Source organism: Miniopterus natalensis, chromosome 17 (genome assembly GCF_054644295.1).
Source record: "Miniopterus natalensis isolate mMinNat1 chromosome 17, mMinNat1.hap1, whole genome shotgun sequence".
Lineage (NCBI taxonomy): Eukaryota > Metazoa > Chordata > Mammalia > Chiroptera > Miniopteridae > Miniopterus > Miniopterus natalensis.
Window position 1 is genome coordinate 36,650,143 of NC_142097.1, and position 243,616 is coordinate 36,893,758.

General features: G+C 48.5%; 6 protein-coding genes, 1 long non-coding RNA gene and 2 other non-coding genes across 13 annotated transcripts; 4 read left to right on the forward strand and 5 right to left on the reverse strand.

Annotated features, from left to right (window-relative positions):
* Nucleotides 1-306: 306 nt before the first annotated feature.
* Nucleotides 307-3,147, reverse strand: CD79B (CD79b molecule). Of its 5 annotated transcripts, none has more exons than XM_016205057.2 (6): nucleotides 3,081-3,147; nucleotides 2,374-2,427; nucleotides 1,162-1,470; nucleotides 813-931; nucleotides 518-559; nucleotides 307-405 (listed from the first exon to the last, which is right to left on the reverse strand). In XM_016205057.2, the coding sequence occupies exons 1-6, from the start codon at nucleotides 3,145-3,147 to the stop codon at nucleotides 307-309; spliced, it is 690 nt and encodes a 229-aa protein (XP_016060543.2). The 5 variants fall into 5 exon arrangements, with proteins under 5 accessions (XP_016060543.2, XP_016060551.2, XP_087681796.1 ...); XM_016205065.2 differs by having other exon boundaries at nucleotides 2,374-2,409; nucleotides 3,063-3,147; XM_087825670.1 differs by lacking the exon at nucleotides 2,374-2,427 and having other exon boundaries at nucleotides 1,162-1,518.
* Nucleotides 3,148-7,919: 4,772 nt separating this feature from the next.
* Nucleotides 7,920-34,384, reverse strand: SCN4A (sodium voltage-gated channel alpha subunit 4). The gene is made up of 24 exons (XM_016205084.2): nucleotides 34,112-34,384; nucleotides 33,908-34,026; nucleotides 33,673-33,762; nucleotides 33,248-33,376; nucleotides 32,847-32,938; nucleotides 30,838-31,152; nucleotides 30,065-30,128; nucleotides 29,681-29,822; nucleotides 28,714-28,923; nucleotides 27,979-28,132; nucleotides 26,030-26,268; nucleotides 24,043-24,216; nucleotides 22,989-23,345; nucleotides 17,672-18,169; nucleotides 15,611-15,743; nucleotides 14,739-14,893; nucleotides 14,266-14,439; nucleotides 13,599-13,721; nucleotides 11,965-12,243; nucleotides 11,645-11,698; nucleotides 11,250-11,387; nucleotides 10,644-10,748; nucleotides 9,760-10,030; nucleotides 7,920-9,145 (listed from the first exon to the last, which is right to left on the reverse strand). Exons 1-24 carry the CDS (start codon nucleotides 34,382-34,384, stop codon nucleotides 7,920-7,922), a joined length of 5,514 nt encoding a protein of 1,837 aa, XP_016060570.2.
* An 18,985-nt stretch (nucleotides 34,385-53,369) lies between these two features.
* On the forward strand, nucleotides 53,370-55,691 carry PRR29 (proline rich 29). The gene is made up of 6 exons (XM_087825751.1): nucleotides 53,370-53,429; nucleotides 53,748-53,823; nucleotides 54,012-54,118; nucleotides 55,024-55,247; nucleotides 55,398-55,468; nucleotides 55,663-55,691. The coding sequence occupies exons 1-6, from the start codon at nucleotides 53,370-53,372 to the stop codon at nucleotides 55,689-55,691; spliced, it is 567 nt and encodes a 188-aa protein (XP_087681877.1).
* A 773-nt stretch (nucleotides 55,692-56,464) lies between these two features.
* ICAM2 (intercellular adhesion molecule 2) lies at nucleotides 56,465-61,355 on the reverse strand. The gene is made up of 4 exons (XM_016205097.2): nucleotides 61,262-61,355; nucleotides 59,053-59,319; nucleotides 57,640-57,960; nucleotides 56,465-56,798 (listed from the first exon to the last, which is right to left on the reverse strand). The coding sequence occupies exons 1-4, from the start codon at nucleotides 61,332-61,334 to the stop codon at nucleotides 56,620-56,622; spliced, it is 840 nt and encodes a 279-aa protein (XP_016060583.2). The 5' UTR covers nucleotides 61,335-61,355; the 3' UTR covers nucleotides 56,465-56,619.
* A 10,067-nt stretch (nucleotides 61,356-71,422) lies between these two features.
* Nucleotides 71,423-134,003, reverse strand: ERN1 (endoplasmic reticulum to nucleus signaling 1). The gene is made up of 22 exons (XM_087826296.1): nucleotides 133,907-134,003; nucleotides 110,244-110,364; nucleotides 98,049-98,082; nucleotides 96,966-97,038; nucleotides 94,303-94,375; nucleotides 92,109-92,231; nucleotides 89,874-89,975; nucleotides 88,777-89,038; nucleotides 87,529-87,607; nucleotides 86,361-86,526; nucleotides 83,755-83,873; nucleotides 82,355-82,546; nucleotides 80,633-80,900; nucleotides 79,837-79,927; nucleotides 79,343-79,532; nucleotides 78,492-78,591; nucleotides 78,055-78,254; nucleotides 75,157-75,304; nucleotides 74,048-74,175; nucleotides 72,968-73,091; nucleotides 72,477-72,544; nucleotides 71,423-71,723 (listed from the first exon to the last, which is right to left on the reverse strand). Exons 1-22 carry the CDS (start codon nucleotides 133,964-133,966, stop codon nucleotides 71,511-71,513), a joined length of 2,934 nt encoding a protein of 977 aa, XP_087682422.1. The 5' UTR covers nucleotides 133,967-134,003; the 3' UTR covers nucleotides 71,423-71,510.
* Nucleotides 134,004-142,137: 8,134 nt separating this feature from the next.
* Nucleotides 142,138-142,471, forward strand: LOC107531110 (uncharacterized). The gene is made up of 2 exons (XR_001602601.2): nucleotides 142,138-142,193; nucleotides 142,383-142,471. It is a non-coding gene; the product is annotated as an uncharacterized LOC107531110 (long non-coding RNA).
* Nucleotides 142,244-142,313, forward strand: LOC148091299 (small nucleolar RNA SNORD104). Its single transcript, XR_015715931.1, has one exon. It is a non-coding gene; the product is annotated as a small nucleolar RNA SNORD104 (small nucleolar RNA).
* A 25-nt stretch (nucleotides 142,472-142,496) lies between the features above and the next one.
* On the forward strand, nucleotides 142,497-142,628 carry LOC148091300 (small nucleolar RNA SNORA76). The gene has a single exon (XR_015715942.1). It is a non-coding gene; the product is annotated as a small nucleolar RNA SNORA76 (small nucleolar RNA).
* Nucleotides 142,629-143,474: 846 nt separating this feature from the next.
* On the reverse strand, nucleotides 143,475-223,070 carry TEX2 (testis expressed 2). Its single transcript, XM_087826297.1, has 12 exons — nucleotides 222,995-223,070; nucleotides 190,172-191,831; nucleotides 180,974-181,174; nucleotides 179,441-179,780; nucleotides 178,005-178,252; nucleotides 169,084-169,230; nucleotides 164,888-164,987; nucleotides 155,885-156,017; nucleotides 150,179-150,304; nucleotides 148,552-148,761; nucleotides 146,539-146,659; nucleotides 143,475-145,021 (listed from the first exon to the last, which is right to left on the reverse strand). Exons 2-12 carry the CDS (start codon nucleotides 191,804-191,806, stop codon nucleotides 144,899-144,901), a joined length of 3,384 nt encoding a protein of 1,127 aa, XP_087682423.1. The 5' UTR covers nucleotides 191,807-191,831; nucleotides 222,995-223,070; the 3' UTR covers nucleotides 143,475-144,898.
* Nucleotides 223,071-243,616: the final 20,546 nt, after the last annotated feature.

A 243,616-nucleotide genomic window follows, 5' to 3' on the forward strand; every position in this document is an offset into this window, starting at 1 on the left:
AGACTAGTTTGGGCCTTCCCTGTCCTGAACGTGGGATGGATCCCCGCATAGCACCCCAAGAAAGTTGGTCCAGTCTATCCCCAGAGAACTTCCTGCTCCAAATCACTGTCCTGGGGCCCTTCCACTCCAGTCCTTTTGGCAGGAGCTGGGGATGAGGGGCTGGAGGAGCAGGCAGATCTGGTGGGCCAGCTTTGGTGGCCAACAGGGGGTCCAAGGGAAAGGGGATGGACTGGGAGCCAGGTGGCTCTGAAGCAGTCAGTGAGGGCCCAGCAGGCTGTGCCCAGGGGCATGGGGACAGCTGGCCTCTCACTCCTGGCCTGGGTGCTCGCCCACCGACCACTTCACCTCCCCTGTCCGCAGAGTCACTATGTCCTCGTAGGTGGCCGTCTGGTCAATATTCAGGCCCTGGAGACATGGAATGGAGCTCAGGCCTGGGCAACTCCCCAACCACACCAACAGATGGTGCTGCTGACCACCCCCGGGCCCCTCAGAGCTGGGGGTCCACCCTGACCCTTACCTCGTAGGTGTGGTCTTCCTCCATGCCAGCCTTGCTGTCATCCTGGTGGGGCAAGAGATGGAGAGCAGAGTGTTGGCTTCCCCCGCCCCACCTGCTGCTGGGCCAGGATGGGCAGGGCCAGGGAGACTGGCCTGGGGGCAGGGGGCAGGGAGGAGGAGTTGGGGTCAGGGGTGAGGTGCCCTCTGCAAGAACAACTGAATGAATGGAGGAGAGAAGGGACAGGTGAGTCCATGGGCAGACTCTGGGGCCGGGGAGCTGGAGACGCTGCCCATGTGTGGCCCGCTGCTGCGGTCACCTTGTCCAACAGCAGGAAGATGGGCACGGTGATGAAGAGGATGATGAGGAGGGTCTGGATCATGATGATGCCATCTTTCAGCGTGTTCCGCCGCTTCAGCTGAGCCAAGGTGCTGAACCCTGCGGGGAGGTGGGGCGGGGATGGGGAGGCTGGGGCACCACTTGTGCTGCACCCCTCAAGACCCCTTCTCAATGGCTCTCCTGGATGCTCTAGAGCCACGGCCACCTCCACAATGTGGCCCCTCACCACTGGCAGGCTGGGTGGGGTGGGGTCTGGATGGCTCCATGAACATCCTGTGGCCCAGTCCACGCTCACCCCCTCCCTGGCTGGAGGGCAGGCCCATACCTACCCATAACTCGGAGTTCAGTGCCACAGCTCGTCTCGGGGGACCCGCTGGAGGAGCACTTTCCCTGACAGAAGTAAATGCCATTGTCCTGAAACTGGATGTTCTGGATAATGAGGGTGGCATTGGATTTGCCCTGGGCCTGCTCGATGTGTCCCTCTTCCGAGACCAGCATCTTGGGATCCGAGTCCATGTCCCGCTTCCAGAGCCAGTTCACAATGCCCACGGCCTCAATGTGGCACGTTATTTCCACCGTGGAGCCCCGTTTCTTGGCCATGAAACGTGGATGCTGCCAGATCTGGGAACAAGCGCTTCCTGTGGGTGACAAGGCCAGGATCAAAACCCCACTCAGCATCTTCCTGGCTGCCAGTCCCACCATGCCCCCTGCCCTGGGTGGCACATACCCCTGGCTCAGCCCCCCTGGTCTGTCCTTTCTTCCCAGGTGTGGGACAATCATGAGCACTGGTATAGGGGAGTGGAGCCACATGAGAGGCCACAGGCCAAACCACCAGGCCCTACCCCCTCCTGACATTTGATTTTCTTTTAGAAGGGCCCTGGAACCTTTGGGTTCTTCTCCATGCCCATTCCAGCAGCCTGAACCAGCCCCCCCCCCCCCCGCCTCCCACCTGGCCCATGCTCCCCACTCTCCCTGCCCTGGGCTGCCCTGCACTCATCTGAAATCCTGAGGGGCTCCCCACAAATCCTTAGCCTGGCAATTGAGGCTGCCACATTGATCCCCTGTCCCTCTTTTCCCAATCACCTCCCTCTACCCCTGCATGGACCTGCTCCAGTTTTTATTCCTAAACCTTCTTTCTCAGCTTGGCATGCTCTCCCCACCCACCTGCTCCAAGAAGCCTTCCCTTGCCTCACTGTTCCCAGCAAGTGGCCCCCTAGGAACCCCCCAGCCCTTGTGGATGTCAGAGTCCCTAAGGTTACGGGCTCCTTCTGGGGCTGAGTCTAACTCCCCAGCTTGACTAGTCCAGCCTCTCAGTCACTGGGACTGGGACACTGTGTCTAGTGAAGATGACAGCTGGCAGGGGGTGGGGGTGGGGAGTATCGAGGAGGCCTGGAGCCAGGCTCAGCAGAGGGAGACCAGGAGGCCTAGGGATGAGAGTTCTGGGTGGGGAGACCCAAGGGGACAAGGGACAGTCATAAGGACAGTGACTAGCATTGGACACAGGCATCCCTGTGCCCAGAAGGGGCGGGGAAGTTGCTGACCTTGAGGCTTCCGTAGCAGTTCCTCTCTTTGGGCGGCTGCGAACACAGTCTCCCCTGCAGGTTGGGAGGAAGCGGGCGGGGCCAGGTCAGGTCAGGGCCTCTCACCGACCAGCCCCAGCCCTCCACACCCCCACCCTCTGAATCCCCAGACCCACTTCCTCCTCCCCAACAGCAGTTTCCAGACCCCATGGCCCTTCCCAGCCCCACTCTGAAGAGATAGGAGTGGGTTGGGGTGGCCAGTGATCCACCTCCCAGCCCCCCTAATACTTTGAGCAGGCACCTGGAGGAGACAGGAGGCAAGTCACAGTTAAAGGGCTGTCCCGTCCTCCAGGGGCGGGGCATTTCTGGAATATGTGTACCCCAGGGTCAGGCTGGGGGCAGACTCTCCCCTGCCTCCCCCAGGCAGTGTCCTCAGCGGGTGAACCACACTCCTCCTCTCTTCCTCCTGGCCTGGCTCTTCCGCGGTCGGAACCACCAACCCCTCAGGCCCAGCTCAGCCTGGTACCCACGGCTGGAGAGGGGCTGGGGCGCAGACCCCCGAGCTCCTCATCGGCGTGGCTGGCACCCGGCCCAGGCCCCAAGGCAGTCAGAGGGAGGCCGAGGCAGACAGTGTGAGAGACAGGAGGCGGCTGGAGAGAGCAGAGACCCAGGCAGCAGAAACAGAGCGACAGAGAGTGAAAGCAGCCGGCCTGGTCGAGGGGCTGTACCTGAGAGAAGCATCAGCAGCACCACCAGCCTGCTGCTGGGCACAGGAGACAGCGCCGGCCTGGACATGGTCACCGCTCCGTCGCTGGCCCCAAGCCCGGAACGAGGGACCAAGGCTCCTGGGGGGAAAACGTGTAACTGCCGGGGCTGCAGCCTGTCCCCTCCCCACCTCTTCCCCACCAGGCCCCTTCCTGCCATGCAAATCGGGACCCAGGGGAGGCACCAGCTCTCTGGGGACCCTGCGGAAGGGCGGGCTCTCTTGTCAGCTGTGCTGCTAAGGCTCAGAAGTCACCCCAGCTTAGGCACCACAGCAGGGACCTCTGAGTCTTCCGAGGACAGCCTGTGCTTCCCTTCATGTGTCTCTATCCCCCTGATGCCCCGGGACCTGCCAGCCTCCCACCCTGAAGTCTAGGTCCCCAGGCACTTAGCTGAATACACATGGGTCCTGTAGGTGAACTTGAGAGTAGCCCCTCTGTCCCGGACCAGCCTGCATCCTTGGTGAACAGGAGCACCAAGAAAGGATGCTGTGGGGTGCTGGGGGGCAGCCAAGGGCCCAAGCCAGGCTCCCGAAGGGGCCCAGGGCACAGCCTCTTGGCTGAAGTGCAGGCAGCCGTGTTAGGGGTTGATGGAGATTTGACCCTTTGGAGAAGGGAGCCACAGATGTTCTTGAGCAAGAGCAGGCCAAGTGTGGCGGCCACTTGGGAGAAGATTTGGTCCAGGCCTTTGTGTGAACCTCCTTCGCTCACTTGGTTCCTTTTCTCACTTGGTGGGAGATTTTGTTGTTGTTGTTACTCTTCACCTGAGGATATTTCTTTCCATTGATTTTTTAAAAAGAGTGGAAAGGAGGAGAGGGAGGAGGGGTGAGGGGAGAGAAACATAGATGTGAGAGGGACAGATCCATCGGTTGCCTCCTGCAGAGGCCCCACCAGGGCTGGGAATTAAACCTGCAACCCGGGTATGAGCTTTTGACTGGAAATCGAACAGGTGATCTCTTGGTGCATGGGTCGACACTCAACCACTGAGCCACACTGGCTGGGCCATTTTTCAAACAGCTTGTGCTGCTGGTGGGTCTATTTGGGTTTAGGGAGATGTGGACCCGCCTCCCATGCCAAGGTTGGTGGTGAGGAAGGCAGCGGTCTGGAGGCTTCCCTCTCAGCCCTGGGCATAGGCCTCCCCTGACACAGTGGGGGCCTCCCCTGAGGAGCACAGGCCAGAACCAGCGCTATGGAAAGTGGGGACAGGAGGGTTAAGGTTTTCATCCAAGGAGCAGCTTGTTCCCGGCAGCCCCAGATGTTCTTGCTGTTTCCAGATGTTGCAAATGAAAAACATTTCCCTGAAAAGGTGCCAGATGTTCAGTTCACAGAACAAACAGTCCAGGATTATAAACATCACCTGAGGTCAGCGTGGGGACCATAGGCCCCTGGTGCTGGGGGGTATTTTGAGTCCCCCCCCCCAGTGGGATGGGGGGAAGTCCAGGGGTCTTTTCCTTTAGCATAGTACCTCCTGGTGATTTAGGCCTTGGTTAGCTTTGGGGCTTGTGTCCCCCAAGGTTGGGAGGATAATTGGGGAAGGCTTGGGGCACACAGGTGTGTGTGTACGTGTGCATGTACACCTGCATGGGGTGTTGCTCAGGCTGTGTGACATAGGGCCTGCTCAGGATCTGGTCCTGGGACCCAGGGTGACTACAGGGGGCACAAAGACTAGGGGTGGGCATTTGGCATCTTCCAAACACACGCATCTACACCCCCCCGGGGGACACAAATGCAGATATGTCCTTTGGACTCATTCCCATTCATGCCAGACAGGGATCTGCTTTCAGGAGGGGGGAGGGGCTGGGGCACCACCTGCAGGGTTATTTGTCATAGTTGGGGCCATGCTGTTCCCTCCCCAGTGACAACAGTATCAAGCTCCGTCTGGGGTTTGTGACGCCTTTTCTTTCCTGGAACATGAGGCCTCGGCCCCTGACTCCCCTGGGCTGTGCATCCCGACGTCTGTAGCCTCCACCCCGCCTTTCCTGGAAGGCAGCATCAAAACAAGAGACGGGGCTCTGGCCACGTGACTCAGTCAATTGGAGCATCGTCCCATACACCAAAGGGTTGCGGGTTCGATTCCTGGTCAGGGCACATACTTAGGTTGCAGATTCGATCCCCACGCAAACGGGATGCAGCCAATTGATGTTTCTCTCACATCAATGTTTCTCTCTCTCTCTCTTCCTTCCTCTCTCTAAAATCAATAAAAACATACCCTCAGGTGAGGATTACAAAACAGCAAGAGAGTGGGGTGTAGGGAGAGGGGGACAAGGGGCACAGGGGTTTGGAGAAGCAAGAGGACAGGGTCCCCCAGCAACACTGGGAAGATGAGAGATCTGTGTGTGCCTCTCCCCAGCCCCCATGGGGGCCATGTAAAGGACCAAGTGTTTACTAGTTGGGAGGAATACAGTCCTGGGGGGCAGAAATCAAGTTGCAGAAAATGAAATTATATATAAAATTATATTTCACCCACTGGGATTAAGGAATGAGCTCACTACATAATATTACTCTTTGTCACAGGCCCATGGGACTCTGGGCTCTCTGGGGCCAGGGGTTAGAGGCAGGTCCTGGAGGGGATCATATCTCTGAGGAGAGGGGAGGGCACCTTGGGGCCTCTGTGGGTGGGCGTAGAGAAGCGAAGGGGTTTCCAGAGAGGAGTGGCTGGGAATGTAGGACCCCCAATACCTATTTCCTGGGTGCTGTCATGGGTGGGAGAGGAGGCATGTGACTCCTGACCTCGTCCGGCCTCTTGGACTCCAGCTGGACTCCAGCTTTCTTTTAGAGGGGGGGAGGAGAGAACCCGATGGGGCCAGAGGAGGGAGTTGGGGCCATCCTGCCCTCCTCAACCCCCAGAGACTCCCCAAGTCTTCCCTGCTTGGCTGCAATCCCCACCAGCCCTTCTTGCCTCTTGATGCCTTCAGCCCCCATTGACATATGCACTTGGGAGCTGCACAAGGAAAAAGCTCGCACGTCAGAGGCTCGAGGGGAGAGATTTATTGTAAGAACTGTACAAAGGGGCCTGTCTGCCGGCCTGGCCCGGGCCTGTTCCTACCCGGACACCATGTGGATGGGTGTGGAGGGGGCACAGGCAGGGGAGGCTCTACAGTCTGTACACAGCATGTCCAGTCCAACAGGCGCGGCGGCTCTGGGGGCCATGCCAGTCCCGGGCCCCGAGGAGGGAAAGGCAGTGGGCAGGGTGCTGGCCAGGGCGGAGGCTGCCCCCTACAGGATGAACCTTCTGAAGGAAGGGCGGACGGAGTGGGTCGCCTTCCACAGAGGACACAGGCAGGCGACGGAGCAGGGCTGGGGCAATGGTGGGATAAAACCAACCAGCCGAAGGGAGGGTCATGGAGCCCCGGGCAGGGCGGTGAGGCCAGAGGGCAGGGCACGCGGAAAGGAGGGCTCTGGCCTGTGGGCATGTGTGGGCCCCCACACATTGTTTTGGAGGTTTTGGGGCTTCCTGAGTTTTAATCAAACTGTTCACAAGAAACAAGAGAAAAGAGGAGAGGAACTACGGCTAACAGGGACTCGACCTTACACACATGTTCACACTCGTATACACACTCACACAGACAGGCCTCCACAGAAGACGCACACACCAGTCGGACACCACAGGGGCACACTGACACATTTACACAAGCACACCCGGACACACGCGTATGCAGGCATCGTGGGACACCGTGGCTCACCCCCTTGAACACACACAATGAGCCAGTCCAGTGAGCCCTCCAAGCTCAGCCCCTGGCTGTCCTCCGGGAGCCGTGGAGGCCCAGCACTGCCGTGCCCAGATCGGCTGCACCAGCAAAAGGGCCGCCCGGCCCTCCAGGCACAGGAGGTTGGAAGGCTGGGCCTGGGCCCGGTGGGCCGGGCACGGTCCACTGTGACATCTCGGACACGGGCTCAACTAGAACATTCTTAGGGTCACTTTTAGGAGGGGCGGGGAAGGAGGAGGAGGAGGAAGTGAGGGAGGGAACACGATTTTTCCTCCTGAGCGCTGGGGTTCCCGACCCCACCCTGGGTCTGGGTGCTCAGGCCAAGAAGAGCCCGCAGTGCTGTGACGCTCTGGTGGACACGACCTGTACTATCCATCCGTGCTTCCTAGAAAAACGCAGTTCCCAAGTGGGGTCCTCCCTTGTGCTCTTCCCCCAGGGGCCAGCCAGGGGCGTGGAGGTCTAGACAGTGGACACACCGGGAAATGGTTTCAGGGGCCACAGCCCCATCCCGATGCACCAGGATCCAGTGGCCAACACGGCTGGTGAAGCCATTTTAACCCAGCGACGTTTCCCTTTTCCAGGGTATTCATGAGCTGGCCACTGAACTGTATCCCAGAGTTGGGCAGGGCTGGCAGGCCCTGGGCCAGGTGCCTACTCTCACTGAGGTTAAGACGTCTTTGGAGGGCCCAGGGGCCTCAGACACTTCCTGGGGAAAGGCCAGCAGCCCTTACGATCTGGTGGCAGGAAGGCAGCCGGCTCCTCCCCAAGTGGGGGACAGAGATTCTGACGCTCTGACTGCCCCCCAGGCCAAGAGGAGAGGCAGCAGGGTCCATGAGGAGGGGAAGAGCAACTTGAAGGTGAAATCACAGAGGCTGGGGCCTCAGGCCCAGCGTGGAGCCTCGGATCACAATTCCCATTTTCCATGGCCTGGGGAGGCAGGTGCTCTGGCCTGGGTGTTGGCCCCAGCGTGGCCACATCATGTCCCCAACAGGGAGCCGGATCAGTCCCAGACTCAAAGCCTTGCTCTCTCAGCAAGCGGGCAGCTTTGGGGAAGCTTCAGGGCTCTGCCAGCCTCAGCTGGCCACCTCACCGCCACCTGCTAGACCAGAGACTCTTTGACCCCTGGGCGCACTGTTTGTCCTGCGGGTGGGGAGGGAGGGACGGCAGCTTCAGAGGGGTTGATGGACGTGAGCCCCATGGCAGGTCCCGTGTCCCCTGTGGAGCCACTCTCCTCACCCTTGCCCTGCGCCCCGCTGTTCTCATTGCTGTGGCCATACAGCTTGCTCATGGTGTTGATGATCAGCCCCTCCTTCTCGGGGGCCCCGTCCCCGCTACCGTCCTGGCTATGGCGGTACATGTAGGACGCCTGCTTCACCGAGCGCTGAAGCAGGTGCCGGCGGTAGGCCCTCTGGATCTTGATGGCACACACCTCTTCGTGCTTCCTCTTGAGGGTGGTGGTGATGGGCTCATAGGAGACCTTGGAGGGGTTGGCTGCCATGAACTTCTCCTCCATGGTCTCCTTGAGGGCGTCCATCTCCCCTGAGTCTCCGAGGACCTCTTTGGTCAGAGCAAAGAGGATGTCCAGGCAGTGGATTTTGTCGCCTGGCACCATGGGCAGGTCCAGCGTGATCAGCTTGATCTTGTTGGGCTTGGCGATCCTCAGCGGCTCCTGCAGGGTGTCCACGAAGTCGGAGAGGCGACTGTAGTCGATGAACTGCGTGGCGTCGGGGTCGAACTTCTCCCACGTCTCGTAGAACATCTCGAAGTCGTCCTCGCTGAGGGGCTCGCCGCTCTCCTCGGTGGCCACGTTGAAGTTCTCGAGGATGATAGCGATGTACATGTTGACCACGATAAGGAAGGAGATGATGATGTAGCTGCAGAAGAAGCAGATGCCCACAGAGGGGTTGCCGCAGTCACCCTTGATGCTGCTGCCCGGGTTCTCCAGGGTGGGGTCACAGTCGGGGGGCCCGCTGTTGAGGATGGGGTTGAGGAGCCCGTCCCAGCCAGCCGACGTGGTGATCTCAAAGAGGCAGATGATGCTGTTGCCGAAGGTCTCAAAGTTGAACATGTCGTCGATGCCCGACTCCTTCTTGACGTAGGCGAAGTTGGACATGCCGAAGATGGAGTAGATGAACATGACCAGGAAGAGCAGCAGCCCGATGTTGAAGAGGGCGGGCAGCGACATCATGAGGGCGAAGAGCAGCGTCCGGATGCCCTTGGCCCCGCGGATCAGCCGCAGGACGCGCCCGATCCGGGCCAGGCGGATCACACGGAACAGCGTGGGGGACACGAAGTATTTCTGGATGAGGTCAGAGAGTGCGAGACCTGCAGGAAGGGAGTGGTGAGGGCTGCTGTCCTAGGGTGGAAGGCTGAGCTGGGGAGAGGGGGGCATGCGGGGCTCAAGGGGGCCTGGCCCGGTGTGCTCAATCCTTGGGGCACAGGCCGGATGGCCTCACCCACTAGTCCAGGCCCTCCCAGGGGCTTGGGGCCAGGGGTTACATCTTTGCCCCAACACAGCTGGATGGAGGTGGGATACGCCAAAGTTGATGGGGTGAGGGTAAGGCCTAGTCCCAAGGCTGTTTGCAGATGCCATAGATGAGTTACTACTGGAAGGACACGCATGTCCGTGTACTTCTCCGTGTGTATGGATGCTGGAACCGTCCTTTTAATTTTTCTCACAGAGCACATGGACACCTGAGTGTGCAAATACTTGTCAGGTAAACGTTCCTTGAGGTATATTCATATGTGTGCAGGTAACGGCTGCCTGTGAGCCCACCCATATGTGCTTTTGTGCATGAAGTGTGAATGGCAGGTGCACACGCACGCGTGTAGGTGTGGCGATGTGTGTAAGCATGCCAGGTGCACGAGCAGCTGTGTGTCCATGAGGACGGGAGCGCCCAGCCTTCCTGAGTGACTCAGCCCAGCCCAGCCCTGCTCACCCGCAATGGACAGGATGACAACCACGAAGTCAAATATGTTCCAGCCGATAGTGAAGTAGTAGTGGCGCAGGGCGAACATCTTGAGCACACACTCCCCCGTGAAGATGATGATGAAGATCATGTTGATGTTGTACAGGATGTCCACCTTCAGCTGGCTCTGGTCGTCCGTCTCCACCATCATGGTGACCATGTTGAGGCAGATGAGGATCATAATCGTGATGTCGAAGACCTGCTTGGTCACGAAGTCGTACACCATGCCCTGGATCTTGTTCTGCAGCACAGGTGGGAGTGTAGGGACACACGGGGGTGCCCAGCAGGGGGAGTGGCCAGGGCACACAGGACACAGACAGGCAGGGGACACAGGGTGATACAAAGCACGAGACAGAAAGGTGTGTTAGGGTTTGTGGTGGTGTTGGCCAGGAAAAGGGGGGCAGACCCATTAGACCAGGCCATTCTATGGGGTCCGTGGGCACCCTCCCTTACTCTGAGACCCTTCCACCTGTCAAGGTCCCCAAGCAGCCCTTCCCCCTTCCCCCAAGCCATTGTCCACTGGAGACGATGTCTGGCCATCCTATTCCTCCCCCTTCTAGGGGCCCCTGCCCCAGAAGCCACCAACTGAGGAGGTGAATGGACATTGGGGGGCTGTGTAGGGCCGGGTGAGGGGTGAACCATAGACTGGAGGTTATCAGGCAGCTTCTGCTCGTGCATGCAGTGCCTTTGCACAGTTACAGAGAGCAGGTGGACCCAGCCTTCCTGCAGGTGAACCCAGCCTCACTCCAGGTAAGTAGCCTGGAGGGCAAAGCGCAGGCTCCATTTTGGCCCATGGGTCCCCTCAGGCGGGAGCCTCATGCAGGCTGCAGGAAGAGGGGCCCAGAGGGCAGTACCTGGGGCCGCGGAATTGGCTTCTGAGGTTTCTTGGAGCCAAGCTTCTTCATGGCATTATAGTATTTCTTCTGTTCCTCCGTCATGAAGATGTCTTTCCCTCCAAAGTATAGTGGGATGGAGCCCGTAAGGTTGGGAGGTCCCCCTTCTCTGCCACCACGATCTCCCTACCTCAGGTATCACCCCTAAAGCAGCCCCTATCCCAGCAGGGGGCCTGGGTGGAAAGGGGGGAGGAGGGCATGGAGGGGACAGAGATGGGGGTTGAGGGAGGGGAGAGGAGGGAGTGACAGAGAAAAGGGAACCTGTGCTGACTCACAGCCTGCTTTGGGCCACTTCCCATCAATATCTAGTTGGGACCCCAGAATGACCTAGAGAGGCAGTTAGCATCACCCTTATTCTATAGATAAGAAAGCCGAGGTTTAGGGAGGCCACACCACTTGTCCAAGGTTGCCCAGTGGGATCTGAGCCAGGCTTGCTGCCTCAGCTGCGTTGCCAGTGGCAGCACGGTGGGTGGTGAGGCGGAGTGTGAGCCATAAAGGGCTGAGTGGACCAAGGACGGGGGGCGGGGCGGTATGGGGAGGCCCAGGGAGGCGGGGCTGGATACTCATCTTCTTTTTCTGCTGGTTGAAGTTGTCGATGATGACGCCGATGAAGAGGTTGAGGGTGAAGAAGGATCCGAAGATGATGAAGATGACGAAATAGAGGTACATGTAGAGGTTCACCTCGTACTGCGGCTGCTCCTCTTGCTGCAGGGGCCACAGGGAAGGACAGGGTACGCTGGGTGGGCTTGGGGACACATGCTGGCTGCTCTGTGCTCTCTGGCCCACTGTGGCAGGAGGGGCCTGGGGCCCAGGGGTGGGCCCATCCACTCCAGAGTCTCAGGAGCTCCCGAGGAGGGGACATGGGGGTAAGGGTGGGGATGGGCAGAATGCACACTGCATCCCTGGTCTGAGTCCTCCCCCTTGGCTCACTCCCTCGCCATATCTCGGCTACCCCCACTCACCTCCCGGGAGTCCACAGCTGCATACATGATGTCCATCCAGCCTTTGAAGGTGGCCTGAGAGAGTGTGGTTGGGTGTGAGGGGAGGAGACTGCCTGCTGCCTCTGTCATCCAACCTGGTCCTCTCCACAGGCCACCTGCCCACAGCCCCACTGGGCAGACATCAGGTAGAGGCCAGAGAGGTCTGGACACTACTTCAGGGACCTGCAGCCTTAGAAGCAGGGTGGGCAGCTCCCTAACAAGGAGTGGCAGTGGGCCCAGGTACAACAAAAGATGGGGCACATCCATCCCAGGTCCCTGCAGGGCTAGGGGGTCACACTTACCACCTGCAGGAGGGAGAGGTAGCCCAGACCCACGTTGTCATAATTGACCTTGACGTTGAGCCAGCGGACCTGTCCTGTGTGCATCAAACTCTCACACTGGGATTTATTGTTGACCTCGGAGATGTCGAACCTCTCGGAGGTGGTGGTGTTGATGCAGTAGTAGAACTTGCCAGCAAACAGATTGACGCCCATGATGCTGAAGATGAGCCAGAAGATGAGGCAGACGAGCAGCACGTTCATGATGGAGGGGATGGCTCCCAGGAGGGCATTCACTACCACCTGGGGGGCCGGGGAGGGAGTCATGGCCAGATCTTCTCCCAGGAAGGTAGAGGAAACCTGGTCTCCTCTGGCTCCCCACCTACACTAACCAGGAGACTAGGAAGGGCTGGGCATGACTGTTCAGGGAAGGCTTCCTGGAGGAGGGCCACTCTGAGCCAGGCCTGGGGAAGTCTGCTGGACTCTATGGTTCCAGGCAAGAGAGCAAAGAGCAGGGTTGGGGACTGTCAGTCTCGTGGTTGGAGAGGGCTCTCTGCTTGGCTGGAGCCATCAGCCCAGAGTTGGGGTGCTGGGTTTCTCTGGAAGCAGTCAGGCCATGGGTCACCAGGCAAGAGACAAACACTCTTTCCTCGGCCCCCATAGGAAACTCAACCCCCGTGACTGGCTCCCTGCTCACCTGCTCACAGCATTGGAGACACAGGAAAGTACAGAAAAGAAGCCACCAGGCCCATTAAAGCAGCTGGGCCCTGGGACCAGAGCCCTGTGCCCCACCAGCCCTGGCCACACAGTCCAATCTCACTATTTCAGACTAAGCCAAATCTGAGAATTGTCTCTTTTCAAGGAGAAGCCCTTTCATGACCTCCAGATGGAGTGGGTGGCACAGACCTGGTGATGCCCAGGGCCTCTATTACTGGCTGGGTCACCAAGCATCTGTGTGGCCATGGGCAGGTCATTTCCCCTCAGAGGGAAGGGGTCCTTCACTCTGGGGCTGGGAAGGCCCAGCACTGGCTGCCCCTTGTGTGAACAGAAGGAGCCACTGGGGATGAGTGCACCCATGGCCTGCAACCAGTGGCTTCTCAGAGGTTTGTCCCTCTGGGGCAGGTCTCGTTCCCAACAGGCCTCCCTTCACTGGGGAAGTCCCATTTGTCTGGCCCAAACACTGTGTTTACCAGTCACTTCCACCCTCAAGGGCCAGAGGGGATCTTTCCAAACTTGCATGACTCCGAGCTCAAGGGCCAGTAGGCTCAGAGCCCTGGGCACAAGTATCTTCCTGCTTGTTTGAGTCTCAGAGCCATGAGGAACCCAGTCTGAGTTGGGAAGAAACACCCAGAAATCCAGACCTGCTTTCGGTCCACCTCTCGCCTCCCTCTCGCCCTACTGGGAACCGCCACAGCCTCTACCGCCCCCCAGTGGCAGCAGAGATGAGCTAAGGAGCAGGACTGTGGGCAGGAATGGGCTCTTGGGCTGGTCCAGGAGGGTGTCTCAGGCCCCCAAACCTGGCCTTCAGCAGGACCATGGGCCGAGCCCTCTGCTTTCCCTGGTGGTGGCCAGAGTATAGACATGTGATCCCTGCACCTTGCCCTGGGGTGGCTGCTCCCCGACCCCCAGTCCCACTCAGAGCCCTCCTCAACACCCACCCTCATGCCCTCGAATCGGGACAGTGCCCTCAGGGGACGCAGGGCACGCAGTGTCCGCAGGGATTTGATGGGTCCCAGCTCTGAGTAGCCCAGCCAGTTGGCCACCAGGCTGATGATGGAGACCTGAAAAGGGAAAGGAGGAGTAGGGTGTCAGGGAGTGCAGGGCCCATCTCCCCCCAAGCCCAGGGACAGAGTCCTTGAGGACAGGTCTGCCCCAGGGGACCTTCCTAGACTCACACCTCTAAGGGGTCTCACCCAGACCCCATCCCTAGTTGGTGGTCCTAGAAATGTCCTAACGCCTATAGGGGCCTGGGCTCCATCTCAGTGATGTCATCAATTAAACAGAGGCCTGTGTGCCCATCAAAGAAGATACAAAGTCCTCCACAAATATTGGCAAGGATGGTAACCCTCCTACCCGCCCCCTTGCCCCTAAGGCTCCCCTTCCCTTCAGGAGAGGGGAGGTCCCCCCAGCTCTTTATTCCCCCTCTTGGGCAGCTGTGTCCACAGGAGCCTGGAGGCCAGTCTCTGCGAGGGCGCACTGATGGGGCGGGGGAGTCTGGCGTGCCATGTGGCCTCGGGCAGCTGCTGCCCCTCGGGCTGGGGCTACCTAAGATCCTTGGCCACCAGGACAGCCTCTGGGCCTGGCCGCGGGCGGCGGCAGACTCACGCCCACGATGAGGAAGTCGAGCCAGCACCAGGCGTTGGTGAAGTACACCTTGAAGCCGTAGGCCACCCACTTAAGCAGCATCTCCAGGATGAAGATGTAGGTGAAGACCTTGTCGGCGTACTCCAGGATGATGCGGATGATGCGCCGCTGCTCGATGTAGATGTCCTCGAAGGCCTGGGGCACCAGCACGGGGTGGCCAGAGCCCGGGAGGCCGGGCAGCAGCCACATCCCACCCCCTGCCTGACGCTGCTGGGGCCCAGGGGACTGGCACGGGGGCCGGCTGGTGGCTTCTCCCAGACTCCCCGTGCCCATCATGGGGATGAGCGAGTTTCCCCGTGGGGATCAGGTGAGTCCCTCTGGGACTCTGGGTTGGAGACTGTCCGGGCTGCACCCCTCCCACGGCGTGGGAAGGAGGGGGCCCGGCGGGCCTGCCTCTGCCTCTGCCCTTGCCCGTCCCCCAGGGCGGCGCCTACCAGGGCCCCACTGCTGAGCAGGATCATGAAGACGATGAAGGTCTCGAACCAGTTGTGCTCAACGATCTTGAAGCAGGCCCTGCGCAGGGTCCACCACATCTTCCCGCGGCCCTGGGAGATGTCCACGTAGAGGCAGGGACAGCGTTGCACACAGGCTGGGGGAGTGAAGGGGACACCACGTCACGAGCCTGGGGGCTGCCTCCAGATGCACATCAGCATGTTCTGGCCACCTCCAGGATGCCCCCTGCAGACCTGCATCTCACTGCCCCCCAGACCCGAGGTCCCCACTTCCAACACCTGGCCTCATGTCCTCTGCTGCTGCTTGGAAATGGGTCCAGCCCCTCCCCTGGAGTGGGGGCTCAGGCCCTCCCTCCACAGTCTACTCCACGCATGTGCCAACGATGGGCACGCAAAGGAAAGACGCGCAGGGGTGTAGGCCACCAGCTCAGGTGCTGTAACCATCACTGTCCCACCGTCTCCCCCTCTGCCCAGGCAGCCTTCACTCTGCACAGCCCGGGCTCTTTGGGCAAAAATGTTTCTCCGGAGCTGTCTCCTGAGGGCTGAGCAGGCCTTTCTCCCCCAAGACACCGCCGAGGAAGATGACAGTCTTAGGGCAGCTTTTCCTGAGGCTTCTTTGTGCTGGGCTCCGGGGAGATTCTGTGTGGCAGCCCTCAGGGCGCTGCCAGCACCCAATGCACACACTTAAGGCTCAGGTCAGGGGCTGGGAGGCACACAGCTCTGACACCCGTGTTGGTGCTGCAGGGCAGGGTAGCCTCAGGGGAGAAGGCCCCACATACTTTTGGTGACCTGCATGTCCCCGAGAGGTCCCCAGGGAGGTCGTGGGCTGGGGGTGCACCAGGTGAGGGGCTTACCCTCAGTGAAGCACTCCTCAGGCTGCTCTCCCTCGGGGTTCTCCTCCACCTGTTCCTCAGCATCCTCCTCGGGGGGCTTGTAGTCCACTGTGCTGCAGACGGAGGAGTTCCCATCGGGGGACTGTGGCAGCTTCTGCAGGGGCCACAGGGTCATGTGACCCCTGGGTCCTCCCACCAGGTGGGGCAGAGGAGGTCAGGGTGGGAGGCCAGAGGGAGAGGAGAAAGAGGGGGTGGATCAGATCCACTCATTCATTCACTCACTCACTCACTCACTCACTCACTCAGCCATGGCCTGTGGAGCCAGCACCGTGGCCCGTGCAGAAGAACCACAGCGGCCAAGGCAGCTGTGGCCCTGCTCTCGTGGCACTTAGATTTGGAGCAGGACAGGGGCGGTGAGGACATGAGGCCTGGGGAGGGGCGGTGAGGATATGAGGAGACATGCGAAGGCCTCAGGTAAGGGAGGAGGCTGGGAGACAAGCAGGCTGGGGGTGGCTGGGAGGCGTGGGAAGGCCTGAGGGGGGCAGCAGAGGAACAGGATGCCTGAAGGTACTTTTGAGGGGGCACGAGTGGAGGTTAGGACCGACCGGGGCTGCCACAACCCCAGATAATAGGCATATGGTGTCCTCAGGCCTGAGACTTCCTGTCCCTAGGGGCTGTTTGGCTGAGGAATCTGGAAAAGAGGGGCAATTTTCCCAGCCGAAGCTCCAGCCTGGGGCCAAGAGAACCCATGGGAGTGGAGCGGGGTGGGGGAGGCTGGTTGTCTGACCTGGTCAGGCCTCCCCCCACCTCCTCCAGGTGCTCCCTCGGCAAGCTCCCCAGCCCCAGACTCCCCTCTTCAAGGGGACCCCGTCATGGTGGGGGGTGAGGCCCTGAAGAGGAAGATGGGAGAGGGCAGCTGGAGGCCGTTCTGAATCCAGAACGGTCCAGAAAACCAAGGGAGTCCTTGTGTCCAGTTGACAGAAAGGGAAACTGAGACACTGGACAACAGGGCAGCCAGGGCAGCCACGGAGCCGATTGCTCCGCCCACGTGCCCCCACTCCCACAATGCCCCTTGGAGCCCTACTTTCCCCCTTTAGAGAGTGCCCCTGAGCCGTGGCCCTGGGCGTTCTCCAGCCCTCCCCCACCCCTGCTCCTCATACCGAGGCCCAGTCTGTGCCATAGATCCCTGGGTATTTATAGCTTGGCAGGCACTCGGCCCCCTGGAAAGTCAGCGTGCCACATATTTGGGGGAAATAAGAAGTCAAGAACTTTCAGGGCAAAGTTCATTCAGGCTCCGATGCCCAGGGCCTAGAGGGTGGAGGTGGGCAGGGGGCCTGACCCTAGCTTATGCTAGTCCTCCTGCCAGGGATGAGGGGGGGTGCGAGGCTCGGATCAGCTTCCCCGGGAGGCCCAGGCAAGGCCTCAGCTTCAGCCTGAGCTTCTGGGAGTGACTACCAGTCCCTCACCACCCTGGCAGGGGAGGAGAAGGAGGAGGGGACATCTCAGCCAAGCAGCAGGCCCCCTGCAGGGCTGGGCAGGTGGGTCAGGGCTCCTGCTGAGGTTCTCTGTTCTCCAAGTACCCAACCTCACTGGCCCAACACACCTCTCCTCAGAGTCCCCAGCCCAACCTGGCACTTTGGCCCACACTGGGGGGTAAGCGACCAGCCTCAGGTGGGGTCTAAACAGAAATAGGTAACAAGGGCAAGAACCCAGAGTGGGCTAAAGAGAGGCCCCTAGGGTTCCAGCCCTGGAGTAGAGGCGGCACTGGCAAGAACACCTGTCCAAGAGTGCCACCTGCTGGTGAGCGGGGCCCAGATGGGCTGAAGGGAGCAGACTAGGGTATTAGGGCAGCCAGGACAGGTCATAATAATCTTGTTAATAACATTAATAACAGTCACCATTTACAGAGAGTTCACTATGTGCTTTACACACATCATCTCATCTAATGCCTCCACAATGACACACTCCTATTTTACAGATGGAGACATGGAGGCTTAGAGGCTTGTCTAAGGTCACACAAAAATGTGAAGCCGTGTCTATCTGACCTCTGACCCCCCGAGCCAGGCTCTGCGACGAGCTCACCTTGACATCCTCAGGCTCCGAGAAGGTGTCAGTCTCCTCCTCCGTCGGCATCTCCAGGTCAGACTCTTCGGAGGCGATGGGCACGTGGATGGTCAGGTAGGGGTTGTTGATGAAGTTGAGGTGATCCAGTTCAATGCCGGGGGTGGGCCCATCAGCCAGGCCCACGTGGTTCAGGATGTGATTGTCCTTCAGGTCCTTGTCACCCTCCTCAGGAGGTGGTTCCTTCTTTGCCTCGTCCTCGGGGGCACTCTCCCCGGCCTCCCCGGCCTCCCCGGCCTCCACGGCCTCCCCGAGCCTCCCAATGCGGAGAATGATCTCCTTGGGGCTCAGGATCTTGCCGTGCACCAGCCCCAGCAGGAAGGCTTTGGCGAAGCTGATGCCCCACTTGATGCGCCCGATGGCGATCTGCAGGTTGTTCATCTCGCCATCCTCGTCTGGGGCTGCCAGGCTGTCGGCGCTGAAGGAACTCAGCAGCAGGGCCAAGAAGAGATTCAGGACCTGGGGAGCAGGGGTTGGGGGAGCCTCGGCTCAGCCTCTGGGCCCCTGAGGGTGCCACCTTCAGCCAGCATGAGGGTCTTTAGGCCTCCAGGTCAGACCTACTCCATGTTGAGCATTTAAAAGGAATCCTCACAACTGCTCATGGGGGTGAGGAATGTTACTATCATCCCCATTTGGCAGGTTAGGAAACTGAGGCTTGGGCACAGGATAGGACTCTGCTGACCAAGGCTGAGGCAGGGCTTGAGGAGGCCCACTGGGTGACAGGGACTCTTTCCGTGATGTTGTCCTCCACCTCACTGCCAGGGGATGCAGGGCCAAGCACAGCATGCATGTTCTTCCAGGACTTACTGAGAACCTAAATCTTTTGAGCCACCTTTTCTTTTCTGATAAGTGGGATTTTAATAGGCCCTATACTCCCAGTGCCAGATACATGTCCCCTATTCTTCTGGAAGGGGCATTTGACCCCTTTTAAGAGGTTACTGGTCTACCCCCGGCCACTGTCAACCTTATTTTCCAGTGGACATGCATTTACGGAGCCCCCCCCAGTGCTCACAGGAGACAGTGGCCTGAGGGAGTCCCAGCCTGATAGAGACAGACATTTGATCAGAAAAATCATATGCAGCAGGTTTGCATGGCAGGGGAGACAGGCATGGAGGCTTTGAGACCATGCTGCTTGGCTTGAGTCCCAGTTTACTAGCTGTGTGTCCTGAGGAAAGTCATACCGCTGCTCTGTGCCTCGGTTTCCTCATCTGTATAATGGGGATGATTCCAGTCCCTACCTCCTCGCATTGCGGTGAGCCCACAGTAGGTGCTCAAAACATGTTGTCTGTTATGTGCGATGCTGGAAGGCAGGGCCAGGTTCTTTCTCTCGGGCCTTGGGAAGGGACTGGGAGCCTGCACATGTGTATCTGCTACCCTGGCCCATCTTCTCCACATGCTCCTCACTGTCTGACTTTCACCAGTGTCCTCCAAGGACTTTTGTCATTGTCTTAACCATCATATTAACATAATATCTTAAAAATATATATGTTGTGTATCATATATATGCTCTCCCTGGGGGAATATGCTGCGGGGATTCTGCCCCATCTCTATGGCCCAGCTATTTTTCTGCCTTTGCCCCCAACCAAAATTTACTGGTCTTTTTTTCCCTCTCTTGGGGGGAGGCATCTAGTTGCCAGAAACACATCTGAGATGGGAATTAGCTGCTCTCTGGGTCAGCAGGGTTTGCACACGGCTCCTGCCTGGGACAGAAATAGCCTCCTCAGGCAAGGCGGGGGGCAGGGGGCTGGTGGGGAGGCGGATGGACGTCATGCTCCCCCAGGGGCTTGAGGGGTGGGTTACCTATGACCTAGTCACTTCCTCTTCTTTATAGGAACTCAGAGGAAGCGCTCAAGTGCCATGGATGCAGGGGACACGGGTGCCCACACTCCCTGGCAGGGTGCCCCGTGTCCTCTGCAGACACCTGCTTCCATGAGCCTGGGGGAGGGGGGAGGGGCGGGGACAGTGCCCAAGGAGCTGACATTGCCACCTCCTCGGCTGCTCCACGCCGTCTGAGCAAAGTGGAAGAACCACAGACCTGGGCTGGAGGAGGGTGTCAGCCGTGTGCGTGTGTGTGTGTGTGTGTGTGTGTGTGTGTGTGTGTGTGTGTGTGAGACATGCACACAGAGGCAGGGCAGTGCAGGGATCTGGACTCGAGCCGACAGTTTCGGTTCGTAGGTCACTAATTGACCTCCCTGGGCCTTTGCTTCCTAATCTGCCAGGTAGCCAGGAGGGCCCAGAGCGCTCCGAATGCTGGCTGAATGTAGACAGAGGTCGCCGCCCTTGCTGGCGTGGGTGTCAGCGATCTCCTCACTGCGGTTATTGATGGCGTTATTGTTACTGGCATTTCGTAGACCCAGGTTCTAGTCCAGGCTCAGTGTTTCACTAGCTGTGTGGTTCTGGGCAGTGCGGCCTCAGAGCACAGGGCCAACATTACCCGCCTTACATGGCTGTCATTAACAATAATGCAAATAAAGCCCTTCACGCAGGGCCCTGGCCCCGGCAGGAGCCTAGTACTGGGGACTGTGATGCCTGCGGCGGGTCTCTATACCACGCACGCCTGTGACATTTGAACTCCTCTGGCCTCAGGGGCCAAGCGCTTTGCTAAGCGTTTAGACGTGTGTCATGTAACCCTCAGGACCACCCAGTGAAGTAGGTCACCACCATTAACACCCCCATTTTCCAGATGATATATATTGAGGCCAGATAGGTTAATAACTTGCTCAAGGTTTCCCAGTTAGTGGTGACAAAGTAGGGGCTTGAAATGATTTGGGGTTTGCACACATACAGCCAGAACCCCCTGCAGACCCTCTCCGTCACCCCAGGTCCTTAAACTTACGTTCACAAACTGCTACTCAGAGACTGCTGCCTGCATCCTAATCCTGCCCCAGAGTTCTGCCCAGACATCTTCCCTCTCTCTCCCCACTCCCCAAGACCACCCTCCCAGGGACAGCCTGCCTGGGGTCTCCTGTCTAGTTGTCCCTAGTGGTTGGAGGCTTCATCCTAGGGTCTCCTCCTCAGCTGAGGTGACAACCCCCCCACCAATCTGCTCCTGCCCCCAGACGGAGCTCAGCGATATCTGAGAAGCTCTGACCTAGCAGCCCAAGGATTCCACAGGCCTTTGCTGAACGTGGAGACGTGTCTTCCCCACCCCCCCATTGCCCAGGGCAGTGTCCGTCACCACAGGGGGCAGCTGAGCACAGCACTCTTGGTAGGACTGACCCCCACCCCATGCAGAGAAGGGGAGGAGCTGGGGTGGACAGGGCGAGGATAGATGCCTGCCAGGCCCTAGCCACAGAAATGCTGGTCAGCTGGTCCACAGCCCCACGGCTTGTTTCTCATCGGCCCCTGCACCCGTCCCCTGCACCAGCCCCACAAGCCAAGCCCTGAGCCACAGTAAATGGCAGGTTGGATGCAGGTTGTGCCATCTCTGGATTCTCCCAACACCTGATTCCCAGGTACAGAGGAAGGTGAGAGGGTGCTAGAAGGCCAAGAGACCCAGGGGCTTGGGATGCCAATTCCACACTGTGCCTTCACTGTCACCTTCACTCCTGCCAGCCACCCTGTAAGGTACCTACTGTTGTTCTTTCATGTAAACTTAGAGAACCCAGCCAACCAGAGAGCAGTAATTGGTTCAAGGTCATGCAGATGGCAGAGGAGCTGGGGCTGGCACTTGGATCTACCTGATTCCAGTTATTACGTTACTTTACCCAAAACACTAGGTTTCAGCAACACTCACAGTGTGGTCCCTGGGCCTGCGGCAGCAGCATCACCAGAGCTTCTTAGAAACACAGATTCCCAGGCCCCCAGCCCAGAGCTGCTGAATCAGACTGGGGTGGGGGGCAGGAATCTAGGTTCTAAGAAACTCCTAAGAGATTCTTAAGCAGGTTGAGGTTTGAGAACCATTGGATTAAACCACAAAAAATTGCCATTTTGAGGGGAACAAAAGAAAAAACAAACAATTGGGACTACATCAAACTAAAAATTTTTTGCACAGCAAAAGAAACCATTAACAAAACAAAAAGACAACCTACTGAATGGAAGAAGATATTTGCCAGTGATACATCTTATAAGGGGTTACTTTCCAAAATTTATAAAGAACTCATGGAACTCAACACCAAAAAAACCAACCCAATTGAAAAATGGGCAAAGGACCTGAATAGACACTTCTCCAAAGAGGACACACAGATGGCCAATAGACATATGAAAAGATGCTCAGCATCACTAATCATCAGAGAGATGCAAATTAAAACCATAATGAGATACCACCTCACACCTGTCAGAATGGCTGTCATCAATAAATCCACAAACAACAAGTGTTGGAGAGGGTGTGGGGAAAAGGGAACCCTTATGCACTGCTGGTGGGAATGCAGACTGGTGCAGCCACTAGGGCAAACAGTATGGAGGGTCCTCAGAAAATTATGACCCAGCTTTTCCACTTCTGTGTATCTACCTGAAGAAACCTAAAATACTAATTTGAAAGAATATAGGTACTTCTATGTTCACTGCAGTGTTATTTACAATAGCCAAGATGTGGAAGCAACCCAAGTGCCCATCAATAGAGGAGTGGATTAAAAAGTGTGGTATGTATATACAATGGAATATTACTCAGCCATAAACAAGAATGAAATCTTACCATTTTCGACAGCATGCACAGACCTAGAGGGTATTATGCTAAGTGAAATAAGTCAGTCAGGAAAAAACAAATACCATATGATTTCACTTATATGTGGAATCTAAAGAACAAAATAAATGAACAAACAGCACTGAACAGACTCATAGATGCACAGAGAACAGACTGATGGTTGCCAGAGGGGAAGGGTATTAGGAGACAGGGTGAAAGAGGTGAAGTGATTAAGAAGTACTAATTGGTGGTTACAAAATAGTCACGGGGATGTAAAGTACAGCATAGGGAATATAGTCAATAATATTTATCTATAGTACCAGGTGGGTACTGGAAATATCAGGGGGAACACTTTATAAAGTATATGGTTGTCTAACCACTATCCTGCACACCTGAAACTAATACAAAATAATATCAAATATAAATTGTAATTGAAAAATGAAACTAAAGAAAAAAAATGCCATTTTGGGGGGCTGAGGGGGCAGGTAGAAAAGAGCCATGTATCAGTTATTTCATACAGTTCAACCTCACAGTAGAAGGGCCCTTGACTAATAGCCCGACTCAAAGGAAATAAAGGAGATAAAGGAATGGACCATGGCTGGGACACTTGGGTTTCCTGGGCAAGGGTGGGGGAGCTACCCAGCCAGCCGCACTCACCACTAGGTTGCCGATGACCATGACCATGAGAAAGACAGTGAGGCACATGGCCTGGCCCGCCACCTCCATGCAGTCCCACATGGTCTCGATCCACTCGCCGCACAGGATGCGGAAGATGATGAGGAAGGAGTGGAAGAAGTCGTGCATGTGCCAGCGCGGCAGGCTGCAGTCCGAGGCGATCTTGCACACGCACTCCTTGTAGCTCTTGCCGAACAGCTGCATGCCCACCACGGCGAAGATGAACACTATGATGGCCAGCACCAGGGTCAGGTTGCCCAGCGCCCCCACTGAGTTGCCGATGATCTTGATGAGCATGTTCAGTGTGGGCCACGACTTCGCCAGCTTGAAGACCCGCAGCTGCCAGGGGGAGGAGGGCCGGGGAAAATGAGGCCTAGGGACCCCTGGCCCAGCCCAAGGGAGCCCCTTCTTTAGGAGAAAGAATAATCTCGAACAACTTGATTCCCCATCCTGAGAGATTGGAGGCCTCAGTTTGCCTCTCTGCTAAATGGGAACACTCATAAACTACCACTGTGCTCCTCATGTATTCAAAAGGAAAAAAAAAGTCCTTACCTGTTAAAGATACAGATAAAGTATTTACAAGTGAAATTACAGGTTGGGATTTGCTTTAACATACTCCCCTCCACAAAAAGTGGGGGACAGATGAAACAAGAACAGTAGACTATTGATGGCTGTTGAAGCTGGGTGATGGGTACAAAGGTTTATTACACTTTATACTTTTGTGGCTGCATGAAAGGTCCCATAATAAAGTTTAAAAAAATAATAAAAGTGCTCCCATGGGGTGGTGGAAAGGACGCTAATTCAGAGTTCCAATTCCACTACTAAAGTGCTTCCCCAATCTTAGCTTTCAGATCTGTAGTATGGCCAAAGTCCCCGTTCCAAGGCCACTCAAGGTCACTAGGGGTCAAGCTCCTGGGGCTGTCATTTTGGCCCCCAGCAGCCCTGTGTGAAATGGGAGGGACTCCCTTTCTCCCCATTTTCAGTAAGAAAATCCCCACCCTGGCCCTCCTCAGCCCCGGCCCTGGGGCTCACGCACCAGACGGAAGGAGCGCAGCACCGACAGCCCCTGCACGTTGGCCAGGCCCAGTTCCACCAGGCTGAGGGTGACGATAATGCTGTCAAAGACGTTCCAGCCCTGCTGGAAGTACTCGTAGGGGTCCATGGCGATGAGCTTCAGCACCATCTCTGCTGTGAAGATGCCTGTGAAGACCTGTGGGGTGGGGGACGGTCCCGTCACAGAGGCCCTGGGAACACAGGGCCTTGGGAGTCTCCTACCTGACTCCCACCTCCTGGCAGAGCCTGTGGGTCCCAATAACCCCGAGGGGGCGGGTAATGGTACTCACGGCCCGTGAGTGTGTATGTGAGTGAGGAGTGGGGTGGCCACTCTACCGGGCAGATGGAGACCACCCAGAGACCTGGGGCCATCCGTTTCTGGCCGTGTGACCGTGGGCCAGCCCTTAGCTTCTTGGGGCCTCGCCCACTCATAAGGAGAGTTAACACTCACAGAGCGCTTGGCGGTTCCCATGATACCCTCACTGGCATGCCGGTTTCTATGCAGTTGAGAGGGATTATCACACCCGTCTCAGGGAAAAGGAAGTTGAGGCTGAGGGAGGCCAGCGAAAGCTCTTGGTCATGCCGCCCACATGGGATGAGTCAAGTCTCAAACCTGCTTGATTCAGCCTCCTGTTTCTACGCCCTACAGTCTCTCTGCCCTCATTGGCGGGGGGTGGGGTGGGGTGGGGTGGGGGAGCAGGACCCAGCAAATCTTGGTGGACTAGGAAGTCTAGGGCAGGGGCCAAAAGGGGGTAAAGTTGGGGGCAATGAGAAGGCCAAAGCCGCCTTCTCCTCACCCCCCAACACAACCCTCTACATGGAGCCTGAGGGCTGCAGAGCCCCTGAAAGCTCCCTAGACACGGCCCCCCTCCTGCCTAGCACCAGCTGCCCTGGGTCCACAGCCTGCTCTGGCACATACTGAGCCCCACCCAGGAGCTGTCCCTGGCCATAGCAGGTGCCCAGACAGCAGCAGAATGTGGGCAGGGGGTGGGCAGGCGGTGGGCCGGCCCCATCACGTACACCCCAGCAGCTGCACCAAGTCCAGAGCACGCCCCAGCCCCTCAGCCTAGCCCGGCCGCGGCTGCCTCGGGCATGTCCAAGGAACAGACCTGCCTGCCTCACAGGCTGGGGAGCCCAGGGTCTGATTCCCTTGCTACCCACCCAGTTTTCATCCTGCCCCAGGCCTTAAATCTTATTCTCCTTAAGCCCCCCCACGTCCCTCAGCATAGGGAGAGCATCTTGCCCATTTGCCATCCTGGAAAAATTGGAAGGGAATTGAGAAAGGTGGGGCGGGGCTGGAGGAGGAGGCAGCTTTTTCCCTTTGTCAGGCTCCACCGTGGCTGGCAACGAGGTGATAATGCTCCTAATGGGTAGGGATAAGCAGGCGGATCAGTGTGTGTCAACAATAGTGGAGCAGGAGGGCTGCAGAGAGTAGCAGGCCTGGCCACGCTGGAGCAGTGGTAGAGGGCAGGGGGCCTGAGGGTTGGTGGACTATGCCCTGGGGCCTCCAGGGTGAGCTGGGGCCTCTTGGGCCTGGGTGCCCATGGCTATATGCCTCACTTCCAGGTCCCTCAGTCCCTCTTGGGCCCACAACAACCTCAAAAAGTAAAAGGACTTGTCTCATAGTCCCCCCACCTCCATGCCCCAACTCCCTCATCTCTGCATCCAAGGCACAGCCTGGACTCCAGATCCCTTGGAGTCCTGATCTTAAGGATTCCAGCACCTTGTCCCCATTCTCTCTGCCCCCAACTACCCTGAAACTCAAATACCACATCCCATGGATCACCCCATGTACCTCCCTTGTACATCAACTCATGCCCCCCACATGCTGGGAAAATAACCCCAGCCTGTCCACATATGCCCCCAATAGTGCTCCATATTTCCACACAGTCCAGACGGCCCCATCGAGCCCTGTGTCCTGTCCCCTGTCCTGCCTGGGAATGACTGCCTCTCCCTTGTCCCCTCCCTACCAGGTTGCCCACAGTGAGCACGTGGTCAAATTCGTCTGTCATGGGGTAATGCTCCATGGCCATGAAGAGGGTGTTGAGCACGATGCAGATGGTGATGCCCAGGTCCACGAAGGGGTCCATGACGATCAGGTGGATGATGTTCTTGAACTTCACCCATGGGGCGCAGCAGTTCCATATGAGCACTTTGTGGGCGCACTTGTACCACCATGGTGGGCATTTCTGGTGGGCCTCTTCCAGCTCTGGGAGTAGGGTGGAAGCAAACACGTGATGTGGATTCCCCTCTCAGGTGCTACCTTCCTCCACCTAGATATTTGGGAACCCCCCTCCCAAGCCCTGCTGCTTAGATTGCCACATCTCAAACCCACCCCTCAGGGCCACCTCTCAGTGCATCACCCTCTAGACTCTGGCCCCCCAAAGACCCACCCCTTAGTGACTTTACCCCACACCCCTTCTCTCAATGGGCTATTTCCACCTTTGCCTTCTTGACACACCCCACAAAGCCCTGCCCCTCAGTGACTCCCACTCCTGCTAGTGGCCCAGGGCTATGATCCCACATCCTGCTCTGGCCTTGCCAAGGGTCTCCAGTGAGTGGTGGGAGGTTGCTGCTGGGGATTGGGTCCCAGTTTCACCTGTGGCTGGCCAATGCCACTGGGGAGCAGACTGGGATCCTTCTGTGGGCTTTTTCTCACGTTGGCAGTAATGTTGGCCCCTCTAGATTGTCCCCATCCAGCCTGTCCTTTCCCACCAGAGTGCCTTTCTGGAAATATCCCCTGTTCTTGCCACTCTAGCTCTAAAGCCTATAAGGCCCATGGATGAAGCTGCTTCTCCTCCTGGACTTCCAGGCCTGTGCTGCCTATGGGAATCCTCAGGCTAGGCATGAGCTCATTTAATTACCACCAGAAATGTATAAGGTAAGTGCTACTAGTGCCTCCCACCTCACACAGCAGGAAAGGGGACTGGAGTGAGGGCAGTCCCAAGGACACCTGGATTTGGTGCATGATTAGGACACCCCCACAAGGAGTTAGCAACCTGGACCTCTCTTAAAGGCTGTACATTCTAGTCTGACCTTAAGAGCCCCACCCCACCCCCAACCTGGGTGCTATTGCAGGTGTTACTGCCAAAACTTCTCACATCCACCCAGCAAGGGCAGTGTTGAGTGATCTCAGCCACCTCTGCCCAGCATTCCCTGGGGCATTCTCTGGCAGGGCACACAGATACCTGCATGCCTGTCATATAAGGTCAGGTGAGATGGTGCCCTCTAGAGGTCTGCAAAGTCCTCTGGGACCTCCAAGTCCCTCCTGGCACAAGGCAAGTGGCCTGGGAAGGGAACCAGATCTCTTCTATGACAGATTTCCTTCCTTCCTTCTCTCGCCCTTTCTCTTTTCTTCCCTTCCTCCCTCCCTCCCTATACCCCTGTGTTTCTCCCCATTCATTAATCTTTCAGCCCAGCCAGCCAGCCATCATCTGTCCATCATCCTTCCATCCATTTGTGCGTATCTACCTACCCTCTCTTCATTACCTCCTCCTAACCTCCTCCTGAGACTTGGGGAGCAGCTTGGGGATCTGAGGGAGTCTGTGACTCTACCTGGGCAGAGTCTGACCTTTGGCCTTTAGCTTCTACTCAGAAGACATCTGAGGAGCAGGATCTCCAGTTTCCGGAACTTGGGGCCTTCCTGGTTAGTGTTATTGTCCTGTCCTCCATCGCCTTGGCAGCCCCCGGGGCCCTCCCGGAAGCCCCCATTTCCCGTAGCAGCCTGGCCTTGCAGCCAGCTCTGTGGCAGGGTAAGCCAGGACTATATTTACCATGGCCATTTCTTCGATGCCAATATTAAGTTACTGTCCTTCTGAAGCTGGGCCCAGCCAGCCCCACCCCACCTCCTCAGGAGCCCGAGTGGCCTGGTGAGCAGGGCACGCGGTGTAGGATGGGCATGGGGGTGCCGGGCACTCACCTTCCATAGCATCTGAGAGGCCGCTGTCTGCGCTGCAGCTCGGCCTCGGGGGCCCCTTCTCCGCTGGTGACGTGTCCAGGCTGCCATTGCAGTCTTTGCCGTGGGCCGGGTCACCATCTGCCTCCCCATCTTCCAGAGCCTGGGCAGCCTTGGCCTGTGGACCAGCAGGGTGATGGGCATGAAGTCCATTTCTGAGCCAGAAGGATGGACTAATTGCCTTTTAGAGCTTCCTCACGAACCCTTTAGGATGGGAGCCTCTTCTCAGCCTGCACTGAGCCTAGTGCAGGTGAGAGGACAACTGCAATGGTGGCCCAAAGTGACTGAGGGTCCTCATCCCTGAAGACCCTCCGCTCTCTGAAGCCTTGACTGAGCCTGAACCTCATGAGATGATACGACAGCGAGCACTGCTCCCTGGGTCCTCATCAGGACCCGCTCCTCTCTTGACATGGACCCATATTCTGCCCAGAAGGAATCACAAAATCATAGATATTTAAGCTGGAAGGCTACTTCTGATTCCTTGTTACATACAGGGAAACTGAGGCACAGAGCTACAAAATACTCTTTCTCTGCCTGGATGTCTCCCATCTGACCAAAGCCCCCAGCCTGGGGCCTCTGCTCCCCCTGCCTCGGATCCCCCACCCCTTCCTCTCCCTCACCCTCAGCCTGCCTGGGGGAACCCAGGCTGAGGGGCGGGGAGATCCCTGGGTCCTCGGCCTCCTCTCTCTGAGTCCAGACCTTCTCCATCTCCTCCTGGTGCTTCTTGAATTTTTCCAGCATCTGCTGAAACTCCTCTTCTCTCTCCTGATCCTCAGCCAGAGTGGCCTCGTTCTGCTCAGCATACGCCATGGCTACCACCGCCAGGATCAGATTGATGAGGTAGAAGGAGCCCAGGAAGATGATGACCACAAAGAAGAGCATGTAGGTCTTGCCAGCTGCTCGGAGGGTCTGGGAGCAGGGGCAGAAAGGAAGTAACCGCATGGCACCCTGCCCGCTTTCACTCACCACCCCCTCCACGCGCCCGTTGTCCAGGTGTGTAAACAGAGGCAGGGGCTGGTCATCCTCGGCAGGCTAAACCACCTTCTGGGAAGCTCCAGATGTATACTCGGGACCCAGACTTTCCTGGTCCCCTGGCTCAGAGGGCCTTGAGGACCCCAGAGAGCCTTGAGGACCCCAGCCAGACATGGTGAGATCAGAGAGCCAGGATAAGAAATGGTGAACGTGGGCTTTGGGGTCAGTTTAAATCCTAGCTTTGCGATGGTGCCTGATGTCTAACAAGAGCTCAACAAAGAGCAGTTATTATTATTATTACTACTTTCATTAACATCACCAGTGCTAGAAACATCACCGGGGACCTGAAGGCTCTGTCGCTCGAGACTTAGCTGGCCTCTTCTGCAAATGGCAGGAGCTAAATAATTGTGTGGGTACAGCTGAATTTCTAAGCTGCCCTGCTGGTTACTGCAGGGACTGGGGGTCTGTGCCAGGCTCAGATCTCAGCAAAGATGCGGAAGGAAGAAGAGGCTGTGGCTCAGATGTGGGCAGGTACCCAATGTTGGGGGGCTCTAAGAACCTGTCTGTGTGTAGGGGCACTGAGGGGTCCCACAGGTGAGACGGCCCTGCTGGGGGGCCTGCCAGGCAATGAAGAGGTTGTGGGAATGCAGGGAGGTGGTTCCAGGGCTGGAGAACAGGGCGGGGGCAGCCGTACCAGCTGGAAGAGGTTCTCCCAGTAGTCCTGTGTCATGAGGCGGAAGAGAGACAGGAAGGCCCAGCTGAAGGTGTCATAGCTGGTGTAGCCGTAGTTGGGGTTCCGCCCGGCCTTTATGCACTCGTAACCCTCGGGGCAGCGCCTGGGGATGGTATGGGGCTGGTTTTAGGGATGAAGGAGAGCCCCAACTGGGGGGCAGATAGGGGGGCCCCAAGGGGAAAAAATCCTTCAGTTCTGCCTGAGTCCCGAAAACGGGAAAGTGTTCCAGCCACACCTGTAGGTTCTCCTTACATTCCCTCCCCCCGCCCCAGGTCCTTGGCCCCAATCAGCCTCCATTTTCCCACTCCCCTGGGGCACCTTTTCCCATCGCCCAGCATCACTCACCCAGCGTCACTGCTGTTCCCACAGAGCAGGGCATCGAGGGCACCCTCCAGGTAATAGAAGTTCCCTTTGGGAGTCGTAGGCCACAAAGGAAACATGTCACCACATGAACACACTGTGGGCATGTGTACCCACTGCACACTTGGGTGGACCACACCAAGTGGATTCTCTCTGGGTACCCCTCCCCCTCCTTTAGGGACAACCCCACGTCCTAAAGTCTCTGGGTAGATACACTACAGGGCGCTCAGCTCCAAGCGGTGTCAGCTCAGTGCCTAGTGTGGCTGCATAGTCGGAACGCAGCAGGGTGCAGAGAGGCGGGGGGACCTGGTAGGTGTGTGCACGGGGCTGCCATGTACCCCCGCAGGGCCCCTGACTGAGGGCTGAGGCTGGGGGCCGGGGGAGGCTGGACTCCAGGGTACCAAGCTGAATTTGCCAGAAGGCATTGTGTAGACTAATGGTGGCCATGTGAGAACATGTGTTTCGTGTGTATGAGTATGTAGATAGGATGTGGGTGTGTGAGTGCCTGGTGGTGGCCCTGCCAGGGAGTGAGTAGGTTAAGGAATAGGGAACATGGAACGTTGCTTTTTATAGTGGAAGCGTTAGGATTTTCAAAGCAATTTGTCATTTGCTGTCACATTAACCCTTTGAGAAAGGTGTTATCTCAGTTTTACAGGTGAGGACTCTGAAGGTTAGGGTTGCCCAAGCATTTATCTCACAGGGGGCTGTGCTCTCAGGGCTGGGACTGGTCCCACTGGCCGTCCAGCCTCCCTTCTTACCTTCATCATTGATGTAAGCATCCCAATCAAAGGTATAGTTGCTGGCCCGGCTCTCCTGGCTGTTCCAGGTGTCATTGCCATACCACGTGTCATTGCTGTACCATGTATCATTGCCATACCACATATCATTGTCATACCACGTGGTGTTGGTGTCGTTGAAGGGTGGGGGCCACCGCACACACTTCTGCCGCAGATTTCCCATGAAGAGCTGCAGCCCCACCAGGGCAAAGACACTCAGGCAGAAGACGGTGAGGATCATCACATCTGAGAGCTTTTTCACCGACTGGATCAGGGCCCCCACAATGGTCTTCAGCCCTGACCATAGGGTGGGTAAGAGCATGGACGGGGGAGCAGGCGGGGCGGCAACTCGCTCCTTTATCCCTCCAAGCCTCTGCCTACTCCATCTTCTTCAAGACTTGACCCACTAGGAACACCACTTCCCTGAAGCCTTCCCAAACTAGCCCGCCCTTCTCTGATCACATCCTAAATCAGGAGCCTTCGAATGGCCACAGAATCTCAGCCACTAGAAGAATGGACTATAAAGACTTCACAGGCTGCTGCCTGACTAATAGTGCAACACACACACACAGTGGAGCTTAATAAATGTTGCTAGGTAGGCATTCCCAAAGTGTGTTCCACAGAACACTAATCTCCCAAGCTGTGCCGTTAAAAGGGGCATGGGGGGTTTCAATGTTTGGGAAAGGCCGAGCCGTATGTTCCGCTCTAGGAGAGTCACCTGTAAGGTCATCTTATCTAAGGCTTTGACAAATGCTCTAGAAACAAGCAAAAACTTTAATACCATATGCCCTTAACTTACTTGGTCACAGAGCCCCATTCTTTTTAATGCCTGTTAACCCCCACGGAATATCGGGGTTCACTCTGAGAAGCTCTAGGCTGACTTTGCTCGACCATTGCATTCTGCCCCTTTGGACAGACAAAGGCATAAATAACTCATGGAATTTCGGGAACCCATTCCTTTCATTTATGGAAGAGCCACAACTTCCCTTGAGCCTAATTGTAGTGTCTCTCGCTTCCGTGTTAGTTTATTTCCTTTTCTATCCTGGCATAGACAAGAGATGCTCAGCAGTCTCCTTATAAAAACCCGAGCTCCAAGGATGCTTGGAGTGTGGCATCAAGAAAAGGAGTTGTGGCCTTGGCTCCGTGGCCAACATGAGGTCTTCGGTAAGCACTTCCCCTTTTGGGGACTCTTGGTGTCTCCTTTCCAAACTGCAGTGCAAGGGCTTTGGTCTAGAGGAAAACTAAGGTACTTTCTAGAATCAAGACTGAACAATTTCCCCTCCTCCCAGAGCCTGCTCTCCATAAATCATCTTTCTCTCCTTTAATGAACCTTCTCCAGTTTCTCCGCACGCTTTTCTGAGGGTCTGGATGATCTGGATTCTATTTATTTCCTGCTTCTTGATGTATTACTTTGGCATTGCCCGGCCCCATGGCTCAGGGGGCAAGCAGTGTGTTCCCTACGGAGCCCTCAGGGCCGGGACTTTCCACACTGATCCCTGTGTATCTCAGCTGGAGGTCGCTGCTTTGCCAAGTCTGATTATTTTATTTAACATACACGCCATGTACCCGGCAGAGTTCTCAGTACCTTATCGACTATTAAAGCATTTAATCCTCGTAACAACCGCATGCATAGCACTATTATTATCCACATTTTACAGACACTGAGGCACAGACAGGTTAAACCACTTGCCCAATGTCAAAATTAGGAAGTGGTGGAAGTGAGAACTGAGCACAGGCAGGCTGGCTCCAGAGTCTGTGTTCTATGCTGCCTCCTGCATGGGGCCCCTTCTCCTTTCTGGCCCTGGGAGCCCCTCTGTGCCCAAGTTTGGTGTGTGTTCTACACACATGGCCTGGGAGTCTTATGACTCTGGGTAAGGCTCCTGGAACTTGAGTATCGGGTTCTGGGCCTGGGCCTGGGCCTGGGGGTGGGGGTGGGGGTGGGGGTGGGGAGCTGTTGACCTGGGTAAAGGGTCCCTGCACCTTCCCAGTACCTGGGATGACTGTGATGGTTTTCAGGGCCCGCAGTACCCGGAACGTTCTCAGGGCTGAGATGTTGCCTAAGTCCACAAACTCTGTCAGGTACCTAGGTGGAGGGTGGGGTGGGGTGAGGGCTGTGTCAGAGCCAGGGGTGGGTGAGAGGGTAGAAATCAGGAATCCTTGTAATTGGGGTTCCCACGGGGGGTTGGGAGCAGAGCAATACCCCAAAGTTCCTATTGGAGCCTAAGAGTTGGAAAAGAGTGCAGGAGATTTGCTGGGGAGTGGGGTGGCTTCCCAGTGGGTGAGGGCCCTGCAGTCCAACCCTCTGAGAGGCTCAGTTGCTCCACTGCTCTTGCTGAGGCCTGGCCCTCTCCGCTCCCCTCCTTAGCCTGGGGACACCCTGGCCCCTGCTCACGCCATCATGATGACGCTGAAGTCCAGCCAGTTCCAGGGGTCCCGGAGGAATGTGAAGTCATCAATGCAGAAGCCTCGGGACAGCATCTTGATGAGGGATTCAAAGGTGTAGATCCCTGTGAAGGTGTACCTGGCGGGAGAGGGCCGGCCAGGGCCCAGCGCGTCACGCCTGGGCAGGGGTGTGGGTGGCAACGATGGACCTCCCAGGAGGGAGGCGAACAGAAAGGAAATATGCCACCCTGGGGCTGAAGCATGGGTGACAGTGACAGTTTGTGCCACCCTTGGGGCTTAAGGTGTTGATGGGGTGACAGTGACAGTATGTGGCTCCCTGGAACACAGTCCTCACCACCTGGGATGGCTGGTGTCCCGGGGGCAGGGCCGTCGGGGATGGAGGTGGGCGGGGGGGGGAGGGGAAGAGAGACTTACTCCACGTTCTTGGACCAGGGGGGCGGCTCACTCATGGTCATGAACACGCAGTTGGTCAGGATGGTGATCATGATGAACATGCTGAACAGCGTTGGGGGAGGGTCAAGGAAAGTGAGGGAGCAGGTGGGGAGGGGAGGTGGACAGAGGGCCTCCTGGCTCCGAGCACCCCGCTTTGCTTGTCCCTACGCCGCCCCGCCTCTCCCCCGCCCCGTGCTCCCCCGCTCGGGCAGGATATGAGTGGATGAGCACCTTGATGGCGCCTCGCCTGACGATGTTGAAGGGGCTCAGCAGGTAGAGGGCGGGCGTGGCGGAGAAGCGGAAGATCGCCTTGCCCTTGTTGAGCACGATGAAGGTCTGCGGGGAGAGAGCTGTGAGGCCTGGGCACGGGGACGCAGGAGGGCGGCTCAGACAGGCGGAGGGAACCCTCCCAGGCCCCAACCTTCTTGTCACTGTAGTAGGGGTCCAGGTCCTCCAAGGGGATGCCGATGACCTCCGGCGGGGGGTCCCCATAGATAAGGGGCAGGCTCTTGCCAGCCTCCAGGTCGCTTCGCGGCTTCCGTTCGGGCTCGTCGATCTCCATCTCCTTGTTGCGCTGCTGCCGGGCGGCCTCCTCCACCGCCCGCTGTTCTATGGCTGCCAGGGACTCCTGGGTGAAGGGGCGCAGGCTGTGGGGGCCCACGGGCACCACGGTGGGCAGAGACGGGCGGGCCATCCTTGCATCCTGGGCTCAGGGGCCAGGAGGGAGGCGGGCCACCAGGGCAGCTGTAGCGTGCAGCCCCCCAAGTGCTGGGCGGCCACCCGCCCACGGGCCAGGCTGGGAAGGCAAGGGTGCAGATGCTGCGGGGATTGCGAGCTGTGCCTGCAAGGCCTGGGTGCTGCTGCTCTAATGGTATTGGGCACAGGAGCATCACCCCTGAGCCCCGCACCACATTCTCCCCAGCTGGGGTTGGCTGCCCTCAGGACCGGTGACAAACCAACCAGATCCTCTTCAGCCTTGGGGACTTGGGGTCAATGCCCCAGTGCCCTCAAATGCCTCTTGGGCCTGAGCTCCAGGAACGATGTGGCTTCAGCCTGCAAGGAGAGAGAGAATCACAATGAGCTAATAGGCCCACGTGGCCTCCATCCCAGCGTGGGGCAGGAAGGAGTCAGATGTGAGATGTGCCTGTGGACCCAGAGAACGGGCTAAGGTGAGGGCCTGGTGGGCTCAGCCTTAGGCAGGAATGGCAGATGGATTTCACCTTGAGGGCCAAGCTAGATTGGCTGCTATTGACCCCCGGATGTGAACAGAGACCATCGGAGGTTGCAGCTGGACTCAGTGCAAAAAGACTGCTGTGACTGATTCCTGTCTGCCGGGGGCAGAGGAAGGAAAATGTATCTGCCAGCCCTGGCCTGGAGGGAGGGGAAAGATTGGGGGTGTGGAGTGTCCTGCCTTGAGCTTAGGGGAAGTGTGATATTGGGCTGTGAGGGGGGAGACAAGGAAGGGCCCTAGGCCCCGCAGAGGGTCCCACCAGCTCCCTCCTATGGGACCTGTGGGTCAAACCCCAAGGCAGGCAGGGGAGATGGAGAAGGAGGGTGTAGGCATGTGTCTAGGGGCTGCAGATGCTAAGCGGAGAAAGGTCATGGGCACAGGAAGATGGACAGTTTCAGTGGGGGGCGGGGCTAGAGCTCCCAGGGACTGTTTTTGGCTGATGGTCACTATATGAACTGGGTGCATAAAGGGGCACCCACCAGCAGCTTTAGAGGCCCGTGAGCACAGTGTGGACTATGTCTCCTGGGCCAGTCCCTTGGCCTCTTCTGGCCCCTGCCCAGCCGTTCTGAGCCTGTTCCCTGAGGGAGGGAGGCAGTGGGTCACTTATCTCAGAGGCCCTGGGGAAGAACCCGCATCAACAGGCAGGCACAGGGAGACCACTGCAGCCTGGTCACGTGTAGCCACCACGGGGCCCACACAGGCAGACCCTCTAGAGCCAACCAGAGCTACACTGGAGGGTGGCAGCCTTCTCACAGTGGGCCCACAAGCCCCAGCCAGTGCGGGCACCTCCTCAAGCTTAGTCAACAGGTGGGGCGGGCGGCCCAGGGAGCTGCGGGAGCCATTGGGCACAGCTGGCCACGCCCCTGCCTGGCTGCCAGCTGCTCCCCACCGTCATCACCCAGGGAGTCGAGTTTCCGCGGGGATGACTCTGCTCATTCCTGCCCACCCTGTCCCCCAGCTGCTCATTGGCCCCATCGTGTGCGTGGGAGTGTGGATGCGTGAGCACGCGTTCACACACACGCACACACACCCAGCCCGAAACCCCCTCCCAGGGTCCCCATAGTTTGTACCCTGCCACTTAGCACACGCCTTCCCGCCTTCAGCTCCATCACCAATCCCACATACACACCCGTACAGAAGATGCTGACCTGCCAGGTGACCCTGGAGGGACCCCACGGCTGCTGGGCACCCTCCCAGTTCACAGGCCCCGCTTGGCAACAGTCCCCTGGGCTATGCTGCCCACTCTCCTCCACAGAACCCAAGCGGGACCACAGATGCCAGGCGGGCTCCAGCCCCAGCACTTGGAACTACACTCACCAGAGTCAACAGAGGCCCCCAGCGGACAGCCCCGGTGGTTTCCGCTCAACTCGCCCTCCCTCCAGCACCTCACACTGGCACCGAGAGAAGAACCAGGCTGCCCCTCTGGCCACTCTCCCTCCCCTCTGTGAGCCCCTCCTTCCTGCTCCTGGGAGATGCTGCTCCTCCAGGCCCTGGTCTATAGCCCAAGCACAGCACGAACCTCTCCCCTGGTCTCCTCTGGCACAGGCAGGACCACCACTCACCTTCCTTCTGTGGTCTCTATAGTTTTACCAAATCTGTTCCCACGCCCCTGATGGCCCCACACCTGTCAAGTCACAGATCATGTCACCCCCCTGCTTCCCACTGCTTAATAGTGTGTCCATACTCCTCCACGTGGCCTTCCTGAGGCCTTCCATGATCCGATCCCTACCTTGCCAGCAACCCCTTCCCACCCTCTGGCCATGCTACCTCCCTTTTTACAAATGGACCAAGCTAGTCCCATCCCACCCATGCCTTTGCTTATGGTCTGTTTGCCTCCTGGAGTACCCCCTCTTTGTTGTCTTCCTGGGGAGCTTTAATTTACCCTTCCAGACTCAACCTACACAAAAAACACTGCCTCCAGGAAGCCCTCCTTGAGCACCCCGGCTGAGAAGATCAATCCTTTGTGCCAGCAGTGTGCCTAATGCTCAGTAAAAGTTTATCGAATGAATGAATGAGTTCCAGGAACGCTCCACCTTAGCCCCTTTCTCCGAGCCTTCAGTCCTTCCACCCTGCACCTCCTCCCTCTCCACCAGATCCCTCACTTTACTTCCCTCCTTTTCCACTCTCAGTTACAAGAGCCATCATCACAATCCTGCCCTAGAAAGCACCCCCAACCCCTGCCTCCTCTGTCCTTCCATCCCACTCGCCTGGGGAAGCCCCAGCCGCCTGTCCCAGCCCTGCTGCCCTGAGTCAGCCCCTGGGCAGCAGGACATTGCTGGAGCAAAGGCAGGCGCTGGCTGGCCTCACGCTGACTTCGTGGCCACAGACTCCAGGTGTGCCCTCCACTCTGCCCTGTGAGCGCAGGTTTCCCTGGTAGCCTCACTTTTCCATGTTTGGGGAACAACCATTTCACGTCTTCTCTTCTTTCCTCAAACCTCCCGCTCCCTCCCCATGATGCTCCCGGCTGGTGACTTGGCCTCGAGTCTTCGTGGAGAGAACACAGGAGTCATCACACAGTCCAATGGGTGCACCCACCTTCGCTGCCCCACCCCTTCTTCCTCCGCCCAAGCCAGCCAGGCCTTCCACTTGGGCTCAGGCCCACCCGTCTTCCCTTCCCAAGACCTTACTCTCTACCTGTCACCTCTCTACCACCATCAGCGACTCCCTCCTTCAAAACAATGGCAGCCGTGACAAAAACTACCCTCCTGGCCTCCCACCTCCCTCATCGGTTGCCCTATTTTTCTCTTCCTCTTTACAAACCAGCTTCTTGGAAAGTGTCTACACCAGCTGTCTCTCCTTCTTTACCTTTCATTGGCTCTCCAACCCCTTCCAACCTGGCTTCCTTTTCCCCAACTCAACCGACGCGGCTTTTGTCAAGTCACTAGCACCGTCCCCGGTGCCAAGTCTGCTGAACACGTTTCTGTCTTCACCTTCCTCAGCCTCTCAGGAGCATTCAACCCAGTTGGCCGCAGCCCCCTTCTGGAATGCTCTGCTCTCTCGGCCTCCATGAGGGCACACCCATGGTTTCCCTCCCGCCTCTCTGGCTGTTCCCTCTCCATTTCCTGTGCTCATCCCTCTTTCTCTCCCCAATATCTCAAGTTTCTCAAGACTCAGTCTGGCTCTGGATGGCATTCCTGTGACTGTAAATAATGTTACAGGAACATGAGAAACTTCCCGTTCGAACTCCACACTGATACATTCTACTGGCTACCAGACCGTTCCATGTGGGTAGCTAACAGGCACCCCAACCTGCCGTGTCTGGAATGACACACTTGTGTTCTTCCCATAGTCTATTCCACCCACAGTCTTCCTCAGCCCAGGAAATGGCATCACCATCCATCAGGTACTCAAGTCAAAATTCGGGGTGCCTCTTTGAATTCTCTTTTTTCCCTTCATCTTCTATATTCAGTCTGTCCAAAGTTCTGCTAATACCATCTCCAAAATATCCCTAACCTCACCTTTTCCCCCTGGTCCCTATCACAGTAATCTCTTGCAATAGCCTATTTCCTGCTAACTGGTTTGTCCTGTCCCCTCCAAATCAGTCCCACAAAGCCACCGATGACCTTTTAAAAACAAGAAATGAATCATGCTTCTCCTGCTTAAATTTCTCCAGTAACTTCCTGTCGCACTTAGAATAAAACCTAAACAAATGCCTTATGATCCAGCCCCTGCCTACCCCTCCCCCCGCTCACTCTGCACCAGCCCCGGCCTCCTTCCAGCTCCTTGACCACTGGGACCGCGTGTGCCCTTTGGCCCTTTGCTCTCCTGGAGCTCTCATCCCCTCCCTTTTCACACGCTGTTCCTTCTCACCTGGACTAGGCTCAAATGTCTCTTCTCCAAGAAGGTTTCTCCTCCTCTAGCCTCCATCACAGTCCCCTGCATTTTCCTTGACATCATTTATCATAATTGGCAATGGCTTGTTTATTTGACTGGTTTATTTGTCTGTCTCCTCCCCTAGACTAAAACGTCAAGAGGGCAGGAACTGTCTAAGTTACCATGGCCAGTTCCAGCAATGGGCACACAGGAGGCACTCAATTCATGTTTGCTGAAAGAATGAGGGGGTGAGGCCTTGCATATAGACCTTTCCAGGGATAAATGGATTCTGACATATTCCATCCATCCATCCATCCATCCATCCATCCATCCATCCATCCATCCATCCATCCGGTTCATAAGCCAGAAGCTGAGCCAACCCTGAGTAGGACACAAAGATGTACTCGTTGGGCATCCTGCCTTCCGAGAGCTGATAGTGGGGTTCTCGGTAGCAGTGGGCACACGTGACTATGATACGAGGAGAAAGTGATGCCCTCCCTAAAGCGGGGAGGTGAGTGTGCTACAGGAATTCAGGTGGCTGAGTACTTACGTCCAGGTCAGGGAAAGAAAGATGTGATTTTTTTACCTGGGCTTCAAAGATGAGTAGGTTATGAACACCAGGAAGTGGAGGGAAAGGACACTCCAGGGAGAGGGAACAGCCGGAGCAAAGACGGAGGAAGGACAGAGGGAACTACACTTGTGTCAGCCTTTGTTTAGGAGGTTGTGGGAGGTGGGTTGGAAAGCTGGTCCAGGGCCTTAAATGACAGGCCAGGAAGCCTGGACATCATCTTGCTGCCTTGGAGAGCCCCTCACAGGGGCAAAGGGTCGAGGTGCCTTGTGCCCACCCTTTCAATGTATCTAGAGTAGACAGGACAAGCTATGTTGGGCACCAGTGGAGGAATGAAAGGACACCTGGGACCTGTGCACAGTGAGTTCCTGGCTGCGACAAACATCACAATGTCCCATATCGTGGGTTGGGTATTGCGCTAGCAGATCTCCATGTGGCTCCTCCAGCCACAACCTGGAGTAAAGGGGGCCAAGGAGGCAGCTCGCTCCAGCCTCGGCTCTGTTCCTCAGATGTGGCAGCTAAAGGCTTCCAGGGGGCTCCAGGCAACCTCTTCCCACTGAACTTAAGAATGTTGGAGATGCAAGGATCCAAGAGATCAAGGAATCCAACCCCCTCATTTTACAGAGGGGAAACTGAGGCCCAGCGAGGAACAAACTACCTCCAGATCACACATTTATTCATTCAACAAACATTTCCTGAGCATCTGTTCTGTGCTGGGCTCTGTTCTGGGAGCCAGCGATAGAGCAGCAGCGAAGTCCCTGTCCTCACCAAGCTTGCATTCCAGAGGGAGGAGGCAGATAATAAATAGGGAAGCAAATAAGATAATTTTAGAGAGTGATAAATGAGAGGCCAAGCCAAAATTAAAATGCAGCTCCCTGGGTGCCAGGGCCAGAGCCCATTTGGTAAGTGAGAAGCCCCATTGGAACCGGCGTCGAAACGGAAGTTTGGGGAGAAGTGGTGGGTAAAGTTAGGCCATCTTGGGGGCCTGGAGGTGGTGAGAAGACAGGGACGGGTGGGGGAGGAAGGGTCGAGAGTCACGGAGCCAGGTGGGGCCAGCTGTCTGCAGGCAGTGAGCCCAGGGTGAGGACACTGGAGGGTGAGGCGTCTCTTCTCTGGAGCTGGTCCAGCCCAGCATTGTCTCTCTCTCTCTCTGTGGGGCTGCCAGATCGGAACACCCAATTCCAGATATAGTCTGACCACACAGAGAGGCCTTTTCTCCCTGGCCCGGACACCCTTTGTATTCATTCATCCCAACATGACATTGCTGCTTCAGCAGCCCACTCACAAGGTGGAGTTTGCAATCACCCCTGTGATTTTGCCTCATGAGCTGTGGTCAAATTAGATCTTCCCCATCTTATAAATTATGCAATTGATTTTTTTTTAAATCCAGGTGGACCTCAACAAAATACTTGAAAATTGAATCCAAGAGTGTATAAAAAGTATTATAGGACTAAGTGGGATTTATCCCAGGTATACAACGCAGGTTCAACATTAGAAAAGCAATTGCTGTAAGTCACCACATCAATAGGCTAAAGAAGAAATACCACGTGATTATATTAACAGATGCAGAAAAAAAGCATTTCACAAAATCCAACACCCATTCATGATAAAAACTCTCAGCAAACTAGGAATAAAGAGGAACTTCCTCAACCTGATAAAGAACATTTACAAGAAACCTACAGCTAACATAGTATCTAATGATAAAAAACCGGAAACTTTACCACTAAGATCAGGAACAAGGCAAGGATGTCACCTCTCACCATTCCCTTTCAATATCGCACTGGAAGTGCTAGCTAATGCAATAAAACAAGAAAATGAAATAAAAGGTATACTGATTGGGAAGGAAGAAATAAAACTGTCTTTGTTTGCAGATGACATGATTGGCTATGTACAAAATCTGAAAGAATTAACGACAAAAACTCCTGTAACTAATAATAATTTAGCAAGTTTTCAGGATGCAAGGTTAATATAAATCCAGGTGTAGGATATTACACCTACCTCTACTTAAGTTCCTCTTGTTCATTGCACTCCTCCACCTGCAGTCTTTTGTGAAAGCCTGTTGGATCTTGATTTTCCCCTCTCAGTTCAAGGCCATCCCTCACAGCTGGGTGTCTGTGATCCTGATTATCCCAAATTATTGGTCAAACAAGGCTCAGGACAGACACTACTACTCCCCTCCCTCCTGCCGACATATGCTTCTAGAATCTTCTCTCCTAGAACATATATGCTTTCAAGAAGGGTCCTTCAAGCATCCAGAAACCCGCATAGCTGCACTGAATCAGCCTGAAATCCCCCAAGAGCCTCAGCCATGCCCCTTCAGCCTATGGTGTAAAAGCCGCTGTGAGAAACTATCCTGTAAAATGGAAAATGGGTGTGGCCTGCCCCTCAGAGGCTGTCTCCTAGGGCATATCCTCGAGGATGTAGAGGTAGCTTGCTGACCTTGTTCAGGCCCCAGTCACCAGCCTTCCTGCCAACCAAGCATTCTCTTCATCTCTAGCAAAACTTCTGGTCACCCACCAGGGTTTGGCTGTTTGGTTTCTCTGTGGATTGGGAGCAAAATTATCTGCAGCTGTATGTGGCCAGAGAAGACCCCTCAAACTATCATCTACAATGGGGGCTCAGACTTACAACTTTCTGGGAGACTGAAACAGGTCCAAACTTTTTCTGTCCTGGCCAAAGACAGCATCCGGCATCCAGTGGCCTACTTCCCAAATTCCTACATTCCCTCTGTGGCCTAACTCCAAGAATACAAAATGGATCCCCATGTCCCCCTAGTTGTAAATCTCAAGTCACAGCTTTTTCTCAGCTAGGGCAGGGGTAGTCTGGGGTTGGGGATGGGAGGGCAGCTGTGTTGTTTCTTTGGCAGCACTTAGGGTCTTGGCCTTGATAGGCCAGGGGCCTGGAGGAAGTCACCCGGGTGGCCCCCCTCCTGGTCTAACACTCTCTGCAGAGGAAGTTGGCCCCAAGGAGTCTTGGAGGGTGGCCTGAAGCCCAGAGCCGAGTGCAGAAACCTCCGGACTTTCAGGAGCCCTGGGAGTTCTGGCAACAGTCGGGGTCACATGGGATGCTCCTGGGTGTGGGCTGGGCTGATGCTGATTGCATTTTCCCTGTGAGGCCCACTGGGTCAAAACAAACCCTTTTCCAGGCAACTGATTCAACCAGCCTGATGATCTCTCCTCCCTAAAGGGTAAGAATGACAGTGGTGGCCACATTTATTTTGCACTTACTGTATGCCAAGGTTGGCTTCCTGTTCAGGATATGTTGGCAGCCCCTCTTCCTCAATCAGCTCTGCACTCTGCCAATTCCCAAAGGTCTCTCTAAGAACATTCATTAGATTTTCCCCCAACTTGCCTCCTCCTCCCAAACCTGACCTTTTCTCTCCAACCGGAGTGCTTCTGGTTGGCTAGGGGCCCGATGAAATAAAAACCTACAAATGGTCTGTGTTTCGGTTTTGTGAATTGTGTTCCCTTCCCACTAACCCCTCCCAGCCTATCTGTGGGCCCTGGAAGTCTTTTCTCCCCAAAAGCAAAGGCCTGAGAGTGAGTTTCTCCTTCTAACACTGAGCCTTAAATCAGAGGAATTTATCTCATCTCAAAATATAGAATTCTAAGCCTCAATCAGCTTGGAAAAGAGTCTATTTGGGGTGGAGGGGTTGGTCCTCTGGTCCCCAAACTTCAGCACCATTGAGCTGACACGCATAGGCCCATGAAGCAGAGACTTAAGAGCTATTTTTTGATGGAAAGCAGTCATGGATACATTTATTCGGTGCTTACTGTGTGCCAGGCACTGTTCCCAGTGCTTCAAATTCATCATCTCAGCTAACAAGTGGCAGCGCAAGGATTTGAATGCAGCTCTTTGACGCCAAACCCATGTGCCTGCTACTACAAACACTGCCTCCCTACAGCCCCTTGGAGACCTGGGCTGGGCATGGCCGCCCTCCCCCAGTACAGGGCTCACCCAGGTTGAGGCCCCAGGCTCACCCAGTCTGATCCTCACCCGTGTGTCCTTGGGCCAAGCCCCTGAATGGTGTGGGTTGGGGTAGGAGTCTGGTAGGACCAGGCTCAGGCCTCCTGGAACCTCATGGTGGGAGCTGTGGGTGGTGGGGCCTACAGGCCAACAGTTTGATAAAGAGATTTCTTCAAGGTTTGGTTTTTATTTGCACTGATCGATCCTCACATACCCCTAACTCCCTCTGCAGCCCACTTGTGCGTGTGAGAATGTGCACACACACGCACACACACACAAACACCTTGCTGCCGTGAGTCATTTCTCAGCTGGTCCAAAGGCTGGAAAGGCTGATTAGTTCAGACTTGGGGCTTCCTACCCTCTGCTGGCTTAGTGATTTCCAAGGAGCAGCCAGGCATGGTGACCCAGGCTCCATGGATATCCCCCACCCCCCAAACATGTGTGCACCTTTCCTTGCACACACGTCTAGGGCCACTGCCTGGCCCTTGAGCAGAGCCTCCCCTGCACACAGGCATTGCGGAGCTGCCTCCCTTCATGCCCGGTCCCCACATCTGCTCCTACCTGTGTTACCGCCCCGGTGCCTGCCTCTGTTTGGCCTCTGCTCTCCTCTCTCTCTGCCCCGCACCCATCACCCCTCCCAGACCACAGATGACAGGCCTTTTTCCTGCCTTGAGTCCACCAAGAAGCCACCAAGAGGGCTGTTCGAAACTGATCCTGAGCCTGGAGAATTCCAGGACTAACCTGCCTCCCTAATCCCTCCATCAACCCTTAACCATCTGGGCAGGGTGGGCTTTGAGCTCGAGCCCCAGGCCCCAGCCAGGCCCCGGGAGCTGGGGTCATGGTCACCAGCACTAGGATGAGTGGCCCTCTAGCTGCCTGAGGATTTGGGGCCTATGACCTGAAACCTCCAAGAAAGGTGGATGGACTGTGTCCTGCCCTTCAGCCAGCCACTCGCGGCTGCCACTTGCTCAGAGAACTTGCTCAACCCCAGAAACTGCTCCAGGGATGTTTTCTTACCAACTACCTAATAAAAGACCCTTCTCCAAAGTAAGGCCTATGGAGAACTTAGAAGCCTCAGAGAGGACGAGAGTCACCGGCGGACCTTACTAAAGTGAGCAGGAGGGACCCCGCTTGGCTGCTTTGGCTTCACAGCTCTCAGCTCTCACAGCAACACTTGCAAACTCCTGACGCTCCCAGAAGCAGCTCTGCAGTCCTTCTATAAAGGGGTCCCCCTCACCTGAAAAATACACCCCTCCCAGCCACACAGGGATAAGGTTGCCCTGCTTCCTGCCCGGCAGCCCCACCTTCTTGCAGCTCCTTCTTGGTCTGTTACCCCCCAGCCCCCCAACAGTAGACGTTTGTTGTAGAATCAGCCTGGGAACAGCCTCAGTGGTTACCTACTGGTTAACGCTGTAGAGCAGATTACTTGCCACTCATTGTTCTGGGCACCTCACGTCATGAGCTCCTTTAATTTTCACCATGATCCTATTGTTATTACTGCATTTCACAGATGAGGAAACTGAGGCACAGAGAAGGTCAGTAAACCCCCAGAGGTTATTTACATAGTAAACTAGGGCTGGAAGCCTGGCCCTCCAGCTCTTGAAAGAGGCCTTGGCTCTTAACTGCCAAGCTACATCTCCATGACCTTCCATGGCCTATCTGGTGGGGGGGTTCACAAACCAGTTCAAAAACAGTGGGGTCGGGTGACTACCGCACTTTCCATCTCTGCCAGGGGTCCTGCAGGGAGGGGGTGGCCTGCCCTTGGAGGGATACAGCCCTGAGCTCCTCGAGCCCCTCCTGCTCCTCCAGCTGACCCACATCCCCAAGGAGGGCTGTTGACTGAAAACTGCTGGGAATAAAAATAGCTGTTGCTGATGAGGCAGATTGGGGGCCAGAGCACATGAAAGGCCTGGGGCAGGGGTGGTGGAGGTGAAGTTACCGGGGTTCCCCAGCTCTGTAAGCACCTTCTGAGGGAGTTGCAGGGAGACCAGGCCTATCCCCGCCACTGCAAAGCTGGGGACACACACCCCTAGGGCTACCCATGGGAACCCGCTGCCCCCCGGGCCTCAGTAATGAGCTCCTCCTGCACCCAACCTGCACCAGGGTCAGCTTCTCCCTAGGGAGCAGTGACCTTGGCCTCTGTGGACAGAGCCCTGCTACTCACTGGCATATGCCCCTGATAAGTGACAGGACCCTCTGGCCTGAGCCCTCCTGGTAAGGGGAATCAAGAGACAGAAGGTTGGTATAACCCGCACTGTGGTTGTTGACATCCTGTCTCCCTACCTGCTCTCCAAGGCCCCCAGGCTCAGATTTTTTATTTATCTTCATTGCATCTCTCTCCAATCGCCTGGAGGGAGCCTTTCTACCTCTCTCTGTAAGGTCCAATCCATCTCTCCTCTCTGACTACCCCTCCCCCCTTGGCTGTGCCCCCACCCCCTTCCTGCCATTATCTACACTTTTCTCTGTTCTTGTGGCTAGAGTTGCCCCTAAAGGCAGGGACCTTGTCAAGACCACCCCCAACCTTGGCCAAGAGCTCTGTCTTCGGCATCTGATTCAGAGTTTCCCCTTGGCCTGGATCTGGGGTTAAGGCACAGAAACCGTGGCGACAGACGCTGCTGGGCAGCCCTGACACTCAGGCCAGCCTAGAGCTGGGAAGGTGACCTCGAGTTCTGACCCCCTACCCCATGCATGTTCCCAACCAAATGACAAGCAGTGTGGGGCTGAGACAGGGCCACCTAGGAAGGACCCTTCATTGCCTTCCCTAAACCCTGCCAAAGTTCCAGCCAATCCTGGGAGAAGCCTGGGAGGAAGATGAGGGTGGACCCTCAGGCTATGTCTGGGCCCCTGTGTTGTCCCCCACAGGTGGTGTGGCTTCAAATATTAGTGTGATGACCACAACTGTCCACACCCCTGCCATAGAGTGAGGCCGCCAGCCATGGGCAGGGGACTGGGGCTGACCGAGAAGAGTCTGGAGGGTCCCGGGAGAACCAGCCGTCTCTGCCTTCAACCCCAGCCCTGCACTCCCCGAGTCTCCTAAGCTCAGTTGAGGGACCCCCCCGGGGGGGGCAGTCACAGCCTTGGTCACAGATGAGAGACAATGCACCCCCCTGGCTCTACCCCACCTCTCTGTCAGCCGCTTCTCTCCAGACTGGCCACCCGGCCGGAGGTTTGTCTCCACCTCCACTCCAGAGCTGGCTCATCAGATGGTCTTTAAGGCTCCTTCGGGCTCTAACCTTCTCGGGCCCTGGGGTGATTTATTTCTCCGCAGACCCCTGCTGCCGGTCATATGGGTGGGAGTGGGACATGTCTAGTCCCCACCTGGAGGGCCACCTCCCCACAGTGGGGCTCTGTGAGCCCTCATCTTGACCTGGTCCCCTGCCCTGATCCGGTGCCCTGAGCAGGGGGATGGGCGCCCAGACACAGTACCTAACCCAGAGGACTGGGAAGGGGCTCAGGCCTCCCCCCACCCCAGTGCATCCCTGGAAAGCCTCAAGCAGCCCCCTCCCCACCCTCAGGGCCCTCTAGACGGGACTTCCCAACCTTTTGAACAAATGCCCCCGTCTGGTAAGCAGCAACCCTCAACCCACTGCCCTTCAGAGCCACACGCCGCTCCAAACACCATCCGGCTCTGCTCAGACCATGCCTCCTCCACTGGCCACTGCCGCCCTCCCTGCCAGCGTCCCGGGGCCCACTCTGCCAGCAGGAGGGGGCTGCGCTCGGCCCTGGCACCGCGCCCCTGCCCCAGCTCCTGCCTCCGTCCTGCCCTGAGTCTCCTCCTGGGTCCCCCAGAGTCTCCCCAAGCTGGCCCCATCTTTTCCCCCTCGCTACCGGCTTTCCGGCCACAATGCCAGAGCCACTCCTCGGGCCCCCTCCCCTTCCCGGCTTCTCGGGGCAGGAGCCCGGCTGAGCCCCAGGGAGCAGAGGGGCAGGGCGGGCAGAGCCGGGAAGGCGCAGCCGGAGACGCGTCCTCTGCTGGCATCTCACAGATTCCAGTTTCAGAGCAAAGGGGCCGCCGCCACCCCCACGGCCCGCCTCTCCTCCCCCCACACCCCTGCCTGGGCCGCGAACAGGCCCCTCCACTCTCCTCTCCTGAAGAAATGCAGCCCGGTCTCTGTCCCTTGTGTCACCCCGTGTCCGTCTGGAGCCAAGCCTTAGTCAGTGGGCCATTTGTGACCAGGGCGAGGGTGAGGACCCTTCCCGAGGGCAGAACAGCCAGCCAGGCAGGGGCACAGAGAGCAGATGGCAGGGCAGAGAGAGGCAAGTTTGGGGACAGAGGGTCAAGGCACTGGGACCTTCGGCGGGGCAGCCGAGGAGCAGGGCACGGTGTGGGCGGGAGGGCAGAGGTGCCCAGAGCGGAGTGGTGATTCGTCAGAGCCGGGCTGGGCTGGGGGCCGTTGCCCTGCCCCTCGGGGTGGCCTAGCCTCGGGGTGCCAGCCCAGGAGGGGCGCGGAGGGGCGCAGTACTCACTGTGGGACGGAGCGGAGTGCCGGCTGTCATGCCCACCTCGGGCTGAGGCTGGGACTCTGGGGGACTTGGCCGGGGGGCCGGGCCAGCGGGGACAGCTGCTGCCGCTGATGTCACGGGGTCATGAGTGAAACCTGAGGACTGGGCCAGTCTTCAGGTGGGAGCCTCAGCCGCACTGGCCTCACTGGGGGTGCTCTGGGCACATCCTGGGACAGCCTGGGCTGGGGCTGGCCGACCCAGGAGCGACAGAGTGACACACTCGCCCACTCACACCCGCACACACACACATAAGGGCACACATACGAGCCCATACACGCGGTTGCTCTCCCTCCCGTGACAAACGTACACAAACTCATTCTTGCACGTGAACCTCCTTTCACACTAATTTCCAGAAACACTCCCGTGGCACACACATGCACTCACACACACTCGTGTACAAGCCCCAAGTGCTCACACACTCACACACGCTCGGCCACACATGTAAATCACTTTCGTACACTCACAGCAACGCTTCTGCTGCGTGTTACACCCATGCACACATGTGTGCTGCTCACGCCTCAGACACACCTCACACTCGCACAGGCTCGTGCATATGTGTGGACTGTTACGTTGTGTAGCCCTATGCTCTCTTGTCAGATGAACACGGATGCCACACCACGGAGCTAGACTTGTATGGGGCGTACATCTGTGTGCACACTGCCGCTCGCAGTCCAGCACACGCATTTGTGCGTTTCCACACGCGTTACTTACACCTGTGCGGTGGCCTGCCCACATACAGCCTCCTGCTCACACCTACAAAGGGCCGCCTATGCGTACCTGCGGTCACTAGATTTTTATCCAGTGAATGCCTATCTGTCCACTTATGCCTACACATCACATACCCAGACGCACCTAAACATCACACCCAAACACGCCCACACCCCCACACACCTACACAACATACCCCCACACATCACACCCAGACACAGCCACGCATCACATACCCAGACGCACCTAAACATCACACCCAAACACCCCCACACACCTACACAACATACCCCCACACATCACACCCAGACACAGCCACACATCACATACCCAGACGCACCTAAACATCACACCCAAACACCCCCACACACCTACACAACATACCCCCACACATCACACCCAGACACAGCCACACATCACATACCCAGACGCACCTAAACATCACACCCAAACACCCCCACACCCACACACACCTACACAACATACCCCCCACACATCACACCCAGACACAGCCACACATCACATACCCTGACACACACATATCACACACCCAGGCATACCTACACATCAAACACACACACACTCCCAGACACACACACATAGCACACACCCAGACGTACCTACACATCACACCCAAACACACCCACACATCACACACCCAGACATGCCTACATCACACACACACACACACACACACACACACACACACACACACACCAGTCTCCAGAGTCATTTCTCCACCCCCCCCACCCCCCCCACCCCCCCACCCCGTCTGACCCTCGGAGCTCGGGGAGGGGTGTGGTGAGGGGGGGCGAGGCCTGCTCAGCCCGCCTCCTTCCACTCTGGGGCTGTGGTGACCCCTAGTGGAACAGCTGTGAAAGGCCCCATCTCCCAGCTCACCCACCAGCGCCCTCCCAGGCAGACAGAGTCCCTGGGTGAATCCAGAGTCCTGTCCCCCAGATCTCCCTGCCGTCACTCCCCCAGTCTCCCATGCTCATCCCTGAGTCTGTCCTGGCAGCCAGGGCCCCGGCTGAGTCATGGACAGAGCGGACTTTGGGAGGGGCACAGGTTCAATCTCAGTTGCCCACAAACAAAAGAATTCTGCAAAACAGAACCCCCTTTCAGAAAATCCCACCCTGGCTCACAGGAATTGGCCTTGTCACACCCTGTCCCGTCCCTAAGCCCCAGCCTGAGCAGTCAAGTTCCTCCTATGAGTCATTTGGTCAGGGGGACTCTCTGGGAGCTTCAGGAGGTGCTCCCCCATGGTTGCTGGCACCCTAACTCCAGGAAGCCAGGGAGGGGAGGGCTCTGTAACCATCCCACAGCTCAATGTGGTGGATGGGACCTTGAGACCAGATCCTCATCACAAGGTGTCCCACTGATGTGATCTATGTGTTCCTCAGTCCCCAAAAGTACCACCAGGGTGGGGCCTGTTGGACAAAACCCCACACACACATCTCACAAGGATGACCATGCTTTGCAGAAACTGCATCACCAGAGCCTCTAAACCAAAAGGAATTTCTTCACGATTGTGTTTCCGAGGCTCCTTCACCGTGCTTAGGTAGTCACGTAATCCTGCAAAGCGGCACTTAACTCCTTTCCTCCCACCCTCATATTCTAGCTCCTCCCACTTTGTGCCTCAGGAACTGAGCCCAAGCAAAGGGCTCACTGCTGGGCCATCTCTCTGCTCAGCATGCCCTCACCTGTATCAAAAAGGAGCATGGAAATTTCCACTTGAATTCTTAGAAGGGCCCTTTTCTCTCCTTTTCTGAGGGTGTAAGGAGGGAGCTCATTTTTCTAGTTCCGTAAATTCCCTTGATTTTACATACACATCCCCCTATTAATAGACATTGAGTTATGTTCACTTTTCAACTCTTAAAAATGACACTATAATGAACACATTTTATTAGAAATCTTTCTCCGTGTTTAGCTTAGTCCCAGGAATAGATTTTACCAAGGCAACAGGGAGGACTTTGGGTACATACTATCTTGGGACACTAAAAACAAAAACCTCCAAAACAAAAAAACAAAGATGCAAACAAGAGGAAAAGTGGAAAGGAAATAGGTGGAGTGGTCAATACCAAAGAAAATAACAGTAGGCAGGGCAAATAGCTGGAAGCGGCTCCTCCTAGGTTGGACTGATGGTAGATCTACAAGCAAACAGCTCTGACAGATCAGTGTGTGGCTTCCCCTTTGATCAAATAGCAAACGCTTGTTTCCTTTGACAAAGGACTCTAACTGAACAGAAGCGGGGTCATTTTATTTCAGCCCTGTCTTCCAAAACACAAGATTCACGTGGGTTAATAGGCAATCCTCTATCGGAGGTATTGAACCAGTCGCCTCTTCCTGCCTGTTTCCCATGGTCACCTCCAGCCTGCTCTGGGCTCCCTTTAGAGGGGTGAGGGTGGTGGCCTCCTTGCTGGCCTCCTTGCCTCAGCTTAATTCATTGACCACTATATTCCTAAACCAATTTCCTTCAATGTTTATTTCAGTATTTCACTTCACCAAACACAAATTTATCCTAGAGCTACTAGAACAGTTTAAGAAATTTTCAGCAGTCTAGGGGCAGATAGGGAGAAAGTGGGAGGTCAGGGGCTTAGTTTGGATTCCCCCAAAGGCCAGGATTTGGGAGTATGCTGTTTATTTGGAAGGGAATCTCAGGAAGCACTGTGGGAGAGCGGAGAAGTGACAGGAAGAAGAGAAAAGCCAATAGAGAGTGTTTGTGAGCAGGCTGTCACTGGGACAACTGGGGCGCAAGGCCATGGGGACTGCTGAGAGACTGTGGGGAGGACCCTCAGAGTTGTCCCACTGAGGCCAGGGGGTTGGGGAGCTTACCATCCATTCCTGTCCCTAATGCTCCAGGGTTGCTCCAAGGACAATCTCAGGACTGCCTCCCTGTGGCCAGAAAATGCCCCCAGGTGGAGAGACTAGGTGAGTGCAGGGACCAATCGCAGGGGACCCCTGGGGGAGGCTGGGGGGTATGGGGAGGCCCTGACAGCAGCTCTGTAGTTGCTTCTCTCTCTCTTCCTGCCTCCCTTCATCCCTCTCTGCACACACACGTACATACATACATGTGATTTTTAAAACAGAAATAAGATCTACTGTGCTTACTGATTGTTCTGCTCAACCCTTCGACCATCAATAGCTACATTCTATGCCAAAATTGTCAGTGACTGTTCTGTTGGGAAGATACATCCCCATCAGACATTTGTTTTTCCTAATCCTGGTTGACATAAGCAAAGGTGCAAGGAACCAGATGAATCTCCCTAAAGCCTACCTCTCTCCTGCTCAAAACCCACCAAGAGCTCTCCATTACCCACATGGTGACTCCTAAATCCCATAATGAGGCTTTCGAGTCTGACCTGTCTCTGCCCGGGCTGCTGGAAGTTCCCTCTGACCGGCTCCTCCAGCACAGCCAGGCAGTGGGACCCACTGGGCCATCGCAGGCCCTGTCCATTCCTGCATGTGCACCTTTGCATGTGCCCCCAGCCTGGGGTGCCCTCTCACACCCATCAGCTTGACCCCATCCCGAGGGCCTCCACCTCCCTCAGAACTCATCCCTCAGTGGCCGAGTCCTCTCTTCTTCATGACCCCTCCTTGTGTGCCTCATCCATAGGGGACTTTGCACAGTCCTGTATCTTTGCTCTCTTCATGGTTGTGTTTTCACTTCCCAACAACGCTGGAGCCAGGGGGATATACTTCTGTGTCTGAGAGTTCAGAAGGTTGCTGTGCACACACAGGCACCTCCTCAAGCCAGCCAGTGGTGAGCACAGGGACTGGTTTTGTTTTTCTCCCCAGATAAGGTAGAGACAGAAAGGTACACCTGCATCCTCCACTCCCAGGGCCTGTGACCACAGGGCCCCATCTCTGTTTGTTGGGGGCTTGCTGAAGCCATAGGACCCACAGGGCAGCTAATGCACTGTCCGCAGGCCCCTTACCTAGAGACGGGGACTGAGGCTCAAAGGAGGCGGTGGAAACGGTCTTTCTGATTTTAGACGCCAGGACTGCTGGGAAGGGCTGCTGAACAGAAGTGGAGGGGGGGTGGCAATCCACGGGGTGCTAATCCCAGCTTCCTGTCCTGATTTTCCTTGACTGCTGCTCAGGGGCCTATCTTAGGAAGTTCACAGCTACCGAAATAGATCCCTCCTCTCACCTGTTCTTAAGCCAAGAAGACCTTGATAACTTCCCGTCAAGAATTCGCGCTTTGGTAACTTTTCCAGGATGAGGAACAGTTACGGGGCATTGCTGCTGAGCGCCCAGCCTTCTCCGCCTTGGCCAAGGAGCAGCCAGCAAACAGCCGCAAGGGGGGGGCATCAAGGGGCCAGCTACCTGTTTCTGGCTGGGCCCCGCCTTTTCCCTGAACTTGGTTGCTGTTTCCTTCCTTGGTCTGCTCCCGAGACCATCCTTGGCCTGAAGGACTCCCCTTTGACTCAGTGGCAGACAACAGGTCCTCTGGCCGCCACCTCACTCACCCGCCCAGCCCCTCGCCCCGGCCTGATCCTACAGAAGCCCCTGTTCCTGCCTAACTCACCATCTTAGTCACCGGAGCTTTGGGACCGGGAAACAAAGTGACTGAGTTAGGGCCGCCCCCCCAGCCTCACTCATTCACTCAACAAACACAAGCCCCCAGGCCCGGTCCTGGGGGCGTATAGGGGTTGGAGTGACAGCGCAGAATAAGACATGAGGCGCGATGCCCAGCCCGGTGCAGGGGGCCGGAGGGGACATCCGGGAGAAAAAACGGGCCTCTTTGGGGTGGGGCCCTGGGGACCCCACCTCCTTGGAGGAGAGCAGAAGGCAGGATTTCAGGCAGCCAGGGCGGGACTTGCGCTTGCCTGGCAGGAGACTTTAGCGTCTCGTCTCCAAGGTAACCCTGACCCAAAGGAGCCGGCTATGGCCTCTGGGACTGGAGGGAGCCGGGGTCATCCCCCAGCGCAGAGCGGACCCCCCACGGTGAGGGCTGAGCCAGGGAGCAAGGAGCAGAGCCTGCCTTTACCAGGGAGGCCTGGGGGCGATGGCAGAGTTGGGGGGCGAGGGGGAGGCGAGGGAGGGGTATGAACTGTGGAGGGGGTGGTAGGAGGAGAGCAATCCCAGCTGGAGAGGAAGAGACTTTGCAGGGAGCAGGGAGGCCCAGAGAGGCTCTGAGGGGGAGTTCAAGGCCCCTGCAAGGTGAGGTTAAGGAGGCAACTCTGGGAGAGGGGAATGGGGAGGGAAGTTGGACCCTCCAATCCCTTCTCTGCTTAGCCTGGCTGAGTCACCCCTTTCCCCCAGCCCTGGGTGACCCTCCTGCAGCCCCTCCCGTGGGCCATCCCACCACCACCCAGGCAACCAGGCCATGTGAAGGAAGGTGAGACTCAGGGCTCTCTCTCCCCCCTTGGACCCCCCCCCCAGCTCTGGGTGTTGGCACTGCTGCATCACCACCTCCTTCTGCATCCGCCCTGGGGTTGGGTGTCTGAAAAAGGCCCTGGGGTGGGGGCAGAGGGCTGGAGGTTGGGGGCTGGTGTGCCTGCTGAACCTCCTGCACCGGCCCCCTAGACCTGCTGGAGCTGATGCTGCTACAGAACGCACAGATGCACCAGCTGATCCTGAGTCGCCTGGTGGCTGGAGCCCTCAATCCCTGGCCAGCCTTTTCTGGCCTGCAGGTGTGAGGGCTGGGGATGGGGGTCATGGGCTACTGGGACCGCCCACCTGCAGGTCCAGGGGTAGGGATCCATCTAGGGTATCCCCTTGAGAGAAAGGATTAGGTGAAAGGAGCAGGAAGCCAGCCTGCACCTATCTGGCTGAGTCTGTTTGGCATCTATTTTGTGCCAGGCCTTGTGCCAGCTGCCTTGGGTTGGGGGTGGGGGTCCCTAAATCCAGACCACCCAGGTCTTGTTTTCAAGGTGGTGTCCCTGCAGTGTGCCCCTCACTGGACTTCAGGCCCAGGAGGACAGGTGCCATTGTACCCTGGGCCTGCCGTGTGCCTGGTACTTAGGGGCTCCACTGATGTTTGTTAAACAAGTGAATGAATAAATGAATGACTGTGGATACCAGGGAACTTTGGCTGTGACTGGCACAAAGAGGAGCCCTGCCTGCATGCTCGCCTGGTGGGGAATGAGGAAAGTCTCCTTGGAGGAGCAGGTGGCCTTAGAACCGGCCCTTGAAAACCAAGTGGGATTTTGGTGATTGGAGTGAGGGCTGTGTCCACCATCCAGGCTGGCAGAGCTCTCAAGGGGCCCTGGGATGAGTGGCTACAGGGCCTGGGGACAGGCCGGGGGCAGCTTGCTGGACTCCCACCCCAGCTTGGGAGTCAAACCTAGATTTGTCCAGTCTCTGCCCAGCCTCTTATTAGCTGGGTGACCCTAGACAAGTTGCTCAAGCTCTTTGAGTCTCAGTTTTCCCACCTGCAAAATAAGGGATACATGTCTCCAAAGTGCCTTGCTTGCACTGTAGTATCAATCAACGGTAGGCATTTGATGATACATATCTGGAAAAATAATTTAGAGGAACGGAGGAGTGGGGGCAGGGAGAGCCTGATCCTGTATCACCATCTCCCCGCTATCCCCAGGTCCCCCTGGAGGGTCCAGAGGAAGAGTGTGAGGAGGAGGAGCTCGAAGCCCAGGAGGAAGGGCCATTGGTAGTCCACCACCACTACCTGCCCTGCCCGATGCCCGCCCTGGGCTCCCTGTCACCCTGGCCCTCACCTTTCCTCCCCCCTCCCCCACATCAGCCCCACTTGCAGGATGCATCCAGGATTCAGCGGCACCCTCCTGCCTTCAGGAAAAGGGGGGCGTAAGTGAGGCAGAGGTCTGGGCACTGCCAGGGCCCTGCTCTGGCTGGGCTGGAAGAGCGGTCTTGGGGTTGGGAGTGGGGTGATCGTTGTGGGTAAAACCCCAGACACCATTTCTGATGGGGGCATTTCTGTTTTCATCCCCATCTCAGGAGAGCTGTGCCCCCACCCCCACCCCCCAGTGCCACAGGGACTGTGGGTGCGGATGTACCCCCGGCTTCAGGTAGGGGCAGGGTGGGTGGGTAGCAGGGCCCAGGCCGAGGGATGGGTCAGGAGACCAACAGGGTCATGTTCCCTTGAGGGGGGACCACTACCATCATCACTCCAGGCAATTGGCCTGTCCCCTTCCCTTTCCCGCCTCAGGGTTCACTGAGGCAGGAGGGAATCAAGATGAGGGTGCTCTCCCCTCCCCCCCAGATTACTATGATGCTGAGAGCCTATCATGAAGACAGATGCTGGCCCAGGGACCCGCGCCAGCTTCACCGCAGGGCTGGAAACAGCCCTGGAGCCCCAAGTGCCCCTCTAGAGCTTGAAGCCACACCTGGTAGCCCTTCTCTGCCTCACCCCCAACCAGGCCCTCCCCTCTGGGGTGAATCAGTCTCCTCTCCATCCCACTAAGTCCTTGAACCAGCCGGATCTCTTTTCTGGAGTAAGAGCTCATTAGACCATTGTTCAAAGCCTGGGAGCCACAAGGAAACCCAACTCTGCCCCACTGTTTCCTGCCCAGGCCCAGGGAGGCTGGGACCAGAGCCCTCCCTAGACCTCTGTCCTGCACCCCCCTCTCTGGCAAGGCCAGGGCTACGGGGCCTCAGTTTGGCCCAATAATGGAGCAGCAGGCAAGAGAAGCCTGGGAGGGTCCTGGAGCTGAGCCAGTTAGTTCCCTTGGGGCCCCCACCCTTACCTCCGGAAGCTGGCTCTGTTGGCCCCAAGCCTTGCCCCAACAGGGAGTGGCTGAGTTGCCAAGGGCCTGCAGGAACAGAGCGTCTCTGCCCCACCAGGCAGGGTACTCCCAACCCTCCCTCGGGCTGACGAGGGTGGGTGCCTGGTCCTGGGCTGGTCAGCACGGGCACATCCTAGGGCTGGCCCGGCCCGGAGGGCCCCTGTGAAGGAGAGGGTGGAGGGACGCTGAGGAGACATCTAGGAAGAGAAGTCTACGCCTGATGAGTCACCTTCCCAGCTATTGTCTCACTCTCCCAGGAGGAGACATTGAGGCACAGGGTTAGGTCAAGGTGATTATATTCAGACTAGAAAAGGAAGTGTCCTCAAAGTCTCTGCAGCTTGTCATTGTCCTTCAGCCAGGGCTGGACCACATCCCCGAGGAGCCACACTGAGTCCCAGTGGCTGCCACGGGGGTGGCCGCACCCCTTGTGCAGGCTATGCCCGGTAGACCCGCCTCAGTCTACTCCAAGCTGCCTGCACCCCGTAGTTGCCTCTTCGCCTCTGGTGCCACTGCTGGCCGAAGACAAAGCACAGCAAGACGGATGTCACAAACAGGAACAGCAGCACTGACACGACTGTGATGATGATGACCATCTGGTTGTCCTGCCCAGGTTCTGCGGAAGAAGGGAGCAGTGGTCTTAGAAGTTCTCTGGTCCTAGGTGCTAGGGCCCAAGGCGGGGTAGAGGTTCACCCATTGCCCCCCCCATCCCGCAGTCACCCTGTGTTACAGAGATGAGTGGCAAACGGGGTACTAACTAAGGGAAAGGTCAGCTGAGGTCCCGGCTACCAGCCAGGCCTCGGTGATACTGTGAGGGCAGCTTGTGGTCTCTGGACATCATGGCCTGGACAGAGGTGTGGTCCAGGCCAGCCCCTCCCTGGGCAGAGCTGAGTGAGTTTCTACCAAACGCCCTGAAGACACGGAACACCTTGGCCATCAAGAGTCAGAGAACAACCCAGTAGGTGTGGCTCAGTTGGCTGAGCATTGTCCCATGTACCAAGAGGTCACTGGTTCGATTCCCAGTCAGGGCACATGCCCAGGTTGTGGGTTCGATCCCCAGTAGGGGGGCGTGCAGGAGGCAGCCAATTACTCATCCATGTTTCTATCTCTCCCTCTCCCTTCCTCTCTCTCCAAAAAAAAATCAATAAAAACATAAAACAAAACAAAAAAAGTCACAGAACAGTAGAGTTCTAGAGCCAAGGCCAGAGAGAGGAGGTTGGTCAAGGTCAACAGCTCACTAATGGCCAAGCAACTAGTCCAGGTCCATGCTGGGGACGCAGAGAGAGCTTCAGGGAGGAGGGAGCATAAGAGGGGAACCCTCAGGATTAGGTGTGGGGCCCCTGGTGCCTACCCCCTGAGCTGGCAGACAGTGGGTTAAGGTTTTGATTTCCCCAGAGGCCTACAGTGAGTGCCCTGTCCCGCCTTCCTCCATCCAGGGATGGGGGGCTCCTCCTCACCATAGATATCAAGCGCCTGGGGCTCTGAGGTTCTGCGAATGATGCCCCCACCACGAGACCGCAGGTCCAGCTCGGCCTGGCAGGAGAAGTTGTGGCGACCGTCTTCCTTGTGAGCCGTTCTGTTGTATGTGATCATGGCCTCTCCTGGGACAGCTGTTGCCCTCCCGAAGGCCTGCATGTACAGGGGCTCCTTGCCACGGAGCAGGGTGAGGGTGAGTGTCTCAAGGGGGGCCACAGTGGGCACTCTGCACTCAATGATGAAAGATTTGCCTACAGTCACCCACATGGGCTGCAGCTTCAGCAGCACTTGCTCTGGGGGGCCTGAGGGGAGAAAGTAGGGAGGTCTGGTTAGGATGGGGGTGCCGTCCCAGCAGGCCCGCCCAGCCAAGAGCATCGCAGTTTAGGGTGAGGGATGTACTGGGTGGCAGTGAGCCGAACATGATGATTTCTGGAATGAGCAAGAACGGAGGTAGCCAGGCATCTCCAAAAGGGGGGCTCAGAAGCTGTGTAGCCACCTAGAAAGATATATGTGTTTGCATCTGTCTCCTTCCCCTCCAGAAATGAAAAACTAATTTCAAAAATTAAACAGTTGGGTAATTATGTTCAGAGAGACTTAGAAGGGAGAGCCCACTCGAACTGGGCTATGAACTGTGAGGTTCTCACGTAAGAGGTGGGAACTGAAGTCAGACCTGCCTTCGTTCTCTAGGGTCAGGCTCACGGCCACCTTGATCCCTTATCAAACAAGGCCCTCGGGGTGGCCTGCCTTTCCCTTTGAACCAGAACACCTCACCTCCATCACCCCAGGATAACATGCTGGGCTCAGGACATCTTACTATTCATTTGACCCACTGACTTCAGTAATGGGGAGGACCCAGGGGTACCCTTAGTGTTGAGATGTTGAGAGAGACCCGGCCTATCCAGGTCTCCGTGGCTCACGGCAGGTGTGTGCGTGATGGTCTCACACTTGCCAAGGGCCCTCAGGGGAAGAGAAAAGCACCTGGTGACTCACTCAACCTCCTCTCAGTGAGGTGAAGGGGCCACTAGAGAGCATGCAGCCCTCCGGATGGCTCCCCCACTACTTGTCACCAGATGTGGGGTGTTGCTCTGATGGGGCTACTGCTGATCTGGAAGGAGGCTGTGAGCGCTGGGTGGGGGCGGGGGGCGACTCTTAGAACTGTATAAACCTTGCCTGGACAGTCCTCTTCTGAGCAGGCCTCAAAACCGGGGTCGCCAGCAGGCTCAAGGAGGCCAGCAAAGGGTGTGAGCAGATTCTGAGCCCGTGGCCTGGGTACTGCTCCTTGTCACCCCAGGAGCCCAGCGAGGTGGAGGTCATGACGGGGGTGGCTGGGAGCAAGAACGCTCAGTGACACAGGCTCCGCCCCGGGGGAGGAGGGCCCTGCGTGGAGTACTCACGGAACACACTGACTCTGACCACCGCGGACTGCTGCTCCCCAGAGCAGGTGAAGTGGCACTGCAGCTCCGTGTCGTTGGAGGCATCGAAGAACCTGAACTGCTTCCACTGAGGCTGTTCGTCTAGCAGAATCTTGTTTAGGACGGTCTCCACGCCACCAAGATCTGGGCAGGGACAGCTGGTACTACAGTTGACCTCATAGGACCCTCCGTGCTCCACCACCAGCTGCTCTGGCCACGAGTATACCTCGAATGCGTTCCCGCCAGACCCTGGAAGACAGAAACTCTGGGCAGCAGATGTCCCCACTGTCCTGCCCAGAGGAGCTGCCCACCACTGGCAGTCTGATCAAGAGGGTGGGACCCAAGAAGAAAGGCCAGGGGTGGTCCCTCTGCTCCTTGACCCTTGACCCCTGTTGAGGCCTTGTGTAGACAGAAGAGGCTGCCCCTGGACCGTCTCCCTGCCTCTGGTTGCCTTTCCTCAAACCCATCACATCCAGATCAGTCTTCTTCATGCACATCTTCTCTCTCCATGGAGGGGAATCCTATTTGACCTTCAAGACCCAGCCCTAATGTGCCCTCCTCCATGAAGGCCTCCTGAGATGGAGGTGGACTGTGTCTTTTGAGCTCCTGTGATCCAGGGTTCAACCTACCCCTCCCTCCTTTCCTTTCTTCCTCAAATACTTTTTGAACCCCTGCTATGTGCCTGGTACTGTTCTAGGCTCTGCAGGAGGAAACAAAGCGACCAAATCCCACCTTTGCAGAGCTCACATTCTAGTGAAGGGAACAAAAAATAATCAGATATCCAGCCCATCATATGGTGATATGTGCCTGGGAGAGGAAACAGGGAGTGGGGTGGGATGGCCACTGTAGCACAGGCCTAACCAAAATAATGGCATTTGAGCAAGGACATGAAAGAGGTGGGGGTGAGCCCTGCAGATAGCTCTGGGGGAGAGGGTTCCGGGGAGGGGCTTGGCGTGTTTGAGGAACAGCTATGTGTTCAGGATGCTTGAGCTCAGCAAGGAAAAAGGCAGGGGAAGAGGGAGTCAGAAAGGAAATGGTACCACCCTGCCAATGACCTATTGTACCAGTGATTCATATTTGTGTTGACTCTCCCTTAGCCTTTTTGGAGTTTCTAGAAGGTAGTTTGCCCTGTGTGTGACAGACTCAGGAAGAATTTGATGCATGAGGATTGAGCCTCAGCACTCACCTCTCTCTCAGCAATGACCAGGAAGGTCCCCAACCCCAGCCAGCTGGGCCCATCCTGTGTCCTGTGCTAGTACTATGCCCATGTGCCCTGACTCAGCCTCCAGATGGTGGTACGTAATGAAGTGGCAGGAGAGGGGCTTTGCAGGTAGATAGAACTGGATTTGAATCCTGAGTTCACCATGTAACGGCTATGTGACCTTAGGCAAGGTGCTTTCTCTCTCTGAGCCTCAGTTTCTTCATCTGTAAAATGAGCTAGTAACTCCTTTCCCAATGTTGTTGTATAGGTTCAATGAGAGAGCACTTTAAAAGCACCTGGCAGGTTGTGTAAAACAGGGTGGTGGGCACATGGTTGCATTTTCCCCTCATAGTCCCCTTGACCCACTGGAAGGGATTTCACTTTTTTTTTTTTAAATATATCTTTATTGATTTCAGAGAGAGGAAAGGGGAGGGAGAGAGAGAGACAGAAACATCAATGATGAGAGAGTCATTGATCGAGCCTGCAACCCGGGCATGTGCCCCGACCGGGAATCAAACCCCGATCGCCTGGATCCCAGGTCGACGGTCAGCGGAGGAGCCACGCCCGGCTGGGTGGGGTTTCACTTTTGCTCTGAGGATAGCCAGAAGGTGAGGGCTTTGCTGCCCCCTTCGGTCCCCAGGTCACATCTGAAGACCAGCGAGGGCATGCCTTCACCTCTTGAACCCCAGCATCCCGTCACCTCCTCAGGCCCCTACCCTGCCCACCACTTAGCCTCCACGACCTGTCACATCCACACGCCATGAAGCTGTGGGGCTTTTCAACCTGGTCCAAAAGGCCAGGACCCCCGCCTACTGCCTAGGGTCACAGGGAAGCCAGGTGGCCATAGCATCCTGTACCCTCGCTGGTGGCCACTATGTTCAAAGCCTCGGAGACTTCAGGGTCAGCACCCCGCCCCCAAAGCCAGGGGAGCAGGCAGCCCACCCCCTGGGCTGGCTCGCACCAAGTCAGGAACCCCTGGCACTGGCTCACCTAGGCAGACGAGCAGGGCAAGAAGAACCGCAGACAGGCGCCAGCAACAGAAGGGGGACATCTCAAATGGCATCTGCAGGCTTGCAGCCGAGGAGGCCTGCAGGCGATAGTGAGGTCAGGGAGTGGTGGCCTGGAGTTGCAGTGGAACATTTGTAAACTGGTGACAACATTTCCTCTCTTTATCTGAGCAGTTCCTGGGAAGCCACGAGGAAGGCAGGCTCTCAGGGGTGCGGGGCTGGGAGGGGCCAAGCAGAGGAAGCCAGAAAACTGATTAAGCGAGGCCAGAGCTTGACCCTTGGGCATGCTCAGTTCAGAGGTGATGAGTGCCCACCTGTGGACGTGGATGCCACACAGGATTCCGGTGCGCTGCGCAGGCACACAGGAACAGTGATGACTACAAGCCCCAGAGGTCTGGGGACACCCCAAATCTCACAGGACACACTGTTGGGTCCCCTCTGGGAAGGGTTTCTTAAGCAAGACTGTGCAATATACAGATCTTGTATCATAGAAGTGTACACTTGAAACCTACATGATCCTACTAGCCAATGTCACCCCAATACATTTAATAAAGAGGACCCCCAAATCACCAATCATAAAATAAATAATTGACAACTTTGATTACATTAAAGACACAGGTGAACGCTTCAGAGAAAACTAAACAAGTGTAAACAAATTTAAAAGGGGCTTTAACTCAACATTAGCCGGGAAAATTAAAATTAAAACCACAGTGGAGCCCTGGCCAGGTGGCTCAGTTGGTTGGGTACCATCCCATATACCCAAAGGTTGTGAGTTCGATTCCTGGTCAGGGTATATACCTAGGTTGTGGGTTCGATCCCTGGCCAGGGCTCGGCTTATGGGAGGCAACTGATCAATGTTTCTCTTTCTCATCAATATTTCTCTCTCTTTCCCCCTTCCTTTCTTTCTAAAATCAATAAATAATATCCTTGGGGGAGGGTAAAGAAACACAGTAGGTACCATTTTATATCCACCAGATTGGCAAAGTTAAAGGATCAAACAAAAACCAAATGTTGGAGAGGTTTTAGGTCAACAGAAACTCATAATTGCTGGTGAGAGGATATATTAGTCCTCTGGGAAATAATGAGGCATTGTCTTGAATATTCTGTACCCTAAAACCCAGTCCCTCACCTAGATATATGCCCTTGAGAAACTTTCGCACTAAAAACCGGGAGACATGTGCTGTGCTTACCTCTTGCTATCTGTGTGATCTTGAGTAAGTCACTTAATTTCTCTGTGCCTCAGTTTCCTCTTCTGTAAAATGGGATTAATACTAGTACCTTCCTCATAGGGCCGTCGCGTGGATTAAACAAATTAAATGAGCTAATATTTTAAAATTTTTATTGAATTTATGGGGGTGACATTGGTTAATAAAATTATATAGGTTTCAGGTGTACGATTCTATAACACATCATCTGTATATTGTATGGTGTGTTCACCACCCCAAGTCAAGTCTCCTTCCATCACCACTTATCCCCCTTTACCTTCTTCTACCTCCCCCCACCCCCGTTCCCTCTGGTTGTTAATATTTTTAAGCATTAAATGCAGTGCCTAGCACGCAGTAAATGCTATATAACTGCTTCATAAAATAAGAACAGGCATGTGTATGTGATAAAGCACTAAAAAATGCACGATCCAGGCATATTTCATCCTCATGTTGAGTGGTGGGTTCAGGCCTGTCCATATTACCCTGCTGCATATAATGGACATATATATGCTACATGTTACGTTACGTGTCACACATTAAATTTTACCAAAAAATACCAAGGGAAAAGAAAAATTCCCACATGTCTAGAAAGACGAGGCAGTTTTGTAGTAATGTGAGGATTTCATGAAATTCATCATGAACTCCAGATGCAAGTCCAGAGGGAGGAGACTGTCCCTTCCCCTACATATCAGCTCCAGCCCAGCTCAGATGGCCCAGGTCATACCTACGTGGGCCCCTGGACAAAAAGGTAGCCCCACACTTCTAAATCTGTCACCCTGATGGGCAGGAGAGGACGCGAGGGGACAAAAACAGGAAACCGCCACACGAGCAAGGCCCATGAACTCAGAGGCAGCAGACAGGAGCTTTGTTAGCTGGGAACATCCAACCAGAAGGAACTCTGGGCTCTCCAGCCTCCCCCCGCAACCTCGTGCTTACTGGGGGTGAAATTGAGGCCCGGGGAAGGGAAGGTATCGAAACTCATGCCTTGAGACTCCATCCCAAATCCTTCCTACTCTGCCAAGAGGGAGGTGAGAAGCGTGACCTTACCTGTCATCTGCTGGATGGAGTGACAGTGATGGGGAAGGAGGAGTGGCCAGGGGTCCAGCGCAGCCCGAGGGGTGAAATCTGGACGAGACAACCTGGCACGAACCCTGCTGCTGATGCCCTGGTATGACGTGTTAACTCAGGCTTCTCTCTTCCTTTCTACCCAGAAATCACGTGTTTCCTGTGCCTGGTTCTCATCTCACGCTAAGCCTGCTAAAAAAAATCTGTAAAAAAATCTGTAAAATATACACAACAATTTCACCACTTTAACCATTCTTAGCGTATAGTTCTACGGCATTAAGTACATTCATATTGTTGTGCAAACATCCCCGCATCCATCTCCACCATGTTTCCACGTCCCAAACTGAAACTCTGTCCCCATTAAGCACTAAACTCCCCTCCCCCCAGCCCTTGGCAACCACTATTCTGCTTTGTTTCTACGAATTTGACAACTCCAGGACCTTCATGTAAGTGGATCACAGTGTTTGTCCTTTCGTGACTGGCTTATTTCACTGAGCACAATGCCCTCAGGGTTCATCCACGTTGTAGCACATGTCAAAATTCCCTTTCTTTTTAAAAAATTTTTAATTAAAATTTTTTTCTAATTTATCAATGAGAGAGAGAGAGAAATATCGATTTGTTGCTCCACTCATCCACACATTCACCAGTTGATTCACCAGCCCTGATGGGGGATCGAACCCACAACCTTGGCATATTGGGACGATGCTCTAACCAACTAAGCTGCCCTACGAGCATCTCAGCAACTGAGATGCTGCCTGTGGCCCCCCCCCTCCCCCTTCACAGAGAGGTGGGTCTGTAGGAGGCAAGAAGGTAAAAATGCTCTGAGAAGAGGTGAGTGGTCTGATGGGTCCCAGTCCTGGGTTCCAGTCATTCCTGAGGCCAGTTCCTGCAGGTTGGCGTCCACGAACCAATCCTTTTGCTCTTTTTTGCTTCAGCCAGTTTCAGCTGGTTTCTGTCCCATGCAACCAAAGTCCAGAGCAAGAGACCACATGTCCCCAGAGGACCTCATCAGTCAATACAGGAGTGTCGCAGAAAAAAACCCCATTGCCTGCACTGGCCCGGGCCCCAGGCCTTACCTTGGTGCTGGGTCTTCACGGCGAGAGGCCGGGAATGTTGTCTTCCTGGATATCTGCAAAGAGAAAAACAAAACAAGACTTGATAAAGACATAACACTATTTCTGCCGCTCCAAACACCCTTCCTTCCTTTTTAAAGTAAATTACAGGCAATAATTGGAGGTAAGTGTATATCCCGTCTTGGAGAACATGTTAGCATAAGAAGGGCCTCTGAGCAGTATTGCCATAAATATGGACTCTTTACTTAATCCAGCATTTCCCAAACTCTTTTTGCCGGCGAGCCTTTTTCCCTCAGTTTACTCTCCTTTGGAACTAGTACTCTGAGGTGCGACCTTTGGCAAATTGTCCTAAATGAGTCAACCGCGGGCCTTGTTTTTCTTACCAACCACACCTTAGCGCATGGACTTCTGCAACATGAGGCTCCCCTGGCAGAACCCGGGAGAAGCGACACCTCACCCGCAGTCGTCAACTCTCGTCAACCTCCCCGCTTCCTGTTACTCACAGCCACCCAGGTAGCCTCTTCACGAGCAAGAACTCATCACAGGCAAGGAGGCCTCAGCGGTCCGTGCTTATCTGGAAGGAACCCGAGTCTAACTTCTGACCCAAAAAATAATTTTTCCTAGTCTGTTCAGGTTGAGGCCCTTCCCTGTGTTGCACCAGCCCCCCCCCCCCCCCCCCCCCCCCCCCCGGCCAAACTCACACTCACTAGGCCACAAAGTCTCCTTTGGCCCCCTGGGCAGGTCACAGGCAGCCTCCCTCCTGCGGCGGGGGCTGCCCTCCTGGCTCCTCGTTCCCCCTCCTCCAGCTTAACCCCGGAGCCAGGCAGCAAAGCCAGCTCCTCATCATGCTGCAGATGGCTGAGGACCCAGCAGCTGCTTCTTCAAATGTCTGAGCTCCCAGGCCCCTCGCAGCCCTACCCTCCGCCCTCAGCCCCATTGGTAAGGTCAAGGCAGGATTTCCTGTCACTTTTTTGAGTTTAGACTCAACGTTCTGGAATCTTGACTTCGTCACAAACTACATTGGTGTTAGTCACTCTTTTCAGCTTTGTGTAACCTTCGGGCACGCTCCGTGAGAACTTCTATGGCTTCCTCCGAGTCACCGAGCAGGCCTGGGAAGGGGAAGGGCGATTCGGAGGCAGGAGGGGGGGCCCGGAGGGAAGAGCACTTCCTGGGCCACCAGCCAATCCGCTCAGAGGCCAAGTTTACTCAGTTACTATCCAGCTCTGCCGCCAGCCCTGTTTCTGGAAACTGGCCCCTCCAACTCCTGCCGTCTTTCACTATGATTTCCCAGGGGCTGCCACGCTCTTACCAGCCCTGCTCCTCTGCCCACGCTGATTGGCCCAGACATGTGCTCACAACCTGGATTTTGGCCTTGCCAGAGAGTCCGGGCAGTCTCTCACTAAAGCGGAAGGTGTTAAAGCCGACGATAGATCAGGGCCGGGATGCCCCAGCAGCGCCCGGCCCAGTGCGAGGGCAGGCAGGTGGGGCTCTTGTGTTGGTGGCTGTCATGATCTCTTGAAGCTAAGGCAGGGGTGTAGCACACACGATGCCAATGAGACAAATACAGAGTCCAAATAGGTGCATTCGCTGATGGAATACGGTTGTGTATGTGGGTGCATGTTTCATAAAATGCATCAGACACTAAGAAAAAAAATCATCTCTGCAGCCTAATGCCGACTCAGCACGAAAGCAGCAAACCCTGGAACCATGGGCCCCGCGTGTCAGGGGCTCATCCACCTGCTGGCTTCCCGTGTTCTCAGCAGCAGCCAAGGATGCTACCAGCTGCCTCGCTCCCTGGCCTGGGCCAATTCAAGAGGTAGACACAGTCCTGGCTTAACAGCTCTGTGGGGAATCCAGGAGCTGTCTCTGCTGCTGTATCAGGTGACAGGAAGCGAGCAGGCGCCAACAGCAGCCCGAGCACCTTGCGTGCCCTTGGATCTGCTATGTCCAGTGTTGCAGAGGGCGGGTGGGTGTGTCTGGTGCCCACTGGGGGGGGAAGGGGGGGATGGTGGTGGACCAAGCGGAAGGAGCCAGCCTTGAAGCCGAGCCCCACCTAAGCTGTCCTGGGGCTGGTGGGCCCTTTGGCGTCTCCCTTCTGGGTGGTGCAGGAGAAAGCAGAGCGTCCTCTGATTCCACCAGAGGGATGGGAGGGGAGAAAGCATGATGGCGGGCTCCTGAAAGCCAGGATCCTGAGCTCATTCCCTGGTGTGTGGGAAGATGTGCTGCCTGCTTTCCCAGCACTGTGTTGGCCGCACTACCTCAGTGGGTTTCTCCTGGGTTTCTTGGTCCAGTATCCTACTCACTGTACACGCGCCCCAAACTCTGCTGGAGCCTAATTCTTGTCCCAACCCGGCCACCTTCCTGGAATTCAGCTCAAATTGATACGTTGGGGGACTTGCTGTAGTGTTTCAAAGGACCTTTTCCCACAAAGAGCCACCAAGGACGATGGGTGTTCCAGCCCTGTTCCCTGCCATGGGCACCAGTGGGCAACTGCACCCCCACCCGCCCTCCCAGGGCCGAGCCAGCTGCTCACCCTCACCATCCACACCCTCTGCCAGGAAGGCAGCTGAGAACGACCCCGTGGCCTGAGAGGTGGCCGAGTCTGTAAGAAGATGAACTTGACTTCCAAATCTAAAACTACCTTTATTTGTGGTCGGCTCAACATAAGATGCCATCATCAATCAGCAGAATTATAAAACTGTACAGGAGGTACAAAAATAGGCCGTTTCACTTATATAATTACCCTCACATCATGGAGCTTTAAAAATACACATAGAAATTGTACAATCTGGCAGTTTATAAAATATAAAGCTAAAAAGGAGGATTTTAGGCTCCACAAAGAGGATTGTATCACACAATTAACACACATTTAACAGTAAACCATCCACAGAGAAGACACAATGGCACAGAATTTTTTAAAAAATCACTCAAAAATTTACACGTTTACCACGACCAAATTATTCACCCTTTACTAAGAAAACTACTGTAAGGCGTCCATCCCGTGGAAGGATACAGTATAACTTTTCCTTTTCCAGTTTTAAAATGATCAGGGGTGTTGTCCAAAACAAATCTTATGTGCTTTAAGCAAGTGCAATTATAACTGGATATACTTCAGAGTAAAAATTAAATAAATATAAATAGGTTAAATAAATAGGTCACTGCAAAAAGAACACTACATAAGGTTTGCATCTGAGAATGCGGCAGAGTTGACTGGTAATGCTTTGTAGGTAAGTGGGGACACCCCCATCACAGCTTTTGGGACACAGAAAAGGAATGCTGCACCCACCAAACACTGAAGAGCTCGGGGGAGGCAAGGGGGCAGGGACTTTGGCTGGAGTTGTTGGTTAAGGCTGCTCCAGCGGGAGGCTCACTGCGGATGGTTCTTTGTGGTTTTCCAATGAAGAGAGACGAGATTTAATTGCTGCTCCAAAAGCCAGAACCACAGTAACTCACGGGAAATCACTGTTTCATCAAGTACAGAAGAGTAGGCCCTTTGGTTTAAAAGATAATGGTCCAACCCTGGGAGGTGGAAATTTGGCTCATCCGTAAGACACCCCTGATGATTTCCTTCCAGGAAAAGGCTGATGCCAGGTCATACGCATCTAAACAACTCCAGGCGGTGAAGGGATGACCGGGGGGAAAAGAAATGCTGGGAGATATGAAGAAAAAGGATTTCCAAAACCGAATGAGTAGAGAGAAAGCAAAAGAGGATTTAAAGGGGCTCTTTACAGGGGTGCTGGGCTTTCTCTTGCAGGTCTTCCTAGCCCACCTCCACAAGGACTGCAAGGCTGAGGATCCAATCCAGAGACGGGGGATGGGAACAGTCCTGGGAAATCCAAAGCTGGCCAGAGTTCAGCTTCTGAAAAGATAGCAGCCAGAAGGAGAAAGCCCTGCAACCCAAAGGCCCCCACATTGGCGAGAGGTCAGATCAGCAACCAAATCATCTCGTAATGCAGGGAGACAGAAGTGCAAAGATAAATGAGTCACGTCCACATAAAACCTTACTGGAAGGATCAGGGTTAATGCTGATAACGACCTTTTTTGATGGGAAGAAAATACTTTTCTGGACCCACTAACGTGGATCTTCCAATATAATACATGTAATGGGTCAGTGACATCTCACTGGAAAGAACTTACGGTGACTATTGCACTGAGGCCGGGGGAGGGGAGGACACCTTTGCACCCAGGATTTTATACCTTGGCAACTAGACGGTTTAGTGACTTCTCAAATAACACCAGTGATTCCCAAAAGTGCAAATGCTCTGGTGCCTAGTGACATGTGGAGTCTTTATAAGATGAAATTAAAAAGACACAAGAAGCAACAAGGGAAATTCTGGCAGGTATCCCAAAGACAGATTCAATACAAGGTTCAACACAAGATTTGAAGAAATTGTAGTGTCCTCGGGATTCCTAGAAGATGCAACTAAATTCTGTTGTAAAAATGAAGACCAAGTATTTCTAAAAAGCTCCGCAGCCTTCTAGGAATCATACTCAAGGTCAAAGAGCTCAGGTGCACAACAGGAAACCCCAATTCTAGAGACTGGAATGAGATCTACCAGAGGATGTCCCAGGTGTTTTCAGGACAAGTTCCCAGGTAAGGCCTCTTCCAACCACCAGAAGGACTGGTGAGTGCCTGGGCCCTACAGGCGACAAAGAGATGGACAGAAAGCAACCTGGCTAGTTTGGGTGGGTCCTGGGACACGGCCGGCTTGAAGACTGAAAAGATGCAAACCCCTTCCCCGCCCCCTGGGCTTCTTCACAGCACTAATATTTCTTTATTGTTGTCTTCACAACAGGCTCTTATGAAAGCAGGGCTTCTAACTATCTCGTCCACCTCTCTGTCCCTAGCACCCAGCGCCCCAGTATATGGTGAATAAATGAGTTTGAGCAAGTTGGGTGGTTAGAAACAAATAAGCAGAAAAGGCATTTTAAAAAAGTTTTCCTGCAGGCAAGTTGAGCCAAAACAGAGAGATGACAAGTACTGGGCAGCTAGACATGACCTGACTACTCCCCGGAGAGGGCCTTCAGCAGCGCCGAGCGTCCTGGAAGTCACTCGTGCCACCCTCTCCACCTGTCTCTCGGGCTAGCCCCACTCGGGCCTGGTGGCAAAGTGACGTGCAGAATGGGGCCGGCACAGGCCAATCAGAGCAGGAAAAGAAACCCGTCTGGCTGTGTTCGTGAAAAATGGGAGGCGCGGTAGACCCCACGATGCCAACCAGAGACGCCAGGGCTCCACGGTCTGAATGAGGTAACTGGTGAGGTTTAAAGATGTAGGAGAATATTAATTTAAGAGAAAAGGTGATTTTAGGCATGATGACAGGAGGAACAGCAGTCTACAAAGGCAGAACGAGAGGTCTGGATGCGTGGCCTCCACGCGGGAAAACGTCGCACAGTGAGAAACAGTGATTCCTCTGTCAGTCGGGGCAACTCGACGCAACATCCGCACTCCCAGCGGAGGCCCAGGCCCGCGGGGCTGGAGAAAGCCCAGAGAACGCGTCCGCACGCGGTGCCCGGCTGCACCTAACCTCTAACGCTCTCGGTAGAGAAGACAGGAATTCTTGACTGAAACGAAAACTAACAATTACATTAAATTCCCGGGGAAAATAACGCGGTATTGACATAATTTAGGGAATATGACTTTGAGGTTGGTTAAGAGGCGCGTATAGTGATGTAACGTTGTGCTTTCATCGGCATTGGCGAGTGCTCCGAACACGAACACTCTTCCCGCGAGGGAGGGGGTCTTCCGTACCACACAGATGTACTGCCTTTCTTCACGAGTGAGCTTCGAGTTAAGTTTGGCTCGCTTGTGCTAATGTAGCTACAGTATGATCAAAATATAAACTTATTAAAATCTGCCAAGAGAAACAAAATCCTGCCCACAAAGTACACGGTGACCCTGGCCTTGGCTCCCAAGCCCTCGGCCAATCCCGCTGGCTCCAGGGACAGAGGCCCCATCGCTTATCCTCTGGCCCAGGGCTCTCCCGGGGTGGCCACTGTGGCTTGTTAGGCCTGCTCCCCTCAGATCCCGAAGGCCTGACCCTGCCTGTGTCCTTCACAGCCAGGGAATTACCACTTCTTGCCCCAAATGCTCCTAAACATCCCTAAATGGTCCAGGGCACAAAGCCACCAAAAGCCACCATTTGGGCCACCAGTACACGGGGCCGCAGCTGCCTCGGGACAGACTGTCCTCTTCATTCCTGAGACCTTCGTAGACACATCCTCAATTTCCAGAGTTTACCGCTGACCTGTCCCAACACCATGCTCCATGCTCAAGGCCCTGCTGCCCCCAGGGAAACACTGGTCACAGTGACCTGGGGTATCTGGGCGCACTTGTGATTGGGGATCAGTGATCTCTGTCTCCAGGGATGACACCCTCTGAATGTCCTCCTCCTCGGCAGCACCCTCACCTCGCGAGCCCCATCTCTAGCAGTGGCTGCACTTAGTGCCCCTCAGCCTGCTGGTCGAGAAGAGAGATGCTCCTGGGCCCGGCGCGCAGGCAGAACTTAGTGCTTCTTCCTCTCTCTCCCTTAAAGGCTCACAGGCTGACATCAGACAGGAAGTTTAAAAAGAAACCTAAGTCTGAAGCGAGTTTATCCAGGAGGTGGGGGGCGCCCCTGCTGCTGCCTCTGGGGCGGACCCTTCTCTGCAGACGTTCCCTGACGGTGAAGCTTTCACAGCCACCATCTTCCCAGCTTCCTGCAGGTCAGGAGGGGTCACCTCGCCCCCTTCCCGGGGTCTGCACCCTCCTCTGCTGGCTGCAGAGCAGGCCGCTCAAGGCACTGGGTGTGGGAGCCTGGTCTCCCCGCTTGGCGGGAGGGCTGCGGGCTCTGGCTTGCGGACATCAGGCCCTCAGTCACAGCTGGGGCCACCGGAACGGAGGCCGCCTGGCTCAGAGGGCCTCTGCAGTCACGGGGGGCTGAGGCTCCGGGGGCGGGTGGAAGTAGTAGGGCTGGAAGAGCCTCTCGTGGCTGCACAGCTCCATGGCCCGGTAGGTGTGAGAGAGGAGGTGGGGGAAGCGCGACGTGAAGTAGCGCACGAAGTCGTCGGGGAGGGAGCCCAGGGTCTCCCGCACCTCCACAGGCAGCTCCCGGTAGTGGTGCTTCTGCAAACAGGACAGACACACAGACACAGGTTGTCAGAGAGCTCATGAAATGCTGGAAAGAGATCCTTTTGTTACTTAAGGAAGAGCGAATGTTAGCTGGCTCTGCAGAGAAAAGGAGAAAGGTTTGAAGAGGCCCTAGAGCCATCCTGCTCGCCCCACCTCCTTCCCCTCATTTGGGAGGTGGCCTTGGAGCTCAGCGAGGCCCAGCGTGGGGAGGGGCCGGTCAGGTCTCCTGTGACATCAAGACCTAGCAAGGCTCCTGGCAGCCTCAAGCAGATTAAAATCGCCTGGAACTGAAGTGTCTGTCCCAATGGGCTTGGAGGCCTCTTCTGGGCCTGGGCCCTGTGTGAAGGCTGCGCTGTGACAGCCCAGGCCAAGAGCACCCCCAGTTCCCTCCAAGAGAACAAGTGGAGCCTCTGCCCTGGGCCTTGGAGACAGGCCCATGTGGGAAGGTGTCCAGAGGATCCTGTTAGGGGGTTTATACGGCTGGCACTGGATCAGGAGGCAGAGGGCACCATACAGGTCAGCAGAGACCACACAGGATGCAGGCACCAGAAAGCCTCCTTCCCAGGTAACTGCTCACCTCAATGTCCCTGAAGACAAAGCCCATATAAGGGAAGAAAGTCTCTAGTTTGTCAAGTCTGGCTAAGGCAACCCAGCCTTTTTAAGGTCAGAATCCAGGATGGTGAAAGGACTTGTAGAGAATGGATGAGAGGAGGAGGGTGGCTATGTGGCTGGGTTCACAGCCCTCACCTTATTTCGCATGGCTCGGAGGAGATCTCTGACGGAGCCACCTTTATAGGTTCTGAATTTACGCAGATCTAGGAAAAAACAAGGAATGCAATGCAACAAACACATTTCGCAAGAAAATAAATCCTGGGGCTCCTGGGGATTAAGTGATCAGACTGAAACAACTATACACTCATCGTGGAGGGGAGCACACACTCCCCAGGCTGAACCCTGGGGCTGTGCTGGTCTGAGTCTCACCTTCTGATCACACCATTACCAGAGAGAAACACCACCCACCACTGACTTGTCACTCAGAGACAAAAATAAAACACACTGGTGGAGTGGTCTGACTTCATCCTAACCAGATGAAACACCCATAGAGAGCCTCCATACAGTACATAGTGCCTGGAGCCTAAACAGCCTGGAGTTGCCATTTCCATCTGCTTCTTAGAAACGGCTGCAACTTTGGGAACATTTGTGGCAACATTTACTCCCAGGGGCTTCCGTGTGGTCACCTGTCTGCAGGGGGACAGTGATGTTCTCCCTCCAGTCCATCTTCACCACAGCTCTCCCGCCTCTCTCCAGCTGCTTCACGATCGGGCCGTCCAGGGACTCCTTTTCTATTCGGTCACTCACGTCCTATGAGGGAGACAAGGGTGGTCAGTGTGGAGAGAAGCTGAGCGCTGGAGGACCGACACCAAGTAAGAGCAGTCACTGCTACACGAGTCTTGAGCCTGGGCTGAAGTCTGCCTCAGAGAAGGACAGCAAGAGTTCTACCTTTGCCCCCAATCCGTTAACTTCTCCCCTGTGAGCAGCCAGGTCTGTTGCTCACTGCGGAGGCCCACACAGACGTCTCCATGACAGAGAGATGACACAGACGCACACCTGTCCAGATCCTGAGCACTTCACCTGCATTTTCCACCAGGGAAGACCCTGAGAGACACATCACCTTCCCTAAAGCCACCCGGCAATACCACGAGGCCTTAACACAGCCAAACCACGTTAATATCCACTGATCCCATGATTTAACTTTTCAGAATCTATCTTAAGATCTGGGCAAAGATTGAGTACAAGATGATAGAAGAAAATCTATGAAACTTGAATGAAACTATAGGACTTCTGAGATTTGCTTCAAAATAACCTGGGGTGGGGAGGGGTGGAGAGAGGGCAGAGGCTGAGTTAATAATTGTTGGAACTGGCTGACGGCTAACTGGTAGTTCATCACTGTTTTCCCTCCACTTTTGTGTGCATTTGAAAGTTCCCATAATATAAAGTTTCAAAATTATGGCACATCCACATGATAGAATACAATAGTCGTTAAAATTTTAGATCTTCAACATGGAAAAATACTTACAATATATACAGAAGAAAAAAAAAAGAAAGAAAAAAAGAAAAAAGCAAGATACAAAACTGTATATATAGTTTGATCCTAATCACAATTTTATTTTATGAAGAAAATATTTTTAAAATGTCAGGCCTGGTTACCTCTTGCTAAGGGACCATGGATCATTTTTTAATTCTCTGTCCTTGCTATCTTTTCAAAATCTGTAGAAAGTTAAATGGAGAGTCTGGCTAAAGAGAACAAATGTATCCACCTGAAAGAACTGGAGCTGCTTCTCCAGGCTCCAGAAGAACGGGTGTTTCAGCACGTGCTTCGCCGACGGGCGCTTCTGAGGGTCCATTGCGATCATCTTCTCTATTAGCTCCCGGGCGACGACGTCTTCTATGGGGGAGGACAATAAACACGCAACGCATGATCACCAGCCCGAGGCCGCGGTAAACTGCCCCGGCCTTAACCATCCGCATGCCCTTGGACTCGAGACTCCAACAGGAATTCATTCCAGCAACATAATTAAGAGCTTGCGCAAAAATCTTCAGCTGATAAGGACAGTCCTCACCACAGTTGGTGGAAAGGACTGGAAATACCCACTATCAGAGGCTCGGGTGACTGCCACGCCTCCATATCCTGAAATGGGGCCATTAGCACAACGCTCTGTCTCAATACAAATCGACATGGAGAGATAGTCAAGGTGAAGCTAAAAAACGAGCATGTTGCAACATAGTATGTACCTTTAACCCCATTTTAAATAAAAACATGCACACATGTCTAGACAGATGACCAGAATCATACATATAAAGATGTCATTCATCACTGTGTAATGGAATTATGGGCCTTAAACTAATGTGTTTATCTACAGGGAATAAGGAAAATTAATCCATAAGCAAAACAGTATGTTAGTTTTAATTTTTAAAAGTTAATTAAAAAACAACTGGGGTGTCATGGGCGAATTAAACGCAGAAAACCTTGAAGTGAGGAAGAAAGACTTGTTGCACCCAGGCCTGGAGAGCGAGGACCAACCTTGCCTGTCCCCAGCCCAGTCCGCACCCACTGACCACTGCTGCGGACAAGAGACGGTCCAGTCTATGAAGCACAGACTATGTGTCTTCCCGAGTATTGGTGCAGGAAGGATCTCAGATTATTTACCCTTCACAAGTCACAGCTGGGAACACAGGTCCCCAAAGGGGGTCCTGCCCAGGTCACACAGGTAACTGGGTGACTCGAAGGAAACTCAGAGCTTCCTGGCTTCAGAAGGGGGTGCTCCAAGAATAGCTCCTGGCAGCACAGGTGAGCAGCAGACAGAAGGACCCCTGGGAACACAGAGCTGTCACCATCCTGCCCCCGCCCACCCCGCTGCCTGCTCACCGTGCTTCTCGGGGTGTAAGCAGTCGAGGCTGTAGGCGCCCAGGAGGATGTTGGCCTGTCGCTGCAGGGACTTGCCGAAAGGGTGGCTGCCCTCAGAAATCACGTAGTAAAACACGCAGCCCGCAGAGAAGATGTCCACTGTGTAGGTCTGAAAAGAAGCGCAGGTGTGAGAGGCCTTCTGGGGAACCCTCCTTCTGACCCAGCAGCAGAGAGGCCTGTAGCTGCCACTTCCTCCACGCTGACGGTGTCGTGGGAGGACCAGCGAACATTTGGGAATTGCCCAGAGCAGTGCTGGGCACCCTGCAGGTGCCGCACAAACTCGTTCTGCGTCTGTGGGGGAAACGGCCTTAGGCAAATGTGCGGGTGTGATTTCCAGCTCGCGCTACTTGGACGTAACACTAGGGGGCTCCCGAGCACAGCTCGGGGCGCTGCTGCTATCAGGCTCCACCACTTAGATCTCCAGCGGAAACCTGAGGAGCCAGTGAGAGCGCGCCAGGAGCTCGTCACCTTCCACACTGGAGAAAACATGCCGGCACCAACGCTATACTGTCACTCATCCTCAAAACAGCCCGTGAGGGGAGCACAGCAAATGTCACCATCCCCAGATAAAGACATGGACAGAACGGTTCAATGACGAGCCCAGGGTCACTGCTGGATAGTGACACCCAGGACAAGACTCAGGTCTTCTAATTACCAAGCCCAACCATCCTTACTCTAACGCATCAGAATTTTCCTTATGTGGGTGACAGATTCGGGACAGGAAGAACAAGTCCACGACAGTTGAAGCTCTCACCTGTCGCTTCACCTACTCATGGGTGTATCATTAAGGCCCCCGTTTTCCCCAGCCCACGCTGCCTGACGTCCCCAGTACACTTACACTGACGCTGGAGGGCTCTTGTCTTATACACCTGGGTCCCTCTGCTCCCGAAAGCTCATCTCTATGCTCTGTTATATTCTTTCCCAAACTTATTATGCCACTTGTTCTTATAATTTAAATATTCCATAAGCTGTTAAAATACGACTGCCACCAAGTTGCAGGTGAGTTGAATCTTTGCAAACATTTGACAAAAGGACTGGCTACAAAACTCCTATGAATTAGATGTGGGAGACTCAATCAACTGTAAGGGACAGGGACATAAATAGTTGAAAATTAGGATTCTGCTCTAAGGAAGTATTTGGAAAGTCTAAGTCTCAACCTAGAAGGAACAGAAGTGGCATGTGAGTGCACTTCACACAAGAGAGGAAACGGACAACACCATTCAGCTGGGCCCAAATTTGAAGAAAAAATCTTGACCTACATCAAAGATTTCTATTACTTAACAAGTCACAGTACTTGTTTTAAGCTAAAATGTTTAAAGTGTAATGTATTTTCTCACGACTCTTCATTGTAACAGAATTCTTTGATTAACTGACCAGCGGCCGGTCCCCGTGAACTGGGTAAGAGGCTCTCTGACTGTAACCTATTTTAGGCTGGCTGCTCCCATCCGGGCCTGGACCAGGGAGGTGCGGGGTAAGGTGCCGAAACACGAACGTGCTCTTAGCAAACGCACGAAGACACCAGCATGAAGGGCCCCCACTGGCCCAACCTTGAGTGTCAAAAGGAGAAATGAAAAAGGGAAGAAGAAAGGACTATAATGGATTAAACACTATTTTAAAAATCCATGAATTCATAGTAACTTTAAAAAAAGAAGAAAACAGAGAGAAAGGGGATAAAAAACAAAGCTTTTCTTGACAGAAAAATGTCAGGTAACGAAAGAACTCCCCACTGAGGTGAGTGATTCCAGGAAGGGCTGCCCGTCGGGTAACGCTGCACCCGATGCTGCGCTGTCGGGTAATGGCTGTTGGCGGAAAGGACATCCACACTGTGCCCAAGCATTACGCCACATGGAACTAGTGACACAGGGAAAGTGGACTTCACGGTGGGAAGTGGCCGCCACCTGCGCCAGGTGAGTTAAGTTGGCATCACTAGCAGGGGTCCAATAGTAATGGCACAACCTGCCACCTCGTGCCTCCCGATGCTGTCCTGTGACTGCGCTGCCCAAAACACTGAACTTTAATACAATCGATCCTTTAGACCTTTTAGTTCACAGGAAATACAAGGAATAGACAGGCCCATTGAACACCGTCACGAGGAAATGAGTGAGCAAGTCCCACAAGGGGCACTCTACAGACAGCTGCCCGCGGCCCTCGGACAGTCACTACCACGGAACAAAAAGGTCGGAGGACCGAAGGAGAGCAAGGAGAGGTAACCAAATGCAATGCAAGGCACCTGACTGGACCCGGTTTACAAAACCCAGCTCTGTAAAAAACACAGGAACTCTGACTGTAGATTGAACTTAGGCACCAAATGCTGACTATTGAGGTGTGAGAACGGTAAAAGGTCAGGAAGTAGACTGGACTTGTTCTTGGGGACACGTGGTAGGGTATTTAAGGGTGAAGGACTGGGGTGCCCTCCTCTTATATTCCAATGGTCCAGAGACAAAAATAAAGTGAAAAATATTAACAAATGTTGAATCTGGGCAGAGGCACAGAGGTATTCACTGACATAGACTTTCAATTTTCTGTACGTCTAAAAATTCTAAAACAGAAAGTTGGGAGAATAAAAACGGGGAAAAAGAATAAAAGCTGGAAGTTTGTTCACCTTATGCAAGTTCTGAGTTGCCAAAATCGGGGGGAAAGTGACTGGGAAAGGGGAGGAAAAAGAACAGACACACGCCCCCATTTGCCCCCTTGGTTCATCTGGCTGTGAGACAATATGCAAGGGCCAGCAGCATGCTCTCTGCTGAGCAAATGTCACTCCAGCCACCTGTGCTCCAGCCCCACGTCTTGGAGCCAAAGGCTCTAACTCCTGAAGATACAAGAGGCTGAGGTTTTCGAAGGACTGTGCTCATTACTCACGGGGTTCTCCTTGCAGTCTTCGCTCAGCATCTCTGGGGCGATCCAGCCTTCCGTGCCCGGCACCCCTGAACGGCGGCTGAAGCTGTGCCTGCCCACTGCCAGCTTCTTGCAGAGGCCGAAGTCGGAGATCATGGCCTTGATCCTGCCGTGTGCATTGGGCATGGAGAGGAGGATGTTGTGGGGCTTCAGGTCTCTGTGAACTACACAGATCTCGGGATTAGTACAATGTTAACCACGGGCAACATCAGGCCTCCTTCTGCGATGCGAGTGCACCCTCCTCAGGCTCCCACCAGACCTGCCACCTCTGAAGGTTTTCAACTACATAAGGGTCCTCCTCAAACTCTTATACAATCTGCACACCAGTGATGCAGCAAAGAGCTTCAGCAGAGCCAAGGCCCACAGGGGCAGCTGCGGCCTTGGAAAGGGAAGCCTCTCACCAATGTTGAGGGAGTGCAGGTGGGCCAGGCCGGAGGTGGTCTGCTGCAGCAGGGTGATGGGCTCCAGGCCAAGGTGGGCGAAGTCCTTCTGTTCCACGTACTGCAAGAGACACAATGGCTACACCATGGCTCACAGCCTCAGGACGTGGCCCTCAATGCATTCTGTCTCTCTCTTTTTTAAAAACTGATACAAATTTATTTAGAAAAATCCTGCCTCCAGCTTTTTAACATTTGGTATTGAGTCAGCTCACTTTCTTTGATCAAATTTTAAGAAAGAAATCGGAAGTCTTACTGACAATAGTCTGTGTCCAAATCCTAATTTTCCAGCAGACTTCTTCCTGAAGTCACAGGCTAATTTAAACAAACCAGCCCAGCTCCAACTTGCTGGTTTAGATAAGTGGGAAAGATAAGAGGGTAAAAAACTCAAGTTAGCTGCCTAATACAGGTAAACCTACAAGTGAATGATCCTGGAGTAGCTTCACGGTGAGTTGGAAACTGAGCAAAAGGAGTTCACTGGATGATTCTAGAGACTCGAGTCCTCAAGAAGCATCCTCCAAGCCCACACCAGCCCTGGGAGAAGGACCAGCCCAGTACTCCAGAGGCCAAGAGAGACAGGTGCTACCACAACCAAAGACTGTCCAGGCAGGCTGAGGGACCATCCAATTAAAGTTGGGGTGATAAAAATGCTCTACGTTTTGACTGGTTAAATGGGTATGCAGCTTTGTCAAAATGCATCAAACTATGTTTAAAATGAGTACATTATATTTGGCAGTCCCTGAAACCATGCCCAGCTGCCTAGAGAAGGGAGGTGGCAGTGGGGTGGCAAAGCTGCTTGGACCGCGGGCACCCACCTCCTGCAGAGTGGCGGCGCACAGCTCGATGGCGATGTACTGGAACTGCCGGTCCCTCTCCGTGCAGAAGTAACGGATCACGTTTGGGTGCTCGTCAGATTCTCGCAGCAGCTGGACCTCGCGGTCGGCGAAACTGAAGCACTCGGGAAGGATCCTCTTAACTGCTACGTCGCGGTTGTCGAACATGCCCCTGCAGGACAAGGAGTGGGGCCAGGTTGGGAGGTGCCATAGGGCTGTGGAGATGACAGGAGACCCGTGGACCCACAATGCTCCCTCTCCTCTGACGCAGCAGCCACTCATCAGCCTCACAGCCCCCGAGGCCCCAACCACCCACCAGGCAGCCCTGTGGTCATCACCTCTCCCTGGAGGCGGGACTCTTCCGTCTGAGTCACGGCTATGACCCTGCTGTGCCCTGGAGCCTGGCATGATGCCTGCAAGCCGACGGGCACCCCCGCCTGACATGGTGAAGGCACAGGGCTCTCCAATCCACTCACCGGTACACAATTGTGCCCTCCGCTCCATGGCCTAGAACATCCCTGGGACAGAATGAAATTTTCCCAATCATTACCATGCTGGTCTCCTCATCTAGGACAAAACAGGAAAAAGGGGTTGTGTCAAACAAACAGCTTAAATAACTGTGCAGTCAGGATGGCTACCAGCTTCCTGAGCAAAGATCAGGACGTGGCATTTCAGAGGCTCTATGCCCCAGGCCCCTGGCAGGCAAGAGCTGCTGGGCCCACTCCTCATTCGTGCCCAGGACCACCTCCTCCCCCTGTCCCCTGCCCCCTAGTTCTGCCTCTGCATTGCTGTGAGAGTGTCTTATACTTTCCCAAAGACAGGGGCTCTCTATAGATCCACCTCAAAGATTAGCATCTGAGCCACTCGGGCAGCAATGGCAGGCGTGTGAAAGGGAGAGACCTGCTGCAGCCTCCCGCCTGAGACTCAGGACTCTGAGGCCTCTTATCCTGACACCCAGCCTGGGCCAGCCTCCCAGGGGAAAGGTGCACTTTCTTCCTTGGCCCCTGGCTGGCCTCGGAAATGCGCTCAAGCCAGGTGGCCGGTGCACCCCTGGTCAGTAGTGATCCCCAGCCTTTAAGGGACAAGATGGAAGGAGGGTCAAGGGGGCCCCAGAAGGCCCTGTGAGGGGGAGAGGCCACGGGGCGGGACAGAACCCGTTCCCAGAGTGGAGGGAGTCAGGTGAGAACACGACGGCGCTTCATGAGCCCAAGGACACTCCCAGGCGGCCGTGGTGCTGTCCCTCGGGTGAGAGTCAAGGGCAACTCGCTTTACCCTCATCGTCCTGCTCCGGGAAGGGGCTGGTGCCGGCCCTGGAGGCAGAGCTGCTGGAGTGCAGCGAGTGGTTGGAGGCTCTGGGGGACGTGCTGGGGCTGCTGGCGCCCGAGCTCTCCGAGTACAGGCCAGAAGAGTCCAGGAGCTCGGCGTCCTGAGCCACGTCTCCAGGTGCGTGGAAGGGCAGCTGCTGCTGCTGCAGGCGCTGGATTTTCTCCAGTTCCTTCTGGAACTGCTGGTGCTGGAGCTGCTGCTGCTGATGCATGCTCTGGGAAGAGAACACACATCCAGACGAGTGAGGCTTGTCCCTGGGACACCTGTGGCAGGAAGGGGAGGCTCCCTGTGCCAGAGAAGCGGGTGAGCTTTACAGGAACCCACGGGGTAGGAGAGACCAGCGGGAAAGCACAGGAGGCAGGATCCCTTTAATGGCTGGAGGTCTTTTGCCTGTTAGGCTTCCCAGGACAGCCCATTTTCCCTACTGGAGGCTGAATGGCCACCAGGCAGGGGCAACAGAGAAGGGACTTTTAGGGAAGTCTGGAAGTTCTTACAAACGTGAAACGAAACAAGAAGAATGGTTGAGAATGTGGTGGACACGGGGGAAACTGGCTTGCTGGGACTCTGGCCATGCACTTGACAGGGGGTAGTGCACAGACTGTCAGCAATCCAGAGGCAGAGGAGGTAGCTGGAGCTCGGAGCCTGACAGCCATCGGCCCTCAGCCACACAGACTGGGTGCGGCAGAAGGGGGCTGAGACACGGGCCTGCCAAGCTCCCGCTGCCCCCACTTCCCCGTCACCACGCTGCCTTCCTCACCTCTCTCATTCTGAAAGTTCATTCCGGCATAATCTGAAGCAGAGCGGCCTGTGATAATTACTACCCAGGCTTGGGAAGGGGACTGAAGGGATGAGTAGTATCCAACAACCCACTGGGAGTTTCCAGTGCTCTCTCTCTCCCTCTCTTTTTCTTAACCTTGGGCTGAAATTCTGGAAATGCCATCTACTGCCTGAGCAACCTTGGGAAAACTATTTAACTTCCCAGAGTCTAGCTTCTTCACTGTGGGCATCGAATAAATAATAATGACTTCATAGGATTGTGTGAGATAAAAAAATAAAACAATGTAGGTGACCCCACTTAAACAAATGGAAAGCACCCCAAAGTAAAGGGTTTATCATGCCCTTTCCTATAAATGAGCTTCCCAAGCACTGTTATCTAAGGTGATAACATTTCAGGGCTCTGAGAACCTGATGAAGGAATATCTCTCTAGCATATTTTATCCAATACATGACCTACGCGACTACGTGATTTTAGCTCATGTATTTCCAACTAGAAAGTGGAAGGGATTACCACACTGCCTTTTTCACTCGTGCTGGTATCTCTAACAGTCACTTTTTAAGGAAAGAAAGTTAAACATATTTTCACCTATTATGGCTATTATTTAAAAAAGAAAGTATCATTAACAATTCCAGAGGAGCTGTAAGCAAGGTTTACAAATCAGTTTGTACAATCAGTTAAACTGTAAGATGGAGGTACAGAGTCATCTTTTTTTGGGAAGCTGGTGTCTCCCTAATTACAATGTTTTGAAGATTAGTAAATATTAACTTTGAAACATGAAAGGAAACATATTTGATTGTTTGATGTTCTTGCCCGGAATTCACTGACATCAGGTGACAGGCATAGAGGTTAGGAAACATGCGGGAAGGCGAAGGAAAGGGGCCGAGCTTTACCAAGGGATAGGTGATGATGAAGGCCACCCAGCCGATGAGCAGGAAGGTGCTCAGGATGATGGTGGCGATGTCCTTGAGCATGGAGTCCATGGGGGCCTCGGGCCTGGAGGGGGCATGAGCTAACTTCTCCCCCACATCCTGAGAAACGGTGGTGGGCGCGTTCTCTGAAGTCCGGTCAACCAGGTGGATAACCTTGTATGGGAGAGAGCAGTTACATCACTGCAAAATTTCCAGCAAGATATAAGTGAGCCAATCAAGAGAAGCACTGACAATTCATAAGCAAGGACTATACCATGAAATGTGTTGGAATTTTTTAAGCCCACCCAAAGAGCACAAGGCCAGACCATCGCTGCCTTTCCCAAAGCAATTGCCTTGAGGTGAATTATTGCTGTGATGTTATTACTCAAGAACAGTTTTTAGAGCAACACATTTGAAAGTGCCTTCAGATCCTATATTCTTTCAAAAATCCTCAATAAAGGCAAAAACGTCCTCCTTTGATAAGAGACATTTAATAGTTACGGAAACTCTGAAATCACCTATAGCAGAGTCTGGAGAAACGATCAGTAGCCCATGTGGAAACGTCATTTCAAATAAAAAAGGAAAACCACACAAACACATATGTGCATGCATACACACACGTGGCTATAAAGTCAAAGAGCAGCTTTCTTGTGTTGTTTGTAACTTTCAGTGGGACTCCAAAAACGAGTATTTATTTGAGTATTCCTCTATTTTTCTAAGTTTTTGAAAAGCATCAGGACCTTTTGTTAAAGAAAATTTTATTTAGAAGCCCCCAATTAAATCGGATAAAAGCAGAGCTTCTGTCCAAGCTCCTCAGAATCTCTAGGACTTCAAGCATGGTTTAGAAAAATGTGCTATTCAGTCATGGACCTCAGTGGTCCAGGTGCGCGCTGTGTGTGCAATGAAATGAACACACAGCCTCTGCAGCGGGCGCAGGGCCAGCAACCCCCACACGCTCACACCTCTCACCCCCTCCCAGACTTCTGCCTACAGTGCCCTTCTCTCCCCCTCCAGTTGCCTCCCTCCCACCATGTACGTCATGGCTGGGGTGTAGCTGGCAGCTGAGGAATGTCTGCTGAGCATGTGACCAGAGACAACACTCATTTGGTTATATTTGCTCAAGTGTGTTCGTTAAAAACAGTTAAGTCTTATTACCACATAAATATACCTCAGGAGTTTAATGGACTTTTAGAAGATTCTTTGTTCAAGATTGGACGATTAAATATGAAAATCTCAACTGTGGCTATTTCTGGGTGTCAGATTGAGGGTCTGCAGACATGGACTCCCTTGCTCAGTCGCCTGTGAGCTCTAAAGGCAACGGCCAATGCCTTATCCCCCAACGCCTGGCAAGAAGAGCCGTAACTGTCCACTTTCCCACTCACTTCCTCAAAGCTCTTTTTCTCTGAGTCGGCAGGAATCACATTTTCCCGGTGTTTGGGCAGATTGTTGGGGAATCTCTCCAGCATCTTGGTAGACGCAGACAGCGGTGTTTCATGGTGCCCTAGGAGAGGAAACCAACCTTCATGAGAACAGCGTCCGAGTGCCGGCAGCATTCGATGCCAAGCTCAGGCAGCAGCTGCTGCCCACCGAGAGGTCCACAATGCAAACACCCACATTTGTAAAGGGAGAGAACAGGAGAGGCCGCTACCAGAACTTTCTCATCAACATAGGCATTCTGTTACTTAACAGCACATACACAGTATTCTGAATCTCATGAGGAGCAAGAAGTCTCCTTGTCATGAGAGGAATCAGGATGTTGGGGATCCATTCCAGAGCAAGACTTGTGTGTGTGATTCCTAACAGCTTGTCCACTGCTGAAACATGAAGCTTTGCTTAAAATTCAAGGAGTTCTCCCTTCAGCACCTACCCTGTAGCATCACTCCCCTGAGAGCATCAACATCCCACCTGGGTAGTCACACTGCTCGGGGAGCTCTATCCCTACTTCTGTCCTGGAAGCGGTGAGCTACTCACGAGGGAGCAAAGGCCATGTCTGCTAGAGGGACAGGGGGTCACGCGCTCTCAGCGTTCATTCACTGTTCTCCACGCAGCCATTTCATGACTACAGTCTTCGTTACACATCACTGAGCATCTACTGTGTGCAGATCTGGTCTCCGTGAGAACAGACAGGAACGTGTCAGGGTGCCGACAGCCCAAGGGGAGAGGTGAACTGGCTCTTTTGGGTGGTGCGTGGAGTCATTTAATTTTAGAGCCAAACAGATTATCAAGCAATATCAAATCTCAGTTTCTTATTTTATTCAACCTTATCTCTCTTATGGTCATAAAAACTGAGTAGACTTGTCATTTTAGTGGCCTCTGCTCATCAGCTATTTTTCCCCTTACTCTGGGTCCATTCACACAGGTTTTCCAAACTACTTCTATGAAAAAAAAAGATAGAATCATTTTGCGATCTCCTTTGCCCATTATTTAGTAAAAATAACTGAAAGAAAAATGGCTAAAAGGAGTCAGGATGAACACAGAAGAATGAGAGCTGGACAGCTACAAAGGGAATGATCAGGGCTCGAGTACCCAGTTTCCTCTCTCCACACCCAGTTCCACTGCTGGGCAGACCCAGCCTCCAAGCCCCTGTGCACTCTGGCACCCCCCACTTCCCTCCTGTGGCCTCCCCGCCCATCCTGCAGACCCACCTCTCAGAACTGGGGTGGGAGACCAGGACAGGCAACTCAGGTTCATGAAAACTGTCCTACTGTAATTACTTGGGACACTTGCCAGAGACACAGCTCCTCTCACCTCTGCCTTCACTTATCACACTCACTGCCTTTGGGTGTCATCTCGATTTCTTATCTGGCTGGCTGAGAGCAGAAGAGAAGGGAAAATGATCCCCCCCCCGCAGGATTTCTGCCATGGCTCCCTGACCCAGGTCCAGCCACTAACTCTTCACCATCCTCAGTCCCTACTGGTCTTCAACCCTCTCCTCCCCCCACCTCTCCCACACCCACACCCACTCCAAGTGAATAGAAATTGCTCCGGTTTCCTTAACTATAAATGGAAGTAACAAGGATGCCTGCCTCACACAGGGCTGTTGTGAAAAAAAAAAAAAAAAGGAAATGCATTCTAAAGTGCTCAGTGCCAATGCCTGGTACACTACAGACATTCGATGTGTCAGATGACTGCCCAAAGTTTACATTACAGTCATGTGCTGAGTAATGACATTTTGGTCAATGATGGACTACATATATGACAATGGTCCCATAAGATTATAATAGAGCTGAAAAATTTCTATTGCCTAGCGACGTTGCCATCATGACGTCATAGCACAACCTATAACTCACTAGTTTGCGGTGTTGCTGGAGTAAACAAACCTGCACTGCCGGTCGTATAAAAGTACTGCACATATAATTAGGTACAGTACAAATACTTGATAATAAACATCTATGTTACTGGGTTATGTGTTTACTATACTGTACTTTTTGTTGTTACTTTAGAGTGTTCTCTTTCTACTTATAAAGGGAAGTTTGCTGTCAAACAGTGTTCCACGTTATGCCGGTAGCAGCCTCATATACCTCGTGTTTACTGTGCCTCCTGTTTGCACCATTTTTTCTCGTGCTTGATTTAATCTTGTGTTGTTTTGTGCAGTAACATGCTGTAGAGGCCTGTAGCCTAGGAGGAGTACGTTTATACCATATAGGCTAGTGTGTAGTAGGTTGTATCATGTAGGTTTGTGTAATAACACTCTGGGATGTTTGCAAAATGACATCGCCTAACGACGCATTTCTCAGACAGTATCCCCGTTGTTAAGCAACACATGACTATACTACTTAGTGGCTGAGTTTTGGAATATTAAACAATTTTTGAGAACTGACTTGGCAACACAGGTACCCTGTTTATTTCCCTTAGGGGTAAAAAAGTTCAAGGTCTGAAAGAGCAACTAGGACATGAACAGAGCACAATGCAGTTAACTGTAATTAGCAAGGTAGGATCTGCCCACTAGGAGGCAGCACATGACTAACGCATAGGGAAACCAACTCACCGATCAGGAGCCAGTAGTTCCTCAAGTAGTTGAGCTTGTTCTTCCCTTTGAGCCCAGCGTTAAACTTTAGGTCAGTGCTGGGTGTGATCACACACTCCCCTTTGTCCCCAATAGTGACACCGTCAGTCTGCGGCCCTTCCAGCAAAGGAAGAGTGCTGCCTCGGGGCTGTGGAGACAGAACTGAAGTGAGGCCTGGGGGCAGCCCTTGCAGATGAGCAGACCACCTTCCCTGTGACTGTCCTAAGCACCTAAGAGACTGTCATACCTCCAGGTGGGGCTGGTCCAGGACAGTCAGAGCAAGACACAAAGGCTGTAAGACTGGGCAGGGGAGGCTCCTTCCTCTGGATGTGACAATGTTGTGCTGTCTTTAACATGTGCTGTCTTTCAAATTCTTTTGTCTGGGAACTGGGAACAGGGTGTGTGTGGGGTTCCAAGCGGCTACTGCGAGAAGCAGTCTAAGTGAGGGAGGATGCCAGGGCATCTAGCAATCTGCAATCGATGCACCAGACGAGGGTGGAGTAAGCTCTAGCCACGAGCCCGCTGCTGGATCGGGCATTGCTGGACCTCAATGAGACCGGCGCTGCCCTGCTCACAGGAGCAGCTGACCAACTCAACTCACTGGGAAGATGAGACATGCCAACCACACGGCTCAGACACCGTAAGGGCCAAATAAGCAGCCAGGATCATGAGGCTTCTGACGCCCAGAGACAGTGCACTGGAGGTGGGCTGGTGAGAGCCCAGGAGGCTTGGATAGGTCACAAAAGGAGGAAAAGGAAGGGGGCGGGGGCTGGGAGTGTGAGGCGTGGCCCGAGAGAGATGAACAAGAACCACGGAACTTCCGAGATCAGCGAGAAGAGGCATTGGGTTGGAGGAAGGGCACCACAGGACTGGATCGAGGAGGGCTGTGAACGCCAGCCGGGTCACTTAGACATGACCACGAAAGCCAAGGGGAATGACCAGAGCTTCCTGGGCCTAGCAAGCTGTTTTTGTCATTAAGCTCTCCTCAAAAGTAGAAGGTGGTATGTGTAGGAACTGTTTTTGAGGATCTAAGATCTGTGCCACCAACAGGATGTTTATGTAGGATTCAAAGTCATTCTTCGTGAAAATGGAACAGGAACAGTTAGGAGGCTGTATCTGTGAGCCTCCCCTCCCCCCATAGTGGACTTACCACAACGGCAACCCCCTCATGGACCATTGAGGGGGAGGCGTAGAGGCTAGTAGAGTATTTCCCAACATACAGGGTGGGCCTGGGAGAAAACAGATATGTACATTCTAGTTCTTCCAATTCTGGGCTTTTGGGAGAGAATTACAGCCCCAAATACCACCCAGAATAACCAGATTCGCTCCTAAGCACTCTGGGGGTGCGAAGGCAAGACTTCTGCCTGGAGAGCCAGGAGATCGGGACTGCAGGCCCCAGCTGTTCCTCACTGCCCTGGTCTCCTCGTGTGCAAAGGGCAGGGCTGTACTCACCATCCCCACCATGGCCTGCAGGAAGGACTATATACAGTGATCACCTGGAGAGACTGAATGCTTGTGACCACTGCAAAGCCTCTAAGATGGCGCTGGCATCACGCTTTGACAACCAGGCTGACACCAGAATCACCACCATTCTGTTCTGGGATTCTTAAGATGTCTAGAGGGTCTACAGAAGCCCTGAGAAACAGCCAACTGCTCTAATCTGAAGCCTAAAGCAAAGGATTGCACACAAAAATTCCAAATGGGGTGAGACATCCTGTCCCTCGCTGGGTGGTTCGGTCCTGTCTGGGCCATCAAGGATGGGGTGTGCTTTGGCTGTCTGTAGTGACAGACCCTCTGGTTAGTATAAGTAGCCAGTTTAGGGCTGGTTGTCTACTCAATTCTGGAAACCTCTCTCAACAAATACTATACATTTGAATGGTGGCGCATAATTTAGAGAACACATTCATGCATATTATTTTATCTGATCTTCTCCAACAGCTCTCTAAAGTGGATAACTGAGGCTCAGCAAGACTGAGTGGCCTATTAACAGGTGGGAATGGAGACAAGCCCAGAGTCTTAGACACACACACCATAACACTGTTTGCCTGATTTTTAAAACAAATATAAATTAGAGTAAAAATTTAGAAAATAGAGAAAGTTGAAAAATATCTCTTATATTCCCACCACCTGATACTGTGGCACCTAATACCCAAATTATACTGTGAATACTAGCTGTCTCTTTCCTATCCCCACCCATAGTTTTAATTCATTTAATATTCAAGAATTCTGAAGCGTCCAGTCCCCCGCCCCCAGTTCTTAAATTCTGGGGTTTCCAAGTGAGCCAGTCTTGGAGACATCGCCTGAGCCCTGGCCCGCAGCGTGTGCTGTGCCATGCCACAGCAGGACCAGAATGTCAGGATCCCAGTGGCCCTCTTCTGCCCCGAGTTCCCCAACTCACGTCAGCTTGCTCTTGGCCTCCGTCTCCTTGGGGAAGGGGTACTTCCACTTGGTGATGCGCCCCACCTCCCCCGACATGAAGGTCAGGTAGCGCAGGGTCTCCACGGCGACGTTGATGTGCATCACCTTCCTCAGCCCCTCCCGCTGCCAGACATAAAAGGCCACCACGGGGGAAGCATAGTTTTGGATCCACAGGACATCGCCAGACTCGCTGTCCACAGTCACCACCAGCCCATCGCCATTGGACACAAAATGGGACATCTCTACACAGATCAGATAAACAAAGCCATGTCGAGTCTCGCCCGGTCTTGCAACCACATCCTCTACTGTCCTGGCAAGCTGCACTCAGCTAGAGGAAACGAGTCCTCTGGAGCATTCTCACATCTCCCCAAACAGTTTCACTTGTTTCCAATGAACTCGCTCAGGCCCTACCATGTCAGCACCCTGAGAGCTGCCTGGTTTGTAAAAGGTTAGACAGGATCACTCTCTGGAAGGTGAGTTACCGGAGACATTCATTAGTATTTAATTCGACTAGGAAGAGAAAATACTGAGCAAAACGGAGCCAATGGAGATGCATTGGACAGCAATCATTTCAAATCTACTGATCAAGCTCAAAGTCAGGGCTGATCACATCTGACCACAGAGTAGATTTCTGTCAGACTTACCGGATACCAGTGCTAAGTTGGCAAAATCGGTTTTTAGTTTTCATTTGAGTTGGGGGGATGTTTACTAGAGAAATAACTACAGGATGAACCAGCCACGTGTAAGCAGTGAGGTGTTAATGTCACAAGGTGACGTTTAATTCTGCTTCCCACTGGGCTTCTAGCAAGTTCCTTCTGTGACACAGAGGAACTCCACAGAGTGTGACCCCCTCATTTCAGGCTTACTTGCTACCATTTTACTCAGTTCCCCTCCCCACTTCTCACCAGGACTTGCCTTCAGCACTGCCTGTTGAAATATATACTCTAAGTCCATGGAAAGTCCAGAACCTGGTGACCAAGAGTGCCTTACAAGAAAATCCAGCTTTTCTCCTGGAGTGGCCTTTCTCTCCTGGTCACAAGGACCACCCACCCTTGCAAAGCGGCCTGGAGCACTTACTGTAGTCCATGTCGTCCTCTGGCAGCGAGGCTGCGTAGTCGAAGTAGGTGGCATTCCACCGGAGCTCTCGGGTCTTGGTGTCATACATGGTGATGGTGTATTCTGGGGAACACACACCGGCCCGTTACCCGGAGGGGTCACAGCACCTACTGAGGTGCTGACCTCACAACAGACAAATCCTCCCTAAACTGCCTGCAAAAGAGCCCAGGCCACCCACGTGGAAAGAGAAAAGGCCACGTGGAGAACTAAAGTCCCAGCTACATGACTGAACCCAGCTGGCAGCATGTGGAGCAAGTGAGCCACCCCTGCTGAGCCCTTGAACTCACGATTCACAGAATCAGGAGCGATATCACAGTACTGTTTTATGCCACACAAGTTTTGGGGTGGTTTATTGTATAGCAACAGATAGATGATGTGAGAAACTGGTACCTAAAAGGGGGAAGGTGCCATAACAGAAACCTAAAACATGTGGCACTGACTGGGACCAGGTGGCAGATGGAGGCTGGAAGGTTAACATGGAGAAAGAGTAGTAAGAAAACTGCTCCTGGAAGCTGGAAAGGGGTGACCCAGGTTATGTGGTGGTGACACCATTACCTAATGAACTTGTGGATCTGGCCAGAGAGATTTCCGGGCAGAATGCAGAAAGTGCTGCACGGTTTCTCTCAGCTGCACATGAGATAATGCAAGACAGATAAGCTAAGGAAGAAACAATTTGCTTTTCAAGCTGAATAGAGAGGAAATATAAAGGGTTAGGGACTGACATCCCAGCTGAAAAAGGTTTTCAATGTAAAAAATGGCCTTAGGGCAAAGATAAATTCCAGGGTGATACCAGTAAAAAAATGGCCTCTGGGTCAAGATCAAATAAGGGTGAGGCAGTTAGCCCTGGCAAGGTTGCAGGTTCGATTCCCAGATGGAGCACATACAAGCAGCAACCAATGAACGCACAACTAAGTGGAACAACAAATCCATGTTTCTCTCTCTCTAAAAATCAATTAACGACAAAAAAAAGGTTAGACAGTAAGACCCTTCTTTGAGACCTCAGAAAGATTTAAGGTGGTACTTCATAGACCTTCTGCTCTATTGAGGCAGTATTTCATAGACCCTCTGCTAGGTAAGAGGGTTCTGAGGACCATGAGTGTTGTCCACAGCACAAAGTAGAGAGATTTGTGGGTATGGCTTTAACCTAACAGAATAGACTATAATTTGACCCCTGCAAAGTCCACAGAGTTTTAAAAGGAGTAATATCAGCATGGACTAAAAGAACCAGAGACAGTCAAAATGGAAAACAAAAGCTCAAACGCCTCTAACCCCCAACTTTCAATGGATACGAAACAGGCTGAGAAAGCTACAAAACACCAAGCACCTCTTATGGGAAAGAAAGGATTCCTCAGAGGACAGGACCAAGAGCTGCTGAAAACAGTGTATTAGGGAACCAACCCCAGGGGGTGAGACCGGGCCCTGATCAAGGCCCCTGCCGGGCCTTCAGAGCAGGACAACCTGAACACATGCTCCAGGTGTCCCGTGTGCAGGTACGGCCGGTGGCAAAACCAAGTCCTGCCCTCGGGAAGCTGGTCATGTAGTGGGGAAGGCAGAAAAACAGGCAAATACGATTTAGAAACATGTAGTGACAGGTATGAAAAGAAAGGTGAGGCCAAAAAGAGAGGTGACAGGATATGATGGGGTGAGGAGCATGGTGCTGATGCCTTAAAGGGCCGGTGACGGAGGTTGGAACAGGCCCACACTGTGTGCCCTGAGGGTGAAAGAGCTGCTGCCCTGGGCGGGGCCGGGAGGTGAGGAAGGGGCCTCACACACAGGGTGCCTTTGGAGCACAATGTGGGGGAGACAGGACACTGGCCAGACAGGTAAAAATGTGCACACCGGTAGAGAGGGACCCACTATTCCAAGTTTTTAAAAATACCGCTGCTTATTCTGGGAGCTGCAGGTAGTTCATCTTGACTGGAAAATGCTGAAATGAGGGAAATGCAGTGCGGGAGGAGGCAACAGCCGCATCACCCGGGCTTTGTGGGCTGCGCACAGATGGGACTGTAATCCTCAGGCAATGGGGAGCCACAGCGGGTCTGAGAAAGGGGAACCATGTGGTAAAATCTGTGTTGGAGAAGACAGCTCTGGCCACCTTCTTGAGAATGAAGCCCAGAGGCAGAGGCCTGTGGGGAGGCTACTTCAGGTCCTTTCTGGAAACAGGCAGGTTTGCACACGACAAAAGGTTCCTCTTACCTGTTCGCCCAAGATACAGAAGAGAGGTTGAAGGGCAGAGGCTATCTGCAAAGGCCGATGACAAAGTCTGCTGCTTCTCCCCGGTCAGAAGGTCAATGACATACCAAATGTCCTGCTTTTTACCTGAAACAACACAAGGACACACTGTGGTTTACACTCATCCTATATGGAAAAATATCACTGCCAAGGCAGCGGCCCAATATGTCCTCTGTGCTGAGAGGCCTGAAATTCTCACGACATCATACATTACCTTGTCACCCTGCTCCGAGACAATAAAACTTCTTGGGCCACTGGGTCTAATAAAAATTCAATAACCTAATCATGTATCAAAATTTCTCCAAACCTAGTAGCTCCTATTGTGTTGCTTTGATTAGTGGCCTTAAATATTCCAAGCCCGGCCTACAAAGGGCAATCCTTTTCCCACAGACTAGGATCTACATAAACCCAGAAATGTGCCCAGGAGTTCGTCTCTCTCGTAATCATCATGCATATATCTCAGCAGCCCTACTATGGAGCTATCATGTAAAGAGGATGCACAGTTACTACCTATAACTCTCACTAGGTGGTACCTGGGCAGTGGAGTCGGCTTCATGGTGCTAATGAGGCCAACGTTATCTCAGCCCCTGTCCCAGCCAGGAAGTTACTCCCCAGCCACAGGCTACACCTCTCAGCTCGGTCAGCTGATTGAAAGGTATGAACAGTGGACAGCACAGCCAAACAGCACTTCAGAAAACTCAAAGGTGTGCATCTATGGTACATACACCAGAGCATCATGGTAGCGGTGAGCCCGCAGCACGGCCTCCCATCTGATGGCGAACACATTCACCGTGACCTGGGCATTTCTGTTTTGTAAGGTGTGGCCTCTGATCACTTGTATCTTCCTAACTTACTGGCCAAGTTTCCTATTTCAAAGGACTCTTGGAAGCGGAGTACTGAATTGCCTGGGAGAGCACAGGACATTCGAATTCGCTAAGGCCACACTTGGCTCTAACAGATGCAGCATCGTGCCAAGTCCACATGTGTGAAACTTGTCCACGGGTCATAACTTTCTGTTCTCAGCAACAAATCTTAATTTGAAAAAGAGCTGAAGAGTGAAAATATCACCCAACAGCTGTGACCATGATCCCTTTCCATCTGGCATGGCACCTCTCTGGTTACTTTGAGGACCATTATGGTCTCCATAACCCCGCTACCACTTTAATGGATGGATTGGGCAACTGCCACACTTATAAATATGCGTAATGAGCTCACTTAAGAGGCACCACACAAAGAGGACGGAACCACAATATCCTAAATGCTCCATAAGCGATGAATCCCTGGCAAGAGCTGGAAGACCAAACAGAGAACAGTGATCAGAACAGATGGTCAGAAGGTGCTCAGGTGGGCCTGGGGCATGGCGCAGAGAGAACTTCCTCCAATTTCCTCGGCTGAGAGGGGAGGGGGTCCTCATTCTGAAGGTGTGGAAGGAAGCCAGAGCCTGGGTCCCTAGCAAAAACTTAAGATTCGGCCTGCACTTGAGGCCCAGAAACACACAGACAACTCCCGAGTCATGAATAGGCACTAAGCACTTTCAGTTCCTCCCGAAACTGGTGTATAAATACAGGATATTATTACTACTACGATTTCAAGATAAATACAGCTCTCCTTTGTGTTACAAATGCATTTTTATTGACATTCTGGCAGCAACATGGTAAGAGGAAAGCAGGTGATCCTATGCTTTGGAAGATGTGACCCCTGTGGGTATGAAGGCAGCTTATCTAGGCAAGCTGTTAAGTGCAGTTTTTATCTAATATTCTGATAGCAGGAAGTATGAAGAAAGCCCTATAATTAATAGGCAAGAGCCTGGCTTCCCTTTCTTGGCTCAGACTATTGTATTCACTTAAAATTTCATCCAATCGCTTCTGGGTATGTTGCAATCTTTAAATCGCAGGGGTAGGTCAACACAGCAGCTAAAAGCTTGTTAAATGAGTAACCATATTAATGGTGTCAAGTCTGTTCCCAAGTGGGGGGAACCCTTTCTTAATTGTTCAGCTGATCCTGGAATGAACAAGCCCCACCAAGGCAAGAAAGACCTTTCCCAGAAGGGCTGGTGAGGGAGGGACTGCACACCTCTCTCTCAGGGACCACTTTCCTAGATCCTGGGGCTCCTTTCCAAAGAGCTCTGAGTTTCAGTGCAGAAAACAGGAACTCTTACCCATGTAGAGAATCCCGTCTGAACTTCGGCATGGGGATGCCTGTACCAACTCTGGGATGGTAAAGGGAAGTTTCTTAAAAAAAAAAAAGGCAAAGGGAAAAATAAGTCAACCAAGTCTTATGCAATTATCACAATTTTATGGCACACTATGTATCTGTTACCCAATTCTGCTAAAAAGAGAGAAGCCCTGTTGATGGTAGATGGGAGTTTTCCTAACTGGAAACCAAGGAGAAGGGGTGCCCCAGGCTTCCAGATGCATTTTGGACAAGCCTCGGCTCCCAGGTCGCTGGCACCATAAACACTAACTCCTTTACTCCCTGGGCCCCTCAGAGTCTCTTTCCCAGAGCACTTCTGAGGACGACACAAACCTTTTTTGAAAAGACTAACACAAATATGGAGAGTTACACAATCTGAAATTCTAAGGGGGGCAGGGAGAATTCCCCCGTCCTGGAAAACTGACCCAGAGCCAGCTAGACTGAGTAGACTTTTCAGAGTGAGAGTGAGCCACGAGATTAATTCTGAAGAGCAGCAATCTCAGTGCCCAGCTGAAGCTTTGAGGAAAAAAAAGTCATCACTATGTGGGCACACAGGAGCCTGAAGAGGAAAAGTTTTCATGTTTTCTTCAGGAAGTAATTCTCCACTGAGAAACAAGAAAATCGAACCTTTGTATTAAAGGGAAGTTATGGTAGGTGCCAGGAAAAGAAACAAAGGAATCCACATGTTTCAACTGCATTTCATCATAAAACCGATTCTTCTGAGCCTACAGCTGACATCTGACAGCCCTTCTGGTGCTGTTTGTTTCAGTATGCTTTATTTTTGGAACATTCTGTGTTCTTGAAACCGTTCTACAGATACCTGCTCCTACTACACTGCCACCTTTTTCTCTACGAAGGAAACAATTTCTCTCTTGCTTCAAGAAACAGAACTTTAAGTAATTAATCATTTGGATTTCCCCATCATCCCAACATTTAAGCTAAGCCTTAGAAGAGGAAAAATGCCACAGAGGGGCTGTAATGACTGGGCTTCTGCCAGATGTTTCTGAGAATTAGAAAGTCACTGTAAGCCTTCCAGTCTGAGTCCCGTGCATCTGCTGAGCCTCCAGATTCAGGGCCTGGGCTGGAAACCACGTCATTCCTGGAGCTGCTAAACCACAACGCAGGAAGGCACGTGGGGCGGTGGTCAGAGCATCCTCTGGAAGTTATAGAGCTCTTCAAGTCCCAAGTCCAACACTTGAAGCCTTGGCCTTGGGCACCATCCTTCATCTCCCCAGGCACAGTTTTTACTCCTCTAACATGGGGGCAACACTGACATCCCAGAGGCCTGCTTAGAAGTTCAAATGAGACAGTGTATACAAATCACTCCACCCAGTTTCTGGCTAACAAAGTGCTTCAGCAATGGAGGCTCTAGTGATGTGGAGAGAAATGTTGAAGGTGAAACACACACACCTCCATCTACACAAGGCCTGCCCTTCTCCCACCTGTTCCAGTCACAGGTATTCATCGAATAATTTTAAAATACCCAAATTAGAGCTCATAAGCCACCTACAGTCTAGACCAGTGGTTCTCAACTTGGCTGCACCTTAGACGTTTTTTAAACTTTCCACTGAAGCAGAACTTACAAACAGAAAGCCCATGGAAGTGTCCGGCTCGGTGCAATTTACAATGTGAACGCACCCATGTAACCAGCACTGAGAGAGAGAACAGAACATCTCCAGCACTGGGAGAGCCCCTCTCGCCCTCTCTTCCAATCATGACCCTCCCCCCCCCAGGGTAATCATCCTAATTTCCAAACATCAGAGACTACTTTTTACCATCTGAGCTTTATAGAAATGAATCCTTTACTGCATAGACTCTGTTTGCCATCTTTTGTCCAACCTTAAGCTGGCAAGATTCATCCACGTCACAGGCTATTCTCATTGGTGTAGACTATTAAACTGTATATGATTCTGTAATTTATCCCGTCCACTCTTCATGCTATTTATGTAATTTTCAGTTCTTGGTTATTATAAATAGTGCCATGCAGTATATTCAGGTACCTGTCTTTTGGCGAACACATACACGCATTTCTGCTGGGTATATAACCCAGGAGGGGATTACTGGGCGACAGGGCTGTAACAGATACTACTGAACAGTTTTCCAAACTGGCTGCACTGACCTGCACTTCCACCAGCATCTCGGGGGTTCGGGTTGCTTTGACGCCCCCATACCTGTTTTCTTTTCCCACTTTTCCTATTCTAGCCACTCTAATGAGTGGGAAGTAGCATGACACTATGATTTTTATTTACATTTCCCTACTGACTAATGAAGCGAGTGCCTTCCCATATGGTTATTGACCATTTGGGTATCCTCTTTTGCCATTTTTCTACTGGGTTGACTTTTTAAAATAATCCTTGAGTTTCTTTATACAGGGTGGGCAAAAATAGGTTTATAGTCATGGGTATGGGAAACAATTTATTCTTGTATTATTACTGATTAATGATTGTATTATTTTCCATATGAACTGTAACCCTACTTTTGCCCCAGCTTGTATATTCTGAATATGAGGACTTCGTTGGATGTGGGTATTGGGAATACACTGTGGCCTGCCTCTCAGGAGATCTGTGTGCGAAAGTGAAGGATCTGTGGTCTAGGACCTCTGGACTACACAAAAGCAAATACACTCACCGTCAGGCCTTCGTTATTCTTGCCCCCGAGGGTATACAGGCTGCCATCGTTGGGATCCGGGAGGAAGGCAGGCCTAGAAATTAAGCAGTGAGTATCAGTGATGAATTGTAGCCCAGGGCACAGAACAAATGATCAAAGCCATGGAAAGCCAGGACGGGGTAGGGGGAAAACGGGATGTGCGCATTGATAAGCCATTTCCACCCACTGCTTTTTCTTTTAGCCACAAACAACATATCCCTACAGTGGTTTGCACTATACTTGAGTAGAAAAAAGCAACCTGCAAAGGAAAAATTGTACGACATCATAGAAGAGTAAATCTTCATTGGGTCAAAGCACTCTGGAGGAAGGTGAAATAAGTGAAAAGGACCCAGTGGGTCTGCTTTTCAGCTTCCAAGTCGACTGTGTACAGAACTTCAACAATTAGTACCTAATAGCGTGGTCCATAAACAGGCAGAACAAATGTACCTTTAGAGTTCAACAAACATTTATCTTTAAACCAGAGGCAATAAAAGCAGACTTTGAAAGCTTGACATCAAAAAGAACCTACCGAGGACATAGAAAAAGGTCTCTCGGCCAGTAGCTTCCCAGGAAGCAGATGTGGGGTGGTCTTTGGTAGAGTTAACGTGCTAAAGACTACACCTGGTCATGCAGAAACCCCCGCAGAATCCTCTGAGGCTCTCACAGGTGCCCTCCCACTTTTATTCTAACGAACACACTCTAGTAGCAGGTTACGCTCCTATTTCCTCTCCCTGGTTAACACAGTAAGAGGGAGAGATTTAAACCCTTAGGCCTTCCAGAGGACTTTGGAAGCTTAAGTCCAAAACTCAACTTAGGTTCCATCTCAAATAAGCCTTTTTTTAATACCATTGCCTTCCTCCCCCATAATGCAACTGACTCCCTCCCAAAGGAACTGGCTACCCTCTCCCAAGACAGACTTCTATCGTAGCACCTGTAAGACTTTTTCTGCCTCAATCATTCTCACTGTACCTTAAACTTAAGCATATGTACTCCCAGTAGCTAGCTTCACAAATATTGAGTAATACAGAAAATGATGGAAGTACTGGAGCAGATTGGAAAACTTACTCTTCAACATGCGTTGGAACCTGCAGAACTGGATCTGTGTGAAAGAACAAAAAGGCATCATTAGATAGACTCTAAAATGTCAAGATTCCTGGAGAGGTCCCTGGGCCAATTCACAAGTTGTACCGACAACTTAAACTTACTTATGTGAGATAGTGTGCATGAAGGCACTTTAGAAAACGCACACACCCAGACACAAATATAAGCTCTTCTGATTGTCACTGAGACTGGAGAGAGAGCTGACAGCAGAATGGAACTGCTGTCAAGAAACGTGCAAATAACTTGGGGGAGGGACGGAGAAGGGAGAACCAGTCACAGCCCACTGTGGACGGTGGGTCACAGAGTCACTGTCTGACACATCAAGGACTTTTAAAATCTAAATCATCACCTTGCCAAATACTTGGAGTGGTACTAGATATGCCCATTAGGAAAAGCAGAACTGAGGCTTAAGGATCGATTCTGCTGTTGATGAGAATTTGGCTGGATGGGAAGTGGGTGCACCCTTCTGGGGCAGCAAAATGGCAATGTTAGAGCCTTCAAGGGTTCGTTCTCCTGATTCTCTTTGATCTGTTAATTCCAGTTCTATAAAGTCTAGTGTAAAAATAACACAAAATATAGAAAGTGCTTTCTGTACAAAGATGCTCATGGAAGCATTACAAATGACCTAACTATTCAAGAACACGGTTAAATTATGAAATGTCCACCTGGCAGAAAATGAGGGCTCTTAAGGGCTTATAAAATTTTAAAACACGTACAAATCTTTACACTATTATGTTCCAGAGAGAAGATAATATTGTACATAGAGTATTAATGCAGCTAAGGAGAACATCTTCAGTGCACATAAAAAAAAAAAAAAAGATGCAGAGGCAAAGAATGCAAATTGTAAGTTATCTCTGTTGGAAATGTAAGTGACTCCCCCACCTTTTCTCTATTTCCCCAAATTTCTACAAAAGTAGGCATTATTTTTTAAATTGGGGAAAAAGTTTTCTCTAAATAGGTCAATGTTATATTTGGTTGCCAAAAGGGCAGAATTTCCCCTTCCCTAGATTCTCCTGGGCACATTCCAGAGGACGCTCCTGATTCCTTGGGCTGGATGGTGGTGGGGCTGAGAGGACACTGACAGCAGTGCTGCGACAGGGCTAAAATCCACAGGCATGACATGGCCCAGTAACGCGGTATTTCTAGCAATCGAAAACCCCATGGGCCGTACAACTTCAAAGCTGGGGGCGAGGGCGGCAATTACTGTGATGTGATTCTGGACACAGAGTTCCAGCTCCCCGGCTCTGCCTATGGTGACAGGCAGCTGTAACTCTCCCAGTCGGTTGGGGCTGTCAGAGAAAGCTCTTTCAAGCCTTATCAAATGTTGACTTTGCTTTACAAACCCAGCTCCCACATGAAGGCATATGGTGTTCACAACAACAGAGGTACACACACCGACCTGTGTGGTCCGTGGGCAGCAAACAAACAATTCATTAAAGCAAAAACATTTTAGGAAACAGGAGAAACTTCCGGTCAATAAGCTCAAGTTTGTCATTCCCATTAATCACCTCTCCATAGGCTCACAAACAGACTGATGCAAGAGCCAGGAAATCAGGGCCCAAGCACTCAACCCGCTGAAACACTCGAGGGGCAGTTTACAGCCCGGGGGCTTCAGCAGCCTGCAGCTCGGCAGGCCAGGAAAAGCAGGAATGGAAACACAGCGGTCCAGAGGGCATCCTTCTGGTTTGTTTCACAGGAAGAGGACCCTGCCCAACTCTAGCAAGTCACCAGAAACAAGACATGGAGACCAACAGGATTGCGATTCCTGTTCATAAGCTTATCTTTGTTTTACAGCGATTGCTCACTCTCAGGGCAAGATTTTCCTGGTTTTCTAGAGCTTTATCCACTGGTCGCCTGACACTGAGGCCTCAGGTCCTAAAATGCCCCGCACCACAGAGGTCCCAGTTAAGCCACAGGCTGTCATGGGCAGGAGCCAGGAAAGGATCAGTGTGACAACTACACCATTGTTTGAGAGCCATGCTGATTTCTAGGCTTAGGAGGGCACGCATTCCAGCATGAGGACCTTCGGGCCATCTCAGCATTCCCACCCGCTCAGTAAAATAAGGTCCGGGAATAAACACCTGCAGAGCTCTAGGCCACCCAACCGCACAACTATTAAGACAGCTCTCCCAGAGGTGAGCAAACGGCTGCTTTCTTTTTCTTAAAAAAAAAAATCATTTGAATTTGAGATCTGCTTTAAAATACTACAGAAAAAATTGTATGGGAGACATACAAAAAATGGTAGCCTGTCGATAACAATTTAAAGATGAAAGTGACAACATGGGGCAGTTACGTGACTGTTCTCTCTACGTAAGCTTGACATTTTCCGTAATGCAACAGGTTAAAGATAAAAATATTGGGAATGCCAGCAAAATAAAAGCAAAGAGCACCATCTGAAAACACGCAATGAAAGCCCAACATGAAAAGGTGGTTGTTTTTGATTTCATAATGGGAACTGGTATCAGGTAAGATTCTTTTTTCTGAAAAAAAAAAAAAAAAAAATCCAGTCATGAGAAAAGAAACCCGGCCTAACTATAAGAATATAAACAAACGCTGCTACCAAACAAGCCACTCTATCTATGTGGAGACTGATAGGGATAAAGCTGTTTTACTTCTAGAAGGAAAAAAAGGGGGGTTACTTCACAAGTGTGAAAACCGGTATTATTCCAGGTGAAAGTAGGGATATCAGGTAAAGGTAAAAATATCAGAAGAGAGAAAAAAAAAGGCTAACTACCTGAAATTAGTGATTGGTCTCCCGGATTAACACAGGAAGAAACAAACCTGTTCTGTGCTGCCCTAGGAGCAGCCACGGGGCTCAACTTGATTCCCCTGGCGGGTCAGGCCTGAAAAGGTACAACCTTTATACTTAGAGGGACCTGCGTGAGATTATGGGACACTCATTGCTCTTGTTTAACTTGAGATAGAAATGACTCAAAATAGTTCATAAGGGTAAACATTTAAGTATTTTTATCTCCAAAGGAAGTGCTGGCCTCCCCGTATTCCTCGAATACTGCCAAGTGTGCCCCTGCCACAGGGCCTTTGCATTTGCTGTTTCCTCTGCCTAGGTCTTTGATCAAATGTCACCATCCCAGAGAGGTCTTCCATGACTACCTCCTACTCCCCAGGATGCCCACCCTCTTCCCTGCTTAATTTTTCTCCATGACACTTAGCACCTCTGAAGTATAGTTTCATATATTTTATTTACTGTCTAACTCTAGCTACTGTAAACTTTGTAAGGTCTGGGATTCATCATTTGTTGCCTGCTATATCCCAAAACTCTAAAACAATGCCTGGCACATAGGAGGCGCTCAATATATTTGTTAAGTTTCCTTTCTGTTTCTATTCCTGCCCAGCCTGGATATCCATTGTTGATTACTTCTAATAATCCAGCAGCTATGCTCTATCCCCTCTCAGCCCAGAATCTACCCAGCAACCCCCTTCCCTCCACCCAGGCGCTAAGCACTGCTGAGGAACACACCGCAATCCCTCTTGGAGATACCACTGTGCATCTGCGGCCAGCTGGGCCCCAAGTCACAGGAGATAAGTGTATCTCCTCCCTGGCTGGCCCCGGCTGCCTGTTCCTCACAGTGGGTGTTCCAGACCTTCCCTCCTGGCCCCGAGGCCCCTCTCCCCACACATGGCTCGGCCTCCAGTGGCCCAGGGGAAGTGCGGGGCAGAGTGAGCTCTGCAACTCCCCACCCTTCACCCTGCAAGTGCGCCCAACTCACCACCTTCCCTTCGCATCTCTACAAAACGGAGGGTGGGCTTCACCTTCATGTTCACGGGTATCTCCCTCATCTACCTAGGGCTCCCAAGCGGCACCCCGTCTCCCAGGATCTTCAGTCCTGCCCCCTCCCCTCCCTAACGACACACCGACCTTTAGGCTTCCTTCTTTAGCACGCGCTCGCCTCTCTCCCCTAATGCATCCACTTTACATGTGTAGTTCAATGAGTCTGGAAAAACACATGCAGGTAACCACCCTCACAATCAAGACACAGATCATTTTCACCCCCCAACATTTCTCACACGCCTGTGGATGCAATACCCCTGACTCCCACCCCACCTTACCACTGATAGAGTCACTGTGTTTTTTCTAAAAGTTCACAAATGGAAATCGTACAGTGGGGAATCTTTTGTGTCTGGTTTCTTTCTTTCTGCTTCGTGGTTTTGAAATACATTCGTATTGTTGTGTGCCTCATACTCTGTTCTTTTTTTTATGGCGGAAGGAGTACTCCGCTGTATGGAAAGAACACAATATGTTTATCTGTTGATGGGCATTTAGGTATTTCTAGTTTGGCGCTGGAAAAATGTGAATAAAGCTGCTAGAAACATGTATAGTATAGCACATTTATATACTATAAACATATATACTTACGTACAAGTCTTTGTTTGGACCTATATTTTCATTTCTGTTGGGAAAATACCCAGGAGTAGAATGGCTGAGCCATACAATTTATACTAGATTTGACAAGAAACTGCCAAACAGTTCTCCAAAGCAGTTGTACTATGTTTTTACATCTCCACCAGCAATGTACAAGTTATCCATAGTTCTTAAAATGTTGATTTCTAGGTTCTTCCCCGGGGAGCTGCTTGGGTAGGTAGGGCCAGGGAATTTGCATTTTTAACACGTGCTGGGTAATTCTGATCTGCACCATTCTGGGAAACCAGGTGGGAAGGAGTAAGATCCCTTTGATTATAGAAGCCACAAGAACAGGCTGCCCATCTGACTGGAGCTCAAGGAACCTTACAAGATCATTGCCTTCTCTTCCCCAGATGAGCACTGATATTTCCAGAACACCCTGCTTCTCCGGAGAAATCTAGATGAGCACTGGTCCGCCCCGATCTTCTTTCTTAAAGCACAACCGCCTACTGACCTCTGCATACCTGGTGCTTAAAACCTGCTTCTTCTCCGACTGTAAGACTTCTCCGGGTACAACTGAGCTCTCAGGCACAGTTAGAAGTCTCCAAACCAGCCCCTTCTAAGTGCACCTCTAGCAGGGATCTGAGATGTTCAGAGCCAGCCCTTATGAAAGCTATTGAAGGACCAACAGACCACACATGAAGTCCCAACTGCTTTGTGCTCCCTGTAAACCTCCCCATACCAATAGTCAAGATCCTCCTGAGAAAGAGGACAACCCAAGTATTAGTAATTATCTGCTGCCACACACATCTCAAAAGCACATGTCAGACATCTACCATCAGCTTGCTTCCCTGTTCCATGCCGTGTGGGATAAAGAAAGGAGCTTAGAAAGCTGGTATATGCGAAACAGTATAAAAATGAATGGCTGGAACACGTGGTATATGCCACAGGTATCGCAGATCTCCAGGTGAGAGAAATCGGTGAGGGCTGGGTGCTCAGGGAGAAAGGCTGCTGGGGATGACAAGACAACTTGAGTGAAGAGCCATCACCCCTTTGTGGGAATGACGACATAGGCTGGGCAAGGGCGAAGTGCTGCTTCTGAATGCAGATCAGGCTGGGCAGCAGGCAGTGAGACCACGGAGAGGCAAGTCGTGAGAACACCGTGATGTGGCATGCTGGGCACCGGCTCGGGCCCGAGTGTAGGCTTCTGAGAAAAAGGGATGTGGTACAGTCCTCTGAAAAATGGTTAGACAACCAGCTATCAGGGCACTAAGCGAACAGGAAAAAGGAATCAGAAGGGGTAGTGAGCAAGGCAACTCAGTAACCCCAGTAAGGTGACCAGAGTGGGGTGGGAGGGAGAACAGAGGGGTGGTCAGGAACCAAAGAGGGGGGGAATGTCATCAAAACTTAGTCCTGATCAGAAAAATACAGTGAAAGAAGGGAATGAGTTGAGGAGAGCATGGAGATTTTAATCCTAGCTGACAGTGAAACCAGAGCGGCTAGTCTGACTGCAATAAACAATTGCCATTTCCTCAAGAAAATGCTTAAGGTTCCAACACTGTTTGCTTGTAAAAATTACTGGTAGAAACAAGGTCATTCACCCTCCCTTCACTCAAAGCTCGTCTCCCAATATGCTTCCTGTGCTCAAATGGACCGATTAGGGACTTCTTCTCCCTGGGGGCAGCTCATTCCTCCCCCTAGAGGCGTGTGCTTCCGGAACCTACACCTCCCACTCCTGTGGAAGTTGCCAGGTCCAAACTGCAGGGTGGAAAGCGTTTCTCAAGCTGCGGTTTGCACGAGGACAGCATTTTAAAATAGACGTCTAATCAAAAGCGCCTCAAAATCCAAATCTCATCAGAACTGGAAGAGAATGTAACAGGTTTCCTTGTGGGTAACCTCTGCAAGTCACCAAATGTCATGTCTGACAAAGACCGTCGTGGGGAGATAACAAAGGAACCTAAAAGACCGCCCATACTAAAAGCAGCCGACTTCTACTAGGCCCTTATTAACCTTCACCTTGGCAAAGTTAACTCAGACCTAAAAACGCACACCAAAGGCTCCAAGCAATTGTGAAAGAATTAAAGGGGGGGAAGGGGGGGCGCATAAAGCGATCTGACACTATGACTTCTAACCGAATGCCTCTCAGGATGTCCTAACTTCCCAGAAGTCACTCTTGAGCGATGGGGCTGCCATCAAACCTCGCACAGCATCCCAAGATGAGCAAAAGGATAAATAACTAAGTCATAGCTGAAAAAGGCACCTTATGCATGCACTTCAGCAATCACAACTGTGTTGTGACACAGACCAAGGAATGCAGCAGACTACCCACTGGAGGTGAAATCTACGCTACGTGCGGTGCCTGCGGCCTAAGAGACGCCTCCCGTGCGAGAGGCGCTGCCTGCAGTCAATCCCAGGCGCGAGGGCGAACGTAGCGGGCACAGCCTGCTGAAGCTGAGTGAGGCGCACGTGAGGGTTCATTATATAATCACCTCTACGTTTGTATACGTTTAGAATCTTCCACGATAAAAAGCAAAATACAGAAAACACATTTTCAAGGTCCTCAAAAGCAGAAACAGGCCCTCTCACGTCCCTTCTCATAAAACTTAATCTCAGTCCTCCGAGACAATGGAGAGCAAATAAACACTTCTTTGTGCTTAAGCGATGAGGCAGAAAGGTAGCGATGCGTATCTGAAGCCTAGAAAATTCCTTAAGAGAAGAGAGATTCGAACTATTAACGAAATTTCCCCTCCCCACAACTTCCCCTCTCATGTTGCCATCACACCTCTGCGTGCAGAGCTCCGACTCTTCCAGGGGATGCGCACATGGCCTAAAGGATGGGAAAGAAACCTCCTGCCAAACGTCGCAAAAGTCATGTGATCCCCACGATCAGAAACTGGAAACGAAAACTAATGTGACCATGGTACGAGTGACAGACGACGTATCCTGAGGAGGCACAGTCAAGTCTCATGTGTTTTTCAGGGCTCCTGAAAGACGTCTACTTAGAAGGGTTCTGGGACTGGAGTTGGCACTAGGTGTTTCGGACATTTACCAAGCATCCCTGGATGTCTAGGGACCCCACCTTCAAGGAGTTAGAAATTCAGCAGGAAGAGAAATGTAAACAAAAATTCACACCCCCAGCAGGAAGTGCCTCCAGAGCCCAGATGCCGAAGGGGCTCCCCAGCTTGAGGGGGGCAAGGAAGTAACCTGGCAAGGGGGTCTTAGCAGACGAATAGGAGCCTGTGGGACAGTGCAGGCTGCTGGTGGGGAGGCAGCAGAAGCACGGGCCGATGGCTCTGAGGCCTGGAGAGGACCTATGGCTGCAACAAGGGGCACCTCCTGGAAGAAAAGGGAGTTGAAACTGGAGAGGTGGGCAAGAGCGGATTCGGAAGGGCCTTGCATGCGTACTGAGGAGCTCAGCCTTGACCCTGCGGGCCAGTGCTCCCCGAACTAACTGGTCAAGGATCAGCTGTTGAAAATTACAACCCATCATGGGTGACACTTACTCTCCCTTTTGTACTTCTCTCCTTGTGGACAGGTAACACAGGTGGGCACGCCACACTTGGCATAGCACTGCTACAGTCCACAGCAAGAGTATTTCAGCAGGGGGTGTGGCGTGGTCCAATTAGTCTTTTCAGAGGGCACAGTGTGGTGTCAGTCTTTTCAGTCTGACAGCAGCGTGGTGGGCGAATGGGAGGGTAAGACAGGCAGCAGGGACCACAGTCAGGAACCTGTTGCATTAATCTGGGAAATGAATGGAGAGCCTGGCTAAGGCACTGGCAAGGGGGACGGGGAGGAGTCAGATTTGGGAGACACTACTTCAGTCTACAGGACAGGACTCGGTGACCAAGCAGCAGAACATCATTCTAATTCCCAGACTGGGTGGGTGTGACTGTCTGCACTGGGAGAAACCATGGCAAGAGGCACATGGTAAGAAAGGGAAACTCATGTGGGAAGATTTTCTTCCAATTTCAAATAACAAATTTTGTTCTGATCCTTCCCTCATAAGCATCTCTGGTATTAACCACTCAAGGGACATCTCAGGAGTGTGGGTCCACCTGGTTGGAAAAGCAGCCATGCTGCACAGTTAGCATATTTCTATGATTAGTAAAGCATGGTTCCAATTAGATCCAGCCCTCCGAGCCACGGAGGGGATGGGAGGAGGATTGCTAGAGAGCTACCTGCAATTTGATGAAGATTTGAGTGTCAAAAATCGGCATTAACTAGTATTTCAAGTTGAGTGCAAGAAGCCATAAACCAGAGCCAGCAATACCAAAGACAGTCCTTTGGACCCCAGCAAGCCAAAGCGAGCTTTGTAAAACTGATCCAACAGAAAGTAAACAGCAACTTCTCGGTTTGCCTTTGGGCTGAAAGTGCAGAAATAAAATATACTCAACCATCTCCACTGGTGAAATTTCAGAGACAGACACACAGTGGTGCTACCGTTGCAAAATCAGAGCTTAGAAAGATCACACCTAACGTAAAGTGTCTGAAAACAAAGAAAACTCCTTTTCTGCACTAGAGGCAGTTGGCCATGATAGTGTAAGAAATCTGCATTTCTGGGAACAGCAACACATGTTTGGGTGAGGAACAAAAGCACCTGCCAAAACCACTCTGTGGAAAGAAAGAAAAAACCACTCCCGGTTTGTTGGCCCTTGAAACAAGTAAACAGTTAGGAAACCATGAAATGGAGTAACAGGTATATACTCGGCAGAGCCCCAGTTTGAGGAGTTAAAGGTGTCTGTTTGCATGGGCGAGTTTTTTCCATTTGATTCTGACTCCCTGCTGCTACACAGGCCCAAGCCCATGGCTTCTCCCTGGCCTGGACTGGTGCAGTAGCCTCTGCCTGGTCCCCTGCTTCCTCCTGGCCCCCTCAGTTCAGTCTCAACAGAGCACCTGCTGATCCTGTAAAGCAGAGGGGGTGACATGGCACTGACTGTGGGGGTCCAGGAATGCCAGGTAGTCCTGCACAGCCAAAGATCACCCTGTGTCTGCAGGCTGCTCTGATGTTCTGCTAGACACCCATATAGGCCAAAAAACCCTTTAGTAATTATCCCAGCCTACAACCTAGCTGCTTTACATAAAAACACAAACACACTTTTTGCATAACTTTATAAAACTGACTCTTCTTAGAATGGGACTACTGTCTAAATCAGGAAACGTTGTACCCTTTTGGAATGTTATCAAGAATTGCTCGCGTCCTAGAAATCCGTTACCAGAGGTAAAGGGACACAAGCCTGCATTTTTATCAGTCTTCATTAACAGGCACCGGGCTCACGCACAAGTGGGGTGTCAGCAGAGATCAGTATGTGTCTGAGTATTTACATGTTAAATTACACGTATGTGATTAAAAACTATGTGCCTATTATTTCAGATCACCAATTGGGTAATATATTTCTTTCTTTTTAAAACTGTGGGTGTAGATAGGTGAGCATCTATAAATCTCATTCCAGGACTGTAGTGGGGCATTTTTGTCATAAATATTATGTAAAGGAAACACTGTGTCCCTACATGCCTGGCCCTCTGCCATGCCAAGCACATGCCTGCCTGTGTCCCTGCCAGGCCTTCTGCCTAAAAACTTCCTTCCACCCTTGAGTTCCTCAGTGGGGCTACCTGCAGCCTGGCACCCCCTACTCCACTTGTCGTTTTTTCTCCAGAGCTCTTAGCACCACTGTGTCATTTATTTCCTCTGTTTCCCCTTAGAATCAAAGCTCTATGAAGGAAAAGATTTGGTGTTTCCTTCACCTATTAAATCCTCAGGGTCTAGAACTGTATCTGAATACTTTTATAATCAATTTACGTGTTAATGGTTTACAAATACCAATGTTGAAATTTCTAGTTTTAACTGCAAGATTAAAATTGAGCTGAAAGCTCAGGGTCATCATACACCACCATTTGTAATCTTTGTATGGAAATATATATTGAAGCCACTGGTAGCCAGGGCTGAATTTCACTAAAATAAGCCAGTTTATTCTCAGAAAAACAAGACTTAGAACATATTGAGTATTACTTGAAATTATTAGACCTTAATTGGATTTCTCTAATTCTTCCTTTAAGTGTATTTTAACTCTTCCCTGCTCTGCCCAGACCTGCTGCCTCCTTTGCTCCTTTCTAGGCCTTGCTCGTCCAGACTGAAATCCAATCCACCCACCAAGGCTCAGCTCCAACACCCCAGCTTCAAGAAGCCTTTCCTGCCCCTCTCCTCTCCCAGCAGTTCCTAGGATCTCTGTGAGGCGGTGACAACCCGCTCTGTGTACGTATCACTTCTCCCTACCAGACTGTGGGCTCCTTGAGGGCAAGGACTGTCTTTTTCTTTGCGCCCATATAGTACCTTTAACAGACTAGGTTCTGTAAACACATGTTAAATTAAGTAAAAAAGAGGCAAAATCTTTAAAGCTCTAAGCTACAGGAGAGAACAGACTGATTCTTATGTTTGGCTAAGAAACAAACGAAGCAGGACACAGTGTTGCCGGATATAGTTGAGGCCACTTCCAGAAATTAAGATTTGGAGAAGATGAATTTAAAACAGTACATACAGGGAAAAGTAAAGCAGTCGAATGAAGTGGCCTGGGCAAAAATGCCCTGCCTAGGAACACTGCAACTGAGGGACCAGCCCTAATACAACAGTAAAAATGTTTATCACAGTCCTTTTGTACCTTGTTGATTTCCTTCTTTGGGCAAAATCAGAAATTATGAAATTTAAACAACTCTGCTTTTGTTTTTAAAATATTAAAAGGCTTAACCATGAAGGAGAGACAGCACCGATAACATTGTGTAATGCAATGCCAAACCCCAGCTCTACCGTCTTCTTGTGGCCACAGACTCCTGAGAGCTGGTCCTTTCTGTTGTTTAAAGTTCTTGCTGATCCAGGCAGGGCCCAGACAGGTGCAGCAGGGTAGCCTGGTACCCCAGCTGCCATCGTCTATGGATGGTAACTAGGTTTGCTGCTGAACTGACAAGACGACGTGTGGCCTTCCGACATAGGCCCATGTTTTCCCATCTAAAATACTATTTTGGGACATTTTATTAAGGAAGGAAAAACACTTGCTGTGCTCATGAAAATAATGAGTCACAGATTAGTGACGGAAGAGAACATGCTGGTCAGACCCTCATCTAGGGCCAAATGAGAATCATTACGGATGGAATAGAGATGGCACGGAAAGCCCCAAATCCTGGGATTTGCATGGCTTTACCTGGGAAGATTACTTTCGAAATCGAATACAGTTTCCCAGCTGCAGGACTCCACTCTGCTAACCATCACCAGGAAGACCAGACCATAAAATGGAAGTGTGGGAGGTTACGAAATGAGAAACAGGCTCTGCCTTCTACTTCCCTCCATGTAAAGAATCAATCTAGTGGCTAACTTGGATGAATGTCAAATCTTACAGCCCTCAATTATTCCAGCCTCTATAAAAACAAATGAGTTGTTTGCGGTTAGAGAAGATATCTTCTTGTAATTATGATTACAAGATTCTAATTATTAGAACTTAACAAAAAATTTAATGCAGCATGTCTTTTGTAAAGACCAAGCCAGAACTATTAATAGAAAAGCCTAGAGCCATTTAAACATGAAATCTATAGAGGGGGAGAAAAAAAAAGAGTGCCTCTTCACCTGATGCACTTAGCAGATAATCACAATTCACACTGTAAACATACCTTCAAGCCCTGTTCTCTCCTTGACTCCATCACCCCTTTTTACTTTATTAAATAACATATAACTGTTTTTCTCTTTTTCTGGAATATGTTTCCTTGGAAGCAGCAGAGCAAATGTCCATGTTACTCTAGGACTAAATCCAAATTACCTTCTTTTAAAGTCCATTTGATGGAGCCTGTCCTCTTGCTGACAGCATGCAAACTGCCATCCAGGGTCGACACAAACAACAGGGTTTCAGGAAGCGTCACTGTGCTGGGACTTCCGAAAATCTGCAACGAGATGGAGAAGAACCTTCATGATCAACGTGATTCTTCACCTTGGGCATGTACCACACCAGAGATCCCCGCCCCGAGAGCTTCTAAAATCCACCAGCTTAGAGATGAGGACACCGAGGTTGGAAAGCCTAAGTTCCCATCAAGGGCACCTGTCTAGACAACAGCTGAGTCAGGACTAGAACCCAGGTTACCGCAGTCTAAGTGGCAATCCCTCCTGCAGGCAGACAGGCTTATGAGCTAACATGACAAGGACAGGGGTTTTGAAATAATCCAATGAAACAGAGGTAGAAAGCATGCTCAGCTTTCTAACTGACTTCCTTCTCTTAGTTATATTTCACTTTCTAAAACCTGGCCGTCTTGCAGGACTCCATGATAATGAAGGGTGCCAGCGCCCACACACACCCACACACACCCATACGCACTTACGAAACTTGGAAGGGCACAGGCCTAGGGAAAGCGTTTAAAGCAAAATAGGAAAAACAGCTCTCATTGTATAAAGAGTTTACATAGTAATACAACACCAAGATTTCAAGAGAGATATGTTATAAAAGAAGATGTATAAAAAACATAACCCGGCCCGGCCTGGCGTGGCTCAGCGGTTGAGCATCAACCTAGGATCCAGGAGATCTTGGTCCGATTCCCGCTCAGGGCACGTGCCCAGGTTGTGGGCTCCATCCCCAGTAGGGGGCGTGCAGGAGGCAGCCAATCAATGACTCATTACTGATGTTTCTCTCTCTCTCTCCCTCTCCCCTCCTCTCTCTGAAATCAATAAAGATATATTTTTTAAAAAACAAAAAACCCACAAAAAAATAACCCAAATTATTCCTCACTTATACTAAAAATATAAGTTAAATCAAAATGCACCTTTTATGCTCAATGAATTTAAAAAATTTTTTTTAAGAAAATAGCCAAAGGTAGTGAAATTCACTTTCTTGTCCATTGCTAGTGGCGATGAAAATTATAAGTTAGTGCAGTCTTTCTGGAAAGCATAAAAGTGCTCATATTTTTGGTCCTGTAACTCTACTTTTATATCCTAAAGAAATAATTCCAGATATAAAAACAGCTCTGTGCACAATAATACTCATTACATCCTATTTATAAATACAAAAAAAAAAAAGACCTGAATTTCCAATAACATCTAAATGGCTGAAATAAAGTATGACACATACACTCAATGAAACATTATGTAATCATTAAAACAGCATAAGGAAAAATCTACAACAATATAGAAAAATGCTTATATGCGTTATCACATGAAAAATATAGAATCCAAAAGTTAATGTACACATGTGCAGGTGAAAGCTGGCAAGGTTTCTTAGGAAGAAGCTTTTGAGGTATGGGCCCATTCAGCAATGCCACCTCATAATGAGCTTGTCCCTTCCTTTGTCACTACACTGTCCTGCAAATTTACTGGTTCCTATAGGTGCTGAATTAAAAACTGGCCAACCTGCTTATACTGAGACAGTTTGAATTTTGGCACAAATGCTATTTTAAAAATATGGCCTTTAACACTAAATCTAAAAGATTGGGGGGTTACTTGTGCATGGGAGTCTGACCCCCAAATACCTGGTCATTCTTGGTAAGAGCCAAGGTGATGCCCAGTTAATCCCTTAAAAGGCAAAGCCCAGTGGCCCTCTGAAGGACAGTCTGAGGTGGAATGACAAATACTCCAGTCCCTGCATTCCTTTTCGACAGTGGAGACCAACTGGCAGAGGGGGTGACACAGCTGCCAGAACCTAGCTCTTCTCTCCTGTGTGCGTGGCCTGGAGGGGGAGAAGTTCCCCCCTTTCCTTTGTCCAGAGCCAGGGCCCCCTCGCCTGGAATGGAGAAACCACAGTGAGCTTTATTGCTGCCTGCTGAGTCTATCCTCTGCGTAAAGCCTTAAACCTGAGGAACAATCTGCTTTTAATTCCACCTTTGGAACTAGGAAATCAGTTTTAGTTAGACTGGCTAGGAAAACAAGCCTTAGGGGTGGGTGGTGGCCTCGAGCTGGGAATCCAGAGGTTATGCACACCAACTGTTTGGGGTAAAGTTATTTTAGGCCACAGGGTACAGATAATGACAAGCCTCACCTGCACCTGCTCACCCCTGAGGCAGAGGAGTGAACGTCGCCCAGAGCTTCTGGCCTGGAGAACAGAGGCCCTGTGACAAGACCACTGAGGCTGCAGCTGAACAAGACTCGGGGCTCTCCCACTGAGAAGGGGACGGCTGTGCAGCCTGGTGTGGGACGGCGGGATTATGTTAGGTAGGGGCAGTTGGGGGACTGGGTAAATGAAAGGGGAGGACGCCTGCATACATGGGGGCCAAGAAACGAAATTCCTGCTGAGCTCCCCTCCACTTACCAAGCAGTTACCCCAGGAACCACCATTTTATACACTAGGTCTTGGGATCACACAAGAATTGGGTTGAACTCTCTGGATGAATGAAGTGGTAAGAAATTAAACCTGGGAGACTTCTGTGACTGTTTTCCTCCATGTGGAAAACTGGGTGGGGGAAGAGATGGACAAAGGCAGAAACAGAGAAAGAAGCCTGAGAAGAAACACAGCTGAAAGATCGGGAGAGTGCAGCCTGCTTCCACCGATCACCAGGCCTCGCCAGAGCCCTGTCCTTGGGCTCACAGACACCCAATCCTTACAGTAAACTGCCCCCTTCACTCAAGCTTGTTGGAAGTAGGTTTCTGTCACTCACAACCCATACAGTCCTAGCACGTGCGCGCACGCGCGCACACACACACACACAGCAAGTGAAAATATATATATAGAAAAGATGAACAAAATATTGTAAAATTATAGCAATAGCTTTTTTCCTCCTATACTTTCTAAATTTTCTATAATAGGATCACATATTCTGCAATGAATTTTTCATAAGAGAAGAGAAATGGACAAGTTAGCAGCTCGAATTTAAAGGAGCTTTGGTGAGCTCCTAAGTCCCAGGTGAAGCACTTTCCATCTCAGGATATGAGGCAACTTGACCACCTTGGATCATTAATAACCACCAAACAAGGAACCAAAGTTTAGAAACATAGAGGTCTCCTGGTAAGACAGTGTACTTCCAAAAAGATGAGTTTTGTTTTTGTTTTAAGGCCTACAGTACAATTACAATGAACTGAACATCCCCAAGTACATCTCATCACAGTATTCATATTACAAAGGGCTAATATTTAATAAAATACATCAGTGCCGCTTCACTACCGGTGTGGAAACAAAAGCCAGCTGCCTGTCTGAGCAGCCTGGAAACCACAGGAAGAGCAATTGTCTATGGTTGGTTGGCAAATTGAAATATAACACTAATCACCTAAGTAACACCATCTTTTAAAAAATCTCAAAAATACCAGGTTGGGCTAGACGTTGAATTTGGCAACCGAGAGCTCTGACAGTTCATCACAACGTCCACAGTGATGTCACAATCACAAACCCTATCACAACAAACAGATTTTTCTCTTCTTTGAAGGCTCTCAGCCGTTTCCAACCGGAATGGCCGGAAGCCACTGTGACCAGTTTTACAATCTCAGAAGGCAAGTTAATATTACAAAATTTCTGGCTCTTTACCCCTGGCATTATTTAAAGAATGCAAATGCCTGTCTTCAAGCACAGTTGCTAAAGCTAACCCAAACTAAGCTTCTACGTGTCTTTTGCAGTACTGAGCAGAGCTGAGAGCTGCGTGTACCTGAGTATCTAAACACATGCTTCCCAGTAATGAACTTGAACTTGCACATTCCCCCTGCCCAGCCCCACCAGTCAGGGTTCCCATTTCTCTGCGACAGAAGAAATGGCCACAGGCCCGTTTACACACAATGGTTTCCGGAGAGCCTGCAAATGGAAAGAAAATGCTGATTCTGCAGATCTGGGTCAAGATGATTACCTGGAATCTGACTCATTTTTCAAACTAGTGGCATATATTTTCCTGGCCTCGATGGTGACTTCTAAGAAGCAGTCACAGTAACACGGTAGAAGGTAAGAATGGCAGTGGTGGGTAACCTAATCTGGCCTAAAACTACACGTCCATTAGCTAATTGGTCCTCACAGAAGTCTGGCATATGGCACGTCATACAAGGCAACCCTGAGATAATTCTAGAAAATGCCCAGCCTGAGGAATATGAAGTCGGGCAATTCCGGGCAGATGGTGCTGGGGAAATGGCAATAGGCCCTGCAGTTACACAGCCTGGTTTCCAGAGAGCTGGCCCAACCAGCCTATCTCACCTGGGCTGAGTGAGTGCTACAGCGGCCCTCACTGTGGACCTGCTCAGCCGGGACTTCAACGAGAGGCTCCCCGTCCCCGTGCAAACCAACGTCATTCCGGGGCTGCATCCTCATGTGCAACGTTCTGATTCCACAGCAAGTTTTCACCAAGTCCAGCAGCTACACCAGTTCACAAAATGCACCCCTCACTTTGCCTCCACTACAAAGGCCTGGAAGCAACGTCCAACTGCTTACACGGGTGATTAAAAGGTGGGCTGCTGACAGATGCATTAGCTTATATTCTAAACTCAGCTGTTAGCTGCTCTTGCATTAATTAACTCAATTCCTTATATTTCAGGTGAGAAAAATATCTTTTCTAAAACGAGTTCTGAAATAACTTTGTTTAGAAAAAGTCTTGGGTAAAGAGAATTACCGAACGAGGGGCAGGGATGTGTCTAAGCAGCACCAAAACCAATGAAACAGCCTCTACCAAAAACCCACCCCTTTCTAACCAGTACCAGGGGCTCATCAGGCCCGAAGGTGGCTCACCCGCAGCAGGAGGAAACCACCAGCAAAGCCCCAGGGCTTGGTTTCGCTGCCACACCTGCCACTGAAGCAACTGTGCTCATTTCCATTCACCCTCTGCCCCTTGAGGAGGAAGGGCAGGGAGGCACACGGCCAGCTCCTCTAAGATGCAGGAACCGCAAAAGGCCAGGGCTCCTCAGGGTTTTCAGAAATGCTGCATTTTCCAAAGAAATGCGAGTCTTAATGTTGAGACTCACATGTCAAGGAATGGTCCACAGGCTAACTGACCACCTAATACCAAGGGTCAGAAATAAGATTAATAAAAACAGCACAGAACTCTCATCTCTTGGTCAGTAGGAAGAAGTGGACACGCACATATCTCGTACCCAGCTTTCCAGAGGGGTCTAGACCTGATGAGTGTTGTAGTATCGGTTCTGTTCACAAAACTGGTACATTCCATCCCCACGAAAAAGCACTCACATGCATACAGATGCCCTACCACTGGGACAGGAGAGCCACACACTTCTCAGGTAGCATACAGATCGGTCAAGTCACGCCGAACTGTACATCTTCGAAAGTTAAATTTATATGACAACACCGTAGAGTAAGAAAAACAGTGAAAGTAGTTAAAATAAAAATCTCTCCTGTGAATCTTCTCCCCTTCCCACCTCCACTCCAACAGACCAGTTTCTATAACAGCATTAGAATAGAATAATCTGGCCAAGAAAATGATTTTCTTGTCTTTTTAGGAGTGCCACACCAATTTCCAGGATTTGTCCAGGGAATTTTTTTTTTTTTTTTTGCTTTTTTCAAATAATTTTCCCCCTTATGTTCATTGAATTACTGTTATATTACATAATCCTAACTTCAGCTTTATTTATTTAAGGTTAAAAAAAACCATTCCTCCAAACTAAGCTAGAACTCCAGCAAGGATGTTGGCATGTTTCCACAGATTATCATTACGCAATGCAGTGTGCACCTAAATTCCTGGAACCTTCGGCCTGCCATCGACACTGTCTGCCTTCGGCAGTGTGGGGGCTGTTTGCCAGGGCCCAAATCCACGGGACAGCCGGCCACAGGGTAAAGCGAAGTTCAAGTGACTTCAAGTTCATGTTGGTCAATGAACACTACACATTACGGCGTTACAGGTGAGACTTAAATAGGTACACAAGTGAGGGGAGGGTTACACAAGAAAGATTTCCAAGAACACTTGTTTTACTACTTCGAACACAAGCACTCTTCAGAAGAATTAAAGCTGCATGTCACCAAATGTGGAACAATTGATTTCAAATGGATTAGAACGTGCTCAGGAATCAGAGCTTATCATCATTAATTTAGCATAATGCTTGGAGCTGAGAAGGACATTGTTCTGCTGGCTTTAATTAGCCAAAGCGCAGGATGGATGAGCTGGTTTTAAGAGATATCAGTAAAACACTTTCTGGATACCAGTCTATAGGGCTACTCACACACTCACTCACACACACACACACACACACACACACACACACACACACAGTCAAGGTAACTTGTGCAGTAATATATTGATTCAGCAGGAAGTACCTCAAAATAGTATTCTGTAATATAGTCCTTGGCAGGTACTCAATGATACTCAAAAAGGACATATGTGTCTACAATTCTTCTATTTGCAGCAACAGTATCTACTTCAGATTATGAACTCCAACAAAGCCTGGATGTTTGTAATTCTGGCTGCTTTACAATAAGTATCCAGCAGAGTGCTGTCATTCTAATGCCATTTAATCACATGGTAGAAGACTGTGCCCAATGATGGCCAAGAAGCTATCTAGAGTTCACCAAAGCAGCTAAGACTAAAATCAGTGCCCAGTAAATGCCAACACACACCCATTACATAAAGATCTCTTGTTGAAAAATAGAGCCCGCATGAGTATGCGCCTCATACTGATCAGGAGAGTGGGCTAAACGAACAGCTCCCAAAGGTCTACTTTTGAGGTTTCTTATCTAAAGTCCTGATTAGACAGATACAACGAAAATTTTTATTCTAATCAAACCCTGCCCCACAACCCTGAACTCATTTATACACCTGATCCAACAGTAAAGCTCTCTCTTCCAATTATGGAGATGTCTATATAGCCATCTGTACACAATGGCAGAGAACTCATTCTGCCTAGTCTCCTGTCTACTAAATTAGGACAAAGATTGAAGGACATATAAAGAATCTGCTAGACAAGAAAAAGCTAGAGGAGTTCATCACCACCAAATCAGTATTCATGAAATGTTAAAGGTTATTTAAGAAGCCCTAGCCAGTTTGACTCAGTGGTTAGAGTGTCAGCCCATGAAATGAAGGGTCCCAGGTCCGACTCCAGCCAAGCCTGGTAAAAAGAAGCTGAAGGAAAAAAAAGGACAGAATTAAAACATTGGTAATATTAAGAGGCTTTTCTTGTTTAATTGTGCCTATGTTTTAATGACTTTGGTCTACTACAGAACTATTCCAAGTTCTGTTATACTTCATCTACTTGAGTGTAAGTCAGCAATAATCCATCAACCAAATACTAGTTCCTTCTAACCAGCCTATCAGCTGTCATGTTTCCGGACATTAAGTCAATAAAGGTAACCATGACATTTGCTTTGGATGGGAGTCAAGTGTCTGCTTGGGATGCAGTAAAGGGCAAGGCCTAACTGAACGGCTCTGTGAGGTTTCCAAACTAAGCAACTGAGAAGTCAAACTAGTATTTGTGGCAATTCTTGTGTGGTGTAATTAACCACCAACCAAGACAGTTACAATTCTTCGGTTTAGGCTATTCCTTTAATGGGTCTGATAAAAGCTTCCTCACAAGTCCACTTTATTCCCGAGTGCAAAGGTATGCTAATTTCACAACAGGTAAACATATCTCGCCCACTGGTTTGGGAGCCCCAGGCTGTGTCTAAGTCCAAAAAGCTAGCTGTTCTGTTTGTCTTCATGGTCCATCTGCCACCAACTTACACTGACACCATGAAGGAGGAAATACATTTGGGCATGAAAGGTGCTCCATGGTCAAGGAAACATGCCATGTGCTTAGGATGGCATCAAGTCCCTAAGTATTTTATAGGTATGAAAACTAAAACTCAAAGTTTCACAATCACTCAGTGGTTGAGATTTAGAATGCGAGTGTAACCACTAGTATGTTGTTGTCTCACTTACCTTAATGGAGCAGCAGCATCATAAACAAGCTAAACTAATAAAGGTCTGATTCAGACCAGTAATTTCCTCAGGAGACAACTAGCCCTACAAGAAGCCAGGTTTGATCCACTCCAGTACGTACAGTCATCTGCAGTTAAACCTACTATTAGGAAGTCCTCATACAAATACCCCAAATGAAAAAAAGGCTTGATTAGATACCAAATTTTTCAGTCCTGATAATAGCAGCTAATCAGAAACTGTCAATTTTGTTCTTTACCCTTAGTTAGAGATTTCTTTTGGCGGGAGGGGAGTGGGAGGGGTCAAGTAGAAAGAGGATAAATGCTCTAGTTAAATAAAAATTATCTACAAGGAACTGTATTTATGACATAATTGCCATCTACACTTGCCAGATGTTGCCAAGCTTTATAAGAGAAGATACCTGGACTTCCTCTAGCCAGAATCCCCACTGTTTGAAGTCCCTTTGAGGATTAGCTACTTCCCCACTGGCCCAGTCCACCATACTGCCTTCCCGTCACCAATGAACTGGATGGTCATTAAGTCCATATGGCTCCATACAACACAGATCAAACAGTAGGACTGTTTACAGCTTCTGGGATATGTAATTTTAGAGATGAAAAGGGCTGAACAGATCACCTTACCCAACCCTCTCATTTCATAGGAGAAGTCAAGGCCCAGAGAGGTGAAGCGACTTGCCCAAGGCACCACAGACAGTTAACCGTATACGCAGGACTGGAACCAAGGTCTCCGCCTTTCTGTCTGGTTCTTCGCCCACTACACCACACTGTAATTTCAATACTTTAAATCATGGTTCTCTGAGAACCATAAGCTAAAATTACTTCAGGCCTGGAGCTCCCCTCTGAATCCTGCTGGATCAGATGGAGAGCAGCATCTACCCTGAGAGGGAGTAGGATCTTTCTAATGAGGCCAAAGTGTAAACTGTAGATTCTGCAGACACCCGATATACCAAAAGGCACTGCAAATTATACAGGGTGGGGACTTCAAAAAAATGTTCTGGGTAAAAATTCCTGAGATCCCGCTGTAGACCCAAGTGGGTGGGAATAACACCGCAGAAAGTCAAAGGCTCTGTCACCATAAAAAAATTCCTGGAAAACACACTTATCCAGTCCAGTTCTAATGGTTTAAAAAGATGCTCTTTGATGATAATGATGATGATATAGTAGCCTCTGCCAGTTCCTTTGATGAAGAAAGGTATTCTTTCAATGCCAATGCCAAGGAAACACACATTACTGATTAGCAAAGGACAATTCCTTCAACCATTTTAATGACCAAACATACACTGACGAGCCTCACGTACTAAATCACGGCTCCTTCACTTAACAGGATAGATGCTCACAAAAAAGGAAGGAAACACGGATCTGAATACTGAATTTTGCATGTGGGAAAAAAATCTTATGCCATCAGATCTCCCTAATTTCGGCATAGGTTTCTGTTTTCTAGGCTCCTCTGAGACCAATGTAAACACTTCTATGCAACTCTCACACATTTGGGCAGAGATAGGAAAGTATAAGGCACTGCTTGGAAGACTGTGTTGGCACAACCCAATCTAGAGCGGGACAACTGGGGGCCAAGACCAAGCTCTGCTGCTTCCTCCAGGCAGGAAGCAGAAGCAGAAAAGAACGCCAACGAGGAGACAGCAAGCCTCTGGGTTCAAGGAAGAAGCCCTTCCAGACACCAAGGAGACCGGCAGTCCCTCCTGAGAAGGGAGGGAGGGCTGCCCAGGGCAGCGATGAGCAAGGGGATGTGCTTTTAGGAGACACACACACATTGCGGCCAACAGGTCCCATTTTCCCAGGGATGGCTCTTCCTCAAGTCACCATCCTGGTGCAGCTTCTGCCTCACCTGGAGGTCATCCAACCTGACTGCCAATGTCTCCAGGTCAGCAAAGCAGCTCATATGGGCATCTGAACTGTGGGGCAAGCTGGCTAAGCTTCCAAATCTGTTTTTTCTTTTGAAGACTGAGGAATAGCAACATCTCTTTAAGTGCTAAGAAAGCAAAATAAATACTGAGATTTCCAAAGACAAGAATTATGTAAGTATCAGGGGAGATCATCTTATTGAAGAAACTGAGGGGGGTGGGGGCAAAGATACCATCAGAAAGTAAACAAACTCAAAAACCTGACTATCAACTCTGACTCAGACCTCAGCAGCCCTTCATCCCCTGCCCTCACGGGCAGGCAGCAGTAATGCAACACCTGGCTATCTGCAACAATTCAAAAAGGTTAAAATATGCTTGGTTCGTGGCGTTTCAGAAGGAAGAATATAACTGCTGAAAAGATTTTTATCAAACGGTGCTACATTTTACGGTGGGATTGTATGTGATTATCTGAAAACACACTTATGTAGTACCCCTCATTTTCTGAACAATTCCACATTTGTTAAGCTTCAATGGAGTATAATGTGGCTGGTGGAAGGGCAGACTCTGGAGCCAGACCACCCTGGGCAGTCACCTTGGTTTCTCCCCCATAAAATGGGGATGATAATAATACTTCTTCAAAGGATTGTTGGGAGATTTACGTGAGTTAATATATGTAAAGCTGTCAGAACAGTGCCTAGCATACACAGAGTGCCATGTAAGCATCAGTTACTATGATGATTAATCCAGAACTGAGAGAGATACTAGTATCTCCTCACAACAGAGACTTGATTCCTGCCTTCGTGGAGTTTGTGGTTTAATAAGGGACCACAGGAGTCAAATAATCAAACAGAATGACAAGCTGCAGTAAGTGCTATGAAAGACATACAGGGAATTGTGAGAGCGTAACAGGAGAAGCCGATCCGGTCTTGTTTTGGGGGACATGGGATCAGTGTCAAAGGTTCTCCTGAAGGAGTGACACCGGATTAAGACCTATAGGAAGGGGGGAAGAAAGGGAAGAATTTCCTGGGCAGAGGGAGCAGCCTGTGCAAAGGCCCCAAGACTACAGACAATTTACTGTGTTTGAGGAACTAGTGGGCCAGTGCTTCTGGGGAGACAGAGCAGAGAGGGCAATGGGACAAGGTGGGGCTGGGAAAGCAGGCAGAAGCCAAGTGTGTGCTCACAGAGCATGGGCCACAAAAGTTAGAGTCCTCTTTACATGTCTTATTTGTTACCTATGCAGCTCACAGAAAGAGAAGGCAGATGTGCTGTCCATACTGGTGCAAAGCAAATCTGGAGGAAACAAATGCTCCCCTAAGTAAAGTCTGATACACAAAACACAATCTGTGCTCACACCCTAGGTGAGTCTTCTCTGGTGTCTTATTTTATACCAACATTAGACTGATGCTGCTTAGCTGGTTGACAGCTGACTGAGTATGAGTGTAACACACCAAACTTCATGGGTAAGTTTAATAGTAAGACTGTGTGCTGAAGTGTGGCCTACAAAACAAACTCCAACACAAGGTCTCTTGCTTTGAGACCCCTGATGAGCCACCAGGCAGGGATCAGAAAGCTCCCTCTGGAGACCCAAGGAGTGGAGCATGCTCTCTCCTGTCCTTTTACTCACCGGGGTGCTCCACCTCCCCAGCACCTGCAGTCAGTCCCAGGCTAGTTTTGCTACCTTAGGCAGAGATCGTGGGGATTCTAACCACACAGAACAGGGTAAGTCGCTGGATCACGGTCTGGCATTACTCAAGCAGGCTGACAAGGGTATGAAGTTTTTATCAATCTCTTCCAGGCACTCCCTGTTTCACACTTCTTCCTGTTGGCTGGCTCATCCAGTCCAACTTCCTTGCTAGCTCATTTATTTCAACCCCACCCCCGTGGCTGGACTCTCTCTTTTAACCCATAGATGCATGGAAAGAAGGGTCCTATTGTGTACTGGAGCCCCAATGCCTATAACAGTCCTGTCTTCAAAGGGTTTACCATCTAGCAGAGAAATAGTGCAACACAAGGGGAAAGAAACTCAAAGTCCCTCAGGTATCCCCACAAGCCTGGCGCATGCTCAACAGACGTTTTTGGGGTGAATAAAGCTGAAAGATGAGACTGGCACAGGAATATGTGTTCTGGCCCAGGCTCTGGGCAAGTCATTACATTTCTCCTGGCATCAGTATCTGACTCTCTGAAGTAGGAACACTGGGTTGGATATGTCTTTTAGCTCATAAGTGTGGTGATCCATGATTTACCAGGCCCTCATCTCTCCTTAGGTTTTCCTGTAGATTCTTCTCTCCCTAACCAATCAAAACATGCCAAAACCCACCTGAGAATTTGAAAGTTCCGAAGTCCTGATGCCTCTGAACACAGTCATCCCCATTCCTGGTCTTTCAACATCTCAGTGTCTCCATATACTCAAATTATTGCAACATTTGCAATTAGTAATAATCTGATTCACTTTAAGGTTCAGGGTGGGGGGGAAAGTACCATAGAAATCAACCAATGTTACGTGGGAGGAGGTAGGTTACTCCCAAGGACACATGCTTTGGGCTCTAAAACCAACCATCCCCTAAGCTGAAAGGGAGATCTCTTCTCCACACCACAAGTCAGATAAGTGATTGAACTTTACCCCAGTACCAAAAGCCCCAGAGATTTCCAAATATTCAACCATCAGATCAAGATGACTTAGGGTTGGTTTTAGAAGCAACTGTGGTTTTGTTCCAGTCAGTTGAATAGCAAAACTACAGATAAACTTGTTCTTAATCTCTATGTACAAAGGAAACCGCTTTCTTCTTGGTAAAACAAGACCACAGCAAGTGGAAAATGAACCCTAACAGAACTACGGGATAAGGCCACTAGACTGTTTGGGTCAGAGATTCCCCAGAACTGGCTTGACATCTTTCATGCAGTATTTGAATTTATCTGGAGATCTTAGAAATGCTTTCCCTTGGAAGAAAAGATTTAATTTTGTTTGTAAAATATATATATACACCAAGTCCTAGAATAATGTTGTTTTCTGATAACACTGATGAGATGCCATTGGAACTTAACTCTTATTTATTTCAGCTGCCTATGGTAAAATTGGTTTCGTTATACACGGTGTCGCTTAAAGTCACAGAACCTAGTGACAATGTTAAGTGAGGACTTACTGTATGTACCACCTGTGTATTTGGGAGAAGAGCGATCACAAAAATCAAGGAATTGCTGGGTCTGTCCCCTGACTCTTTGGGGTTTCTGAGGTTTCCTCGACACAATTTTAAACTTCCTCTTGTTAGGTGGTCATTAAAAACTGACAACAGTCACACTCAATTATCTCATATTTGCTCAGGATTTGCAAACATACAAGAGCTATCAACACCAGTTTGTGAGAAGATTACATGGCAAATAAACTGCAGCACAGATAATGTGTATTAACCCCAACACTAAGTCATCCCCTGCCACTTGGAGGGTGGGATGGGCTCTTGTCTAGGAGGTACAGTGTCAGGGAAGACCCCATGCTTCAGTTGGGCCCTACAGGCCCTATTTACTTTCTTTCCATAGAACTGTATCGCCGTCTCACATTCTATATGTACTTACCGTGCTATCTTGTCTGTCTCTGCCAAGTAGATGTAAGTTCCATGAGGGCAGGAGTCTGTTTTGTTCATTTATGTGTCCTCGGTGCCTCAAACAGTGTTTGACATATATAACACATACTCAATCAAACTGCTGGCTGGCTGGCTGGCTGGCTGGATGGAATCCACTACATTCAGGAGCAAGGAAGCTGGGAGGCTCAAAGCAAAGCAGCCCTCCATCTTCAACCACCAGGTGAACTGAAACTGTGCAGCTGGGGGACTAGATGCCTAACCTGAATGGTGTTCCTAATTTGGAAAGACACTTAGAAATAGGTCCAAGTAATAGATTTACTAGTCCCGTGGCCTTGTTTTTACCAATGAGGAAACAGGGGAACTAACTCATTGACCAGAGTTTCCCAGCTAGCTAGTATCGAACCCCTCACCACATTTTTATTGTATGGGTGAGCACACACACAGAAACAAAAGACGGTGCCTATAATCTACATTTTGAAATAGCTAAAATGACAAACTATGCTTATTACCTACTTGAGGCGAGAACTGGAGCTGCCACTTGGGATTTCCTTTCAGCATCAAGTTCGGTGGGGAAACACAGCCCAGGTCCCCAAGCTTACCCAGCTCTGCCAGGTCAGAGCCTGGCTTCAAACAGTGACCTTACAATTCTACTGACATTTTTCAATGCGGTTTCAAGCAGAGCTTTAGATTTGATCCAGCCTGGCCAATGCGACACTCAGTGTTTCCTCTTGTTCCTAAACCTGCTGGAAGGATTCTCTGAGTAATGGCTGAGGTCAGTCCAGTCGCTGAGATAAAGGACCAGCCATGTCCTGCACTGTGTGGTACTGTCAGGGCTTTCAACCAGGCACCTACTGCAGAGGCCCTTCGGGCTGAGAGATACCCAGATATCTAGTTCTCACAGAAAAAGGGAAGGGGAGTCTCATTAACTGTCCCCTCCTACAATTTGCTTCCAACACACACATTCTCACCCTGATAAGAAAGTTCCTTTTTGCTTATATGATTCATCCTTATACTTTAACTATTGAACTTACTCTTTACACAGATTTCTTCCATGCCCACACCTCTTGGCTACTGCACTCTGGCTACCAAGGACTCTCTTAAAACTCAGAGAGGTTAATTTCACCGGCCAGGGTGCTGTAAAGGAATGTGGAAAGCAATACTGTTTCGATTCCTTAGGCCTCTTAATATATAGAGAAAGTAAAGATAAGTAAGCTAAGTGTCACTTTAAATAATTCTAAACATCATATAATTCAATAACTAAGTGTATTTGAATGTAAGGCCAGTTATTAGTTAACGCTGATTTTTTTAAAATCCTCCCCCCCCCCCAAGGATATGTTTTTATTGATTTTTTTTAGGGAGAGAGGGGAAAGGAGAGAGAGAAACATCAAAGTGAAGGGGAAACATCAACTGGTTGCCTCCCATATGCGCCCTGACCAGGAATTAAACCCATAACCTTGTGGTGTACGGGATGACACTCCAACCAACTAAGCCACCCGGCCAGAGAAAAGCTGATTTTTTTTTTTTTTTTAAGCAATTGGAATAGTTAATACTTAAAAAACAAAAACAAAATCCATCCGTCTGGAATTACTTGCTCTTTTAAGAGCTGGGCAATATAGTACTACAGTGGAAAAAATATAATACTAGGTTCTCTATTTTTAGTCCTGCTGTTAATCAGTAGAATATAGCAATCCCAATTTTCTATAAAATGAGCCCAAAGCTGTCTCCGGCCTAGTCCAGGGCTCTGTGATATTACAGGGCACAGGGAGACACATTTGTTCTGTCCAGGATTAAGGTACAGGAATTACTTAATGGCCTTAATCTGACTACAAATCAGTCACCTGGGGCTTTAAAAAAAACAAAAATTTTTTTTAAAGAAAGAATGCCAGCCTCAATTCCTAAAGATTCTTATTTCATCCACCTGGGGTGGGGCCTTGACATAGGGTTTTTAAAAAGCTGCCCCGATGACTCCAGGTGACTGACTCAGCCAGGGCTGAGAAGTACCGCCTCAAGTCACACATTCCCAGCTGCAGCTGTGGCCGCTGTGCAGGTGCTTCTCTCACTCCTGGAGGCCCCTCAGGAGTCATGGGCCATTGGCTTTCAGAGAAGACAGATCTGATTTAGTCTGAGCAACAAACTCCTCTGACCCAACTGGAGATCAAGGGATTTGACAGCACTGTTTGTTCAGAAAATGTATGAAAAACTTCAGTTTCCATGACAAACACTCCTGCGGCCTAGATAATTATTCCCTCACCGGAAACAGGGGGGGAGGGGAATAATCCGCTGGAGAAAGGGGTGGTTTTGAATTATAATTAGAAATTAGTCTATTAACTACGGAAATCATGTTTAATACATAAGAGGAAACCCTGGATCAGGGTTCACACTTTAATAGTGAAACATCATGCTGAGCGAAAAATGAAAGTGACTTGGAATAATCACAACCCATTTATCTCCTGGGGCTTGGCAGGGTTAAAATTAATCTCATTACTGATATGAGGAGCCCACCGAGAAGGCACCACACACTATGGGTCATGTCCACCCAAGCAGACATCCCAGAAGCCCCTCTCATTCTGTAGAAAGAAACTACTGATGAGATCCCATTAAAGAAGATAGATTACAGCTAAAGCAACATCCTTCTCCCTCCAAAAAAACCCTCAACCCACTTGCCTGATGATAAAACAGCTCCTTGTTTCATTGGCCTTAACAAGACTCAAAGAGGAATTCCACCAGTGGGGAATGGTGGGGAGTGGCTCAGCGGCTGGGCATTGACCTAGGATCCAGGAGATCGAGGTTCGATTCCCCGTCAGGGCACATGCCCGGGTTGCGGGCTCAATCCCCAGTGGGGGGCGTGCAGGAGGCAGCCGATCAATGACTCTCTCATCATTGATGTTTCTCTCTCTCTCTCCCTTCCTCTCTCTGAAATCAATAAAGATATATTAAAAAAAAGAGGAATTCCATCAGTATTTGCTGAGTGCCCACTACAGGGAGTATGGCGGACTCACCATGCCAAATTCCACAAAGGATGTGACAAAGAGCAAGACAGGGTCCCTGCCTTCTAGTCCCTCCATTGTGGTCCAAGGTCCACTGTGTCACACCCTCCCCCCGTCATCACAGACCTACCCCCTGATGCCAGAATTGCATGGGAGGTGGGGGCCTCTGCAAAGGCAACCCCCCAGGCCCAGCCGGATAGCTGCAGTCCTGTCCCTTCAGGATTCCCTGAGAAAAGTGACCGCACTGTGGAAGAGTGACTTCGGTTCAAGGCTTCTAAGACATGAACTTTCAGTTTTGCTATTTCAAAAACATTTCTGGGGGAGATCTTACTGGTCAGCATGCACCTGCTGGATATTATTAGACCTCAAGCAAAGGAACGAGTTAAACTGTGCATTAGGTTTAAGGGTGTCTCAGTCTCCTCCCCACGATCGCTGCTGGACCCGGCGCCAGCACTCACAACGGTCAGTGTCGCTGACGGAGGGTCTCAGGTGACGGCATCTTTCCTACTGAAACAAAGGGGAAGAGGCTACAACTCTTGAGCGAGGAACAAAAGCATCACCTGAGCATTCTCCTGAAGCTTACAAATCTACCTTCTTGTCTTCCCTGTCCTTCCCCAGATCCCGTCTCTCCGCAACATGGCTGGGTCACCTCCTCAGGGTGACAGGGGTGGCTGGACTAATGTGCTCTCACAAACGCACCAGAACATAAGTGTTGCAGGGACTGCTCTTCAAAGAGAAGCTGGAGGGTTAGGTTCAAGGCTCAGTTTTGCCAGTGGCACATGACCTTGGACAGGTCCAAAGACACGTGACCCTCTCCGGCCTCAGCTTCCTCTTCTGTCTGCTCTGGGGAACAGAGCAGGGCAGTGACCTTGGGAGGAGATGATGCCTGAGAGAGGGAGGTAGATGCCCCAGCCACCACCCTCGAAGGTTCTAATGTGCTCCCACTGTTACAGGCTGACATGCCCCTGTTCCTTACGGGGGGGAGGGGGGATACTGAGACTCATTGGGTTAAACCAGTGAGACCCCTCCTAGCTGTCTAACACACTCTCATTCTACTTCCCTTGGGAGGCGCTTACACATTTATTCATATATGCTCCTCTTGCTCACAATGTTTTTGAAATTTTCTGGAAATTCCCTTCAAAGACTATACCTTTGAGTTCTCTACATGGTAGAGAGTCTTTAGCTGATTCTTAAAAAAACCCAAAAATCCTATCCAAGTGTCCTCAGTAAATTGTGCAATCAAGCTGACTAAGAGTTTTCATCAAAAAACTTCAGTGTGAAGCATGTGAAAGTTATAATCAAGCACAGATCGGAAGGAATTGGGAAATGTTTCAAGTTGTGTAAGGATAACTGGCTTAAGAGTAAATAGTTGCTTTTTTAAGATTCCCTCTTTGTTTTAAAGTTGAATTATTAAATTGATTAGCTAAATTATTAAATGAAGTACTGAAAAGTTAAAAACAAAACAAAAAAACTAACTTGTATAACATGAACATTGACCCTGAAGCAGTGGTTATTTTGAAAGAGACAACATTCCTTTGGATGAATAAGTTTAGGTATGTTTGTGGCAAAAACAAACAAACACACACACCGAGGCATGATGTTATTGTCAAGTGGCACTTTATTATTCCCAGGAACAGCTGTATGGACAAGCTGTATGTTTTAAGAATAGCAGCCTCCAAAAGGCATGGCCAATGCATCAATTCTCGATTTACCAACAGTCTTGAAGCAAAATTGTAAATGGCCTCACAATCAACTATAGAAAGAATCTTGTCTGTAGGAGGCAGGCTACCTTTAAAACCAAACATGAAGATTATCCCAAGGTATTTGTGGGTGATCATGGGAGCCACATCTGCTACAAAGCTGATCTGAAACTACTGCAGACCCTTTAAACAAGTTATTAAACAAATCAGAATAAAACATTTTCTCAGTGGCTCTTGGTATATAAGGTGTCATCAAGAAACTGCTTGTTGGTTATTTACATCTTCAAAATATAAGCAAAACAAAATCTAAATATTTCGTTTTCACCTGACTTAAAATCCATACTGCTAAAAGAAAATAGTTTAATTTAAAATGGCTATTATAAACCCAACTTAAGACAAGTTTTGTGCTTTTTAAGACATCCAAAATTGTTTGGGGGCCAGAGGAGGGGGCTATAAAAGACTATGTTTGATCAGCAAATTCCAGTTCTAGGAATTTATCCCAAGGAATAATTAAGCAGTTAAGATCTGCTCAAGAGTTTAGCAATAAGGTTTATCACACTGTTTATAGTAATGAAAATTAAAAAATCTCAATATTCCACCTGGCTGAATGGTCAAATTATGGTATACCCATTCAGAGAAGTATTACGCTGCCACTGAGAATAATGTTGCAGAATTAAACTTATTAACACAGAAAGAAAGATCTGTAACATGTTCCAGTTTGGGAAAGAAAAATATTACCTATGCAAATATATGCACAGAAAAAATCACTTGGAAGGATATACATCAAGGTGTAAGTAAATTAGCCACCAGGGAAATGCAAATCAAAACCATAATGAATTACCATTTCACACCCACTAAGATGACTATAATAAAAAAGACAGATAATATCAAGTGTTGGTGAGGATGTGGAGACATTGGCACCTTCCTACATTGCAGATGGGAATTAAAATAGTGCAGCTACTTTAGAAAATAGGCAGTTCCTCAAAAAGTTAAACATACAGTTACCATATGACCCAGAAATCCCACTCCTAGGTATATACCCAAGAAAAATGAAAATACATGGCTATTCAAAAATTTGTATACAAATGTTCATAGTAGCATTACTCATGATAACCAAAAAGGAGAAACAATCCAAGTGTTCCATAAACTGAAGAACAGATAAAATGTGGTGTGACCATATAATAGAGTATTATCAGCGATAAAAAGGAATGAAGCATTGATACATGCGACAACCTGGGTGAACCTTGAAAACATTATGCTAAGTGAAAGAAGCCAGTCACAAAAGACCACATGAAGTACGATTCCACTTAGGAAATGTCCAGAATATGCAGATCTATAAAGACAAAGTAGACTAGCAGTTGCCAGGGGCTGGGGGGTTTGTGAGAAATGGAGAGTGACAGCTAATGTGCATGAAGTTTCTTTGGGGTTGATGAAAACATTATGAAATTTATTGTGGTGATGGTTGCACAATTCTGTGAACTGTACACCACTGAACTGTGTACATTAAATGGGTGAGTTATATGATATGTGAATTACATCTCAATAAAGCTGTATCAAATGTTAATAGAGGTAATATTTAGGTAGTATGATTATAGGAAGTTTTTGTGTTTTTTAAAATTTAGACTTATCTATGCTTTCTAACTTTTCCACAATGATTATGACTATATTGAGGGACTAAAAAAAATCTTCCCATGTTATCATACAAAAATTTTCCCATGTTATCATTCAGAAAGCACTAAGCACATAAAAGATTTGAAAAAAAGGGAAATACACCTTTCCTTATAATAGTGGGAGAACTGCAAACAACCCACATGACTTCAGCGGAGTGATCACTAGGCAAAGCAAGGCTTAGTACCATGTCAACCCTGGTCAGTGATGATCCTAGTCCCCAACCCAGAGCTGGGCACAGAAGGCTCAAATGCTTTGGGCATGGATGATGGTTTACTAAAGTGCTACTAAAAGTGACAAACGCTATGGTGCGTTCAGAACATTTCCTAACAGGTTATGGGAAATATTCTGTGGGGGGGAAAACTGAACAAAAATATAAACACCTATTTTTTACACTGTCGTACTTGCTGTGTGTGTGTACATGAACAAAGATCGCAAGATAATCAGAAGTGATACTGTCTAGACTTAACTTAAATTTTTAAAAAATGCAAGAGAGGAGCTTATCCTTTTTAAGTTCTACTTTTCCCAATCCGTATCTGGTCTCATTTAAATCTCTCTGAGAATGCGTTGCTCTGTGGCAGGGCTCCAAACATGGGATACAGCAAAGATAAAGACAGGGAAAAAATCGCCAGCCCCTGGAAAATATATTCAACCAGCATGTTTCTTATTCATGGACTGTGATTCACTGTTGTTTAAGCCAGCATCACACTCTAATCATATTGCTAGGTTACAGGCCCCGAGTTATTTGTGCATAATGAAAATGGAATCCATTAAAATGATACATTCGGCTTTTCTCCCTTATATCATCTCTTTAGGGAGAACATTTGATCATTGTAAAACATACACAACATCAAACCAAAAGGTTACTTTGGATCCCCAAGCCAAAGAAGTCTCCAATGATTCTTCAACCTGAAAAATGGAGCCAGAATTTGAGATAGACGAAGAGCTAACCCCCAAGGCCAGGCAGGTGGTGAAACCTTGACGTAGCCCACTGGTCTGTACCCTGGAACACGGTCTGTCCAGAGGACTTTTCAAATACTTTCCCCTGTGCTCAGAGAAGCTGTGCTACTGAGGAAAGCCCAGTGGGCAGGCGAGTTGATGAAATCGCACACACACACACACATGTGCACAACTACAGCCTCATTTCATGATTAGCAGCCCTGATAACATGAGCTTAATGAAACCTTCCCCTCCTGGCCTCAGTATAAATACCTGCTATCTCCTATTAGGATAATTCATGCAGCTGATAACTATCAGAACACATGGTAAGCGAGGACATTCCGAGTTAAGACTCACGTCTCAGATGATATTCTGGGTGTTTCTGTACACACAGTCCTCAGTTCTCAGGGACTCTACAACCAAAACACTGGTTCTAAATCACTATGTTGTACACCTGAAACTAATATAATATTGTATGTCAACTGTAATTGAAAATCTTTTAAATTTAAAAATAAATAAAACCAAACACTGGCTGAATAAAAGCGTTGTATATGTTATAACTGAAGGAAGTATTTTGCCGCACATGCTACAGATCTCTTTGGTACTTGAGAGAAGGGACACCTCGACACAGTACAATGAGGACATGTGACAGCAGTGATGTAACACAAACCAACATTAGGTACAAGATCCGGGTCTAGGGCAGAGGAAAACTCCATGACTAAATAAGCACATTCTGGATTAACAGCCTCAGATCCTTCATAACACCGATGTTACTGCATTCTGATCTGGTAGCCTGGAGTGGCAGCCCATGATGAATCAATGTCTGGCTCAATCAGACCCACACTGAAAGAAAATCACGGTATTGCCTCCAATGCTCTAGTTATTTCATCAATCAAAAAGAAACAGCATAGAAAAGGGGAAAAATGGGAGACATCTGTAATATTGTTAACAATAAAATAAAGTGAAACAGCAAAAAAAAAAAAAAATGTTCCTTTCAGACACATAGTATTAAAAAAAAAAAAAAAGACTGATAGTAAAAAGCACCTGTGTGTTGGGGAGGGGGGTATAAGGAGAATATACTTATCATCTATGAAGTGCAAGGTGCCTTCAGGGGTGTTAGTGTGTTAGCTGTCCCCACTGCACATATCAGCAGAGTCTCTAAGAAGTAAAATAACTTGCCTGAGGGCACAACTAGCACATGATCAGTCAGAGCTCAGGTTTGTCTAATTCTGAAGCCAGTACCTTCTACACAACATCACTGCTGCCTGGTTTAACTGTATACTTTGTATTGGTTTTCGTTTAGAGTTTTCAAGTAAGAATTCTCTTTGGGGATCAAAATTTTTACTGGTAGATAATTCCAGGAGTGAAATTCTGACCTATTACCTAAAAGAGTACTGACACTAAAACATAACCTTCTGATAAGGGTCTGGAATATTTTACCAGGAACTCTGAGACATTTGGATTTCTAAATGCAATTTGCAAATATTTACATGAACTCAAACTACATTTTCAACCAAAGCTAAGTAGTTATTCTGGCTGTTTAAGCTTAAGTTATTCAATAACTAAAACACTAGAATCCAATGAAAGAACAGCATGGATGTGTGGCAAAGAAAACCATATACACCTTGGCCTTCATTATTCGAAATGATCGATTACCATGCCATACGTAAGGTCATTCTGTTTATACTCTTATTTGTGAACAGATGCCCGGCAGCAGTTAACTAATCCAAGATGTAGTGTTTAAATTCAAAATCTGACCCTGGTTCTGAGAGTCTTAAATTAGAAGAAAAACTTAACTTACAGGAGTTCTAACGTGAAGTGTGCACAAATTTTCCTTTTAAAAAAACCTTTTAAAAAAATGTGAAAATAACCTTATGTGTTATTCCAGCTGTTTCCAAATCCTTGTTACTCTGAGAGCATGGAGTAGTATTTACCTAAAATGCATAATCTCCAACGAGTTCGCTGTGGCACTCAGGCACACATATGTCAATTTTCCACCTGGGCACCTGGTACATGATATCCATATTAAAGAGTACGCGGTGGAGGTCATTAAACAGATCCTGCACCAATGTACCATACCCACATCCTGAACAATACGTTTTTTAAAAAAAACACTCGCTAGTTTAGGTTTTTCCAACCAGAAGAAAAAAAACTCAAGTCTGTCCACAAAATGTCCTCCCAGCCATGGTGCCCAAATCCACAGCCGGAGTGAAGGGTCTTAAATAGGTAAATAAACGTAAACCAGGCACTTCTCTCCAAAAAAAGATGAAAAGACACTTCGGCCAGCCCCAGCGTTCCCACACGAGGAAACAGCCTTTTATTTAAAGTTGGGTAGCGGCTTCTCCGCTGTCCCATATGGGTCTTGGAAAACAGTTCCGTTCCCACAGCTCGCCTTGCTTAACAAAGTCTTGGTGCACAAAAGGCAGCCTCCTGCCTCGCAACACCGAGAAACCTGCGAGACAGGTAAGCGGGCTCGAGCCCGCGGCTGCAGCGACCTGCCCTCGCCCCCTGCGCTCGTTCCCCGAAGTTCTCGCTCAGGAAAAGTTCCAGCCAGCATTAGAAACGCGAGGCAGCCCCTTCCCCTCGACGACAGGGCCCTTTCGGTCCTTCCTCCGCGCCCGCTTATGGGGAGGGTCCGGCAGGTGGCCTCGGGGACCCCGCGGTGCCGCCCGGGCGACACGAAGTTGCGCGCAAGGCCGGCCCGAGAGGCGCTGCCCGTGACAGCCGCGCCGGCCCGGAGGCCCTGCGGACGGCGTGCGCCTCGGCGGGGCCGGCCGCGGCCGCCACTCCGGCCGCCCGGAGGCGTTCGCTCCCCGCCCGGCGCCGCCTCCCACGCCCGGCCGGGGCCTCGAGCCGCAGGCGCTGCGCTCCCAGCTCGGAGCGCGGCGGGCCCCGAGACGTCCCTCCACCCCACGACGCCCGGTCACTCACCCTGGGGCCGGGCAGCAGCAGCGTCAGCAGCAGCAGCAGCAGCAGCCGCCGGGCCGGCATGGCGAGAACTCCGTCCCGGCTCCCGCCGGGCCAGCCGGCTGCGGGGGCGGTGCGGGAGGGCGGAGGACGGGGCGGGGGCGCCGCGACGACAGCGCGGCGGCGGCGGGTCTTCAGTGAACACAGGGCTGACTCGGCGGTGGCGACACCCCCATTCCCGACCCTTTAAGCGCCGGGCGCCGGTGCTTCTTCCGGTCGGGGCGGGGCCGGCCTGGGGGCGGGCCCGAGGCTGGGCGGGGCTCCCGGGGGCGGGGCCAGGGGCGGGGCCGAGGGCGGCGAGGGCGGCGAGGGCGGCGAGGGCCTGTGGCCGGCCAGAGTCGCGCGGCCCACGTGGCTGGACAGGACCAGGCCTGGCGTCCGGCGTCCAGGGGCGCGAGCGATCCAGTCCAGGAGCTTGTCCGCGGGCGGCGGAAGGCTGGCCGCCCGGCCACGCGGGCGCGCCCCGTCCCCCAGGCGGTGCCACTGACGCCCCCAAGAGACACTGCGTCAGACTTGACCAGGCGAAAGGCCAGGAGGCCGGCGGCGCGGGCTGCCCTGAGCCCCGCTTCGTCCTCGCCGTGGTGGACTCATCGGCGACCTCCGGAGCGAGGGACAGCAGCTGACGGCATGGCAGCCCTGACGGGTTCCAGCGGACAGAGCTGCTGCCCTGCGCCAGCAGCCGCCGAGTCCGCAGCCCTGGAGCCCTCCCGCTGCGACTCGGCGAGTCCGAAGGCCCCTTTCTTCCTTCTTCTCTTTCCCCTCAGGAATTCCCCTCACATCATGTCCAATAGCCGTCGGTTCCTTTTGGAATACACCATGGCCAAATCGTTTGCCAAAAATTATAAGCACAAAAGGAAAACCATTTTGGCTGCCGGTGTCATGGTGTTTACCTGAAGCTTGGGGTGACATGTGTCACAACTCACTGGAGGGAGTGGGTGTGTTGAGGTCTCAAACGAGGTCTGTTTGAGGATTGTGGGCTATTAACCTGCCTTAAAGAGCCCAGCAGCGGTTTGGTCACTGGGTCTCATGCTGCGCTCCACTTAGATGGAAGAGAGGACGGAGGACGTACTGTTTGTAACGAGCGAAGTATAATTTGGGGCACAACACTGATGGATCCTAGGAGAAAAAGAAAAAGGGAAAGCAATTTCTCTAATTTTCCCCGACTTGCTCATAATACACACAGCCTAAGATTTTTCAGGGTTTGGGGAAAGGAGTAAGCAATGCCGGAGAAAATAGCGAAGAGGTAGTGGGGGACTGACCCAGTATCTGGTCTGTGTGTTCCGTGGATCAAGCCTATCCCACTGTAACACAGAAATGTTTGCAGTAAGCCAAGATCCTGTGAACAGAGTTCCCCATTCCCAACCCCCTATGCCGGGTCACAGTCAAGGGACTAATCCCCACCAATGCTGGAGAATCCAACAGACCAGCTTAAGAGCAGTTTGAATCTTGGCAACTGTGAAAGTGGTAGACACATCTTGAAGTGTTATCTGCATGTCTAAATGCCAACAGAGAGGTTTGGGATTGGCGGGGAGATGGGTTAAAACAGAGGCTGCCTCACTCCTGAGCAGTACAGCCCAGGGAGGAGCCCTTTAGTGACTGCCTGTCCCACTTGCAAGCTGACCAGGATCTGTAAGGCCGTAGGCTTGAGTTAGAAGAGAAGCTTGACTGGAAAACGCCTCATTCACCTCCCTTCTCCGGTGCTTTTTCTCAGAGTAAGTCTGGGAAGGGAACTTTCTGTGCTAAAACACTGGCAGCCCTTTGACAAATCGAAATGTCACTGTGACCTTGGAAGCACCAGTGGATGAAACACAAAGGGAAATGCTTAACCTCAATCTGACTCATAAATCAGTTTTAAAGATCCAGTAAAGAAAAAAAATCCATCCCAAGGTGCCTGGGGCACGTAGGTATATTTATCTGTACTCAGCTGGACCAATCCCCCAAACCTTAACTGCATGGTTATATGCTCTCAGAATTTCTTATGCACCAGTTAGGTTGTTCTTACATTTTAGTCAGTTAACATGTTTTATGCAGTTCACTTGACTGGCAGCTCATACTGATAAGCTTAGGTTTTATTTATGGCAGCATTGTCCATAATCTTGCTCCACAGCCAGGCATTGCTTTAGATGGCTTTTTTGCTTATAATCAAACACAAACTGGCATTACTGAAAAATACAAACAGAAATGGAAGTATTTTGTAGGGTGCCTTTAGAGTAGACCTGTCCATATAAAACACCTTTCTGAAAGTCACATTAAATAGCAACTTCTAAGCCAGGCAAAGGTCATGGTCTTAGTGTAAAGATAAACCCTCTTTTTGTACCAAGTTAAAAAATAGATAAAAATATAAATATATACATCCACAGGACCTGAGTAGTATATCTAGGCAGTGAGTGGTGGGAGAAATTTAGTTAAAATCTTATTTTCACTTCTCTCTGAACCAGAGGTTCCCAAATTTAGAGAGCTTTCAAAAAACAGACTCCCAACACCTTTTCATGCCCTCTTCCTGTACTGATTCAGAATCTCCATGGGTGGAGCCCAAAGACTGGGTGTTTTCCAGTTTCCGCAGGTGACTAGTGCACCCAAGATCCTGGGATCCAGCTTACTCTTAATGTCCGGTCTTAATCCCTACAGCCAAATCCCTTTTATTTATTTTAGCAAATGCCGCCCTCTAGTGGAACAAATTACGACCTAGCCTTGAAAAGAGTTTATGCCTCATTTCTGTTTCAAACCCTTCAGAATTTCATTTAAAAATGATTATGGCCCGGCAGGGCCTGGCTCAGCAGTTGAGCGTCGACCTAGGATCCAGGTGGTCGGGGTTCGATTCCCGGTCAGGGCACATGCCCGGGGTTGTGGGCTCGATCAATGACTGTCTCATCATTGATGTTTCCATCTCTCTCTCTCCCTCTCCTTTCCGATCTCTGAGATCAATAAAGATATATTTTTTAAAAATGATTATGAAGTTGGTTTGCAGATATCTATTTAGTGAGAGGGTAGCTCCCTTTGAAAGAAAAATCTGGTAAAACCAAAAAGGGAGGTCATGGTTGAAAGCTCCAGTAACGTCTCAAATTCGGGAACAGTGTCTTTATCAGAGTAAATTGACTCTGACTTATTTTTAGTGATTGCAGTGCTGTTGCTGCGGCTTCCAAACAGACCTGAACTTACAGCACATGTGGGGTAGTTGTGGGAGAAATGAAACGATGAAGCGAGAGTGGCTGGTAGGAGGCTTTCTATCTCCTTCGTGTCCTAATGTTTAAGGGAAAATGAAGAAAAGCCGCTGTCACCGTGAGCAGCTTGGTTCTTAATAGAACTTTGACTCTTCCTGTTCTAGGATAATTGGATCGGAAAAGACTGTGACACTCATTCTGAAGAACTTCTCTTGCCATAGAATGGAACCTACTACACACTTTCTTGTATCGCAAAAGTGTTTCCGATGATCAGTTAATATTTATTGACTGTTTGCTAATGTTTGGAAATGTGCAAAAATACATGCTTTACAGGATCATCTCACCTAATCTTTTTTTTTTTTTTAAATATATCTTTACTGATTTCAGAGAGAGGAAGGGAGAGGGAGAGAGAGAGAAACATCAATGATGAGAAAGTCATTGATCGGCTGCCTCCTGCACACGCCCTGCTGGGGATCGAGCCCGCAACCCGGGCATGTGCCCTGACCGGGAATCGAACCCTGATCGCCTGGATCCTAGGTCGTTGCTCAGCCACTGAGCCACACCGGCTGGGCACATTATCTTTTTTTTTTAATTCTCCCCCTAGGATATTTTTTGCATTGCTTTTCAGAGAGAGAGAGAGAGAGAAACATTGACATGAGAGAGACACATCAACTGGTTGCCTCCCGCATACACCCCGACCAGGGCCGGGAATTAAGCCTGCAACTGAGGTACGTGCCCTTGGCTGGACTCGAACCCAGGACTCTTCCACACTCTAACCACTGAACCAAACTGGCCAGGGCTTACAATATCTTCACAGCAGTTCTTTGAGGTGGGTGTTACTAGCTCCATTTTTCCAGATGACACACTGAAATTTTAAAAGGTTAATAGCTGGGAGGGTAACACAGTTAGTAAAAGGCACAACCTGGATTAGAACCCAGCTACCTACATGACTTCAGAGCCTGTCTAGGCTGCCTCAGATGCTAAAGCATGTTCCAACATTAGCTGTTATTATTCTTGCCCCTCCCACAGCATTATGACAAGATAAAATTATGTGACCTATAGATGTGGTTAAGCAGTAGCCCAGATTGGTGTGTCCCTGGGATGACAACCAGAAGTTTACACAAATATGTGGTCACCAGGGGCGCTGCCTCAAATGACACATAAGTCTCCTGATCTTATCTGGGGGTTATGCAAAAGAATGTAAGAAATACAGCAGCCAGCCGGGGTTTCTGCCCTGTGGGGTAGTTCAGTCCAGTCCTGAGTATTTCTTCACTCGCCTCTGAGCTGTTCTGTTTCACATCCATTTGTACCAAGTCCATTTGTGACCAATATATTAACATTCTCAAAGGCCCAAGTGCAGCAGCAATGTGGAAACAGTGTCCTCTCAGAGTGCCTCCACTTCCTCACTGGCCAGTCCCTCCTAATCCCCTGGGGTCTGGCTTATTTCCACAGAACTCTCTGGAAACCTCTCTCGAGCAGCTCATAAACATTCTTCCTCTTGTAAACTCCCAGTGGCCATGCCTGATCTTTTTTTCCATAGGCCTCTCTTCAGTTCAGGTACATTAACAGTTCCTTTTACTTGAACCTTTCCACCTTGAGTATTACCATTTTCTGGCTCTCCTTCCTCCTTCCAGACTCTCTCTCAAGGCTTCATACACATACCTTACCCAGTCTATCTCCTTTTCCTTAGGGGAGCTCATTCACAGATGTAACCAAATTTTAGAGCAGAAAGGAACTTTAGCTATAATTTAATCAGCTTCATTTTGGAGATGACTTCATCCCTGACCTCTACATGGAGTACCATCCATTCATTCATTTAACAAACATCACTAAGGCTTCTGAGTACAAAGGATTGGTACCACGAGGGAACAAATCAGAAGAGTTTGCAAGTTGGTAAAGGTGATAGGACATGCACAGAAATAACCAAGATACAAGGCTGACTGTGAGGTGTGAGAAGGCCGGAATAAGCTCAGAAATAGAACTGCGGTGTTCAAGACAGAGATGGGAATGGTGGGAGGAAGGGGGTGGGAAAGGTAGAGCAGAGAGGGCTTCATGGAAGAAGTGGTGTCTGTGCTGGGCCTTTTGTCAGATTTGACAGGGGAAAGGATATTCTAGGGGGAGAGGACCAGTAGTGCTCGGCTTCTACAGTGGGAGATGGGGCTGGGAAGGCTGGCAGGGTGGGCCAGTGCGGGGCAGGGGGCCTAAGTTAGGCTGGGCTTCCTCAAGTGGGCAGCAGAGTGACACAGGGCTGAAGTGTTTCACGGAGAGTTAGGGGAAAAGGCAGGTGTTTGAGAGAGACTGTTAGAAGACTGTTCATCTAGAGCAAGACGAAGGGAGAGACAGGACAGACACAAAGCTTGCGAAGGCAGAATGGCAAGCATTTGACTGGTACAGTTACACAAACAAGGAAACTAAGGAATTCAATGATAGTTCATCAGACGTTTACCCTGTTCAAGGGGCTGTTCTCATTGCTGGGACCACAGAGGGGGCGAGTAAACAGGAACTGGGGTCAGCTCTGCAAGAGGCAGATATGCTAAGTGGTGTGGACATACCTGTAGTCTGTTCGCTAGTGGGCACCTACCCAGGCTGGCCCAATCTTATTACTAGTCTATTGTGGCAGCCACCCAATGATGGTCCCAAACAATACTTTCTCTCCCTCTATGCACATGCTGCTCTACCCATCAAAAGGTAGAGCTTATTTCCCCTCCCTTTCCATCTGGACTGGGCCTGTGACTGGTCTTGACCAGAAGCGATATTCGGGGACCTCCCATCACAGGTTTAAGAGGCCTGGTAGCTTCCATTTCCTTCCTCTTAGAATACTAACTCTTGGAAGCTAGCTGCCACGTGTGGAGAAGCCCAAGCCACCCATACACAGGCCACATGGAGCTGCTCTAATCAACAGCTCCGGCGAGGTCCCAGCTGCCAGACATCTGGTTGAGCCACCCTGAATGTTCCGGCCCGGTCAAGGCCCTAGGTGACCTCAGCTGTTATATGGAGCACAAGAACCTCCCAGCTGAGTCCAGTTAACTCAGTTCATTCTGTGAGAGATAATAAAATGGCTGTTGTTTTAAATCACTGAGTTATGAAGTGGTACTCATCTGGCCACCTTTACTTGACCCATGGGTAGGCTTATACCCAATCTCGCTCCAGCTAGAACCATGAAAAGAGACTTGTTTCCTTTCTAGTGGCAAAGCCAGGAGGTGTGAGGCCCAGGAGCTCCCTCTATCCTGCAAAGAAAGCCAATTCAAAAGCAAGGAGATGAGAGATAGAAGCATGGATGCAGTCAGGGAGCCTTGGAAAAGCTCGAGTTCTGATTCTAGTTGGCTTGAGATCAGGCTGCGCTGCTCTGTCCTATTTAACCGAGCCTTCCCCTATTTACCCACCTAGTTTGAATTGGCATTCCATCATTTAAATCAATAAACCCTGACTGAAATGCTGGCTCAATATTTCTAAGAGACCCAAATGGACAATGTATATGACTATACCTGGAAGGATAGGAGGGAGAGGAGGGAAGGAGGGAAGGGGAGAGAGGACCTTCTGGTGCACTGGATGACGCTCCAACCAACTGAGTTACAGGGACCAGGGCCATAATAAAAATTTTAAGTGAATTAAAAAATATATATATTATCACATTGGGTTAAACACTACAATCCAACGATATGCCTAATACAGAGGATATGTTAACCAAAAACAGCAGAAAGGTTAAAAATAAAGGAATGGGCAAAGTTATATCAGAAAAACACAGACAAAAAAGAAAAAAGATAGGAGTAGCAATGCTAATCTAATGTAAGATAAATTAGAACTCAAGGCAAAAACCATAGTTTAGTGTGTTATTTCATACATAAATATATGTAATCCACAATGGAAATATTATCAGTCACAAACCATAATGAGATAAACAGCATAGCCTCAAAAATACAAAGCAAAGAAATAGTCAAGGAAAATTATGAAGCATAATTATATTTTAATTTTTTTATTTTTAAATCTCACACAGTAAAATTAAATCTTTTGGGTGAACAGTTCTACGAGTTTTGACAAATGCATAAAGTTGTGTAACCACAGTCAAGATACAGACCCATTCTATCACCCTCCAAAATGCCCTCCTGCTGCCCTCTGGGGTCACATTACACCCTCACCCCACCCCATTCCTGGAAACTGATCTGTTCTCCACCCTTATAGTTTTGTCTTTTCTAGAAAGTTATAGAAACGGAATCATCCTGTCTTTTGAGTCTGGCTCCTTTCGCTCAGCATAATGCCTCTAGATTCTTCCAAGTGTCGCATGCATCAATAATTCATTCCATTTTATTGCTGAGTAGCATTCAATTGTATGGATGCACCACCATCCTTACCATGCTTACAATTCACCCAGTAAAGGGCTCTGGGGTCGGTCCTGTTTTGGGGGGGGGGGGAGGGGCGGACTATGAATAGTGTTATTATAAACATATGTGCACAGGATCTGTGTGAACATAAATTTTCATTTCTCTTGGGTGAAAACCTAGGGCCAGCTAGGTCACAGGGAAGGTAAGTGCATGTTTAAACTTTATAAGAAACTGTCCGATCTCTTTTCAAAAATGGTTGTACTATTTTGTGTTCCCGAAGAGTAGCGGAGCAAAGTTCTCGGTGCTTCGCGTTCCCACCAGCATTTGGTAGTTGAAGCATAACCTGAACACATCACTACCAATCAATGACAGTGCATACACTCACAATCAGGCATAAATACAGGATATCTCAAACAAATTAGGCATTACTTGCGTTCTGTCGTTTGTAAAGGTTTCTGTTGTGGACCGTAGCGAGACGCGCTAACGACAAGCCCGCGACCGAGATGCGGAAAGAAACCTGAAAGCATTTAGGACCCTGCGCGACCCTCTCTCTCCTGGCGGCCCGTCTCCATGGTTGGCTTGTAACCGCTCTAGATTCGGGAGGACTCAGCGAACACGGCCAATCATTAGGCCACGTTCCAGGCACGTGGCCGGAAGTTTGACTCGCTATTGGTTAACAATGGGAAGGCCCGCCCAACCACTTCCTGTCTGCTCCTTTAAGTGCAAGCCGTGTGCGTCCTTCCGCCTTTCGGCGGCTGTGAAGCTGGGGAGGTGAGGATGCTTATGCAGTGGGTTGTGGCCGCGGTGGGAGGCGAGTGCCAGCGGTGATGACATATCAATCAAAGCACGTGTTAGACTGCTGACAAGGGTGATGCGAACTAGAGTCTGAGTCTGGCCGCCGTGGCGGCGAGGAGGGAACGGGCCGGGGGGCACACGGCTTACCCACCGCTCTCGTTGCAGATCCCGGCCGGGCGGAGGACGTCGGATCTCGTTCCCTCAAGAGCGTCGACTCACCCCTGAAGGCCCTCAATAAAATGGCTTGATCCTAACGCTGTTGTCGGTGTTTCTTGTGACGCGCTGCCTTTGAGCCCTCGCTGCGCCTGCGCGTGGCGCCGGGGGTCAGGCTGCAGCGCCAGAGCACCTGCTTGCGCATAACTGGGGCCGTCTGCTCCCCGCCGGCGGCCCTTTTAACCGCGAGCGACACGGCAGCATCGCGCTGCCTGCGCGGGTTTTCTGGGGGTTGTGGCCGACCCAACCCTTAAGCTAAGGTTGAAATGCCCTGTGGAGACGTCGGGGGTCCTGTAGGCTCTGCCACCTAGTGTCCCGCACATTGCCTGCGCTTGCCCTGTAAGTCCCGGCTCTCCTTGACCAGTGAGACCAACATGCCCCTTAAGTTAACCGTGGTGTGGCCAGCGGCAGAGAAAGAGGAGGAACGGGCCGTGGCCTTGCAGTAGGGTGTGGTGTACGTGACTGGAACGGGCTTCGGTCTTGAGACGTAGGAATTTAATCTGGCTAAGGTGTGGCTGTGACCTTTTTACGAAAACTAACGTTTAGAGCCAACTGCTTATTTGGATACCGTGCCAAGCGTGGGGCTAAAGCGCTGGATAAATCAATGTGTCTCGGCCTAAACAGCTTGCAACAGGGTAGTTGTGAAGGTTAGATTTTATGCATTGGGCACAAGTGCACCTGAATAATTGCAGTTTCTTGTAATCCAGATTCTAACTGACAATCTCTCACCTGGGTTTAGACTTACTGTGCATCACTTCTGAGTACAAGGAAGCACAAGTACAGTGTAAACTGGCAACTGGAGGGGCCTCAAGGAGCAGGACCACTAGGCGATACAGTTCAGGATTGTCCCCCTCGGGTTAAATGTGAATCGAGGATAATAGCTCCTAGCTCAGGTCAGGTGTGGTGAGTGACTATCTGGGATCCTTAAGAATGCTGGTCTAGTGATCACTCAGGAACACTGAAGCTGCTTTTGGCAGCGGATGGCCCTGTACCCACTGTATTCTGTGCCTATTATCTAAACAGGATTCAGTAGAAATAACATGCTTTTATCTAGTATTTGACATGAGATATTTATTTTGTGAAACAACGCAAGCGATTGTAAATCCCCCACATACCATTTAAGTGCAATAAGGTACAGTCATGTGTCGTTCTACAATACACAGTAGTGCATCTAGTCCTTTGCCTTTAGTTATTGCACAGAACTTTTAAAGACCAGTGAACAAGACAATTGGACTGACTGGCAAACTGGCTTACACAATGAGAAATTAGAACAGCACACAGACTGGAATGGTCAAATTTAAGTCAAGTGGTTTAATGGTGCAATTAAAGTAATCAAAGAAGGGTTCCAATATTTTTTTCAATATATTAATTTCTTTAAGGTCATGTTCAGGCAAGGTGCTGTTTTAAAAAACCACTATTAGCTTAGTACACGTAAATTATCAAAAATTACCCAACGTAATTTTGATGTTAAATGCAGCTTTAAACAATCATTATGTACTTCTCAAAGCAAATTATACAATTACGGCCTCCACACTTGTAAACTAAACATTCTGACACAAATGCACAAATTAAGGTTGGCAACGTTGAAGAAATATCACAATTTTGAGATATGTAGTGTTTGATGTTGAGCAGGCTTTTGGTCTTGACTCTCATGATAGCTGTTAAGTTTGGGTCATTAGAAAAGGAAACTGACCACAAAACATCCCAAACCATTAGATGAACAAAGCCTTTAGATACCTATATAAAGTTTCCTGGAGCACACTAGAAGACGGTGATCTGGTCATTATGTGGTTGACGTTTTCACGTGCTCGGATCAGGAAACCATTTGGGATTAGAACCAAGTGATTGTATCTCATTGGTAGAAGGCTTGGGATGGTTTGATCATGTGTGAGTGTATGTTCTATGGCTACTTGCTTCCAAGATGCACAATTTAATATGAAGGAAAGTGAGTTGCTATGCATATCTCTTTGTCACCAATGAAATAGTTTACAAAATTCCATTCCCCGCCCTCCACATGTTACCACATTGACATCCTCAGAATGTGGAGACTGCTTCACATACAAACTAGGAGTGAGAAAATGTTCTATTTGTGCTCTGGCTGCCTGAGGAAAGCTTTGGAGTTGAGGCGAGGGGAAGGAAGCCTTCCAGGTGTAGCTTTGCTCTTACTGTGCTCTTTTGTTGCCACAAAAACTGATAAGACTCAAAAAAAGCAATGGTGTGAGTCACATAACCTCTGGATCCACCATGATGATTCATCCAATCTCCTTTGAGTCAAAGCTTTGCAGTAGGCAATCCAGACACCAGTTGCTGGATGCATGGAATGACACCTCACAGTGGAATGGGCACTGGCAGGCAGAGGGCAGAAGCTGTGGCAAGAGGAAAGGCCTGTGCTACAGCACAGACGGTAGCCAAGAACCCCGCACCTGGAGCTAGATCTTGTAATACTGGCAACGTCAGGTCTTCCCCCATCACAGCTGGTCAGCAGCCTCCACAAGCGGGTCTTTCAGGAGGCAGGAGGTGGAGCGAGGGTCCATGGCTGAGTGCATTATAGGGATATAGACATCATCCATGTTTGGCATGACAAAAACTTTCTGTAGGGAGAAAGAGCAGCCGTGTAGAAAAATGCTTTGTTTTCTCAGGCTGTCACCCTCCCTGCTCTGATCATTAGGCTTTAGACAAGTTTTTAAAATACAGATGAAACAACTCCCTACACATTCCAAACTGATTCTTCCACTATGAACACAAGAACCCAGGAAATTCAGCCCCGAAGGCAGAAGCAACCTTTGATTTCATGTACATATAATGAAATTATTCGTAAACTGACAAATGGACTTGACGTTATTTTAAGAGCACTGGCTAAGTTGCTCATTATTTCTAGAAGACATACTCCAAGTGAATTTATCCATTTAAATCTAGCAACAAAATGTATAATTTTTTTTAAAAACCAGGACCAGACCAAAAAATCCTACTATAGTTACCCAAAGGATAATCAGTGGTTGATAGTAATGGTGCTTTGCCTGTATATGAAATAGACTTACATAAGTAAATTACGGCAACACATTCAACCTTCAGTAAGGCTCTCTTCCAAAAGCATAAATGAAAACAAAAACAGGTGGCTACGGGAGAATGCAGCACTTACCCTTTCACTTCCCAATTTGCCTAAAAAATACCAGGCACCAACCTCTGACCCCTTGTTCCTTCTTTCATTCCTCATACCCTGATACCCCCAAAAAAGATGACCTTGAATTCCTAACGTACAATCTAGGGAGATAAAATGTTTTCTAACTGAAGGCACAAGGTGTCTCCCATAATTAGGTTCAAAGCACTTTTCTATTTGGTGATGATAAGCTTTCCAGAAATTGGTTTCCGAGTATATTTAATTTATAGCTTTTAAATAATAAAAATACCATTTTCAAGGTAGTAACTCAAAACATACCACTGTAAAAATATATGTGTCTTCTTCTAAAGGTGAAATCCAGTACAAAGTCAATAAATTGCTAATCCATAAAACCTTGAAAGAACTGTGCCTCAAATATCTGATTAAAATTTGATAAAAATAGCTCATCCCAGGGCTTCGGCTACACTGTTATTAACCCTTGGTGGCAGAATGTAGAAGACAGGCCTGGAGAGTGAGCTCTGGCTTAGGAAACTCCAAGGCTACCCTGGAGGATCCACAGGGGAGGGACAGGCCTGGTGCATCTTTAGATTCCGGGGTAGGGGGTAGGGTTTCCATGAGAACTGAACAAACTGAGCAAGGTGGATATCACACGAGGGTGCAGGGGGGAGCAACCTCACTGACCATGGGTAGTGGGCCCACATAATCCAAAGATGGCCCACCCTTAAACAGAGGGCTCAACCTTCACCAAGCTTACTGTACAAGACAGTCATTTTGAGACCTGACCCCACCTTTTGGGTTTCTTTTTTGAAGGCTAAACAGGGTGCTGTGGATGAGTTTGAGTTTTTGAAACTATTACACCTGTTTGACCATATGTGTACTTTCCTAGGGTGAGGATCCTCAAGAGGATCCTGACCCATATGAAGTTCAGACCTCTGTTCCCTACCCAGAGCTCCAGCCTCTGTGAAACACTAGATGACCCTGCAGGCGTACCTGAAACTCTTGCTCCAGTTTCTTCTCTATCCAGTCTGTCACATGAACTAAAGTCACTTCTCTCTCTCCAAGTTTTGGCCGAGCTTTCAGCTCTACATATGGTGGCTTCCGGAAACCATACCTTTTTATAAAAGACAAGTAATAACCACATTTAGATGCAAAGAAAGGAAGCAGACAAGTACCAACAGCACACATTCCTCATTTACACAGGACTTTACCACTACTTAAATGTTCTTATTCTGATAATCCCTTCTAAAAAGTAATTCAGCACAGCAGGTATGAACTGTGGACTCGTGCCCTGGACTGCGTACAGGGCAGGGGTGTGATGATCTGAGAACAGTTCTGACAAACTGGGAAAGCCAGGAAGCCCCAGAGGAAAAGCCAGCAACCTGGGCTTTATTTTTCCTAAAATGGCAACAACCTTTTTGTTTCTATTTTTATAAAAGTAGTCTATATATAAGCCCCAAAATATACAAGTGTATAAGGCAGGAAGTGAAAGTGCCTCTCTGATTCTCACTCCCAAGATGGGACCACTGAGAGAAGTGGCCACTCTCCCCATACTCCTAATATGTGTATGTAAACAGAACATTCTATGAAAACCTGCATTTTCATTCCACAGGCCACATCATGCCTACTAAGGCTTCTCAATGGAACAGACTGGCAGTCAGAACTAGTGATAAAGTATCCAGACAACAGACCGTGTGCTATCAAACTATCTGAAAACTTCAATCTGTCATGGACCAATGTTTTAAAAAAACAATAAAAATGTCAAATTGCTATAAATGTTTCTAAACACCTTCAATATCTAGACTTATCATTGTGGACCATTAAATGGTTCAGCTTTGAGCATGCATCGTAGAGACCTTCGATTTTATCTCCCACTGAGCAGTGGCATTTATAACTGATAAAGCTTAGAAGGGAAAGAAATGTTATCAACTCTTAGTATTTTTTTAAAAATTTAGTTAGGTTTGAAAGACCGTACAGAAAGGTATTAACTGGTTATTTCTGGATGGTAAGATTATAGGCTTTTTTTATCATTTTTTTCCAATGAAAATATTTTTAAAAAATAAAATCTAAAATGGTATTTTTAAGTTTTTACTGGGAAACACCAATAACATCATTAAATGATTAGTCAACTCAAAAATCCTCTTTGGATCATTCCTACAAACCCTCTGAACACTAAGGATGTGTACTGCTAGCATGTTGGTTTCACTCTATGATAGAACAGAGCTATCTTGGTACCACAGAATCTCTTGTGCAATCCTGTATACACTTAGTACATTTTATAGGATGTGGAATATTAATTTTAAATTGAGATTCAAAAACAGCGATTTTCTTCTGCTGGACCCATGAATGATTTATTTCAGTGATTCTCAATCCTGGCCAGTTCCCCACCCCAGGAATCCTGGGTCCTGGGCTGGGAATAACTTTAACAAGTCCCCACATAACTGTGACATACAGGTGGGCTGAGAACCACTAGTTCATTCAGTTACAACTCCTTGGATAGGCCTCCTACCACAGTTCCCATGTGCGCATGCTCCTGCCTCCTGAACATCTAGGCCTGACTCAGGCAAGTCTTCCCTAACCTCCCTGGCCTCTGCTGAATGCGCGACCCCCGTCTGTGGAGTGGGGACAACGGCACCTAACTCCACAGGATGCTGTGAGGACCAACCAGGTAAAGCAGCTACACCGCAGGCTGGCAGACGAGAGCTCCACAAATGGCAGCTCTTCTTCCTGGTGGAAAAAGTTGTCTCTAGAGAGTAGGAAGATCACACATAGAAACAGCTCAGCCCATCAGCTTCACCTACCGAACCTGCCTCTTCCTAACACGCGAGGATGAATCTTCAAAGGTGAATTAACCATTCACAGGAGAGTGTGTTCCATGAAAAACGTCTGAAAGTGTTTCTGCCCAGGAGAAGGTACTTTCCATAATGTCAGGGGTAAACAGGCCGGGATTTTTATGGTCACGCAACAAGGAAGATCGCAGTGGTCCTCCCAGGCCCCTCTACGTACCATATTCGGTCAGTTGGGGGAGGTGGAATGTTGACGGTCAAGGTGCCTTTACATTCCTGTACTTCTACAGTTAGCAGCAGGGGTGTATTGGAGACCTCTTCAATCTTCTTTTTAATGAACTCTGTCTCCGTTGCTTTTTGGAAATATTTTGACTTGGTAATTTTATCAACAAACCTCATAATCTTACTTGTTCGATGGCCTCCAACAAACCTTTACACCAAGAACACAAATGGGTGTTAATATAAACTTTGCTCCTTCCCAAACGAAAGCTTTGTGGCTCTATTCACTTTAACTTTGAAGAGAGTTTCTTAGCCACAGCACCGCTCACACTTTGGACTGGGCAGTTCTCTGCTGTGGGGACTGTCCTGTGTGTTGTAAAATGTTCAGCAGCATTGCTGGTCTCTACCTACTGTCATTAGCACATTCCTCCCCTTTCATGAAAATAAAGAATGTCATCAGACATTGCTAAATGTCCCCTGGGGTACAAAAAATCCCCAGTTGAAAACTACTACTTCAGATAAGGTGGAAAGATCACTCAGAGCCGAGTCTTGACAATGGAGGGTCACACAAAGTTCTCATAGGGCAAACTGAGAAGGCATCTCATGTTTATAACACTCAAATACCGAATGTGTCCTCTTAGAGAAATATCACCATCTCTAGATGGCACTAAGAAATCATACTGCATTGATAGGGACACAAAACAACTTTTTACTGACTGTAGTTTAGGTGGTGTCATACCAACTTTGAATGGCAACTATTTTTTAATGGGCTTAGGGACTTCCAAAGAAAAATGCTCCATCAAGCTGACATGCTAGCAGGCCAAGAAGGCAAGCTCCTGTATCTGGTCATATCTACCAAAAGACTGCCTGAGAAGGGAGGATATTGCTTCTCACAGTCCCCCACAGTTCCAGAGGGTCAGGAAGTGTGGCTAAGTGTATAGGGAAAAGCAACCATTCCTAGGATAGATTTTAAACAATGCACACAAACTTTAGAACCAGCTCCTCAAACATCTGGGTTCTCTTTCCATCTTCTGTAGGATTTCAAAAGTGAATAGGCTGATATTTTCTTATAGATGCTTCTGGTACTTTATAATCTCTAAATAATTAAAAGACCCGTACAAAGAGGCTGTTTAAGCACTCTGACCATTCCACAGTCCAAGGAACAGACAAAGAGAGCCCCAGAAATGAAGTTAATGATTCAAAAGATCAGCTAAGTGATCCACAGTTTCAAAATCCACCAAAGAAATCCCCAAATGTCTCAGCTTTGAAGGAACTAGCGGCTCAACAGAAAGACCTGTGACCCAATGAAGGGAGAGTAATGCTCCCCACTGAGCACCAGGGGGCGATGTTGTATAATTTGTGCTCCCTGTGATAAGCACGCCCTTCAGTTCTATTACTCCAGTGGCCCAAGAAAGCCATTTTGTTTGAGACACTCTTAAGGAAAGAAAGCTATATGGGTCTTTTTGCTTCTGGGCCTGGAATTTAGACAAGCCACTGACTGGGTTATTAATGCAAAAACCATTCACTCAATGCTAAGGGGGAAGGAAGACCACAGAGAAAGAGGGAAAAAGCTCACTCCCAACTTGCTGCCCTGATTGCTACAGAGCCCGGGAGCTGGATTCACTCACCCTTCGGCCCCTGGGAGAAGTGGTTTGTCTCCTGCGCTGGGCTCTGGTGCATCATCTTCCTCAGAGGAGCCAGCACTGGAGGACTCCTCATCACTGTCAGCCAGACAGTACGCCCTGGGCCTGAAACTGAACAGGACAGAGTCACCACCGCAGCCTGCCCAGCACCCAGGCTCTGCTCAGAAAGAGCACAGCTGCTCCGCCGCCACCACCACCACAGGAGTCATCATTCTCCCCAACCCACCCCAAAAAGAAGAGGCCCAATCCCAGAGGCTGGGGTTGGACTGGTGACCCAGGAGACACTTCAGAGCCAAGTCCCCTGGGAGGTACAGAGGGCTTGGGTCCAAAGAGCTCACTTTTGCGCATGCGTCAAGACAGGTGGTGGGAGTTTGGTGCACCGACACAAAATGCAATGGGTTCAGCAGTGCAGCAACTGCCAAGTGGGAGGGTGACTGGAAAGAGTGATGGTTGTTGCAAGGGTGAGGTGACAGCGTCTGTGGGAGACCCGACCACCCCTCGCCAATGATGATGATGTTCAGACAAGTCCCTTGATGGGCTGGATTCAAAAACTAAGACACTGTGGTTTTGTTACCTCCAAATTATTTAGACTCAACACCCCTTCTTATCCCATATCTGGCCCAGCTCCTGAAGGTCACAGAAAAAGCCAACAACCAAACAACTACAGAGTACAAATCTCAAGGGACTCTAGGAAGCAACTGACATGAGAACCCAGGACTGTCCAGGCTGGATACTCGGTTTCCAGAGGCCCAAGGGTTGCTGAGTCACCAAGCAGCAGTGCGTGACCAAGGGTCCCCACTCAGGGTCACTGGTGGCTTCTTGGCTGAGCTTCAGCCCCACAAAAGGCAGCTCCCTCCCTGGATGATGGCCTCACTTCAGGGAGGCAGACGGGCAGGGCCCAATTCTGAGGCTCAGAGACTTAACTGGGACAAAATGAACAAAGGACAGAGTAGTCTCTGAACACTATTAAGCAACCAAATGGTCACCAAGCAGAAACTGGGCCTTGTATTTTTAACAAGGGGGCAAGGCAGTAGAACTTAGGTCCCATCTCCCTGCAGGTGCAATCGTTTGGGGTTTTCCTCTGATGTTGCCCTTGGGCCACCAGAAGAAGCCTATCTGAGCAGTCATCTCCTAGCCAACCGGAGCCAAGGGCACCCAAGGGCAGGGCACACACGCTGGTGTGGATTTGAAGGCCCAGCAGAAGCCCCAGCACTGGGCGGGCAGGATTGAAATCTCCGCCCCTGAAACAGGAGCCTGGCTGTAAGAGGACCCCACGAGTGTCCTCCCTGGCAGGACACCCGGATCCTCCTCAACCCCAGCTCTGAAACATTAGAGCCAGCCCTTCAGCCAACAGGCTGGGTGTAGTGTTAAAGGGAAACTCCCTCTGCAGACACAAAAGCTTCTTGTCCCTGGCCAGGGAAAGGGCAACAGCAACAGCTCCGAACTGAGGTCCTTCCTCCTCCATCAGAGGCCAGCTAGTCCCGGAAACGTGTTATGTGTTCGATGGTGACAACGTGACTTCACAGCTTCCCATGGACAGACAGCCCTCACTAGAGCTTCTCTATTTTAAATGTACCTAGCAAAATATAACTTCCAAAAACGCTTAAATAGGCTCTTGAGATGAGGAAAGTCAGGGACACAAATCCCCAAGGATAACACAAGCATCTCAGAAATGTATCCATCTCTAGGGGAGTGACTGGGCTCCCTGGCCCTCACCCAGTGATGCAGGTGAGGCATCTGTGTCCTGTCCCCGCCCACCAGCACGAAAGGCTGCCTCAAGCTCTGGGACCACAGTGAAACCTGCTGAGCCACTGCCCCCTCCTGTCCTCACCGGCATTTGTCATCTGGCAGCCTCCAGACCCAGGCAGAAGGTGCCGAAGGCCGAGCACTGCAGTGAGCTCTCAGGTTCTCGAATTAATCTGCCGCAGGGCAGAGAATAGGACAAATTTTGTGGCTGGAGGTGAATAATTTAGACAATGCTGTATCAGTTAAAGCAGATCAGATGACATAAAATTCTGATTTTGACCAAATGTTACCTCTACTCTCTGCAGGGGGAGCTATGTTACATGGCACTTACTAATTAAATGTGTAACTGTTTGGCTAATACTCAGTTTTATAACTGAACGTGCATTTTATGATCTCAGTTTATGATTTCAGCATGAACTTCAGGGAAAGACACACTGCACACATCCTTATTTACATAAGATGTGCTAGAACTAATAAAGCCAATTTTTAAAAACACACCTTAGAATTCCAGATGAGTGTGTATCCTTCCAAAGAGTCACCTTATAAGGCTTATTGTGGTTTTGCTGCCTCTGCTAAAAATCTTTTTGGAAATGTGTTTGGAGCCAGACACATAAGAAAAAGTGAATTATTTTATCACTGATACTCTGTCTCAGAACAAACATTTTATTTTTTGGTCTCATTATTGCCATTGGCTTTGAATGACTTGTAGCAATTTCTCAAAGATCCAATTAATCTACACAGCAGGATGATTTTCTGTCACTCAGGACAGTTAAAAGAATGTCACAGACTCCAGAGGCAATTCTAAAAGAGCAGCTCCAGAATGCTTTAAGTGAAGGATGCACAACTAGATTAACAGCCCAGTGAGGTGACTGCTTTGTGGGGCCCACACTCATAGAGTGTATTCATTTTCTTTAGTTAAGAGAAATCTGTCCCACACATCTGCCACCGACACACATGTGTGTACATCCACAGAGCTGGACCTAGTGACAGTGTCTCAGGTGCAACAGTGGAGGTGGTTCAAGGTACACTGACAGAGGAGGCCTCTGTATGTGGACATGCACACCAGGTCCAGGCTGCAATGGTACAGCATGAATAGGCCAAGCGCCTTACAGGAAACGCCCTACTCCAAGGCCACCTTTTATTAAAGAGCGGTCACACGCAGAACATTTCCCTGGCCGACTCCCGTTGGCCTCTTCAGGCAATTCCTAGAGTTAAGACTGCTCAGCTCACTACCTGAATTCCACTGAGTACATTACTGCCTCAAAGCTATGTTAACTATGTATATAACAAGACTATTTGGGAAAAATGTCTGCAAATATAAAGTGGATACACATTTCAAAGGGAAACGGGCTTCACTAGAATAAAGCACCAATTTCAATTTCTCACCATCACCCTCAGGGCAGTAACGGGAAGATGTGAACCAACTTCTACCAGTAAGTAAAACCTGCTTCTCACAGGTTGAGCAGCATCTCCTCAGACCTCCCACAGGCACAATCATTTATACACTTGAAGGGGGCTGAGAAAAGCAGACACACAGCAGAGACCCTGCAGAGCTGGACAGCTGGGAACAAGCCCTTGCCTGAAAATGAGGCCCTGGACCTCCAGGGAGTGCCTGGAGGGAAAGGGCTGCTGCTGGCCAACTCTTCAGACTGCTCCTCGGAGAGGTTTAACATCAGGGAAAACGTCAGTACCGAAGAGCACATGCGTGACAGCTGGGTGCGTACTGACTTCTGCCTCTCCTCCAGCACGTAGCCTGTGTGATTCCATACGCAGGACTAAGGAAGTGAGTGGAGTCTAGGATCACCTCTGGGATTAGGTTTTTAGCTACAGATGGGCTTTCAGAGGCTCTCACTGCTCCCAGAAATTGAGAGCCAAATGGTACAACATGTGGGCATTTTCTGGGAGAGGGATCCAGAGCTCTCAGATCCCCAAAAAGGTCTTTTATGCAAAAAAGGGTTAAAGGCTCATCTGCCCACCCCAAGCGAAGTGTTTCTGGATTGTATTTTTCCTTGCTTTTAACATTACATGACAGTCAATTTACATGTCAACATAAAATTTAACAACTTCACAGGAAGAAGCAAAACATTTTATATCAGGCTCTACTAGAAAAAAGGTACTTTAGATACATATTACAAATTAAATATAACACCATCGCATTCCAAAAGCAGAGGATTTTTTTCACACAGTCTAGAGAAGACTGCTTGCTTAGAAACATGTCCATCCTCTGATCTGCCAGTCTGTGAACCTGAAATTGTGCCAAGAGAGCCACATGAATAATAGTTAACGTGAAACACCTAAGTGGCAAGGATCTCAGGGACCTGGCCATATTGGGGTCCCACTTGCTGCCCTAGACACCACCCCCTTCCAATGGAGTCCCAGGAGCTCTGAGCCAGCACAGGCTGTTTTCAGAAAGGGCTCCTTGTACAAATGCTGACGAATGTTTGCTCTGTCGCGCTCCCGTTTATAGACAGATCTCATGTTCAAGACTGCTGCTGCCTGACATGCTGCATTTTATAGGCAGCTGGTTCTGCAACTGTTGCCATGAGGCAGGATTAATGATGCTCAGGTGTGCATGGGGATGGACAGGGTGTGTGTGTAGGGACAGAAGTTGAGTCTAGCCACAGGACTAGATCCCCCAGCAATTCAAATCAAGGAAGTTTGTATGATTTTTCCCCGCCAGGGAAGCCTCTTAAGTACTCCTGATCTCAGTCTTCTCAGATCTACACACTGAGCCTTTATGTCCAGGAACATGATGATAGTGGCGTCACATGGGGCCAAACAAGACTCAGCACTGACAGGGTATGAAATGCTACACGGAGGGTTAATAAATACCACTCACCAGAAAATAAAATCCACAGATTGCCGAATCCAAACACATTTTACCAAATAGAAAAAGGAAAGGGAAATAGCACAGATACAGGTTAGATTGCATACAGCAGGTGAAATTCTCCAATTATTAAAATTGGTACATTTCATTAAGTAGCCTGGATATATCAGAATAATCTAAGTAAAATAACATTCTTGAATGTATGACCCAGCTCCCCCACTTGCTATTAGCACAATATAAATAGAAGTATCAGGTCAGTATCCTAACTAAGCAAAAATTTAAGAGTCTGTGTCTTACATTCAGACTCTGAGAAGGTGGCTTCCTGTGAAATGTCCCTGTCATCATACTGCTAATTCTATGCAGGGGACTAAAAATGTGAGAAGCAGACTTCAAAGGGCATTTTTAGTTTGGTCAAAACAATTATATAATTTAAATTTGTAGTCAGTCATTTAAAGGTGTGAGGGAATGTAATATTTCCAGCTTATCCATTCTAAGCATTTAAGAAAAAAAAAAAAAAAAATCAAACTTTATTAATTAGCCCACAAATTTGGAATTTTACTAAATCAAACTCTGGGCAGTAGATGCAGTATCTTCTACAAAGAGAGGCATTTACTAAACAAGTCAATATTGTATTAGCTACGGAAAATGCATCTCAAAACACTTTAAGAGCACCCTCTTGGCTATAAAGTCCATCAGGAATTAAAAATACTTGTGATTAAAGCATATAGAACCCCTAGGGACCCTAGCCTTGCCCACACATGGCTGTTTGTGGCTGGAAGTTGGAAGGGCTACTTTCGAAATGATGTTCGTCACAGAGCATTTTATTGCACAGACAAGCCTGCCCTGCTGGCCTCTGTGAATGATGCTTTCTGGGAAATCGATGCTGCGTGCCCCACCAGCAGCCCTGAGGCCCAAAGGCGCTGAGTAGAAGTGAGGACTCGCAGTGTGCAGGTGATGAAACCAGGGAACCATTCCCTGAAACCCCCTGTGGTCCAGGAGCACTTACATGGGAGCTCTCTCAACACCCGGGACTACTACACATCGAACCTGCTTCTCAAAGGCTGGAGGGAGAGGTTGGTTCCCCAGGGTTGCATTAGTAAATTCATATAGCCCCTTACCCTTCTTTGCCAATTTCTCCAACCTTCAGGGCTTCAACAAGAGGCTCTTTACCTAGTTTGGTCAAATTCATTTTGGTCTCAAGAGTCATCAGAAAGGACCCATTGTAGGACATTTCCAAATCGATCCAGAGTCCTGGAGAAATGGTGAAAAAACAGAAGGTGTTTTTTTCCCCCCAGAAAAACATGGCTATAAATGACAGTATAAAAACTTATATTTGAAAGTATCTAAACTGGTATCACATTGAAAGTCTACAGACATATAGATATATATACTGCCTGTACTACTAAGGCATGCAAGAGGAAATCGTGAAAAGAGAAGCTTCTGGAAATGGTTCAGGCACTTGGCAAATTGCCAGCATTTCAATATTAAAACGGTCACAGTGAGCTCAGCGCACATGTTCGTGCTGGAAGGGTCCCATCCTCCGGGTTCTTCTCACATTTAGTGAGAGGGTGGCTTGACCCAAGGCAGAGCCAGGACGAGGTGTGCTGATTCCCAGCCAGTTACGAGGCAGAAGAGAGGTACAGACAAGACATTTCACCGCAAGCTGGGCTGTTCTTTAGAGGCAAGTGAGAGCCAATGTCTTTCTTAAAATTATCTACAATTGGGGGGGGGGGGGGGGGGGACACAAAAAGTGGTTCAGACTTAGCTTGGTGTGATAAGGACAGTGACAAAAACTTTTAGAACCCTTTTCTTTCTGGAAATTGCCTAGTAATGGAAACAAAAGAATTGATGTTTGAACCCCAGGATTATCCAGATAAAGCTGGGTAATCACTTTGTATCTTAGTTTAAGAACCTATTCCTCAGAAAAGCTACTCATGTCAATGAGATCATATCTAAGAGGCCATTTCACTGGGATGGCCACCAGCAGGAATCTAAAATGCAAACAGGGACCAGTCACCTCAGGACTTTCTCCACCAACATTCTGTGACTTGGCAGGTAGGATAGGACAGACTGGGATTTTTCAGACTGAGAGCGACATAATATCTCATGGACTTTCCTTCAAAATATGATCCTTCAAGTAGGTGTTTAAATGTTAATAAAACTCCTAGAGATCCTCAGAAGACAAATGACAACGCTTAAAGGAAGCAGAAAATTAATCTAAAACTACTGTTCATGCACAGCAGCATTTCCAAGCAATTACAGTAAATAACCTATCCCCCATTCGGCCACAACCTCAGCTAAAAGCTCTGCTTAACCTCAAGAAGCACTAATGGTATATAATTCCTCACCAAAGGCAGAATGATTTCCAATTTGTTTTCAACAAATTCTTTTTATCATAATTGAAGGTAATCACTTTCCATGAATGGCCTGGTTTAATTAAGTGATATGCAGACCAGTTGTGATTGTCTTCTTTGTAGCAACTGACAAAACTGCTTTATTTCTTGCTTACATTAAGCAGTTAGAAACCATCAATTAGCTTGTTCTGCAAAGGTACTGCTACTGGAAATAAAGGGCACATCTGCTTTCATAAAGACCTTTAGTCATTAATCACTTCCAGAAGAAGGGTCAGGGCAAAAGCCTTGATATTAATAGATGTTAAACTCAATATAAAAAGAACATCAATAAAGAAAATATTTATTCTATATCTTCAGCTTTATTTAACTTTACAATCAATAGGCCCAAATTACGGGCTTGCTGCACATATTCAGACATATTCACTTCTTTTGACAATTCTAGTCAGGTTTCTAATAAATATTAATAGTATGTATTTATTGCCTTAGAAGGTTGTCATAGTAAAGGCACCAGAATTTGACTTCTTATAAAGTGGGAGGTTTTGTTTGTCTGTTTTTAAATCCAGGACTATGAACACAGGCTTAGTAGGCTTCTGGCCCATGCTCCTGTCACTGGGACATTCCCTCAGTGACATGTGGTCCATGCCCTACCTTCCCGGAGCTGAGGCAGGGAAGAGAAGGGAAGAGCACATGGAGCCCAGTCACAGGGAAGTTCCTCGACCTCCGTGCTCCGGCCTCATCTGCACAAGGGAACCACACTGATGTGTGTAGCCCAGCAGCCGGCACATCCTGGCCAGGGTTCTTCCCTTTCTCTGCCATTGCCAGCCCACTTCCCGACTTCCACGACTCCTGCTCCAGCCCAGTTTGCTGCTGCCATAGCAGACAGAACCAGGCCAGAGGAGGCTGCAGGCCACGAGGGGAGGGGCTGCACTGGCAGCCAGGGAGCCCTGTCTGGGCAGGGGAGGGGACGAGAGGTGGACCTCTGACCGAGCTTATGCATGGGGACAGGGTTTGTGTTTTATATCATTGTATATGTCCCATGAGGCCCACCCATGGGGCCTTGCTCAGCCCTGGTTCTCAGTGAAAATATGCAGAGGTCAAGAGTGGTTTGAGAACCTTTAAAAATAGACACAAACTGCAAATATTCCAACAAATTACTTTAATATGACGTGCTTGCATTCAGGTGAGGGAAGGAAGACAATTTTAGCACTAGGTGCAAGAAAAACTTGCTTCTGTGACAAGATGCAGCAGGCAGAAAGCACCCTGAAAACCTGGGAGCACAACAACCTGGAGCCAAGGCCAGCTAGTTACATAACGGGTGAGTCAGGAGGCTGCCGCCTTGCAAGATTGGAAGATGAAATTAACAGTTTCTAGAAAGGTTGTCTTCCCATTGAAGACATATGTAGTAACAATGTGAAGATGGGACATACACTATTCCACGAGTGGCGACTTAACCTAACTGAGCTGAATGCTACTCATCTGGATGAAGGCAGTTACACAGTTGTTTCTTTTGTGCTCTTGACAAATGTTAAGACTTTATTGCGAGGCATTTCATTTAAATGCTGGCTTCTGTAACCATCTGCTCTTGGTACTGCTCAAGGACAGAAACCAGAGGTTGAGGAGGACAATTTTTTAAGCCTTTAAATAGGAGTAAGGCAGTCTGTCCTGAGAGGTTCTCGGAAAGGACATAAACACACGAGTCCTGTCTTAGCTTGGGCTGTGATAACAACACACCATAAACTGGGTGACTTAAACAACAGACATTTATTTCTCACAGTTCTGGAGGCAGAAGTCCAAGATCCAGTACTGGCCAATTCAGTTCCTTGTGAGGGCTCTCTTCCTGGCTTGTAGATGGCCACCTTCTCACTGTGTCCTCACATGGCAGAGACAGAACATAGCTCTCTGGTCTCTTCTTATGAAGGACACTAATCCTATCATAAGCAACCCCCCTCATAACTTCATCTAAACCTAATTAATTACTTCCAAAGACCCTACCTCCAAATACCATCACATTGTAAGTTAGGACTTCAACATATGAATTTGGGGGGACACAAACATTCAGTCCACAACAGGGCCCCTCATGTTGAGGAGCTGTCCAGTGGTGAAGGGTGATGCCTGATTACCAACAAGTCCCCCTAAAACCAGCACTTTATTCTGTAACACGGAAAACACAACTGACAAGGACAATGGCGAGCTTCAGTGCATCTTCATTGCAAGGACCTGTTAGCAGCTCAGATGACTGTTTTTCCACTCTTCAGCTTCATGAGGAAAGGATCAGTTACCTCCACCACCATTATTCAGAGGGAGACTGCAGCAAAAGTTACAGTTCACTCTATCCAAAAATGCTTATTGAGTTCTTAGTGCAAGATATCAGAGCTAAAGACACTGAGAGGAATCCCTGCCCTCAGGAGGTTTACACCTGAAGAATAAAGATGCTTGGGCCACCTGGTGCAGATGAGACTGCGATGCCACCAGAGATCATTAACAGCCTTGGCGGGCATCACCAGAGACAACCAGAACAGAGGTTCCTCTGCCTTCTTCCTGGTATTCTATTTAACAGACCCCGCAGCCTCAGGAACAGTTCTACTGTGGCCACATCCATCTAGCAGTTTCACTCAGCTGGTAACTGTTTTATTACTATTAAAATAACTAAGAGGCATCGGTCTCACTGGACCAGGTTTAACACGGCACCTGCGGCTCAGGAGTTGTGAGAAGCTAAGCCTTGCTCACCTGAGCTTGGCCCTCATGTTATCTGCTCCTCCATTTCCTCTGTCTCTATTAGTGGTTGATTTTCACACTGAAAGTCAAGATTTGGCATCCAAGGAACAAAGCTTCTCAAATGGAACATTAATAACATATTTCCAAGAGCAGATGTTTGTTATTCTGCTCTTAGGAGAACTCACCAGTGACTGCTTTGTCCCTGGCAAAGAGACTGGTGACATATTGCTCAGATACCAAAGTAAACTAGCATTCCTTGTATTTGGCTGTGTCTTTTAGGATAGGTGTCATTTTTAGCTTAGTCTACCTGTAACTGCCTTCCAAGGTGGTCATAGTCGCAAATCAATCTCCCCATTCCTACCTCTACACCCCACCAAGATCCACAAAAGGGTCTTTTTTCTCCCTTTGTATAATAAGTCATTTTTCTTTCGCAACACAATCTAGTTAGAGAGCATGCATACCATTCCTGTCAGTGCCAAGTCCCACGGACTGGCCCTGTCGCTGGGCTCAGTCCTGGACAGCTGCTCTCCTAACTGTTGACAAGGGTGCTACAGGAGGAATGGGTAGGTCACAGCCTGACTCTGGTTCTGGTTTCTGAAACACCCAGTTGGCAGAGCAACTTCAGTCCCAGCACTGGGTAAGGCACCAGGCACGATGGGTTAAGTCCAGAAGATGAGTGGTAGGAGTAGTAGACGGTGGACACCATCAGTCATGAGTAAGGGTACCTTGTCTGTCTCTGAAGACAGACAAGGTTCCTATTCCTATTGGTCATGGGAATCTTTCCACAGAATGTGACACCTTCAGTTGAAATGTGGGTTGTTAGTTGGGTATCCTGAAACAGGGCAAAACCAGTACAGCATTGCCCATGGTAGATGCTCGATGACTATTTGCAGACTTAAATACAAGCAGCAAACATCCTGAAGACTAAATGAATTAATCTGAACCTGAGGAGCACAGTCCACATCCTTGCTTCATTCTGACAGTGGTCCCAGGCACAGAACATGAAAACCTGGCCAAAAGACGAGGTCCCCACTAAGCCCCATCAGAATTTTTTACTAACAAAGCTTTGTGACACAGCAGCAGAGGAAAACACTGATGGCTCACTAAGTTCCACCTGTCCTCTCTGAGCACTTAACATGAAACAATTTATCTCCACCACAACTGAACAAGGGAGACAGCACTTTACAGATGAGGAAACTGAGGCTGAGTGGTTGGCTAACTTCCTGAGGTCTCACCACGGGACAGTGAAGCAGCAGGGCCCAAACGCAGGTGGCCTGGCTGGGGAGCCAGGGCTCACAGAGAGTCTCCGGCTACGTGCTACGGAACAGGATAAAGGCGAGCTGCTGGGTGACTTTTGGCAAGCCACACCCACTCTGGGCTTTGGCCTACACATCACACATCTACAATACATTAGGGTCTGGCTAGGTCATCTCTGACTGCCCTCCCAAGTCTGTGAAGTCTATCTGCCCAATTCTTTACATGTTTGGTTCTAAATGAATAAGGGAAAGACTATTAGGAGAGATATACCAAAAATGTACCAAATGTACCAAAAAGGTAACCTTGGCTGTCTCTGAATGGTGGGATGATGGGTAATATGTTCCTTTTTACCTTTCCTAAACAGTCCAGTTTGAATAAATGAAGGAGCAAACATTACCTACCCTAACAGAGTTAATAAAACGGGAAAGAACTTGGCTAGGAGGGGTGGCCTCGTGGACCCCAGAGGCCTGGCCCTAGAGACAGCAGCTTGAGTGGGAATAAGGGGTGGGAAGGGGAGGCCAGTTTTGGGTGGGGTTAGAGGAAGGATTCTGGACCCCACTGTGTGTCCTGAAGGGAAGAGAAGAGACCCACACACACTCCATGGCTAAAGATGTATGTGGAGTGGGGAGGAGTCAGAGATAAGGCAGGAGGTCCCAAGCTGGTTTCCAGCCACCTGCCATTGGTGGGGAGTGAAGATGCCCTGGGGAAGGTGGCAGTTTAACCTTATTAACTATACTAGAGACTGGCTGTAGTCTGGACAGGCCAAACACAGCCAATGTGTGATTTTATTCAGAGAAACTACAGACTTTGCTCCTCTGCATGGAGGGTCTGCCAGCTGAAACTGTAGGATGGGTCAGCTGTGAACCCAGCAGTCCGGCCCCAGAGCTGGCGCCCAGAGCCACCACGCCATTGCCTCAAGAGGACCATCTGGAGAATGGAGTGATCCAACCAGCTCTGGACCGAATATCCCTCCTAAGCCATGTGCCTCCAACTAACAAGCACAAGTTAGAAAAACATTTAAAAAAAAAAAGGTATGTGTGGGGGGACCCCACAGGAAGTGCCTCTCCCGAGAGCTTTAAAGCCTCTTCACCCTGGGTTGCTTTCCCCGGAAGGTGAGCTCTGCTTTTCAGAGTCCCTTGTAGCAAGTCACTCCTGATTTTAATTCCCTAAAAGAAGAGTTTCCCTTAGCAATGGAATCCAAAATGTGTATTTCCTCTGTGTTCATTTCTGTTTTACCACCACTTGTATCCTTTGCAGACTTGGCAAAACCTAATTTGGTCAAACTTTTAAAACCCACAGACTTTATGTCTTTATCATTCCTTTCCTCCCTTGTTACACAAGCAGGAAGATCTCTAAAATTTGCCCTGAAAGGAGTTAAATAAGCCTCAAGTGGATTAAAGCTCTGATCTATGTAGTGCAGTGGTTTTCAACCAGTGAGCCGCAAGAATTTTTAAAACACGCAACACCTGACTATTTAGTCAGGGGCACTGACCTCTTTTCCCTTGATTGTCAAATACGAAAATGACAACAGCCAACACAATAGCCATCCAGTGTGAATGAATAAAAATTGGGTTTTTTTTGTCAAATCAGCAAAAAATGCATTTTTTGGTGTGCCGTAGAATTTTAGTAATTAGTTTATGGGTGCCATGAGATGAAAAAGGTTGAAAATCACTGATGTAGTGAAATGTCTCTCTTCAGAGGGACAGGAAAGAGACTGCAGACTTAGACGGTTGGTGAATTTCCCTCAGAGCTGCCCCATGAGGCTGCAGAGTTCAAAGGCACAGGGACACTTCTTAGATGCAGTAAAGCCCAGCTGTGGCACTGTTCCCGTCTCGCTGGAAATTTCTACTAATTCAACCAAGGGCAAATTCGGCTCTGAGATAAGAGACTGCTAATGCATTCGAAAACAGAGCTTGTACATGTATTATTTACTTTCTTTAAGCCCGACCCTCAGAAGGGTTATGTTAGCTGATCATTTACCAGCTTGTTACCCACAAGTCAATTCCTAGAGGCAGAGAGCAAAGGGCAACCCAGAGCCCAGAGCCGAGAGCCCGCTAGAGGCAGAGGAAGGCAGGCAGTGCTTTACGCCTACACGGAGCGAAGATCCTAGCTACACACTGAACGCACTGATGATGTAAAATTTCACATGTGGTTAATAGAGCTCGAGCTAAATCATTTGCAAAGAATCTTTTCTAGTTTTACTCTTAGTGAACCAGAAATTAACCAAACCCAGGCACACTCGGATTTATTAAAGTATAGACATACTGCCCGGCCGGCGTGGCTCAGTGGGTGAGCGTCGGCCTAGGATCCAGGAGATCGAGGTTCGGTTCCCAGTCAGGGCACAGGCCCAGGTTGTGAGCTCGGTCCCCAGTAGGAGGCATGCAGGAGGCAGCCGATCAATGACGACTCTCTCATCGTTGATGTTTCTCTCTCTCTCTCCCCTCCCTCTCCCTTCCTCTCTTTGAAATCAATAAAGATATATTAAAAAAAAAAAAGTATAGACATACTTAAGTGGTTATAGGGGATCTCAAAGTCCAGTATTAGGTGGACTTCCGAATTTGCAAATAATACTTGGGTCTACCTTTCTCTGAAATCAATGAGAAGCTCAAAACATGAAGATATGGGCTCACCGTCAGCTGAAACACTGCTGGAGAGATAGGGCTGCTAACTGTAGTATTAAGAAATAAAACCCTTGTATTTATATCAAATGTTTATAACAGAGGAAATGATTTCACTAAATATAGTTCAAAAGCCATCTGATACAGCCATATAGAGTCACGCATAGATGCTGGAGTCTCTAAATTTTCCAAACATTTACTTCAAAACAAATATCACTCTCTTAAAAAGTTGTAATTCTCTTCTGCCCTACCTTGTTCCTGAGCATTTGTGGAATAACTTAAATCCAGTTTAGGGGGAAGAGGTTCGCTTGAAAAGGGACATTACAGAATGAAAGTCAGCTGCTTCCATAATGGGGAGGTTTTTTTCCCTGCCTGCCCACGGACTATTCTTGCCACCCTGGCTTACTCTTTTCACCAAACTCCCATGTGTTAAATTTTCCATCAAGGTCCTATTAAAACTACGTGCCACAAAATACACATCAGTCTTTACATTTATTTAAACTCTCTATGCATTCTAATCAACTCTTTCTTCCCCAACCCACAAAAGTAGGTGTAAATAATGTGTCAGTAGCATGTCTTAAAAATCAAATCTGAGAACCTTCCTCCAGCAGAGAGCCTTACTCTCAAAATATTGCCTGACAATACATCTTCCTTTTTCAAACACCTAAGAGCCTACTAGGAGTGGTAAGGAACATAAAGATGTAAAACATGGAGATCAAAGAATATGGAGGCTGGAAATTGGGGCGAGGTAAAGGTGTGGATACACAGAGAGGAGGAGCTGCTGGAGAGAGTTCAGGGCTGGGCAGATGCACATGTGAGGCCGGGAGGGGGGAGAGAGACTGAAACCCTGTCACTGCCTCTCACCCCGCAAGGGTTGCAACCACTGTTGTCTAAATCACTCAAAAGTTCAGGCCCCAATGGGCACATAAGCATCTCTGGGCTGAGGGAGGACTTTTTAAGGGTCTGAGAGACTAGAAGGAATAGGAGGGGGAGTCCTGATCTATCCTCATCAGTTTGAGGCTTTGGCTGTTAAGAACAAAGACAACCAACATGAAATACATGATTTTAAAAGTCCCCAAACCCCTCCAAACACAAAGCCTTGGTATTGTCTGCAGTGATGGAGGCATTTTCATACTCATATAAGTGTCATTCCTCTCTAAAGTTAATTAAGAGTTACCTTGGTGATCAACATAAGGCTTGAAGGCCTGAAGGATTTTTGGCACAGCCACCCCCATGTCAAGTTCCGTCAGAGTTAGCTCATTCATAAAGTAGGGGAGCTGGAGGAAAGAAGTAAACAATGAATGAAACGTTAGTACCCTGGTAAATGTTAGAATTCAACATACTCTCAGAAGGAATGCTGGTCAAGGTTTTGGGGACACATTTATTTAACCCAAATTTATTGAGCACATACCACATACTAGGCACTGTAGTACGGACAGAGCTGTGGACAAGCCAGGCAAGGTCCCTGCTCTCACGGGGTTTATCTTGGAGAGGTGGAAACAGGTAAGTAAGTAGACAACTTCAGAGAGTGGTTAGTGCTATAGAGAAACTTAAGCGGGAGAGAGGGAGTCTGGGGCCTGGGTGGCGTTGGCTTTGGTGGCTGAGGAGGCCAGTACCGGGAGGTAAGGTACAGAGAAGAGTACTGTTTGGCATTTGTCCCCTCTCTCTGTTAAAGGCCACAGCTCCTGCTAAGACAGGCAGCCCTCCCCACTGCTCCAGGCCTGGGCTGCTGCACTGTCCCTTTTGGTTTCTCTATAGAAACTCACACATTCATAAATCTTCCCTTTATTCAACTCTCCCCTTAGGTTCCTGCATTTGAGTGGGAGCCCAACTAATACAGTATCAGTAGGAATTTACTCCAGAGGAAATAACATAAAAGTATTAATATCATGCTTAGAAATTCCTACTTTGCCTCAAGATTTCAAAATTAACTCATCTATATTTCTTCTACCTCGACTGTATGTATCTTTAAAAAAAATCTTTTGTCCATTTCTAATTTTAGTGTAAGATGTAAATTAGGGATCTACTTTAATTTTCCCCCCAGTAATTAGTCACCTTTAAATATGAGATTCCCAAGACACCGGAGACTGAGCACCCTGTTGTCTACTAGTATCAAATTGCTTTTATTACTGTAGCTTTATAGTACATTTTAAAACCTGGCAAGACCCTCTTCTTTTCCCCCAGAATTTTCTAATTCTCATGAGTATTTCTCCATTTGAACATTAGAATAATTTTGTAAAATTTAGAATCTTTTTTTTTTTAAGTAAAGTTACGTTAAACATCTGGCATGAATTTAAAGCCTATTTTGACTGGGCCTCTTCAGCTGTCTCTCTGCAGAGAAACCTACATACTTTCAGGATTCCCCAGTCAGAGAACTTCATCTCTGATTTTCTGCAGTGGGGAGGGGTTAATGTAAAGAGGTTATGAAGTCTGTGATGGACAAAACATGCCTAGAGACAGTCAGTATTCAAACCTACACCCGAGCTGGTGGTTCCTGTGTTTGGAAAAGCTTTTTCCGAAGCATCAATGCTATGTGCTTGGCCTCTGAATCAGCCTACAGAACGCTACTTGGCCAAGAATGCAGCCAAAGTCTTGGGCCCTTGCCGCACCCCCATCCTTCTGGTCTATTCTTGTCGTTCTAATACCCAGTGTCAGGAGCGTGCTGGGTTTCTCTGGGGACAGGGGTCCAACACTGAGACAGGGGAGCGAATACTGAAGCAGGGGCATGCTGTCCTTCCTCGCGGCCTGTCCAGCCTCCCACCCCATCCCATCCTACACCCTGCAGTCCTGCGAGGACCTAAGATGAAGGAGGGGACTGGAGGAACTGGGGACTGACAAAGATTCCGCAGGGTACGGTGGGCTCTCATCACCAGTAAGCAGAATGGGGGGGCGGGGATCAGCAGCAGGGTCTGGCTACCTCCTTACTCACCCAAGTACCCAACTCTAAGGTTCTAGAACATCTCTCACTCGCCCCCATCCCCTCCTTGTCCACATCTCTGATCTCGATCAAAACTCTCAGGACCAGGCCCTGGAGCAGCCTCCTTCCTCCCCTGTAGGAAAGGCCGGGAAAGGACACTTCCTCCTGTTCTTTTCAACCAAAACCTCTCTTCTGCCCACTCGAAGGGCACCAGAGTGTGACAGACACTGACTGCATGTTCTTTAGCCTCCTGAGTAAACCCAACCAGGGACTGTACGTGTAGGCGTGTGAGACGTTCTCGGGGGGGGGGGGGGCATGTTAGCAGCTATAAGCAGCAACAGCAGCATTTGCTGAGACGGCACAGAGGCCCTAACTATTGAGAGCCCCACGGCGGTGTTAGAGCAGCCAGCTGAGGCCAAGGGTATACTTGCTGTTGGGGCAGAAACTCAGCTTGTTTTAAACCCACCATTCACCATATACACACGGGGCTGCTCTTTCAAAGTGAGTAATTATCATGCGCAAGGCTGACCATCTGAGGCTGCAGGGCAAGGCCAGCAAAGAGTTCTCTGAATGTCAGGCCTTCATAGGCTACCAGGAAAGAGGGAGGTCTCTGTCATGGGGAATAGCTCAGGCCCCTCCAGCCATTCTGGCTCTTGACTTGCCATTAACCAGCACTCACTACAAAAGGAATAGCTCTTCCACAGATATCTATTATTGATAATAATAAGAGTTCCTTTGGCGGGGGTGGTGGCAGGTTCAGATATTCCACTGCCATGGTCCCCTCTGGTCTGTGGGTAGCAGCTGAGGTCAGGGTGAAGGCGCTGAGGCCGCAATGGAGCGAGTACTGTCCCTGCCTCTGAATGGCTGATGCAACTGGATCCTGGCCCCCTTTCTCCATCCTAACCTTCCAGCACTTCTGACCTCAAATAACACAGGGAGTGTCAGTTTGTGAACTGCAAAAGCCCACAAGACGAGCGAAGTGAGAGAATGAAAATAAAAGACTTTCCCTCAACTCCTCTGGGATGAGGGAACCCACCATTTTCCACCCAGGGGGCAGAGGCTCCGTGGACACTGCCCTGTCTGTTTGTTTTGGAACGTGTGTTACAGGGAGAGCAGAGTCCCATCTGGAGTTCAGGCATGCCCTGCTTTCTGTCACACCCTGCCAGGACCCACAGCACTCCTGCTCAGAGAAGGGCCCATGACAGTCTCTAGGGAAAGAGAACTGCCGGCCTGGCTATGTGCCTTGACCGGGGAACTCAAGCCCTCTACCACCTCCCAAAACCAAGAAGGATGAGTGAGCTCCAGGTGGACTGCAGGTCTCGCACCTCTAATCCTGGGATGGTCACTGCCACTTCCCACTCCCCTCCCACGATCCTGGTGAGTAGGGTGGGTTCAACCCTCAACCCACCTAAAGGACACACACAGACTGACCCTTTTCAACAGAGGGCTCCCAAGTCCCTGCCCCAAATCCTGCTTCGAAATCTGCTCTTTCAGCTTAGGAGGCAGCCTATTCTCTTCATGGGGGCTTGGGAGGAAGACAGAGCTTGTTCCTCACCCAAAAATCAAATCAAAGCTCTTCCATGCCCACGCTTTCCTTCTCTGCAGTTTCACTCGGCTCACAGTCTTCTAACATGGAGTCCCTGAACTCTCTGAAGTCGTGGGCAAGATTCTGTGTCACTGTGCTTTTTTTCTAGGGAAAGGACCCATCTGTTTCTGCTTCTCAAAGGTACCTATGACCCCAAAGACCCACTGATTTAGCCTACTGACTGCACCACCTCAGTGAAAATCTGGGGGCCCTTCCTTGGCTGGATCTTCGCTGGGTTCAAAAACTTACTTCTAAGTAACCTAAGCAAGGTCTCTTGGTTGCCAAAGGTGGTATTAAGTGAGTCCTCCGGTGGCCACCATGAGGAATCCTTATGCAGTTTAAACTCCCTTCCAAGTGGGTCTAAATCAGCACCAGGCTGTTTCTTCAGCAAAGAGAGAGTCCAAAATAAAATACCATCTGGCCAGAAGTAAAGGTCAAGCCCAGACACATTTAGAGTGCAGTGCTAACTTCCTCAGCTTGGAGAGGGAACAGGACATGGGAAAGAGGTCTTAAGTAATGAGGCATGTTCCTCAGCATATACTGTGTGGCACAGACCGTGAGGCTGGGTGGGCTCCGGAAATACTAACTTACAGATAACAGAGTCTATATGACAAACATGAGCTACAGAAGCTCACATTTTCCCAAACCAAATTCTGGATTATCACCTAGAACGGATAAAAATGAGGGCACACAGAAATAAGTGAACAATCACTAAGTCCCCAGATACAATTAGTCATATGGCAAGGTCACAGCCCAGATACACTGTTTGACAAGAACTTACTACTCTCATATGTTACATGCTTTAAACCAAGTTATTTTTCACTGAGGATATAATGGTACAAAACTTCCGGAACTGAAGACTTTGGAATACCTTTATTTTGCTGAGTTTCATTTGGATTTTCTTAGACACCAGATCAGACCAATACTTCTCTCCTAAGAAGTCCCAAAACATTCTTCCAAGCAAGGCGTTCACCCAGGCCTCTTGTTCTTCCTCCTCAGACAGTGGGGCCTCCGGCAACTGGCAAAAGAAATGAGACCAAAATTAGCTGGGAAGCAACTGGAGAGCAAGACAGGTGCTTATTTTTACAGGGTCACTGAAGGATCAGCAACCACGAGTTGTATTTCTTCTCTATAAATTACAAGCCCCACATTATGTCAGTGAAGAGTAAAAGAAAGAAAAGCCACCATCGCAGATAAAAAGCCCTCTTCCCGTCTTCTTTTCCTACCAGTCTTCCTGTGAAGCAGCTAATATTTCATACCACAGCTCACCCGAACGGCCCTGCCCCCCAAATCAGCTTGGTACTGATCAAACGTCTGCCTACCTTTCTTCCGGCCCAGGCTCCCTGGATGAGTAACTGTCAGGCTGGTTCTCACCAGGCAGCCCTACAGTTTCCAGTGCCCAGGACTCTTACAACCAGCCTGATTCTGTGACTCACTATTCTCTTGGGTGAGGGGCAGGGGAGTGCTTAAAAATACTGATGCCTGGGTCCCACACCAGACATGCTAACCTCAGTGGGTATCAAGGATGTTAGAATGTCTCTCACTGATGTAACGAACAGGTGAGGTTGAGAACCCCAGCCCTGCATTAGAGAGCCACTCTCAGGAATTTGGTGAAATTCCTGTAGCTCTTGTCACCTGGGCCTCACATCCACATGAGACAATCCATCTAAAACATCTGTCACAGCCAGTGTGCAAGGTAGGAGAGCAAACCTCGGTTAGTCTCCAGTTTCCAAGGCTAACGAGGCTGGACCACGGCCTAATGAGTGCGAACAGGGAGAAGCAGCAGTGACACCTATGGGAGTGTGGTGAAGTTAGGGGGTTAATGCAGGTAATGCTTGGTGGTCGTCGTTGTCACTGTTGCTGTCCACTGAGCCCACACCAGTCCCTATGATAAGACTCCTCCTCAGGTTCCCTCTTTTATGCCTCACAATACCCCAGAAAGACAGAACTTTTATGTCTATTTTGGGGATAAGAAAACAGACTCCGAGCCGTTCAGTGCCTTGCCTGAGGCCCCTCATTTATTGGCAGAGCCACACACAGCCTCCCTCTCCCGGATCTCCACCTGCTGGGTCCTGTGGGAAGGCGGAAGGGGGTGTGACTGGCTCCTGGCGTGACAGGCATTTCCCTATGCTGAGGTCTCTAATCAGACTGTAACTTTACAGAAACAATTAGCCTTGGAAAGCAAAGACCAAAAGAACTAGAAATGCAGAAATCTGTGAGCTGTTCACCCTTTCACTTCTATGGTTTATATAAATGTATTTGTCCTGTCCTCAGGGGTCGCCTGCAGCAGTAACAGACACCAGACACCCTCATCGTCTCCACACTCCATACATGTGCATTCACACCAGTGCGATGTCCTGTGGGCAGCTGTGGCTGTGCTCAAGTTGCAGCTGTGTGCCTAAGCCAGGGGCACAGTACACCGGCGGCTTGGTGCTCATAGATTTGACACTTGGGGATGTGATGACTTGTGACCTCAAAGGTCAATGGCATGTACCTATGTGTGACTTTTCTGAAGCCTGGAGTTCTGAGGGTCTGACCAGGTGAACCGGTCACTGAGCTTGTGCAGGGCCCAGCCGACTGCCCAGCACCCAGCGGTCCACAAGTCTTGTCAGAGCTTGTGCTGTCTTTCTCTTTGGGGAGGGCTTCACTTGCATTTTCAGCCTAATGTTACTGCATTAAGGGGAGCTATTTTATGTTCTAGAAATCCTTCAAATGTGTGTTTTTTCAAAGGTCTCCCTTAAAATGTTGGTGAGTCTCATTTAAAAATATTAAACTCTGGTTTTGAGGTAGGAGAGTAAGAAGCTAGAAAAATTCCTTGACAAGTGGAATGAGGGAAACTGAGACAAACAGTTAAACAAGGCCAAGCAATTAACAGCCTGCAATATAACTGCAAGATTTTATCTTCCCTAACCAAGGACACTTACGAGCAGATGTCTACACCTCTCCTCCCCAACCAGAGAGTGAGTGGCTTAAATCACCCTGGTCAAGGAGAGAGAGAACAGAGACCCAGTTAGTACTATTAGTGCCAGCCAAAACCCAGAACCAATGAAGTCAGGGGAATAAATAACAAAAAATCCAATTAGAACCAGGCAAATCCAAGATAAAAGCAAAGCAGTGAAGCTGACCAGAGAATGATCCCAAACTCCCCTATAAGCTCATTTTTGATGTATCAGTATATTAAAAAACACACCTGGAAAGCTGTTGAATATTGTTGAGACCCTCCCAAGACCTCCCCTAAAACTTCCACCTTTAGGAAAGAGATAAAAACCCTTAAGACAAAAGACCCAATGCATACTCTCTCTTGAGCAGGACTATGCCCCACCCCCACATCTTTCCTCAGGCGTGTATCTTTGCTTTCTTTCTCCTACACTCTAATGTCCCCATAAGACTTGCAACCAGGGAGCAGGAAGTAGCAGGCAGTGGCAGCTCATCCTGGGCTAACTCCCTGAACCTGTCTCCAAGGTCCCTCTTTTTGCCTCTGTAATTTCCTTTCCTGAATCCATGCTGCCCAGTCTAGGCTCACTGCTATTGCTGTGATCTTGCCTCTTCTCTCTTAAGCCTTTCCTTTCTTTCACTGTCCACAGCTTTAATAAACATAAATATTTCATGTTATGAAATATTTCTTACACAAAGTCAAGAAACCACACATTCCAGACTGACGGGGCAGACCCGCCTCAATCCCAGTCCCTTTCCGGTGACAGTTTAAAAAATAATGCATGTTGGGGCAGGGTGGAAGGGATCAATGGGGAGAAAAGGGACATCTGTAATATTTTGAACAATAATAATAATACATTTGATCATTCCATTTCAGAAGACATGATTCTGCCTCACTTGTTTTAATGGCTGGAGAGTCTTCTCTCTGTGCTTTTCTAGTGCTGTGATGTCTTTTGATATTAACCAAGGCATTTCCACCACTGGGTCCTGGACGGAAGAGCGGAAGTCTGTGATGGGCAAGCCCTCAGTCATGCCACAACTTGTACACGTTATATGGAATCACTTTCCTCTCTGTCTGAACACCTGCACTCTGCCCCCAAGGGGATCTGGTCCAGCTTTTCTGAGGTCATTGCCTTTGAGTCACATCAGATTATCTATGTAGACTTCTCAGTAAACACTCACCCAAGGACAATGCTCTCTTTCCCCCGGGAACTCAGGCAGGGCCTTGCTGCTGCCCACATAAGGGTACTGCATGTCTTCCTTAGATTTGTAGGCTACATAAGAGAGTAGGTTACTTTCCCTTCTCAAGTGGGACAGTCTACCCTTTATTAACCTTTCTTTACAACCCTAGTTATTCACAGTAAACAGGTTTAGCAAAAAAAGAGACAAGAAACAAAGGCTATTTCCCAATTTATGTCTAAGCCAAAGGCATATGATGTAGAAACAAATTTCTAAAATAACTGACAAGCAGGTGTTTTCTGTTTTCAACAGTTCCTTTTTCTAATTCAGGCTTCTCTCCACAGACTGACTGGGAACAAAGAAAAATCCATGAGCAGCAAACATTCAGAATGCATTAAAGCAGCTTTATCAACAAAGTCTGCATTCAACAGGCTGCGAGAAAACTCACTTCCAACGAATGTCACAAACATTAAAGAGCTTAAAGAATAAATGGGCACACGCTTCCTAATTCTCCTGTTTGGCTGCAGGAAGGAATGTGAGAAGACAACTCATTTCACCATTTTAACTATATACGTACATTTACAAAGGGCACTTTCTAAAAATGGCTTCCGCAAAGCAGCTTGGAGGCCAGCGGTCTGAAGGTGAAGGAGGCCACCATAACTGAGCAGCTCTTGGGGTATATCTTGCTAAACACCAGCCTCCAGAGTGAAGTAGGAGAGACTCACTTAATCGTGTGGTGTAACCTTTCCTATTGCAAATGGCCAGGAGACCAGCCCAGGCTTTTTGTTACAAAGAGAGCTTATTGCCTCCGATCCTAACGTTTGGTCACACACAATCTGGTGCCACTTGAGGGTTTCACAAAGGGCTGCTTGGTCCAGGAGAAGGTACAACAAAGGCCCTTCCCCCAGGGCCACTGGCTATAAAAACAATGAAGCAATGCATATTCATGTGGAAAACACCCATAATCCCATATCCAGATGTAATTACTTAAGAACATTTTTACTGTATTTCCTTTCAGTCTTTTATATATATATCTATAGATACCTATATATATATCTCCTTCTGAAACCAAGCAAACTACCTCAACAAGATGATAAAGCTCATGGTCTCTCTCACTAAGCTGGAGGTTAAGCTGACTGGGAAGAGAGAAAATGGTGCCAAGATTACAGGTGTTTGGAGACTTCAGAAGCTGGCACAGCCTGTGGTTGAGGGACAAAGCAGTCACAAGGACAAGTCAGGGTTCAGCAACTGGTCACTAACCACTCAACATCAGAACCAGGCCCTTTTCCCCAAATAGTGGTATTTTATAATTCAAACTTTGAGCTCCAAAGTGATTTCAATATTCAGCATCCCCTGAGCATGTTTTTAATTATTATGGGTAAAAACAACCACCCAAAGTATTTTAGCACTGTTTAATACAAATCTAGTCTATATTTACAAGTTATATTACTGGTGTTTTTCATATTGGTTTGGCTCCTAAGCAGTCTAGCATTAGTTGCCATTAGACCTGGAGCTCTCAGGTAAAAGATGCTTTGACCATGGCCTGTAAGAGGCAGTAGTGGGTGGGAACGGGAGAAGTTGGGGCAAAGGCTGGAGCTGTGTCCCAAGCTCCCTTTATGAAAGAGGTGGGGCATGCTACCCTTGATGGTTGTCAACACGGACGAAGTGACAGTATAACTTGAAGAGATGTCAAAGGCTCCTTTGTGTCTCTGAGTCCTTTAAGTCCCTCTTAACTCATGATATCAGAGGCAATATGGACCCTAAGAAATAACCTGGCCCTGTCTTTGGCAGGAGGAATGAGCACTAATTACACACCCAAGAGGTCCACATGTGGCAAGACTATGGGGAAACAGGCACTCTTATTGCTGGTGGGAATGAACAAGTGTAGCCCTTATGGAGGGAATTTGGCAACATCTAACAAAACCACACATGCATTTACCTTCTGATTTAGCAATCTCACCTCTAAGATGTCATTCTGAAGATACATCCCCAACAATACAAGAATACACATGCACAAAATTATTCATCACAGCATGGTTTATAATTGCAAAATATTGGAAACAGCCTAGATGTCCATGTAAGAGAGAGTAAATGCACTATGGAACATCTGCACAATGAAGTAAGTACTTTGCAGCTGTTTCAAATAAGGGGAGAGGGAGAGAGGTATGAACTGATGTGGAGTGATTTCCAGAATGCACTGCTAAGTGAAAAAAAAGCAAAGTGCAACAGAGTAGCCATAGTGTGCTACCCTTTAAGTAAAATAGAAAAGTAAACCCAGAAAGGATAAACCAGAGACTAGCGAGACCGGTTCAGACAGGGTAAGTAGAAATGGCATGGGGGAATAGAAAGAAGGGGGGGAGATGCCACTTTTCTGAGTATGTCTTTGTACAGCTTTGATTTCTGGAACCATGTTAATGTTTTACATGCGCAAAACAAGGAAATGAAATCAAGGATGGGGGAAAGGTCCTTATTTGTTTAAATTGCATAATTAATAAGAAACAAAACTAGGAAAGAACTATCTCCACTCACTTATAAAGGAAAGCATGAAAAGCAATAAAAGTAGTGCAGGAACACTGTAGCAGATCTTATTTTCCAAAAATGGTAGCAATGGTATTTCACATCCCACATGTTCTTCCGAAAATCCGCTATTCCCTTAAAAAGAGGTGGAATCTCTGCCCTTCTCCTTGCAACTGGGATGGCTTTTGTGACTGCCTTGACTAACAGAGCACAATGGAAGTGACATTAATTTACCTCTGAGACTAGGTCATAAAAGGCAATAGTGTCAGCATGGCTCTTCCTCTAGGGACACTTGCCTTGGAACCCAGTCACTGTGCTGAAAGAAGCCCAGGCCACATGGAGGAGAACTGAGGCCCCCAGCCCTTAAGCCCTACCTGAGCTCCTATCCAACAACGAACATGTACTTGCCAGGCCTGGAAGTAAACCATCTTAGGAGCAGATCCTCCTGCCTGTCCCCAGCCAGCCTCCCCAGCTCACACTGTGCGGAGCAAAGAGAAGCCTTCACTGCAAGCCTAGTCAAATTACAAATCTGTGAGCAAAATAATTATTGTTTTAAGTCACTACTTTTGGGGCTGTTTGTTACGCAGTCATAGATAACTAAAACACACACCTATGCCTTATTCAGGACCATCTCAACTACCAGATCACGAGAGCCAGGTCATGACCACACATGCTTCAGGCAGGCCACATGCAAAAGCCCAGCACTGAAACTCATGCGCTTTCTTCAAACGCCCTTCTTTCAAAGGCTTATCTCTGGTCACACAATTCTGGCTCTCTGGTCGCCTAGCCCATGTAGGTTAGAATGACTAAACTAATAAGGGTGGAGGTGGGAGATGGGGATAGGTGCTCAAGGAAAAGCCAGCTAGAAAAATACATGCCCACACCAACCGACAACCGAGAGAGAAAGCTGCAGTCTGCAGTCTGGGAAGGCTCAGACTGGGGGAGAAAGGCCTTCTGACCTCAGCAGCCCTGCATGACAACAGGCCTGGATTTCCGTTTGTTGTACTAAGTCTTTATCAAGAAAAGATTAAATGATTCCTGCCTACTCTAAGAGAGCCAGGAGTACAATGTGGTTTTTAGATTTTCATGAAACTTAGAAAAGGAAAAAAAATGTTTCCTGGAAAGGAGGTTTGTACTAGAAATTCACCCCTACCCCAGCAACACTGGGTTGAGAGGCTGGGCTGTTGGCCATCAGGGTCTCCCAGCCCTCCTGGGCTCCCAGAGACCCCAGTGATTACATGATACAAAAAGTACATGGAACACACACTGAGGAAATTATGTTCTAAAACCTGTTTGTTGCCCTAGCCGGTTTGGCTCAGCGGTTAGAACATCAGCCTGCAGCTGAAGGGTCCCGGGTTCAATTCCTACCAAGGGCACGTACCTGGGTTGCAGGCTCGATCCTTGGCCCTGGCTGGGGCACGTGCAGGAGGCAACCAATCGATGTCTGTCTGTCTCTCTCTCTCTTGCTCTCTCCCTTTCACTCTCTCTGAAAAGCAATGGAAAAAATATCCTCGGGTAAGGGAAAACCCCCAAACCTGTTTGATTTCATTTAAGGAGCTCTTTTCAAAAGCAAGCTTTTTGTTAGATAACTTTCTGACATCAGTGCATAATTCTCCTCCTCATTCCTGGAGTCTGCTGAGTCCAGGCAGCTGACAGCCCAGGGAGAAAGGGGATCTGGGGGAGGGGCAGGCACTAGTGATAAACTGGACATTTCCAGAACAGTTTTCCATTAACCCTCTCTGGCCTAGAGGGCGGTCTACTTCCCACTCTTGCTGGTAACTTAGGGCAGAGGCAGTGGGCCAGCAAAGGCACTTGGGCTCCTCTCGCCCTAAGGCAGTAGGTCACATGGGGAGGGCTCAGGGCCTCTTCCACACTGAAGAGGCTCAAGGAAACGAATAGACTAAAGGCACAAAGAGAAAGGGATCAGATGCTTCCCATTAAGGACAGAAATACGGTCCCTCTAATAGGTCACTTTAGTAACCGGACATGAAAAACAGGCTTGGTGCTCCACAGGTGGGAGGCTGTGTCTCATAAAATTAGTGAAGGTGGTGGCAGGAGGCCCCGGGTCCAGCATTTTTAGAATGACCAACCAAAATGGCAGTCTCACATCAGGCTTTGCACAATCCATCACAGCAACTGTGAAATTAGCTACTTAACTTCTGTGAGTCCAGATGGAGAGAATATCATCTAGTTTGCAAGACTGTTCAAGGGGTCACAGCAATCTATTAAAGAGCCTAACAAAGCCTGGCATATGGCAGCTTATATTATTTATCTGTCACAGATGGTCTTCAGGCAATGTCTAGATTGTTACACTTTGGAAATAATGCTGGTGGTAAATCTTCAAATGCACAGGGCATAGCTGAGAAGTCTGAGAATTTGAGAATACAATGGCCACTGAGGAATTAGACTTCTATTACTAATGATTCTGGGAACTTCCCTACTGATCACCCAGTTGCTCATGTAAAAAACTAGGATGGTTCTCTCACACCCCACACCTAATTCATCAGCACATCCAGCCAGCTCCCCTACAACACCCCCCTCAAAGCAGCCCCTCCTCACCACCTGCTGTTACCACCTTAATCTTGGCCCCATTCTCCACAGCCATCATCGCCTCCCACCCACTCTTTTCCTCCTACAGCCAATTCTCCAGGGAGAGCCACTTACCTTTTAAAACTCAGATCAATGTTATCTCCTGCTCAAAACCCTCTTAGGGCTTCCCATACCTCCTGGAACTGACCTGATGAGGCCCTGCCTCTCTGTCCCTTGCTCACTGTCACCCACACTGTCCTCATCGCAGTTCCTCGGATACTCCAACCACATACCCTGATTCGGGGCCTTTGCACTTGCTGGCTCCCCACCCAAAATGCCCAAATGTCACCTCCTCAAAGAGGCCCTCCTTGACCACTGATCTAAAATAGAAGCTCTGGCCACTTTCTAGCCTCCCTTATTTGGCTTTATTTTAATTCTTAGCACCACCTAATGTTTGTTTCTTGCTATCTCCTGACTACAGTACAAGCTCCCTGAGGGGAGGGCCGCCTCTGTCTTGTTCATCACTATGTCCCCAGTGCCTAGAACAGGGCCTGGTTCACAGAGGTGCTTATGCACGAAGAAAGGAGTATAAGTGGAAGATCAGAAAAGCCACAGCCTAGCAGCTAGCATTACCTTTTTTCCAGCTGTGGGGCTGCTCTCTGCACTCTGCACAGGGCTCCTCTGGGGGCTTCGGTTCTCTTGGGGAACACACCTGGCCATATACACGCTATAGTCTAGAAGCATCTTCTGCCGCACACTGCCGACCAGCTCCTTCTGCTTTGGCTGGGACATAATCTCCTCCACGCTGCCTTTACTGCTGCTGCGACTGTGGGTCAGGTGCCCCGAAGGACTGCTGTGCCTGCTATGTGAGGACAAAACCCCTGGAGCAAAGAAGTGAGGGCTGTTAATACAGATGAAGCAAAGGACTGCAAAGTAAACGAAATGTAGAACAAACTCCTTTGGGTTACGTTGAGAAAAGCAGCTAAAATGCTACAAATGACTATTTAAAAAATATTTATAAGGTTATACCTTCCATTCTAATTAAAGATAATTTTTTAGAACAGTTTTTATTCCTCCCCAAGACAATTCAGAGTAATGGGAGCCATGAAATATACCAGTACGTACCTTTTTCTTTTTTCCTAGGGATCTCTTAGGGTCAAATTAAGGACTGACACACCCCAGGGGCAAATGGGAAGTGGGCAAAAAGCTAATTGTTCATACACAGCTCATGGCAATTCCAAATGTGCCATCTTCCATTCAATAAGGTTTTTATCAAGCAGTTCTCTGGGCCAATCCCACATGAAAAAGAATAAGACATAATCCCTACCTTTGAACTTGGGCACCTAGGCAAATAAATCACAATTTTCTGTAATAAGCATTGTAGCTGAAGCATGACTAAAGGACTTTCAGGGCAGAAAGAAGGGATGACCACCTCTGCCCAAGAGAGCCCCAGTACTGATTTCCACAGGTAGTGACCTCTGGACTGCCTCTTGAAGAAATAGTTGGCATTTTCCTGGCCCAGGATGGGGAAGGGCATTCCAGGTAAAGGGAACCGTATATGTAATGAACAGTGACAGGTCACAGTAAAGTTCAGTGACGTTCCAAGCAGAGGGCATGGGCAGAGGAATACAAATGAGCAGAGGTCATGGTTATCGAGGCAAATGCAGTGATCTGGAGGGTAGGGGTCCTGCACTTGTGTGGTGATCCTCCATTTTGTGAGGGGTATAACTGGGGCCAGGGGTTTGATAGCACTAGCTGCCTTATTATAAATATGGTTCTGCTATTGCTTTTTCTCTGAGGAATCAGAATATGTAAAAATAAATAGAATCCTAAGGAAACAACAAAGGCCAAAAACAAACATCTGTAAATGGTTCCATCACTGGTTGAATGATTCTGTATGAAGGGTTGCAGTCATTGGCCTAAAAGGTAAATGATTCACAAGAATACACCTTAGGTGTAAGACAGACAGTCATCAATTCAGAGTGGCCTTCCTTCCTTCCTACCTGGGAATTTCAATTCTCCTACAGGCCCTTAAAAAATATATAAGCATATAGCACACGTTTCATTACCTGGTTTACTTCCAGGGACACCAGGTAGCTTCTTGATTTCCGACTTCAGCTTAGATGCCAGAATAAATCTCCTAAACCACTCCTCTTTTTCTCGGCCAGTTCTCCCAAAGAGATACAATATCTGATCTCGCTGGCAAGATCTTGTTCCCTCCTGAGAATGGGGTGGCTTCTTAGGGTCCTCGGTTGTCGGGTCTCGCTCAGCTGGCGGCTTTTCTTCAGAAGTCTCTTTATCAGTCTGGGCCTTGGACATAAAGTCATCTTGTCGACCAAGCTCGATGCAAATGGGGTACTTTTTATTCCAGATTCGTTTTCGAGCCAAACTTTTAGGTACAAGATAAATCTACAGAGAAAGGGAAATGATGATTTATGTACTAAATTAAGACTTAGCTACACTGTGCATTAAAATATGCAGAGCACAAATGCAAACTTTATAGTATTTTTGATTAAAATGATGAATGTGAAGTAATTACCACCTGTCTATAGCATGACTATAGAAACGAATAAAATTTTAGAAATGACTGTTATTCTTCAAAATTATTCCAGAGTAGATGTTTAAGAATTTTGCAAGAATTACAAATATCTATAATTTTCAGGTAATAATAGCACAGTAATTATTTAGTGGATCTTTATCAACTAAGTTTAGATATCAATTGAGTTTAATGACTCTGGGCCAAAGGTAAGCTGGGAGGAAAAAAATGAATTTATGAAACTAGATCTAGAGGGAAAAGTCAAGTTTATTACCCTCAAGTTAAGAATAAATTTACACAGCCCGGCTGGATGTAGCTCAGCAGTTGAGCATCAACCTAGGATCCAGCAGATCGAGGTTTGATTCCCGGTCAGGGCACATGCCCGGGTTGCGGGCTCAATCCCCAGTTGGGGGAGTGCAAGAGGCAGCTGATCAATGACGACTCTCTCATCATCGATGTTTCTCTCTCTCTCTCTCTCCCTTCCACTCTCTGAAATCATTAAAGATATATTAAAAAAAAAAAAGAAATTTATACAAAAGCTATTTTAAATATTTCTGTTATTTTGGAGAAACTTAAAGATCACTCATGAGCTATAAGAAGAACAGAGAATCTATAGCTTTTTGGAATAACAAATAACTTATATTTCTCAAAAACACAAGTATATAATACTTTTATCAAAATATAGTTATTTTGCATATCCATAATTTTCACATTTATAGAGACCTCATTGGTTATCCTAGCACCACCACAAGTAGCTTTTTGTTTGACTGAAAAAATTAACTCTCAAAGTCGGAAGCATGGGCTATGCCCTTGCCCCTCGAAGTGTGTTCCTCGGACCAGCAGCATGGCTATCACCTGGGAGTTCATAAAAATGCAGGCTCTCAGGCCCCACTCAGAATTGCTGAATTAGAATCTGCATTTAAAAAGATGTTCAAGAGATTCATAGGCACATTAACATGTGAAATGTTCTGCTCTATACTGTACTAATACTGTAAACACACACACAACATTTTTAGGGGAAAAATGCTTTTCATTCTTCTAACTTTCCAAAATTAGTTGGGCTCACCTTGCTGTCTGAGAGGTCGTAGATTTTCTGGCTGATGTAGGTGACCTCTGGCTTTGTTTCGTTGTAGCTTGCCCTCCTGGATATATTTTTATTGGGCTTTGAAAGTCTTAAGGTCGCACCCTCAAGTCGAACAAAGACTGAATGTGTCAAAGTCGCATGGTAAGTTTCTGGATCATAGTTGTAAATTTCATTCATCCATCCCTGATGGAGAAAAGCTTCCGTTAGTAAAATTAGAATAAACACACATCAGATTCAACATGAAACTGATGACCACTGGTATTTGGGGCACTGAAACCAAACTTAATTATGACTCAAGTGTCAATTTACTTGTGACTAGAGGTTGCTTCGACAAGCGCTTAGCTTGAAGAATAATCAGTACTGGGGAGTAATTTGGTATGTCTTTGATGACTAAAAAGCTGGATTTGGGGGAGAATGACAATGCACATTATCCTAAATAAAAGATTCTTTTCCTTTTGTAAAACTGACAAGCAAATCAGGAAACTCAAAAGTTTTGCTTTTGTAAACAGAGCAAGTCTTTTGCCCTGACCTCCTCTGGGGGTGAGTAATCCCACCTAGCCTGGCCTTCCTAAGTAGCCAAAACACCCTCTTCTCAGCCTACTTGCAAACGATCTTTGAAATTTCACAGACCATTCCAGGACCCAGAGGATGCCTACCACTCCATTTCTATCTCACTAAAATCATACTGTAAAGATCACTAAGAATTAGGCATTAAGTAATTCATAGATATGATCAATATGTCAAAAATCAAAGGTATATAGTAACTTAAATGAGTAAAATATTGCCACAGGGTCCCCTACCCCTCGATCAACATAAATGTGCTTATACATTGATTTTTGATTTTTCAAAGAGCAAATATATTGAAGTGTACAAACAACACAAAAAAGCCCAACACACCATAAAATTGTGCTAAAGCTAATCTCATACCTGTAATCAACATCCATCATTTAACACTCTGCCTGGCCCACCATACTTTTTCAGATGACATGGTTGGCCCAGATCTCTTCAAAAGAAGTTCTCTAAGGGATTTTAATTGATATCTTCCTACCCCATCACAACTCCCATTTTAAAAATGTCTTTCTAATGAGCAGAGAAATGTTAATAATCATGACATTGAAGTTGAGATTGTCATTCTTTTCAAGGAATAGCCATTTCCACAGTGAGTAATGGACATCACACTGAAGTCTGGAAGGCCTCTGCAAATGAGGAACCCTCAGATTTCTCTTTTATTAATTTACCCATTCATCAAAACATAAGTTGAATTTCTCTATAGAAAAGTAATGTGTCAGGAGTTGATACAAAGATTAAAAACAGGGCCATATTCTTGACCCAAACCAGTAGAGAAGAATGAAGCCTTCATTTCACCATTTTATGACCCAACTAGAGCAACCATAATAAATATGTCACAAAGAGTACCCTGAATGTGTCGTGAAAGTAAAATTAGACAAACATACTTCGTTATTTTGGGAGGTGTGTGTGAAATTTATAAGCCAATTATATAGACTTATACACTTCAATATATTTTATTGCATGAGCTAGGAATATCTCTCCCTCCTCCCAAAGAGTCACTTGTATCTATTAAAAAATGTTGGATCAGTAAGCAGTAGCCATGGGAAGATGGTGTGATCTAGGTGTTTATAAAGAAATAGCAATGGTCAGAGTAATTAATCGAAAAAGGGGACAAGCAATACAGAGCACAGTGGCACCTGAAGTGGACTGTATTATCACAGCATCAATGTGGGTGGCTCTATTTTGCTAAGTGTAGAACTAAGTACATTTTTTGGTTCATAGTTTTTGGTCTTTTTCTTTAGTCTATTATTATGGTGAAGTACATTCATTGATTTTCAAATGCTGAACCATCTTGCATTCTTGGGGAAATTATACTTCGGTCATGATGTGCTGAAGTTGGACCATACCAGCTCATGAGAGCCCATTCTACATATCTCTTCCTAACTGCACGTTCAGTGACTTCATGTTGGTAGCTTGCAACTGACTGTGGTGGGAGTTCTTACACCACGGAAATCAGTGAGCAGTGCAAAGAGGGTTTCCAGCCCACCCCAAGAAGCCAGTATCCCAGCACAACAATATTATTACCCTTTGTATACATTGCTGAATTTGACTTGCTAATACTTTGTTCATTTTCCCTTTAAATTGACATCCTGCTCAAGCCATAATGACTTTCTCCATGCTAACAGTACTTTATTGAGGTACAAGTTGCATATAATAAAAAGAACGAATCTTACACATATGATTTAAAAAATACAAATATTAACATTCGTAGGAATAGCTGATATTTAAGCTCATATTACGATCCAGGCACTGCAAGGTGCATTATTTCCTTTACTTCTGCCAATTCCCTACAATTTTATAGGTGAGGAAAGTGGTGAGAGAGGCTAAATTGTTTGCCTAGAGAATGGTTAAAAACAAACAAACAGTGGTCTAGAGAGTGGCAAATCTGAGACCTAAACCAAGTCTACCTGACTCCGAGGTCCAGGCCTCTCCTTCACCTCACGGCACAGACTCACCTTCAGTCTAACACCTGGTCATCCCTCAGGTCATGGCAAAGATGACACTTCTCCCAGGAAGCTGCCCTGATCGCCTAGGCTACTTTCCTCCTATCACTGTATCTGTTAAACACCTTGCTGACAGGTCACAAGATAAATTAATGTAAGTGCAGACATGAGTTAAGTTATTTTAACACCTGCTGACCAGTCACGACAGAAAAGTAGCCGGCCGCATGGGCGAGTTCTGGCTGGAAATAGCTGGTCAGCAAAGTGGTAACTGCCTGGTTTACTTAACCACAAGCTCCACAGGATAATCACAGTTGTAACCAATGTTTGTCAACAGAATACATAACTGTAGCCTAATTCAGAGGGTGGCTGTGAGGATTAAACAAAAGCTGTATGTAAAGCACACGTAAGTAGGACAGGCTGGGGTGCCCTTCCCAGCCTGTAAATATGGTTCCAGATGCATAAGTGGAGATAAGCAAAAGAACGCACTGGAACCCTACTCAGTGCAGCAGGGAGCTGTGGAGGTGACTTGGAAGTAGACAATTGGTCACTGTTCCCAAGTTATAATTACACAAACAGCACAGGTGAAGAAACAAGAAACCTCGGACAGAATCTTAAGAGTAAAAAATGTTAAAGCTTTTCAGAACAGAAACTGAATAAGCTCACCTTATATAGCAGAGAAAGGTGTGCTGGGACAGGAGCCCAGGTTTCCTGACTCCCCTGTAGGGCTCTTTCCAGAACACTGCAAGCTTTGATAGGAAACCTGGAGACACTCATAGGGGCTGCTATGTAACCCACAGTAATCAGGCATCCAGGATGCAGACTGGCCATTGGTAGGCTCAGGCCAAGAGGTGGCCAGGCATGACTCGAGTCCCTCTCATTCTGTCCCCCTAATGCACCCCTGCAGACCCAAAACCAGGCTGCCTTGCAGAAAGCAATTTCCCAATGCAAACCCTAATTGTCTTTTACATCATCAATCAGCCAATTTTTTCCTGGGGCTTAACCAACTCCCTGGTAAACTGCACATGGAACTGCCAGACCCAAGAGGTCAAATATCAAATCTTGAGAGCAGTGCAGCAACTCCAAGGCCTTCACCCCATTCTTTATATAATGCCAACCCTCCAATGCTCAGCTGTTCTAAAATCCTTAACTCTGAATTTCTTACCAAGTAAGATATTACTCCAGCTTTATTTTGTTAAGGGACATGGGAGTGGGTATAAAGAGATACAGCATATAGTTAGCAACCCATTGCATTTCAACAGCCAGCTACAAAACTCAGAGATGCTCTCAACCCACACGAAAGCAACTCAGACAAGCCTTGTTTCTTTCTGAAGCTGGAACTGTTAAAATGGAGACAGGGAATGCCACTGAGGGACAATGACCACAGTCAGCCAGGCTGCAGCTGCCTGGCCCACAGACAGGTCCTGTGGGTGATCCTGTTTGTAAAAGGTCAGGGTTTTCTCTTCAATTCTCTGGTGGATTTAGGAGCCATGTCTGGCTGAAAGTACAAACTGCAATCTATAAAGGGACTCACTTAATACTTGGAAAGATTAAGAGCTACAATTAACCTTTTGCAAAATAATAAAGTCTGGAAGAACTACTATTGTGCTCACTTTCAGTTACAGTGCCAATCAGGAGGTCAAGGCCAATGCTCTCTTGGTCAGCCTGATGTTGAGCTGACCAGAGAAAAATGCCAGCCCTCTGGCCCGAGGACACGATGGGGTGCCTGGGCTGACACCCTGCTGTCACAAGACTGTGCTGGCATTTGAGGCTGCCTGTCACTCAGAACCCCTGTATTATCCCTTCAGCCAGTCTAACAGGGAAGGTGCAAATCCTATAGAAGAACAGAGCAAGGACCCGAGGCCCCTGCTGCCAAAAATTATCTCTAAAGCAGACAAAAAGGTGATTTCTTTTCTTTTCTTCCCCAAGCTAAAACATAAGCAGGATTTTCTTCTTGCCAGGCTTACACCCTCTTTGATGTACTTAGTTGATGGTTTAGAACTGGAGTCATCAGTTAAAACATGATAGCACAGATCATGGAGTTAGAGAATATGACAGGAACAGTCTACTAAACTTTACAGAACTTTATATTCAAATGTGGTTTTTCCCATGGAAGACAAACAGACCTATAGACATATAGAATTCATAGTATGAATGATAACCTCAAGTAAACAGTCAACACTCAAAATAAATGCTGCTTGAAGATACCATCAAAAATAAAGAAAAAAAAGTCCATTAGGGGAGGGAAGCGCCAGCATCAGTACCATCCACATCCTCCAACTGCCTGTTTCAAGGTCACCTTCACTGCCACGGCCCTAGAAGCAATGGAGTCAGGGCTAAAGCCACAGACTCTGCCTGTGCCTGGGAAAATGGTCTTTATCCCAGCTTTTCCTACCCTTTGGGACAGCATCTCCCCAATTCAGGCGACTACAGAACACTTTTACTAATGTAATGGCCAACAGTAGTAGAGGTAAGAGATGAAAAGCATTCAAATTAGACAGAAAATAGCAGGATCTCTAACGAACCCCTGAAACAATCAAGGTCTGACTTAACGTTACTACACAATAAGCATTAAGCCATGTTAACAAGTGCTGAAATTATAAGATGATAAATAGATTAGTAAGCAAATAAATTAGTAGCCTCCAAACTTTTTAGATCACAGTAAAAAAAATTTGGAGTATGTACCTACAATATATACATTTACATACTTATGAATTATGTACGTGTTCTAATATAATATAGCTTTTATAAAAAATAAAGCATAGAAATAGAGAAAAGGTGAAATAATTAGCCTTTTTGCTAATTTTCAGTTTTTCCTTTCTGAGAGCTTTGTTCTGTCTTCACCTGACACCTCAAGACACAATATATATACTTAGGGTAAGGCTCATGGTTGATGATAATGAATGTAAATACACAGCGTTATAAAGTCCAAGGACTTTTGCCAAAGGTCAAATGGTCACCTATATGTTGAATATTAGCAAGGCTTATTTACATTCTTAGAAAGAGTAAAAATATATACAACATGCACACGCCCTGGGGCATCTTGCTTATAATCTCCTAGTCTTGGGGGTACAGCAAACTTCTTAAAGGCTAGTTATTATACAATAAAAATAGTCTTTCATGGATTTAGTACTTTCTTTATACATTAAATATAAATTTAAGAAATGAAAAGATATCTAGCATTGATATTTTTTTCATGATTAATACCTTACTCCTCCAAAAAACATAAGAAACCTCAGACCCACAATGCACATAGCCTCTCTCCTCCTCTATAGATGATGACACTTGGAACAAAACCAAAGAAGATGGTCCTAGAATACCTAGCTGGAATTCAGAATGCATTTTCCCAAGGAAACATGCTATAAACTGTAGTTATATATTGGTAGACTAGAATTGCAGTTCAGGACTAGAATTACAGTTCAGCCACACCACACGTAAGTTAATGAGTTGAGTGGAAAATTGGCAAAATGTTGAGAATTGTTGAAGCTGAGTGTTGGCTGCATGAAGGTTCACTATACTATCTCTCTACTTTTATGCATACCTGAAATTTCCTACAATAAAAAGTTAAAAAATAAAAGTTCAAAAAATAATTTTGGGGTCACCTGACCTCCTATACAATTGTTTCTATGGAATTCAGGAAGCACATGGAGCACCTGCTTATAAATAAGAATGCCTGCATTAAACATCTCACCTGATAAACTTCTCTAGCCAGAAGGGGCACTGGAAAACAGCCAAGTTTATAAAAGCCGTACATAGAAACTCAGAGCTGTTCAAACATCAGTCAGGAAGAATATTCATAAGACAGCCTAATATAATTTGCTTGGATTCCAAGCATCAGCCCATGACAGCACTGAAGTACTGTTCTCTGCAAGGAAAATTCAAATACATCTATCTGAGCACTGAGGGCAAAACACCTTCCTTAAAAAAAAACAGTCCTGCCCTGGCCGGGTGGCTCAGTTTGTTGGAGCATTGTTCTGTACACCAGGGGGTTTCAGGTTCGATCCCCAGTCAGGCACATACCTAAGTTGTAGGATTGACCCCCTGTAAGGGCACATATGGGAGGCAATCGATCTATTGATGTTTCTCTTGATTTTTCTCTCTTACATCTATGTTTCTCTCTCTCTCCCTCAAAATCAATAAAAACATATTCTCAAGTGAGGATTAAAAAAAAGAACAGTCCTGCATGGCTCCACCACTCACTAGCTGTGTGACCTTGGGCAAGTACCTTAACCTCTCTGTGCCTCCATTTCCTCATGAGCACATACCTTAAAACTGAAAAGGGTTAGGAGGAGGATTAAATGAGATAATGTACCCAACACTCAGCCCACCGTAGGTATCACAGTGCTGCCTTTATTGTTTCAATGATCAGATCAAAGCAACCAGTGTGTGCCATATCATTAAAATCCCATCCATTGGCATCCTCTGCATACTCAGTAAACTCAACATATATCAGTGATTGGACTCAACAGTTTAAAATCTTCCCAGAACAATTAAGTACTCAGACCAGTTTAAAATGAATGTCACAGTCAGTCATTAGGCACTGGAGTTAAAGATAAGTACCATTTTTCTTTGCTAAAGTTATCAGTAACTTACCTAGAGGGCATGTAACTTAGGTAGTCACAGCACCACCCTATCGAAAAAGCTTAGCAACCATGCATAATGAGTCACTTTCCCTTCACTTGAAACATTAATACTAAGCTTAAGTGTATCACATCCTCAAGACTCAGCACCAGCTTCTCTTTAAAAAGAAACAATGTCATAACATATTGCCATGTGAAAGAAAGAAAAAGGTCTGACTGCAAAACATATGTCCCATTAAATCAAAACAAAAAGAGTGCAAGAGGATGCATGTGTGTGATGTATATACTCGCACATGCAAAAATTTAAAAAGAAACGAAAGTAGGATATATACCAAATCATTGACTGTAATTCCCTCCCACTAGCGTAACAAAGAATAAATTTTCTCTTTGGCTTTCCTGTTTTTTAAACACTGACTATGTATTTACTTTTAATACAGTAAAATATTTATGAAATTAAAAAACAAAACAAACAGTAACAAACAATATTTTAGACCCCGAGGGTTCTTCCCCTTGTTTTGCAATAAAGAGATATCATGGTGTAATCTTCTGAGCATTCTTATTTAAATGGAGTAGAGGAAAACCTATTAACAGAGAAATCAAACAAGCTCCGAACTATCAAAAAACTATTTTAAAAAACAGAAAACATCAAGTATTGGCAAGGATGTGAAGGTGGAGAAACCGGAATCCTCATGCATTGTTGGTGGGAATCTAAAATGGTGTAGCTGTTATTGAAAATAGTATGGCGGTTCCTCAAAAAATTAAAAATAGAATTACTATATGATCCCGAAATCCCACTTCTGCGTATATATCCAAAAAAACAGAAGCAGGGTCTTGAAGAGGTACTTGTATACCCGTGTTCATGGCAGCATTACTCACCATAGCTAAAACATGGAAGAAACCCAAGTGTCCCTTTGCAGATGAATGGGTAAGTAAAATGTAGTATATATACATACAATATTATTGAGTCTTAAAAAGGAAGAAAATTCTGCAATATATTACAACATGGATGAACCCTGAGGACATTATGCTAAGTGAAATAAGCCAGTCACAAAACAACAAAGACTGTATGATTCCACTTATATGAGGTACTCAGAGTATTAAAAAAACACACCAAAAAACAGAAAGTAGAACTGGTTGCTAGGGGCTGAGGGGAGGAAAGAATGCACTTATTGTTCAAAGGGTATAAAATTTCACTTTTACAAGATAAAAAAGAATTATGAGGATAGATGGTGGGATGGTTATACAATATGAATGTACTTAATACCACGGAACTGTATACTTGAAAATGGTTAAGATGGTAAATTTTATGTTATGTGTATTTTACCACAATTTTAAAAAACCATGTATATATGGTTTTATATATATATAAAAAACACATATATATATTTATATATATATATATAAAATGTATGTGCCTATGACTTAAGAACTATATGAGCTATAACCATATTTTTATATCATGTATGTTATTAAACATGTACAATAGCCAGAAAAATTTAAATATGCACAAATAAATATAAATAGAAGTTCTAATATTTTCTTCCTGAACCCTAATGGTCCCCTTTGGAGGATCAGATCCTGAGATCTGACACGCACTGAAAGGTGATGTTGCCTTGTCCAGCCTATGTCCCGCTGAGCACAGAGGAAAGAGAGCCAGCAGCGGCCAACCACTGACATTAACTTGCTGTCTCTCCTCCTCTGCCTTCTGGTGCATTAGAGAGCACTCAACCCTTCTCTGGGGTTTAAGAATATTTAACCCTAACGAAGTCAGCTATAGTGAATCCTCAGCAAGTAGCAAATCCCTGGAAAATTTAGGGAGAGACTGACACAGGAACTGGGTGTAAGTGCTACTTTCCAGGGCCATGGAGAGCCTTGGAAAACTCCATGGCGAAGCAGCAAACCTTGAACTAGAATGACTGAATCTCTTGGGTGCCTGGAAAATGAAGAGATTCCAAAATCTTAAAAATCTTGCTTATGCAAAAACCTGTGACAATGGACTCAACAGACTAAAAACCACCAGCAGAGTGTAAAGCAAGGCTCCTTGTGAGCTAACACATGCACTGGTCAGCTGCTGCAGGAGGCTCGCTTACCTTCAGTATCTCCGGTTCTTTGATATCCAGAGATCCCGCGTCCCAGTGTGGCTGATTTTTATGGAGTCTGTGATACTTATGAGCACTTGGTGGTGTGCAAAACCAAATCACGCAAATCGCAGTCATGAACCCCAGGCCGATTCCCAGGAAGAGTCCACTCACGTAATGGGGGAGGGGGAGGACGAGGTACGCATAGACACACAGGATAAAGAAGCCCAGAGTTTTCACGGGCAACTCGGGGTGCTGCACGGCCGAGTCCACCTCTTCGTCACTGCCAGGGGCCGGGCCATCGTCCGCCAGCTCCTCTGGCTTGAGAGGCGTGTCCAGGAGCTTATCAGCTTTACCCTCCCCATCCATTTCCAAATCCAACTCGTCCGCGTACAGTTCACAAAACTCTTCATCTTCTTTGCTCGCTAAGGCAGACAGAGAACATTTCTCAAGGCCTAGAGAACTTGTCTTCAGGCCTAAATCCTTCAGGCCGCTCGCCTGGGACCCCTTCAGTTCCACCTCTTTGGGGGGCTCATCGGCAGACTTTGGGTGGTCGCTTCTGGGGGCGCGGGGATCGCTTCCATCCCCCTCGCCCTCGGAATCACACTCCTCCTCCTTGATGCTGTAGCTGTGATTGCTTTCCAAGTGACCATTCAAGCTGGACAGGTTGCAGAGTTCTGAAGCACTTGAAGATAAGGCTTTGGGCCTATGGCTGCCACTTTCTTCCCCCATAATTTTGCTAAGGAGCTGAAAAGGCTCATATATGACTTCGGAAAGGCGTCGCTTAGTGTCTTCGATTTTTGCCTCCATTTCGGGCACTTTGAAAAAGGAGCGTGTGTCTGAGGGAGAAGTCAGCGGGGAGGAAGGTGCGGTTTTGGAATCCCCGCCTGTGTTTCGGGGCTGGGTAAACTGCTTGAACAGGTGTAAGTTCAGCTTGGAGTCGGGCGGTTTATAGGACACGGTATCCGACTCCTGCCTGGAGGTGTCTGTGGACAGAGACTTGACTAATGTCTTCATCAAGTGCCTGTGCCTTGGGGGGTGTGGGGGTTCTTTTGGCTCCACCTCGGTCGACAGGGACTTCACAAGGCTCATGAAGGGTTTCGCGCTGGAAAGGGTAGACGATGAGGCACTGGACGAGAGGACAGGAGACTTGGAAGGAGAGGACAGTGGCGAAGAAGAACTGGTTTTCTGCTCAGAAAGGGATGACACACTGGGAGAGCTAGCTAAGGGCCCTGATGAAGAGGACCCTGGGGACAGAGCCAATGGCACTGTACTTAACACTTGCGCTGCAGGCGAAGGGGCCTCCAACAGCTTTCCAGTGTTCTTGGAGTCGGGCAAAACAGCAGGGGACCTGGACAGTCCATCTGCCAGGACAGGCTGGGAGGCAGGGCCAGCAAGGTCCTGGTCACCCCGAGGTTCAAGATAGAGGTCTTCCTTGGCTTCAAGCCCCGTTACAATGCTTTGGTCATCCAGCCCCTCGAGATACCCCCTGAACTCCTCCTCCTCCTCCTCCTCCTCCTCCCCGGACGCCGAGAAGTGGATGGCGATAGTGTCTCGGGACACGGACCTCTGCACGTGCACTCTGGGGGCTGATGGTTTTGGCATGTCAATGGCTTTTTCGGCATGGCGCCCATTCAGACTTGTCATTGCCAGCTTCACAAGGACTTAGGCTCTGTAAAACAGCAAGAAAACTGGAAGTCAGAAAGTGGCTTCTCCACAGGAGACACTGCCATGTGCAGACAGGAGCAGACCAAGTTCACTTCTGGTGATTATGCTTTTACTTGGCAGATGGCCACTGCTTTTCACTTGAGCAGGTTTAATGGTTTAATTTTCACCAGCTACATTCCAGTTAGGCATTCTCTTTTATGAGCAAACTACAAACCAGTGTTTAAAAACGCCTAACAATCTGTCTTACTTCGCAACATCTTAGTAATTGTTTCTTTCCTCTTAACTGGCTTTTTCTATCGGCAATTCCATATTTCAAGGTTTGAAATACCTGTATAATAGATGTTAGCAGCATTACTCCAGAAGTCAAACTGGATCAAATGCAGCATCCTGGTGATTTTGAGAATCTTGGAACAAAAATTTCACCAGTGGTTTTCTAGCTATAAAAAGCTAGCCCAGGAGGATTATTGCAATTTTCATAGCAATCCTAACAATTACTTGGCTCATATCTCCCACCGACACATCCTATCTTGCCACTGCAAGTAAGGAACAAAGTACCAGAGAGTGGAAAGGGAAATCTGTAAACTAATTACTACTATGACCTGTTGGCTTCTTTATTTTCCAAATGGTAAGTACCGTAAGGCCAGAGTATTTAGGCAGCCATGAAGACATGGCTATGTTCCAAGGCTTCAGGAACTAGCACACATTTTAAACTGAATCCAAGATTCAACTAAGAATTCTGCTGTGGGCTATGGTGACAGACAAGCTATGCTTTCTGCCCTTCTGGAGCTTAATAGCTAGCTGGAGAGAGGACAGGCACCTGAAAAGCTGGGCAGCAAAACGTAAGACACCAAGCCCACCTTGGGACACCTAGTATATTACCTCTCTCCCTTTTCACGTAAGGCCCATTTACTGGGCACTAGGCATCATAACAGGCCCTACAAGGTTCAAATTAACACCACAATCTGGAAAGAGACCCTGTCAAAAGAGCTAAAACACACTTGAGGAGTGGACTTCGGCATTTTTAGGAGGGTGAGACCAGTGCGGGAGGGAGGACATTTGCTGGTTCTTTTACACAGATGAGTAGGTTGTGGCGGAATGCGCATGCTGAGAAAGAAGGGTCAGACAGGAAGACGAGCCCGGGCAAAGTGAGTCCTGCCACCTGGGTCTATCCTCCACCTCCAGGGCGGAAGGCAGGTGCTGGGGCGCAACAGGAGACCATCAGTACAAGAGTGGCCTCATGGGAAGTAGAAAGAGCAGCCTGGGGACCAGGAAACAGGGCTTCTGGTTCTTGCCCCTTTTCCAGCTGACTCTGTGGGACCTTGAAAAAACCAAGACCTCTCTGGGTCTCAGAGTCTTCATTTGTAAAATGGGGGATCACGAGTCCTTTTTTTCCAGACCATAAACCCTACATGTTTATATTTACAGGGGTTGTTCACAACCGAACATAATACTCTTATACGAGTACTATACCATAGACCAGCAATTTTGAATTGGTGCACCACAAGAATTTTTAAAACCTGCAACACCTGACTATTTAGTCAGGGACACTGACTTCTTTTCCCTTAGCTTTTCAAATAAAAAAAATGCAAGCTAACACAACAGTAGCAATCTGGTGTGAATGAATCAAAATTATACCTTTTTTGGTCAGATCAGCAAAAAATATATTTTTTGGTGTGCTGAAGAATTTTAGCCATTAGTTTATGTGTGCCAGGAGATGAAAAAGGTTGAAAATCACTGCCACAGACAATCAACATTTTGGTGCTTGCTTGTTTCTTTAATTTGAAGAACTTCTACATTTAAGTCTTCTGCAAAATATTCATGTTCAAAATGCTGGCAACTGATACTACTGACAAGAGAAAAGGTAAATAGGGGGCAGAAAACAGTGATCCTGAATCACTATAAATAATCTAACGATGAGAAGAAATGCAGTTCAAGGGCCCAGTCATCATATCTGAACTCCACATTCTCAGTAGCAATGCTTCAGAGAAATGACTTTCACAAAAACTTAACAAAAGAGTTTTGCCCACACTCATTCATGACCCTCAGGCTCTCCTATCCCCACTGGATCCAGGAAAAGGGACCGATCTCCATCCATCAGACAAAGCAATTTAAATCCAGGAGCTGGAGGCTGCCAGAGGAGGAGACTCCAACACCTTTACAGTGTTCTGTAAAGCTAGAAAGACACAGCCTCCAGACCAAGATAATACTTCCCTGTTATCTTTAAGCCAACAGTTTGTGGGCTTAGAAAGAAGAAAAATACCAAATGCAACACATATTTTTCATTTAACTGTCACTTAGTTTTAGAAGGGTAATTTAAAAAGAAAATTATAGAGGTAATTTAAAAAGAAAGTTTGGTACTTGATAATTCTCAGTAGGTTGAAAAATAAGTGTCATTTAAATTGCCTTAATGACAGACAGGATGATCTGTAAGGCTCTGCAGTTCTGAGGCTGCTTTATGGGTAGTGGTGGCTGCAAGTGAAGGTGAATGTGGACACAGGTACAAATACAGGGAGCATAGTTTGGGGGTTGAACAGTATGAGCTGGTCCTCTGGGGAAAAAGTGCTATTTAGGGCCAAATGCTCTCTGAACCTTAGCCTTAGTCAGGTATGTTTCCGGAAGCAGATCTCAAACTGTTCTGCTGATGGGCCTTTCCTAAGGACTTGACAGTAATTCCCATTAAACTTACTATGCCTGGTAAAGATGTTTACTGCTCTAAGACTGCGAAAACCTCTAACAAGGGTTTCTCTCCCCAGCACTTATGCAGGATCTATCCAGTCTAAGTACAGGAACAAATCAATGCTTCCCATTTAACCTGAACTCATAAAAAAGGCCTCAAACAGGAAGCCAGTAGCCAATTGTCCCCCTATCACAAATTCCAACAAGGCTACCAACCTCAGAAGAGTCGGAGTTAGAATATCAAACATCCATGAAATTTATCTTATTTCTAGTCACTCAAAAGGTTATTATCATTAATTAGGCAATGAAAAACCAATCAACAATAAATCATACTGCACAATGAAAAATGAAGAGCTATTTCAAGACTCAATGCTGGTATTTATTAACTCAGATGTAATATCCTCTGAATCTGGCAAGGGTTTTATTGGGGGGGGGTAATTTTCTATTAATAACCTTCCTACCTCCAGCTGTAGTTGAAGCAATTCAATCCTGGGATCCTACAGAGCCATAGAGAAAATAGTTCCCTCCAGGCTGCTCACTTATCACCAACTCACCTAGTTGGTCCTACTCCCACTTTAGAACAGAGTCATGTGGCCATTATTATCAGCACTGTCATTATTTCTAATTCATACACTAGATTAGAGGAAGTGCTGGGGGAAGAAAGAGGGAGACAAGGAAGCAATTTTAATTGAAAATTACACTACAGGCATACCTTGTTCTATTGTGCTTTGCTTTACTGTGTGTCACAGGTGTCACGTTTTTTACAAACTGAAGACAAGATCCTCCCATCAGCAAAAAGGTGACTTGCTTTATAGCAATGGTCTGGAGCCGAACTCGAAATATCTCCAAGGTATGCCTGCCTGTAGTCTCCAGATATAGAAAATACAGTAATATATAGCATCATAAGAGGCAAGCCTGGTTTGGAACATGCTTCATTTCTCAGGAGCATCGCAAATCCTTCCAAGTCATTATTAAAATTCTTTGTCAAATTCGGCCTGTTAAATATTTGCTGCCTCTGCACAAGCTTGCATTTGGACATAAGACATATGAGTCCCATCACTAGGATGGCTTGTGAGAGTGAGTCAATAGTTTTCAATCAAAAACTTTTGGCAGACAAAAGGAGGCAAGCTACACTGTATTGCAGAGGATGTCTTAACACCTCTTATCTGGGCTTTTTTTTTTTTTTAAATCCTCACCCCAAGACATGCTTTTTGATTTTAGAGAGAGGGGAAGGGAGAGAAAAGGGAAGGGAGAAGGGACGGAAGGGAGAGAGAAACATCAACTGGTTGCCTCCCGTACACACTATACCCGCAAACTAAGTATGTGGCCCGACGGGGAATCAAACCAGCAGGCTTTTGGTGTACGGGATCATGCTCTAACCAACTGCACCACACCCGCCAGGGCACTTACCTGTGCATTTTTAGTAAAAGGCAAAAGATTTATACGATCTGAAGAGAAACCAGAGTGTATCTGCGCATTTTTAAATAGGAATTGGTTTTATAAAAAGTAGGGAAGAGGCCTTCAAGACTCCATCTTTCCTCCTTGATACTGCAAAGGAAACAGTGAATCTGGTAGGAAGGCCCTTGATTCATTTAAATTCAATGAAGCAGCTGAGAATAGCCAGCAGCCATTCTAATCTGTTAATACTCCTCGTAAACAAAAATCAGTATCAGCATTGTGGATAATGAACTAGCTCTAGCCTTAGTTTCATTTAAAAAAGAGAAAGAAAAGAAAGTATTCTACTTCCAGCGCAGGCAATCCTCCCAAGGCACTTACGCCTTGATTGTTAGAAACTCGGAATCCTTTTCCATTAGTAGGTTCCCTCAAAGTCTCTTCCTACCCAGCAGGGGCCTGCACTGGAACAACACCCATATAGCCACTGCTCCAGCTTTTACCTGCAGTGAGGAAGGCCCACCTGGGAAGAGTACTACATCCCTGAAGGAAAAAGGTGTTCAAAAGCATCAACGCAATTAGAATTTTGCTTTATAGATTGCTAGATGGTTCTAATAGTGATATCCAAATTCAGTTCACAGTAACTCATTTAAAACCAGGTCATGCCTCCCGCACAACCGCACAGGCCTATGGAGGTTTACAAAAAATAACACTAGTGCCATCCACTGTGGGGAACTCAAGGAGACAACAGATGGACATCTATATGAAAGCAAAAAACCCTACGGTAATGAAAACTCAGAACAGGTGTCAGATAGTGCTGATCAAGTAAAAAAATCTGGGAATAATTTTTATTTTTTATTTTTTTAGCAGAAAAGTCATTATGTGACTTGGGGAAGAGATATGGGGAAAAGGATATTGCAATATATGAAACAGCAGCACAGAGGAAGGCACTGAGATGGAAACGAGTCAGTCAAATCAGAGCAAGACGGTCGCTAACCAGTTTAGCTACAGCTGAGGGCTGCGCTGGGTGAGTGGGGGTGCGGGAAGAAGATTAATATTTGAGTTGAAGGGCAGGGAATCAATTTGTAGTTTAAAATCTTTAAAGGCTAAGTGTTTGGGTGTACATATATTTAAATCTTAGGAAGCAGAACCATGGTAGGTTCCTGAGAAGTTTGAAAACTGCGTGTAAACATTTGGTTCAGGTGAGTGAATGCCTGGAACCAGAAGACTGTGGCACCCCAAATTTGGAAGGAGCATGAAAAGAGGGCAGTGGCTGTGGTCACAAAATATACATTTCAAAAGGTGATGCTCAAGGGGTCAAAATGTTAACAACAGGTGAACTTGGGATAGAGTATAAGATGTTCCTTATTCAGTTTTTATTTTTGCAACCATTTTAAAGTCTAAAATTATTCCAAATTAAATCAACACAACAACAAAAAAGCAGTGTTCCTCACCACTGTTTGGCTTTGGATCTGTTGAAATATATTGCCTCTTCCCACCTTCACTGGCTCCACAAGTCAGAATTATCAAGCCTGGTTACAGGTAGTAACAGGAGGAAGCCAAAGTTTTGCCATTCCTTGAATTTTTTTAACTTTATTTTGAAATAATTATAGACTCTCAGGAGTTGCAAAAGTAGTACAGAGAGCTCCCATGTACCTTCCACCAATCAATCATTCCTTAAATTTTAAAGTCAAATAAGTTCCAAGAACTTATTTGGTTAAGAAATCAGGTTTTAACCACAGACCCCTAATTCCCCCGTAAGAAAAATGCACTCCAACTGGCAGAGTGAAACTTCCTCTTATAAGGACTTTTAATAGTCTTTCTTAAGGCGTTTAATGGTTAAATATAGGAAGGCATCATCAGTAGATACTTCCCAGGCAATTCACCCAAAAGTTCAAATGACCAATAAGCAAACAAACAAACAAAAAAATTCAACTTACTAAAAACAACAGAGCATTAGAAAACAAATCAATGACATAATTTCAGTCATCAAATTCCATCATTAAAATATAATTTGTGATGCTGTCAAGGGCATGTTGAGAGAAATACTCTATTACACTAATGGTTGGAATATAATTAATAAAAACTTTCAGAAACCAATTTTGCAGTAACTACTAAGTACATCAATAATGTTGACATCCATATGTACACCAGGCAAAAGTGGGGAGGGGGACATTAATACTAGTTTTCTCTATACAGTATGTTTATCAGTAATTTTTATTTTCTACTTTTAGGTATTTCCAAATATTTTTGTAATCTGGAAAAATTACATGTAAATGCACATCAATCTTTAAAATAAAATCATTATCTTCAGAATATAAAAATGCCCTAGCCCATCCCCCACACCACAGAAAACTAAGGCACAGAAAATTTCATTTTTATAAAATAAATAACACTGTATATATGTATGTGATCTGTTTTTATATTCAAGATTAAACAGTGAAGTATCAGTGAGGCCTTTGGCTTTAGTTCTACCAACTCAGTAGGAGTCTGACCTTCAGGCAAATTATTCACCCTAACCAAGCCTCTGCTTTTCAGTCTGTATAATGGGATTCAGAAGATTAAATAATAACAAGGTATGTAAAGCATTGAGCATGGCCCCTGGTACAAAGCAAGCAGTCCCCAAATGTTAACTGTTCTTATAAGCATTTCCTGAAGTCAATAAAGATTATTTTACACACGGTTTTAAATAGCTATATAAAGTGACTATTCCATAATCTAACCATTTCAACACAGGATATCATGAATTTTTTGCTGTTACAAACAATGCTGCAATACTTTATGATGCTACATATAACCTTTGACTGTCTCTCTGATTATTTCCTTAGAAAATATTTTAGAAATAAAATTACAGGGTTGAATAGCATATATAAATTTTCAGTTCAATTTTTTAAAACCCAATTTCAAGGTCATCATAAAACACTTTAAAAACAGATGTAGAAAAAAAAGTGAAATTTTCTCCTGCTCCCCCTGAAATCAACTGTTTAGAATGTATCCTTCCAGTCCTTTTGTATGCATTTACAAATACATGAAAACACACAAAGCTGATTTGGTTTTAGTGTTAAATGAGATGATACAATACATATTGCTTTGCAGTTTGCCTTTCACTTACTATTTCTTTAAACTTTTCCTATCATATACACATAAGTCAACAGATACACACACACACACTTTTCTGCACAGTACAGATCTACATTGTCAACTTAATTATTCCTTTACTGATACAAACTGGAGACTTTTTCCCAGTTTTCACTATTAGAATCAATGCTGCCTTGAAAAGCCATCTATATGAATCTCCTGCACAGGCCAAGCCTATCTGTAGACCACAATTCTAGAAGTGCAATTTATGGGTGAAAGAAAGTGCATATTTACCATTTTAAAACTGTCTTGCTAATTTGTCCAATTTATCAATTTACACTCCTACCAGCCATGTATAAACCGTCCATCTCTGAACCCTTGTCGAGACTGAACATTAGTTTTAATTACTGCCCATCTGATGCATGGGGAAATGGCACCTCACTGCTTTGATAATCATTCCAAGTTTTTCCCCATCTGTTTCTCTTCTGTTAACTTGCCATTCATATTTCCTGCCTAAGGGTTTTTTCTTATTCACTTTATGGATCATGAGCAGTTAACACTTTCTCTACTGTATGTGTTGCGAATATTTTCCCCCATTTCTGGCAACTACTCAGTTGGTAGTAGACTCAGTCACCGAAAGTACATACCAAGTGAAGCCATGTGGCAGCAGGGGCAGGAGCTCCAAGGACCGATCCCTCACATGACAGTGATGGAGCTCATCCACTTCACCTCCCTGAGCCTTAGGTTCTTTCACTGTAAACCGAGGGGACCCTTCTCCACTGTCTTAGAGAATTTAGGGCTTTCTGGAAAATTCTTGAAGTCTGTGATTCAATTTCTATGGAACAGAACTTACTTAAGAGTCCCACTTTCCATTTTGCACCAGAGAAATTCTTGGCAACTGCTCAAGTCAAGCAAAGGAAACGAGTGCACTTGAACTGATTAATGTGCCGAAGGCAATTAAGTCAAAATATTTTTCTAATAATATTGAAACAGTATAACAAATACTTCTAGACCTTCCAGATTGTCTTGCTTATTAAGCCCAGCTGTAGAAGCAGCCCTTACTTCTAGTCCCAGGTGTCTACTAATGACAGAATCAACTAAGAATGACACACAGATCATCTGTGCTGTGGCAACAGAAAACAGGTATCAATCCTCCTCAAGCATCCCGTATCCCTCCCCGACCCACGGCCAAACTACAACAGGTAAATCCTGCATAACTCAAAAGAAAAACACATTCTGAGTTCAGATAATACCAGGACCCTAGGTTTAGGACCTGTGCACACTCCAGAAAAAGACAATTCTAGAGACCATGAAGCCAAAAGCCCAGGGGTTAATAAACTCTGACACTTCTCATCCATCTGCCCCAACCAGACTTCTAGAGTCTGAACACTGTTTCCAATGCAGCCCAAGTCCCCTTTAATTCACATGTGAAATTCTCTCATTCAATAGAAGCAAGGCTCTGGGAAAGTACAGAGGAACTGGACCTGCCTGCTCCCAGACACAAAGGAGCCCAGGTAGCGGTCAGAGAAACCTCTTCTTCCCAGACCACCCCATGCAACACAGGGACTGCTTCAGTGACTTTCAAGCATCGCCATGGAAAAAGGTGTAAAACACGGGAAAATTTCTAATTTGTCCAGAAAACAAAGCAGGGCACACAGATAACTTCTAATTAGCATGCACAGGAACTTGGCGACTCACCAGTGGGGGTTAGGTTCTAAAGTCAGGGCAAAAAGCTACCTATAGCCAAAATTATCCCTGAGAATCTCTTTTTTCTTTTCCAGTTTTATACAAAATTTCATTTTTATTGATTAAAAACATGATTGTGCATGTATATGTACCTGAAAATACATTCAAATATTTGGGTGCTTTATATATTTTTGTGTCACTTCAAATGCTTGATATAATCATGAGTCTCCCACAAAGTATGTATATATGCTTCAGGTGACCTCGCATAGTTATTGTTGTGCACATTCAAGTTTGAGAGACTTCAAGGTAGAAGGATAGAACTAAAGGAAAGGCTGAATGTGGGTTGGCCAACTAAAGGATAGAACTAAAGGAAAGGCTGAATGTGGGTTGGCCATTCATACCCCTTTGCCCTTAAGAAGACTAACAACTCTCCAATGTGGATAGGAGTTCTCAGGGACTCCAGCTTGCTTGCAGCGTTTACTCTATCTTGTTTTAACATTAAGCCCCTGTGACCTTAATAAACATCAATCAATGTGTCTGTTGCGAGGAGATTAAAATGGAAGGTGGTTAGTTTAAGTGAGGTGCGAATTGGATGGGCCCCGTGGTGCACAGAAAAACCTGGTTAAGAACTCAAACATTAAACAGACCCAGCTTTAGATTCCAGTTCCGCTGCTTAGCAGCGTGTGACCCTGTACAAGTTACTGCAAAACACCTTATTTCCTTCATCTGTAAATAAAATGGAAATAGTGCCAACCTCACAGGGGCTGCTGGAAAAATTAAGAAGTAACAGCATATGTAAGCTGTTATTATCAGCATCAGCAGCAGGCGTGAGCACACCTTTTTCATCCATGCCGACTTGGCTGGAGTTGACCCCACAGTCATATTATCAAGGATGAAACAGACAGTTTGTTTCCAGCCTTCGCTAATCCACTGAACTAGATTGCCCCGACTGTCTGACTTCGGGTTTAGTGCAGGCAGCTGTGACCATTAAGAATGACAAACACAGAGGTCCAGTAGAAATATGGAAAGGTCTATCCATTGTAATACAATATGAGGAAGCAGAACTTGGGAGGATGTGCATATATCAAACACAGTTACGTAAAAACAATGTACAATCCACGGGATCCTGGGAGGCTACAGAGACTAAGTAATAATAGTTGGTGCTTTATTGTGAGTTATCTTTGGTTGCTTTTTAGAGTAAAGCTGTTTAAAAGGATCATTTTAAAAATAAGGACACCAGATAAGATCTGTGGTTTCACCAACCTCTTTCTTTCTGCTCCTTCCCCACGCTTGCCATATGTTTTGCACGATTCTAACAAATGATGTTTAACAGTAATTGATTAACTCTGTTTACAATTTTTCCATTTCAATGCTGATCCAAATTTTACCTAGCAATCCATATTAACAGGTTCATAATAGCATTATGAAATCAAATCGCTGCCACAGGTGTGACGATGATAAGGATAGCTAAGTAAGCAAGAAACAACCCAGACGCTTTATTTTGATAGTCAAGGGCACTCACATTCAAGGTCAACCTCATTCTAAAGGTTAGTTTGGGGAGTGAGACCTGACACAAGCTCTAGAAACAATGTCTAAAGTTAGATGAATCCGGTCTCAGAAATTCCTATTATGTCATCCACAGCGAATCAGAACTTGGAATCAGCATGAAACCATACAGACTTACAATCCAAACAAAGCAAGGAAACTTGATGATTTGGGTAGCTTTTGTGTCCTTACCCCAGGTAAATGTATAGTGTCTATTAAGCCTTTTGAAATGAAAATGTACTGGCTCCCATGGGTTCCTCTGCAGATGTCAGGCTGGAACCACCATCCCCAGGTCAGCTCCACCCAGCAGATTGCAGTGGGACAACTGATCAGCCAGCCTTAATCACTTTCTCAGTCCTAGTTCTCAAAGGGCAGATGCATTTTGGAATTGGTTACATGGGAGGTGTACCAGAAAATCTTAGGAAACATCTGCACACAGATGACCCAGCCACTCCTCCCCATCTCAGGGCTTATCATAATTGAGGAAGGGAGATTGGAAGACAAATTATTTGAAAAATATTCCTAGTAATCACAGCCTGTGTGTGCACACACTCTGCCCTGCCACCAATACCTACCATGGAACTGAACCAACTTGGAATATCAGGAACGCATTACACTTACACACACACACACACACACACACACACACACACGTGATAGGATCACAAGGAACTCAATTGGAGATACAGTACCAGCTATTCCTGGGCACCAGTAACTAGTTAATCCAGTCTCAATCTCCACCAACAAACTCGGCACACTAATCATCTGGAAAGGGTACCACTTTAGAGGTAACACTTTAGAGGCAATTGTTTTTTAGGAGGCTACTGCTCTGTACCTACATGAAAGAAAAGGCCTATCTCCATCAAGGTCAATCAATCAACTACTTCAGATATTTTAAATGAGGAATCAGAGGCAGGCCGGTGTTTCCAGGGGCACAGGACACAATCGGACTAGGCTGAGTTTTGCTCCTACTTTGATGCTCACACCTGCACCGTTTCTGTTGTGGCCTCATCTCCTGCAGCTGGTCCTAGCCCCTGTCCCCCACACAGATGCAGGGTATAGAGTTGACCCCAGCCAGGGCCTCCACAGCTGCCCATTCCTGGAAGTCTGTTTCACTGCTGTCTCAAGGCCCAAAGCAGGACAGAAAGCAGAAATGAAAAGAAAGTGGAATAAAAAAGAAACTTGGATGCACAAAGGAACAAGAGAAAAGGCTGTTTCTTGGAAGATCAGGGAAAATAAGCACAAACAGCATTTTATAACCAGAAATACAAGCATACAGCATGGAAACAAACTGTCTAATTCTGGAGGCACTATAAATCTGATGGCCGTACCGGGACTCCATTGATGTTTCAAAGACAGGAAGGCTATAAAGTTATGATCTTGATGTTTTTTTGTTCACGGGTCCAATAACTGCCTAACAGCAGTGTCCTGCCCTTTCCAGACGATTAGTGCTGAGGTTGTTGGTGGGGGTTTTTTTCTAGCTTACATGGGTCCTTATAAAGTACTCTCTGCCAAAACAAAACACTAAAACAGGAGAACTTTCTGCCCACCCACTTATAATTAGGATCCCATTAAATCCTACTCAGATGATACCCAAAAGGGCCTTCCCTGGGACAGCCGAAGCGACCTGGGAAGAGCCCCAGCTAAAGAGCAGCCTCGCTGGGTCTGGACTTTCTGATCTGTCAAATGAGAGTCATTATGGTAAAATCCCACCCCTCATATTGTTGGGAGAAAGAAAACATGGGCCAGCACTTCATAAGTTGTAAAGTTTGGACACTGACAGCATATAAATGGTGTTATAATAAACCACGCTGCTTACTCCCCTTGGATATGATGGGGTAAAGTACCAAGGGAATATTATTACTTGTTCTCAAAAGACCCTATGTTTGGCAGTTATTCTTTTTAAATAAAGATGTACCAAGGTTATTCTTTTCTTGAGAAAACACAGGGGGTTTTTCTCCAAAAACTTTGTAACCGCAATTTAAATTTCCACGGTAAAGGACACTATTTATGTACTAAGCAGTACAGGCCCCAGTCAACTGAAACAGCAGGAATTATTTCTTGGAAGAAAGGAGGGCCGAGGGCCATAGCGATGCAATTGAGACACAGTACTAATTTGTGAGGATGCATCAGTAGGATTCTGAACCAGACCTCTAAATGCTTTACCAACAATATCTCACTAAAGTCTAAGAACTCTGTGAGGTAGGTGCTATTATTATTTCCACATTTTACAGATGAAGAATAAAACTAAAAGTGGTTTAGGCAAATTACTAAGGTAGCAAAACTACTAACTAGCAGATCTAGGAATCCTATTCTGAGGCAATGATCTTTACCACTGAGCAACACTGCCTCATTCTGATACTTTCATGAACAAATCAATCCAGAGCCAATAGAAGCTTTCTACAGATCCCTGTACTCCAATAAAGAGTTCATCCATTCAACATTTATTGAGCACTGGCTGCCTGCCAAGCCCATCACTGAAAGACAGAGATCTTCACCCTGTCTATCCAAGGGGAGCATCAATTCTGGAGGGATCCTGACTCTAAAGACAACTCAGGAAAGCACTGGAAGTGCTTTTAAAAAGTTGCAGTAATTCACAGAACGGCTAAAAATACTTTAGTCTCTCTATTGTCCTTGGCCCCCTCAAAGACTGCTTAGGATAACCATCAACCTATTAAGGCAACATGCTCCATATTTTGAAGACTTTCTCATAGTATAGCAAAACACAGTGTACAGCAAAAAGAAATCCAGCAGGCCCTCCTCAGTCCTCAGTACCACCTATCCTAGCCCACCCTCTAATTCAATGCTATATAGAAGTAAATGTTCTATTTGCATGAACTTAAATCATAAAACCTGCCCTAGCTGGTTTGGCTCAGTGGTTAGTGTCTGCCCACAGACAGAAGGCAGCAAACAAGAAACTTCAAAATGGAGAAAGAAAAATAACTGCTCCCTAAAATGAGCAGTGAGAGATCTTTGCAGCACCCAAAAAGCTCACTTAGTATGCACTAATTTACTCAAAATTTTTAGTTAAGAGTAAGAAAAGAGAATTTACTTTTATTGAAGATTTATGTCCCAGATACATCAACACACTCTTCATTTAATCCTCAAGGCCTTATGAAGCAGGAATTGTGTTACCATTCCCCAAATGAGGAAACTAAGACACAGAAGAAAGAAACTTGCCTATGGCATCATAACTAGTAAGGGCAGAAATGAAACTCAAACAACTCTAGTCAACTCCCTTTACCAATGCTCAAGACCAGAATGGGAAGAAGCAGCTATTTCCTTGGTCCCAATCTTCTGCTGCGGAGGTCGAATGTTGGGATGTTTATTTCGAAAAGTTACTTATGATCACCTGCAATTCTGCAATTACATTCTTAGCTTCAAGTTAACCCTAATTTTTGAAGAGTTGTTTTTGTCAATTCAATCCTCTCTGCTTTTTAAAAGTGTTTTAACTGGCTAGACATATAAATCACACCCAAAAGAGTCTTTATAAGTTTAGTTATACTTTCTTATAAAACTCAGATAAAAATCTAAATTCAAATCTGGGAAAAACAAATGTTTTCCATCAAATGTCTACTGCATGTTTCCAGCCCAAATCCACAGAAACTATGATGAATAAGCCACCCCTAACTTACAAAACAACTTTTCAAAACCCACTTATTCTTAAGTCCAACTCAGAACTTATTTTCCTAAAGAAAAAATGCTGTGAGAACTACCTCTTGCCAGGCCACAAAAGCTTAACAACAGAGTGGTCAACCAAGGATTCTATGCGTGCATACAAGAAATATTACATAGTCTTCACAAATGGCAAGTATATGCACTATATAGATGGGACAGTATGCAATGATAACCAAAGAGAAAAAATACGAACTAGTAAGTACACTGATTATATAGTGTTTAAAATTATAAACAAATGTCTGATATGCCAGAGGGATATAGAGTTTAAACCTTCCTCTATAGAGATATATGTACATGCACACACGTATGTGTATATAAAGCTCCTGTGAACACGTTTTAAAGCCTATTAACCCTCCAGGTACCTAAGCGGAACTTCTCAACTTGGCACTGCATGCCCATGGCCCAGACCACAACACCCTGTATGTAACCTGCCTGAGGTCACACAGGTGGGGAGGGGCAGAGCTAAGGTTTGCTCCAGTGTGTGTGAGTTGGAAATGCCTGCTCTTTCCACCCTACCAGGTGCCTACCTCATCTGCCTGAGGCCCTCTGCTTCTCCTTCCTTTTTTTCATAGGTTCCTCCAGCTCTGCCCCTCCCCACCTGTGTGACCTCAGGAAAGTTACATAATCTTTTTGAGCTTCAGAAAGATTTTCATCTACAAAATGGGAAAAATCAATCCTGCTATCTCACAGCATATGTGTGGAGTGAAACGAGTTCTATACAAGCCCCTGTCCAGGCTTCCCCTCGTATGGCTAGTCCCCCTTCCTTCTCTGACTGGTACAGAGTCAGTTTCCCGGTCTGCAAAGGGGCAGCAATAAAGACAGGATGTCACGAGGATCACAGAAAGATATATGGCAATGGGGCTGTCAATTGCAGTCCTATACAAATACTGGTTATTAGTATACTCTGGGACTATGGGGTAATGGAATAACTGCAGGGCTGATTAACAAGTCACATGTGTGAAAAAACGTTCTGAAGAGTGGCAGCATCAGCCCGGCCGGGCGTGGCTCAGCGGTTGAGCGCCGACCTAGGATCCAGGTGATTGGGGCTCGATTCCGGGTCAGGGCACATGCCCCGGTTGTGGGCTTGATCAATGACTCTCTCATCATTGATGTTTCTATCCCTCTCTCTCCCTCTCCTTTCCTCTCTCTGAAATCAATAAAGATATATTAAAAAAAAAAAAAAAAGTGGCAGCATCACTGGCAGAAGTATATGGCTTCCTAAAAGATCATTTTATAGTTTTGAGATTCATGCCTAAAAATTACATTCAGGAAAAACAGGCTTAGGTCAACAGCTGTGATCCTTCACCCTGTACCCAGGCCCCAGGATTCTGAGACTCAGGTCCAAGCTGTGGTCAGCTGGCCTCTGTAAGCATCCAGTTGGTCAGACCTGTGGAGTGACTGGTGATTTTAAGGACTGGGCATGCATACCATCAGTTAGCCAGGTTCGGTGGCCCAGCTGGAAACCAACCTGGAGAGCAGGGAGGTGCTCGGGCTCCTTTGAAGCACAGCCAAGAGGCCAGCAGCAACTTCATCTCCCCTCCTGTTCTTGCCACAGGAAAACTGGCAGTAAGGATAAAAGGGCACTGAACCAGATAAGGCTGGATCACTCTCTCAAAAGGTCACTGACACCCAAGTCTGACTCCTCAAAGTCCTTCAAATTCATCAGTCACAATCTCTGCAAAGAAGCACCACTGAATTCCATAGCCCCAAAGACAATTATTAGTCCCCCAAATTTAGTGTAGTAAAAATAATGGCAGGACTCAGCTCAAAAACACTCTCTCCCTCAGAAAACACTCATGACCACCTCATCTTAAAAGAACAGCCTCCCCATCCCCTTACTCTCTCTATTTTTCAGAATATTACACCTGACATTGTGATATGTGGCTACTTACTTGTAGCCTGTTGCCCCACAGACTATATGCTTTATGTGGGCAGAAACTTCCATTATTCACTGCTGTGTCCTCAGTGTTCTATGGAGTAGGCACTTAAATATTTATTGGTTGAATGAATGAATGAACACTGCACGTACTGGAAATACTGCAGGGAGGACACTTTGTAAAGTATATGATTCTCTAACCACTATGCTGTACGCCTGAAACTAATACAAAACCTTGCATCTTGCTATTTGAAATGAAGGGTTCTTAACATTTACATGCATGCAAAATTTGGTCTGTGGGTACATGTGCAGTTTTCTGAAGAATTTGTAGGGTTCAGAGGCTCACAGAAGTGACGGTCCCAAAAGAAGTTAAAACATCACTTTTATGCGCTGCAGGACTTTCTCCGATGGGTTTTGTTTTGACAAACTTTATCAGCTTTTTCTAATATGGAAATTTAAATATCATACAAATTTAAATATCCTATAGGTTACATAAACTCTCTACTTCCACCAACCCCAGCTGCAGAGCCTGCTGTAATCACACAGCCTTTGTTTCTACAAGCCACGAAGAGGAGCACGTTGTTACTCTGAAAATCTCACTTGCATTCCCAGTCTACCCAGTTACCATTTTCTTTCACACCTATGGCAATTTTTGGTCTTTCTTCAAGAATAGGGGCAAAGGTACAAAGGAGAGGGAATGAAAATGACTGTCTCCTGCTTGCTCTCCTGAACTGCAATCTTCCTCTACCACTTCTTCTAAACCAAAAGGTCCCATTGTATTTGAAAAAGAATCAGTTTTAGAAAAAGGTACCTTTACATGATTATTTCCAGAATGACTAGATGTACAGAAGGAAAAATTATCATCTGTTGAGAAAATTGCAAAATAATTTCTAACTCTATTTGCTATAATTTGACAATTCTATCTTAAGAGTCTAGGAAATGTACCATTGTGAGATGTCTCAAAGTCATTATCCTAATTGAAATCTATTTAAATGGAATAGTTAGTTCCTCTTCAAGTCACATACAGACTAGAGATCCTTCCTATTAAGTCAGGGGATGGCATACCTATAAAGTAAATGTCCCCAAAGCAGTCAAGATTTTAGCCTCGAAATTCCTTAACTGTTCATCATGGTATATAAGTGATGATCTAGAGACCTTCAAATGCTGACACACATACACAACGGAGTACTGAACGACGCTCTTTAAAAAAAATCCAAGTCAGGAAAAGCAGATGTTAGATGTTCTGTTCATCTAACTGGTTTCATTGCCAAATTTTGTTTTCCACGTCTTATTGTTTTCTTTTAAATACATTGCCCTTTTACTTCTCTTTTCGTAGAAAAGAACATAAAATGGATAATCCCAAACAACTGACCTGCATTTTTTGGTAGCTTCCCATTAAAGTGGGTCATGCCCGGCTGGGCGTGGCTCAGCGGTTGAGCATCGACCTAGGATCCAGGAGATCGAGATTTGGTTCCTGGTCAGGGCACATGCCGGGGTTGCGGGCTCCATTCCCAGTCGGAGGCATGCAGGAGGCAGCCGACTGATGATGTTTCTCTCTCATTGATGTTTCTCTCTCTCTCCCTCTCTATTCCTCTCTCTCTGAAGTCAATAAAGATATATTTTAAAAAAACAAAACAGGCTGTGGTGGAGAAATGTAAACAGAATGGAGTGGAGTGGGATGGGAGCCCACAGGCACAATGGGGAGCAAGGGGAAGTGAAAGCTGAAAGACTGGCAAGAAATAATCTACCCTCAGGTAACTGACAGCCAACGTCATAATTTCCTCTGTATTTAAAATCCACAGTACTGGCTCTTTATTAATTTTAGATGAATTTCACAGTAGGTTTTTTGTAATTACCAACAGCTTGCATTACTGGCTCATGAGGTGGCTCTACCAATTAAGAGATCTGGTTTCCTAAGCGGAGGCCTCCCAGGTCACACGCGGAAGGTGTGTGCTGCCAAGGGGCTAAGAAATCCTCAGAAGTAGCAAGAGAAGGAGATCTTCCTCCAAAACCCTTTCCGGGCCAGATCCCTGAGCCCCCAGAGCACTGGGGGAGAGATTCAGAGAGTGGAAGAAGCTCACACTACGAAGGTGGAAGATGATCATCTCTGATTGTAATTTAAATGTCTGCTAACAGAGTTCTACTGCAATAAGGTACACTTGTTGCTAGCATTGTCTTATATATTGGCCTGCCCCTAGAGGAATGAACTTTCTGTGAGCAATAACTTCTGTCTTTTCTGCCTCTGGCAAAATTGGAATAAGGAATATAAAACAGAATCATACTTTCATGAGCAGAGCTCACCATCATGGGACACATATGAGGAACACAAGAAAAGGAGGGAGTGGGTGAGAGCGATGACTGATGTGTGTTCCCCAGCCCTAGGCATTCCAGGAAGGGGCAGAATCCACCATCCAGAGTTACAGGGTTGGGAGGACCAGCCCCCAGGCCCTCTGTCTACCTCATGGCCCCCTTTCTGGCTACAGACAAGAATTACTATCCCAAACAGAAAAGCCAATGGAAGGGAAGAGACAAACTCAGAATGTGTTAAGGGAGACAAAAAAAAAAAAGGGAGAAAAGGGAAGAAGAGAAAGTAGTATAAACGAGATAAACCTAAGAAAAATGAAGGGAGAGGCCCTGTGAGAACCTGGGTGGGTGGGTGGGGCAGCAATTAGGGCACTGATTAAAAGGAACTAAGGAAACCAAGGAGGAAATATCCTGGCATAGGTCACCTGGCTTGGAGGCGGAGTTTACCCAATGCTCTCCCCCCCGAAGGATATCGTAAGGATTTGAGAAGGGAGAGGGGCCGGTAGTGAGGAAAGAGGATCTCAGGGACCCAGGGATAGTCTGTATGACTATGAGGAGAAGCCAGGCTGGCCTGCATGGACTCCCACCAGGCAGGAACCTGCAGTCTATGCTCTAGGCTCTCCCCCTACTGCTAACTGATACAGCCGTTCTAAAAACCTGGCCTTAGACCTTTTCAGAAGAGAGGAACAAGAGACTTTAGAGCTGGAGTTCTTCCTTAACCTTTCTCTTTCAGGCCTTTTTGAAAGCCTGATGAATATCAAAGACCCCACAGCCACCACCAAAAACACATATGCAAATACCCACAAGATGCCACATTTGATTTGTGAGAAGACAGATTTTTCCCTTCCTCTCCCCAAGATCAGAAACCCTGATTTAAAGAACTCATTACATTGTTTTGAGTAAGAGAGGTCGAATTTTGATCTACACCTCATGGATGCTGGTCTTTTGGGAGTCTGGGTAGGACAGAAGCGAGAGCAGGGTGAAGTCCTGCTGCGGGAAGATGACAGTCTTCTAGTGCCTCCCAAAGCTTCACTGGTAATTTTACTCCTGGTGCCAAGATCTTTATGTCCCCAAGCACAGCCACTGTCTTCTGAGCAACATCATCTGCTGAATGCTCAAGGGATCAGTGGGTAACCAACCTGTATTAACTCAATGTGGGGACGGCCTATTTGATCAACCCTTTCTCAAGCCTGAAAGAATTTGGCTTGAAATCATCACAGTGGTTGGATGAGGGCTTCTGAAGCCAGTTTCTGGGCTTCCTGCTTGTCCATCAGGGCCACTCCTTCCCTTAGCAATAGCATCACACCACTGAGAGAGTGATGGGTGTCCTACAATGACAGGGATTAACAAGAACTGAAAGGGCTGAACCACATACCTGACCCTGCTTTACTGTTGCAAAAGCCTCTCATTCCCACTTTAAACCCCAATTTGGGCACCTGCATAAATAAACACCTAAAATAGAAAAACGTGGCAAAAATCCCCAAGGCACCTTTTTTTCTTAGCTTGCTACAAAGCACCCTTCTCACTTAACATTAACCAATCAACAGTTCCCACCTGCTCTGTGTGTACTCAGCACAGTGTTGGGTGAAAGGCTAGGGTACCCCACTGTAGCACAGAAGGGAGCCAGGAGGAACAGGAGAGCATTTCTGGGAGGGGAAATTTAAATTAATGGGTCAATGCTGACAGATAACACAAAATAGCTAAAGTTCTTATCAGACCACAGTAGAGTTAGGTTTTAGAAATAGTTAAACCTGCAATTTCTGGAAGATGTCTTCTAAGCTGTGAGTCAAAAAAATATGTATTTTAAACATGCTTTATATTTTACTTTTCAAGATAAACACTGGCGTTATAAATTCATGTCATTGGAAGAACCTCTTGACCATCTGCCCCCGAAAATTCTAGGCACTGTACTTGCTACATCTGCTGCCAAAACAACTCTATCACCTGATTCAGAAACTCAAGAGATGTTTTTTCCTTCCATGAGGTTTTTGTACCACAAACCAGACCACCTGAAATAAAATTCACTTCAGGCTATATTTAGCCTCTGCCAACACCCCTCTCGATCACAGTCAAACCTCAAGACAAAAGCTAGACTGACCAAATGAGTTTGGTCTCTGGCTCAGAGCATGATCAACAGTCATTTCTGTTGGGAGTTTCAGCCTTAAAAAAAAAAAAAAAAAAATGTTCCTGCTTTACTATTAACCTACCCCATCAGGATCGAATGCCACTCATCATATCCCCAGACATTAGCCTACCCAGGGAAATTAAAACTGAAGCAACCCCTTTCCCATGGGTTTTCTAGTACTGACTGTCCACTTCGGTCTTGCCTCAGAGGTTAGCCAGGGAAAGCAGCGAGGCCTTCCCGGGAAAAGGTCCCTTCAGACTTCCTAGCACAGGTACTGAATGGGAAACCACATCAAATCAGTCACTGCTGTAGGTTAATATTCTTACAGGCATCTTTATTCGAGAACACTGAGATGGCTCTTCTTGTAGCGTCCATAAGGAGCAGGTCCACCATTTTATCATAGGAAACAACAATGTCAGGTAGAAAATGCTCAGCCCAGGGTCCAGTGGTTACAAGCAGGCGCTGTGGAGCCAGCCTGCATGAACCTGAGCTCTGTGCTTGTTCCTGGGCTGCAGTCACTGGCTCCCTTGCCCTCTGATGGCTCTACCCCATCCTTACGGTCAACCAGCGTTTCCTTATTTTGTCATCACTGGGTCCAAGCAGCACCATCCCCAACACACACACTTCCCTCTACTTACTCTCAGAGGTAAAATTATCAGCAAGTTAGGGTTAACATGATCCACTTTAAATAAAATTCTCTGCAAACAACTGTATGGTCTACGATACCGGCCAGAGGACCTCTTAAAATCTGTCTATGGAAAAAAATCATTGCCCCTGCAGTCTGACAGGCAGAGTCCTACAATGACATAACCTGCCCCCTGCTCTTTCCATCATAACTGAAACGCTTCCCATCAGCCTCCCACGATCACGGCACACAGAGTGACTCTCATAGGGTTTTCTTTGGAAGCCAGATGTCCCCATACTATTTTTCTCTCTTCCAATCCAACCTCCCACCAGATAATATTGACCTGGCTGTGCTGTTGGGGTTTCCAGGGCACAGAGGCATTGAGCTGCTCACCCTCAGACATGACTTTACAGATGCTTCACCCCCCTTCTTCCAGCAGTGTTCTCAACCAGCTTTGGTGCTCATTTCTACTTGAGAGTTTCTGGGCACCACTAAAGCCACACAGGTCTCTATGACATATGGTTCTGCAGCTTTCCTGTATATTTTTCTCTTCTGTCCCCTTAATATTCAGCTTAAAACCTTCTTAAGCAGACTTTTTAGTCTCCCTGAAAACACATCACTCTGGTCTTCAGGAAATACCTCCTCTCTGGTTATCAAAGTACCTGGTCTAGGGAATCAGTCCCTTCCTTCCAAAACAAAACAAACAAAAGAAACACTACCTGAACAACAGCTAGTAACCTCCGATATCAGTTTTCTCTTGCAGAATCACAATCACAAAAGTTTTAGAAGAAATTTAACCACTACCTTTGCCTCAAGTCCTTCTCTTTCCTATTTAGAACTTCAAAGTTCCCCGTGAAGATCCAGGTGTCGAGTCCCTCCCCCAAGACAAGTGGCTCTCCTGAGCACTGGCAGGCTCCTCCCCTCATCTAGAAGTTGGCCTCAGGAAAGCACAAGTCTCCCCAGCTGCTGGATCAGGTCTAAACACAGCTGCCTCTGTTCTGCCATACCAGGAAGCCTCTTCCCCACCAAGGAACAACCTGAAATTCCCTCCTACTGCTGCCAGGAGGCCTCTTTAGGGCTACTAACAAACACCCGCACAACACCCCCCAAGGGCAGAGTACTCTGATTTGCTAATGGCGTCGAGGGCAGTGGGTAAGAGGGAGGAGAGAGACAAATATGAACAGGCAGAATCCCTCCCTTCTAGAAAGAGAGGAAGATTACCACACCCTTGACTGTGGCTGCAAAGGTAAGACTACAACCCTGAGGTCTCAAATTGGAGCCCCATGCTACTAATGACATACTCAGTGAGAGAATGATGTCTCCCAAGGCTGGGACAGGATGTCTGTCCAGACAAGAGGTTCCACCTTTGTAACTTGGTGGGCAAAAGCCTTTCAACCTGGGTCAAGGGCACAGTACATGCTTCTTTTGTAAGACAGCTCTAAACCCACTATACAGGTCCAACAGCGAGCCCTCACAGACTCTTTCTTCCTCTTATTTCCCTTCCTGGGTTATTCTACTCTGAAAACTATTCAACCCTCTAACAAACACAAGTTTTAAATTGCATTTCTCAAGTTTCCCCTTGTTTTCTAAGCGTGTTTGCATTCATTTATTCATTCATACATCACCCAACAAACATTTAAGAAGCTTGTGCAATGGGTCAGATCCTGTGCTAGGTACTAGATATATATTGGTGAGCAAAATCAACAAGGTCCCTGCCCTCGCGGAGGAAGGGGAAAAGCAGATGTCCACTAACAAATAGGAATATGAAATGGCGAGAAGTGCTGCAAAGGATTCAGAGAAAAAGACAGTGAGGTGAGGCGGTGGGGCCATTTCCTGGAGGAGCAGGTGGTTCAGTTCCTAAAAGGCTAGCTCCCTTCCAGCTGGGGACAGAAAGGTGCCTGGAAGATAATAACCAGGAGGAGACAGGCACGGGCCCAGGCAGAAGCAGAAGGCGGGGGAGGGGGAGGCTGGATCACACAGCTTTTCAGAACAGGTCGAGGATGTGGCTCTTATCCCAGGAGCAACAAGAAGCATTCACAGGGTTTGGAGCAAGGACATGACATGATCATGACGTGATTACAATGAAGTTAATAGATTAGAAAAGAGTAGAAGTGGTTGTGGGGAGAGCAGTAAGGTGGCAGCTGCTGTCTTCCAAGCAAAAAGATGGCCGTTTGGAACAGCAGTGAAGTTGGAAAGAGACTATTCGAGAGATGTTTAAAGATGAAAATCAACACTGCTAAGGCCGAAAGGCCAGCTTGCATCTTCAGTGAAGAGAAATGTCAATTTCCTCTGGCAGAAACACTGGCTGTGCATATTCCGCAGCTCACTGGTATTAAATTTCCCTTGGCACTTATTTGTCAGAATTTCTAGATAAACTTAAAGCTGTTCTCCTTATTTGCTTTAAAATCTATTCCTGAAAGCTGTCATCCATTTTTGAAACATGTTTATCAAGCATCTACTATATGCTGGGGATAAAAAGGTGACCAAGGCCCTTGCCATGTCTCTCCTCTGAGCCTCTAAATCTCCCTGGCAGTGAAATGTAATTCTCAAAGCTGGGTCATCCTACCTCCTGAAACCTTCATATAAGCCACCTAACAGACTTCTCTCTACCTCTTAGGAACAATCCACAATGCAACAAGCAGCACAAACACTTAAGATCCTCAGCCCTAGGAGACATGACATCCAATCTAAGTTCCCCAGGTCTTTGAACCACCAAAACCTTGCTCTTACAGGAAGACCATGAACCCCAATAGGCAGTTCTTCCTTCTATGTAGTCAAACTCCTTTTCTTTAAAATGTACTCTGTTCAGGAACTACATTTGAATTGTGCTCTTTCATTTGTTGCTGAAATTAGTTTGTGCTGGATTCCATCTTATCGTGGAGACTGATGGTTTTATACACCCTGGAACTACACTGTCCAATGTGGCCACATGCGGCTAGTTAAATGAAAATTAATTAAAACTTCAGTTTCTCAGTTGCGCTAGCCACATTTCAAATGTTCAACAGTCAGATGTGGCTAGTGGCTACTGGATTGATAGCACAGATATGGCACATTTCCAACATTACCAAAAAGTCTGTGGGACAGGGTTCCAAAAAGTTGTTGCCACAGGGTTCTTGCATAGTTGATTTGAACTTCCACTTACAAAAATACACAAAAGTGTAACAAAGAGACTTTCAACATATGAACTGTGTCCTCTTTGATTTTACAAGTGAATGCTATAATTTGAACTTAAATTAAGATATACCGCTAATACTGCTTTTTAGTCAGTTTCATAGTTTGGGCCTTACGTAAATTTCATTTGCTAGGAATATTTGCAAGTCACCTTGTGATTCCTTGTGGGGAGGAGAATGCCCGCAATTTTACGGGTCATTGTGCACAGAGGCTTCTTACTTTTTTTTTTTTTTTTAGTCCTCACCCGAGGACAGGCTTTTACTGATTTTAGAGAAAGAGGAACAGAGAGGGAGAGAAACATCGATCAGTTTTGCCCTGACTGGGAACTGAACCCGCAACCTGGGTATGTGCCCTGATCGGAAATCAAACCTGTGACCTTTCGGTTTGCAGGAGGATACTCCAACCAACTGAGCCACCTGGCCAGGGCTTACCTTTTTTATATATATCCTACACACTGCCCAGTACTTGGTAAATACATAGAGTATTTAATAAATACACAGATTAACTGAAAACACTATTTAGTAAATACATAGTCAATATTTAGTAAACACATAGATTAACTGAAAGCACTCTAATTTTTTACGCCTGCTTTTCATTAGCAAGTCTGTAAGGGGCTTTCAAGAAACGTACATTTCAGATTCTGAATTTCAACTAACACCAATCCTGTAATTTGCAGCATGGACAATATTTTTTCTCTAGGACCACCTCTACCACACGTTTTCTACTGCGAGAGAAAATCCACCAACAATGCTTTAAACGTGGAACTATCTTGGAACAAAACTGGCAAAATGTCAATAATTATTGAAACCGAGTGATCGATACATGGGATTCATTCCAGAATAAAAGTGTCTTTTTAAAAAAGAACTAATGCAATTAAATGCAAATTCAATCAGTTCTAACAAATTTGCCATAGGATAATTAATTATAAACTTTGACATAGCTGGGTTCATAGCGTTTTACTGAGCATCCAAGCCACGCCAAGGAACCAAAGCCAGTGATTAGTTTTATGATGTTCTTTTCCTGTGTGATCCCAAGGTGTGGTTGTTCCTCAGGGTGACAAAGCACTACATCAAATTACACTGGAGATGGGGTTCATGAGGGCACTGCACATAGCAGCTCTGAGTCACCATGTTTGATCACCTGGTAATAAGGTCACTGGCCTCTGCTTCCTCTTATCAGAAAAAAAGGCTAAAAATCTACTTTCCATATCCAAACACTAAACTGACAACTGCAGGAAGGAGCAGAGAAACAACTGCTTCCAGTCCACCCTGGCTTCAAGGTGGGCACCGTACCCACTGCACAGGTTTCTACAGGCAGAGCCCGGCTGCACAGCAAGCACTGCCCAAGCACAGTGCGTGGCAGACCGTCCAACACCCAGCTCCCTTAGGGTGCCTCCAGCCGACACGTGGATTAGCCACCTCAGTCCTCCCTTCAGCCTCCAGTTACTTTACACCGGGATGATGGACATGTTCACCAAGAGCAGAAGCTCACCCACTCTAGGTGAAGCTCCCCACTGCCTGAGAGTCAGCAAATCCTTATCCACAGGCCTTCCTGCACATGCCTGGCTCTGCGTGCCAGGCTTTCGGGACACTAGTTCATTCAATCCTCACAGCCACGCGAAGGTGGGAAACTGAGGCACCAAGAGGTTGAGAAATTCCCAAGGCCCCTCAAGCAGTGTCTGGCTCCTGAGCCCGCTCTTCATGCTCTTCCTGTGACAGGCCTGCCTGCCTGCCCTTCCCATCCTCCGCCCTCTCCTCTTTGTCCCTCCTCATCGCAGCAGTAATTTCCACATGTTGCTCCCTCTATTGAAATGCTCTTCCCAACACTCCCAAGTGGTGGCTCCTTTCCTTTCTTCTTTCCTAGAGCCTTGTTCCTTTCTTCAGAGGAAGGAGATTTCACACTTATCACAATTTCATATACACAATGCATATGTTTGTTGACTGATTTATTGTCTAGGCTAGATACTGTGCTATGTGCTGGCAGGAACACATCTGTTTTGCTCCCCAGTAGATTTCCAAAGCCAAACACAATACTTGGCTCCAGAAGATGCTTAAATTTTTGTTGAAAGACTGATAATCATTTTTCAGTCAGTGCCTTCAGTGGAAAGGTTTTTAAATTCTCTATTTCAAGCCCCAAATGATAAATATAACCAGCTTTAGGAACACTGCCTAAAAGATAGCGTTATTCGTAAGAAAGGACTCAAAATTGAATAAGAGAACAGGCCAGCTTATGTCAGCTTTAAGTAACAAAAGAGAAATGAAACTCTTATAAAATGCATATTGTGATTCTGAAAGGTTACTTGCAGGGGCAATCCAAGGGGTGGATTTAAATCTCAAATCTTAATAAGCTTATGACTGAAGAGAGCTTCTCCTGCCCTGTGCTGTCCTCAACTGTTAGGATAAGCCAGGAGGCACTGAGTTTGCTACTTCCAATCATCTTCTTAGGGGGAGTCCTTAGAACCAGCATCCAGGCAAACCCAACAGACAAAGTTGCCTGGTTGTTTCAAAGCCCACCTACCTTTCCCATCCCACCAGTTTCAACACAGAAAGGTTAGATTCTTCCCGAAACAGTCCCACTTATGCTCACAGTGTCCTGGCCTATGGCTTTTGTTCACCAAAGAAAAATTTGCCTTTCAAGGACTCAGGTCTTCTGCAACCCCCATAAAGACTATTAGTTAGGTCTAACAAATGTCTCCTAATACACAGCCAGATGTCCTGACTGAGGACTCAGAATTTAAATAGGTGTTAGTACATAATAATAGGCTTGGAATTGTGACCTCAAAGCACGGAGAATCTTACTTTTTAAACTGGGAAAACTTCCAGGGTGCATGGCTTGAGAGGATTCCAAGACGAGGCAGGGTCCACCTGAAACAACCACAGAACTCGTACAGGGGAGCAGCATAAATAAGCCTGAGTTCTAGTCCATCCACAAGCCCTCGTCCTTGCTCTGTGAGCTTGGACAAGTTACTTAACTTCTCTGAATCTCAATTTCCTCATCTTAAAATAAGATTGACAATAGTATCTAATACTCATAGGGGGATGTGCAGTTTAAACAAGATAAACCCCCAGGATAAACAGAACAGATGAAACCCCCAGGACTGCAAGTGGGCCTCTTGACGCCAACGCCAGTGCTCTATTTCATCCAATGCCAGTCAAGGGCTTCTATACTTTCATGACCTCCTAGCATCCTTCTGATCAATGACTCATGGACATTTCATGCAATACAATTAAGTATTATAACCAGGGGTAACACACAATCTTCTATACAACCTTGAGGTGCTTTAAAATTGACATGTAAGTGTGTTCACATCTGCATAGGCTTCCAATCTTCTTATAATGATATTTATTTCTAACTTGGGACTTAAAGTTGACAAAGACCTTAATGCATAGGCAGGACAAAGGGAAATGTCTGCCCATGGCTCGTCAGCTCCTGAAGTGAATGCTTCTCACTGGACAAGAGTCAGCCAAAGGGCAGAGCTCTACGCAAATGGGAAAACATTCCTCTGGCCCACAGGTCATAAAGTACTGCCTGGGCTCTGAGTGGCAAAGCTGACGAGATGCTCCCCAGAGCCACCTGCCAGTTAACCATCTCTTCTCTCATTCCATACCATCAACTGTTATTGGGTGCTCCCTATGTGCCAGACACATGAGTGACTTCATGGAATCCTCACAACTACCAATGAAGAATGTACTACCATAGTTCATCTTATCTAAGACTGCACTGACTGTAAGACAAACCATTATTTTATGTACAAAAAAGGGAAATCACTGACAACTACAACTGTAAGACTCCGTAGATTATAAGATACTTTTTTTTCAGAAATGTTAAGATGAGACAAACTGTAGCCTTAGCATTGTTGAAATGTGAATACTGTCCCATTTGACAGATAAAGAAACTAATACAGGAAGAGAAAATAATTTACCCAAGGTCACAGTGCTGGTAAATGGTAGCACTGGGATACAGACCTAGAGGTCTGATCACCCTTTCACAGCAGTAAACTCAAACTTCCCCATGGCCACATGAATTACCCAAAAGTGCACCAGATAGAGAGACAAGACACGAAGTACTAATTCTTGCTCTACCGTGAGCACACAAACTGCAGCAATTCTCCAAACATCTCTGAACCTGACCTTTCACATCCAAAGACACTGTGCCAGACTATTTTGAATAAACTGCCATTCCTCTTCCGGGAAAAGAAACGTAGTCCAATGGAAAAAGCATGTTTTGGAATCAGAAAGTCACCAATTGAAATTCTTGCTCCACCATCTAACCAGTTTATCACCCTGTGCAGCTTATCACCCTGAACTGCTCTGAGCCTCAGTTTCCTCTTCTATAAAATGAGCTAGGCTCCCTTACAGGGCTGCTCAAGGGCTGGAGAGGATATATATATATGGAAATTAATAAATATATACATGGGGAAAGTAGCACATGGCAGAGTTGGGCTTCAACAAATGCTCTCTTTGCTAAACTAGCCACCTTCTGCTTCTGCTTTGGGACAGAATCAAAAAACAAACATTCCCTGTGACCTCAACAATTCCCAAGGGAGACCCTCAGGAGAGAATAAGAATCAGCAGAAGAAAGCAGACACCGAGGGATACTCAGACAAAGAAATGAACTGGAAGCACAGGGAGGACAGGGGCACTATTTGTTGAATGAACTTCCAAACTTTGAATAAATGAATTGATAGTGAAAAGGGGAAGAAAAGGAAGATCAGGAACTTAACACATCAAAAGATACTGATCAATACATAGGAGATGAAGACAGTTTTATACCAAACCTGACAGAAAAACCAGTCTTTGAAGATTCAGTTTGATGTCAAAAGTGGTCTACGGCAGGAAGAATTTCCCTGTTGCTTTGTTTTGTTCCTATGTTAAGTAATAATCCATGCATTTCTCCCTTTTCTTTCCTCAAGAGCTTCAGAAAATCCTAAGATGAGAGCTTTTGACTTGGAGGGAAGTTAAATCACGTGGCATGTAGAAACAAACTCTTAACCCGTTTTTCTCCCTCCATTATACCCACAATGCCTTGCAATTTCTGGCACACACCTAACTCTCGACAAAAATTAGTTGAATATTTTTGACTACAAGCAATTTCTTTTTGACCCAGACTCCAAAACATCCTATACATTTATTCTACCTAAAGGCCAAGACTTTCCTGCTTCTCATGCAGACGCGTTCTAAAACATAATCGCTAATAAACAAATAATACGCTTGGTGTATGCAATGTCTCCAATCCTCTCACACAATGTCGCTCTTCAAACCTCAACAAGGCCCAGCACCCTCCGCCCAACCAAACTCTTGCACTTACCCTTCCCTCTCATCTGTCCCAGCCCTTGGGTTCCTGTCAATTGTCTCATTACCACCATCTTCTGATCTCAATCAGTTTGTTTAACCTCCTTCCTCTTAGACACAGTACCTTTTCCTAGAGATAAAGGTGCAGGCAAGTTGAGTTCACCCAGAGCCCCTCCATGCCCCTGCTTCAAGCCTTCACTGACACTCCCAGAGAGGCCCCTGTGAAAGAAGCTGTATGGCAAAAATCCTACTCCATCCCCATTCCATCAGGAGGCTTACCTGTTCTCCATAAGTTTAGACCAACTACCAATTTTGGAAGAATTTGAAAGAATACTGAGATCGTTTAAGGGCTGGGTAAGAGCCAATAGAAACGGCAGTTTCACACTTCTAATACTTCCTACGAGATAAGCTTCACTGTGTCCCGGAGCTCTGAAGCCACACACCTAGACCCTCAAACACTCCCTAACCCAAAACCCAGAGCTCAAGAACCATTTACTCCTCTGTTTTCCCTTACTGGTTTCCATATAAACCACTCGTGGTTTACCTTCCAGCTTACATCTGGCTCCTGACAGGACTCCTTCAGGTCTTAGATGAAAATCATCAAAACATGCAAGAGCCTGGTTCCCTTCGATTCTTGTGCAGAGCAGCCATGCTGTCCAGACCTGGGACTTCAAACATAAATATGGCACCACCCTGCCTTCAAGGAGCCCACACTGTTCCTTCAACTCTAAAAGAGCATGTCCTTCCTCTCTGTGCAGTGTCTCTACAAAACGGAGTGACAGAGTGCTTCATAGCTTTGGAAAAAGAGCGAGGGTGTAAATAGACTTTGCCTTTACATTTGATGCCCTGTAACCATAACAACCGATGAAGAGGCTAAGTTTTCCAAAAGCCTTTTTCAAAAAGGGAAACTCCCCTGCACCAACTCCCGCGTCAGCCGCGCGCGTTCTGGGCAGCGTGCGTGGTGCAACTGAAGCCGGCTGTTCATTCCTCCTCCCGGTCCCACCGTTTCCTCCGGGTGCTCACCAGCAGCCACAGCCTCCACCGTCACACTCGCGCTCCTGGGCAGGACACCTGGCGTTAGGCCTCAGCCCAATGTCACTTGTTAACCTTCCGATCCCTGGCTTTCGGCACGCCGCTGTCTCACGTCTACGGCATGCAAACCAGCCTACGGCCACCCGCGATTTTCAGGAGTTGGAGAAAAACAACCCGAGGAGCCGACAGCCTCTGACAGCTCCACCTAAAAGTAACTGCGGTTCTCGACTTCCAAGCATTTCGCGACGTGGGCGAGGGGGCTGCAGGAACCCGGGGCCCCATTCATCAAATTACAAGCTGTTTTCCTAGTTGGCGGGCGGACGGTTCTCCTGGGCCCCGGCCGAGCCCCGAGCCCCGAGCCCCGAGCCCCAAGCCGGGAGGGGAGCCCGCGGGCTGCAGGATGGGAGGACTGGACGGCGAGCATGTCCGGCGGGGGTCAGCCCAAACCGCCCCAAAGGAAGGGAGGGTTCACAGCGGGGTGGGGGGACGTCGCGAGTGGGAGTCCGCGTCAGTCCCCGGGCTGTGACAGCAGGGCGGGGCCCTGGGGGGCCCGACCCCTGAGCCCCACCGCACCAACGGCCGCTGGCCCCTGAGCGGACCCCGGACCCTGCCGGGTCGGACCGCCCCCAGCCCGGGCCTTCTCCGCGGGCGCCCCCTCCACAGCCCGCCCGGCCCCGGGCGCGCTCACCCCGGATCCGCTGGCTGCCTCATTGTACTCCGCCGGCGTCCGTACTACGCGGCCGCCTTGGCCCCGGCTTCGACTCGGGCTCCGGCTGCCTCACAGCCGCCAGCCCAACCCCGGGCACCGGCCGCCCCGCCCGGCGGACCCGCCCCGCGCCCGCGGCAGCCGCGGCCAACCAGAGAGCGGAGGGGGCGGAGCAGACCGCGCGCCAGGCGCAGCCAATCCAGCCTCTACCTGCGCACCCGCGAGCGGCCGTGGAAATGGGCGGGCGATTGGTCAGGTCTGTTAAAGGGGCCGCCGCCCGAAGAGCTGGGGGAGAGGGGCGGCAGCAGGGTTACCCCGAGAATTCCGGGGTGGGAAAAGTAAAAGCTTCTCTTCTCTCCTCTCCTAGCCGGGCTGCAGCGGTCTCCCCAGCTCTTTGCACTTATTAATTTTCTCGTCCTGCAGCCTAGCAACAAGTGGAGACAGAACCAGGTCCAGACAGAGGGAGAAACTGAGGCTCCGAGAACCAGGAATCTGCGGCATTGGCTTTAAAAGGAACATTCTCAGCCTCACCCTGGAGGATTTGAACCAGCAGATCCCTAAGCCCCGCCCCAGAGCCTCTCCTTCTCTCCGCGTGCGGAATGGGACTGAGGAAAGTGCATTTTTCAACACTCCCTCCCCCGAGGTGATCCTGATGTACGTGGTACGAGAGCCACACTCAGGTACATATTTCAAGTCCATCATAGTGATGAAATTCCAATTCAACCGCCAAAAATAAAGCTAAACTTTTTCGTTCTCAAGATGACGAATGTGGTTGAGAGGTTTGCTAGCTGGGCAGGAGGTCACCCACTGAGAAACTCAGCACAGCTCCCTGAGTGGGTCACGCTGAGAACTCAATTTGAAGGGCTAGGATGAAGCAACAGGCCAGTCTTGTTCTCTGACTGGTGAAACAGTGCTGAAATATCTTAATGGCAAACACGCCCTTCCTCATTGCCGCCGCCACCAGGCCCAGTCACAATCCCAGGAGGGTGCCTTGCCCTTGTGGAGCTCCATTCCAGTGCCATCAAACCCTGCCAGCCACACTCCTCTCCCCAACCTGGTGTTCCAGACACACCTCTGGCCCAGGAGTCACTGACCTCAGCTTCAAGGTCGGCCCCCTTCCACCCAGCCCCTTCTACAAGGAATGAATGGCTCCACACAACGGCCCATTTTTTGCTGTGATACCCGATGGGTGCTGCGTTTGCCAGGGACAGCCCCACACACATTGATCAGCCTTGTCAGGACATGGTGCATGGATCACGATTTGCCAACCCTTGGCCCTGCCAAAGGAAAAAGAACTCTTGTCTCAGCAGGAACTCTTGCCCATGCCAGGCCCTACATAATTATTACATTAATGAATACACTGTGAACCTCACCTCAAACTAGAAGCCAATAAGATCTAATCATGAACTTAGAAAGATCACTTCTTTTTGAAAAGTGAAATTTGAATGCTTTGAAAAATAAATGAACATATAATAATAATATTAACACAGTCTATTAAGAGGTTGTTATGCACCAGGTACTATGTCAAGACCTTCGTACGCATGAATTCACTGAAACCTTACAATAATCCTGTGTGGTAGGTATGAGTGTTATTTTCTCCACTTTATAGATGCAGAAACTGAAGCTCACGGAGGATAGTGTTGTGTCCAAGATCACAGACTCTAGCTAAAGAGCCAACATCGGTGACCTTAAGCACCAGGTTTCTCCTTAACTGCTCTGCTCCAGTGCCTGCCACAGTGCCCTTTCTTACTGCCAGAAACAGGACAGATAGCTTCAAAGGGCAAAAGAAGCCAATATCACTAATCTTCATCAAAAGACAGTGTAATATAGGAGAACTGCCTTGAAGTTTAAGTTCCACTGCTGTAACTTACCATATGTTTCACCTTGGACAAGTTACATAATTAAATCTCTGTGAGCCTCAGATTGCTCATCTATACAATGGGATAACAGTTCTGCCTCCTCGGGCTGGTAGGAAAATAAAATCAAATAAAGAAAATATATATGAATATATATGTACTTTGAACTTACAAATGAAAAGAGTGATTTTAGAGCTTTGCATCTGTGAGTCATTATAGTGACCTATGGCAAAGGTCAGGGATTGTGACACTAGATTCAGATATTGAGCAAGATTTCTTACTTTGTCCCCCAAATAGCTGCTCTATATGAACAGTATGTACAAAGTGAACTAAAAATTTTCCACCTACAGTAGAGGTAGAAGGTAGAAGTCATAGAAATTCAACCCCAAGTTATTACTCTGGCATTTGCCGCCCCCTTTCCCCCAACCATCACCCCAGTCTCTCTCACAACCCAGACTTCAGCTTAAGCCTGCATAGGTTCTGCTATACCTGAATTATTTCCAATTACGATGTTTCTAGATAATCCCTATTTTCTCATAAAACTCTAAACCAAAAAAATGCTCTAAGATTTTAATTCAATTTTTTGACACTGCTTTGCACTTTTGGAGGGAGAAGTGGTTATGAAGTATGCAACAACCAAAAAGGTGATCCACCGGTACATCTGAAAAAATATTAGAAATCCACTGTGCCACAAGCTGCACCATTACTGAGCAATCACTGAGAGCTCAGTAAGTACCAGGTGGTGTGGTGTGCACTGGGGATGAAGATGAAGGTACTTGTAAAAAAAGGGGGGGGGGGTAAACATGGTGAACTTTGGGCACTGGATCTAGTAGAAAAAGACCAACAAGTTCATAGACCAGTACAGGCTTCCACAAAAGTAAGCCCAGGAGCTATGAGGCACAGAATAGGCTCTTATAACCACTGGAGAACCCCAGTAATATTTTAGAAGTGGACAGGCTATTAAGAAGAGAAAACAGAAAGGTGGTAAAACAAACAAACAAACAAACAAAACAAGTAAGAGTATTGTCACCAGAGGAGAATAGATCGAAGTGGTCAACAGCAGCAAATGCCTCAGAAGGGTCAAGTTAGAAGAGGTCCAATCAGTACACCCTGGGACTTGGAAATGAGAAGGCTATTGGTGTCATGGACCAAAGCAGTGAAGGTAGGGCTGGAAATGCAGAGGCTCCCTAGAGCAGGCGACCAAAAGAATTAAGGTAAGAGAATAAAGAGGCTGGGAGGGAGAAGACAGGGTCTCAGGAGACCCAAGGGGACAGGGGAGTTGTCAGGGGTAGGAAGAGGGTCTGCTCTTACTCCATGAAGGGGTGGATGCAGGTAAGAATGGGTGTGGGTACAGATTCATTCATAGGCCAAGGCCAGGAAGTTGAGGAAATTCCTGCCTATTGGCTTCTATTTTTTAGCTCTAAAGTGAAAAGCAAAGTCATCTCTTGAGAGTGGGTGAGAGGTGATAACAGCAGCTTTGAGGAAAACAGTGAAGAACTGGAAAAGCCACTGAGAAAAATGAGAGAGGGAGCTGCCAGATTGAGAGGGAGAATTCTGGGCAGCCCTGCGGGCCCCGGGGCCACAGAGTGGGATGGATGGTTGCCCAGGGCTCAGCTGCTGGGCCCAGGTGTGAACCCAGACTAAGGAATTTACAGGATCTGGAAGGGGGGAAATACAAAACGGTGTGGGGCAGTGATGACGGAGCGGGGGTGGGCTGGTCATGGGTTCTGTGTTGGATGGAGATATGGGAAAAGCCAAGGAAGAGGGGATGATGGGGTAATGTGGGGACAGGAGAGAAGATCCAGATTTTTAGTCCATTTGGAGTGGGATGGGGGAGGCAAGGTTTTCACAGAAGAACAACTGTGACTGATGACAAGGTCGGGTGTAGCCATGGAGCTGGAGTTCCTAAAGACACTCAACTCCTGGATTTCCCTTCCCCCAGGCCCTTATGGAGAGCAATCAGAGACACTCGGCCTCCAGCACTTGCTGTTGATCCTGCACTACCGCTGGGTGGCTCTCTGAGACGATGGGAGTAGGGAGAACATCATTCTTGGCAGGTTTTCCTTCTAAAATGAACACCTGTAATAATCGGAAGGACTGCCACCATCATTGAGACATCTCTCGTCCCCACCAGAACACACCACCTCTTAAGCAGCAGGAGTGGGAAGGCTCAGCTGGCCATTTAACGACATACTCACCCACCTAAAATAGGGGAAAGTTGATTTTTCTTTAATCTTGCAAAGGTGATTTATATACTCTAATATACAGTAGCTAGAAGTCAGTGGGAAATGCCAGCTCTGGCCCAGGTTGTTACACAGAACTGTAAATGGAAATGCTGGAATTGCTAGCCTTTCATTTCCACGTGGCTACTGTGCCCAGCACCTGTGTGGCTCAGAAGACAAAGATGCTCTATATTTGGGTGGGAGCTAAGACAAAGAAAATGTTAGGTTTGTTTCGGCCAGAATCCCCCAGAAAGCAGAACTTGAGACAGAAGCTCACATGTGAATGTTATGGGGGAGCATGAGCCCAGGGAGCATACCTGAGGCGCAGGGGCCAAAGCTAGGAAGGGGCAGAGGTGTTTGATAGTGTGTTATTGGGGCGGCCATACTCAGGGCTGCTTGATTCTGAGAAGCCTTGTGAAAAGCATCTCAGGCCCCACCACCTGGGATGGGGGAGTAAGGGGAAGACATTTATCCAATGGCTTCTGCTCCCACTGGTGAAAGGCTTAGCACAGGGCCTCAACCCTGCTTCCAGGATTCACTGGCCTGACACCAAGTGGGTGTCAACAGAGATGCCCCAGGCAGGGGCTGAGAGGTGCCAGCTTCCAGCCTGAGGCAAGACACCGTGAGGCTGCACCTGCTGGAAGCTGGCAGGAGCACTCACAGAACTGGCCGCTGCAGCGGAGGCTGCAAGAGCTCAAGTGCCACGTAAGAGGTATCTGATACAAAGTCCATTTTCTGTAAGAGGAAACTTGCACTATCCTCCCAAAACTGCTATCTTAAATGAGGATGGAGGCACATAAGATTCCAAATGTCTTTTTTTTTTTAAATTGATTGATTTTTAGAGAGAGAGGAAGGGAGACGGGGAGTGAGAGAGAGAGAGAGAAACATTGACTTGTTGTCCCACTTATTTAAGCATTCATTGCTTTATTCTTGTATGTGCCTGACTGAGGATTGACCCCACAACTTTGATGTATCAAGACTATGCTCTAACCAACTGAGCTACCCAGCCAGGGCTCAAATGTCTTTTAATGTTATTATGATGTTCTTTTTGGGGAAGCAGCATTAGGTTAGTGGCTTTGGGGTCACTTGGACCTGGGTTCTGGTTTTGCTTCTGTCATTTCTGAGCCATGTGATCTTGGAGATGATATTCAACTTCCTTGAGCCCTTGTTTCCTCATCAGTATATTGGAGATATTCACATCATATGTTATTTTAGAGTTTACCTGTATGTATAAATACCTAATATAGCATCTTTACATAAAAGGTGCCCAATTCATGGAAGCTGTTGTTTTTTACTCTAGAGAAAATTATTGGCCATAAAGTATAATGCATTCAGGATGACAACGGGGTGATATACTTACACTTCAAAAACAGAAGTGAAAGAAGTTATCATCCAGCTGCAGAAAACCAAAAAAAGATTTCTAATATTTCAAATAACCAAAGAGCTTTTATCGACAGTGGCTACATATCTTGGCATTTCCGAGAAAGCATCAATTTCAAATATTCTCTCTTGTCCCCGGTACATAAAGTCATTTGAGAGTCAGTCACCTTGATCCTGGACCAGAAAACAGCATTATAAGTATCTCCCATCAAGAAGGGGAAACTTCAACCCTCTAGATTCCTTCCTTTGCCCACTCCTGGAGCGTGGGAAACACAGCTCTTCTTTCCCAGGGGGTTCTTCTTCCCAACCTCAGCTGAGGGGGGCAGCTTCGCTTGCACAGGTGAGCTCAACAACCAGCTGACTTTCAGAAGAACCAGAAACTTGAAGCGCAACAAAGGCCACACAGCAAAGGAGGAACTAAAATCTGCAGACGGAGGGCTCCTCCTCAACTCCTCCATCTCCCCCTCTAACCTCCCAGCACTCCTTTCTCCTGCTGTGTGATCCACCACAGCAGGAAATGGTTTGGGTCGTTGTATTCTGAAAGTGATAGCATCTCAATTTAGATTATTAAAAAAAAAAAAAAAAACCACAGAAATCTAGAAGAAGGAAGAAAAAAACTCACTCATTTTCTTGCCACCTATTAACATTTGTCAACATTTTGTTTATATTTCCTTCTCTTCTTTTTAAAAGCATGGTTTGCTTTGCATGGCTGTTTTACACTATATACAATTTTGTGCTCCCTACTTAAAATTTAATGTTGTCAGATAGTGAGCAGCAGTGCCATGTAGGGTAAGGAAAAGAGTTTAGAGTCAGAAGGGTCTGAGTATTCAGCTCAGCTCTGCCACCTACTATATGATTTGGGGCATATTGCTGAGTCTCAGGTTTGTCGTCTATGTAATGAAGATAACAGACACATCCATTCTCTGCCACTACTCTTCTGTGTGGTCTTCTAGACTGTAAGCTCTATGAGCGCAAAGCCCCTTCTGACGGTCCTCTGCTAAATCCCTGGAGGCTCTGGTGCGTTAAAGATAGCCACTTCGTCTTGACCATTCCTCCCATCCAGAGGCATAATTTATTTCTCCACCCCTTAGAATTCGGGGCTGGCCTTGCATGGTAGCCAGCCTCCAAGAAGGTCCCCGCGGTCCTTGCTTTCTTCTGGTCCTTCATGCCCTGTCATAGTCTCCTTCACTTTGAATGAAGGCTGGTCTGTGTAACAAAAAGATATGGTGGAGGTGACAAAGTCTGACTTCTGGGACCAGCTCTTAAAGGGCACTGAGGCTTCTGCCTGGATCACTTGGATCACTCACTCTGGGGGAAGGCAGCCACTGTGCCATGAGGGCACTCAAGCAGCCTGTGAAGAGGCCCATGTACAGAAAAACTGAGTCTTCCTGCCAACAGCAATCATCAATTTGCCTACTAGATAAGTGAGCCACCTTGACAATGGATCCTCTAGTCCCAGTCAGGCCTTCAGATGAGTAGAGCTCTTGCTAACATTTTGACAGCACCTCATGAGATATCCCAGGACAGAACCACCCAGCAAAACTGCTCTATAATTTCTGACTAATCCACAGAAACCAAGAGATAAATATACATCATCGTTTTAAACTCCTAAGTTTGGGGATTATTTGTTATGAAGCAGTAGGTAACTAATACACTCAATGACTGGCTTTGACCAATACAATGCAACAGAAGTGGCATTCTGGGACTTCTGAGCCCAGACCTTTGGAGGATTGACAGCTTTCACTTATTGGCTCTTGGAAATCAGTCACCACGCTTTGAGAAGCCCAAGCCACATGGAGAAGCCATATAGAAGAGAACCGAGGCATGCCAGGTGAAATGGCCAGGCAATCTCCCAGCCAACAGTCAACATCAACTGCCAGCTCATGAGTGAGCATTTGGGAGGTTCTAGCTGAGTCTTGCCCCGGATGACCACAGCCCCAGTTATCACCATATGGAGTGGAAAGAACCATACAGCTGAGCTCAGTCAACCCACAGGAATGTGAACAATAATAAAATAACTACTGTTCTAAGCCTCTGAGTTTGGGGCCCATGTGGTGTGCAGCAATATTTAACCAAAACGCTGGCCCAGCACCTGGCACATAGTTGGCTCTTTAACAGTGTCTGGTGACTAGGCAGATGACCTCTGCGAAACCAGAGGCTGGGCCATTCCATCTCACATCCTGCAAGCCTCCATCTCTATTGTTTTACGGCCGCTTGCCTGGCCGCCTGCCGCATGGCCTCACCTTACCCTGGTAGGAAGACTACGTCTGTGGTGTCTCTGTTCCTCACCCCAGGCCAGTTCCTTCTTCTTTCTTTCTGTGGCATGTACCCACTCTAGGCACCTGGGCCCCACGAAGCCCTGGTGATTTCGATCATGGGGCTGGGCCACTTGGCAAGAGATGAGCAGGGGCCCTCCATCTCATAGGCAGCACCTGCTCAGTTTAGCCAGGGGAAATTGGAAACACCCCCAACAGATCCTTGGGACACACAGGCAAAGAGCAGAACAAATGCGAACTACATTTCCCATCTACCTTCCTCGAGGCCATGCCCGAGAGTTGCCTCTTGGCTAGAAAATGACTGGCCTTTTTCACAGTATCCAGGGCCCTGGGTGAGTTTCCTAAAGTAGAGACAAAGTCTCTGGTTCACAGGCTCCCTTGTTTGCCACAGAGGTGCCATGATTTTATTAACGTGGCCGCTCAGGGTGGTAGATCTCTATCACTCCCATAAAATAAATTTTCAAAGGGCTGGAGAGGTCACGTAGCTAGCCTGAGGTCACAAAGCAAACCCTGCTTCCTGGTAGAATTAGAGTCGCCTTGTCCCTCCCATTTTCCAGTCACCCACCCCCATGCTCTTGCATCCACCCGTCACTCCTGTTACTCTGACAAGCCATGGTGTGACCCATTAAGCAATTATTCAGGAGAGCTATGGGCCCTTCTGACTATTAGTCATCCCCAAATAATTATCATCATTGTAGTTAGTAAGGCCTCTTTCATTAAGCTATGAAGGTCTGTCCCAGACTGTAGAAAAGCACCCAGTTTCTGGAGGCCGGGGTGGGGGCACCATGGATGATGTTCTCCATCCACGCAGCCAGGACATACTGATCAAACACCGACCGTATTCCAGATGCTCTGCGAGGTGACAGACGCATGCGAGCAAAAGCCAGGTCCTGCCTTCAAGGAGCAGGAGGTCTGGCGCCGAAGCCTTTCCTCCTCTCTGCGCAAGTTAGAATGGTGAACTTCATGTGCCCGGGCTCGGCCCACGGTGTGGTTTCCACACATCTCAGGGCATCGGACGAAGCACAGTGCCCTCCCCGGTGCCCTGCCTTGCCCAGCTGCCTGCGCTCTCCCCTGGATGCCTGACAATCATCTCAGGTTCAGATCCTTCTGAGTTCATGGGCTCTGCCACCCCGTCTTAGCGGCACCACTGCCCACCCATCTAACAATGAGCTATTGTCTTTTTAAAATATGTTTCTATGGATTTTTATAGAGAGAGGAAGGGAGAGGGAGAAGGAAGGAAGAGATAGAAACATCCATGAAACTGGTCACCTCCTGCTCGCCCCCTACTGGAGGCCGAGCCCAAAAATCTGGGCATGTGCCCTGACCAGGAATCACACCAGTGACCTCTTGGTGCACAGGATGACACTCAACCAACTGAGCCACACCAGCTGGGCACAGTGAGTTCTTCTTGATTTCATTCTTTCCTGGCCACATCTGATCCACAAGCAGGTCCTGGTTTGGGCACATCCCAACTCTATCCCAAGCCTGTCTGCTGCTCTCCATCTCCACAGCCACCATCAGCTTTCATCTGGATTCTCTGCTTTTAATCTCACTCAGTGCTTCCACTTTAAGTTGATAATCACAGACCTCAAATGGGCATTCAACGCTGGCCAGCAAGCTTCTATTTCCTGAACAAATTCACTTTCCTACTCTCTGAGACAACCGATGGCTCTCTCTCTTCAGATACCCAACACCTCCCTCCCCACTCCGCTGCTGACCTCATCTCACCTTCCCTGGAAAGGCAGGCCCAGCCAGCCTGAACTCCCCCAATTTCTGAGCACCGAGCACCGAGCACCGAGTCTACCTGTGGCATTCGCATCAGTTTCTACCGATGCCTTTCTAATAGTGCCTGGGCAACAGAGAAAACTTAGGTGCCAAAGTAAAATACCTGAGAAGAAGATTTGCCCCTGCCCTGCAGGGATCTCGTCTGTGGGTGGAGGGCCAGGGAGGAGGTGCTCCCTGTGGGCAGCAAGCCGTGGGAGTGATGGGCTTGTGACAGCCCGGGGCCCCGCTGGCACGGCTCAGGCTCCCATGCAGCTACGATCGTATCTCAGTGACCTTTTCAAGAGCTTGGCTCTGAACTCATGCATCTGCTATAGTTCTGGTTAATGTTTACGCTGCCGGAGTGCCCAGGGAACAGCCTGACCCTCCTTGCCTATCCGCCCTGTCTGCAGGTCAATCAGTAGCGAACCCCAGCCCTTTCCCTCAAGCACCATGTCCTTCCTCCCAGGCCTCTGCACCGCCACCATACTCTTCCTCCAGGAAAGATGAAATTGAGCTTGTCGCCCTCGTGAGCCATTCCCTTTGGCCCTGGGTTGTGACTCAGAGCGGCCTGGGTCCCTCTGGTCGTGTGCATCTTTTTGTGACACTTGTCAAAAGAGGGATTCAAGTAATTACTAGCATCTCTGTCCTTGAACCATGAGCTCCAGGAGAACAGGGCTTGGATGGCGTCTCTCCCTCTTCTGCAAGGCCAGGCCCATCAGAGACCCTCAACAGACGCTCGTTGCTGAAGGCGTGACGTCCACTAAGTGAGAGCAAAGGGCCCTCCTGGGCCTGTTGAACTTGGGGAAACACCTCTCAGCTCTTCCCTTCACCTGGGCCCTTAGGGACACGTGTTCTCTGCAGCTAGAGTCTGAAGTCCTGTCTGCCTCCAGCTTTGTCCACCGTAAGGAAAGACAGAAAAAGTTCCTGCAAGCTGAGTTGAGACATTTTAGGCTAGAAACTGCAAGAATGAGCCAGAGTTCTTGTATGAAAAAGACATCATTTCTTTGTATGCCTCAGAAGCTTCAAACTGACAAGACCTATCAAGGAAACTGAGCAGGACCACGACAAAAATGAGGCGAAAACCCTCTCGTCTGAATCCTTAGGATGGAGTCTCCAAGGCCTGGGAAAAGTACAAAATCTGTCCCACTTATGGTCAGAGGAGGGCGGTGGCTCCAATGTCTTTACATCCAACATTCACTGAACCTAATGGAACCCCACAGTAGTGTTATTTGTTTAAGAGAGTGAACTCTGTCTTAAAAGATTTTATTTCCTAAATCACGTGGGATATATAAGGATAGGGAGAAATTCCTGTTTCTGTGGCCAAGCCAGGAAAGAAAGAGGGGCGGGGTGTGCTAAAGTTTGCTTTCCCTTCAGGACCCTGGGAGACTGAGAAACCAAGACCTACAGGGCGGGGTACCATGCTGTTTGCAGTCTTTTATCAGCCCCGTCTTTTGGATTTGTCCCACAGGGGACCAGCTGCACTGATGCTGTGTGACAGGCCCAAGCCTGGCTGCTGACGCTGGCAGAGTTGGCCAGGCGAGGTGTGTGTGTTCTGCGGAAGGAATGCAGAAGGGTGGACAGAAAGTACCAGCCACAGGCGGGAGGGAGGGAGGGAGGGGGGGGGAGTAAAACCACAAAGAGGTGACCTCCCCCCAGGAGACAGTCTCCAGTGCTCAATGCTAACCTGCATCCATAAAACACAAAACATTTTGCTTTTAAAATTTAAAATGATAGACAAGTTTCCCTAGTCCCCATTTCTAGAACTGGACAGTTTCAGAAACTTAACAAAGCGTGTACCAAAGGGCGGCTGGGAAGTGTGTGTGTGTGAAATTGTTGTAAGAGCATTGATTATAATTCAGAAGGGGATCCTAAAAAGTTTAAAAGAATGAGGACCAGATCTCTAAGACTCTTTCCAGTTCTATAATCCCTATTAAAAAATAAATAAAAGTTTTAGTAAAACAAAATTGACTCATATGTTATGGTTTCAGGGAGACCTTCATTCTTGTTTGATGGCAAGAGTTGAGCAAAACTGTTCTAGAAAGCTACCCTTTTTTCCCCCTGCCTTTTGCACTAATTAGGCAGAATAGGAATTATGGGGCTGGCTTCTCTTGTAGATTTTAATATTCTCATAGCTATATTTTAAACTTTGTATCATAGAAATTTTAAACATATTCAAAAGCAGAGAGAAATACATAACTGACACATGTGTACCCATGACCCAGCTTTATCAATGATCAATACAGGCTAATTTTTTTTTACCTGCTTCTCCCCCAACTGGATTATTTTAAAGTAAATTCTAAATAATATTATTTCATTTGTAAATACTTTGCTCTGTATCTCTAGGAAAGTCTCTTTAAAAAGACATAGCTACAATTAGCACGATTAGAAAATGAACAATAACTCCTAAATATCATAAAATATCCAGCCAGAGTTCAAGTTTTTCTGAAGTTTTTGTTTCATATCTGCTGCTGTGTATTTATCAAGAGCCTTAAAAATGTTTAGACTTGATAACTTAGCTTCCAGAAATATTTCCTGAATCCAGAAAAAGCTTTCTATATAAAGATGTTTTCTGCAGCTTTATTTATAACAATGCAATTAGGCAATAAATTAAATGGACTCATGAGGTGAGTGGTTAAGTAAGTTACAGTAAAACCCAACAAAATAGCGCTGTGATTAGAGAAGGCAGTGATGTTAGAAGACTCACTGCACCACTTCCTATGAAGACTTTTCGAAGCATCATTTTACTCGCAGATAAAATATGAGTAATAATTGTATCCACCTAATGGGGTAGGCACTACCATTGTGAGGGCTGAGCAAAAATGCACATAAAACACTCAGCAAAGTGCTTGTCTGGCTCCAACCGAGCCCTTAATATATGGTCCCTGCACACAATGTGCCGCAATAAATGTGTTTATGAAGAACATGTAGTAAAACAGAAAATTATTATAATATCAAGTTTAAACACTACTAAACAATTATACTACATATAAGCACAACCATGCCAAGAAAAATTGTCCAGAGTTGATACATCAAAATAATAGTTTATCATTGAGTGATGATCTTCCCCCAAAAATCTGCTTTTGAAAATGCAAAGCAATGCTAGCTCATTGCAGGAAAATTGGAAAGTGCAGAATAGGAAAAAAAATGTAAGCTTTGATCAATTAAAAAGGAGATCTTATGATTTTCTTTTTAAAGTCCACACTACCTACCGGCCGCAACTATTGGCCGCCAAGCCCGTTATTGCCACCTTGTGGTCAAACTAAGCAACTACTCTTAGACAAAAATCCAGGGAGGAATTAAACAGACGATGGGATCTCCCCATAAGTAGCATCAATGTCACCCTGGATCTTCTACCATGGGACCTCCAACCCAAGGCTCATCTCAGTCCGTGGACCCTGGGGGTACCCAGGGGACCTCATGTAATTGTCCGTAGGGGAGAAACATGGTTCAAGGATGTCATATGACTAGCCCGTTATGCATCCTGCCTGAACCTGGCTCTCCCATCTCCGAGCTAGTCTATGTTCAGCCCGAGACTTTCTGGAAACTTGTCTCCACTGTGTCCACCTTTCATCAAGGAGCCCGCCTGCCTCAGTGTTTGCCACCAGTGCAGAGGAAACCCATTGACATGCCCACCAGAAACCCACTTGATAGAGGGGGGTGCCCTGGAGGAGCCTGCACCTGGGTTTTCAGTAACTGCACCCACATCGGGTCCTCCCCATCACCCCTGTCCTGCAAGGACTAACCCAGCTCCGCCAAGCCTCAGCTTCCTTTTCGGGGAGAGGGGAGGGAGCAGACCCACTGTTCCCCAAGACTGGCGCCTGGATCCGCTGCAGCGGAATCACTGGGGGAGTTTTGACGTTATGAGTTTCGTTGCTTCTGCCCAAAAATCCTGATGCACGGGGTCAGGGTCCCTGCCGGAATTGCCAGTCTCTGTCTTCTAACTGGGGAGTCTGGGAAACTTCCTCCTGAGCGTGGCTTTGTTTCAAGGACATCCAAAAGTGACACATATGACATCATGCGTAAGAGCAGGGCCCTGGAGGCAGACAGCAGATTTTCTCCTGGCTCTGCCCCTTAACCTGGCTCAGGCGGACTTTCTTCCTCTGCGAGAAGAAGATGATAATGTTCATGCAGATTAAATTATTTATTATAATTAGTTAATTTTACTTACATGTAATTATAGTTATTTTATATATGCAAAGTCCAACGTCCTTAAAACAGTGCCTGACACATAAGAGCTGTTGTTAGTAGTGATTATTTTAACTGTTATTATTACCATTATATACAGATGGGTAACTTTAAATAACAATATTTTTTTAAAGATAGGATTCTTAAATCTTTAAAAAGAACCTAGGGGGTATAGTTAAAATACAGGGTTCAAACCATCCCCTTACTTACCCTCCCAAGGTGAGCCCAGGCGGAACACTCAGGAAGGACAAGCTGCACCATCTACAGAAGTGACGGTCCCTGGGGAAGGATGCGTCGTGGGGGTTCCAGGGCATTTAGGAACAGGCAAGGACACTATGGTGACAAGGGTCATGTCTCAAAGCCCTGTGGCCAGCACCCGATGATACAGAACAGGGTTTCCTGAAGTGGGCACTGACACAGGCACTTGCAAAGCTCCTGGTAGTCCAGGGGCCAACATTGGTCACTAAGGTCGGTGGACCACGCCACTGTTTTGACCCCACCCGTGATGAGTCAGCTGACATGGGTGCCCAGTGCTCTGGCTGTTCTGTTTCTTGAGCTTAAATCAATTAACTGTAAGTGAATTTCCTGGACTGCAGCCCTGTGCCGGTGGGGACTTCATCTCTCTCACCACTGTCTACTCAGCCCCCAGAATAACGGCTGCCAAACAGAATGTGCCAGCCATAAATATGTGTTGAATGAATGAATGAGAAATAAAACTGGCCTCCTGAATTATTTATCCAGCTCTTGAGGGCTTGGTTAGTGAGCCTGAAAGAAGTCAGCTGGCAAAGAAGTTTCCAGAAATGTAAGGCCTGAACTAAAGCACTGCCTGGAAGGATGTCCTGCTGATGAGTAAGACCCCCTCCCACCTTACATCTCTCTGCCTGGAGCACCAGGGCTCATGGGGGGGACAGACACAGTGCTGGGGGTGGTCAGAGATGGCCAGTTGCCGTCTGCCTCCATCCCCTCCAGGTCTGCTGGCTGAGTTTAAATACTTCTCTGGTACATCCAAGAAGGTTCACAGGTTGCCAGCAAGGATCAGGCCGAAGAGTGGCTTCCTCTGAAGCTCCACCACAGAGAAAGAAATGACATCTCAGAGACTTGGATGAATGGCTGGTAGGAGGCGTGCAGGAGGCAGCTGATCGATGTTTTGCTTTCACATAGATGTTTCTCTCTCTCCCCCTCTCCCTTCCTCTCTCTCTAAAAATGAAGTTTTAAAAAATCTTAAAATCGACTGGGGTGGCGCTTGCAGGACTCTGAATATAAACCACTGAGTTGCATACTTTAAAAGGATGAACTCTATGGCATGTGAATTATATCTCAATCAAGCTGTTATTAAATATATATTATATCCATACATATATTTATGGCCATTACTCAGCCTGTGCCACTGGGGAGACGAAGATGGATGTTGCGTTGGCTATCTCCCCAATTTAAAATAGAATAATAGGAGATGAGCTTGGCTGGAAAGGGGAGTAAGCATGTAGCAGGGCTATAAATGAGACCTTGGCTTTGAGCTGTCAGATGCAAGGTGCTGATTAGGGCCGGTTATCTGTGTCCCTGCAAGGGGCCAGCCTGATCTCGATCTGTTTACTAAAGAGCAAGTGTGATGCTGTGGAGCTAGGAAGAAAGAAGATTCCTCCTCCGATGCTAGAAAGATACAATTAAAAGCACAAAGGACACATTCCTGGCGTTAGAGGCATTCACCAGTCTTTTCCCACAGGCATGCACAGAGGAGGTGGTTTGAGGAATTCTATGAATTATTTTAGAGGCGCAAAGGAGGGGCCCCCTCTGGTGGCGTGGGCACTGCGGGTGGGGAGAGAACACAGCTGCAATTCAGTACGACTCTGGGGGGCGGGGAGCCCGGGGTGGATTCACGGCCTGGTGGCCCACAACCAGGACGCGTTTTGGGGGCTCACACGGCCATAGAAATTCTCTTCATCAGTTGCCACAAGAATGTAAGCCCTAGGAAGGAAGGGATTTTTTTGTTTTACTCATTTACTGCACCCCTAAGGCTGGTGTGCAATAATTTTTTCTGCATGCGTCAAATAAATGAATATTTAAATATTAGATTTGATTTCCACGTCTGACCAAGACAGAGCAACAGGCACCGGCCCAAAACAACTTAAAACCCAGACAAAATATATGAAACGGTGGTTGTCGAGACATTGGACATCAGACAGCTATCCCTGAGAGCTGAGGAACCGATGAGGTGAGCCCTGCACTTGTCCCAGCTCGTGTCCCTGGACAGTTTGCAGGCTGTGGCCTGGGCAGGAGAAATCCAGACGGAGCCTGGCGAGGCTCCTGGAATTGAGGAGAAAGAGCTGGGCGGCCAGAGGGTCCCCGCTCAGGTCACCAGCTGAGCATTGATGAGCCCAGCATGTGAGGAAGCTGCCAGGAGCCAGGGGAAGAACCACCTGGAAGGAGCAGAAGGAACGGCCTTTGGAGCGAGGGCAGGACCCGGAATGGTCCGTGTTCCTGCGAGTCAGAGTAGAAAACGTAATCCAGGGGCGCTGGGGTTTCCCTCCGCAGCGGGGTCCTGCCTGACAGTTTAATAGGATGAAAACTATTTAATAGGACGAAACTGTTGCCAAGCAGCTTAACCCCATCACAGAACAAAGTTCAAAAATATTTATAGAAATACGAAACTATCCAGCACCCAGCGAGGTGGAATTCACGTCTACATCACATCCAGGAGAGAAACCACATAGTAATTTGAACTGGAAAAGTTTAATAGAAAGAATTATTAACTGAGGGGAAAACCCAAAGCTGGGACTCAAACTTCACTGAACATTCTCTCAACTCCCATGCCCGGGGCCTTGAAGAAAAGCTGGCAGACAAGGACATGCATTTGGCCACCGCGGTGTGCTGAAACGTGGCCCCCAAAGCCATCGGCGTCCTAGCCTCTGGAACCTGTGAACGTGACCTCATATAAGAAAGTACCTTCGCAGATGTGATTTAATTACGGATCTTGAGATGGGGAGATGATCCTGGTTTATCTGGGTGGGCCCCACGTGCAATCACAACTGTCCTTATAAGAGGGAAGCAGAGGGAGATTTGATGCACAGAGAAGGTGATATGATGACAGAGCAGAGAGAGGTTTGGAGACGCTGGCCCTGGAGTGAGGCGGCCACAAGCCAAGGGGTGGCGGTGGCCTCCAGAAGCTGCAAGACGTAAGGAGCAGGTCCTCCCCTAGTGCCTCTGGGGGGATCGTGGCCCCCACACCGCCTTGCCTTCAGCCTCGTGATGTTGATTTTGGACTTATGGGCTCCAGAACTGAGAGAGAGAAAAAAATGTGTGTTGCTTTAAGCCACACAGTTTGTGCTAATTCGTTCAGTAGCCCTAGGAAACTGAGGCAGCCATCTAGTCATAATTACTTGTGATCATCAGTACAACCAAGCGGCCTGCCCCCATCCTGGGTGACAGGTTGACAGGTAGGTTCAAGGGGGCTTTCTGGAGCCTCTGCCTCAATCCAAAGCTGGCCCCTGGGAATGGGAAGGCAGCCCAGCCAAGAAAGTGGATGGAGCCTGGCTCTGGAGCCAGGGGGTCTGCGTTCAGATCCTGCTCTGCCCTCCTCACCCAGTGATCCCAGCCTTGGTTTTCCTGCCTGTAAAACGCCCAGACTGGGGCGAGGGAGAGGTTTCCCTCTTGCTTCCAGTGCTCTTAAGCTTAAAGGAAATGCCAACATTCTCACAAGGCTCTGCTCCCATTTATTACCTTTGGGCTGGGGCAGGGGCCTCTCTGTAGCTCTGGTTCTACCACTGGCAGCCACCCTGCTCTGAGCTTAGTAACAGGAGCAGCTCACCTTCACCAAGCGCCTACTGTGTGCCGGGCGCTGTGCTAAGCATTCCATTGGCATCCTTCCAGAGACAGGTGGAAAAGGGATAGTGAAGTTTGTGCTCTGGAACCAGAAAAACCTGAGCTGGAATCTCAGATGGGCCACAATTAGCCGTGTGACCTCGAGGCAAATGGCTTCCTAAGCCCCCTACTCATCAGCAGGCTCACCTACTAAGGCCTGCTACCCTGAGCCACCTTCCTAGGAGGTTGAGAGGATCAGATTTATGCAAAATGCCTGGCACCTACGGTTTGTTCGTCATAATGGGTGGCGGACCCATGGTGACACACATTCCTGAGGGGCTGCTGAAGCCTCTCAGCATGAAAACATTTAAGAGCAACCGCATCCACTCAAAAGGCAGAGTGGCCGGGGCAGGGCGGGGGGACTGCAGACTCTTCCCTCAAAGACAGAGGCTCGGGCATGCACACGCACGCACGCACGCACACACACACACACGCGCACACACGGCAATTTTCAAGTGAGAGCTGAGCAACTAATTTTCCCACCTAAAGTGTATTCTTCCTTATTTTGTTATTATAGGCTGGTCCAAAGACATAATAGAAACTCTTCGAGTCTGGCAAAGAAAAACAACATGAAACTCGATTTGAAACTGGAAGTGATTATTGTGTCTACAATCCTAAAAAAATAAATCAATCAAGGAGTAGCTTTTAGAGCTGGTCTTAAATCATGTGGAAGGGGCTGTGTTAGATCCGTCATTGTTTCCCCCTTTCAAATGCTGCTCTGCCTGGGTTTTGCCCTGGTTAAAAGTCCCGCCAACCCCCAGAGCCACTGGTTCTAGACCCACGGGCACCCTCACTGTCCCCCTCCTCACCTCATCGAGTCACCCAGTCCAGCAACATCTTTAAAACAACAACAGAAATAAAGTGGGTGGGTGGGGGGTGCTGGTGGTCCATCTGTGGTTAAAGAAATTTGGGACATGCTCCCTCTGCTGCCCCATCTTGGAGAATCCCTGGCATATTACTATAATAAAGGCTCTGATGCCATTTAAAAACATGGAACCCTTAGTTCTAGAGTTTTCCAAAGACATTCTGCCATGGAACCCCTTTGTTCTGAGCATCCATCATAGTCTGAAGGAGAATTGGTGTTCCTTGGTACACAGTTTGGGAACCACTGACCTTCCGGCTCCAGTTCAGGTCCTCAGCCTAGTGCACAGGCCTCTGAGCTGGGCCGGCCGGCCTGCATCTCCAGTTTCGCCTCCTCTTGTGCCTTATGTCAACCTTCTGCTCCAGTCACACTCACTGCTCACGTTCCCTCATGCATGTGAGGGTGTGCACGCCTCCAAGCCTCTGCCTGAGCCGTTTCCTCAGCCTGAAGTGCTGCTCCCTCCTTCCCTGCTACAGATGCTGCAAGCACTGGCTGGAATGCCTCCTGCTCCAGAGCCGGTTCCCAAGGCTTCTAAGCAGAGCTAATTGCTCCCTCCATTGCACCAGCCCTGTACTTGCACTTACCTGTAGTACACACGTCTCTCTACGTATACTGGCAAATATTTATTTCCCATGCCATCTCCAGCTGTAGGCTGTGAATTTCTCAAAGGACAGACTATGCTTCCTTTATTTCATAACAGGTGCTTGCCAGCTAAACTTTCTCTTGTCTTCTCGTCTATTTTCTTATTATATTTTTCTCATTATACAAGTAATTCATACCCATTTTGAGATACATATATATATAAAATACCCATAATCCTAGAGGGATCCGGTGAATGATTCTCAAACTGATGTTAGCATAAGAATAACCTGTGTGAGCTTGTTAAAAAGAGAGGTGCTCGCCTAAGTGTCCATCAATAATTCTTTGGATAAAGAAGATGTGATACATTTATACAATGGAATATTACTCAGCCATAAAATAGAATAGATGGACCTAAGTGTATTATGCTAGTGAAATAAATCAGATGAGAAAGACAAATACCATACGATTTCACTTATATGTAAAATCTAAAAAGACGAAATAAACAAACAAAACAGAAACAGACTCACAGACAAGAGAACAAACTGGTGGCTGTCAGATGGGAGGGGGGCTGGGGGACTCAGAGAAAAAGGTGAAGGGATTGAGAAGTAGAGATTGGTGATTACAAAATAGTCACGGGGTTGTGAAGTACAGCAGAGGGAATATAGTCGATAACATTGTAATAACTATGTACCGGGCCAGGTTAAGACTGTCTAACCACTACACTATACACCTGAAACGAATATAATATTGAAATTAAAACATTTTTTTTAAATAGAGATGCTCAAACCACAGCTACACCACCCAGCTTCTGCCCCAGTGTGTGTGTGCATGTGTTTAATAAACTCCCAGTTGATTCTAAAACACATCTGTCATTAAGAGTCACTGCTTGGGTGATTCCCATGTTTTTGTACCATAAAGAAGCCAAAATCTCTATCTATGGGTCCATTCCTTGCCTTAGGCTAGATTCCGAGGGACGAAATTACTGAGCCAAAGGGCAGGCCGGTTTTGAAGGCTTTGGGACCGTTCTCAGCAAGACTTTGCCTCTCCTCTCTCCCAGCAGCCTAGGAGGGTGCTTGTCTAATCGCACCCCACAATTACGGCCACTTTGGACAAGAACAGTTGCTATTAAATGTGAAAGAAAAATTGCCTCGCTGGGTGGTTTTCTAAGAGGGACATTTAGCAAGCTTTTGAAGTATAATTACTGTGTCAGCAAGCCGAGGAACGCACAGCTTCATTATTTTCTTTCGGCGCATGGTGGGTAATTTTGCCAAAGCTGTGAGCACCCATCACTTCATCTGTTCTCCTGGGCTCTGCTGCTTGTGTGTTTTCCTAGACGAGCCTGCCTCACCCCCCTCCCTCTCTCTTTCTCCCTCCTTTGAGTGTCTTGCTCCCCAGAAGCTCAGCTAATGGGCAGGTCCCTCACCTGAGATGCTCCCACCCGCTGTGCAGGCAGGGGGTCCACAGCCCACCACCCAGAATATTGCCCAAAGCTCAATATTCTCAGTTGTCATATTTCACATTTTCTCCCTTTCTGCCTCCATCTGACTCTGGCAAGCAAGAGCAGTGACACGGTTTCGATGAGGGTTTTCTGATATTACGCTCTAGGTTTCTATGTTGTTTGA

What these genes read in the sequence shown, in the direction of transcription:
- CD79B (XM_016205057.2), bottom strand. Translation starts at nt 3,147, where the DNA reads ATGTCCAGGCCGGCGCTGTCTCCTGTGCCCAGCAGCAGGCTGGTGGTG. An exon ending in GCTGCTGATGCTTCTCTCAG is followed by an intron (nt 2,428 to 3,080) that starts GTACAGCCCCTC and finishes CCCAACCTGCAG; the next exon opens with GGGAGACTGTGTTCGCAGCC. An exon ending in CACTGAACTCCGAGTTATGG is followed by an intron (nt 932 to 1,161) that starts GTAGGTATGGGC and finishes ACCTCCCCGCAG; the next exon opens with GGTTCAGCACCTTGGCTCAG.
- SCN4A (XM_016205084.2), bottom strand. Translation starts at nt 34,384, where the DNA reads ATGGCCCGCCCGTCTCTGCCCACCGTGGTGCCCGTGGGCCCCCACAGC. An exon ending in GGGAGAACCTCTTCCAGCTG is followed by an intron (nt 28,924 to 29,680) that starts GTACGGCTGCCC and finishes CCCTGCTCCCAG; the next exon opens with ACCCTCCGAGCAGCTGGCAA. An exon ending in TCAACCAGCAGAAAAAGAAG is followed by an intron (nt 10,749 to 11,249) that starts ATGAGTATCCAG and finishes ATCCCACTATAC; the next exon opens with TTTGGAGGGAAAGACATCTT.
- PRR29 (XM_087825751.1), top strand. Translation starts at nt 53,370, where the DNA reads ATGGCCTCTGGGACTGGAGGGAGCCGGGGTCATCCCCCAGCGCAGAGC. An exon ending in ACCAGGCCATGTGAAGGAAG is followed by an intron (nt 53,824 to 54,011) that starts GTGAGACTCAGG and finishes CCGGCCCCCTAG; the next exon opens with ACCTGCTGGAGCTGATGCTG. An exon ending in GCCTTCAGGAAAAGGGGGGC is followed by an intron (nt 55,248 to 55,397) that starts GTAAGTGAGGCA and finishes TCCCCATCTCAG; the next exon opens with GAGAGCTGTGCCCCCACCCC.
- ICAM2 (XM_016205097.2), bottom strand. Translation starts at nt 61,334, where the DNA reads ATGCCATTTGAGATGTCCCCCTTCTGTTGCTGGCGCCTGTCTGCGGTT. An exon ending in TGCCCTGCTCGTCTGCCTAG is followed by an intron (nt 59,320 to 61,261) that starts GTGAGCCAGTGC and finishes TCTGTCTTCCAG; the next exon opens with GGTCTGGCGGGAACGCATTC. An exon ending in CCAGGCGCTTGATATCTATG is followed by an intron (nt 56,799 to 57,639) that starts GTGAGGAGGAGC and finishes CTTCTTCCGCAG; the next exon opens with AACCTGGGCAGGACAACCAG.
- ERN1 (XM_087826296.1), bottom strand. Translation starts at nt 133,966, where the DNA reads ATGCCGGCCCGGCGGCTGCTGCTGCTGCTGCTGCTGACGCTGCTGCTG. An exon ending in CCCGGAGCAGGACGATGAGG is followed by an intron (nt 79,928 to 80,632) that starts GTAAAGCGAGTT and finishes GTTTTGTCCTAG; the next exon opens with ATGAGGAGACCAGCATGGTA. An exon ending in CCTGCACTCCCTCAACATTG is followed by an intron (nt 78,255 to 78,491) that starts GTGAGAGGCTTC and finishes AGATCTGTGTAG; the next exon opens with TTCACAGAGACCTGAAGCCC.
- TEX2 (XM_087826297.1), bottom strand. Translation starts at nt 191,806, where the DNA reads ATGACAAGTCTGAATGGGCGCCATGCCGAAAAAGCCATTGACATGCCA. An exon ending in TGTCCCTGGAAGTAAACCAG is followed by an intron (nt 178,253 to 179,440) that starts GTAATGAAACGT and finishes TCTTTGCTCCAG; the next exon opens with GGGTTTTGTCCTCACATAGC. An exon ending in GCCCCACAGCTGGAAAAAAG is followed by an intron (nt 169,231 to 178,004) that starts GTAATGCTAGCT and finishes TTCTTTTGCCAG; the next exon opens with TTGCCGGAGGCCCCACTGTC.